General features: G+C 44.8%; 2 protein-coding genes and 1 long non-coding RNA gene across 8 annotated transcripts; 2 read left to right on the forward strand and 1 right to left on the reverse strand.

The window, feature by feature from the left end:
• The first annotated feature begins 237 nt into the window (after window positions 1–237).
• LOC310663926 lies at window positions 238–7,486 on the forward strand. The gene is made up of 2 exons (XR_014504681.1): window positions 238–331; window positions 7,238–7,486. It is a non-coding gene; the product is annotated as an uncharacterized lncRNA (long non-coding RNA).
• On the reverse strand, window positions 1,035–148,366 carry ARNT2 (aryl hydrocarbon receptor nuclear translocator 2). 5 transcript variants are annotated; one of them, XR_014504571.1, is made up of 20 exons: window positions 147,130–148,366; window positions 111,861–111,972; window positions 104,223–104,270; window positions 97,493–97,706; window positions 94,243–94,456; window positions 73,097–73,199; window positions 68,944–69,009; window positions 65,999–66,093; window positions 47,729–47,805; window positions 42,825–42,959; window positions 40,705–40,779; window positions 35,654–35,805; window positions 29,042–29,114; window positions 28,023–28,146; window positions 18,296–18,395; window positions 13,308–13,446; window positions 12,340–12,505; window positions 7,305–7,441; window positions 2,716–5,605; window positions 1,035–2,475 (listed from the first exon to the last, which is right to left on the reverse strand). XR_014504571.1 is itself a non-coding variant. In XM_083412001.1 (19 exons), the coding sequence occupies exons 1-19, from the start codon at window positions 147,158–147,160 to the stop codon at window positions 5,507–5,509; spliced, it is 2,151 nt and encodes a 716-aa protein (XP_083268127.1). In that variant the 5' UTR covers window positions 147,161–148,366; the 3' UTR covers window positions 1,035–5,506. The 5 variants fall into 5 exon arrangements, 4 of the variants coding, with proteins under 4 accessions (XP_083268127.1, XP_083268126.1, XP_083268128.1 ...); XM_083412001.1 differs by having other exon boundaries at window positions 1,035–5,605; window positions 66,008–66,093; XM_083412000.1 differs by having other exon boundaries at window positions 1,035–5,605.
• Window positions 148,367–166,831: 18,465 nt separating this feature from the next.
• Window positions 166,832–204,843, forward strand: CTXND1 (cortexin domain containing 1). 2 transcript variants are annotated; one of them, XM_083412367.1, is made up of 4 exons: window positions 166,832–167,587; window positions 200,267–200,338; window positions 202,525–202,611; window positions 203,904–204,843. In XM_083412367.1, the coding sequence occupies exon 4, from the start codon at window positions 203,958–203,960 to the stop codon at window positions 204,135–204,137; it is 180 nt and encodes a 59-aa protein (XP_083268493.1). In that variant the 5' UTR covers window positions 166,832–167,587; window positions 200,267–200,338; window positions 202,525–202,611; window positions 203,904–203,957; the 3' UTR covers window positions 204,138–204,843. The 2 variants fall into 2 exon arrangements, with proteins under 2 accessions (XP_083268493.1, XP_083268494.1); XM_083412368.1 differs by lacking the exon at window positions 166,832–167,587 and adding an exon at window positions 196,654–197,176.
• Window positions 204,844–206,218: the final 1,375 nt, after the last annotated feature.

Below are 206,218 nucleotides of genomic sequence, written 5' to 3' on the forward strand. Positions count from 1 at the left end.
AGGAGGAAAGGGGGAAAGCCCTGTTTTTGGGAGGATCAGCTGACAGTTGTGCAGCTTCTTTTGCAAAGCGGAAAAGCCTTGTTTTTTTGGGGTTCAACTCCCAGTTCTGCAGCTTTTTTAGGAAAGGAAAGGGAGCCGTTTCTATAGTTTCCAGACAGATAATCTAATCAGCCAGTCACACGTCGCTGGGGAAACAAATGGAAGCCTGGGCAAGGGGGTGGGGCCGAAAAGGGAGCCAGTGATCGGCCACACATTTGCTCCGAAAGACGCAAAGACATTTCCCCTTACTTTTTAGGAGGAAAAAAGTGCGTCTTATGGAACGGAAAATACGGTACTTATTCATGCAGCATAAAGTTAAACTATGGAACTCACTCCTGAGGAAGGAGTGATGGCCACATAGATGGTTTTCAAAGATTAGAGAAACTAATGGAGGAAAAGGCTCTTGATGTCCACAATCTGCCTCCGTATTTGGAGGCAGTAATGGTTCTGAAAACTAGTTGCTGGAAGCCACATACATGGAAAAGGCTCTTGTGTTCAGGTCCTGCTTTCAGGGTTCCCCCAGGCACCTAGTTGACCGCAGTGAGAGCAGAATGTTGGACTACGTGAGACTTTGGCCTGACCCAGCAGGCTCTTATGATGTTCTCAGGTGTAGGAGAACATACGGTCTGAGGGACTTCACAGGGAGCCTTCTGGGAATCACATGACAGTGGTAGGTGGGCAAAAATGGGTAGATCAAAAGATGCGAGTCTTACCTTTGTACAGTTGGCTACATTCCAGCCATGTGAAAGTCGGAAATTCCTACACCACACCCACCTCTCTCCACACTCCGTCCAGGCAAGCAAAGGGGCATCGTCACATTTCAAGGGCACTGTCCAGCCCCACAAAAGCACCCAAGGAGTGTAGGAAGCAAGACTGTCAAGGAATGTGGACCCTGGGGAAGAGACCTGAGGGCTGGCTTGATGGTTGTGTTTGGCTCTCAGAACGCATGTTCTCCACCCCTGCGTTACATGACAGCAGCAGTTAACAACAGCTTGTGATGCTTTATTATTTTAATGAAAATTTAAAAGGCAGGTTATTAATTATACAGACACACAAAACTGGTTTTGCTATACAGAACACTTAGAAGTACAAAATACAGTTTTATCCACAACACAGTTCCACATTGACACCAAAGGGCTCTAACAGATACGGATGCAAATGGTAGAAAAAGTCAATGAAAACACACACACACCATTGGCATATATTTTTAAGGGGCAAAGGTATGGCACATAATCTGAAGCTCTGAACTGAGCACCTTCAGTTTTAAATGAATGAGAGTTCCAAACGCCTGCTTACCTCTTCCCTGCTGAAGTCAATGAGGATGATCTTGCCATAGTTAAGCACATTGTTTTCAGTGGGAGAATACTGTTGATAATGCGTGGTGTTCAAAAAACATTTCCTCCTTGCTCCCACCTAGAAAGGGGCCTGAGCTACAGTTGGATGAATCTGTCCATTTTGGTTTCACTCAGGTTCTCATTTTTCCTATCTCAAAATCAGCGCAGATTCAGTTTCATTCTGAAAATTCTTTGTTTTAAAAAGTCCTTAAGAGAAACTTGCACTGAAATTGTGATGAAATTTCAGAACATACACGTTTCTATGCAATGTACACTTTTATTTTTTCAAAGCAACTTTCTTTAATATAAGAAATTTTTGAAGTAACTCTATTCTACGCATACTTTACCCTGGTATATGCATTTTTGTACGCACTACTTGTCTGGGGAACTGCACCACAAAATTTGGAGACGTGAATTGCAAAGGATGGCTGTGTTTTGTTTTGCGTATTTTCAGAAAGTGTGAATTAGCTATGTCCACCTTTAAATGTGAATTGTGTTGAATTCTGCCCGCCCCACAGGCAGAAATGAAGGATCAAGGGCTGAGCCATGGTAGAAACCAATGTCTCGGGATGAATGGGCAGACCAAGGGGTGGAGTCAAGAGAAGGATGAGGCAAGTCATGGTGGTCAGAGCCTGCCAGAATCTTGGGTTTGTTGGCTTGTCAGATCTCTGTGCTGGTCACATGACAGGATGTGATCAGACAAGCAAATACATTTAGTTAATATACTTAGAGGGCACTTTCCCAATGTTCAAAGCAGTGTATGATGATAACAACAATTTAATGAAACAGCAGCAAATAATAATTACAGATGTAGTCCTCAACCAACCAAATCCCTGCCCCAAAACAGCACATCATATTTAAAAGCATGCTGTCTGCAAGCCTTGAGGCCACTTTAGCAAAATGCCTCCTTTTCACTGTTGCTGTTTTAACTGCTTGTCATGTGGACAACTCAAGCAGGGCATAATCAGCTGACCACAACTGATACATGGGTTGGATATACTTAGTTAGTCCTAATGGGATGCTCTAACTAAGTAGTTGCTTGCCACTCTTTCCCATTAAATCAGTGGGCTTTAGCGCTGGATTGGGTTCAATACAGTGGTACCTCGGGTTACATACGCTTCAGGTTACATACACTTCAGGTTACAGACTCCGCTAACCCAGAAATAGTACCTTGGGTTAAGAACTTTGCCTCAGGATGAGAACAGAAATCGTGCTCCGGCGGCAGCGGGAGGCCCCATTAGCTAAAGTGGTGCTTCAGGTTAAGAACAGTTTCAGGTTAAAAACGGACCTCCGGAACGAATTAAGTACGTAACCAGAAGTACCACTGTAGTATGAAAAGTGCTTAACTTTGGCTGGATCATGCCAGGAGTTATTATAAGCAGAATGGCCTGTGTCCATGCACTTGTTAATCCAGAAAAACAGGTTTGACAATTTAGCTCATCTTTTGCTCCCATATTTATAGCAAAACATTACCATTCTACCCTTTGCCTACCCATGTTTAGCAACACCTTCTGCCCCCTCCCCAGCCTACAGAGCTAAGGGCCAGCCTTGCTTCTTGATTTCTAAGTTGAACACAGCCACAAAAACAAACTCACCAACTCTCAAACACATCTGTCCATTGCCCATCTTGCGAGGCTACAAATCGGACAGTATGACATTGATAAGGCATTGATGGCTGCATGGCCGAGTAACTTTTGGAAGGGAGAGGAAAAACAAGGATACAGAGTTGTATTCTATGTAGCGCTATGCAAAATGTTCCACTAACAGAAGGATTTCTTCTCGCACAATGGAATGTTCTCTCCTCCTGCTGGGCTCCCTAAATCTGTTCTGGGGTTTTCTCCAACCCTTCAGAGCAGATTTGGGGATGGCATGGGGGGGATGTGAGGAGAAAAAAATCCCACTGCACTAGTGTTCATCCTTGAGCTAGTGCAACTATTTAGTTGAATGCTGTCCAGTGTGTAAAAATGCACATTGAGGTAATAGGAGAAATCAAACATGGTGGTTAACACTGCCCCGAAATGAACTAGAAGCTTAAGTAACAGTAGACTTATTAAGAGGTACCTATAATTACATACTGTGCTTTAATGCAAAGAGAGGAAAATATGGAAACGGATGATTTAAATTATAGGTGGAACTACATGTTACACTCAAGGTGAGACTTCTGTTGAAAATGGCACTGCTGCACCAGGCATATCAGGCCCATTTTGTAGAGTTGGATGAATTTGTCAATTTCTGGTTCTCCAAGTTTCTCCCCCCCCCCCCGCTCTTAAGTTCATTTCTCCAGCAATTTGCAATGGGGGGGGGGGGAGGGAATCCTCATTAAAATTTGTCAGCATTTTAGTGCTAATTTTTCCTAATATACACACTTCTATGTGCATTTTTGACCAATATACAAATAACTGCAATTTCCCTTTAAAAAAACTGCATGCTTATGTGTCATTTTCACTAATGCATGCATTTTTATGCACACTTCCCACCAATTTATGCATTTTCTGTCTGGAGAAACTCCATTGCAAAATTCAGAGAAGTGCGAATTCCAAAGGATAGTTGTGTTTTGGCAGGCTTAATGGTACAGAAAGCATGAACTAGGAGGTCTCTCATTAAAATTTGAACAAAATGGCTAATCCCCTTATTGGAATGTTGCTGCCTTTCTCTGCGCCAGCCAGCAGTGGCCAACGATGGGCAGGAAAGCATTCCATAACATGGCCTCATGGCCATAGATCCTACACATCACAGCTGAGCAGGGCTGGGGGTGAATTCTGATTCTAACAGTTGCAAGTGGGAGATTTGACAGCAGCTCCAAGCACAGAGTTAACATGTATTTCCACCTTCCATCTGATAAAACATTTTGAACTAGCCTTTTCAACAGAACTACCACCACCACCATCATTTTGTTAGCTAAAGATAGCTAGGAAGCAAGTTAGGCTCCACATTAGAACCTGCCCCTTTCCAGAAACCAATGGCCCACACAGCTGCTGACTACAGCTATTGCTGCAAGGCTGCTTGCCAATTTCTTGCTGAGCTTAAAAAGCAACAACAACCCACATGTGTTTGTTTGTTTTCTAAACCACTTTCAAGCAGTATTATGGTCACAATCCAGCTGTAGGGTGCAAAGGCGCACTGCACAGAAATGTCGTCATAATGGTTTGGCTGAGTGTTACAAGCAGGTGAAACCGTAGATTGCCAAAGCCACATTCATTTATATAGCCGATGGAGTGGTGTGCAGAGCCCCAATGGGCATATAGGGATTTCAAAGCGAGATACATGTGCAACCTGTCCCCTTAAGCTTGGACTGTAAGCCCTCCAAATATATTGCTACCCTCTTCAGGCACAGACCTCCCTTGTATATGGTAAAATAACAAATCCAAAACTCAAGATCCAGTTTGTACAACACCAGATATACAGATAGTACTAAAATGTACATACATTCAAGCCTAGCTGTGTTAGAATGAGATAGGAAAGGCGCTGGAACCTCCTGCCAGAAAGGACTAGGTTATAGTTACACAACCTTACATTCAAACTGGCCTAAAATGACCATAAAAAGGATCAAAATGGCTTCAATCTCTGTTGTCATGGGGTGAGGGGACCATTTGCACAACCATGCACAGACACTCTCAGCTGTTCTGCTACCTTTCCAAGAACCACCAGAATGGAGCTCTCTGACCCCCCGTGGTCTATGAGTCACACCTAGGGAGTCTCACAACTGGAGGTCTGATCTTAAGTAGCCAGCAGAGGACTGGAGTGCTTATTTCATTATCTGTTCACACAAGCAGCTTTCTCTAAGGAGGGAAGTTAGAAATGGTTCACATTCAAATATTAAGAGCCGAGAGAAAGTTAAAAATCAAACCGCCTCCCTGCTCGTCCCCACCACCCGCCCCACCCAAGCTCAAAACCCTACCACAAATGGGAATGAAATACAAAATGAATCCTCGCGGCAAATGCCAACCAGGTGGCGTTAGGTTATTTCATTAGAACTTGCATGGTCAACACTTGGAAGGAGCGCAAGTGATTATCTGAAGTATGATAGCTTCTATGATAATGTTAACACAGGGAAAGTGGATCTCATACTGCCCTGGTACGCTGATTTCCTTTCCCAGAATGTCCTTTGCAGAGGTTATCTGGCTAGGTAAAATTTACTCAGAAAATGGAGGAAACATTCCCAAATCAGCAAAATCTTCAATGTTGTAATTGCCGGTCCCTTGGGTTGGATCTCCTGGAATAGGCAGCATATCCTGGATGATAAAAGAAAATGAGAGGGAAACGTGATTTTTAGAGAGCCAGTGTGGTGTAGTGGTTAAGAGCGGTAGTCTCGTAATCTAGGGAACCGGGTTCGCGTCTCCGCTCCTCCACATGCAGCTGCTGGGTGACCTTGGGCCAGTCACACTTCTCTGAAGTCTCTCAGCCCCACTCACCTCACAGAGTGTTTGTTGTGGGGGAGGAAGGGAAAGGAGAATGTTAGCCGCTTTGAGACTCCTGAAGGGGAGTGAAAGGCGGGATATCAAATCCAAACTCTTCTTCTTCTACAGTGGTACCCCGGGTTACAGACGCTTCAGGTTACAGACTCCACTAACGCAGAAATAGTACCTCGGGTTAAGAACTTTGCTTCAGGATGAGAACAGAAATTGCATGGCGGCAGCGGGAGGCCCCATTAGCTAAAGTGGTACCTCAGGTTAAGAACAGATTCAGGTTAAGAACGGACCTCCAGAACAAATTATGTTCTTAACCTGAGGTACCACTGTATCCTTATCTAGGGCAAAGCCCCTTTAGCATCTCCCCCCTTTGTCCCTTAACTGTACCGCAGGCTTCCTCAACCTCGGCCCTTGAGATGTTTTTGGCCTACAACTCCCATGATCCCTAGCTAGCAGGACCAGTGGTCTGGGATGATGGGAATTGGAGTCTCAAAACATCAGGAGGGCCGAGGTTGAGGAAGCCTGCTGTTCAGCAACTAACGGCAAAAGCAGCAAGGAACAGTCAGCTGGCAATTTAAGGAAAGAAGTGCTCTGTGCAAAATCTCAGGACTGGTGTAGCGCAGTGCCAGCCCAGCCAGGTAAGCCCACCAGGGCTCACACCTGCGTAGGGCCACTTAAACCTGGAGCTGGCACCAAACTTCAGTTTCTGTAGCTCCACATACAGCATCCTGCCACCATCTAGCTTGGATGTAACAAGATGACCGACCAGTTCTTTCCATAAGGAATAAACCAGGGGTAGGCAATCTAAGGCCCGGGGTCCGGATGCGGCCCAATCGCTTCTAAATCCAGCCCACCGACGGTCCAGGAATGAGCGTGTTTTTACATGTGTAGAATGTGTCCTTTTATTTAAAATGCATCTCTGGGTTATTTGTGGGGGATAGGAATTCGTTCATTCCCCCCCCCCCGAAAAAAAAAAATATAGTCTGGCCCACCACATGGTCTGAGGGACACTGGACAGGCCCATGGCTGAAAAAGGTTGCTGACCCCTGGATAAAATGATATTTGTTGACAGTTTGCTGCCTTTTAAAAAGGTAAAGGTACCCCTGCCCGTACGGGCCAGTCTTGACAGACTCTAGGGTTGTGCGCCCATCTCACTCAAGAGGCCGGGGGCCAGCGCTGTCCGGAGACACTTCCGGGTCACGTGGCCAGCGTGACATCGCTGCTCTGGCGAGCCAGTGCAGCACACGGAAACGCCATTTACCTTCCCGCTAGTAAGCGGTCCCTATTTATCTACTTGCACCCGGGGGTGCTTTCGAACTGCTAGGTTGGCAGGCGCTGGGACCGAGCAACGGGAGCGCACCCCGCCGCGGGGATTCGAACCGCCGACCTTTCGATCAGCAAGCCCTAGGCACTGAGGCTTTTACCCACAGCGCCACCCGCACTGCCTTTTACCAGGACCCAAAAGGTCACCTGCAAGAGACGGATCACCTTGCCATGCTGAATCTCGGGTCCAGGGACTCACCTGGAACACTTCTGTCTGGCTGGTTTGCTGGTGAGGATGCTGCTCACTGTTTTGCTGGTTGTGATGTTGGCTCTGCCACTGGGACCACACCTCCGAAGGCCTCCCTTGGAACTGTCCGCTGCTTTGGCTGCTTTCAGCTGGAAAATAAAACAAAGTTACAAGAGTGGGTCTTTTAAAATGTACTTTTGCTTTTCTTTTCTTTTTTGACTAAACAAATAATAATACAGTGGTGCCTCGCAAGACGAAAAGAATCCGTTCCGTGAGTCTCTTCGTCTAGCGGTTTTTTCGTCTTGCGAAGCAAGCCCATTAGCGGATTAGCGCTATTAGCGGTTTAGCGGCTATTAGCGGCTATTAAAGTCTTAAGGGATTAGCGGATTAGCTGCTAAAAGGCTATTAGCAGCTTAGTGCCTTAGAAAAAGGGGGTGGGGAGTGAAAAAAACACCCCAGGAATCGCAAGACATTTTCGTCTTGCGAAGCAAGCCCATAGCAAATTCGTCCTGCGAAGCACCTCCAAAACAGAAAACCCTTTCGTCTAGCGGGTTTTCCGTCTTGCGAGGCATTCGTCTTGCGGGGCACCACTGTAGTAATAATAAATAATAATAATAATAATAATAATAATAGTAGTAGTAGTAGTAGTAGTAGTAATAATAATAATGTAGAAACACAGCCCATCCGGCCGGGTTTCCCCAGCCTCTCTCGGCAGCTCAGAACAGAATATTAAAAACACGATAAAACACCAAGCATTAAAAACTTCCCTAAACAGGGCTGCCTTCAGATGTCTTCTAAAAGTCAGATAGTTGTTTATTTCCTTGACATCTGATGGGAGGGCGTTCCACAGGGCGGGCGCCACCACTGAGAGGGCCCTCTGCCTGGTTCCCTATAACCTCACTTCTCGCAGGGAGGGATTCCCCAGAAGGCCCTTGGAGCTGGACCTCAGTGTCTGAGCAGAACGATGGGAGTGGAGACGCTCCTTCAGGTATACTGGGCCGAGGCTGTTTATGGTTTTAAAGGTCAGTGCTTTGAATTGCGCTCAGAAATGTACTGGGAGCCAGTGTAGGTCTTTCAGGACCGGTGTTATATTCATTCCTGCCTACCTTAGGCCTAGTCCTCTGTGCCTGAGGTTTGCAGTGTTCCTTCATGCATTTAGGATTAACTTCTCCTTTATAAAGTTACACGCACACTCACATGCATTGCCTGTCAAGGGCTAAAGGAGAGGCTCTGTTCTCGTTCTGCCCCCATCTGCACTATGCATTTAAAGCACTATGATACTGCGTTAAACAGCCACGGCTTCATCCAAAGAATCCTGGGAACTGTAGCTTGTAAAGGGTGCTGAGAGTTGTTAGGAGATCTCTATTCCCCTCACAGAGCTACAATTCCCAGAGTTCAGTGGGACGAGGAACTGACTGTTAAAACCACTCTAGGAATTGTAGCTCTGTGAGAAGATTATAGGTGTCTCCAAACATCTTTCAGCAGTCTTTACACTTCCTAGGATTTGCCGTGACTGTTTAAATTGGTATGATACTGCTTTAAATGTATAGTGCGGATGTGGCATCTGTCCAGATGGAAACTGAAAAAGACAGGGCCTTTCCTGTGGTGGCTCCCCAGCCCTAGAACCCCCTTCCAAAAGAGGTGTACCGAAGCCTGACACTGCAATCATTTAAGCAGGGATGTGAAACCAGATTTTTAAAAAAAGCAAGTTATGCAGGCATTACAGATTGTTAGGAGCTTTGCTCTGTATTACTGTATCAACCAATGAGATGGGTTCTAAAATATGCTTAAAGACTGTATTTCACTGGTTTCTGCTGGTTAAATTTGAAAGCTGCCTTAAGCATCTTGATAAAGTAGGAAGAATATGCTATGTATATACAGTGGGACCTCAGGTTAAGAACTTAATTCATTCCGGAGGTCCGTTCTTAACCTGAAAGTGTTCTTAACCTGAGACACCACTTTAGGTAATGGGGCCTCCTGCTGCCGCTGCACGATTTCTGTTCTCATCCTGAAGCAAAGTTCTTAATCTGAAGTACTATTTCTGGGTTAGCGGAGTCTGTAACCTGAAGCGTCTGTAACCTGAAGCGCCTGTAACCCGAGGTACCACTGTAAAAAGTTACAACAATCACATCAACATATAAATAATATTCATCACCTAATCCCACTAGTCTGAAATCAAGGAATGGGTCAAATGCGTAACTTTTTCTAATTTAAAAAAAGAAGGAAAGCCAAATGCCGTAGCTACAAACTGGTTCCGTATCTGTACTTTTGTGCAAGAGTTAAAATTACTCCTTTTTCTTAATCGTAATAGTAATGCCCTGAATAAACAGAGCACATGCAGAACAGCTGCATCTGGGATCCCAGCAGTCGTGCGTGGGGAGGGCAAGACTTTAGGGCAGAAGTCAAGGGCCTCACTTAATGGAATGAGCAGGAAGCCCCCTCCCCACAATGCAGGTGGGCTGACTTGACACATTTTAAAATGCGAAGTAATCATATGTATTATCTTCTGAAGAGCACCCCCCCCCCCAAGACCATTCGGTACAGTCTTAAATGACCTAGCTTAGAACACTGTGGAATCCCATGGGGAATGCAATTTGCCTGCCTAATCTCAAAACCTTGCATAACCCACCCCTACCATGTGCATTGGTTAAATCAATCTCATCTGGCCCAACCTGACCCCATCCCTGGACAGAACAGCCACTTTGAAGGAGAACATCCTCCACAGATTCTGGAAGGTGCAGAGACTCAGACCTTGGTGAATCTCCTGTAAAAGGGAAGAGAATTTCAAAGCTGAGAGGCAGCCAATGAGAAAGTCCCCCTGTGTCCCTTGAGCTCATGGATGGTAAGTTAAAGAGAGTATTATGGCCATCTATTATGTAAAAGGACCCAATTCATAATACAGTGGTACCTGGGGTTACAGACGCTTCAGGTTACAGACTCCGCTAACCCAGAAATAGTACCTCGGGTTAAGAACTTTGCTTCAGGACGAGAACAGAAATCGTGCTCCGGTGGCGCAGCAGCAGCAGGAGGCCCCATTAGCTAAAGTGGTGCTTCAGGTTAAGAACAGTTTCAGGTTAAGAATGGACCTCCGGAATGAATTAAGTTGTTAACCCGAGGTACCACTGTAACCGAATTAGGAAACTTGAACGAAGTCTGGTAAGGTCAAAGCAAAAGACCCTTCCTCAATGGGAATATTTTGGTTGAGTTTTGAGCTTCTCTGAGTGTGACTTAAAAAAACAACAGTAATAATAACCCCCATGCTTACGGGAGGCTTTGGTATCTAAGTGATCTCTCTTCACCTTTTGTTCCTGGCACTCGCCTTCAAACCGCAGAAATTGATTCATAGCCTGTCCTGAATTATCTGCTACAAACTCCGGGCTTGAGATATGCTCTTCAGTTTGCTGACGCGAGAAAATATAAATTCAAGCTCTCCCCACTCAACACAACAGCATTTTCTCCAAGTGCAAACAAACTAAACAAAAAAAAACAAAAAACAAAAAAAAAAGACTGCCAGGTTTCAGGGCTCAAGGTGGATGGACTTTGTGATGACCAAAGAGCGCCATATATCTCCTATAGACTGGGATAGTCAGCATCTCTCTCTTGTATATGTTGTCGCACCACAATGCTCATCATCCCTTTGCTCTGCTGGCTGGGACTGATGGGAGCTAGGGTGCAGCAACGTATGGAGGGCACCATGTTGGCTGCTGCCCCTGCTTTAGACAACTGCCTCCACACACACACACACACACACACAGAAGAATGGATTTGACTGTCATCTTTTAGGCTTGCAGATGTACAGTCGTGTCTCCTACTCATTTCTCTGCATTTATATCCCACCTTTCATCCAAGGAGCTCAAGGCAATATATACGGTTCTCCCCCTTCTCATTTTATCCTCACAACAACCCCATGAGGTAGGTTAGGCTGGGAGAGAATGCCTGGCCGCAGATCACCCAGTAAGAGCTTCACGGCTGAGTGCTGGATCTGAACCCTGGTCCTTCAGCAATTATTCCTTCACTGTGAGAAGTGAGGTTACAGGGAACCAGGCAGAGGGCCTTCTCGGTAGTGGCGCCCGCCCTATAGAATGTCCTCCCATCAGATGTCAAGGAAATAAACAACTACAGTGGACGCTCAGGTTGCGAAAGTGATCCGTGCAGGAGGCATGTTTGCAACCCACAGCGCCACATCTGCGCATGCGCGAGTTGCGATTCGGCGCACATAGCGATACATAGCGCAATTTAGCGCTTCTGCGCATGCACAACCACCGAAACCCGGAAGTAACCCGTTCCGGAACTTCCGGGTTTTGGCGCTTCCGAAACCCCCAAAAATGCAACCTGAAGTGTCTGTAGCCCTGAGGTATGACTATCTTACTTTTAGAAGACATCTGAAGGCAGTCCCGTGTAGGGAAATTTTTAATGTTTGATGTTTTCTTGTGTTTTTAATATTCTGTTGGGAGCCAGCTAGAGTGGCTGGGGAAACCCAGCCAGATGGGTGGGGTATCAATAATAAATTATTATTATTATTATTATTATTATTAACCAAGCTACTTTCTGGTTGTGCACCCTGGCTCACCAGTTTAGTCGAGCAAACTACATGCCCACACCATACATATAAAGCACATGACCTTCCCCCAAAGAATTCTGGGAAATGTGGTTTTTAAGAGTTCTGGGAATTGTAGCTCTGCGAGGGGGTAAACTATGGTTTCCAGGATTCATTTGAGGAGGGGAAAGGGAAATCACGACTGTTACAGTGGTAGAAATGTGCTTTGAAAGTGAAGATACTGTCTAGCCTCTTTAACTGGCCATTCTGCTTGCTGGCCCCCCAGATCACATGAATTGTGACAGCTGCACATCATAGCTGCACTCAGGTCTTGCTTGTGGGCTTCCCATTGGAACATCTGGTTGGCCACTGTGAGAACAGGATGCTGGACTAGGTGGGCCATGGACATGGGCCTGATCCACAAGAGATATGTTCGTAGTAAGTCAAAGAGACCTCATTGTACCTCGTGGCGCTTTTGTTTTAGGCGAGGCAGCCAGGCTCGATACCTACCAAATCCTGCTGTCCTGTTAGCTAGGCTGGAGTAGGCATTCCCGCTTGGAGAGGAGGTAGCAGGACTGGACAGGGGGCTGTAGGACGCTGGGTCAGCAGAGTAAGTGTGACTGGTTCCAATTGCAAAGGGAGAAGACTGAGCCTTGCCAGACTGCGAAGGAATTTGCTGAATGGGAGAGTGAAAGACAACAACATCAAGGCGTTATCATCCTTCCCGCGGCATTTGACCCAAGAACAAAGTGGCGCAACAGACTTCAATCTCTATTTGCAAAACAAGCATCTTTACAGAGCTAGTTAGGTGGGTTGCTGTGCTCCAGCAACGTGGGTTCTGGGCTGTTTAAGTTCAAGAAACCCAAAGCATAGCTATGTGCTACAAACTCTTCCCAGGCCAATGGTGGGGAACTCCTCTCAGACTGAGGGCCACTTTTCCCTCCTGGGTGGGAATTGGGGGGTCACATGCCAGTGGCCAGCCAGACCAGAAGGAAAAGTGGGTGCAGCAATGAATGTAAATGTTACCTTCGTACAGCACACACACAAACACACCCCATCCTCCATCCAGGGAAGGAAGAGGCATTATCAGAATTCAAGGACACATTCAGCCAGGCTTTTTTTAAAGTTTGCCAAACTGCTTTCATTGCTTTTCCAAATTTTACCTAAAAAGGTAAAGGTACCCTGATTGTTAGGGTCCCGTCACGGACGACTCTGGGGTTGTGCAATCATCTCGCTCTATAGGCTGAGGGAGCCGGTGTTTGTCTGCAGACAGCTTCCGGGTCCTGCGGCCAGCATGACTAAGCCGCTTCTGGCGAACCAGAGCAGCGCACGGAAACGCCGTTTACCTTCCCGCCGGAGCGGTACCTATTTATCTACTTGCACTTTGATGCGCTTTCGAACTGCTAGGTTGGCAGGAGCCTTCACTCTTTGGGCCCAGGAAGTGAAATCTTTTCTATACTTTTCTATAACTCTCCTACCTGTCCTGGAAATGGAGGGCGACTTCCCGTCCAGGCAACTTGACTCTGATTTAGCTGGCGTGAGATCTGGGACAGGTTCTGACCAGCTGATGATGATGACTGGATGTCGTTGACGCCGGGCACATGGACCACAGACGAGCTTCAAAGGGAGAGAACAGGAATGAATTTGACGTTATAAGGATGCTCACGGGTTGCATCCAATGTTACTCATGGAATAGACCTAACAAAATCAACGACTACCTTAGGTTCATTAATTTCACAGCTCTCAGGAAAACGTTGTTGAACACAAACTACTGTTTACAAGAACACCTGTAATTACAGTTTGCAAACCTCCCAATCAACCAGTAAACCAGTTAAACAAATCACGTTTTGGGATACATGGACTACAACTCAAATGCAAAAAATGCAGACTATTACTTTTGCTGCATTGAACATCCCAGAATAACCCTTTGATCTTAAGTAAACTTCTTCCTAGGACTTATGGCAATATTTTTAAAGTATACAGGGATTTTTTTTATTGCCTGGTATTCTATATCAACCTACAATGAAGATATATAGAAAGCTGAAGAGGGACCCTGATAAGGAATTAACAAGAATATAAGTACAGTGGTACCTCCGGTTGCGAAGAGGATGCGTTCTGGAGCTCCGGTCAAATCCCGAGGAATTCGCAACTGGAGGTGCTGCTTCTGTGCATGGCGTGGTTTAATGGTTCTGTGCATGGCGAAACCCGGAAAAATACTTCTGGGTTTGCCACGTATGTATCCCGAAGAATACATAACCGGAGGTGAAAGCAAGTAGAGGTACCACTGTAGCTTATATGCACACAGATACTTTCAGAGTGTGCAAGAGGAAGGAATACCTGCCTTCAGAGATGCCCACTGCCCATTCTTTCTGCAGAAGTCACTAACCTGGATGTGCCTACCGGAAGGAAATATTAAACCAGGAACAATTACTCGTGCAGAGATGCAACAGGCAAGTTCATCTGAGGATGAACCAATTCAGAAAACGTTTCTGAACATTCTAGTCATATTTGATGGAGAATTGCAGCAGAATTCCCCCCCCCCCCGAGGTTGGTTAAAGGGAGGCATGGCCAGGAGCAGTGAAACACACAAAAATGCAAGAGGCACATATTTTGGGCTTGCAAAACACTCTTAATTATTTAATTTGTTTCTCATGGTATGCTAGCACTGCGCTCATGGCACACACAAATGTACCCTGGCAGCAATTCTGGGGAATTGCTCCAGTAACAGAGCCAGAAAGTACCAACCGAGGGACTCAAATCTTGGCAGCATAAAGGAGAAGATGAAAACAACTCTTCCCCCAGCCTTTGGCAGGTGTTTTTAAACTTCAAGAGATCCTCCTCAGCCTACATAAGCACACACAATCAGCAACAGTCTTCTTAAGCAGAGCCGTGCAACCTCCGTTCCTTCCTTTTACATGGATCAGTCCAGATATAACCGAAGGCTGTATGCAATTAATGTATTTGCTATGGGTGATATTGCCTCCTCCTGCATTGGTTTCAAAAAGGATGCTATTCATAATTGCAGAATGCCCCCAAAGTATACTTTTCCTACAAAAGAAAAGAGTGCTTTGCAGGCATTCTCTCAGTCGTACTTAAAACCTTTCTAGAGGGGCCATAGCCCAGTGGTAGAGCACACACATTCTTAGTTTCTGTTTGCCACTGTGCAGCTGCTTAGAGTCACAAGGCTCTGTTTACATTCCAGAGACAGCCCAGGCTATTGGAAGTCTCACGGGAGAAGGATGTGACGTACTGGTTTCTCTGTTCCTTTGTTCAGTTGCTCTCTGCTTTCATAGAGAGAGGATGTATATTTCTTTGCTGTCTGCGTAGTAAGAAATAAAGCATAGCGATGTAGCCATAAATCTCATCACTTCCGCGTGCTGCTTTGGAAGCTCTGCTGAATGGGGGAACGTGCCTGGAAGCCTCATCAAAGGCTCAGGTCGTTAATTATTCGTCGGGAGGGCAATTCTGAAGGACTCAGAAGAAGATGAGCTTTATCAGCTTGGCCGAGCAGAGATCCCGACACACTTCATATGGCTCTAATTCCTGGCACCTCTAGGTGGGGCTGGGAATGGCTCCTGCCTGAAAACTAAACATGTGGTCTGTTGCTGAGATATGGATCCTCACTGGTGGGCAGTCAGATGATACGGCAAAGTCATGGCCCCAGGGCCCATGTGTAACATGGGAGGCAGGCAAGACTCACCCAGCATGTTTCTCTGGACCAAGTCCACACGCCACGTGAATCAGATCACTGTAACAAAACAGTGAGAAGACCCAGACCACAGTTCTCACAGTGGCCAACCAGATGTCTGCTGGAAAGCAGGACCTGAGCACGAGAGCACTTTCTCCCCTTCTGCGGTTTCCAGAAACCGGTATTCTAAAGCATACAGCCTTAAGACGGTGGAATCACAGAGTTGGAAGGGGCCATGAGGATCCTCTAGTCCACCCCCTGCAACGCAGGAATCTTTTGCCCAAAGTGGGGCTCAACCCCACAACCCTAAGATAAAGAGTTTCATGCTGTACCAACTGAGCTATCCCAAGTTGAGGGGTTGTAGAGTATTAATATCCAAGCAAACTCAGAAGTAAGCTAAGCCCTGCTCAGTTCAATGGGACTTACTCCTAAGTAGATGTGTGTAGGATTGCGGACTTAGGAAGCCTCACCATTACAGACTTTGAGTCTTTAAGATCAAAGAACCTGGAGAAAATAAAATACATAACTACTTTATACTGCATGATCTGTGTTTTGTTATGACTTCTATGACATGATGTACCTTTTTGGAATTTCCCTGAATGGAGAATTGAATCTCGTTCAAAATATACTAGTGCACAGTTATGTTATGTAATAAATTATGTACTGTAATAAATTTGCCCTGTACAGATTACTAACACTACAGAAAAAGGAGATCAGAGATCTTCTGTGCTGTGTCTGTTTTCATGATTATGTAACATTCAAAAGCAAATAAATACTTCTTAACTATACCGGCCTCACTTTTATGTTGCAGGAGACACCCAACAGAATAGCATAGAAATCTACACACAACCTTCAAAGAAAACAGTTCAGGAATCCCAAACCTTAGAACAGCCATGGGAAATTAGTTGCACTGTAATGTAGTCCTGGCTTCACATATCGGATTTAATTAAAGCATATTTTAATATTGGCAATATCCTCTAGGGCTACTTACTGATTGCTTTTTCATTCAGGCAATAAACATCAAGGAAGGTTTTTTCTTTCCAAGAAAAGCGTTTCCTTCCCAAGAACAACACTATCAATTATATGCTCAAAACAAACCACACCACACTCGTTTCTACAAAAACATAGCGGGCATTTAGTTTCTAATTCCCTCTCCTGGGCACCTAACTGGTGAATGGTGTGCTCTCTCACCCTCTCTCTTTCCTCACTCCCCTTTCTTGTTCATTGTTCAGCCTACGTTACCTTTTTCGGCTCTGAAATATAGGGTCACTACACAATCCAATGAAATCCTACTTGAATAGCTGCATGGGCTACAGCTGTTTAATGTGCATTTAGACGATGCACATCTGTGTATAAGAACAGGCGTTCCTTTTTTGGAAGAGGCATTTTATCCGAATGAGAGAGAGAAGGGGATTGCCTCTTCTAAGACGGTGTCTGCCTCCTGCAGTTTTCAAAACCACGGTTCCCACCATGGGACACACGCCCCAGAGGGGGGCAATTTGAGGGGCAATTCGAGAATCAGTTAGACCAAGTTAGTGGCCTTTTAGGCTTCCTCCATGTGAATAGAATAATAGGAATATGTCATGGGGGGGGGGGCGGCAATCAGGATTTTAGAGATGCTTAGCTGGGGCACGGCCAAAAAAAGGTTGGGAACCATTGTTTTAAAACTAGTTGTATAAAAATTATATCACACGCGCACACAAAAGAAATATAATCATTTTGATTATTATTCTGTGTTCCTTTTAATGTTTTTATATTGCTGGATGTTGCAATATATGAATATTTTTCTAAATAAAAAGGGCACTTTTTTAATCAGGCAAAAAGTTTTTAATCAATTGATCTAACTAATAAATCTATTAAGCTGCATCAGACTTTACCTTGTATCTCAACCCCCCCCCCAGCTGTTGTTACTATTAAAATGCCCCTCTTTTGGTTTGCTTCCTTTTCCATCTTGCTCCTTCTCCTTCTCTGCAGTCCCCTTTTCGCTACTTCACGAATTAATTGACTTAATTCCACCCCCCCACCCCTGCATTTTACTGGCTGTCTTTTCTTTACCGTATCCAGGTGAGATTTATACTTTTGCACCCTGAGCCAAGTTGATTAGTCACTCTCTAAAAAGGCATTTCCCAAATTTTTGTTTTTTATTTTTATTCCAAACTCAACCTTTCAGCAAAGACCCTCAAGAAATGGCAAAAAATGATCACCAGCTATATACACCAGGGCAAGAGACCTAGACTGCGACTAACTGTACTGTATCAACATTCCCAGAAGGTGAGCACAAGTCAACTACCGTATTTTTTGCTCTATAAGACTCACCTTTTCCCTCCTAAAAAGTAAGGGGAAATGTGTGTGCGTCTTATGGAGCGAATGCAGGCTGCGCAGCTATCCCAGAAGCCAGAACAGCAAGAGGGATCGCTGCTTTCACTACGCAGCGATCCCTCTTGTTTTGGCTTCTGAGATTCAGAATATTTTTTTTCTTGTTTTCCTCCTCCCAAAACTAGGTGCGTCTTATGGTCTGGTGCGTCTTATAGAGCGAAAAATACGGTACATTTGCAAAAACACCATGATGCGGCCCATATACAAAATTTCAGATCCCGAAAAATCCAATTAGTGGATGATTCCAGGGCAAAGTGATTTCTGGAATGTGGCCACGGAGATTCTTTCCTATAGGGAGAATTAAGCCATGATGCTGTTAAGAATCAAGGGCTGTCGTCATCTATGACTCTTACACAATTGTGTTTCCTTTCTTGTGATTCATTCTGCTGCCATGTACAATACCTGAATGACTTTCCAGAATGTCCCGGCTGGAAGGGGCTCCCTTGAGAGTAGATCTGCTGGTTACCGGCTGAGGATGCTGAAGGCATCATCTTTTTATCTGCTGCAAGAACAAGCACAGAAAAAGCCATTTCAGGATAGCGGGATGGGAACGCACAGGAAATGCACATTGCGCGGCAATGGGAAAATGGTCTCTTGTAGGAAAACAACAACAACTACAAAACGCACACAACCAAAACCAAAAGTTGGTAGGGCTCCCTTTCAAAAATACCATTACAGTGGTACCTCGGGTTAAGTACTTAATTCGTTCCGGAGGTCTATTCTTAACCTGAAACTGTTCTTAACCTGAAGCACCACTTTAGCTAATGGGGCCTCCTGCTGCTGCTGCGCCATCACTGCACAATTTCTGTTCTCATCCTGAAGCAAAGTTCTTAACCCGAGCTACTATTTCTGGGTTAGCGGAGTCTGTAACCAGAAGCGTATATAACCCAAGGTACCACTGTACAAACAATGTGGAAATTAACAATTTGCTTCAGGACTGATGAGACAATCTTGCACTCCAGTTATACTAGCGGGGCTGCCCCCAAGGTCACGGTTATGCCAATGCACACTTTTTCAGGCTAGTTACGTTAGCAGCCTTATGTGCAAGGCTGCTACAGACAGGTCAATTTTTTAACCACATCCTTTTAAGAATAACCCACCAGGAAGCTCTGCAAATCCCATGAAAATTTTTTGTGTGTGTAGGGAGGGACTATGACCAGCCAGTGGAGGAGCTGAAGAAGAGACTTTGGAGGTAGAAGGGGAGGTCTTGTTACTGTGAGTCCAGGGCTGCCTTTGTAGGTGGGAGCAGCTACACCCATCCTGGAGGAGCAAGCAGCTGCACACACAGCTGGCTCGTAGGGTGAGAGTCTCATGAGTGAGCACACCCTGCTTCATCTTTAAAAGCTTGGCGGGAGGTGCATGGCAGTTGTTGGGACATCTTCGTAACTTCTGTTTGGGTTTTGCCATTGCCATATCTCTTGCCTTCCCCACACATCCTGAACTCTTGGACCTAGTGCTTTCTACTGAACCTGTACTGCTATTAGCCTGAATAAAGATCTGAATAAAGGTTGCTGGCCTTGTGTTGCGGGGCAGGAATCTGACAGTAATACAGCTGTACCATCCTAAAAAAAAAGGCTTGGTGGGAGATGGGGATTTGGAGTGTAGGAGCACACACTCAATTATCCACATAGCACTATCCCTGTCTGCTGCTTCTCTGCTATAGTTTGGTAGTAGAGCACATGCTTCTAATGCAAAAGGTTCCAGGTTTAATCCTTAGCATTAAACCTGGATCAGGTAGCCAGTGATGGAGAATACCTCTCTCTGACTAAGACCCTGGGGTGTCACCGCCAGTCGGAATGGATAATCCTAGTGTAGACAGATGTACCCCTATGTCTGACCTGGAAAAAACTTCCTCTGTTCATTTTGGACCTCGAACGGGGAAGTAGAAACAGTGCCCTCTCCAGGTGCATCATTTCAACACAAAAAGTACAGTACATACAATTTGGCACCTTTAAATAGCACACAAAATCTAACATCTACAGCAGCTGCTTTGTGGTGTGGTGAGTGAGCACGTTCCTTATATGCATAGGGTTCTGGATTCTATCCATAAATTGCAACACCCTAGAGGTCCCGGGCCCTAAGGAAGTTAGATTAGCCTCAACCAGAGCCAGGGCTTTTTCAACTGGTGGAATGCTCTGTCTCATGAGACCAGGGCCCTGCGGGATCTGATTTCTTTCTGCAGGGCCTGTAAGACAGAGTTGTTCCGCCTGGCCTTTGGCTTGGAGTCAATTTGATTCCCTCCCCCTCTTTCTTTTTCCTTTCTCCTCCTGTGAATTTATTTCCTCAGACTTTTGAAGAAGAACAATCTGAGTGAGAGACTGCTGGTGTCCTTCTACCGAGGCTCCATAGAGAGCATTCTTACATACTGTATTTGTGCTTGGTTCTCCAGTTGTACAGCTAGGGAGAGGAAGGTGCTCCAGAAGGTCATAACCACAGCCCAAAGGATTATTGGTCATCCTCTCCCATCTTTGGAAGAACTGTACGGTTCCCGTTGTCTTAGGAAAGCAAACAACATCCTGCAGGATTCATCTCACCCGGGACACAGTCTGTTTGCACTACTGCCTTCTGGCAGGAGATATAGAAACATCAAGTCAAGGACAAATAGACTGAAAAACAGTTTCTATCCAAGAGCGGTGGCCTTTTTGAATGCTGTAACTCGATAGTGTGACCTGGGAGTTTGATGGGTGTTGGTGTGGGTGTGGCTGGAATGTGGTTTGTTTGGTTGTTGTTGTTGTTTTGCTTTTGTTGTTTTTAAGGGATGGCATCCAATTTCGTTGCACTTGTGCAATGTTGCACTTGTGTAATGACAATAAAGAATCTATTCTATTCTATTCTATTCTATTCTGTGATGAGGCTGCATTTTAATGGTTTAATGTTTATTTTAATATTGTTTTTAAGTTGTATTCATTCAACTTGTTTTTATTATTGCTTGTTAGCCGCCCTGAGCCCGGCCTTGGCTGGGGAGGGCGGGGTATAAATAAAAATTATTATTATTATTATCCCTGACACCTCCAATTTAGAAGGATGAGGCACACAGGAAGTGATGGGAAAGACAGCTCTCTGCTGGAGGAGATTCTGGCAAGCTGCTGCCAGTCAGAAAAGACAGGGTTGGACTAGACAGAAAAGGCTCGAAGGACCGTAGCAGAGTGGTAGAACTTGTGTTTTGCCAGCAGGTTACATCCCTGGCATCTCCAGGCAGGGCCGGGACAGAACCCTGTATAAAAGCTACTGCCAGTCAGTGTAAATAATACTGAGATAGATGGATCAATGGTCTGACTTGGTACAAGACATCTTCCACCGTTCTTAAATAATCAGACCTGATATAAGCCTGTGTTGCTTTGCTCACAGGCCGCAAGCTATTCTCCACACCCACAAGGTTCAAAATGTGAGTTTCTGTGCAGGAGTTGTGAGACTGCAGAGCCAGCAGCTGAAGCACGTGAGGAGAGGGCTGGCCTCACCGCCAGAATATGTATGCTAAAACAGCCATTTGCCTGGCTCCTGGAAGTGAGTCAGAGGCAGTTAAAGACTTAGTTGCTGACCAGGGATGGATCTAGTTCAGTTCAGTTCAAGCCTATTTGTCTTCCTGGCCTTCGGCCATTAACAAATCTCAGGAATCTAAAACGCACTGCAAACAACAACTGCAACGTTACATAGAGCCGCAAATTGACCTGAAGGCATTGCACAACAATTAAAAAGCATTTCCTCAGAGCTTGATCTCAGATATTTGGAGACGAGTCGGTGGGCAGCTGGTAGGATTTAGCAGCTGTCAAAGCAAAACTGGTGACACTGGAGCACCGTGTGGAGGTCAAGGTTTCAGGGCTGCAGTTCTTCACCTCTGGGTCCCCAGATGTTGTTGGACTGCAACTCCCATCATCCCCAGCCAGTTTAGTTAATGGTAGGAATGATGGGAGTTGTGGTCCAACAACATCTGGGGAGCCAAGGTTGAAGAGCAGTAGGTTAGAGACTAGGGAGACCCAGTCCCAAATCCCCACACAGCATGCAGGTGTGTGGGTCAGTCATTCTCTCTCAGGCTAAGCTACCTCACAGGGTTGTTGTGTAGATAAAATGGGAAGAGAGAATTCATTGTATCACCTTGAACTTCTTGCAGGAAAGATAAGGGGAAAAGCTTAATAACGACATACAATGATTTTTTAACATGACCTCTTTGTTTCTCAATGTCAACTTTTGTCCACATATATGCCAAAACTCCAGAAATTGCTAAACAACTTCTGTTTTAGATTCCCTAAAATTGGACATGAACACGTAGTAACATTTGTCGTCATTAATGCAGAAAGGAAATCCCCCGCAAATGATTGTATAAAAACAAACAACTTCTGTTTTAGATTCCCTAAAACTGGACATGAACACATGGTAATATATATCGTCATTACTGCAGAAAGGAAATCCCCCGCAAATGATTGTATAAAAAACAAAGGAATGTTTTGTGTTTGATCCAGAAACTACTCCAACGTGCATGAAATGAAATTTAAGTTGGGTAAAATCTCTTCTTAATGAAAATTTTGACAACTGCAGCATATAAGGTTCTCAAGTTCACATAATAAGAATAATATTTGTTGGTTGTTTTTCTCACAGAGTGACCCAATGCAACTTACATAAAAACCAGTTCAGAACATCCAATAAAAATCTAAAAACACAGCTAGACAGATAAAACACCTCAGGGCTTACAGATTCCATCCCACACATAAAAAAAGCCACAATGGTTAAACTAAGGGCTAAAAGCCTGGGTAAAGAGTAAAGCCTTTGCCAGGCACGCAAAAATAAAGAAAGATATTGCCATGCGTGCCTGCCTAGGGAAAGCATTCCACAAGCAGGTGGGGGTCACCACCGAAAAGGCCTGCTCTCCTGTTGCCACCATCCTTTGGAAGGGGCACACAGAGAAGGGCTTCAGATGATGATAGCAGGTTCGCTGAAACGACTTTAGGGGACAAAAGTGGACGGAATGGACACACTGCGGACCCTCAATTTTACATTCTCTTTTTGAAGCGGCATCATTCTCTCTCTCTCTTGCGCTGATGTTCAGAGTTGTAAGAGCTGCCGCTTAGGGTCTCAAAATGACACTATCTACACCTAAGAGGGAGGGACACGGGTGGCGCTGTGGGTTAAACCATAGAGCCTAGGGCTTGCCGATCAGAAGGTCAGTGGTTTGAATCCCCGCGACAGGGTGAGCTCCCGTTGCTCAGTCCCTGCTCCTGCCAACCTAACAGTTCAAAAGCATGTCAAGTGAAAGTAGATAAATAGGTACCGCTCCGGCGGGAAAGTAAATGGCGTTTCCATGTGCTGCTCTGGTTCGCCAGAAGCGGCGTAGTCATGCTGGCCACATGACCCAGAAGCTGTACGCCGGCTCCCTCAGCCAATAAAGCAAGATGAGTCCCGCAACCCCAGAGTCATCCGTGACTGGACCTAATGGTCAGGGGTCCCTTTACCTTAACACCCAATAGGGAGGCACCAGCAGGTTCAGGGATACCCCAAGTAGTTTGCAGAAGAAGAACAACAAAAATTAGGGGGGGGGGCACACCTTAATGGGGAAAACTCAGACATCCCAGTAGGAAGTGAGCTAGGTCAGTGGCAGAACACCTGTCTTGGATGCAGAGAAGGTCCCAGGTCCAGGTAGGGATGGGGATGCTGCCAGCCAGTGTAAGGAACTCTGAGCCAGATGGACCAAATGATCTGACTCAATGTAATATGTTCTATGGCCATCCAATTGTTCATCATATGGAAAGGCAATAATAGCTCAGTGGTACAGCATCTGCTCTGTATGTTTAAGCTCCAGGGAGGGCTTTGCCTGAAACCCTGGAGAGCCACTGCAGGCCAGTGCAGACAATATTGGGCTGGATGGGCCAATGGCCTGATTAAAGCACCTTCCTCTATTCTAGTGGCAGCGGAAGGTTGACTGGGCATGGGGAGGCAGAAACAGGGTTTTTTTTTGGGGGGGGGAGCGGGGAATGGAGTGGCTGGAATCCAGAACAGAAACACTCTGCACTGCAACATCTGCTTGTAGGTCCCACTTGCTAGGCCAAGCTGTGTGCCTACGGAAAGCCATCTAGTGAGGCTTCCCCAGAAAATCTGATTTCTGGTATTTGGCTGTGTGTTTCCACAGAGGCAGGGGGTTGAAGGAGAGTTCCTTATTTTCGAATTTGGACTCTCAGCAAGTGCAGAACTTCTGACCTCAGCCCATGTCCTCGACAGTTTTATATATATAATCTGTCTCGTAAGACATGCTGCTTATAAACATATGGCTCTTTCTTCCTGCTAAGATACGTGCTTGACGGCTGCAGAGCAAACGTCCCCACCAAGATTGGCCCCTCTGCATGAGCTTGGACTATTTGCACAAAACCAGTCCAAAATCAACACAATGCTAAATCCTAGAAGTAACGTGCAGGTTTGACTGTATATTTTTGATCACACCTAAGTCAAAAATGTGACTTTTTATCATTTAAGGAAAAAGGGACACAGAATTATAAATGGTGCCTAATCTAGAGAAAGCCATAGGTGGAACTTATTAAACACACACACACACAAATGAAAACATCTCTTGTGCCGTTCATCTAAGTCTTGTAGCCAACCTCCACCCCTTGCATATTTGCTTTAATAATTTCCTTCCTGGTATGCAAAACTCATACAAACAGCAAACTATAGTTTGCACTTGCCCTGCAAAGTAGGATCAAATCCCAGTTTTGCAATCCTGTTTGCGGGAAAATGTAAATAACAAGAACACAGGAAGTTGCTTTCCACTGAGCCAGACCATTGGTCCATCTAGCACAGTGGCTCTTCAGGGTTTTCTGCCCAGCTCAAGATACCAGAGATGGAACCTTTTGTATACAAAGCATGCCCTAGGCCAGTGAGCTGTGCACTTTCTCTAAAAACAGGGAGCTGCCTTATATAGTCATACCCTGGTTTTTGAACAGCTTAGTTCTCGAACGTTTTGGCTCCCGAATGCCGCAAACCCGGAAGTGAGTGTTCCAGTATGTTAACTAATTTTGGAAGCCAAACGTCCGCCGGGGCTTCCGATTGGCTGCAGGAGCTTTGGTTTCCAAACTTTTTGGAAGTCAAATGGACTTCCAGAACGGATTCCGTTCGACTTCTGAGGTTCAACTGTATTGTTGTTTTCCTCCTTTCAATCTAGCCCAGCACTGACTACAGTGGTACCTCGGGTTACATATGCTTCAGGTTACATACGCTTCAGGTTACAGACTCCACTAACCCAGAAACAGTACCTCGGGTTAAGAACTTTGCTTCAGGATGAGAACAGAAATCATGTGGTGGCGGCATGGCAGCAGCAGGAGGCCCCATTTACTAAAGTGGTCCTTCAGGTTAAGAACAGTTTCAGGTTAAGAATGGACCTCTGGAACGAATTAAGTACGTAACCAGAGGTACCACTGTACTTTGACTCTCCATGGTTTCAGGCAGAGATCGATCACATCCCCCGCTATCTGATCCACTGGGTAAAAGCGCCAAGGACTGAACTTTCTGTATGCAAAGCATCTGCTCTCCCACTGAACTATGGCCCTTCTCCAGAATATGCCATTTTGCCTCAAACCAGGAACCAATTAATTAAGCTACAGTAAGTGTGCAAGACGCGGTAAGTGTGTGGGACGCGGGTGGCGCTGTGGGTAAAAGCCTCAGCGCCTAGGGTTTGCCGATCGAAAGGTCGGCGGTTCGAATCCTCGTGGCGGGGTGCGCTCCCGTCATTCGGTCCCAGCGCCTGCCAACCTAGCAGTTTGAAAGCACTCCCGGGTGCAAGTAGATAAATAGGGACCCCTTACTAGCGGGAAGGTAAATGGCGTTTCCGTGTGCGGCTCTGGCTCGCCAGAGCAGCGATGTCACGCTGGCCATGTGACCCGGAAGTGTCTTCGGACAGCGCTGGCCCCTGGCCTCTTAAGTGAGATGGGCGCACAACCCTAGAGTCTGTCAAGACTGGCCCGTACGGGCAGGGGTACCTTTACCTTTACCTTTAAGTGTGTAAGAAGAGGAGGAAGGTGGTGTTAGGAAGAGAGATAGCCTGAGAGCAGGGGGTTGTTAGGAGCACAGGAAGTGTATTGGGTCAGACCAGGCTTTCTCAACCTCAGCCCTCCAGATGTTTTCAGACTACAATTCCCATCATCCCTGACCACTGGTCCTGCTAGCTAAGGATCATGGGAGTTGTAGGCCAAAGGGCCAAGGCTGAGGAAGCCTGGGTCAGACCATTGGTCCATCTAGCTCACAACTTGTCTATACTGACTGGCTATAGCTATAGCTCACTGCTACCATTCCCACAATTCTTCCGATGTTTGGGAGGCTCCATACAGCACAAGACAATTATTGCTTGGGATGGCACAGGCTGATGCTGTAGGTTGGAATCTTGTTGGTTGCTAATGGACCGTTCCTACGGTGTCCCAGATCGACTTTGAAAAGTCAAGGCAGGGTGAGGCAAGCAGAACAAGAAGTTCAGGGAGACCTAATGTTTTTCCCTATTGGCAAAAGGTCGTTGTGTACCTAGAAAGGACCCCCTGGCGGCTATCTCCTCATTTCTCTTTAGTTGCAAACAGTGGGATGTTTCGGACTTAGCTGAGAGCTACTTGCACGATGATTAATTCAAAACAAATGTAAAAACTTCATCCTCAGCAGGGAAGGTTAGGAACAATAAAAAGGAGGAAAACATCACTTCTTTAAACTGTTACTGAAAAAACACAGCACTCCTCCTGCCCAGGAAGAGACTAGGCTTGTTTACGGATGGAATAGCTACTTGCTGTACAGTTCTCGACCAGGCTGAAAAGGTTTTCCCTTTTACTAAACTTAACTTTCTTTATTAATCTGCTGCATTGTAAAACTTATCTATGAGACCAGGGTTACTTACTGAGTGACTTTTGCTGAAAGCAGCACAGAATGTGGTTGTAAGAACTTGGCTAAAATGACTGCATCTAACAGTGTTTTACTCAGAGCAGAACCATTGAAATTAATGGATACAGCTAACATAGGTCCATTAAGTTCAACAAGCTTACTGTCAGCAGAACATTGTTGGATACAATCCTTTGTCACTGCCTAGGCAAGAGCCTGTGGCTCAGTTGCAGGGAATCTGCTTTGCATGCAAAAGGTCCCTGGTTTAATGCCTAGGTAGGGCTTGGAGAGAACCTTGTTTGAGGCCCTGGAGAGCTGTGCTACTTGATCATGGTGCCATCAGACTCAAATTCTCCCCTTCCTATAAGGAAACCTAATTGTTTGGGGCCTGGTAGCCATCCTCAGCTACTAGCCACTATAGGAGCGCAGCTGGAGCTGTGGTATAAAACACTGAACCTCTTGGGCTTGCTGATCGGAAGGTCGGCTGTTCAAATCCCTGCGATGGGGTGAGCTCCCATTGCTCTGTCCCAGCTCCTGCCAACCTAGCTGTTCAAAGGCACACTAGTGCAAGTAGATAAATAGGTACCGCTCCGGCGGGAAGGTAAACGGCGTTTCCGTGCGCTGCTCTGATTCGCCAGAAGTGGCTTAGTCATGCTGGCCACATGACCCGGAAGCTGTCTGCGGACAAATGTCGGCTCCCTTGGCCTGAACGCGAGATGAGTGCTGCAACCCCATAGTCACCTTTGACTGGACTGTCCAGGGCTCCTTTACCCCCCTTTTTTTTACTAGCCACACCCCCAGTCCCACCAAGGTATGCACATTGGAAGGGAGTGTTTGGTTCAGTATTTATTCAAGATACAAATATTTTGTCAGAATGGTACCCCTGCCCGTACGGGCCAGTCTTGACAGACTCTAGGGTTGTGCCCCATCTCACTCAAAGAGGCCAAGGGCCAGCGCTGTCCGAAGACACTTCCGGGTCACGTGGCCAGCGTGACATCGCTGCTCTGGCGAGCCAGAGCCGCACACAGAACGCCGTTTACCTTCCCGCTAGTAAGCGGTCCCTATTTATCTACTTGCACCCGAGAGTGCTTTCGAACTGCTAGGTTGGCAGGCGCTGGGACCGAACAGCGGGAGCGCACCCCGCCGCGGGGATTCGAACCGCTGACCTTTCGATCGGCAAGCCCTAGGCGCTGAGGCTTTAACCCACAGCGCCACCCGCGTCCCTATTTTGTCAGAATAGAGGATCACAAATAGCAGCGATACAATAACAATCTTAAGAGCAGAGTTTACTTACTAGTAGTTATGCCAGCAAACATCTCGGCAAACCTTGGATCCCTCTCTTGGGAGAAGATGGCATCAGGCTTCTCCACTGGCTTCCCACCCTCATGAACGTTAGACTGTATACTTGGAACGGGTACCTATTTGCAACAGGCAGAGAGAAGGAAGTCACACACCCCTTTATGGCTAAGCTTCCACCAGTAAGCTTCAAGATTCAATTGTCTTATGATTTTCTGTACTGCCACAGAGCAACTCTGGCCCATGTGAATGCTCTTCAGGACATGAACTAGGGGGCCTCTGTGTCAGGCATTCATTCCCAAACAACGGCTTATCATGTAGCAGCAAGTATTCCGGTGGACAGGGAGAAATCTGTGGTTGATGCTGCTGCCATGTGGCTGCAAAATAAGCCATGGTTTGGCTTAGTGCTGCATCAGAACTTGGGGTAAATGATTTGTTTCTCCCAAACAAACCATGAGTGCTAGAGCCAAGAACAAACAAAGCTCATGGTTTGTTTGGAGTGAGACAAACCACAAGCCTGTGTTCACCTGCAATGGTTAGATAAATCATGGTTTAGCTCTCATGACTGTGATTTTCTCCCTGTGCAACAACATACTTGCTTGTTCCCATTAAACTGTTAGCTTAGTATTATGGGTAGACCCCACATGGTTTGTATGGAAGTGAGAGCTGGACCATAAAGAAAGCTGATCGCCGAAGAATTGGAAAAGACCCTGATGTTGGGAAAGATGGAGGGCACAAGGAGAAGGGGACGACAGAGGACAAGATGGTTGGACAGTGTTCTCGAAGCTACCAGCATGAGTTTGACCAAACTGCGGGAGGCAGTGGAAGACAGGAGTGCCTGGCGTGCTCTGGTCCATGGGGTCTTGAAGAGTCAGACACGACTAAACAACTAAACAACAAAATGGGTAGACCAGGCCAGTGTGTGCTTGTGGTGTTGTTTAGATTTCCAATTCCTGCCTATTTTTATACCCAAACAAACAAACAAACAGGGCGTCCACCTCGCCAGGTATGTCTCACCTGAGATAAGTCATATGATGATAGTCCATCTCTCTGGTGCACCTCAAGCTCTGCTTGTTGTTGCTGAAGTTGCCTGGAAGCAGGAAAGAGAAACTGTTGCTGGTGGTTCATTCGAGGCTGCAGGACTATATTTAACAGACAGGAAGATTGTCTGGCTGGCTGTGACTCGCCAGCTTAATATCCAACGTGCGCCCCCTTGCCCTATACCCTCTTGGTCCAACCTTCCCCAATGATAAAGCAAGCATGGTTTTAAATTTTGCCCCAGCACAGGAGAGGAAAGATGGGTGACTGGTGGGACCAGGAAGGAACAAAGGAGATGTCTGCGTATGCAGAACCATAACTAGAGACATGCAGGTGTTTGTAACCTTCTTCCCCTATAAGGTATTCCAGCAATAAATCATTTTCCAATTTAAAGAAAAGGGCATTTGGGATGGGAGCTGCAGAAAACCTGAGCTCCTGCTTCTTTCCGGCAGGCAATTTTAGAATTTTTTGAAGTTCTCAATTGCAACCTACTAAGATTGAAGGAAATAAAGCCATCTGAATGCATGAGGGGGACACCCTGCGGCTGATAGCCTTAATCCAATTAGGAAAACTTTGGAAGTAAATTAAAATGTGCAGTAGCAAGGCCCTCTACATCAAAGGAAACTGACACATTCAATACAGGGGAGGTGAAATGAATCAGAATGAGGAAGAGAAATATGTCAAAAATGCCTGTATAAATCTCTCGGATGCAGACATAATCTGTGTCCAGTGTCAGGTGCTTTTTAGGAAATGCCAAAAGTCAGTTTATTTGAAACCAACGAGGCTGGTGGTTCATATACCAAACATTTTTCTCTCCGCATGAATATTTCTAGTTGGCATGGGTCCGCCTTGGGTCTGTTACCCAATTAAAGAAATCTTAGTCCATTAATCACATAAGTTTGAATCGAACAACTGATTCTTTAATCAATTAGATCTGCATAGATTTCTACACTCATAAAATCAACTCTAAAGATGATGGCATACACTGCTCTCTCTCTCTCTTTTAAAAAAGACCATCTTCAATAATATTTGTACTGCTCACAGAACACCTTACATGTTATCTATCAGGACAGCAAATTTACGAAATTGGCTCCCTTCATATTCACCTCTTATAATACTAAAGCCCTGGTTTAGCCAAGCTGAAAGGTGCATCATATCTCTTGGGGGCCCCAAAAAAATTTAAAGTAAAAAAACTGGATGTAATTTCCAAAATATGAGATAAAAAACAAATAAAATAAAACCTACATACAACAACAGTGGCAAATGGCTCTAGATACCTATTAGATCCCTAAATTACCATATAGCATATATTCAACACAAAAAAACAGTGACAATTTGTTGTTGACAAAGGATAGCTGGACATATAAAGTAGCTTAGGGCCTCATCAAACCTAAATCCGGCCCTGATCATATCCAGGATAGACTTAACATGGAGCATATTATGGAATCTAGTACTACAAGATGTGGCAACAGCCACCAATTTAGATGGCTTGCCTTTAAACAAGGATCTGACAATTTCATGGAGGATAAGACTATCAATAGCTATTAGCGATGATGGCTATATTGAACCACCAGGATCAATGGCAGTATGCCACCAAACGCAAGCTGCTGAGGAGCCACAGTAGTGGAGGGGATATCAATTTTGTGGGCTTCCCAGAAGCATCTGGATTAGTCATGGTGGAAAAAAGGATACTAGACTGCATAGACTCCGCACAGTTCTTCTTATGGGTTCTTATCATATTACGAGGATACATCTCTCATTCCACTTTAGTGTTCGTAGGAAAGGGGCATAAAGCCCATTCAACATCATCAGGTCTCATATTTTGGATGGAACCAGTGCACTTGCCACGTTTTCTTCCGCCGAAAGTCAACGGAAGTTAACACAGATGGGAATGTTGTGGGAAGGCAAATTTTTTACATGGGACTCTCCTTTGGAGCAAAACAAAGCACAAAGGGCTAAACATTAAACTCTTCGCTTCTCCAGGAAGTTCGTTTTGGATGGTTGTGCCCAAAATGATCTTTATTATTATTATTTTCTTTTGCAGGGAAATAAGTGAACATTTGAACCTAATGTTTAGTTGTCTTTCCGCTCGGAAACCAGATCTGGAAAGCTGATGGCTTCCAGCCGGAAGGCAGTATCAAATAAACACAACCAACTAATGCAATCTTCAGCTCCCTCTACAGCTCTCTGTAAAAAAAGTAAAAATAAATCTATGCATTTGCTTTACCTTTTTATCTGATGGTTATGGATAGCTTTTTCACCCTGGTTTCTATACAGATTGTCTCTTGATTTTTGGTTAGGTTTTTTTTAAAAAAAAATCATTCAGTATTTCCTTCTTTTATTTTTTGGGTCTGAGTGTTCTTAACAGAAAACAGCACTCACTAAAAAGATTTATTATTGAAGTACATTTATATCTATCTGCCTCTATTAAAAGCAAATCCCAGCCTATTGATATTTGCTAAGAAAATGTTACCGTTCACTCATTCTTTCTTTTGTTTTCCATTTTGAGTGTTCGTATCAGAAAATAGCATTCACTACCTACATTTATTATTGAAGCACATTTTTATTTTTCTGCCTCTTTTAGTAACAAATATCATTCTAAGGGAGTAAAATGGGTAATTGCACTTCATATGTAAACAGTTCCTAGAAATGCTGTTTATCGAACTAAAATAACTGCACTTAAGGTGGCATCACATAGCTTCTGAGAAATGTTGAAATTCTGGTTACTAGTTAGCTAGGCCCAGTGGCAGAGCCAGGGCTAACACCAGGTTTGAAGTGGTCCTGGGTTTACCTAGCAGGGGCATTTCTAAAATTAATTATATTTATTATTTATACCCCGCCCATCTGGCTGGGCTTCCCCAGCCACTCTGGGCGGCTCCCAACCGAATGTTAAAAACACAACACGGCATTAAACATTAAAAACTTCCCTATACAGGGCTGCCTTCAGATGTCTTTTAAAAGTAAGATAGTTGTTTATTTCCTTGACATCTAATGGGAGGGCATTCCATAGGATGGGCGCCACTACTGAAAAGGCCCCCTGCCTGGTTCCCTGTAACTTCACTTCTTACAGTGAGGGAACTGCCAGAAGGCCCTTGGTGCTGGACCTCAGTGTCTGGGCTGAATGATGGGGGTGGAGACACTCCTTCAGGTATACTGGGCTGAGGCCATTTAGGGCTTTCTCTCCCAATTGGCACCAGGAAGCCACTACGCTAATTTCCCACTATACTCCAGATGCAGCATAATTTTTTAAGGGCTCCTACCAGAGCGCTGGGGACTCGGCAGCTGCCCAAGGATGCTTGTGCAGCATCTGTTAAAGGTAAAGGTAAAGGGACCCCTGACCATTAGGTCCAGTCGTGACCGACTCTGGGGTTGCGGCGCTCATCTCGCTTTACTGGCCGAGGGAGCCGGAGTACAGCTTCCGAGTCATGTGGCCAGCATGACTAAGCCGCTTCTGGCAAACCAGAGCAGCACACGGAAACGCCGTTTACCTTTCCGCCGGAGCGGTACCTATTTATCTACTTGCACTTGACGTGCTTTCGAACTGCTAGGTTGGCAGGAGCAGGGACCGAGCAACGGGAGCTCACCCCGTCGCAGGGATTCGAACCACCGACCTTCTGATCGGCAAGTCCTAGGCTCTGTGGTTTAACCCACAGCGCCACCGCGTCCCAATGCAGCATCTGTTAGGTCACAGCAATTCAACCAGTGACCACCCGCCAACCTTAGGATAAGAATAACTCCGCCAATTGCAGTCCAAGGCCCTGAATCATCTGTCACTGTCAGAAAACTGCTTGGCTCATTTCGACAGAGATGCGAGCAAATGCCAACCAGAGCAGGCTTTCCAAGTTCACAGACGGAGCTCTCAAAAGAGGAACAATCTGCCAGAATTATCGACATGTGGAAAATCCTAGCTCCTTCTAATATTTATAATTCTAGAGGCAGAAAAAGGAAAAAGGCCGCCACATCCTCTTTGACATTACCATTTCACTAGGAAAGAATAATAACAATGCGTTAATCGGAGACCTTGGTAGTAGCCAACCACCATATTTGGGCAACAAGTCGGGCTTGTTTTGCGAAGCCAACTGAGGATAGCTATAACAGGAGCCAAGGAAGGCCCCCGCGGCATCATCTCTCTCAGAATGCACTGCCGTGCCTATGTATGCAGCCCTGAAAGGAAAAGGCTGGCAGAAGAGTCAACACCGGCTAATTTAAAGGCCAGATTTCTTGAAGCCTTCTGGACGGTGCGGAAACAGAAACTTGTTTGTCAGAGCTGGCCCCTTCTGCTCCTCCAGTTCGCTGATGTGGAAGAGACATTGATTTATTGTCAAGTTCCTAACCAGCACTTGGACCCAAGTCAGGCTCCTCAATATGACTTAGCAATCAAAACAACATAATGTTTAAAACCGCATTAAAGGAGAAGGGGGGGGGGAACAACACACAATAAAAAAAGCAGCAGGCATTAAAAAAATCTGGGGGGGGGGGGGAACCAGCACAGAGATTTTGGAGGATTGAAAAAACAAAACAAAAAAACAGTGACACCACAAGTTTAGCCACCCACCTCTAAAGCAAAACAGAAACATTTCCCCAACAGCCTTTTAAAAAGAACCACTAGCTTGGAAGGTTTCCATACAGGCAAGAGTTCCACAGTGAAGGCAATATCACTGAGAAAACTTTCCTCCTTGAGATCCTCAGTCTGGTCTCAGGTGACAAAGAGGTCACATCCACAGTATATATTGGAAACACATGACTTCCCCCAAAGAATCCTGGTAACTATTGTTTACCCTCACAGAGCTACAATGCCTAGCACCCATTGCAAACTACAGCTCCTGGGATTCTTGGGGAGGGGGAAGTCATGTGTTTTAAATGCGCCTTTTTTTCTTCTTCTTCTTCAAAGAAGTGTGACTGGCCCAAGGTCACCCAGCAGCTGCATGTGGAGGAGCGGAGATGCGAACCCGGTTCCCCAGATTACGAGACTACCGCTCTTAACCACTACACCACACTGGCCTTAAATGCACAGTGTGGATCTAACCTGAGAGCAGCTGTTCAGGCCTGGCATGAGGCTTCTCTATCTTCTGGGCAAGATGGCAAGGAGGATGTCTGCATTGCTGCAGCAGCTACAAGTATTTTAAAGCTTATTTTATTTTTTAAAGCTTTCTAAATATATAAAAAAATCTGTTTCAAAAGCCTTCCTAGCTGCTTTGGCAAAATAAAAATGCAGCTCCCTTTAATGATTGGACTGAAGATATGTACAAACTCGCTGCACGTGAACAAGTTGTTTACAAACGTAGTCTTGTTATGGACAAATTTAACAATATTTGTGATTCATTTTTATAAATGCCCTATTAGGTTAAGGTCTAGTGAACTACAGGAACACACACACCCCTTTTTGGTAATGTACTCAATATCTTTTTGGGGGTGTTTTCCCCTACATGGGTACTATTTCTTGCTTCTTCTTCTTTGTGTCTTATCTTACTCAGTGCACTTGTAATTTTGTATTTTTTTCTTTTTCAAGTAAAAAGAAAAAAGAATGTCTGGTTCTGAAGGAGGAGCCACGAGTCTCTTTCTCAGAGTGAGGAAATGAGAAGCAAGGAAGAAGAGGTGGAGATCTCATTCATTATTAGCTTGGCCTGCAGGTGTTTCCATCACCCCATCCACTCCCTCCCCGTACTCATGATTTTTTCTACCAACAGAGGACAATACTTGGAAGGATCAGATGAACTGTGCTACATGGTGCACTGAAAGCTTATGCCACAAATCTGCTAAGACTTTTTAAGGCACCGGAAGGCCCCTTTTTCAAGTTGCAGACCAGAAAGCTTGGGAAATGGCTGCTTGGATCTCCATAAGCATACATGGGATTTCATAGACTTGTAGAGTTGGAAGGGACCCCAAGGGTCATCTACTCCAACCCCCTGCAATGCAGGAATCTCAGCTAAAGCATCCATAGCAGGTGGCCATTTGATTGTGCAAAGCAATCTTCCTTCCCAGTGTATCATTAAACAAACAAACCTCGCAGCAGGAATCAGCACATTTGGTCCATACGGCTTGCTTCTGGCCCTGCTGAACTCTGACACCCAGGAAAAGGAGGATCATTTCACACATTGCGTTTTTTCTAGGTGCATGTGTAACACCCCTGCCCCGCCTGAGCGTACGTATTAAAATGTAAGCATGAATGGAAACACATGTATCATACAGGTAAGCTGGATTAGCTGAGCTGTCAAGGGAGAGACATAGCTTAGTGGTAGAGCATCTCTACTGAGTGTAGGAAGACTCATGATAAATCCTCAGCATCTCCAGGTAGGACCTAAAGAGATCATCATCTGCAACCCCAGAGGACCACTGCCTGTCAGTTCAGACAATACTAAGCTAGTTGGACCAGTGGTCTGACTTGATATGAGGGAGCTCCCTATGTTCTTAAGTACATTCAGTGAGAAGTTTGGGTTTACTCTGTCATAATGCATGGAATGGCTTTAAGCAAGGCCTAGTGCAGACAGAGTAACTTTTATCTTTAGAAAACCACAAGGAGCAGGGCATAAAAGTGTTTCGGAGAAGGGAAGGAGATAGGGAAAACCATAAATTTAAGGATGAAACACGTACTTTACGTTAGTGTTGGTGCAGATGATGTACTCAATCTCGTCCGAATAAGGGTTCTGAAATGTGAAGCTGCTGGTCCGGATTAGCATCCATTCCCGGTTCTTGGTACGAAAGCGATACATCACAGAGAGCACCTGTCCTTTCAGTTTAACAACCTGCAGAGACCATTTTAAAAGAAGAGGAGTTTGGATTTGATATCCCGCTTTATCACTACCCTAAGGAGTCTCAAAGTGGCTAACAATCTCCTTTCCCTTCCTCCCCCATAACAAACACTCTGTGAGGTGAGTGGGGCTGAGAGACTTCAGAGAAGTGTGACTAGCCCAAGGTCACCCAGCAGCTGCATGTGCAGGAGTGGAGACGCGAACCCGGTTCCCCAGATTACGAGTCCACTGCGCTTAACCACTACACCACACTGGCTCTCACGGAAAGAAGGTGGCAGAGGTGATATCAGTAACTGATATGGGCTGTGCTCCCAAGGAGCAATATATGTGATATGTACAACAGAAGGTGCTTCTCCTCCTTTTTGCATAGTTCTGTAGATATTTCAGGTGATGAGGCAAGCTGCTTTTACAACTGAAGGGTAGCTTGCCTCATCCAGCAAAAACGACATAGAACATTTTGGTAGACAGATCCCTTAAGTACACATAAACACAAATGGCCCCTTTGTGGGCACTGGCATGGATGGGTGGTTGGTACCATAGGCCCTTTTTGATATACAGTCCACAGTTCAACCTTAACACCTACTACTGTATGTATTTCTCATGGAAATAACAGACAGGGCCTATGAATCGTCAAGGCATGACCTGTCTTGGCATAAGCCTCAGTTTCAAGATGGCCACCAACTTCCCACTGTGGAGTCCTTTCCTTTAGACATTTGCATTGGGGTTTCCAAATAAGACTCATTCCATCTTGTTTACCTGAAGAGAACTCACATCTTCACAGCAAGTCATTATTATATATTTTTGCATTCGTATCCTGTTTTTCCTCCCTGGAGTTCAAAGAGACTATCTGCTTTCCCCCCCTTTAAACAATCCTATGAGAGTGAGAATCGTGGCTGAACAGGAATTTTGAACCCAGGTTTCCCAGTTCCAAGTATGGAGCTCTGTCTACCACATAACACTGCCTTTTGGGATTAACTGGTTGAGGGACCTGCTGTATACTGGTTGGGGATCTGTGGGTGAAGTGGAATCTTCAGTTCCAATAGAACAGGCAGAATTGGAAAGCAGTTCCTTCTCTCTCCCCCCCCCCCCCTTTTACAGTTCCCAGAAATTCAGGCCTGAGAGAAAAAAAAACCCAAAGAGCTCATGCTTTATTTAAAATAAATCTCTAGCTTCAATCAGATGAGCCATATCCTTTGAACAACAACTTTCTACTGCCACACCCAACAATGGGATCGTAAAATGAAACAGAACAGTGTGTAAATGGCCAGCTGAACTGTTTCCTAACGGGTATTATTAGATAGCCATCCTCTCCAACTTTTGATACAAAATTCTCCTTGTTGTTTTTGGCCTCCAAGGGTCTCATTCAGACTTAATTTTTCCCACCCCTGACGAACGACTTTATCTTTGACAGGAAGTAGAAGCCCTGAAACAGACACTGGCCAAGCACTCCGAAATCCCTTACCACACAATCTTGCCTTAAACAGCTCCTGATAAGGCCAGCAATTCAAAAACATCTAATTTTCAGTGGCTTATTATACCCACTGTTAATCTTGTAACAATGTATTGATTGTCAGGGCCTTTGATGAGATAATCTCAAGAGTTATATCATAAAAGGCTTCCTGCATAACAAATCACAGAAATTAAAACAAAAATATTGGGAGATCAGTTGCTTCCCTGACTTTATTATTATCATCCCACCTTCATTTTTTTGGAAGCAAAAATTGTAGCTACGGATCAATGTCCCTAATAGAACAAAACATTTCTGAGTTGTTGTTTTTTTGCAGATCTGCAGAATGAAGAGGGTAGGGAGAAGGGTAGTGATGTGAGCAGAGAAAAGGTGTGCAATAGTGTGGACCCAACATGGGATGAAAAAAGTACCGTATTTTTCGCTCTATAAGATGCACCAGACCATAAGACGCACCTAGTTTTTGGAGGAGGAAAACAAGAAAAAAAAATATTCTGAATCCCAGAAGCCAGAACAGCAAGAGGGATCACTGCTGTCGCTGCGCAGCGATCCCTCTTGCTGTTCTGGCTTCTGGGATAGCTGCGCAGCCTGCATTCACTCCATAAGACGCACACACATTTCCTCTTACTTTTTAGGAGAGGAAAAGTGAGTCTTATAGAGCAAAAAATACGATAAGCTGGCCACCAATCTGAATGAGCAAATGGTGATGTACTAGAGCAGGGGTCTGCAACCTTTAAGACCAAAAGAGCCACTTGGACCCGTTTCCGAAGAAAAAAAAACTGGGAGCCGCAAAACTCGTCATTATAAAAATAACTTTTTGTCACTTTTTTATTATTTCTTTGTTTGACCCCTCAGAATTACTCCTCCTCATAGAAATAAACGTTAAATTAACAAGTTACCTTTTTGTGTGTGTGTTCTTCACTCCCCTTCAAAACAGTGACCAGCGTACATGCCCCCTTTCAATGCAGTGACCAGCGTACATGCCCCTTACAATGTAGCGGGCGGGCGGGAAGGTGACGTCGGGACAGTGCGTGACTAACGCACGCACCGCCCCCATGCGACGTCACAGCCAGTACAGCGCCCGCCACAGTGGGGAGTGTCGGGGCGCACAATGCGCCTCCTCCCCTCGCTAGTATCCGCCCCGGAGCCGCGGCAAAGGTGTAAAAGAGCCACATGCGGCTCCGGAGCCGCGGGTTGCAGACCCCTGTACTAGAGCTTGCACTGGTAAGAAATAGCAGAACTGTTAGCAATTTGAATGGTGAACAACAGCAAGAAATAGCCTGTAAAATAGCAAGCCAGTCAGCAACATAAATGGGGAAAAGAAGGTGACCAAGACTATTGCATATTACCTAGGATTCATAATACAATGTGAAGTAGCTATTCAAAAACCCAATCCTTGCAATAATTACACATCCCCTTTGGCTGATAAGATCCTGAAAAAGCAGTGTCTCTCTTTCGCAAGGCAAAAATATTTTGGGAGAATAAACCAGGAATAGTTTTCACCCTTTATATATTGTTGGAAATACAACAGCAGGGATCATTTAATAAGTAACCTTAGGGTTATTTCTGCTAACTGTTTAAGTCACCAGACCCTCTTGGTTGCCAGCAACCAGTCAGAATGCCATGATTTTTGCTGGGGTAGCTCGCGCACTGATTGGCTGTGTAGTTCTGAGGGAGTTTCCTCCTGTATGTGCTGTTGAATATCTTCCTGTGGTACTAGGCAAGAAACATAAAACCTCTCTGCTTATTCATCCTCCTATTATTTACTCTATCCGATTTACTTTATCCAGTTTCTTTTCTCTCTGAACTTCATTTGCGTTTTTCAAGCTACTCTGCTAACTTATATAACCCATTAAAATTAGCCGTCCACATTTCAACTGGAAAATTTGAATTCCAGTAACCGTCCGAAGTCGATACATAGCACTCACTGTTAAATATGGCAAGAATAGCATCTGGAAGGTGTGACTGGTAACATGCCAAATTGCTTGGCAAAACACATGCTGGATCAATCAGATTCAATTTGTCGTACAATGAGATGAATTCTGATTATATATCACTGGTGCCCTAAAAACCCAAAACTAGGCTTGGAATTGCTTCCATATGTTTGTATGTTTCTGCTGGAGAATCTTTATGCTACATTTGAATTCTTTGTATTGAAAGCCAAAATATTCAGAAACTATACATTTATTCTTGGTGATTTTAAGTAAACAACTTTTTTTTTAAAAAAAAAAAATCAATTATATCGTAGGGGTGGTATTTTCTAAACATGTTAATTGACAGCTTAAGTATGTCTGGCCCTGTTTAAATTGGCAGGGAAACACCCACTGACTCCTGCAACGAGAGTTGAGCCAACACAGCGTTTATTTCAAAACGTTGCCTTTTATCAAATCTGATCAACAGCCTCAAGTAGCAACAAAGGACAGTGACTTCTTCGTGGTGGCTCCAAAGCAATGGAACTCCTTCTGCAGGGATGCCCACCTCAGTTCTCCCCTTATGGTCTTTAGGGATATTCTTACTGTCCTTTTATGGCAGGGGTGAGGAACCTGTGGCCCTTCAGAGGTTGTTGGGACTCCAACTCTCATTGGATTCAGGCAGCATGGCCAATGCTCAGGGATGATGGCAGTTGAATCCCAGTAACATTAGCACAGCCACGGGTTCCTCCTCCTTGGTTTATTACCACTGCTTGCTGCTTTTAGCCATTTCTGCCATCAGTTTCCATTTGTTTTAGAAAATGTCTAAGGAAACACAACGTGTGACATGACCTCATCATATTGTGAGTTTCCTTGTCTCCATGGGCCATGGGTGGGCAGGGGATAATTCAGAGCACAATAACACTGCATCACATGTTGAATTCCACCAGATGGTATTTGGAAGACCTACACTGTGGCTTGGCATTATGTGACCTAGCCTATTGACTTGTTACAGGCCACTGGACAATTATTATTTTACAAATGAACATGGATTCCAACTTGATATTTCCCCATGGAAACCCAACACTGCAGTTGCTGTACCACACTGGTACTTAACATTCAAACTATAAGCCAGTGTTGTTGGTTCAATGTGATACCAACCCCTTAGTGCCACCACTGGTGTAGACACCATGTGTGTAATGTGATTGTACAATGACTGTTTAAGGTAGTAATCCAGCAACCATCTGCGTGTTTATAAAAGCTACAGTGATTCATGAGTGAGTCTGTTTTAGGATTTTAGCATTAACAGAGAGAAAGAGACCCAGGCTACCTAATTTACCCATTTTTCTTTGTATTATAACCAAGGGTTATATATTTGTCTGTCTATATTATACTTCTATAGTTATATATGTATAATGTATCTATACACTTGGATAACACAACACCCAACAGTGCTGGTGTTAAAAGTAGTATAAAGCAGGACAGGGAATGAGGCACAGATTCTAGGTAAGATGTTACCTGCTGGAAGCTCTCTCTTAAATGGCTTTGATCTTCTGGATGGCAGAATTCTATAATGTCTTTCCCCAAAAGGTCCTAGTAAAGCACCCACAAAAGGAGAAAAACAGCAATGTAAAAATTACAAACAAGTTTCCAAACTCCATAAGGCATCAGATAAGTTTCAGTATCAGTGTAGCTATTATAGATAGATCGATTCAGAGACAAAATGCAACAGTCGCTCTAAGCAGGATTTGTATCTTTCAGTTGCTCCAACCTTAAGACCTATGCAGTGAAAGTACTACAGTGGTACTCGGGTTAAGTACTTAATTCGTTCCGGAGGTCCGTTCTTAACCTGAAACTGTTCTTAACCTGAAGCACCACTTTAGCTAATGGGGCCTCCTGCTGCTGCCATGCCGCCACCAGAGCACGATTTCTGTTCTCATCCTGAAGCAAAGTTCTTAACCCGAGGTCCTATTTCTGGGTTAGCAGAGTCTGTAACCTGAAGCGTCTGTAACCCGAGGTACCACTGCATTATTCTTTTTACTTTACAGCCACTTTTCTTCCAAGTAGTTTAAGATGGCATACATGGTTCTTCCTTCTCCCTTCTTCAAAACAACCCTTGTGGTGTAAGTGAGGCTGAGGGAAAGTAACTGGCTCAAAGTCACCCAGTGAGCTTCACAACTTGAGTCGGGATTTGAATTCTGGTCTCCCAAGTCCTAGTCTGACACTCTAACGAATACTTCATGCTGACTGTATTCTGAAGTAAGCTGGACCAATGTCCTAATTTATATGTATAGATGCCTCTGGGAAATCAATATGGTGGGTAGCTGATGCTTTATGGAGCACTCAAAAGCAGTTTTTAAAAATTGGGGAAGGAGTGGGAATGTTGGGGGCCCCTGTAATGACCCAGGGTTTGGACTCCCAGGCCACTCCTTAACACCTGAACTACATTTGGCTCAAAGCCTTGCAGTCAGTTAAGGTCCCATCTGTCAGTTTGCATTTCTTGGTGCAGAAAGTATTGATCTGATGTGTAGAGATCTTTCCTATTCTAATTAATTCAAGAGGGTTCTGGAAGTTTCTGTGTGTGAAAGAAGCAGAAGGTTCATGATGTTTGGGTTATTTCTTCAGAGAAGCTGAGTACAACTGGTTTGAACTGGTTTTGTTATCTCTTCTGTCAAGGTCATGATGACTATAAAAGTAAGGCCAGAAGGAGCCTGGGCTTCATTTTCTCTTACTATCTCTCTTCCTTCTGGTGTGGTGTTCTGTTCATAGTGTTAAGGTTTAGGCTTATTATAAGTAATTGTAAGTTTAAGCTAAGTCTGCTGCAACTGGATTTCTTATGGACTGTGCCAATCCTGAATGTATTGGATTTGTGACCATTATGCTCATTTGCCTTCAGTAGCAGTAAAGCTCTGCTGGATGAAATACAATTGCCTCTGGTCTATTTTGGGGGGATCCTGCAGCGTGTTTACGTTCTTACTCTGCTAACAATACATTGGAATCTACTCTGGATCAATATTGAGTAGAATTTCATGACACCATCTGCCCTTCATGGGGGCTGTTAAGAATTCTAAGAGCTGTTAGGTAGACTTGCCATATTCCCCAAAGTGCAAATCCAAAGTGTTGAGCTTCTTCTTCCCCCCTTTTCCCCTTTATTTTTTCCCCTTTCTCTTGAAGCTTTTGAGCTTGTTTTGGGAACATCTCCCCCCCTCCCAAATCTATGTATTTGGCCTTTTTTTGAATTATTAACCCCCCTTGCCATACGTCCAGGTTTCCTTGGACATTTTGCTGATTTGCCGAAAATCTGCCCGGACGCCATTTTCCTGCCCGATTCCCAGATGTACAGTGGTGCCTCGCAAGACGAAATTAATTCGTTCTGCAAGTTTTTTCATCTTGTGAATTTTTTCGTCTTGCGAAGCACCACTGTGCATTGACAGTTTTTTAAAAAAAGGCGCAAGACGTTTTCGTCTTGCGAAGCAAGTCCATAGGGAAATCCATCTTGCGAAGCAACTCAGAAAACGAAAAACTCTTTCGTCTTGCGAGTTTTTCGTCTTGCGAGGTACCACTGTATAGCAGCCCTACGTTAGGAGACCTATATTTCTCTCGCAGAGCTGCAATTCCCACAAAGGTAATGAACAGACCTGGGGTTGATAGCCAATGACACTGATGCATCTTGGATCCACAAAGGTGATGATTCCGTCTGAGTTGTGTCTGGACAAGAATTCCGTGGGGACAGACATTCCATTCATGTCCATGCACATTGGAGAACTGGTAACCTGGTGGAAACAATATGAGATGCTCAATTCCAAGGAAAGGGAAGAAGATCTCCATGTAGAGTCTGATTTCTGCCTGCAATAAAATCTGTTGAGGTATTGTCCACATTTTAAACTTTCATCCCAGTCATGTGACTTCCCTCTTAGGGCAGGTAACGTCATTCAAACACACAAGCAGAAAGCACAAGGGATATCTAGTGTCCAGCAGAATTAAGGAAGAATAATTCACAGGCCGTTTTCAAGTTGCGCTGTTCCAAATGTCTCACACAGTAAACAAATACCATACAGAAATAAATCTTAAGTCAACACACTTATTATAAGATGATTAAGACTCTCAGGATGTCAAGTGTTTATCTGAAAGCTACTGCTTCATCAAAGTAAAATGGTTTTGTTTAAAATAATCAAAGGTCTTTGAAAGCGGTCTAAATAAACCCTGGAGTCGAATTTTAAAATAGTTTTATTACATTTTGAGCTATGCAAACTATTATCAACCGCATAAAATAAATGTCACGAGGGTTTTTTTTAAAAAAAGCATGCAGTGTTTTCATGCTCACATTGCCTCACATTTACACACAGTATTTCTTATTGAGCCAGCTAGGGGCCTGTTTTAAAACCTGCAGGCAAAGGTGAAACTCTCTCACTCAGCTACTCTAGAACAGGGGTAGTGAAAATGGCACCCACAGCTGCAAATTTATCTGCAGAAGCCTTCTCTGGTTCCCACGGGGTCCCTTCCCCTCACTGAAATTAGGCTTGAAAGAATCATTCTTTTGTAGCCAACATAATGGGTGGTGTTGCGGTATTTGGTTGTGGGAGGGGGAAGGTGTGGCGCCCACAGCATTTTCTCCAGTTTGCAAATGTGCCCACAGGCCCCAAAGCCTTGGTGACCCCTGCTCTAGAGGACTGGGCCATTGCTGGTGAGGACCTAACCCTCCGCGCTGTCCAAATGTACTTCATATTAATGGAAGCACTTTGAGCAGAACTCCCCAGGCTGAACACAACTTCTCCTCTGCCCCAAAGCAGCTCATGAAACAGAAGTGCGACTTCCTTCATCCATGCCTTGCTCCAAGGAATGCAAGGATCATGTTGCAACTAATAGCTGCAACTGAGGGTATAGCCACATTCAAACAATACAAACTACGAGCCAAGGTGAGACTTGAACTCATATGCTCCCCCCATCCTGCCTTGTGATTGCAATGAGTTTAGAGGGTTCCACTTCTGTTTTTAAACAATCTACAGTTCCACATCACGTCCAAACTCAGGGAACTGTGAGTTGTTTAAACTATGGTTAGTATTCCTTAGCCACGACTGAACTGTGGTTACAGATCCTGGCTTGTTCTGACATCATGGTTTAAATAAACCGCAGTCCCCAGAATTTGGGCATCGTGCAGAACCGTGGACAGTTTAAAACTGAATGTGGGTGCTTCTGATCTCTTCCTTGGGCATGGGAAAGAGGAGAAGGAAGGAAGAAGCTCACTGTGGCCTCTGTGTATTTCATACTTAATTAAAAAAATTAAGGACAGCGTACAGACTGATAGCATATTTAAAGAGCAGTCCACTCTAACCCTATTTTGTGACAGCAACATGGCCACTCAAGAGTTCTGGGAATGCAAAGGACTTTATGAGGAAATCAGCAATTTGTTTTTCAAGCTGCAAGCAATATCTCTTCCGTATGACCTCTTCTCCATACCCCACAGTGCCAGATCGGTTTCTCAGGTACGGACAGCACGTACAATGTTCCTTTCCTTTCCTTAAAACTGTCCCCTAAACAGCAAGTGTCAGGATGTCAGTCTAAGGAAAAACAAGACTTCCAGCTGAATGATTTACTTCCTGGGGAAAAGGAGTTCATAATTTCTGCTCCCTCCAACTTCTCTGCGATTAAACCTGCCCTTATCCCATCGCATGCCATGATCTCCTCGGCTGCTCACAGTGAGCCTTATATAAGAGATGCTTGGTTGCTCCATATGGACAACAGTTTGTTTTGGCAGCTGTATCATCTGCAAAACACCCACACTGGCTCCCTTCACCTCCATCACTTTGGGATCTTCAAGTGTGATTAAGAACGCAGTGCAAAGATGCACTTCCTTAGAAGTGCGGATGGGAGAGGAATTCAATTGTTTGCATTTCAGTGAGAAATCATCTGTTTTGCACTTCTCAAACCAACATGTGAACTGAAACACAGCTACCCTTAAAAATTTGCACTTAGAATCATAGAATTGGAAGGAATCCCAAGGGTTTTCTAGTCCAGCCCCCCCCCCCCCCGCAATGCAGGAATCTCAGCTAAAGCATCCATAACAGATGACCATCTAATCTCTGCTTAAAAACCTCCAAGGAAAGTAGGAACTCCTCCAAGTTTTGCAATGCAGCTCTTCAGCTAAACGGTGTGTACAAAAACACATGCATTAGTGAATATATATATATATATACACGACACATTATATTTGGGTTAATTGATTGAAAAATATGTGCGATAAGAAAAAAGTGCACTAAAATCTCAAGATTTTAATGAGGTTTTTAAAAGCGGGGTTTGATGAGGAAATGTGGAAAACTGAATTTAAGATTGGAAAAGCTGTGAGAATTGACATTGACGCTTGTCCATTCCTACTTGGAAGTAAGCTCTTCCAAAACCAGTGGGTGAAATAACTGAACCAAGCCCTTTTCAGCTGCACGTCTAAGGTGCCACCTATACTGATGCTTTTTACTTTGTGAGGGATTGCTGTATTCGTATTTTTCACAAAATGCAACTGCCGCTCAGGGGTAATTGTGCGTTTCTTCAACATGCAACTGTGTGACACACATCACTGGCGGTTATACCTGTGCGGGCAGCGGGTGGTGTTTGAACGGTATTTTTTACGCAAACTGTCATTTGTGTATAGAACGCGCTAGCCTTTTCCTGCTTTCCCCGCTTAATGCATGTGCACCTCAACATAACTATTTCATATTAAATGAATATTGAGGTGATTCTCAAGTTGAGCCCCATCCTTGTACGTAATGAGGAGGATGCGATTTGGGTTAGGTTCAAGGGGTGTATAGGAAGACCATGGTGTACTTTTGTGTTCCTTCATTTTTGCTGCTGGGAGAAGGACCTGCACATGGCTATTATCAATCCGCCAGTATGGACAATCGAAAAATTGGGTACGTAATGCATGGTACGGGACGTGGGTGGCGCTGTGGGTAAAAGCCTCAGCGCCTAGGGCTTGCCGATCGAAAGGTCTGCGGTTCGAATCCCCGCGGCGGGGTGCGTTCCCGTTCTTAGGTCCCAGCGCCTGCCAACCTAGCAGTTCGAAAGCACCTCCGGGGGCAAGTAGATAAATAGGGACCGCTTACTAGCGGGAAGGTAAACGGCGTTCTGTGTGCGGCTCTGGCTCGCCAGAGCAGCGATGTCACGCTGGCCACATGACCCAGAAGTGTCTCCGGACAGTGCTGGCCCCCGGCCTCTTAAGTGAGATGGCTGCACAACCCTAGAGTCTGTCAAGACTGGCCCGTACGGGCAGGGGTACCTTTACCTTTACCTTTACTGCATGGTACAATGCACTAATGAACACTCACCACAAACATAATTTGTCGCACCAGCAACGTTTTCCATTTGTGGTTTCTGACCGCAGAGAACTGTGCAATACAGAGTGTGTTGAAAAAAGACCCCCTGCCTGCCCAAAGGAGGAGGAACTTGGAATATAATCACAAACATCTCCCTCCTCTCCCCAGCGAACAGTGGAGATTTAGGGAAATGGGCTTTAAATTAAGCACAGCTGCAGAGGTCCATACGAGAAGCAGCATCCCCCCAAAAAATTCAATAAAAAATACGGCCACCTTCAAGTTGTTAAGATAAAGAGAGATGATAAAATATCCATCCCTTATATTCACTTTCAGCCGCCTGAGCTTAAAGTTTAAAAGATGGGAGCGGAGAGGAAACGGGTCGGAATGATGGCAAATCGGTTGGGCAGGACTGTGTGGTTGGTTCATGTGGAAGTACGACGACAACACAAGTAAGACAGCCAGCATAAAACAGCTTCTGAAGAATCCATGTAAAACAGGGGTCCCCAACCTGTGGTCCATGGGCCGGAAGCAGCCCACGAGTTGCCCCAAACCGAGCTGCCTGCTCAGCGAGTTCCTGCACACTGTGCTAAAACGGCGCAGTGCAGATTGCGGACTTTCTTCTGCAGCTCCAGAAATTGCTTCTGCACATGCCCAGACGCCAGAAATTGTGTCTGTGCATGTTCGCGGCGCTAGAAATTGCTTCTGCACATGCCCAGATGCTGAAAATCGCTTATGCGCAGGCGCTATTTCCAGCGTCTGGGCATGTGCAGAAGTGATTTCCGGCACCGTGGACATCCACAGACACAATTTCTGGTGTTGCGCTGTGCCAGCCCGGCCCACGGAGGATCTCCGCAGGAGTGATCCGGCCCATGCCCGGTAAGCCTTGCCGATCCCTGATGTAAAAGGTAGCTTCATCTTACAATTAGCTGCATCTTATGTGGAAGCACCAGTATAACATTTCCACACAAATAAGCTAAGGAACTGCCCTCCAAGGATGAAGCCACCTGTTTTGTATAATCAGGGACAAGTTCCTGACTGCTGCAACGCAATGAGTGTGAAAGCCTTTACTTTCAAACTGACAGGATTTGCGATCAGGGTATTTGAAAGGGCACTGTTGGATTTCGACAACCTCTTGTTAAGGCCTGTTGATCACATCATAGGTGAGATTTGATGTGGAGTTCCAGTGGCCCATGGCATAAAACATACAGACACCTTTGAAAACATTTTAAAGTTTTTACCTGAAGCCTCCCAATTGCCACCAGGCAATATTTGCTGCCTTGTCCCACCTCGGCATCTTCTTCTGGTATAGTCATTCCTAAGAACAAGAAGAATGTAATAATTCCACTGTTATACAGGTTCTTGTTTTTTACATTTGTATGCTATCTTTCTTCCAAGGAGCAGACAGCAGCTCTGAGCCCCTCATTTTCCTTCACACCAACCTAAAAGCAGTGCAGTAGTGAAAGGGAGCCCAACTCTGATATATAGATAGATGATAGATAGATACAGTGGTGCCTCGCAAGACGAAAAGAATCCGTTCCGTGAGTCTCTTCGTCTAGCGGTTTTTTCGTCTTGCGAAGCAAGCCCATTAGGGGATTAGCGGATTAGCGCTATTAGCGGTTTAGCGGCTATTAAAGGCTTAAGGGATTAGCGGATTAGCTGCTAAAAGGCTATTAGCAGCTTAGTGCCTTAGAAAAAGGGGGTGGGGAGCGGAAAAAAACCCCCAGGAATCGCAAGACATTTTCGTCTTGCAAAGCAAGCCCATAGAGAAATTCGTCCTGCGAAGCACCTCCAAAACGGAAAACCCTTTCGTCTAGCGGGTTTTCCGTCTTGCGAGGCATTCATCTTGCGGGGCACCACTGTAGATAGATAGATATAGATAGATTAGATAGATAGATAGATAGATGATAGATAGATGATAGATGATAGATAGATAGATAGATAGATGATAGATAGATAGATACATAGATAGATAGATAGATAGATAGATATAGATAGATAGTTGCAGAGTAATGATGTCATTTACTAGAACATCAGGGGAACTGACAGACCCTCCTTGCTCTAGCAAGTGAATAAGGTGATAGAGGCTTTCAAGGTTTATTTCCTAACAACAACAACAACAATGTAATAATTCCACTGTTATACAGGTTGTTGTTTTTTACATTTGTACGCTGTCTTTCTTCCAAGGAGCAGACAGCAGCTCTGAGCCTCTCATTTTCCTTCACACCAACCCTAAAAGCAGTGCAGTAGTGAAAGGGAGCCCAGCTCTGAGATATTTTTTGTTGTTGTCGCAGAGTAATGACGCCATTTACTAGAACATCAGGGGAACTGACAGACCCTCCTTGCTCTAGCAAGTGAATAAGGTGATAGAGGCTTTCAGGGTTTATTTTGGTTTAAGATAAGCACAGAGGAAGTCAGGGAATGAAGGAAATAATCCAGAGGAAGCTGAGTACTTTTTCTTTTATGGGGTTCCTACTTCACGCTAGCAGTTTATATAGCAACACATTTTTGCAAAAATTATTTGCATTTTAATTAAGTGCTAGTTGTTGCATTTCAGCTGGTTTAATGTATTTTGTTGATGTCCGAAGTTTACAAGTCAAACAGCATCACTGTGATCAATGAAGATTGCTCCCAGGGTGCGTTCATGTATCATATTTGGTTCATTAGCGCAGTTTTGTTTTGTTGCTTTTACTGTAGAACAAGAACTCCGCATTTTCTTAAAAAAACAAAAACGGATCACCAACATATTCTGTCATACTGAAAAGGAACCAGCAAACTGAAAAAATATGTGGGTGTTTCATTACGCTTTGTCTGTTTCCAACCTTTTAAATAGGATTTTATGTTCTAAACATGAAAAGAATAGAAAGGCATTCCAGAATACTATTTTTGGTGCCTCAGGGTTGCACAAATAGCGATGTTGGGTACATTAGCTGCCCACTAGTTTTCAAAATCTTTAACTAATCAGATTACCCAAAATGTGTTTTGGGGCCATAAACTTCCTACAAATGCTTGAGTGATTCTAAGCTATTTAAAGCCCCATTCCCCAGAGTTTCTTAGATTCACGTCGCACAAGAGTTATGAATTGCTCAGAAACATATTTTGGCATATTAGTCAAGTGGATTAGAAAGCAAGCCAGTATTTTGAAAAGAAATTCAATTCAAAGTATTTTAATCTCTTCTATATGGGCAGTAGTGTGTGTGTAAGAGAGAAAGGGAGGGAGGGAGGATTTGGGGGGCCTGTGAACGCAGCACCCTCACCTGGAAGAATCAGGTCATGCAAACAGAATTCTCTTGCATCTGAATTTTGAATACAGTGGTACCTCGGGTTACATACACTTCAGGTAACATACGCTTCAGGTTACAGACTCCGCTAACCCAGAAATAGTACCTCGGGTTAAGAACTTTGCTTCAGGATGAGAACAGAAATTGTGCTCTGGCAGAGCGGCGGCAGTGGAGGCCCCATTAGCTAAAGTGGTGCTTCAGGTTAAGAATAGTTTCAGGTAAGTACGGACCTCCGGAACAAATTAAGTACTTAACCTGAGGTACCATTGTGTTCTGTGCAAAGTGGAAATGGTAGCACTATCAGGCTGGTAGCTCCTCTTGCCGGTCGTGGGGCCCTGACATTGCCTACTGCTCACCCTTAAGTACCAGGCAACAACATGCACCTTGGCAGATTGGGCATGGTAAAGGTTACGTAAAGGTAACAACAGCAGCTTCTACTTGTGGGTTTCCGACAGGCATTTGGTTGGCTCCTATGAGAACAAGGTGCTGGACTAGTTGGGTCATTGATCTGATCCAGCGGTGCTCTTATACAGCTAGTGCCTTGGCAAACATGTGAGCCTTTGGCATGAGTCGAAGAGCAAGAACTAAAGGGCTGTTATTCTTCAAAGTGGGATGCGGGTGGCGCTGTGGGTAAAAGCCCCAGCGCCTAGGGCTTGCTGATTGAAAGGTCGGCGGTTCAAATCCCCGCGGCGGGGTGCGCTCCCGTTGCTCGGTCCCAGCGCCTGCCAACCTAGCAGTTCGAAAGCACCCCTGGGGGCAAGTAGATAAATAGGGACCGCTTACTAGCGGGAAGGTAAATGGCGTTCCGTGTGCAGTTCTGGCTCGCCAGAGCAGCGATGTCACGCTGGCCACGTGACCCGGAAGTGTCTCCGGACAGCGCTGGCCCCCGGCCTCTTGAGTGAGATGGGCGCACAACCCTAGAGTCTGTCAAGACTGGCCCGTATGGGCAGGGGTACCTTTACCTTTACCTATTCTTCAAAGTTACATGAATGTTTTGTGACCGGGTGGAATGGTCGCTGAGGGTAGCACTTCTGGAAGAGGAGGAGCCAAGTGTGCACCAGTCATTTGGCATAATGGTAAGCTTAGTGAGCCAGTGTGATATACAGTGGTACCTTCTAAGTTTTAATTTATATATTTTTAAACTGTTGCTATACCTGTATTGTCCCTTTTATACCTAATCACAAATTCAAATGTATCCCTATGGTGTTTTATGACTTCCTTGATATTGTATATGGGCTGGAACTGGTCTGTGACCGAAATAATAAAAATTCACAGTGGTACCTTGGTACTCAAACGGCTTGGCTCCCAATCAAATCGGCTCCCTAAAGCCGCAAAGCCAGAAGTGAGTGTTCTGATTTGCGAATGTTTTTCAGAAGCCGAATGTCCGATATGGCTTCCGCAGCTTAACGGATTAAGTTTGAGAACCAAGGTACCACTGTTGTAGTGTTTGGCGTCAGAGATTTTCCTGCTGCTGTTGCTGATGCACTATTCACATCGCCATGGCCTTAGCGCAGCCGTCACATTCCTGGTATAGTCACATGTTTGCTCCCAGCCAGTGAGGGAATCATATAGTGAACAGGATGGCATCACTGCACCACAAAGCCAACCAGATTGGGCTAGGGGATGAGCTCACTAAAGGCCAACGAAGTCCGTCGAACAGAGAGTGTGCAGTGCAAATGACCAGGCAGACATTTTCAAAAACAGTTTACCTACTGTAAATGTAAAGAAACATAAATAAATGTCCAAAATTGAAACCTTGTTGAGAAATGAGGTTTTTGATAGATGGACAACTGGCAAGGGGAAAAAAAGTAGATTAAATCTAAGTAGCAGATACTATTAAAGCAACACAATGTTGGAAAATTTATTAGCTGTGCTATCCCATCATACGCACAACTCATAAGAAATCAAGTAATTGGTCTGGTATTAATCAATTCATGACTCAATAGACCTTTCAGAGCAAATATGCCAAAAAATTAATCCAGTCACAACTCAGGTGCTACTATTGGTAAAAGTCCACCATTTACATTTCTGGCTTGGAAAAAAAGTCATTCTTCTCCTGGCTGATAGTTGCAAATAAGTAACTTTTGAACATTAACAAGGATTTAAAGTGGATTACCACTTTTGTAATGTTACGTATAATTTTGCATACATATATGACTACACCAGGAAGACTGATGCCTGCCCATTATTTCATATTGGAAACAAGGTTGAACCCAAATGCCAGCCTCATACACCCCATTTCACAGCACCATATGGGTGTGGTATTTTGCATATTGTGCAATGGGCAGAATTTGTTATCATTGTGGAAGTGGGCTTACCATTTGGGGTATGTATGTAGTGCTTCTATTTAAATGACAGTAGCTATTTCTAAATACGGATTAGTCCGTGCAATTTCTTTTGCAGACCTGTCTTCTTTTGTCCTTTGTTCTTCCGCGAAGGTGGCTAAAGGCAAGGAACAAACTCCTAACCTCAGTGTCCCCTCCCATTTGCAAATATTGAGATAATATCATTGAGCTCCTTTTCAGGGCTGTTGTAAAGATGGCTGGGCTAATGTAGATAATATACTTTGAGTAGTCAAAGGGTAGAGACAATGAGTGCTTGTTTTTGAAGAGTATTGTGGGTGGGTAGCACAATCTGTTCCACCCTGTGCTAGTTTCCCCTCCAACAGAGGGGAATAGCCAGGGGGCATAGGAGGAAAGGAGGCTGCTACTGCTACTTCCCAGTATCTGCTGCCTGAAGCAACTGCCTCACTCTAATAGTAGAGCCGGCCCCAATGGTAAACAGAACCTGGATAGCTAGAAAAACAAAAACAAAAAGTGACAATTTGGAGAGAATTAACTGAAAAAAGAAATATGTGCTTTTATTTTATTGACACTTGGGTGGGTTGAGGGCCTTTCTGTGTGCGACGTGCATTTGGGACCTCTCCGGATGGGAACACTAGTCTTGGCTTTGCTTTAACACTTATAAAACTTCCTACACACACACTTTACAGTTTCTCTCAACCAAATATTTTCCATCAATTGTTATGCGATGAACAAAACCGATTAGGAAAAACATCATATGGACTGCATAAAAATTCATTTCCTTCTCCGAAATATGAGATCCCTTAATTGAGCGGGATGAAGGGGAGACAAAAACTTTTTAAAATTAAATTTTGAACGACAAATACTGAGGGATGGGGGCATTTCATTTCTGCACTTCGTGGGCAGGGTTAATGCAACAATTTATACAAAGTTAATATGTCCAGCCAGCTAGCCAAGCAGACAAAGCAAATGGATGATCAAAGGTCTGGGCAAAGGGCTCATTTCATCGAAGGCGTCTCTTCCTACTAAGGTCCCAGTGCTCAGTTTCACAATCGACCAAAACATGCATTACGCATGTCATAATAACCTACCGAAATAGCTGGATAACAAGAGTATGGGTTTTCATGAGGCAATTTTAAACATTTCCCTCCTGGGGTGCAGAATTAACACTCACTTAGTTTATTTTGTAGGGCAATGGGGTTAAAAACAAAACAAAACTCTACATTCAGCTAGAGAAAAACCTTTCCACATAAACATGCTAGAGCTCCTTGGCAGCCAAGGCCACATTCACACCATACATTTAAAGCACGATAAACAGTCGTGACTTCTTGCAATGAATCCTGGGAGCTGCAGCTTGTTAAAGGTGCTGAGAATTGTTAGGAGATGCCTTCGTAGGGTTGCCATGTGTCCTCTTTTCCCAGGACATGACCTCTTTTTCAGGTCTGGTTGCCACATGGTCCTCTTTTTCCTGGATACGTCCTCTTTTTCAGGATAAACATTTCTGTCTGGGCAGATTTTTAAAAATTGGCAAAATGTCCAGGTTTTTTGTTTTGTTTTGTTTACGGTAACCCAAGAATTTTTTTCTAGTGCATTAGACTCAGATCTAAGGCACCTGGCTAAGCTAGTCTGCAGCAGAGAATCACAACAGAGCAGCATCTTAAACAGGCCACATACTGTGTAAATCTCTTCTCTTGTGGCTGAAATAAAAGGATGCTGGCTCAGCTACAAGAGGAGCCTGGGAGGGCAAGAGTTAACACCCCCCTGCCCTTAAGGAGAACCCATATGTACATGTTAAGCAGTTTAATAAATTGTTCTGTGCACACTTATGTTCACAAAGATGTGAACATGAGCCCAAATACCGTATTTTTTGCTCTATTAAGACTCACTTTTCCCCTCCTAAAAAGTAAGGGGAAATGTGTGTGCGTCTTATGGAGTGAATGCAGGCTGCGCAGCTATCCCAGAAGCCAGAACAGCAAGAGGGATTGCTGCTTTCACTGCGTAGCGATCCCTCTTGCTGTTCTGGCTTCTGAGATTCAGAATAATTTTTTTTCTTGCTTTCCTCCTCCAAAAACTAGGTGCGTCTTGTGGTCTGGTGCGACTTATAGAGCGAAAAATACGGTACTTTCATGTGGCAAGTGAGGGAGCAATATGTATTATTATTACTATTTTGCTGTTGCTGAAAGTTAAGAACATTGCTACTAGCGATATATCACAGATTCTATAGCCTACATATAGTAGGGGTTTTTAAAATGAGAGTCGTCACAGCGATCCATAGTTAAAAGTCAGGAAATGTGCTCTCTTTTTTGCTCTTCAAAATATAGCAGCCCTAATTTTCCCCTCACAGAGCTATAATTACCAAATTGGAGACACAAGAGTTACCCACTCTGGAAGAATGGCAGATGAAAGTGATGGACTATATGGAATTGGCTGAAATGACCGGCAGAATCAGAGACCAGGGAGAAGAGACGGTGGAAGAAGACTGGAAGAAATTTAAAGACTATCTGCAGAAATACTACAAGATTAATGAATGTTAGAATGACGTCTGATTGAATGTAAGAGGTTATTAGTTAAAAGTAGTAAATTTAAAAGACTTAACATTTTAAGATACTAAGGAGATAAAGTTATATTAAGATACTAAAAACAAGAGAAGGACCAATGAAGGCAGAGGGAAGGGATTTGCTGATTTAATCTAAGATTTGGAATACAGGGAAGGGAGGTGTGGGGAAGTCGGTGAAATAAGTGAATGCAAAAAATGTTATGAAAATGGAATTGTTTTTATTGCTGTTTTATTGTTTTTACTTCGATGTTTTGTGTTTTTGTAATCTTGTGTTTTTCTTTGTTTGTTTGTTTTTTGTTGTCTTCCTTTTTTGTTTAATTTTTTTGTGTAAAACTTAATAAAATATTTAAAATATATATATATATAATTACCAAATTGGTTCAGCAATCAATCCCTTTTCCCAGGGAACTCTGGGAATTGTAGTTCCGTGAAGGGAATATGGGGGTCTCCTAACAACGCTCAGGGGGGAGAGTCATGACTATTTAAAATAGTATCCTGCTGCTTTCAATGTTAGGTGGCCCGACTCAATAATGGAAACTCGGCATACTTTGAAAGGTTTTCGGGCATGCTACTTATTACATTTTTATCCTAGAGGAGTTTCGAAGGAAGCATAGGTTATCTTTCCATTTTATCCTCACAACAACCCTGTGAGGGAAGTTAAGATATTTGGAGGGGAGTAGGGAGAGCGTCAAGGTTACTTACTGGGCTTTAAATGTAAGTGGGGATACTATGAAGACATGTTGCCATAAGGAACTGGATGCTAGCAGCTGCCAAGATCTCTATAGCATAACAGTGGAAATAGTTATAAAATCTGACTATATCCTTATGGTATAAAAATCTCTGGAATTCAGTTATTGCAGAAAAAAATGAGTTACGGGTCTCTAAGGGACAGGAAAATCCTGATCATTTCTATTCAATATGGTGGGATTATATTTCATATAGTTTAGTTTCAGATTTAGAGATACTGTATCTCTCCCTGCGCCATCTAGAGAAATATGGCTGTGATGATTTTAGACTGGGTATTATCATTTAATATGTTTAGGTATTGTATGCCTTGCCTTTAGCTGGATGCAATATTAAATTTTTATTATGGTTGACTTGTCTCTAATAATAATTTGAAAACTGGTAAAAATAAGCGTTACAAAAAATAATAGGTAAGTGAAGATTTGAACCCAGGTCTCCCCACTGGAGGCTGGTCCATTAGGGTGAAAGGGACACTGCCCCACCACCCTCCGTCTGTCCTCAGCCAGTCCCCCACCTGCGCCCCTGTGCCAAGGTGTAATGACCGACTAGGCCACGCCTGCCCCAAACATGACCCCCAAATTCCTTACATGAACTTTGACGGGTTTGAGGGCTTTTCTCCAGAGAGGTGGTCACGGAGACTTGAAGTAATTATCATGAGGTAGTTCTGGAAAAGAGCCGACGCTCTGCATCTCCTTCCACCCACGAAGGACTTCAAGGAGCGTGCCAGCCTTTTTCTCAAAATGGATGGAGGGAATCAAAGAGCCGCTCCCTAGCGTAATGACCTCCAGACAAAAGGAGGTGAAAAGACTGTGAAATTAGGTCATCTGTTTGCTCACTAGAACAAGCGTCCTTGTGACTCTGATCTCAGGCGCATTCAGCTTCGGGAAGAGGTGGTGGTGGGGAGATAAACCAACCCTCTACCTACTCCCCCAAAACCTGCTGCTAAGTGTATTTAGCTAGGGGTGAGTTGGGGAATGTTTTCTTCTTCTTTCCCTGAATCTCTTATTAGCTGCCTCCCGTGCTGCTGGAAAGCTGAGTGTGTATCTAGATGATTCTGAGACAAAGAAGTCTGGTTTCATTTAGCTTGGAGACATCTGTTTGGTACTATATAAATAAATAGCATAGGACCATGAGGAATGTTTGGCAGGCGAAACACGTAAAAAATAGATAGAGAGATGAGGGTAGAGGAAAGGTTGGTCTCTGAGAGGTCAACGCCAGATCTGGGCACATGCGAGTACTTCGGTCATGAAAGGCCAGGATCAGGTCTACAGGGCAAACTTTACGTTTGTGGGGGCCCTTAGCACAGCGTCCCCCTTACCAGAAGTCCTGGAAAAAGACAGCAGCCTGCTGATGAGTCCCAGGTGACTTGGAGTTACCATTTCAGCTTTTTACAGTGCCTCGCACTGATGTAGCATTGTTCCATACCCTCCAACATTTTTCTGAGAAAAACAAGGACATCCTATTCCATACCCTCCAACAATTCTCCAATGAAAATAGAGATGACCGCTCCAACATTTCTTTGAGGAAAATAGAGACATCCCCTCCAACATTTCTCTGATGAAAACAGGGATGTCCTATTCCAAACGCTCCAACATTTCACCAAAGAAAATAGGAACGTCCTAAGGAAAAGTGGGACATTCTGGGATCAAATCAGAAACCGAGATGTCTACTGAAAATCCGCGACTGTCCCTGGAAAATAGGGGCACTTGGCGGGTTTGTTGTTCTGGGGCATTGTGGGAAACTTAAATGGCAACACTAAAGGCATCTATTTTAATGTCCCATAATGGTACATTGGGGTGCTCCTCGGCATTCTGGGAAATTAAAATGGCTGCTCAGTGCCCATTGGAGCACCATGCAGGGTACAGAGCTGAGATCCTGATGCAGAATTAACAGTATAGTTTGGGATTGCTGGTGGGGAGGACCACATATCAAAAGTTCTCTGGCTCTGATGCTAAGATAAGGAAGTTAATGGAAGGGAAGTCTGCTGCTTCCTTCTTAAGAACACAAAAAGAGCTCTGAGATTTATAAGATTTATAAGAGTTCTGTTTATTTGGTTTTGCAGAGAGTGCATATTTCATATATTTCATACTGTTCAATATTCTGTATAGATTACACAAACAGTTTATATTGACATCACATTGTTGTACAGTGGTACCTCAGGTTAAGTACTTAATTCGTCCTGGAGGTCTGTTCTTAACTTGAAACTGTTCTTAACCTGAAGCACCACTTTAGCTAATGGGGCCTCCTGCTGCCACCGCACCGCAGGAGCACAATTTCTGTTCTTAACCTGAAGCACTATTTCTGGGTTAGCAGAGTCTGTAACCTGAAGTGTATGTAACCTGAAGTGTATGTAACCCGAGGTACCACTGTACTTGGTCATCGTGTTGCCTTGGATATTACTATTACTACTACTACGGATCAGCCCAAAGGCCTATCTAGTCTGCCATCCTGTTCTTACAGTGGCCAACCAGATGCCCCAATGGGAAACCCACAAGCAGGACCTGAGAGCAGCTGCTCTCCCTGCTTGTGATTCCAAGTAGCTGGGATTCAGAGGCATAATGCCTCCAACAGTGGAGGTGGAACATAGCCATCATGGCAAGTAGCCATTGGCAGTTCCCCCCTTGCAGCCAGCTGAGCCTCTGAAAAAGCTCTCAAAAGCCCGAGATAGGCTTTGGAAAACTGCAGGCCAGTTTGCAAGGTATGCAAAAAGGAGAAGGTTTCAAATTAATTACTTGCGCTAAATACCTCAGAGATAAACGCTGTACATATTTAGCTTCCAAAGAACAGTAGCAACAGCTATTCAGATATGAGGAGCTTGCTCTGAATTCCTCGGTTTTCTGGTGTGAATCCAAGGAGAAGCAGCGAGGTGGGGGCCATGCTGGGGCCTGCTTTCAAGGTTACTGGCTTCAGCGTTCAGAACAGGTTGTTCTAAAGTTTCCCGCGAAGCAAGCCAAAGCCAGCCGTTTGCTGCTCTCCATACCTGATCTTAACAGCTGTAATTTTATTACAAGGCAGAAGAATGTGAAGAAATTCAATTTCCTCTGCGCTTAATTTTATTTTGTGTGCTGGGGGGGGCGGGCTAGGGAATTAACACGTCACCACTGTGATGGTAAACTACGGCTCCCAGGGTTCTTTGGGGGGAGTCACGTGCTTTAAATGTATGGTGTGAGGGCAATGTTGCTAAAAGCTACACAATCAAAAAAGCCAGCTTCCTCCTTCTGAGCAATTTACGGCAGGGGTGGGGAACCTTGAGCCCAAGAGCCAAATGCAGCCCTGCAACCCACTCCGTCAGGCCCTTGGAAAACTCCCAGGGCAGAACTCCTCATCACAGCTACACCATCTCTCCCCAAGCCACACACCTCAGCAGCCATGCTTCACGCCCTCAAGTATTTTTGCCTGGTGGGAATGTGTCATTGAATTCTGATAATGCCTTTTGCTGCCTGTAAGGCAAAAAGGTAAAGGCCCCCTGGATGGTTAAGTCCAGTCAAAGGTGACTATGGGGTTGCGGCACTCGTCTCACTTTTCAGGTCGAGGAAGTTGGTGTTTGTCCACAGACAGCTTTCTGGGTCACATGGCCAGCATGACTAAACCGATTCTGGCACAATGGAACACTGTGATGGAAACCGGAGCGCACGGAAACGCCGTTTACCTTCCCGCCACAGCGGTAACTATTTATCTACTCGCACTGGTGTGGTTTTGAAATGCTAGGTTGGCAGGAGCTGGGACAGAACAACGGGAGCTCACCACGTTGTGAGGATTCGAACCGCCGACCTTCCAATCAGCAAGCCCAAGTGGCTCAGTGGTTTAGCCCACAGCACCACCCACTGCCTGTATGGAGGATCTGCAAAGGTAAAATTTGCAATCTTCGCTCCGCCTGCTTTGCCTCTGGCCCTGCCCTCTACTGGCATGCGGCCCCCAGAATGTTGCCCAGAAGTGAATGTGGCCCTTGGTTGAAAAAAGCTCCCCTCCTCTGATCTATAGTAAAGTAAGGAGACACAGACTCTGATACAAAAACAAGGCAAAGTTCTAAAGATGCAAAGTGCAGCCCTGTTCAAGTAACACCCAGTCGAAGGAAGCATTCAAAGTCTTGATTATTTTTGGACCTTTTGGAGCTGGCCAAGATTCTCCACTCACAAGGGCGAAATGGCGGCAATTCATCAAAACACAGGAATAGAAACCATTTTTTTCAGGCCTTTTAGGCATGGAAAGCCTTTGTCCTTGCCTTAGCTTGAAACCCGCCCGGTTGCTAGGCATGCAAATAGGTCTGAGAGGAGCATATGCACAGTGTTATCAGCAACCGGTTTCATAAAGGCCCCAATGGCTTCCCCTAAAAATGGAAAGTGCAAAAAATATTTCCCAGTGAAGTTCTTAGAGAGAAAGGGACTTTGGAAGTTCTCTCCCAACCAAAAGGCTGCATGCTCCCTGAAAGACAGCTTTTATTAGCCATCCCTTCATTTCACCTTTCCAGCCGTACATTTCCGGCCCATGCCAGTAGCGAAATGGTTCAGAGGCAGAAGGTGGACAGAGAAGACTCACATTGGCATGGAACATCAGAAGTCAATATTTTTCTTGGCTGCTGCAGGAGTGGCATAGTTGCTCAATAACTTTTTAAGTAAATGTCAGCACTTTGCTCCCAAATCTACCCTTCTGCAATCAGGGGTGGGAGTATCCTTATGATAAGCAGGCAGAGCGACACCCTTAATCTGGCCCAACTTCAAATCACCAGTAGCCGGACTGAAGGAAGTGGGATGAGGCCGTTAACAAGACAGTCAGCACTTGCGATTGATCGATTGCTAGCTAAGCTTCTAGACAGGGGTAGGTAAACTAAGGCCCAGGGGCCGGAGCATAGCTATCAGGTTTTCCCTTTTCTTGCGAGGAATCCTATTCAGAATAAGAGAATTTCACTTTTAAAAAGGGAAAAGTTGACAGCTATGGGCCGGATGAGGCCCAATCGCCTTCTAAATCCAGCCCGCGGACGGTCTGGGAATCAGTTTTTACATGGGTAGAATGTGTCCTTTTATTTAAAATGCATCTCTGGGTTATTTGTGGGGCCTGCCTAGTGTTTTTACATGAGTAGAATGTGTGCTTTTATTTAAAATGCACATCTGGGTTATGAATTCGTTCATTCCCCCGCCCCCAAATATAGTCCAGCCCACCACATGGTCTGAGGGACAGTGGACCAGCCCATGGCTGAAAAAGGTTGCTGACCCCTGTTCTAGACTGCTTCTGTGGATTTAGCAACCAATGGGCTTATATTCCAATTTCTGCTTGTCCCTTCTGACGAGAACCAAGGGTTCCCAAACTATGGTCCACACAACACCAGCGGTCTGCAACCTTTGTTTAGGTCAGGGTTTCCCAAACCTGGCCCTCCAGCTGTTTTTGAACTACAACTCCCATCATCTCTAGCTAGCAGGGCCAGTGGTCAGGGATGATGGGATCTGTAGACCAAAAACAGCAGCAAACCCAAGTTTGGGAAACCCTGATTTAGGTGGCCCCTGGAGCGTCTACCCACAGCGGTCACTCAAAGCCTCCAGAGTTGCTTGTCTCCATTCAGACTAAACATAGTATCTATAGTTATAAGCAAACTGTCTTGCCGATGGCAACCAGCAAATGATTAGTAAATGGGATCGAGATAAAGTTTCAGGTATGGTTTATGATTATTGGCTGAATACTGGTGAAAGACCACAGCATGCAGTATATCCTGCATGTAAAGGTACCCCTGCCCGTACGGGCCAGTCTTGACAGACTCTAGGGTTGTGCGCCCATCTCACTCAAGAGTCCGGAGGCACTTCCGGGTCACGTGGCCAGCGTGACAAAGCCGCATCTGGTGAGCCAGCGCAGCACATGGAAACACCGTTTACCTTCCCGCCAGTAAGCGGTCCCTATTTATCTACTTATTAATATCCCATATTACAACTTGCTAAAAGGACCAGGGAAGAAAATATGGGAAAGGCTCTGTCTGAAACCCCATGAAGCTGCTGCCAGTCAGTGCATCCAATACTGAACTAGGTGGATCATTGGTCTGACTTCTAAAGCAGCTTCTGGAGAAGGCCATAGCTCAGTGGTTAGAACACCTGCTTGACATGCAGAAGGCTACAAGTTCAACCCCCGACATCTCCAGGAAGGGCTGGGAGAGACCCTAGTCTTGAAATACAGAAGATCTGCTGCCGTATGTAACACTGAGTTACATGGGCAACAGAACACCTGCTTTGAATACAGAAGGACCTGGGATCAATCCCCGGCATCTCAGTTAAAATGATCAGGTAGTAGGCCATGGGAAGGACCCCTGGCCTATGATCCTGGATAGCTGCTGCCAGCCAGAGCAAAGAATACTAGCTGGATAGACAAAAAGGCATACTTGGTACAAAGGCTGCTTCCTGTGTTCCTATTGTTTTGCCGACCTTTTCTTTTAAAATCACAATTTAAATGGTGTGTTGTTGTTGTTGTTTGTTATTTGCAGTAATCCAAAAGCAAAATTGAAACGGTTTTGTGATTTACAATAACCCAACCATCTTCTTAAGTGCCAGCTGGAAACACAAAGGAAGAATTCTGACCTCCCCCTGCCCCACCGCACTTTCCATAGCAGCAGCCATGTGATGTGAATTAGGTTCATTTGGTTTAAGTGGCTTCTGAAATGCCAGAAGAACGTACTGTGCACCATCTACGTGCATGCATGCAAATGCAAACACACACATAAAATAATCAAGCTATCTTTAAAACTGTCAAGAAGATGCAAAAGAGAATACAGCACTACCCACCAGAAATATGTACAGCCATAAGTTAAAACTGGCTGAGAGAGCCTATGGCTGTGGTGTGATTGGGATGAGGGCATTTGCATTCTTCGGGGAGGAGGGGGCAGAGAAAAGAAAGCCGCCACCAGTTTGTGTTTGCGGTATGTTCCAACTCAGGCAACGAAAGGGCAAGATAACTCCAGTTCTGATTCATATCAGCAGGAGCTGTCAGAGGGAAGAGGAGTTCTTCAGCTCATCCAAGTGGTAAGGTCAGCCAAACCACCCCTTAACAATGCTGGATTCTACTCTTGGTCTCCTGTTGTTTTTCACATTTTCCCATATGGAAATATTCCCATGCGAGCGATTGAGTTACTGGTGTGTGTTGTGTTTTGAACAGTGCAATGGACCAAGAAAGGGGAAAAGAAATGTCATTCCCAGAAGCCCTCATTCAAAACAGGATTGACTTACTGCAGAGGTTATAATGCCCAGGCTCCAAAAAGCTACAGGCCTTTGGCCAGCTGAACAATCCATGACCTTTTAAACTATCTCCGTCTGTGTCTCCTTACTGTTGTTTGTTTGTTGCTGTGTTATGTATTTTTTTGTTTTTATATTGTAAACCGCCTTGTGACCCTTGTTCGGAGGAAGGTATATAATTTTTAACAACAACAACAGGTTATGAGACTCTTAATCTCCAAGTCATGGTTTTGAGCCCCCACGTTAGGCAAAATATTCCTGAATTGCAAGCGATTGGATGACCCTCATGGTCCCTTTCCAACTCTACAAATTCTATTATTCTATTATTCTAAAATGTCCATACACAGACACACAAAAGCGAAGCATCTGATGGGAAATAGAAAAAAGCATAACTCATTTCAAGATGCTGAAGCGTATAGTGGTACCTCAGGTTACGTACTTAATTCATTCTGGAGGTCTGTTCTTAACCTGAAACTGTTCTTAACCTGAAGCATCACTTTAGCTAATGGGGACTCCTGCTGCCGCCGCGCCGCCAGAGCACAATTTCTGTTCTCATCCTGAAGCAAAGTTCTTAACCTGATGTAATATTTCTAGGTTAGCGGAGTCTGTAACCTGAAGTGTATGTAACCTAAAGCATGTGTAACCCGAGGTACCACTGTACTGCATTTCTATTGATACCCAATGTGGTTCAGCCAGAACATCGGAAACTGTCTTATACCGAATCATGCTATTGGCCCATCTAACTCAGTGGTGTCTACCCTGATTGGCAGGGCTATCCAGAGTTTCAGAGAGAGGGTACTCCTAGCCCTACCTGGAAATGCCATGGATTGAACCTGGGACCTTCTGCATGCAAGGCTGATGCTCTAACCACTGAGCTACAGCACCTTCCCTAATGTGTTTCAGCCAGAACACAGAGCACTGTCTTGTACTGAGTCAGACTGAGAGGGAACAGGACGTCCTAGGGGGGTTTGATGCTCAAAAGCATCAGTTCTGAAGCAAATTGCAAGGCAAAACTCTCACTGACTTCGAAGTGGGTGCTTTTGAGCTGTCTACAAGGCTACACAGAAGTCACCCAGTTCATTTAGGCCTGTTCTGGCCAAAATGCAATGCTCTTCATCATCAGCACTGCCCCCCGCCCAATGCTGTTATCACAAGCTGCCTGTGAAGCTCTAATCAGTTCCAAAACTGGTTTGACATCAGAGATAAATGGCTGTTGTGTGTTGAAGAAACAAGGTCAAACTCAACAAGCGAGAAGCTGAAGAAACAGCAGCCTTGTGTTTACCTAAGTCCTCTCCCTCCAGAATGGTCTCATTAAGGAGTGGGTCAATGGGGTACCCTTCCAGAGGTTGTGGACTACAAGTCTCAACCAGCATACCTGACATTCATGGATTCTGGGAAGTACAGCCCCAAACATCTAAGACAGCAACCTGATGGCTACCCCTGAACTACTATAACTTAAGCCACATCTGCACCATACATTTAAAACACTCCTATACCACAGAATAAGGGACGCGGGTGGCGCTGTGGGTTAAACCACAGAGCCTAGGACTTGCCGATCAGAAGGTCGGCAGTTCGAATCCCTGCGACGGGGTGAGCTCCTGTTGCTCGGTCCCTGCTCCTGCCAACCTAGCAGTTCGAAAGCACCTCAAAGTGCATGTAGATAAATAGGTACCGCTCCGGCGGGAAGTTAAATGGTGTTTCCGTGCGCTGCTCTGGTTTGCCAGAAGCGGCTTAGTCATTCTGCCCACATGACCTGGAAGCTGTACGCCGGATCCCTTGGCCAATAAAGCGAGATGAGCACCACAACCCCATAGTCAGCCACGACTGGACCTAATGGTCAGGGGTTCCTTTACCTTTTTATATCACAGAATCCTGGGAATTGTAATTTATTACAGGTGCTGGGAACTACAGCTCAGTGTGTAGAAGCGCCCTTAACTACAGTTCCCAGGATTCTTTGGAGGTGGCGAACCCATGACTTTTACAGGGTTTTGCACAGTGTGAATTGCGACCATAGCTAGATCCCAAACTTCTGCATTTCCACACCAGTTCAGCATCAGAGGTGGCTGCTGGCTGGGGACAGAGGGCCAAGGCATGGCTGCACAGCTGGACTGCTTCTTTCCTTTGCATGCATTACAATATCCTGTTGGAATGCCAGATTTTTCCAAAGAAAAACCCTGCTGAGCCCATCCGAAAGCTTGGATGACGAGAGCTGACCTGCCCAGAAGGATGGGTGAGCTGCAGGCTGTTTGCCCTGAAAATGAATCAGAGTCCTTTGTGGGGGCCCAATCAAACATCAAAATCCCTTTGGGGAGAGGGGTGTTCAATGTTTGATTGGGCCATTTGAGGGTCCCCACCCATCAGCTCAATTCCTTCTCCACTCTGGTCACGTTTCACTGTCCAAACTGATTTCCCATTGCCACCTCCAGGCCCAAATCTTTCCCCATTCACTTGCCTGCCAACACATCCTTGCTCAAAGGATGAGTGTGTGTGTGTGTGTGTGTGTGTGTGTGTGTGTGTGGAACAGCTCAGATCCCAGCTTCCAAAGTAGAACTCCCATCACCCTTTGCCATTGGCATTTTCGGGCAGTGATGATGGGAGCTGAAGTTCACCCCCCACCAATCCCAAGAGGAAGGATATGTTGTAATGTCAAGACATTGCAAGGATCTATGGTTTTGGAAGCAGCATGGGGGAAGGAGGCTACTTTCATCCCACAAGGAGATGCTGCGCTGCTATTGCTTGCCTGGAGCCCCAGGTCAGCTTCTCCCACATTGGGAACCAAAACAAGGCGGCAGAGTGTATATATGGGAATAAGCAGAATTGGGGTGGGTTACGCTCTTGAGTTGGGCTGTAACACCTGCCTAGATTCAACTTGCAGAAATAAATCAGGGACATTTGGCGCTGGAAGCCCTCATACTTCTTGAGAACATCCCCTCGACTCAGGGGGTACCCAACCCTTTTGGGGGCTGCGGGGCACATCTGGAAATCTAATAAACAGTCGTAAGCACCAAGAAATTGCCATTTCACAGAAGGTGATGCTTAGAACGCTCTCCCTGAAACACCTATGGTAATCCAAAACAAATATAACATGGACCCCAAAAAGGCAACACTACCCACAAAAGTCAACCACCCCACCAAGCAACATAAAAGCACCTCATCATTGTGATTAGCAGGGGCCCTTGAGGGAAGCCAAAGGGGGATGTTATGGACTGGCTGGGTATGGAGGAATGGTGGGAGGAACCAACTGGGGAACCCCCGGGGGAAGAAGGTCCAGAGCCCAGGGAGTGGCAGTAGGACAATGATGAGTGTCAGAGGGATAAGGCTGTCTGGGCATGGATGTGCTCCCATCCATTTCAGCAGAACATAAGGAGACACTCCCCAAACCAAAAACATTCATATAGAAAGAATTAAATATGTGCCTTGCCTATTTTACCTGCCGGAGGCCAGGCTTTGATGTAACCAGTACAATGGACCACGGCATATTGGGCCTCTCCTTCTTTCACTGGGCCAAGGCCATTCCTAAATGGAAATAAACAACAATTTTATTATGTCATTAAGTTTGTGATTGACAGAGCTCAAAGGAATCATTAAAAAAACACCCAAAAAAAAACAACCCCAAACAAACCCAAGATAACTGTTGCTATTGCCAACAGTAAGGCCAAACTACATCCATCTTCAAATTATGTTATCTCTTCCATGTATGCTCCCACCATTACGAACATCCAAATACAGTGGTACCTCGGGTTACATACGCTTCAGATTACATGCGCTTCAGGTTACAGACTCCGCTAACCCAGAAATAGTGCTTCAGGTTAAGAACTTTGCTTCAGGATGAGAACAGAAATCGTGCTCCGGTGGTGTGGCGGCAGCAGGAGGCCCCATTAGCTAAAGTGGTGCTTCAGGTTAAGAACAGTTTCAGATTAAGAACAGACCTCCGGAACGAATTAAGTACTTAACCTGAGGTACCACTGTAATTTTTCACGCTCCTCAACAATGCCTCAGTTGGGAGGCTGAATTATGCCCCTCTCAATTTTGAGCCCTAAGTTCTCATTTAAGGACCTTTGCAGCAGCACTAGGACAATTCACACTGAACCATAGTTTGTGCTAACCATAGTTAAGTACCCTGAGCTTAACATTGCTTGCCTGTTTCCATTCTCTCTCTAATCAGCACTTGGCTCTCTAGGTGCAGTGACATCTGGAAGTGGAGCAACAGCCTTAAGTATAGTTTGTTAATTCAGGAATCAAGCCAAACCATGGTTTGCAAACCTACTTCAAGCCACCATTTTCAATTTGAATTTGTTGGCCAACTGCAAACTGTGGATTTATTATTATTATTATTATTATTAATTTCATTTCTATATCAGGCGTAATGCCAAACCTTTAAAGCTTCCTTAACCATGGTTTGACATGATGGTTGAACTGAGCCACTAGTTTAATAACCAGTATGCAATTAGAACGGACTCCCCAGAGCAGATGGTGGCATGGGATGGAGAAAGTGTGTTCATCTCCCTTCCTCCCAGTTCATTCACTGATTTCACTCAAAAGATGAATACCTGGATAGCGTATAAGATTAAGTCTTATCTACCTAAATAGGGATGTAACACACTGGCATTTTAAAAAATCATATTTCTAATTAAATGTACTTAACTAAAGAAAAGTACAGGCAGAGCTGTGTAAATTAAAGGATCAGGAACACTCCACACTAGAAAAGATCATAGTCCTCACTAGAACGCAGAGAGCATGAGATCAGTTCTTTGCTCATCGTAATTCCACTCTTTTGCCAATTGTTAGCTCAATTGCTCTGCTAAAATTAAATCAGCACGCTGGCAAAGTTACTGAATTCTTTAGCTTCCACATATCAAGCAATTAACACTCTTTTCCTCGCCGCACAAATATCATCACTGGCCAGCGGTAACGGCCCATATGAGCTTGCCTTCCTTATTGCGAATCACATCATTATGTAGCCCAATATTGGTGGCGGATCCAAATGTTCACTTTGCCACTTCTTCCACATTCAGTGTGCTCTCATTGCTAGTTTTAGAAGCCACGTTCATACGACGTTAGCCCCAATGCAAATCAACTCTTAAGTTCTTTGAGAAATACTGCTGTTTGATGTGGGGTTCCGCATCCCCCTTCAAACCAGCTTCAGTCTAAATAGAAAACTGGATGTGGATTAAGTGGCAATGGGCACACATGAGACACATGCACAGAAGAGTGCACAAGTACAGGTGGCTGTTTCATGACTAGGAGTTCCACACGGGTTGCAGGGATGATGATGATTATAATAACAACAACAACAAAAATAAAAAATAAATAAATAATTTTTATTTATACCCAGCCCTCCCCAGCCAAGGCCGGGCTCAGGGCAGCTAACAACCAATAATAAAAACAAGCTGAATGAATACAACTTAAAAACAAGATTAAAATACAACATTAAAACATTTGGATAGAAGAACCAAAACAGTAATGAGCATCAGGGGAAGGCATCCCTGCCCCACCACCATGAATATGCGGCTTCAAATCAGGGTAGATAAAAATCAATGGTTTTTTAATATATATATATTTTTAAATCATTTTTTAAAAATTTAAATTGGATTTTTAAAATAAAATGGTTTGGAGGAATCATCTTTCTAAAGAGAGTTTTCTATTTAAGTTAAGTTACATTATATTCATCAGGAAACAAGAATTTGTTTTAAGTTTTTCATGTGTGCTAAAACTCAGTCTAAGGTTGGTTTGTTGTTGTTTTTCAATCGTTTAACCACATCAGTTAACAAACATGGATACATATGCTACAATGTTATCATTTTAGTTAAATAAATGGTTTAAATTATTGTTAAGGGAATGATTCTTTTTCTCCTTCTAATAAAGTACAGCAGAAAAGTTGGATGTGAGGGCGATCTGGCTGCGACATCTGTCTATCAATGTAGTTCTAAGAGTATAACCAAATCAGTAATTTTTGATGTAACTGTAGAAACTACTCTGAAAGCTTATTATTCCAAAAATGAAACCTTCATCTGGTTGTAAATATTAAGATTATACCAGCAAGAATGAGTCTCTCTGTTAAAAAAAAATGATTTAAATCAAGTCCACCGTGCTTCAAATGCAGGGGGTGGGAATGACCTCGCTGTGTCTTAAGCTGCAAACGTGAACATACTCTGAATCAACCTTAAGAGAAGGGGGCCCACTGAATTCAATGTGACTTAACTTGCACATGAATTCCCACTGATTCCAAGAGGACAACTCTAAGCGTGGCTAAGTCTGGATCTACCCAAATGTCTACTCTGAAAAGCAACAACTCTCCAGGGTCCCGAGAGGAGACCTAACGAAACGGCCAACCGGATGTTGAACCAGCGAAGGAAAGACACCTACCTGTATCTTTTTCGCATGGTGGTTATTCTGTTTAGAGGCAAGTGATCCAGTGGGGCATTTCCACACCTGCAAGCAAACCAGCACATCAACGAGTTGAGTAAAAAACACTTGATTGCAGAGGGAAGGGGAGAGACAATATCGTATCGGCCCAAATGTAAGCCGCACCCGAATATAAGCCACACCTTTGAAATTCAAGGGGAGGGGGGAGAAAAAAGGACAATACCCAAATATAAGCTGCTCCCTTAAAATTCTGCGGGATCTCACACCCGTTCCATTTTACCGTATGTCTGTTTCAGCAGCGATATCATAAAAGCCAATTTTTGTAAGGTCGCAAATCTAAGCCGCATGGTTGGAATTTGGGGGAAAAGTGAGGCTTATATTCAGGCCAATACGGTATGTGCCATCAGGAATCTTTTGGGGTAGGCGATTTTTAGCAAACCTAATCAGATTGAGAACTGTAGCCTATTTTCCTTGAAACTGTCCCTTGACTTGTTTCCACCCAATACACTGACTGCTTTTCAGATGTTCTGAACTGCAGCTTCAGGCCCATTGCACTATACATTTAAAGCAGTATTGTGCCACTTTAAATAGCCATGGCTCCACCAAACCATCCTGGGATCTGTAGTGTGTTAAAAGTACTGAGAGTTGCTAGGAGACCCCCTTTGCGCTCACAGAGCTACAGTTCCCAGGGTGCTTTAACAATCAATCCCTCTTCCCAAGGAGCTCTGAGAATTGTGGCTCTGTGAGGCTATTAGCAACCTGTAGTTAGGAAGCTATAGTTCCCAGGATTCTTTGTGGGCGAGCCATGACTTTTTAAATCAGTATAATAGTGCTTTGAATGCACATGGGGATCTCTATCAGGCCCAACCAGTATGTTTAGTTCAGAACGGTTCCTGGAGACACCAGGTTGCCCTAGATGTTCCAACTGTTCAAATTAGGGAGGGGTAGGGAAACACACACCAGAAAACTGTAACTCATAAAAGAAAAAGCGTAAAATACAAACTGCACAATCAACAGCAGTTTGGTAAAGGAGCTCCTAGCCCACAATTCTTTTTTACTAGCCCATAATCATTATTTTTACAAGCCCTATGCCTGCGTTAGTCATTTTTGTGGGGAGCTGAATGAAAACAAAATAATCTTCTGATCTGCAAACGTTCTCCCTCTCGAGTGGTCACCTGGAAGGGATCAATTTTATCCCCAGGTGGCTGACTATTTGGCAAGACTGACCAGTAAATATAACAACTCACACAAGTTCATTTCCAATACAGCGGTACCTCGGGTTACAGACACTTCAGGTTACAGAAACTTCAGGTTACAGACTCTGCTAACCCAGAAATAGAACCTTGGGTTAACAACTTTGCTTCAGGATGAGAACAGAAATCGTGCTCTGGCGGCGTGGCAGCAGAAGGTGGACCCATTAGCTAAAGTGGTACCTCAGGTTAAGAACAGTTTCAGGTTAAGAACGGACCTCCGGAACGAATTAAGTTCTTAACCTGAGGTACTTGGAGAGCGCATGCTACAAGGATTTTCAACTAGAGCTGAGCTGGAATTTATCTGAAGGCATTTATTTCTGAGGAAATTTCCAAGATCTATCTTTCTTTCTTTGCCTTCTCCCCACCTCAGCCCCGCAAAAGAATAAGGTGGCTTTACAGAACTTCCTCTGAATATTTGTCACCTCTTCTTTCCCCTTTGTACTGTCCTAAACATCTTCCTAAACACCAGGAAGAACTTTCTGACAGGAAGAGCTGTTTGGTAATGGAAGAGACTCCCATGAGGTGGCAGACTCTCCTTCCTCGGAGGTTCTAAGGAGAGGTTGGATGGCCACCTGTCATGTATGACCTAGCTGAGATTCCTACATTGCAGGGGGTTGGACTAGATGACCCTCGGGGTCCCTTCCAACTCTACAGTTGTATGATTCTGGAAAGATACAAAATGGCTGCCAGCAGTTGTCATGGCAGGAAGAACCACCTCTCCCCATACAAAGCAACCCAGATCCTGCACTTGTCATCCAAGGCCCTTCTCTATGTCCCCACTCCCCCAGAAGTTTGGAGGGTGACAACACAAGAACATCATTACATGTCTTTTGGCCCCAGGCGAAAACATTCCTCTTTACTCAAGCCTTTGGGCATTAAATAATCTATAGCCTGGAGGGAGGGGGGAGACTGTTGTTGTTGTTATTATTTCATTATGCTGCCTAGTATTTTGCTCTGTATGTTTTATATTATTACACTCCCTAAATTATGTTCTTAATGTTGTACACCACCCTGAGATCGTTAGATAAAGGGTGGTATAGAAATCTAAGAAATACTAAATGATGATGATGATGTTCAGCACCTCAAGCTGAAAAAAAACAATGCATGAGATAGAATGAGTAAAAGAATCCCAAATATATTCTGAGGCCAAAGAATGGCTAAATCATAACCCACAGACCCATGGGATGTTTAATTACTGCAAATGCAATTTGACCGAGACAATAAAACATTTAACAGGCAGTCACCTAAAATGTTTGAAAATTGCAAAATGAAGATGTTCTCCAGATTTGCTCATCTGCTAAAATTAGTTGGTGATTAATTCCTCTTGCCTTTCAACATGCTTTTAAATAATAACATTGGTTTGTTGTGAAAGACAAACACAGTCCCCATTTCCATTCCGTTGTGGAATGTTTGGGCCCTAAAGTGCTGTTTTCAATAGTCACACATTAGGGTGACACAAAGGCTCACATTCCGGTGGTTGATTTGAATCATTTTTTTCCTCCTGAAGAAATACAGGGGAAAATTAAGTTCTGGTAAACACGACTGTAGAAAGGATATGAGCTGTTGGTTCTTTTATTAATGGCAGAAAAATGCAAAATTCAGATTTATTGACATGGTAATGAAAGCAGGCACCAGAGAGTTCACTTAACAGCACATGCTACTCATGGCTTGGCAAAAATCCACTTCGTAAAATGATGTGTTCGTTGCACATTGAAAGCAACGATCGAACCTCTTTTTCATGGCCTGCTGAACCACCAATATGGAGACTCATATTTGAACGGAAACTTGACTTAAGATACTGAGCCAGGCCACTTGTCCATCTAACTCAGCACTGGCTGTACTGTCTGGTAGAGGCTTTGCAAGGAAGGAGCAGGTAGTGGTGAGGGGTTGCTGCTGCAAGGTAGAGACAAGGTCGGGGCAGGGATAGTGCAGCAGTGGAGCCAATCCAGAGTTTCCTCCAATGTCTCTGAATTTCCCTGACCTTGCCACGCCATCTCACTAGTCCAGTTTGCAGCTTGGAGATGCTGGGAGCTGATCCTTTGACCTTTCACATGCCAAGCATGGAGATAGAATAGAACCCTTCCAGGTGACCACTCAAGAGGCAGAACGTTTGCTGATCAGAAGGTCTATCACGGGGCCATGGACCCCTAACTTTATATTTCTCCTTTATTAGGCATAGCAAACCACACAATATCAAACAGACACTGTATACAAATTGTGCAAAATACAAGCTCAGCATAACAAGGTTTGTCCCAGTCAGATCTTTAACTTCAGAGAAAAGACCCCTAACTTTGCCAAGCATTCATGTTCCCCATATTTTACTGCACAGGCTGAATTCAAGGGAAGATACCCATCAATGTATCTGGATGCTTTTCGGTGCCAAGGGTCTGCAGGAAAGTCTGTGGACTTTATCTGCTGTCCAATGAAACCCTATTAGAAGTTTTTTTGTTTTTTTAGAGGAACAATTCATAGGAATCCTTGCTGGTCTAGGGAAACGCCTCTTCCCTCGCTTTCTACAATGGACATCTACGCGTTTATGGGAATCCCATAGGAGGGAAATTGGGGTATTTGTTTTGCATGCATCCAAGTTCAGTCCCAGATATTTCCGGTTAAAAACAGAGGTGGGGAACCCTTTTCAACCCAAGGGTTCCTTCTGGGTACCACACACAACTGGTGGGCATAGCAAGAGGCAAAAGTGGGCAGAACAACAAATCTAAATTTTACCACTGCAAACTGGCAACGCCACTCAATTGAACTCCACCAAATCCTTGCAGTATTTTCATCGAGTCTACCCAAATATTTTGCAGCTAATCTCCACTGGAGGCTATTCCACCATATTGCCGCTTTGGGAGGCACACGAAAAGCATTGAAGCACTGCATGTTTGAACAGAAGGGTATACCTCATTCTGCATATGAACGACCGCCTTGATCCCATGCACATTCTCATTGAAGATTGCTGGCCCTCTTTCTTCACTGTCCCAGTCTTCAAATCCAAAATCCTCCCTAAGAAGATAGAAGAGGAAGGGAGTAGGAGAAGAATGAGTCACAACTCTACCATTTTCACTCACTCACCCACAATCCCTTTTTCTGTACCTGCTAATCTGCCACGGAGCCTATTTGTGTAGTAAAAGATTCTGGGGCATATATTCCCCATACATACTAGCAGGAGATAAAGGACTAAAATCAAAACAAGCGTGCATTTTGTAGAACTGTAATTAACCAACAAACATGACTTCAACAAGACCATTATTCAAACCTTAATAATAAAAAATGTATTTCAAATAAAGCAATATAACATTTTTTAATTTTACGATCAAGTCACATACTGGAAAACTTAGGAAAAACCCCTCCCTTTCGGCTCCCAATGCTAGACAGTTATGAAAGTCGTAATTGCATCCATGTGATATTCTGGCATGGGACACCTTAATGAAGCATGCTACCCGCAGTCAAATTTTTGACAATTACATCTTCACTTTGGAATGCATTTAGAAGATGCCTCAAAAGGTTGCTGCACGAGCCAGATCTTGCCCTGAAGTATACCCATGCAACCCCGTGACCTAGTTTAGAGGTGTGACTCAGAAGACTATTTATGACAAGGGAAAAGATGACAGTGATCTCAAACAATCCGCTTTTCGGTTGTTACATTTCTTCATCCAGAGACACAAAGGGCCAGTTCTCTCCCTGCAGCTGATGAAGGCAAGAGTCATTCAAATCAAGTTCCTCAGGAATCCCTGAGGTATGAAGGTTAAACAACTGATACATGTTTAGCTGAGTGTAGGATCCACTCTGACTCCCCCCGCCCCAACCTCACAATTTTACAGCTATCATTCATATCCCCAAAGGAGACTGCTATGTTCAAATGGGGAATACACTCAACGGCGCAATGTCCTGCTTTGGATAACATCTTATTTCTCAACATTTCGTTGTCTCCTGCATAGAGACATCTGGGAAGATGGCTTCATCAACTTCCTCATTATGCAAGCAGGACGTCAGGACTGGATTGTGGGCAGCTTTTTGGTGTGAGCCAAGGAGCCCATGCAAGCAGTCACTAAAAGCAAATTAGAACCAGAGGACAAGCCAGAAGTTAAGATCCAAAAGAAACCCCAAAATATAGGGTCAAACCATAGTTCAGAAAAACGTTCCTCAAGAAAAGGTCAACTGTCTCTTCTCCTTGACCATCAACTCTTAGACAACACTTTCAGCCAGTCATGGATTAACATCCTAATCATTTTGGATTTCAGCCTCCCTCAACCTGCCTCACTCCCACTGCATACAGAAGAATGCAGGAAACCGCATCAGTCAAGTGAGCGCGTTCTGCCCGGACACTGAGGTCCAGCGCCGAGGGCCTTCTGATGGTTCCCTCTCCGCGAGAAGCCAAGTTACAGGGAACCAGGCAGAGGGCCTTCTCGGTAGTGGCGCCCGCCCTGTGGAACGCCCTCCCATCAGATGTCAAAGAGAAAAATAACTACCAAACTTTTAGAAGACATCTAAAGGCAGCCCTGTTTAGGGAAGCTTTGAATGTTTAATAGGTGATTGTATTTTAGTGTTTTGTTGGAAGCTGCCCAGAGTGGCTGGGGAAACCCAGCCAGATGGGTGGGGTATAAATATTATTATTATTATTATTATTATTATTATTATTATTATTATCTCAAAAAGTATGAGCTTCTCCCCAACTACTGAATCACATGTTGTACCACAATGCTCTCTCCTCCCCTACTAATTCCCCTCCCCACTCAATTCCATCTGTTTTCTCATCTCCCATTTTTAATTTCCAAGTCGTTTTCACTGGTGCATAGTGAACTGCAAATCAAGAACAAATAACAGCACAGCTGCGTTCCACATGAGAGGCTGAGCACAGGGAGGCAGTAAACTTTGTTCTGATTACGATTCTGTCAAATGACCACAAAGCATTCATCTTTCTTGTGGGCTTCTACATCTGAAGCGCTACTTGCAACAGATGCAAATCCTAAGACCTCACATGAGCAGCATTGGTGCAAAATATGCATTAAAATCTGGTCATAATGCATCAAGGAAATATCAGTAAGGAGACACTGCAAAATGTAAATACAGATTCATCTGATTTGATACCGTTACTTAAAGTGTGGAATTCGCTCAGGGGCAGGAATTGCCTTAAAGCTGGGGGGTGGGGGTGGAGATTCCCCTATTAATATGAAACTGTCGAAATCACAGTTCCTAAAACAATACACGAACCAAAGGACAGCTAACGTGAATTTTGCACTTCTCTGAAAGTTGTGGTGCTGTTCTAAAAACCAACTAACATGGACAAAAATGCAGCATATGTTAGTGGAAAGTGTGCATGAAAATACGGCATTAATGAAAAAAAACATACTAAAAATGCATTAATTGGGGAAATTTGCTTGTAAAAATGTGCATATTATGCAAAATTGAATACAAAAATATGTACACCAGGAGAATGTTGCACTAAAATGTTGATGGATTTTCATGAGTGCTTCTTGTTTTTAAATTGCAAACTGATGTGGAAATGTAGAGTACAGTGGTTCCTCTGGATGTGAACAGGATCCGTTCCGGAGCCCCGTTCACATCCTGAGTAGAACACAACCCGCATCTGTGCGTCGCGATTCGCCGCTTCTGCGCATGCATGGAACATCATTTTGAGTGTCTGCGCATGCGCAAGCAGCAAAACCCAGAAGTAACACGTTCCATTACTTCTGGGTCGCCGCGGAGCGTAACCTGAAAATGTTCAACCTGAAGCATATTTAACCCGAGGTATGACTGTACTGAACTTAAGGTTGGAAAAATAGAAATGGAAAGATGGAAACTGACAGATTCATCCGCAGCTGCTTCGCCAACCTGGTGTCCATCCAGAAGTTTGGGACTACAACTCCCGCAAGCATCAGTCAGCATGGCTATGATGGGAATCATAGTCCAAAACATCTACAGGGCAGTTTGGTGAAGGTTGCCTTTACAGTGTTTCTCAAGAAGGGCCTCCTATAGGTAAAGGTAAAGGACTCCTAGACGGTTAAGTCCAGTCAAAGGCAACTATGGGGGGCAGAACTCATCTCGCCTTCAGGCCGAGGGAGCCGGCGTTTGTCCATAGACAGCTTTCCGGGTCATCTGGCCAGCAAGACTAAATCGCTTCTGGCACAACGGGACACCATGACGGAAACCAGAGCCCACGGAAACACCGTTTACCTTCCTGCCACAGTGGAACCTATTTATCTACTTGCACTAGTGTGCTTTTGAACGGCTAGGTTGGCAGGAGCTGGGACAGAGCAATGGGAGCTCACCCCGTTGCGGCTATTCGAATCACCAACCTTCCAATCGGCAAGCCCAAGAGGCTCAGTGGTTTAGACCACAGCGCCACCTGCGTCCTTCCTAGCAGCTATGCTACAGTGTAAAAATAAAGACTCCTCTAAGGGTGAAGTCATTCTTACTCTGGTCCACTTCAAAAGTACAGAGTAATCTTGCCTTTACAAGCAGTTTTGCCTTTTGCTGAGTACTGTCTACCTGGAATGTCAGTGGCTCTCCAGGAGAGACAGGTCATTCCACGACCTGGTACCCAATCCACATAACTGGAGATGCCAGGGGGGTTGGTAGGTGGAAGTACAGTGGTACCTCGGGTTAAGTACTTAATTCGTTCTGGAGGTCCGTTCTTAACCTGAAACTGTCCTTAACCTGAAGCACCACTTTAGCTAATGGGGCCTCCTGCTGCTGCCGCGCCGCCGGAGCATGATTTCTGTTCTCAACCTGAAGCAAAGTTCTTAACCCGAGGTAATATTTCTGGGTTAGCGGAGTCTGTAACCTGAAGCGTATGTAACCTGAAGTGTATATAACCCGAGGTACCACTGTATTAGCCTTCTAGGTGATCAAATGAATTGTCCGTCACTTATCAGGAAGTATGAGAAAGCACAAATTTAACATCCTACCATACGGTCCACTCAAGTGAACAATGTAGCAGCAAGGAAGGGACATACAGAACCTGTCTTATCAGCTCCTGTGAGCAGGGATTTCCCCTCCCCCCAACGTTGTTCCGCTCACACAAACAGATAATTTGCACAAGTGGCTAAACACTTGGATCGGCAGTTAAACGCTTGTAGTCAACCAACAAATAGGTAAATCCAAACATGAGAAATTTGTATTTTAATTGACTCATGTCAGCTGGCAGCTTCTGCCACAACTATTTCCTAGGGCCTTAAACGTTTTCCCTGGATGGAAGGAGCACCGGGTCCATTTCCAGGTTTGGTACCTAGTCCAGCATGACAGCACTTGTTCCATCATCACAAGAGAGGTGCATAATCAACGCAGCAGCTGCACAGCCCAAATTATATTGCTCCTTGCATCATAGACAGACAGATGGCTAATAAAGAAAAATAAAATACTGTCTCAATTTAGGTCTAATTTATAACAGTGAAAATTGCTTTCGATAGCCCAGGACTGACATGCAGCCTGATATGAAATCAGCAATTAACCAGCTGTGCTCCCCGCACCCCCAAAGTGCCACTGTATGACAATGGCTGGCAAGGTGCAAGCAATATAGCCTGGACTCCGTGCCCCTAAAGTGCTTAACGTGGCCTATAATTGCTTTTTAGAATTCCAAGAATCCAGTTGTGATTCTGAAGTGTCTAGCCCTCAGGGGGTTGGGGGGGGTGGGCAGATAAAGCTGCTAAAAGGAAATTGCAGCCCAATAAACTATTTGTGCATTTGTATCAGTGGCCTGCAGTATTCCTATCAATCCAGCACCATCCACGGGAGCATCTGCCCTCCGTGTAATAAATATAACGCTGCTGCTGTAATAATTTATATGTCCATCTGGTGTTCAATGTATTTTACATCCATTACCTCAGTTACGACGACCATGTGAGGCAGGTTAATGTTACCCTCGTGTTGCAGATGGCACAAGGCCAAACTGGTAAAACAAAATGGAAGCCACATGTTTTGCTCCCCAGTCTAATTTTGCAGAGTTTAGCCACGGTGCCTGGTCTTTTCCTGTGTCCATTCCACATTGCTGGCTGCAACTGAAGAGCAGGAAGCGGGGGAGAAATAGATCCAGCCAATGGGCCAGATCCCTCAATCCCCCACTCTTCGTGGTGGCCAACTCTGACAAATGGCCGAAACCACTGGCCTGTCAATCACCTGACATCACAACCAAGTCAGGCGGTTAACACTTGTCAGTGTTCACAGAGGATTTCTGTAACGGCTGCTTAGTTGATGGGCAGTGGCAGAGGCCTCCTTTTAAGGACTGTGCTGTGAAAAACACATTAGTAAGATGCAGTTAATGATATTTAATATGGTCAGGATGATTGCAATCAAAACCTATGGCTATCATACACAACTTACCGTATTTTTACGTGTATAAGAAATTAAGTTGTTTAGCTTTTAAGGAGGGTGGGGGAGGTCACTTCCGCCAATCGCTCACCCGCCTTTCACTGCCAATCGCTTGCCACAGCCACTGCCGATTGCACACCTTGCCACAGCCACCAATTGTCTGCCCGCTTGCCGCTACCAAAAGCCCACCCACCTACTTGCTGCAGCTGCCAATCGCCTGCCCTCCTTGCCACAGCTGCCAATCGCCTGCCCAATTGCCATAGCCAATCATTAGCAGGCCTTGCCGCAGCCACTAATCATCTGCCCAATCGCTGCTGCCAATCTCCTGCTGCCATTAACCACACATCCCCCTCTGCATTCACTATCTGTGTATAAGACGACACCCAATTTTTGCCTAATTTTTTTAGCAAAAAGCATTGTCTTATACACAGAAAAATATGTTATGAATATGTTATGAAAAATATGTTATGAATATGATTTTCTACAGTGATATGAATTACAGTTTGTTGTTCTTCCAGTGTCCCTGAGGAAAGTTTCGAATAACACACATGGGGTAATTTACCATTTTATTAAAATTCCCTACATTTTCCAGCATCCCTTTGAAACTTCTCCCCTTTCCCCACCTTATTTCCCCCCCTTAACAGCTAAGTTCAACCTGAGGGATATGGTGGCTCCTTGTTTATGGAATTCTCTCTGTAGGGATGCATGTGTGGTGCCATTACTATCTGTTCTTAGGTGCCAGGCAAAAAATGGTCTTATTTACTCTAGTCTTTGGATCTTAATCTTCTCCTTATCATTTACTATGGTGGAGCTGGACCTGATTTTTTAAAAATATATTACTTGTGTATTTTAGGTTGTTTTACACTTATTTTTAATGTTCATTTTTGTAACCTGCTCTGAGTTTCCTGTTTTAAAAAGCAACTATTAAATGTAATAAATAATAATAATAGTGGTTCTTTGCCTTACACAGCCTAGTAAATTCATGGATAGGACAAGACCTGAAGCCAGGGATTCCTAAATTGCAGGTCACCTGCCAAACGATCTCCACTTGGCTCCCCAGAATAACCGAAGAACATATATAAGAGAACACCCAATATATTCCAATGTTCTTTTTATTGCTTTGCAACACTTAAGATGGAATCCATCCATCAAGAGCTGGGCTGCCCCCTTAATAGTGGGGGATTCTTCCCAATCTGGCTCCAACCCATCTTGACACAATAGAAGCACACGTTAAACACAGCCATGTTGAAGTTTATAGGCTGATAACAAAATGCAGCCCAGGTTTTATTGCCTAGGTTTCCATTCTTTTCTACAACCCCCATTGGGCAGCTAAATCTAGCTCCTTTTCAAAGTCACCCTTCTCTCTAGAATTCCTAGATTCCATGGCACTTCTTCCTAGTGCCAAAAGATAAAAGAAGAAAAAACAGGAGGGGATGTAGAGCACACCTACAACAAGCCAGCTTTCATCAGATGCTCTAAAATAGCACATTGTAATTCCCTGCTTCCCAAGGGGCGGGGGGGGGGGGGAATTGATTCCCAATTTGGGGGAAGGGCTGTACTTCAGTGGTAGAGCGCAGGCTTTGCATACACAAGTTCCCAGGTTTAATCCCCAGGTAGGGATGCGGGTGGCGCTGTGGGTTAAACCACAGAGCCTAGGACTTGCCAATTAGAAGGTCGGCGGTTCGAATCCCCGCGACGGGGTGAGCTCCCATTGCTCGGTCCCTGCTCCTGCCAACCTAGCAGTTTGAAAGCACGTCAAAGTGCAAGTAGATAAATAGGTACCACTCCGGCGGGAAGGTAAAGGGCGTTTCCGTGCGCTGCTCTGGTTCTCCAGAAGCGGCGTAGGCATGCTGGCCACATGACCCGGAAGCTGTACGCCGGCTCCCTCGGCCAATAAAGCGAGATGAGTGTCGAAACCCCAGAGTCGGCCACGACTGGACCTAATGGTCAGGGGTCCCTTTACCTTTACCTAGGGCTGGGAAAGATCCTTGTGGAAGACCTTGGGGAGCTGCTGCCAGTCAGTGTAGTGAGTTAGATGGACCGATCTGACCTTGGATAGAGCAGCTTTCTGTGTGCATTGCAAGTAGTAGCACTGCTGAAAAACTGTGCATACCTCAAGCTTTAAAATAAAGATTCTGTATCAAAGCAATCCAAATTTTGCAAACTAAGAAACGGTATAGTTTTATCACCTTTTCCAGATTCACCCCCACCCCCAAGATTTTAAGAAGCTATTTTGCACAATGTGTTCTACTTTGTTAGTAACACAAGCCTCTGAAGACACACACTTACCCAGCCATCTCTCTGCCTTTACAAATTCTCACACACTTTCAAGCATGTCTTTGTGGCCACTAGGGATAGAAAAGTGCTTTTCAAAATAAAGAAAGTAGCAGGGGCAGTCTTTGGTCTTTCAAATTTCAGCGGCACCCTGTACAAGGCCAAAATTCAGCATCCCCCCCCCCAACCTCTCACCTTCCATTTTGCCCAATTCACTACAGTATATACTTTTTGTTTTATAAATAAATAATGAAAATAAGCTTGCAGGAAGCCTTTTGTTTCACAAACAGCCACTTCTTCCTTAGATTCTCCACCTTGCCACATGCAAGCCAGGGACACATAGAATCGTAGAGTCGGAAAGGACCGCAAGTCCAGTGGTGGCCAAACTTGGCCCTCCAGCTGTTTTGGGACTACAACTCCCATCAACCTTAGCTAACAGGACCAGTGGTCAGAGATGATGGGAACTGTAGTCCCAAAATAGCTGGAGGACCAAGTTTGGCCATCACTGATCTAGTCTAACCCCCTGCAATGCAGGGATCTTTTGTCCTACGTGAGGCTCGAACCCACGACCCTTGGGATTAAGAGTCTCGTGCTCTACCAACATGGCTACACCTGCTGCGATGGAACTGATACTATAACACTTAATTATGTTTGGCTATTTCAATTCTGGTCAAGAGCCCAGACATTCAGCAAAACCATGGTTTAGCTAGCCCTAGAGAAGGATTCCAGCAGGAGGTGGAGAACTGCCTTAACCATGGTTTGCCGGTCGCAGACATTAACACTCTGCCTCCATCAGCACAAATAGCTTTTGGCAAACCACCCTCAAGCCATGGTTTCACAGCCTAGTTTTCAGCCAACCTTTAGCAACAGAGGAAAACCAACCAGGGTTATACAGGCTTTCTGTAAAACAGTCCTTAATCTGGTAGAAAAATCACCCCACCTTCTGCAGCAGAACTCAGTGTCCTAGTACCGAACTACAAAGAAAGAAAAGGAAGCTCAATCTCCCATCAATTATCCTGACGCACCTCAACCCTTGCACCCTCCTGATCTTCTGCCCTCCAGCTTTCCCTTCAGTTGATATAAGAAGACTGACAAATTAGTTTGGTTTGGACAAGATAACAAAAGATGGCTTTGTACTCCAAGAAAAATACTCCACAGGCTGCCCTGAAAAGACAAACAGAAAACAGGAATGAAAGCTACCAGAAGAATCTTGGTAGGGTCCAAAAACATCTTTCTCTTGGTGCAAGAAGAAAAGGTGGGGAAGCGGGAGAGGGGAACCCCCAAGACGGAGATGTAGCAAAACAAGAGGAAATGGTCAAAAAACGGGAGCAAAATGTTCAGCAACAAACGTTATCTGATGTGGTTCCAATTAGAAGTGGACCTCTGGTTCAAAGGCTGGCTGGACCAAAGTACTAATTGACATCTGTGCTTCTAAGAAACATTCTAGTAACCTTCAAAGACACGTTGTGTTCTTAGTCCCTTGGACAATGTCTAGCAAGAGAGCAGGGCAGGAAAACAGGGAGCATCCAAAGCAGAGGTGAGGGAACTTTTTCTGCCCAAGGGTCACATTATCTTCTGGACCACCTTCCAGAGGATACATCCATTGGTCAACCTAATCCAGAATCAGTCATATGGTATCCTCCAGATGTTGGAGGACTCCCATCAGTCTCACCCAGAATGGTTGAGGGATGATGGTTAGGGATGGTGGAGGGCAACACATCTGGAAGCCACCATGTTGGCTATCCCTGACCTAATCTCATGGGGCAGATACATAGTTCCACATACAGGCTACTTTGGTGATAGTGGTGATGTAAGGTTAATTTGCATCCTACTTATTTATGACTGTATGCAAATCTGCATGTCTTGTCTCTAATTTGATAGTTTATAAGCCTCTCTACAATCATGAGCACCTCAAAAGATGATCCCAAAATGACTTTAGTTTTGAAGTAGATTAAAGCAGTTGCATGAGAAGAACATGTAGACATTTACACTTGCCTAGAGGAAAACGGGTGGTGCCGTGGTCTAAACCACAGAGCCTAGGACTTGATGATCAGAAGGTCAGTGGTTCAAATCCCCGGAATGGGGTGAGCTCCCGTTGCTCGGTCCCTGCTCCTGCCCACCTAGCAGTTCGAAAGCACGTCAAAGTGCAAGTAGATAAATAGGGAATGTATTGTATCCTTTTTTGTAGCGAACAGAGAAGGTTGCAGTGTTTGTGTGGTTCTTGGCAGTTTGCATTTCTTAGTACAGAAAGTATTGCTCTGATGTGTAGAGATCTTTCCTATTCTACTTAATTCAAGAGTGTTCTAGGTGGTTTCTTTCTACGTGAAAGAAACAGGCAGAAGGCTTCTAATGTTTAGGTTGTTCCTTCTGGGAAGCTGAGTACATCTGGTTTAAGCTGGTTCTGCTATCCTTTCTGTCAAGGTCATGCTGACTATAACAGGCCAGAAAGAGCCTGATTTCTCACTTTCTCTTTCTATCTCTTTGTTCTCGTGCTCAATTCTGTGTTAAGGTTTAGTCTTCTTATAAGTTCTTGTAAGTTTAGGTTACGTCTGCTGCAACTGGATTTCTTATGGACTGTGCCAATCCTGAATGTATTGGATTTGTGACCATTTATCCTCATTTGCCTTCAGTTCTCACAACACTTTCTCCAGTTTGCAAATGGCCGGTAGCCCCTGCAGTGTAGTCTGACCCTTACACATAACTGTAACATGGGCAGGTGCGGAGAAGACACACCTGTCCACACAAACATCCAATGGGGAGCTGGAGGCTCCAACATTTGCTCCTCTAATATGAGAGCTGACACTATGGAACTTTATTTTACCTGCCCCAGATCAGCCCTGCCAATGGACCAAGTTTTCTGTATGAACCAAAACTTTCACTGTGTCGTGGTCCTCTGTCCCTCCTTCTCAGTGCATTCAAAACAAGGCAAACCGTAGCCAATCACCATGGGACCCAACAATCCACCACCAAACCAATTCTCGGTGGAACTGCTTGGCCCTCCATGTGTTCTGGTGTTATTTGCAGTGACCTCATTGGATTGCAAAGGAAAGAATGAGGCTGGGTGTGTGTGTGTGAGAATGGACATTGTATAACTTTTACTGGCATGGTTTTCCCACTGCTCCAAGGAAGCATGGATCCTTATCAAGGGCAATAAAAGCAAAACGAAACATGACTGAAATGTAGCATAGTTCAGGGATATTTATAGCTTTTGCTGGCAGCCACTACAGCTGAACTGGAGCAAGGGAATTGTAAAGGAGCCTTTTATGTCAGGTTTTCCCCCACCTCTCCCTCAAGGATGCCCGTTCCAATGTTTTCTTCATCTTGCTCAGAAGGCTAAAGGGACTTTCCAAGTACATATGCCTTTTGACAAATGGACCAAGGTTGTGTCATTCCTCTAAGCACTTAGAGCGAGCAAGCATAATTCCTATGAAATTATGGAATAAACCATGGAACGTGATCCCACAGGAGGCAGTGATCAGAGGATTAGGCACATTCATGGAGGATAAAGCCATCAATGGCTGATAGCCATTGATGGCTATGTTCTGCCTCTATGGCCAGAGACAGCAATGCTCCTGAATACCAGTTGCTGGAAACTGCAGGTGAAGAGAGTGCTTTTGTTCTTGAATCCTGCTGGCTAGTTTCCCATTGGGGCATGTGGTTGGCCACTGTGAGAACATGATGCTGGACTAGATGGGCCATTGGTCTGGTGCACCAGTCTCTTCTTACATTCTTAAATTAGAAGAACGCTATGGGTGCCTTGGGACGCGGGTAGCGCTGTGGGTTAAACCACAGAGCCTAGGGCTTGCCGATCAGAAGGTCGGCGGTTCAAATCCCCGCGACGGGGTGAGCTTCCATTGCTCGGTCCCAGCTCCTGCCAACCTAGCAGTTTGAAAGCACGTCAAAGTGCAAGTAGATAAATAGGTACCTCTCCGGCGGGAAAGTAAACGGTGTTTCCGTGCGCTGCTCTGGTTCGCCAGAAGCGGCTTAGTCATGCTGGCCACATGACCCAGAAGCTGTACGCCTGCTCCCTCGGCCAGTAAAGCGAGATGAGCGCCGCAACCCCAGAGTCGGCCACTGGACCTAATGGTCAGGGGTCCTTTACCTTTACCTTATGGATGCCTTTGGGGTCTTGCAATAGATTTTTTTTCAGAAAAATACCTTCCCCTATCTTGTGCATGTACCACACCCAAAAAGACACACGGTGCTGGAAAGAAGCTAAGCTCAGAATTCATATCCCGTGTTTAAATGCCGTTGCGTCTGGGAAGAGAGAATTGCATCAGAGCTCAATAATGTGATCTAAGCATCACAGATTTGGGACTTAATCTAGAATAGGCATGGGGAACTTTTGGCCCTCCAGATGTTGCTGAAATAGAACTTCATCATTTCTGGCCATTGGGCATGCCTGCTGGGGCTGATAGGAGTTGCAGGACCACAACATTTGGAGGACGAAAAGGTTCCTCACACTTGGCTTGGAACATAGTTGTTCCTACCTTCACGGTACCATTTCTCCATTATTTGTTAAATAGATCCCCTGTGAGTTTCAGAAGGCTCTAAGGTGTCTACTGTGTGCACAAAGGCCTTGTTCCATGAGAACCTCAATCAAAGCTTGAGGGGGGAAATGGGAAGCCCTCGGGTAATTTAATTATAGATGGACAAGTTTGAAGCTGAGCTCTAAGCAAAACTATAGGACCTTAAATAGGATAACGGTTAGGATACTGGATTCCTCAAGCTGACCTGTTTGTTGAGTATTTGGTGTGTTTTGCTTGCCCAAAGTTTACAGTGGTCAGATTATGCCCAGTCTTTCCTGATCATTTGTCCTGATTTATTTGCTGGGATCTTCTATGACAACAAGCATTCAACCCCCCTTGTTTGTGTTGTGTGTATGCTTCTTCCCATTAAGTCAATTGTTCACCCCACGCTTTTCAATACCATTCCCCATCACTTCTCCAACTGCAATAGGTCTATTTAGTTTTTGCTTTTGAAGTGGATTGGCTGTGCTAGGGTGACAAGAGCGCTTTAATCCACCTTATTTGTGTGAACCCAAAGTTCTGGCTTGCACTGGAATCCCTCCTGCAAAAGCGTGACAGTCTGGAGGCACCCACTCTAAACACACATTCCTGCCTAGGAGGAACAAAATCTAGCAGCGTTGAGCTCCAAAACACTTTTCAGGCTGGAACAAGGGCAACTGGCCAGCGTATATGGAAACTGTTACTTTTTTATATATCTTTTTAATTATTAACTATGCCAGAAAGCTCATAGAGGCTCATAACTCTGCTGAAAAACAGGTATCATGTGCTGATGTGGTAGCGTTGGGACAGCACTGGCCATTTCTACATCCAAAAGGCAACAACAAAGCAAGCCAGGCAAAAAGCTCTCAACTCACCATTCTCATGAGTGTTTAAGCTATTGGTTCAAAAACCCTCTCTGGTTTTAGCAAGTAGGAATTTGGGTCAGGCTCCATAGAAGCACACAATACATTCACTGACATCCTAAGGAGAGCCCAACTGGAAGACGGCCCATCTAGCAGAGTAACTTTCTCCCAAAATTGGCTTATTGTGAAGGCAACAGACAAACCATAAAGGCAACAGCTCCCTCCCACAATGCTCTCTTTCCCTCCTTGAGCAACTGGCATTCAGAGGTATGTTTGTTTTGAATACAGAAGCTCTATTTCCATGAGGGGTTAAATTATTTTTTATTTTGTTTATTTAATTTAAAAACACATACCCCCCTTTTTACCATCTAGGTCTCAAAGTGGTGTAAAGTGATTCAAAAATATACAACATACAGAATTTCAAAACACAAATTAAACCTCAGAAATTTAATGTCTCAGAAATTTGAAGTAGAACACGAGAATTAAAACAAAACAAAACAGAAATGTAGTCACCTTGCAATAGTCTGGCCTGTTACAAGGCACCTTCCTATTCTATATACTAATGGCAATCTCATCTCTGGAATATGGATTCTGATGTAGCCAGAATCCCACCACACACAATTATTAATCAGTGGGCTAATCACAAGGTTTGCACAAGTACAAAAGAAACTTTGAATAAGCAAAGCATAATGGAGGGAAGGAGGGAGGGACAATGAGGGCTGAGTATGCTCAGTGGCCACAAAACACTGTCTGTCTGTTGAGAGGAAATGGAGATTCCTGGAAGAGCATATACAGCGGTACCTCGGTTTAAGAACAGCCTTATTTACGAACTATTCGGTTTACAAACTCTGCAAAACCAGAAGTAGTGTCACGGTTTGCGAACTTTTTCTCAGTCTAAGAATGGAAGTCAAACGGTGGAAGGGCACCGGTGGCAGGAGGCCTCATTAGGGAAAGTTCGCCTCGGTTTAAGAACAGTTTTGGTTTAAGAACAGACTTCCGGAATGGGTTAAGTTCGTAAACCGAGATACCACTGTAGTTTGGTGTCAAACTTGGCAGGATACAGGGCTTACTTGAGTTTCCCTAAAATCAAACCAACCATCCTTCATTGTTATTGAACACAAAACAATTCCACCTTTGTGTACCTCAACATGAAGATTCTTCTAGCAATCTTCTATTCAGAAGGTTGCATGTATCAAGAAACTTCTAGTCCTGAACTTCCAAATAACGCTTGTTTTACAGATGAGAATTGTTTGATTAAAAGTACACACATCCCCATACTATAGGAATATGTTTTAAAAGCACATGGGCACGTGCAAATACCAAGGATTTCCCCAGCTTTTAGATTGGCATGGGTCCTTCCTGTATGCAAAGTCTCTACTCTGTTTCTAAAGATGTAGTCCCCTTCCCTGCGGAAAAGGAAACTCACCGGGCACAGGCCTCTGAAGGATGTGTCATGTCCAAACCAGCCTTGCACATCAGGCAGCTGCTTGTATCTCTATGACCACCTGGGACTGAAAATGGGAAAGCTCCAGTATCGCAAGTTCCTTCCCTGCGACCATTGTTGCTGGAACTGGGAGTGATTCCGGAGCTGGCTTTTATCCGGTGGAGCTTTGATTTGGCGTTGACTTTCCTAGATATCGCTTTGCTTCAAAACGCCGTAATCATATTGGGAAGCGCCTCCGGAATAACCAGGGCGTGTTTTGTTTTGATAAATGTGGTGCCCGTTGAGAATGGAAGACGATTGCCCAAATCAGGAGCTACCTTGGGAAATCTGCCACACTTTGCTACTTCAGCATCAATGTCTAAGCTGGTGAAGGACTGGGGTGGTGGCTTGACAAACAGCAGCAATTATTTAATCTTATTCCTCTTACTTTTTCAAATCTGGAAAAGCCTGGACACTTCCTCGGGGAGAGCTCACAGAACATCTGTGCTAAGGGAAACCAAAAAGGTAGCAGGCTTCAGAGTTCAAGGGCATCCCTACCTCTCTGTCCTGGACAAAGGTGCTGAATAATTGGCAAAAGAGGGCAGGGAGGGGGTTCCCTCAACCCTAATAGCCATATTAGGCTATATGGACCAATGGTTGGATCTGGTAAAAGACAACTACCGTATTTTTCGCCCTATAGGACGCACTTTCCCCCCTCCAAAAATGAAGGGGAAATGTGTGTGCGTCCTATGGGGTGAATGCAGGCTTCGCGGACCTCTCCGCAAGCAGCGGGAGCGCTCCCGCTGCTTGCGGAGAGTTGCCTGCATGCTGAAGCCTGCGCGCGCTGAGCTCAGCGCGTCCAGGCTTCGCGGACCTCTCCGCAAGCAGCGGGAGCGCTCCCGCTGCTTGCGGAGAGCTGCCTGCATGCTGAAGCCTGCGGGCGCTGAGCTCAGCGCGTCCAGGCTTCGCGGACCTCTCCGCAAGCAGCGGGAGCGCTCCCGCTGCTTGCGGAGAGCTGCCTGCATGCTGAAGCCTGCGCGTGCTGAACTCAGCGCGTCCAGGCTTCGCGGACCTCTCCGCAAGCAGCGGGAGCGCTCCCGCTGCTTGCGGAGAGCTGCCTGCATGCTGAAGCCTGCGCGCGCTGAGCTCAGCGCGTCCAGGCTTCGCGGACCTCTCCGCAAGCAGCGGGAGCCAGCGCTGGGCTCCCACGGCTTGCAGAGAGCTGCCTGTTTGGGGGCTGGGGTCGAGGGAAGCTCGAGCTTCCCCTACCCCGCGCCTGGGGGGGGGGAAATAATGTTTTCCCTTTATTTCCCCCCCAAAAAACTAGGTGCGCCTTATGGGACGGTGCGTCCTATAGGGCAAAAAATACGGTACTTTTGTAAATTATCATTTTCCTCTACACCAAATGGCATACAGGAGGAAAAAATCACAAGTGTAGAAACAGCATTGGAGTAAACAATATTTGCAGAAAAGGTCTTATTTGATCTTTAAAAGGACAACAACAAAGCTATTTCCAAATTTCCATCTCTGGTGCTATTTATTCAACAATGACTAACAGCGTCCTCTTTATAGCATCCTTTTTTTTCTGGCCTGATGTTGGAAATTGCTTCGAAGTTGCTCCGCTGATTAATTAATCCTGCACCACGCACAGACAATCTGACTCCACGGACAACATCTGGATTCTCTCTGGGTGCACAAACTTTGCTTGCTAACAGCATTCCTTGAAAGCTGGACATAAAACTGAACCCGGGTGCAGCTGTTGAAGCTATCAACATCTGCAGTTCTCATGGTTTCCAAATGGAAGGTTCCCCCCCCCCCGCCTCTTTGTCCAGATCTCTGCAAACTCCCTACTGTTTTACAAGGCTCAGATTCCAATATTACAGTCTAATGCTTTTTGTGCAAAGTCACTGCAGAACTTATGCTCTTTAATTCAATAAAAGGCGTCTAATCAAAACAAGCCAGTCTTCACTCTCTATCACTGTTTCCATTATAAAAGCTTATTTCCTGCTATAGCTCCTCACAAAATAACTGTGAATGGGGAGCGCAATCAGGCTCGTGCCAAGCAAAATAAGATTGGTTAAATCTGCTTAGTCATGCTTTTCAGTTGCACAATAGGAAAAAGGCGCAGATACTTTACGTCTTTGATCAACTGTTTTCCTGAAACTTAAACCTATCAAAATTTCTCCAAGGAGACACTACAAAGCCACAAGCTTGATTAGGGGAAGAGTTCACAAAAAACCCCACATTATTCTTCTCCAAAATTAATCCAGATGGCATAAATCATACACATTAATATGGATTAGAATTATTTTCCCCCATCAGTCCTTAAAAACCAGCAACTGACACTAGCCTGCTATAAAAGAACACTCAACATGGTATGTCCTAGAAGAACATGGAAGTAGCTGTCTTGCACAGGCAGATGAATTGTCATTTAACCTAGTAAGGGACAGGGAACCCGTGTACCTCCAGATGTAGTTAAACTCACAATTCCCATCAGCTCCAGGGATGATGGAGAGTTTTAGTCTGGCAACATCTGGAAGGCCACAAATTCCCCACCCTAGCCTACTAGAATCATCTCATGAAACTCCTTTACATATTCTGAGTCTCTGCTCTACATTCCCACCACCAGTTGTGGTAAAGGAAGGACATAGTTGAGACAGGACATTCTCGGTGGTGGCACCCACTGTTTGTTTTTAACTTCACCATAAGCTGCCTTTGGATTTTTTCATGAACAAAAGAGGTTGAAGGTAAGAATTCCTTATATAAACACATCTGGAACATACAGAAACGTGTTTCACTTCTGAATTATGCTACCTGCCTTAATGTGCTTCACATATATTATCTCTCCAAGCCTTACAAACTGTTCTCCCCTTGCGGAAGATCTGAAAAAAGGCTCAGGGTACTGGCTTAAGGGAAAGACCATTGTTCACGGGCAGGATACCTTCAATGAAAACAAAATGTCTAAGGTTCAGGAGAAGGACCATAGCAAGACTGTAAATAAAATAACTAACAGTTCCATTCTTACAGCACTTGGGACATGCCTTCTCAGGTTCCACGTCAAAGCACTGCTGCAGGCAGAAGAATACCAGAAACTGAACCCAGTTGGTTCCCTGAATGGCCTTTATATCCTGAATAGCTGCCAGTTACAGAGAAGCCTTTGAGCACATTCAAGTTTCCGGCAGCCTGTGGAGAACAGGACTTGTGTGTGTGTGTGTAAGTAAGGAAAGAAAAAAGCCAAAAGCAAAACAAAACAGCTGGCTACACAACAACATGCTCTTCTTTCAAGGCTTCTGCTGACCTTTCCTTCAGTACAAAACTAGTTTCCCTGGGGGGGGGGGGGGAAGTATGAGAAAGGCCCAGGGGCTGCCCAAATGGTTTGCCAAAGTTCCGAATTCAGGCATAGCTCTCCCTTCCGCCCCTCCCCAAACCATTTTATTTGATATCGTTAACCCCACTGCTCTCCCACAGCTTGCCAAACCATAGAAGTAGAAAATGAAACAGTTGCTTATACTACCCATTTAAATGTTTCAGCAGTTTCCCCAAACCGGCTGCTTTAGCCCACGAGAGCATGCTGGAACAAGGTTCCGTTCTCTCTAGACAACTGCAGTGCCATCACTGCAGTGGACATCATGTGTGATGGACAGGGCCCCAAAAGACAAGTAGGTCTTTTCCACTGTGCTCCCGACAAAACCTACTTCCTGAGTAGATGGAGTCTAAAGGGAATGGGCCATAGCTTAGTGGCAGAGCTTCCGCTTTGCATGAAGAAGGTCCCGGGTTCAATCCCAGGCATCTCCAGGTAGGGCTGGGAGAGACGCCTGTCTGAAACCCTGGCTAGCTGCTGCCAGCCAGCTGTAGAGGACACTGAGCTAGATGGTCCAGTGACCTGACTCTGTGTAAGGTCAGATTTCTCCATCCTTGAAGGACAATTTGACCGGAAACGAGGAGATGGCTGTGATGCTCCACCGGAAGGTGGGGTGATGGGCATGAGCTCAGAAGTCTTTGAAAGGGGAATTTAGAAACTCTAATTTAGGAGTGGGGAACCTGTCGTCCTCCAGTTGTTGTTAAGACGACCATTCCCATTAGCTCCAGCCAGCATGGCATAGATCAGAGATGATGCAGTAAGGGACTAGCACAATCTGCAACATGGATGGGAAACCTCCAGCCTAGGGGAGAAATGTGGCCCTCCATGTCTCTCTCATAGAATCATAGAGTTGGAAGGGATCCAGAGGATAATCTAGACCAAACCCCTGCAATGCAAGAATATGCTAAGGCTGGGCGATATATTGTCCAAAACCCATTTGAAGTCCATTACCATATCAATTTCATCGTTTTTGACCTGGCAGTATTTCACGAATCATGATGTGTGTGTGCTTTGCAAAAATCACAATGTGGGATGTTAAGTTGTGGGTGAACATATCAGACGACACAGCGATTCTTCAAACAGCTCTTGTTTATTCACAGACCAGAACAGAACTGAACTGAAGGGTTCAGCCAGCCTGCTTATATAGAGCTCCAGAACAACGTAATTGTAACAACTTTCTGTAACTATCCAATCACTGAACGTCTCTTTCGATCCCTTATTTGCATATGTGGACCTGAACTATCTACAGTATCCCCCTGCTGGCCCAGGGTGAGAACTTCAGTACATAACACGGGACAAGCCATGAAACCAGTCAACACCTCGACATAGCTCTGTCCTTATTTCAGACATTGTGATGTTTAGCTGGTGATATATCATTGTAGGCAGCCTGTGGTACACAACATGGATGGGGAGTCAGTGTGGTGCAATGGTTAGAGCGAAGGGTTAGGACTGGGCAGACCCAGGTTTCAAACCCTGTCAATGAAGCGGAATAAGTGACCTTGGGCCAAGCCATTCTCTCTCTCAGCCTACCCTACCTGGAAGGCTTGTTGCAAAGACAATATGAAAATGATGAGGACCATGTAAACGTCTTTAAGCTCTCTGAAGGAAATAATGTAATAAATAAAATGAACAGAAGCACAGAAGAAAACCCAAGGCTGTGTTAAGATATACAGCATAGGGAAGAGAAGGAACACTTACACTGCCAGAGCCACATGTGAATCTGAATTGCCAAGAATTAGATCTTTTCAAGCCCTTTTATAACTGCCTGAAAGAATTTTTTTACAGCAAAAACAGACTAAGTTCAAGGTCACAATCATAAGGAAAAGGAAGTTAAACCCATAAACAGAATATGGAATCATAAAACGAAAAACATGTACACAGATCTAGAAAGACAAAAACACACTCTCTCACACACACAAACACAATTAGATGGAAATTCAGTCACGGAGCCAAGTCGATGGGAAGGCAGCAGCCAAAATAAACTTGAGACAGTGGCTAAGATAAAAAGGATAACCGTTATAAACTACCTACATCAGCATTAAACCAACAGAAAGAAAATGTCAGAGTGCTCCTTTGTCCTCCTTGACCTGAATTTACCATTAAAACCACAGAAGAAAAGACCTATCTTGTCCCCCTTCTTAACGGCAAACAATACATTAGATTATTCACACTTAAAAAGAAAAAAGAACAATCCCACAAAACAACTTGCTTAAAACTTGCTTATTTAGAAATAAAATGTGGTTATATCAGCAAAGATGGAGACTGATCGTAGCCAGAGAGGGAGGCAGGGGAGGGAGATGAGAAACCCAAGTAGCCAATTATCTAAATTTCCACAATGAGGAAGAAAGCAGAGAGATGCAGGCAAGAAGCATGGGCATAGCCATGATTTATTGGGGGCTGGGCAGGCTTCATGTTAGGAGGGGAAGAACCTTAGTTAAGTATTTTTATTTATTTATTTGATGGGGGGCCAGCCACCCCCCTGCCTACGCCCAAGGTGAGAAACAACAGTAGTCAAAGGGTAGTGTGTGGGGGCAGAGGGAGAATATGTTCAATTTACAGTCACACCTTGAAAGAGGCATGCTCTGGATCAGGGCCCTGCACCTGCTTTTTCTTCCAAAGAAAAGTGGCATTTTTCAGCATTTTCTTTCTCTAAAAGTGTGAACAAGCTGGTTCAGACAATAATATCTTGGCTTAATAAGCAGAGATAATGCACAAACCTTTTGTTTACATATGGAGTGCCTATACACATGCAGCAATTAAATCAGGAAGCCTCAGCCATAGTTTTCTATTTTATCCTAACTAAGAAATGGTGGTCATCAGCTTTGGTTACCGACCACAGCTGGCTGCAGAAACCATTAGGAGGAAACCTTGAAGGCCTTGTATAACAACTATCCTAAGGTTGTTTCCTTGACTTGAGCAACTTGTCAATGAGAGAAGATGACGAGCAGACTTGCCTCACCGACTCAAGAACCTGACCATCAGGCCTGTTTGGACCATGTACCTTGTGGTTGGAGCATTTCAATGTGGAGGGGGGATGACCATACCATTTTTCTGACCCGGTCTTCTTTTCTGCTATGTGGCAGCCTCTCTGTGCTAGGCCACAGCCTCACAGCCGCCATTTTGTGAACAGTGCCCAAGGAACATTTGAAAATTCCCTTCAAAATCGGCAACCTTCAAAGCAAAGATGCCAGAGCACACTGGAATATCACACAGAAAACAGCCAAAAACTTTATACTGCTTGAAAAGAAAACAAAGTAAGTTCTGTCCTGAATGCCAAGCGTTAGGTGCACAGCTCAAGGAAACAGCTGACCTGTCATTGAGTTCTCGGATGTGCAGAGCTGCTCCCTCAGCTTTTCCACGTCATCGGGGTGAACCTGTTCATAGAGAGTGCTTCCAAACCACTCTGACTGGGGCTGGTTGAGAACAGGAGTGACAGAATCCGACACGTAGATCACTCGGCCTGTCTCAGCAGCAACAACAAAGAGGAAGCCATCTGCGGCTTCAAGGATGAGGTGTTTCAGTTCCTTGCCAAGAAAAGGAGAAGAAACAAGTAATTTAGGGAGCAAGCCTAAATAAATGAAAAGCAATTTTTAACAAGAATGCATAATTATTTTTGTGTTACTTCTTCTCAATACTGCATTCATTTCCATTAGCAAAGGCCGGCTTTTGTCGGACAACGTACTTGGATAAAACTGCAGTAGTTTAGTGAATTGCTTTGTTTTACTCGCATTCAGTCTGTCATTCCTGTTCACTGGGCTGCATTCAATATTCCCTGTCCACTTTCGCAAGGACATGTATTAATGTGGATAAACAGAGGAACCCAACACAGCAGCTGTGCACATGGAAATTTATTGTGCTGTAAACAGCTTAGGGATTTTTTTCTTTAAAACATAAAGCTGTGTGGAAATGAAGTTAATAATAATACTAATAACAATAGCAACAACAACAACAAGAGCAAGTCAGGAGATCAAATCACGTTTCAAATGTAACAGGAAACTGTGGTTAAGAGCAGAATCCTGGCTTGTTCACTTGAAGAAAGGAGCACTCTTTGGGCATGGGTATGTAGCTGCATATAGCTGAACAGACTTCATTTATACCCTGGCTTATTAAGTCAGGATTTGATTGTGTGAATTTGCCCGGCATCTCTGGTTTGGTCATAACGCTAACTCGCTAATAGGTGGAATCTGTGGCCCTCCAGATGTGGTTGGAAAACAACTTGCTTCAGCCCCAACCTAGACAGCTTATGATGGATCCCTGGCCTCACAAAAGTCAAAGGCTACAAAATAAGCAACATCTGGTGGGCCATGGGTTCCCCGTCCCTCTGCTAAACCATGGTTTAGTGTTACATGTATGAGCTCCCCCTCCCCTCCCTTCTGTAAGGAAATCATAAGCTTTTGTCTCCAGCTAACCACAGTTTGCAATTATGTTCAAATCTGGAACTGGGGTTAGTCTTACCTGTGGCATCCCCAACCCCCACTCTTTTACACATATACAATCTTCTCATTTGGATCAAATGCAGGGGAGATAACTCTGGGCCACAGATGAAGTCACATATGTTTGGCTTACCTTACTGATCTCAACGGATGAAGAAATATACCAGTGGTTTTCAACCAGTGTGCCCGGCACCCTGCGGTACCTTGAATAATGGTCAGGGGTGCGGCAGTCAACACCAGCCTCTATCCCTCTTTCCTTCCCTCCCTCCCCTGATGCCTTCTTGTGTCTCTGCCTCCCAAAGGCTTGCACAGCTGTTTGTTGCAGCAGCCCTGGCTACAAGCTACCAAGGAATGGTGCCTCTGAGGATGGCCAGGGGGTGCTTCCCAGGGCCCTGTGGGGGCAGTGTGAGGAGGCACCTCTCTTTGGGGTGGGGGGACAGCTCAGAGACTGGGGGGGGGCAGCTGCGTCTGCCCAGAGGATTCCCAAGGAGAGGGAAGAGGAGGCTGAGGGAACCCTCCACAAGGGAGGGTCTTTGAAAAAGGGTGAGAGGTTACCAGCTCTGCACGCAATGGGTGACAGAACTGGGCTCCTGAGCCCCACAGGGGTGCCGCAGAAAGCTCAAGGGAGCCATGGACTAAAAAAAGATTGAAAACCTCTGAAGTATACAACCAAAGACTTAACTCTGCAGAAGCCATTTCCCAAAACTAGTGATAACACAATATTGCTAACAAAACTAAAAGTAATACGAAAAGGGTGGCACTCATTCGAGCTCAACCCACAGCAACCAAAAGCTCACTGCAACGACAAAGATTTTTTTATGGTGCTTCTGAAAATGCTGACATGTGTCTGCAGAGGAAGGGAGTATTCCACAACTGTGGAGCAGGTGTGGTAAGTGCCATGTGCACATGAAGTCCCCTTCATTTTACCTTATGTTTTTAATGCAGACTAAGATGTTTTACGCACATGCCGCCAGACCAGGAAGTGCAAGTCTGGGGCTACACATTCTCATGACCCCTCTGATGAGGTTCAGGCAACTTCCTTGTGGGGAGAACTGCCAGTATCTTATTCAGGATCCACCCTGGCACCATCCTCTGACTCAAGAGAAGGAGCCCCTCACAGTACACCCAGCCTCACAGAAGTCTAAAACACAAGGCAATGGCCCTATAACCAGCCAGTCAGCTCTCCCAGGAGTTGGAAGTATGATCACCCCTCTATCCTTTGTTAATTTGTACAAATCGCCTCGCAATGCAACATAGCAGTGATGTAGACCTCTCTCCCCCTGCTCCCTCAAATACAATTCCATGGAGCAAGGAAACCAAGGCATGCCATGACACGAATAATACCATACAGAAGAGGGCTGGGGTAATACGGGCCTGTATCTAATGTTCTCTGCTAGTGCAAGGGCTCATTCACAAGCAGACGGGTGAATTTCAACACTGAGCAACAGGGGAGCCAAATGCAACAGGTGCACACAGTGGCGTAGCGTGGGGGGTGCAGGGGGGGCCGGCCGCACTGGGAGCAACATCTGGGGGGGCGCGCTCGCACTCGCAGCTCTCCGAGTGCTAAAATCCACGGGTTAGGGGGCGCAAATTACTTGCCTTGCCCCGGGTGCTGACAACCCACGCTACGCCACTGGGTGCACACATGGAAACCTGCTGCGCAACAGACTGCACATATTTCGCAACGAAACTACCGGCATTCTCTTGCACAATGACATTCTGCTAGCTTAAAACATTTCACACCAGCAGAGGTAAACCGCTAAGTTACTTGAACTTAGTGCTACACCAGAGACAGTCCCTGGCTGACATTTTCCTTGGCAGCTGTGTGTTTTGTATCACACCACCCCCAAGTATGGCAAACATCTGCATCACACTAGTAGATGGAAAGACTAGTAGACTGGAGACTGAAAGGCACAGGGGTTCGAAGGGCAGTTTCCCCCCACTGCACAACAAGAAGTCTAGATCTGCCATCCCGTCCGGGAAGTGCAGTCGAAGTGGGGCAACCTTTGACTGCGCTTCTCGGTTGGTGGCAAACAGATGCTTGCTGCTGTGAGTGTGAAACTGCACTGAAGGCTCCCACCCCTTCGTTCAGGGCCACTGCCTTTTCCCCCAAAGAAAGCCACCCACCTGCTCAGTGAGGAAGGAAGGCTTATATGCTCCATCGGTAGATTTGTTCCCAGTGCCCCTCATGGACTTCATGTGTGACACTGCCATGCGGAGAATGGTCAGCTTGTCAGGTTTGCGCGCCAAGGCGCTGCAGGTGGGCACCATGTCAGAGAGCTCGGTGATGTACTGGGTCATCTTGTTCCTCCTGCGTCTCTCGATCTCACTATGGTTCTCCCTAAACGCACATAAGAAGGAGCAAACCGAGAGAGAAAGCGAGATGCTGTCGGTAAAAGATGCAGTGCTTGGAAATCGTTACAATAGTCAGAGCACGTAGGAGGGTTGCGTCACACTCTAGCATGGCCAAGAGACGGAGAACCAAAAGGACAAGGCTACGGAGAGTGTCGGGAGGTCCATTCTTAGGGGTTCCAAATATGTTCTATGGGACAGGGCAGAGCTTCCCAATCTTGGGTCTTGAGTTATTCCCATCATCCCTGGCCACTGTTCCTGCTACCTAAGGATGATTAGAGTTGCAGTCCAAAAACAGCTGGAGACCCAAGTTTGGGCAACCCTAGGCTAGGGCAACTTTTCCCAATCAGGTGTCCTGCAGATGTTGGTAGACTACAGCTCCCAAACCCCTTTTACCATGCTGGCTGGGCTGGTTGGAATCCAACAACATCTGGAAGATACCACGTTGAGGCAGCTTTAGCACCATCCCAGTGATGGCCCTGCATTTATCCTGGTACAGCAGGGATGAGGAACCTGTGGTCCTCCAGTCGGTGCCAGATTTCAGCTCCCATGAGTCCCTGACCAATGGTCAGGGATGATGGAAGCTGTGGAGGGTCATAGGTTCCCACCACCATGTTACAGCCTTCTTATGGCTGCCATCCATTCTTACAAAAATAAGCAATGGTTTGGGGACCAAAGGGACCTTTGGCAATGGGTGGTCCAATTTCCACCAAGAGGGAGAGATTCATTGCACCTCCCTCCCCTGCATCACAGGTCAATGTCCCAGCCTGTCCGAGCCATGCCATGTTGGTAGAAAACAAAACTTATCGGGGCACCTTTCACTCAGGGACTTTCGAAGCGCATTGCAAGGTAAAGCATTTGTGTGTCTTCCATTTTGCATTTTGGGAAAACTAAGGCAAGCAACCCCAAGCCTAGTGATTTCTTACAGGCACAGGAGCACGGATGGAGCCCCCCCGTCCACAAAGCCTGGTTTTTTTAATGGAGGAAGTAGATCCACGTTCACATTTACTTGTATGGGCAGATCTTCCTCCTCCACTGAAGTGAATGGTGTGGGTCTCTGCAGGCCGGGGAGCTCCATGCGTGCCTTGAAGTAAACACGGAGCTCGACATTGAGACAATAAATTGGTGAACACTTGGGTCACGTAACCACTTCAAGTCCAATCTGAGCTGGTGGGGAGAGAAGGGAACCAATAGTTTCAAAGAGAGCTGTAGGATTGCAAAGCTTGAAAATGAAGCTTTGAAACACTTATAACTAGGACTCCCCATACCTGAGCCAATCTGTCCAGCGAAACCTTATATCAGTTGAAAGAAATATTATGTTCCAAGCAAAGTGAACTCCATGCTATTTTTTAACTGCCCCCAGACAACCCAGATAAGAAATTCAGTGATTAAGCAGTATCAAAATAGCCCAAATGAAAAATAAATAAATTATGCAATATGAAAAGTCAAATTCTGCAACATGCATAAATTATACAACTGAGCAGATTTTATTTATATTTTAGTTGCATAATCCACTCTAGTTTTGCAGATCACAGGAAGGGGACAGGAAATTATGGAAAGTGGTGAAACTCCAGGCAACCTAAGCAAGACTGGAAATCTTTATCTCATCACCCCTTCAGCTTGCAAGGTTTATTCAGGCATTGCCCTTTCTCAGGAAGCACAATTCTGCACCTAATCACATATTTTGCGCTTTTTGTGCCACCACACAAAATGGCCACGTGCCCAGAGCCACACAGGTTATGATGTTCAAACTTGTATCTTGTTAGTAATGTGTTGGATTGTAAGTTCTTTGCAGGAGAGAGGCAGGGTCAATAATATTGGGCAGGGGGTGTGTGTTACTCTAAAATGGCTGAAACACATTTTGCATTTTGTTCCAAGAACTTAAGTGAGGGGCAGCTATAAAATGGGGAGGAAAGGATAAAATGTATTCCAGAATTTCTGCCAGATTTTAAACATAGAATCCCTCCAGGGAGAACAGGAGAGTTCAAATAGAAATTTTCTATAAATATATATGTTTTTATTGCTTTCAGAACATATATCACAGAGGGCATTGGTGCATTATGCTGAAATGGGTACCTGTGGGGTGGGGAGATGTGAGCAGAGTGTGGGGGAGAGAGTTGTGAGAGGTATCAGAGAGGTATTAGTCTCTTGGTATACCTGAATTTAAATGCCCTGCATGCATGATAAGTTACCTCTCACCAAAACCTTTCTGCAGAACAAGACCGCTTGATTGCATCGATGGCACCCAAGCATTGAGTGATGCCTCAACAAAGGAACAAGTCAGACCACTGGTCCATTGAGCACCATACTATCTAAAATGAGTGGCAATGGCTTTCCAGGGTTCCAAACAGATCTCTCTCAGAGTCCAACCCATTGGGATTGAACCAGGGACTTTCTGGCTCTGCCACTGAACTACAGCCCTTCCTCTTACCCTTCCCTCAATAGCAGAGATCTCCCAGAGCCCGCCTTCTGAAAGCACAGACACATTTAGATATTGCAGTGACGTCTTTGCAGATCCCAGACACACCGCCCATGGTTCCATACACAGTTTCCTACGCGCTGCCTTTAGTGTTAAAATCATTTTGCCTCCCCAAAATTGCTTACCCGGGTCTAGACAGTGGCGGGAAAGCGATTCGCAAGATGCAAGCAAGAAGCTAGGCCAGCTATTCACTTACTGGATGGCAGTAAGTGAGATCCTTGGTCAGCAAAGAACACAACTAGTTCATCTAGCTCAGCACTGTTTACACTGACTGGTAGTAGCTCTCCAGGATTCCAGACAGGGTTCACTCCCAGCCATACCATGAGAATCATAGAATGGGATGGGAACCTGAGGATCATCTAGTCCAACCCCCTACAATGCAAGAATATGCAGCTGTCCCATACGGGGATCGAACCTGCAACCTTGGCATTATCAGCACCATGCTCTAACCAACTGAGCTACCAGGAACTGAACCATGGGACTTTCTGCATGCATAGCAATTGTTCTACAACTGAGTGTCAGACCTTTCCCAACTGTCCCCCTATTTATCCCAGCTTTTTTACATCCATTATCTTCTGACTGCATATTATAATTGTTAACGTTCCAATATATGCTCTGGCAGTTATCCGTGTTGCTAGATGAGTTTTTAGCTTGTTTTTGTTCGCAACTTTATTTTTCGTTGAAAAGCTTGGTTCTGTTATAAGACAGGGTTGTCCCGCACTGTTCTCTCAACGCCTACCTTGAGTATTTTTCCTTATCCCCAGAGATTTGATCATCATACCTGTAAAAGAAAACATAACACATAATAAATAAATAGGGTTACAGAGGACAAGCATGACAAAGATATCACCATGTACTCACGTTCAGCCAGATGGGCGGGGTATAAATAAATTACTGTTGTTGTTGTTGTTGTTAACACATCTGGCAATCTTACAATTGTCTTGCTTCAATACGTAATGGCAAACCATTGTTTAGTGTTGTGTGCACAGTCTCAGATTCACACACTCCTTCCTCTAAAGCAGGCATGGCCAAACGTGGCCCTCCAGATGCTTTGGGACTACAACTCCCATCAACCCTAGCTAACAGGACCAGTAGTCAGGGATGATGGGAATTGTAGTCCCAAAACATATGGAAGGCCATGCCTGCCTAGTGCAACCATGTAATGTAAATTAGCAGATTCGTTTCCACTTTTAAACTAACCATAGTTCCCTGTAACGTCAAAACTTGGAGAACTGTGGTTAATTTAAACCAGAGGTAGCCAACCTAGTGCTCTGTCGGACTACCATATCCATTCGCCCCAGCCACCATGAGCCAAAGGTTGAAGGTGATGGTAATTGTAGTTTAACAACATCTAGAGGGCACAAATTGAATTCCCTTAGTTTAAACTATGGTTAGTGAATAGGCTAGGGCTATCAGCCAGCTTGCTTGAATGAACCACAGTTTAAATCAACCACAGCTTTGATGTAATGGGGAACTGCGGTTAGCTTAAAAGTAGTTGTGGTTGCTTTTCCTTGCAGCTGTACCGAGGGGAATGTGGCAGCACTTGGTTTGCCGTGGCTTGTGCAAGCAACACTCAAACTATGTTATAATATTTCACCTGAAAAGGTCCAGGTGCCATTTTCAGATACTTTCCGTTGTCACACACATCTGACTGTGGTTCATGTGAAATAACACCATATACGTGACTTTTTCAACATACAAAAGTTATCCATAGCCCCTTTTATTAAAAAGAAAAGGAAAGCCATAGGGCTTTAAATACATTTCGAATTTTGCCACGATGCTGCAATTAGACTCACTGAGCAATGCAAAAACTTGAGCCTAAAAAATAGCAGCCAAGAGGTTGTTAACGCTGCATGCAGCTGATGGATCTAAGAGCTCCCGGGAAGCTGTTAAGATAAATGCTCCTTTGTCATTCCATTCATTTCAAGAGAAACTGCTGTCTCAGGTTGTGCGATGACAGCGCAGTAAAACTGCAGTAATAAAAGCTTATAAAGTTTGACATATTACAGAAGACAACCCCTGGTCATTCTGATTTACTTTCAATACACTGCAGCACTGTAGGTTGCCAAAACATAGGAAAATTATATCCAAATAAACCTACTATACTGAGCTCTTCTGTCTTGAAATTGGAGAGGTATAAAATTCTCTAATGAAATAAAAATAGGGCTGTGATGCTGAATAAATTATTACAGTGGTACCTCAGTTTATGAACTTATTCTGTTCTGGAAGTCCGTTCTTAAACCAAAGCCGTTCTTAAACTGAGGCGCTCTTTTCCTAATGAGGCCTCCGGCCATTGGTGCCCTTCCACCGTTTGGATTCCATTCTTAGACTGAGGTAAAGTTCTCAAACCAGGACACTATTTCCAGTTTTGCGGAGTTTGTAAACCTATTCGTTCTTAAACTGGCCTGTTCTTAAACAGAGCTACCACTGAAATCGTTTTTACCGGTAAGTTTTTTAAAAATGATTTGAAAGATGAAAGCATTGCCAGTGGACACTAACAATGAGAATACTACATTAATTCAAAAACATAGATTGATATAAGCAGTCCTTATGTCCAAAGACGTGCCTAAATGAGATTGACGATTATAAGCTGTGTAATTAATAATAATAATAATAATAATTTATTTATTTATTTATTTATTTATACCCCGCCCACTCTGGGCAGCTTCCAACAAAAGATTAAAATACAATAATTCATCAAATATTAAAACTTCCTTAAACAGGACTGCCTTCAGATGTCCTCTAAAAATCAGATAATTGTTTATTTCTTTGATATCTGATGGGAAGGCCACTTTGGGTGGGTGGTGTTTGATCTCCCAGCCTTGTAAAGTAAGGCCACACCATAAATTTAAAGAGTGATGATACTGCTTTAAACAGCCATGGCCTCCCTGAAAGAATTATGTGAGCTATAGTTTGTTAAGGATGCTGAGAGCTGTTAAGATGCCCTTCTAATCCCCCTCACAGAGCTACAATTCCCTGAGTTCCATATGAAGAGGGGTTGATTGTTAAACCACCCTGGGAACCGTAGCTCTTTGTTAGGAATAGAGATTTCCTGACAACCCTAACAACAAACTACATCTCCCAGAATTCCTTGGGGGGGAGCGAGCCATAATTGTTTAAAGTGGTATCATAGCCGCCATAAGGTTCAAAAAGTTAAAAATAATGTATAAAAAGTACTCCCTCAGAAGAGACACATCCTGGCCTATGTATGAGGAAAATGGGAATGTCACTTTTAAGGGAATGTCTGCCATAGAACCTGAGTGCATCACCTCAAAATCTTCAGCCTGTAAGCCTGCGCCCAAAATCTGTGTTAATTTTTAAAAGCTGAAAAACCCCAAGTGGTGTTTCAATTACAATACTGCAGGGCACACTTTGAGCTTCAGAATTATCTGGAATATAGGGAGACTATATTAATTACTATATTACTAATCTGGAATATAGGGAGACTATATTAATTACTATATTAATCACTTAGTTCAATAAAGAGTATATAAATCATTTAGTGACAGTTTAATAAGGAAGTTTTCATACCTGTCTAACTCTGTGTTCCTTTCCCAACCCTTTAATCTATTGATGATTAATGCCTATATGCAGCCTATATGCAACCCTTGCTTTGTCTTTGTGTTAACCAATCAACAACAAGCCCATACGTGGCAATGCTGTAATATTCAATAAAAGGGACTCCCCGAGACATGCTCGAGAGATGCCTCCCGTATGACACCTCTGTTACTCATCTGTCGTTTATTTCAACCCAACACAGACTATTAGTTCAGCCAGCTAGGATCATCCACATGCACAACAGGTGGTCTATCACTGAAGCATGGCCCTGGTTGCATTGTTTCCTCACTTGTAAATTTATGTAGAACTGATGGATTAAAACTTGCGATGACATCTTCAATTGGCAGCCCTATTATTAAGTGTAATAAATTTCAGCAACAACTCTGACAAAACAATAATCCAAGTTTGTTTGCTACCTCCACTAACACGTCCCTTTTTGGAACCCTTAAAAAAACCCAAAAACCTCACCTTGAAAATTTGCTGGGTCCTTCACCATCTTCATCATCAAACTCCATCCTGGGGAAAAAGAAAAAAATGGTAATTTCTGAACGAGTCATTCTGATTTAAAGAAACAATGGCTTCAATGTGGCCTGTATCTGGTTTTTTATATTGAAAACCCTTCTTCCCCCTTTTTTCTGTTTGCTAGTGCGGCTTCAGAAAGAAAGAAAGAAAGAAAGAGAAAAGACTGTGCTAGATTTGATTAGCAGCCCTATCCAAACGCCACATTTTAATGAACTAATTCGAAACAGATACTGCATGGCCATGTAAAAGAATCGTTCTACCTCAGCCCAGCCCGGTTTCCAAAACCAGGATTCTAAGTCCACCTATGACCTTCCCATGTTTCTTTAGTTCCTACTTCCTACCTCCAACTTCCCAGGAGGAAGAAACTGCTGGAAAGGTGATCAGTAGCTCCCACCTAGAGTTTGGCTCTGCCTAGACTCTTGATATGTCCAAGGAGCTCTGGGCAGGATCACATGACCAGTGTGGTCCCCAGAGCATCCTTCTCAAGGAGTTCTGGGCCCAACTCTCCTCAACTCCCGGACCAGTTTCTTTGCCCACAGCTTTCCTCAATGTTCCTCAATGAACTCTTGTTCTGCTCTCTAGTCACCGTCTGGAATACCTTAACTTTTCATGGAAGAACTCCAAGAACCCAAAATAAAACTCTTGACATCCACGTACCCTTCTTTTTTTTGCCTCCTATGGATTCTAAAGGGTTTAAGAGCAGACATAACTCCCAGAATGCTGTGCGGTTTTATAACTGCAGGGAAACATTCTCAGCCATGTGGAGATCAGAATCCAAAACCCACGAGATACGAGCGAGGAACGCTTAAGCCAGCCTTCTCTGACCTGGTGCCCTCCAGCGGCTTTAGAACTATAACTCCCACCCATCAGCCCCAGTCAGTATAGCTGATAAGAGTCGCAGTCCAAAATGTCTGAAGTGGTTGGTGGAGGTTGTCTTAGGACTTATGCTACCCTGGTTTATTTTTTAAATTCATCATTCATTTTAAATTCATATTGTATTATTTCTATGATGTTGGCCGCTCTGAGCCCAGCTCCAGCTGGGGAGGGCGGGGTACAAATTTAAAAAAAATATATTATTATTTAGGTGGCGCTGTGGGTTAAACCACAGAGCCTAGGACTTGCCGATCAGAAGGTCGGCGGTTCGAATCCCCGCGACGGGGTGAGCTCCCATTGCTTGGACCCAGCTCCTGCCAACCTCGCAGTTCGAAAGCACGTCAAAGTGCAAGTAGATAAATAGGTACCGCTCTGGCGGGAAGGTAAATGGTGTTTCCGTGCGCTGCTCTGGTTCGCCAGAAGTGGCTTAGTCATGCTGGCCACATAACCTGGAAGCTGTACGCCGGCTCCCTCGGCCAATAAAGTGAGATGAGCGCTGCAACCCCAGAGTCAGCCACGACTGGACCTAATGGTCAGGGGTCCCTTTACCTTATTATTATTATTATTATTAATAATAATAATAATAATATTCTAAACCCCCTCCCCCCAGGAACTCGAGGCACTGTACATGATTCTCCTTTCCCCCATTTCATTGTAAGAACAACCCTGCAAGGTAGGCTAGGCTAAGAGAAAGTAATTGGTCCAAGGTCACCCAGTGAGCTTCATGACTGAACTGGGATTTGCACCCTGGTCTCCTGGTCCTTGTCCAACACTCTAACCGTTACCACACAATGATTTATATTGCCTTTAAGGACTTGAAACTTCAACTAGATCATGCTCACAGTTTGCAATTCCATCATTTACATTTTCCTTGGCAGAGAAAGAAAATGACACTCTCTGCATCAAATCAAATTCTTTCAAAAAAGCCTTTTAATTCCTCCGTGGGAGCTGTGACTGTATGTATATTGGTGAAGAAACAGTGACATCCAGTGGCCAAAGTGAAATTTGTTTCGCACATGAGCCAACCCAATATAATTTTAGGTCAAACTGAGACAGCATGCCTGCTTCTTTGAAGGTCTTCAACCATCATACTCACAGTATCATTTATTTTCATCTTCAATATCCTCCTTACATCAATTATATTTCACTGTATGTCATTTATTTACCATGAAGAATCTAGATCTATCCATTTATATTTGCTCAAAAAAACACAAGATGGGAAAGTTTAGTGCAAAAAAATATGCATGTATAATGCATTTTAAGACTGGCTGAGATATTTGATGCTTCATAAAGAACAAGCACAGAGAGTGGTGGGCAAATGGCCTCTTGAAATTCAGTACAGTGGTACCTCGGGTTACATACGCTTCAGGTTACAGACTCCGCTAACCCAGAAATAGTGCTTCAGGTTAAGAACTTTGCTTCAGGATGAGAACAGAAATCGTGCTCCGGCGGCGCGGCAGCAGCAGGAGGCCCCATTAGCTAAAGTGGTGCTTCAAGTTAAGAACAGTTTCAGGTTAAGTGCAGACCTCTGGAACGAATTAAGTACTTAACCCGAGGTACCACTGTACTCTAGTTGGGGGAATGTGCAGTTCTCTACGTTTTGTGATGCAATTCTCCAGCCATAAAATGTGTGTTAAAATGTGCATATCAGGGGGGGAAAGTGTGTGCCTAAGATTTATATTTTACCAAGAAAAACCAAAACAAAAATTTATTAAATTGGGAGAAACTGCTTGCAATAAAGGGTATGTTCAGCAAAGCTGCATACAAGAACCTGTGTTTTAGGAGAAATGTTAGAAATTAGGAGACAATTATTCGTAAGGGTTTTTCTCTCTATATTATAATTTTTTACAAGTGTCATCACACTGTAGTTCACATGGCTGCCAATAGGCGGCTATCCCAACTACAGGGTGAAGACAGAACAGCTGCTTGGTGAGTGGGAAAGTGGCGTGGGTGGCAGGCAGTCCAGGCCACCTGATGGGGAAGAAGCGATGTTTAGAAATCAGAACTGTTGAGTTGGAAGGGACCACGAGGGTCATCTAGTCCAGCTCCCTGCAATGCAGAAATCTTTTGCCCAACCTGGGGCTTGAACCCATAACCTTGAGATTAAGGGACTACCGACTGCACTATCCCAGCAGAAGGAGAGTTGTTCGACAACCTGCTCTCTGAGCTCCCCTCCCTCAATTAAATGCTGCTGGAGCGGCAATTTAAGGAGGGTGGGAAGGGCTTCAGAGAGTTTTTTTAGCAAACTGCCACTCTCCCCACCCCCTCAGGGTTGTAAGTTGCATTGTGTTGCCTTTGGCAAGAAAAAGCAACTAATCAATTTAATAAAGAAATAAAATCTAATAAGCAGTTCACACGGATTACAATCATGCAATCGCAAACTAAAAACCAAATGAACATAACATCGAAACACAATAAAATCCCAACAATGTGCTAGAACAAATCACTGAAATAGAATACTGAGCAGGGCAATGTAAAAGCTTTTAAAAATCATATTTACATATGCGCTTTATTTTTAGGCCTTATAATTTATTCCTCGCTATCTTTTGGCTTTCAATTCGATTACTTTTATTGCTGCTCTTTGAATTTTCTCTCATTTGACAATGTACAGTGGTACCTTGGTTTAAGAGCAGCTTAGTTTATGAACAACTTGGATTAAGAATGCTGCAAACCCGGAGGTAGGTGTTTTGGTTTGTGAACTTTGCCTTGGAAGCAGACCATGTTTCACTTCCTGTTGAGTGTGTTCCATTTGTAAACTGAGTCCCCCGCTGCTATGGGAAAGCACACCTTCGTTTAAGAACGCTTTGGTTAGGGAATGGACTTGTGGAACGGATTAAGTTCATAAACCAAGGTACCACTGTATTTTGAGGAACACTTGTACAAGGCATAACAAAGGATTTGAGGCCGGTGGGAAATGTTTCAGAACGCATTATCAGAGGCTGTGCATGCCTTTGAGGAGGTGGAGTTAACAAGCTCTACACCTCATTTTTTGGGACGCGGGTGGCGCTGTGGGTTAAACCACAGAGCCTAGGACTTGCCGATCAGAAGGTCGGCAGTTCGAATCCCCGCGATGGAGTGAGCTCCCGTTGCTCGGTCCCTGCTCCTGCCAACCTAGCAGTTCGAAAGCACGTCAAAGTGCAAGTAGATAAACAGGTACCGCTCTGGCAGGAAGGTAAACGGTGTTTCCGTGTGCTGCTCTGGTTCGCCAGAAGCGGCTTAGTCATGCTGGCCACATGACCCGGACAAAGCTGTCTGCAGACAAACGCCGGCTCCCTCAGCCAATAAAGCGAGATGAGCGCCGCAACCCCAGAGTCGGCCACAACTGGACCTAGCAGTCAGGGGTACCTTTAACTTTACCTTTACACCTCATGTTTGCCCTGGGGGAAACTGAGTCACACCCCAGAACATACCAAATCTCTAATCCAGATAGATTCTCAAAATTCCATCCCAACAGAAGCTATGTTTGCATCAGTGGAGTGCGTTCCATTATGTTTTGAAGACTGGGCTATTAACCTTTAGGATCGTAGTACATGGTTTATGAAATGCAATTCCTATCTCACTTGACCACATCAGATGAGATCCTCTAGCCAGAGCATACCACACAACAACGGCAGAAGTAATTCTAAGAAGACAAATGGTATCACTGCAGAGAAAGACATTTGTTTTGTTTTGTTTTCCAAAGTACACAAGGGAGAGAGAGGGGTGGGGCAGGTCCTTTTTTAAAATGGAACTGTTCAAATTGAAGGAATAATTCTCTTTCCCATTTCATACATTAATTGCCCATTGCGAAAGGACTGACCCAAAACCAGAGAAATAATTATATTAATTTGAATTTTTCAGTTCCAAGCTGCTAGATGTCTTAAATATAAGAAAAAGGCAAGCTAAAATTTAAAAAAGAAAGCAAACAAAGCCTTTTGGATTGCAGTAATATATACTTACTTACCTGGGAGCAAACCCTGTTGAGCTCAATGGGACCTACTTCCAAGTAGGCATGTACAGGATTAACAGTAAACTGATGCAAGGATGAAAGGCATGTGTTACAAAGTTCTCTTCGATACCATGTGAGAGGGCAGGAAAAACTTGTTTAAAATGTCACTAGAGTGAAATTTAAAGACATTTAAGGAAAGAGTGATACACAGTCAAGAGATGACAGCTTTGTTCGGGCCAGTTCCATCTCTAGGCTGCAGGTGGAGACTTGCACATTTGAAAGCTTCCCCATGAAAACACACTTCCTACAGATAGATTGGGAGGAGAGAGGGAAGCCAGGACTGCCTGGATGACGTCATGTCTGAGTGAATGTACAGAATAAGATGAGAACCTAAGCAATGATTTAAAACACACAGAGACACCAAGTACCTGGTCCTTATGCCATAAAGATACATCCTTCAATTAGTATGGGAGGTCCCTGGTGGAAAGTTCAAAAGCCACAGCATTTTCCCATTAGAGCCTTACACAGCATCTTGCCCCTCCCTAAGAAGAAGAGTTTGGATTTGATATCCCGCTTTATCACTACCCGAAGGAGTCTCAAAACAGCTAACAATCTCCTTTCCCTTCCTCCCCCACAACAAACACTCCGTGAGGTGAGTGGGGCTGAGAGACTTCAGAGAAGTGTGACTAGCCCAAGGTCACCCAGCAGCTGCATGTGGAAGAGCGGAGACGCGAACCCTGTTCCCCAGATTACGAGACTACCGCTCTCAACCACTACACCACACTGGCTCCCAGTGGTAAAACCAGCATAAATGATGCAAATTTCTTTCACCTGCATAGCTTCTCTGTGTTATCGAATGAATGTGTTTTAAAACGTTAAATAATTGTTTGTTTTTTTGTTAGCCAAGTCTCAGTTATACATGCCGCACACTATCAAAGTTTTATTCTGGACAGACCTGGCATTTAGCAACAACGACAACCAGGCCAGGGAGGCTGGCCAGCACCCCCAGATTCTCAAATACAGCTGGTGAAGCAGAGCGGACAAGGGCTTTGATATCACTAGACCTCCTCCTTCCCCTGTATATCTTCCTCTACCTCCGAATCTCCCCCTACCACCAGCGGTAGATCATATGCCCGTGCTGCCCAGGGTGGGCACACTCCCGAGGGGGGCATGGCACGGAGGATGCCATCCCAGGCGTGGGATAGCCACTCGGGAGCCCGGAGCGGCATGCGCGCCCTGCAGCCGGGGGCGGAGTGAGCCACCCATGGCAGACATTTGGGGCGCCACCAGCCCACAACTCCCAAGCCTCCCCCAAGCTGTCAAAGCTAAGGGGGAAGGGGGAATTCCACGGCTCAGGATTGGCTTGGGAGTCGCAGGCAGGCGGCACACTGAATGTCACCCTCCTCAGTGAGGGCACCTGGGGCGGACTGACCCCTCACCGCCCCCCTTCCTAAGCCCCTGCCTTGCACAGGGATGGCTGCCCCACTCCCATAACCCCTCCCAACCCTCACTGATGCACCCACAAAGACTAGAGACATACAGCAGAGGGGAGCATCAGGACCACCACCCACAAGGAGACAAAGAAGACAACACCCACAAGGAGACAAAGAAGACAACAATAAGACATGACTCACACCCCAGTTCTCACCAGGACAAAACCTCCACTCCCCCTCCTGTCTCACAACCAGGAAGAGCAAAGGTCCATGTTTGGACTCTATGGTCATAGTCAATTTACCGATATGCCCCATTTCCCCACAAACACATCTGTGCACAAAATGGTCCCTGAAAAAGTGGGTTGGCTCCAATGCAGTGCTAGCCACTGTGTTCTGTGAGCATGAGGATTTCTGCTCCCTTCTTCTGCCTGTGCACCCCCTAAATCTGTTCTGGGGGTTGGGCCAACCCTCCAGAGCTAATTTGGGGAACAGGGTCACCTGGATACCTCCCAGTCTAAATGCAGTATTACAATAATAGTGCATAATAAAGAAGTATAATATCACTACAACATAACTGTTGCATCAAAATTCATTAGCATAAAGCTCACCAAAAGTTAAGTAAAACTACCCAATAACTTCAGGTCCAAAAGTCGTCCCAAAGTTTATAATATTAGTACCTAGTAACCTAAAATTGGTTGTGCCTCAAGCTCAAAGGCCAGAATAGTCTGCCCAGAGTTCCTCTGGAAGCAATATTATATTACATATTACATATTATTATATATATTATTATAATACTTTATTTTTTACAAAGTTTATATACCGCTTACTTGACAGCAGACTTCTAAGCAGTTTATAAAGAACCATCTGAAATAACCATTGAAGCAAAACGTTTACAGCAACATACACAAAATTAAATATAAATAAAACCAGCCGTTTTACGATAATCATACATAGGTCCATGAATTTTAACGGTTCTACCCTGAGTAAAACCTAGATGAACCCAACAAAATAGCCAAATAAACAACTCAGTGCTGTTCAGGAAGTGGGGGGTTCTGTAGGAAAGAAACTTCCAGCTTTACTTCAAGCATAAATATTTATATATTTATAACCTGCACCTTCACAAAGCCTATCAAGGTGGTTTGCAATATAATTAAATGGTCCACAAGCATCCATTTAACACAAAGACATCAATAAAAAAACACCAGCAGATACAGGTTGGTTAAAAAGAGAAATTCGTATTGTGAAGGCCTGTATAAAAAGTAATGGCATTTTTAAGAAAGCAGGGATGGTTCCTGCTGAACATCTATTGGTGGGGAGTCCCACAGGGCCTGCCACGCTAAATCAACTTACCCAGAGCGTCTCTTTCCTCCTCTAGCAGGCATGGGCCCGGCCATTCTCACTTGACCAGCTGCCATCGGCGCCACCGGCAACGTCACTGACCCAGGTATGTCCGACGCCATCTCTGCAAGGGAGACGGGGAAGAAAGAGCTGACTTAGCAAAATGAGTTTGATGCAGGGGGAGGAGATTCAAACTCCCAACCCAGCAGCTCCCAGTTTTACTCTTCAGCCAACGACATGGTTCCCCTCCCATATAGCCAAGTAAGGTTGTGTCAATGGTTAACTGCCCTGAGCCATTTATGGATGCAGGAGGCTGCTTTATAGAGAGTCAGACTCTTACTTTTTTTCCAAATTCTTTTATTGATTTCCCAAAAATTTTAAACAAACAAACAAACATAAATCTTAACTGTACCTAATCCAATCTTCGTAACATTGTTAGGTGACTTCCTCTAATCCTTCTGGCTGAGTTTCAGTGTATATCATTGTAACAGTTTTCCAAAACCAAATTTCTCATAAAATTAACTTAATCACTTAACATCATTCTTTCTTTTTTTTAACTTTAAACATTTTATTCTCAAACATCACATATTTAAATCCTAAGCCTATCTGGTATTTGCAAGTTTTCCCAATTAAGTTATCTTAGCATATTTAACGAAATAGTCTTTGAATTTCATCCATCCCTTCTGGTACTCTTCCTCCTCCTGGTCGCAGACTCTTCCAGTCAGGTTGGCTAGCTCTGAAAAGTCCATCATCTTCATTTGCCATTCCTCCACTGTTGGGACTTCTTGTGTTTTCCAATTCTTAGCTAACAAAATTCTAGCTGCAGTTGTGGCATACAAAAACAATCTAACATCTTTCTTGGGCAATTCCAGGCCTATTATTCCAAGAAGAAAGGCCTCTAGTTTCTTAGTAAATGTGTATTTCAACATTTTTTTTCAATTCATTATAAATCTTCTCCCAGAAGTCTTTCACCTTGGGGCAGGTCCACCACATATGATAAAAGGTACCTTCTTTTTCTTTACATTTCCAGCATAGATTATCACTATTATGATAGATCTTTGCTAATTTTACAGGAGTTAAGTACCATCTATACATCATTTTCATAATATTTCCCTTTAACACCGTACATGCAGTGAACTTGGCCCCTTTCCTTATAGAGAGTCAGACTCTTGGTTCATTTAGTGCAGTGCCGTCTATGCAAAATTGAGCTTTGCTACCCTCAGAACAGTGTTAGAAATTAGCCAGGCGCCAGGTGCGTTTTTGCGACTGGCTCAGCTCCAGTTGCGACCAGGTGAAGACCTCTGGTTGCCAGGTTGGCGACTGACAGCTCCACCTGGCTGGCCCTCCAGCTTTTTTAAGGTGATAAGCACAAGGGCTTATTTCCTGCATTTATATCCCACCATTTCTTCCAAGGAGTAAGCTTCATGACTGCGTGGAGATTTGAACCCTGATCTCCCAGGTTCTAGTCCAACACTCTAACCAGTACCCCACCCTGGTTTGCTAGAGTACATCTGCTACAGGGCAGCCATATAAATCAAGTAGGCAACTAAATATGGAGAAAGCAAAATGTCACTTAGAGAAGAATCTGAAATATTTTCCTCAAAGCTTGAATTTGCTTTATTCTGGATGGTTTTGTTTGATGTTTCAATGTGCTGTGAAGTGCTTTGGGATTTTTTTCTTTAAAATGTCAAGTGGTATATAGAAATGAAATTAATAATGACAAAAAAAAAAAAAACTTCATTGAGGAAAACACGGTGCTTATATATACTGTTTTGGCAACCGAAACCCAGGTTTAAAGATGTCATTTGGCGAAGAGCTTACATAGCTGAGTTTCTAACACTGCCTAAGAAGCGTGTGGAGATGGCTTTTTCTGTGGCAGCCACTAAATTGTGGAGCACCCTCCGCACAGAGCAAGAATCATAAAATTGTAGAGCTGAGACCTCAAGGGTCTTCTGGGTCCAAACCCCGGCAATGCTACTTGCATCTCTAGCTTCTTCATTGCATAGCTTCTGCTGTGTGAATATACATCTCTTTGCCCCGGCCTTTGACAGGTAAGGTATTTTTGTAGGACACACACCTGTTTTGTTTAGCTTATACTACGCTGCTTTTGCTTATAATTGTTTCACTTTTTATATATAACTGGAGAAACTGCTTTACTTGGTTTTTTTTAAATTGTATGATTATATTGCCATAACTAGGAAACATGTGGTAAAGGGTGGATAAAAACAATCTTATCAAAGAAATTCACTGACCAGCAATGGTTCTTCAGGGTTTCTCTCGGGCGAAAGTCTCTCCCAGTCTTACCTGGAGATTCTGGGGATTGAATCTGGGACCTTCGGAGTGCAAAGTATTTCCTCTACTACTTTCCTTTCCTTTCCTACTTTGCATCATTTTCCTCATTTGCATCACAAGCTATTCTGATGGTATTATGATGATGGTGGTGGCTGTGGTGATTATTATTGTGGTTGCAATTATTATAACTTTCTAATGTTATAATTTAGTTTAAATGAAATGAAGTACTGTACAATAAAGGTTTAAAAGGTTTAAAGGGAGCGGGTGGCACTGTGGTCTTAACCACTGAGCCTCTTGGACTTCCTGATTGAAAGGTTTGAATCCCCGCGACGGAGTGAGCTCCCGTCGCTCTGTCCCAGCTTCTGCCAACCTAGCAGTTCAAAAGCGTGCCAGTGCAAGTAGATAAATAGGTACCGCTGTGGCGGGAAGGTAAATGGTGTTTCCATGCACTCTGGTTTTTGTCACAGTGTTCCGTTGTGCCAGAAGCGGTTTAGTCATGCTAGCCACATGACCCCGAAAGCTGTCTGTGGACAAACACCGGCTCCCTTGGCCTGAAAGTGAGTTGAGCACTGCACCCCATAGTTGCCTTTGACTGGACTTAACCGTCCAGGGGTCCTTTACCTTTTACCTTACCTTAAAACAAGTCAAAAGCTAACAGCAACCATCAACAAAAGGCACAAATCAAATGCAGACAAGAGCTAAAATGAAAACAAGCGATCAATTCACACGCAGACAGAAAAGGCCCATAGGGGAACAGTTCATTATTAAAAGCCTGATGGAACAAAGTGGTTTTAAGAGTCAATGGAAAATGGCAAAGAAAAGCAACAAGATGGTAACTGCATCTGGGATAAGGACATTAAAGTGGTCATGTTTATCACTAAACCACCAAAACATGCATACATCCAACTGATACTTGATTGCGCACATGTGCATGGCGCCAAACCTGAAAGTGACCTGAAAACGTCACTAATAGGGCGGAACAGGGGCCCCACAGATGCACATGGGGGTCCGGAACATAACCCCCACGCAAAATGAGGATTGCCTGTATTGTGGTATAGTGGGTGATGTAGCAGAGTCAGTGAGGTGTAGTGGTTAGAGTGTCAGGCTACAGCCCAATGTTATCTTTGCTCTGCAGGCCAAATGCAAGCCATGGTTTATCAGTCCTGGCGTCACATCAAACCACAGTTAAGCTTTACCACGATCTGAACTAAGGAAAGAAGTGCGGTATTTCAACACGTATCTATGGCAGTTCCACTGTGTCTGGAGAACTCCTTAAAGTCAACTTATATTGTACCCAGTCACCATGCAATGATGGGCATTTTATGTAGTATCATTGCTACTGAATATTACTTTGAGGAAATTTGCCTGGTACATTAGGTTTTATTAGGGGAACTCTTCATCAGCCAAAAGTGCTACAGAGCAGAAAGACTGAAACAATGCATTTTAAGAGGAAATCCAGGTGAGAAACATCTCCCTTTTATGCCCAGGAGGTGCAGTCAAGCTGCAATTGAAGTCTCTGATATGTCAAATACTTGCAATGTCCTCTCTGAGCACAATTCAGAACCAATTACATTGGGTGGAACATTTTCTGTTATTATATTTTTTTCCGCTGAACATTTTCCACTTTTAGAAATGTATTATTTCATAAAGCTCAAGTCAAGTCAAACTGAGCAACTGGAATGGATATATGATACAAGTCAAATAAAGAAAAAACCAAGGTTGTAACTACCGTATTTTTTGCTCTATAAGACTCACCTTTTCCCTCCTAAAAAGTAAGGGGAAATGTGTGTGCGTCTTATGGGGCGAATGCAGGCTGTGCAGCTATCCCAGAAGCCAGAACAGCAAGAGGGATTGCTGCTTTCATTGCACAGCGATCCCTCTTGCTGTTTTGGCTTCTGAGAGTCAGAATATTTTTTTTCTTGTTTTCCTCCTCCAAAAACGAGGTGCGTCTTGTGGTCTGGTGCGTCTTATAGAGCGAATAATACGGTAACTCCCCCCCCAGGTGTTTCTACATATGAAACATGCTTCTTTATGCACTTGTCTAGGAAGCAATTCATCCATGCTAAAATTGGCATGGTAACCGTTTTTGACGCCTTCATTTTAAACCTTAAAATCTGAAGTCAAGGAAGTGCTCGCTACTGAGCTGTCACACTTTCCTTAACATTTACAAGCATTCAAATGAAGTTAATTTAAAAAGCAAAGCTTTACATTTGTTTGAACTGAAGCCATACTGCGGCTGCAATCCTAAAGCCACTTCTTTCCAGGAAGCAGCACAATCCAAACTCAATATCCTCCAAGATGGGATAGCTTGGATCTGGTGGATATTGGGATGTCCCAGCTGAACTAGGGCTTGACTGGCATATGTCCCTCACCCCGGATCAGCAGGGGCTCAGCCAGGGAAACCAGGTGTGACTTATTCTGTTGTAAGTACAGTGGTGCCTCGCAAGACGAAATTAATTCGTTCCGCGAGTCTCTTCGTCTAGCGGTTTTTTCGTCTTGCGAAGCAACCCTATTAGCGGCTTAGCGGATTAGCGCTATTAGCGGTTTAGCGGCTATTAAAGGCTTAAGGGATTAGCGGATTAGCTGCTAAAAGGCTATTAGCGGTTTAGCGGCTTAGAAAAAGGGGGTGTGGAGTGAAAAAAAATCTCAAGACTCGCAAGACATTTTCGTCCTGCGAAGCAAGCCCGTAGGGAAATTTGTCCTGCGAAGCGCATCGAAAAACGGAAAACCCTTTCGTCTAGCGGGTTTTCCGTCTTGCGAGGCATTCATCTTGCGGGGTACCACTGTACCAAAAAAAGGACTGGGGGGGGGGGGAGATGGAAGGTATGGGGGGGAGAGAGACTTACATCTATTTTAAACACTTTTCAGCAACCCAGCAGAACTCAGCCAGCAAAAAGGGTAGCGTATATCAAATTTCTCCAAAAACCTACTGCAGAGTTCACAATAGAGGAAACTTATGCCAGTGTAATTTACACCAGCTCTTTATAGTTAGGATCGTTCTGTTAGTCTCACTAAATTCAATGCCTGCATATATTGATTCAATATACTATTTTATGTAAGCTGCTTAGGGTTCTTTTCTATAAAGCAGTATATAAATATTGCCAAATATGTTAAGTTGTGGGTGAACATATCAGACGACACAGCGATTCTTCAAACAGCTCTTGTTTATTCACAGGCCAGAACAGAACTGAACTGAAGGGTTCAGCCAGCCTGCTTATATAGAGCTCCACTAGAACGCAAGAGTAACCATTTTCTGTAACTATCCAATCACTGAACGTCAGTTTCAATCCCTTATTTGCATATGTGGACCTGAGTGAAAACTATCTACAGTATCCCCCTGCTGGCCCAGGGTGAAAACTTCAGCACATAACAAAATAAGTAATATAAACAAAGATGTTGCGATATGGACAATCCTTGAGACAACACACACAGTCCGCTCCCTTTTTTCTTCTTGGTGCACCAAAATAAAATTTGGAGGTCTTTGATTAATTGTACTTGCCTGCTTCTTCCAAACTAAAAAACAACAACCTGGTTATCAGAGTCAGAACAAGTAAAGATTTTGCACCAACTTCAAATAATCGTTTAAGATGCTGGCTTGTTCTGAAGATTTTAACCTTGGATAAAATGGGAAACTGAGGTTAATTGAAAATTTCTGGGTTTGGTTTTTAAAAGGGGGGGAAGTACCTTCCTTTCTAGTAAATTATATATAATATAGTAGGCAATATTGCCAGCTGCTCTTAATTTCAAAGAAAAAAGATGGCAGGGGTTCAGGTATGTATGTCAGCTGCCACACCACTCTTCCTAGATCCTGGGAGGAGACAGGTGGAAATAATTCGGTATGAAAAGGGTATCTTCTCATGCCTTTGTTATGTTCTAATACTAGAATCATAGAATCATAGAGTTGGAAGAGACCACAAGGGCCATCTAGTCCAACCCCCTGCCAAGCAGGAAACACCATCAGAGCACTCCTGACATATGGTTGTCAAGCCTCTGCTTAAAGACCTCCAAAGAAGGAGACTCCACCACACTCCTTGGCAGCAAATTCCACTGCCGAACAGCTCTTACTGTCAGGAAGTTCTTCCTAATGTTTAGGTGGAATCTTCTTTCTTGTAGTTTGGATCCATTGCTCCGTGTCTGCTTCTCTGGAGCAGCAGAAAACAACCTTTCTCCCTCCTTTCTCCATATACTACATCTATAAGAACTGAAAGCAGTGTTAGAAACTCAGATAACTAAGCTTAGGCGCCAAATGGCTCCTTAAACCAGGGCTACAGTCGCCAAAACAGAATGCCTTGCTGCCATTTGGGGGCCATGTTTTCCAATGCAACTTTTTGGTTCCTGAAATTCATTCCAATTGTGCAGATAAAATATCTACAGGATGCGTTGCTAGCAAAATCCAAGGATCTCCAGGCATGAAGCTCCAGATGGTGGAGACACCAGGCCCCATCCTGGCGTCCCAGCATCTTCACTTGGTTGCAAGTGGCCGATAGCCAGGTGCAAAATGCGCCTGTTGAATTTCGAACCCTGGGATGAAAGATCCCAGTGCTGCATGCCAAGAGCTCAGGCACACAATTAAACTTTGCAATTAAGTCCATAATAGTTACTAGGCTACAAACAACCTTAAGTATCCCCCATTTGCCTCGATACATCTCATTTGTGGCCCATCGGCGGCCTTAAGAGCAAAAACTCTCTTACCATTTATGTTTTGGCCTGGTCACCTGGAAATCAATTTCTATTCACCTCAGGTAATCAGGTGTTACAGTACAGAGGCATCAGTGAAATAAAAAAGCTGGCTCTTTGATGTGCCCCAGGAAGAATCTTAGGACTTTGTGGGTGGCTGTTTACAAGCCTAAATTAACCAGGCTATCAACCCAATCCTATACGTCTTTATGTGGAAGTTCAATGGAATTCCCAGACATGCATGTGATTGCAGCATATAAATCTGGGGTGTTTTTTTTTTTAAAAAATACAAGTTTTAACATACCTGGCTGCGTGCCCTGAATTACCTATTCCTTCCAAACAAGTCTCCATTTTGCATGAATGCCAAGGAGATAATATTTCTTAGCTTGAATCAGCAGCACATGAAATTATCCTTTAAAAAAAAAAAGTCAGACTAATAATACTGGGTTCTGAGCCTTGCAAATTAAAGGCCTTTTGCCACCAGCAACAGCCAGCAGTTTTATGAAAGAGTTTAATACACAAAGATTTAAAGAGGGTGGGAGAGAGGGAGAGAGTCTCCCAGGCCACTTGGCAGCAAAGAACACACTGAAATAAAAGCATCAAGAGAACCTCCACTGTAAAAGATTGTTCAAAAAAAGGCTGTAGCTCGGCGATAGAGAATCTGCCTTGCGTATCGAAGATCCGAGGTTCAACCTTTGCCTGAAAGCCAGGAGAGCCACTGGCAGTCAGTGCAGACAGTACAGAGCAAGAGGCATCCATGGTCTGACTCAGCAGAAGGCTATGCTGCAATTACATCCCACCTTTTGTCGGATAGCACTTTACCAGCACAATATGAAAATGAATCCAGCAAGCGCAATGGAACGATGAACGGACACAGAATATTTTTGCATATGCCTTTAAAGAAAACTCCAAACCGACAAACAGGCTGTATAGCAAATTGCCTCTCTCTCACCACAAATAAAACACACAAATTAATAAGCAAATGCCCTCAAATCCAGACTCAGCAACGCTATGCAAGAGATCAGATCCCACCCACCCTAATGTCTCCCACCTTCGTAGGCAAGAAGTCCTGCAAAACTGCTGTTTTCTTCTTGCAGCCGAACCCTCCTTCAAAAGGAATTCGTAAGAAATGTCAGAAAACCTCTGGGAAGAAATACAACGGCATTGGTATTCTGCTCAGAAAGTGTCATCCCAGATCTGTTTACCTTAACTGTGGACCATGATTCAGCTGGTGACAAGCGTCTTGCATACTGATCAATTTATTTGCAAGGCAAAATTAATGCCATTTTCTGCATTAACCACTTGCATTCTGGTGGCGGGAAAAAGTGGGGGGGGGGCTCTCGATGTGCATCAAGCCAGTTTTCCAAAAATGCAAGGACTCACAAATCCAGTTGCCAGTGTAAATGCACTGAGCCCTCTGGCAAGCGGGACACCCGGTTCCTACAGTTCTCTACCCAATGGTACCAACTTAAAAATAAATAAATGGGGGGGGGCAGGTAAGCCCCACCCCACACAATCTATCACAAGACGCAGTGCACACACACCATATGAATTGCAACGCTTATCAACTTTTGGGGGCCCTGGTCCCCTCAAATGTTTTATGGGGCAGCCAAGGGACCTTGGCCTCTAAGAGTTGGCTCCTCTGTCCTTACCGCAGAGGTCTCAAATCCAGAAGTCTTTTCCAAATAGCACGAGAGAGCTTCCCTTGCATCTTACTTTCCCCATACCTTGCACAAATCAGAAATCAGAAATGACCTTGCCTAACCCACAAGTCCTTGCTGGATGCCAGAGGACTCAAAGCTGGAAAGGGAGTTGGCGGTGACCACAGATAATGGCGGTCTAGTAAGCCAAGCCAGCAATTGTGGGCCTCTGCCAAAACCCCAGAAAGAACAGTGGTTTCCCTGATAAGAAAATAAACTCTCCCCCCGCCCCACCCCATACCTGTGCGCCTGGCATTCTGAGGAAGTTGGTGTTCTCTTCTATTGAGATTGCCAACTGTTACGTGTCCTAGACACATCTGTGGTTTCAAGTGAGCGTTGTGGGCACCACCCCTGCTTATCATTACTCTCCCCCTCCTCTAGATCAGTCCCTGTACTGCCCAGGAGAAAGAAAAAGAGAGATGGACTTCACTTTCCCAAGGGATCTGGGTAAAAGTTGTATCCAGCAGATTTGATCTGAACCTTGAAAATGCACATCGTTGCTAAGCATTGGCCATAATGGCCGGGGCTGATAGGAGGTGGATTTCAGCCATATGTCCAAGTCTCCCTATTTTCCAGGGACAGTCCTGGTATTACCAAAGCCGTCCCAGTTTCTGATTTGATCCTGGAATGTCCCACATTTCCTTAGGAAGGCCTTATTTTCATCAGAGAAATGTTGGACTATATGGAGCTATGGAACCCCCAAGCCAAGGAGATAAGTAACTATACAATCTTTAGAAGACATCTGAAGGCAGCCCTGTAGAGGGACTTTTTTAATGTTTTATTGTGTTTTTATATATGCTGAAAGCCACCTAGAGCGGCTGGGGCAACCCAGTCAGATGGGTGTGGTAATAATAATAAATAATAATAATAATATAGGACGTCCCTATTTTTATCAGGAAAATGTTGGGAGGGTATGATGTGGGGGTGGTAACCAACTGAGCTGTACTCCAGAGTAGACCTACTGAAGTTAATGGATCTAACCAAGTCATGTTCCTCAATTTCAATGGGTCTGCTCTGAGTAACATGTAGTTGATCACCATCCACAAACCACAATGACCGTAACATGTATTATGGTTCGTCGTACATTTAGCAGCATTTCTGTTCTCCGCTCTGCAGCTTTCCATGACTTAATAAAGTATTTATTGTTTCATTTATATACCAAAGACACTCAAGGTGGTATTGTGTGTGTGTCCTCCTCCTCTCCATGTTATCTTCACAACAACGAGTGAGGTAAGTTAAGTTTCAAGGCTGAGTGGGGAGTTGAACCCTTAGCCTCTGAGGGTCCAACACTAACGGCTACACCACACTGGCTCTCATATGCCAATTTAGCCTCTTGTTTGGGACACAACCTTCATTGCATTTGGGGAGAACACATTGTTGTTACACTATACATTTTAAAAAACAAAGAACGATACTCTTAAAGAGAGAACAATATTGGGACACACATGAATATTTTATGGAAAGCTCTAGCTGTCTTGCTGGATCAGCAAGCCAAGTGCATCTTGCTTGACACTAGAATAAATGAATCCGCCTTTTATCTGCATCGAAGGCCCTATTCATCAACATAAACAAGCTGAATCAAACTTCTGAAGTGGAATCTTTGACTGTGTGTGTATGTGTGTGAATGATGATGTAGTATTCCTTACATAGCTTCATTTTGCGATGTGCATATGAAGGCATTTTAGTTCACAAATGCGCACACAAAGGGGTTCTCCTGCCCTACAGGAAGATGAGCATGGGCCTGTTGTTTTGCCTGTACATCACTTCTTTCCATTTAAATTAACAGGGAGACTCAAAAGGCTCTGTACACAGGAACCACCAGAGCAACGGTGCTCTTTCCTATGCAAAGAGGTTTCCCTTTTTTGTGCCTCAATACACGGGGCACCTCAGAATTTATCTAGAATTTCAGTTGGCGCAGAGTTTTTGAGCAAGCTCATCGCTGAGTGTGTGGGGTGGATTTTATTTCCCTTTCCCCCCTCCTTTGCCTGGTGATTTAGTTTTCCCCTCTTCCGAAATACTCAAAACCAAATAGAAATTCAATTGATTATGTCATACTTAACCCATCCATAATTATCACATTGTTTTGCATTGATTCCATTGCCACAGAAATGGCCACCAATCTTTTCTTTGAAAATCTGTGCTGATCCCTCCCACCCATTACTGCTTATATCTTATTTTATTCATAAACAGAATCCTTCCCCCCACCCTATATATTAAACATTTGTTCAACACTCTAAAGTTTCCAGTGTAGGCTTACCACACATCGCTTAACCATGGCCTTTGACCAGGGATATTTGTTTTCAGGGCCCACCCTATTCCTGGGACTGCAATTTGTTTCAATTATGTTTAATGTTGCATTTTAATTGTCATAACCACTCCTTGGATCTGATGCTAAAGGGCAGGTAATAAATTGAAATTATTATGACAACAACAATATTGATGCCTTCACAAAATCACGAGGAAGTGTGAGACTGCAGTGCCCACAATGGCCGCCATGAAAAAACAGGATGTCCCAGTTTTCCCAGGACAGTTGAGGGTTATGACATTTCAACTGCAAAGCCCCCAAGGCAGCTTACAACTCCTTACTAAAATCAATTATCTACATAAGATAACCAAGACGGAGCACAGGAGAAGACAGAGCTGAGTTTACAACAAGCATAAATTTCATTTTAAGTTGCCTCAGCAAAAACAAAACAAAACCCCAAAAAGCAAAAGAAGCCATGCTAGTCCTTAGGAACCAAAAATCAACCGACAGGCAATAAATGCCTTAATCCAATTGTTATGCAAGTGAGCAAGCTTTCAAGTTCTCCAGAATCCTTCCTCAGGCTCGATGTTAAACAAAGTTTTGTGGGTGTGGGAGAGAACTGGCTTGATGCTGAACCCACAGAGTTTGCATTTAGTCAGTCTTAAGTTGGAGACAGGGAGGAGGAGAAAGCGGACCTTAAAGCCTAGCAGGCAGACATGGTGAAGGGGATTCAGAAAAGGTGGTGCCACCACCAAACTGGTCTTTCTGTGGTAGTCACCCAACATATTTCCAAAGATGTTATGCGGATTTTCCAGGACATTTAAGCAATTTCCACCCGGACAATGCTTATGAGGGCTGAATACTGTCTGTATCGCACCCCTGTTTTACATCTAGCCTGAAGACATACTCTGCTGATCCTGAAAGCCTGCATGCTAATTTGCAGTTACCGGTATTTAGCTAATTCTGATCAAGGGATATGATACTACAGTTCCTGCCAAGGTTCCCTACCTCTCCCTGCCGCCCCACCCTTGAATAGATCAACTTTTTTTTTTGCTGCTGAGAAAAAAATTAAAGGCATGGACTTATTTCCCCCCCTCCCCCCACCACCGCCTCCTTAATCTAAAATTGAACCCTTCCTTTGTGGGTAACACATGCAACAAACCTAATCTGGGAATGGAGAGAAAATTGGCATGATGTTTCTAAGAGCACAGAGAGGGTGTTTGTGCTCTTTGCAGGAGAAACCTTGCATTGCACGCCAGGACCCTGGGGGAGTACAGGCTGCCAAATCAAGTGTATATGAGGCATGAGAGGATCTCCTATTTTCAAGCATCATTTTGCAGCCTGCATAGCAGGAACCCGCCTGGCTGGGGACAAGTGATGGCGGGGAAAGGGAAGAAAAGGGCTCAGCAGAAACCCAGAGGGATCCCCCTCTGCATAGAGCTGTGTTATGTAGGAACTCGGCCCACAGAGGATGAGGTAGACTGGCAGTGGAGCACCTTTGCTCCTGCAGATGTTGCTGAACTCTCATCAGCCCTAGCAAGCATGGCCAATGGCCAAGGGTGATGGGAGTTGTAGCTCAGCAACATCTGCCAGGAGCAAAGGTGCTCCACACCTGGAAGGCACCATAACCTATGGTTACCAGATTTTTTCCAGTGAATCTGGGGACACTTTTTTTTTTCCTTTTCTTTTTTTTTGAAACTGAGTAGCAACAGTGAGCCAGTAGTGGGGATGGCATAGCTGTCAACTAACAGATTTGAAAATAAGGGATCAGCGGCCTCGAAAAGAAGGGATCAGCAGCCAAAATAAGGGATTTTCCGGGCACAGGTATGTTCCACTTCTGAGCCCCTCCGAGCCAAAGGCAGAAAGCCCAGCCAGCAGCCAAACGAAGCCTCAAGTGGTGGTTCCCACAGTGCAGCAACCAGGCAAAGGGGATGCAGCAAGGAAAAGCACCGTCACCTCTCCACTGGGAAGCGCTGAGCAAAGTTGAGTCCCCAGGCAACGCGGCCGATTTGATCGGCACAAGGCATGCAAGCTCCACCCCCCAGTCGTTCTTAGACTCCTTATTGGGTGAGCAACGCAGCTAAGCAACACAGTTGGAGCCTCCCTCCTCCCTGACTGGCAGGGAGGGAGGGAGGGAGAGGAGCTGCTTCCTTTGAAACCCGGGAAATTTAAGGGATATCATCAATAAGGGACAGCAGCGGGACATGGCGCTGGGATAAGGGAGTTTCCCGCCAAATAAGGGACGGTTGACAGCTATGGGGGATGGTGAGGCAAAAGACTCTGGGCCCAAGCACACATGCATATTGTATGAAGGTGCAAAGCCCTTCTTTCGCACCCTGTGAAACATAAATGCGCAGTTTAAAAAACTGGGCAACGGCTCGCCACCCGCCCATAACTCCCAAGCCTTCCCCAATCTCCTTCCCCCTTTGTTTTGACAGATCAGGGAAAGCTTGGGAGTTGCGGGAGGGCGGGCGTTGCCTAGGAGGGGCCAGCCTGGTAGTGCAGGTGACTCTGGCTGGCTTCAGGAGCTGCTCGCTGCCGCCTGCTGCCGTGGCGCAGGGAAAATGCTGGCGCCATGGCAGCGAGCAGCTCCAGAAGCCAGCCAGAGCCAACTGCGCTAACAGGCTGGCTCCGGACTGCTGAGGCTGCCGCGGCCACATTTCCCGGGGACAGATTTGCAAATCTGGGGACATTCCGGGGACAGAATTTGGCCGGGGACAGATCTGCAAATCCGGGGACGCCTGGTAACCCTACCATAACCTTTATACAGTGGTACCTCTGGTTGCGAACGGGATCCATTCTAGAGGCCCGTTCGCAACCTGAAAAGAACGCAACCCGCGCCTGCGAACGAACAGGTCACGATTCTCCACTTCTGCGCATGCACGTGACGTAATTTTGAGCGCCTGCGCATGTGCGAGCAGCGAAACCCAGAAGTAACCCTTTCCGGTACTTCCGGGTCGCCGTGGGACGCAACCTGAAAACCTGCAACCTGAAGCAAACATAACATGAGGTATGACTGTACTTAGGTAAGAAAATTTTAAAAAGAGCCCTGCTGGCCAGGCCAGTGCCCCATCTAGTCCAGCATTCTTTTCTCACAGTGGCCAATCAAATGTCTATGGGAATTCTGCAAGTGGAATTCTGAGTGGAAACAGCACTCTCCTCACCTGCAATTCACAGCAACTGTCATACTTTCTCCAAGAGTGGAGGCGGAACATAAGCATTGTTGCTAGTAGTCAGCGAGAGCCTTAAACTCCATCTTAAAAACAATTCCAACACAGATGCATATTCAGATACAGTGGTACCTCGGGTTACATATGCTTCAGGTTACATACGCTTCAGGTTACAGACGCCGCTAACCAAGAAATATTACCTCGGGTTAAGAACTTTGCTTCGGGATGAGAACAGAAATTGGGCTCTGGCGGCATGGCGGCAGCAGGAGGCCCCATTAGCTAAAGTGGTGCTTCAGGTTAAGAACAGTTTCAGGTTAAGAACGGACCTCCAGAACAAATTAAGTACTTAACCCGAGGTACCACTGTAATTATTTTAAGTTAATTTAATTTATTAGTTTTATACACCACCCTTCATCATAAGATCTCAGGGTGGTTGGCAGAATACAGGATAAAAACAAGTAAATAATTAAAAACAAAACAGCAAAACAGTAACTTTTGGCTTGGCTGGTTAGTATATTTGGGTGTTTCTGGTGCTGTTAAATCGGCATTTTCTGCATTATTTAAGTTCTTTGCAGCAGCTTCAATACTTTGATGGCATTTCTCGTTCCATTAAGGGAGCCCATACTTGCATTCAAATTTGCTTTTCACGCCCACTGGTCGGGGGCGTCTGGGTGGAAATCGAGAACAGCACTTTTCAGAAGGTAGCAACAGACTCTTTTATGACACTTTCAGAATCTTCACTCTTTGCTCAAAGGGAACAACCTTCAGAATATGACTTCAGGGAAGGCTCTCTAGACGTCCGGTAAACACACGACACGGCCATCTAATCAAAGACATTTATTGTTTGTGGCATTGCAGAAGAATCCCCAGAGCCACTTGAGTCTTTCATTATTCAGCAAGGAATTTGTCATAAAGGTTAATAATAGGACTGCCAGGCAATTAAATAAGTCTTGTCAAATCAATAATAAAAGAGTTTAAATTGGTCAATTAAATCTGCATAAGCTAGTATATGAGGGGGGAATTGTTCTGAAGCAGGGGAGAGACACACAAAGACTTTCCAAATTCTTAATGCGCATGTGTCCGTTGAGGAAGATGCCATGGTAGATGTGGTGCTACCTCTGGGATGAATGCCTCTTCTGAGAGTCACATTAATCCAGAGTGGATTTGATTTAAATCAAATCGATTTCAATCACTAGTCAGTAAGACTTGATTTAAATCATTCTCAGACTCATTCTTGCTGGTATAATCTTAATATTTACAACCAGATGAAGGTTTCATTTTTGGAATAATAAATTTTCAGAGTAGTTTTTACAGTTGTGTTGAAAATTACTGATTTGGTTACACTATTAGAAACACATAGACACAAAATCGTGAAATTATTGTGAGGTTTAATAAGTTAACTGTTTATCTTTGGACAACTTTTCTGCTGTACTTTATTGGAAGGAGAAAAATAATCATTTCCTTAATAACAATTTACAAGATTTATTTAACTAAAACAATAACATTATAGCATATGTATCCATGTTTGTTAACTGATGTGGTTAAACAGTTTTTTTAAAAAAAACAAAAACCCTTAGACTGAGGTTTAGCACACATGAAAAACCTAAAACAAATCCTTATTTCCTGGTGAATAGCCTTTGGACTATAATGTAACTTAAACAGAAAACTATCTTTAGAAAGATTTTTCCTCCAAAAGCATTTTATTTTTAAAATCCGATTTAAATTTTAAAAATCCAGTTTTTTATTTTTAAAAAATCATTTATTTTTATCCACCCTGCATTAAACATTATGTTGCTAGTGTAGTTTGTCTCTGTATAGAAGTTGTTTTTAAAATAAGTATCTGAGGGGGAGTGGCAGTGGCGTAGCGTGGGGGGTGCAGGGGGTGCCGGCCGCACCGGGCGCAACATCTGGGGGGGGGCGCGCTCGCACTCGCAGCTCTCTGCCCCTACCTGGCTCCACGGGTTAGGGGGCGCAAATTACTTGCCTTGCCCCGGGTGCTGACAACCCACGCTACGCCACTGGGGAGTGGGAATAAGCTGGATCAGGACTTGCATGCAGGGATAGAGAGAGGCCCTTACTATACTCTCACAATCAAAATCATCCTACGGCATAGGCACCAACCCTATGGGCCACCCCCAAAGTATGTGGCTGAGCCCACCCAATCATGAGGGGCCAGGACTCCCTGAGCCTCCCCACGGCGTCAGCAGGCCTCGCAGCCTCCTCCCGATGTGTGTGACATCACACATGTGTGTTGCACACGTGACATCACACGCACACGACGAGCCCCCCCCCCATGTCAAGCGGAACTTGGCGGCAGTGTCCTACACATTAAGAGGAAAGGTCCCATTAACAGCAATGGGAAAGGAGGCAAGCAGAGGGGGAAGATTTCAATCAGGACCACAGTGATGTCCAAAGTTTCCCTCCTGTTTGGTCCCAATCCAGTTTCCCAAACAAACTATTTCCCTTTAGGAAAAAATAACTGCACAAAGGCAAACTACCGGTTGTACCAGCGCTAGTTGTACTCAGTGTAGACCCATTGAAATTAATGATCTCAAGGTAGTTGTGGTGATTAACCTTAATGGATCTACTGTGAGTAGGGTTAGCGTTGGATACAGTCCTCTGTGAGAAACATCACATATAGCTTTGCCATCAGCTGGTGTCTTCCAACTAGCACTGGTGCCTATCCTGTTCTCACATATTCAGCCCTCAGTTTTGAGGACCCAAATATTTTCAAACATAAAGCCCAAATAACTCTCTTTCCAGAAGAAAAATAGCAAGCCTAGGGCTTATGACTTTTCAACAGAATATGGCTGCCTGCCTGAATGTCTTAATCCTGTGCTGCCAGCCATGGCAGAGCTCAGTGGAAAGAGTAACCAGCCCACCAGCAAAGTCTCAGGGGGGTACTTTCCTGGAGGCAGAGTCCATATACAAGGTCCAGTCCAGTGCTAAGGTCAGGAGTATCTCAGTTCACATAGTCAGATGATCCGGGGATCAAGAAACCCGAGGGTCCAAGGTCACACGAATCAAGAAGCAGCAAGGTCTTAGTCAGGAATGACAAATGTTGTTTCCAGCAACTCACTGAGGCTGCAAACCCTGCTTAAGAAAGCTGAAGCCAGCTGGTTCTCATCAGGAGCAAGAAGGCTGATCAGCAGCAGGTGGAATCACTTCGCCTTCTGCTCCTTCAGGCTGCTGTTCAACAGGTGAAGCCAACTCCTGGCCCATTAAACTGAATATTTTGCAATACAGTGGTACCTCGGTTTTCGAACATCTCAGAAGTCGAATGTTTTGGTTTCCGAATGACAAAAACCCGGAAGTAACTGCTTTGGTTTTTGAACGCTTTTTGGAAGTTGAACGTGCCACAAGGCTTCCGTATGGAGTTTTCCATAAGTAAAATGCTTCGGTTTTCAAATGCTTCAGAAGTCAAACCGTCTTCCAGAATGGATTATATTCGAAAACCGAGGCACCACTGTACTGATTCCAATTGCTGAAACAGGACACTTTTGTCAAGACTGCCCATTCATTCCAGTAAAAATAACTGTATTACTAGGATAGGTATTTTGTCTAATTGTGATACAACGCAACTGAACACTGCATCGCAGGAGGCTATCTTAAAACAAAACAGACCACTGGGCCATGTAAGCCTGTATTGCGACGCTCTGACTGCCAGGAGCAATCTAGGTTTCTCATGCTGAAGTTTCGCACTGTACCTGCTACCTAAGCATTTTCACTGAAAATGCTTTGAGCTATGGCTCCCAAAATTTATTTCCTACCCCAATTTTCTGGAAATGATTCTGGCTGCATTCAAAAAGAGGCTTTCCCTTTCCAAAAGGCATAAAGAGAGCACTTTTATAGAGGCCTTAAAAGCATCCGAGTGTAAATAAGGTGCTACAGGCAAGCTAAATACTCATCTATAAATCAACAGAACAGGCCCTTCCTTCCCCCATTTCTGTTTGCAGAATGGACACACACAAAAAGCAAACCAGCCTTTTCACATGCAAAACAAGAGCAAAGGACAAACAAAAAAAACACACAAAAAAACACCACAGGCTGTCAGGTTTGGCAATTTCATTCTTCTAACTACCACTCCGCACACAAAAATCCTAGATAATGACACGCCGAAAGAACTCAACGTTTTCAAGTTAGCTTTGGCGAAAAGATGCGAAGAGAGTTGTGTGCAAAGAACGAATGAACGATAATTCAAGTGAAAGAAAGAAGATTGGACAGGGAAATGGGAGGAATTTTGCAGAATTATACTGCACCGTAACTTGTTTTGGGATACCTCATGGGAAGATATTCATAAATAACTATAATTTGTATACCTTGGGTTGTATGCATATAAAATACCCAGAGTATTTTATTTATTTATTGCATTTCTATCCCACCTTTTTCTTCCAGGGGGCTCAAGGTGGATACAAGGTTCTTCCCCTCATTTAATCCCCATAACGGCCCTGTGAGGTAGGTCAGGCTGAGAGTGAGGCCCAAGGGTACCCAGTGAGCATCATGGCTATGTGGGAATTTGAACCCTGGTCTCCTAGGTTCCAGTCTGACACTGGACCACACTGGCTCAATGTACACCCATTGAAATAAATGAACCTAAATTGACCACGTCCATTCACTTTAATGGGCACATTCTGAGTAAAACTAGCACTGAATACCACCCATTATAAAAACAAAACATTATTTGACACAAGCTTGAAATACATTTGGATGCTATTATTTTAGTTCTGTCTTGAATTCCACCTCAGCCTACCACATACTAGTCAACATTTTGGGGCAAGGATGTCTAGGATTGGTTTTTCTTCTTTTTGCAAGAGTAGCCTTCATGGCTACTGGCTATCTGTGAGGTAACAAACTTTGCCTCAAGGGTCAAACCCTATCTGCTGACTTCGGTGTTTACTGTTACATGAGTGATGTATCCACAAAACAGAGAGGTAAAAGCATTTTCGCAAACTGAACCAAGTTATTCATAGTCAGCAGTGCTTTTAAGGTCAACCAACTTTCTCCAGGAATCGAGGAGCGCTCTCACATTAGCATCACCTACAATGGTTCTGGAATCCTAAATGAGAATCTAACAGAAAACAGAATTAATCCTGGCTCGTGTCCACAAAAAAACCCCACAAAATGTGAGGGGGCCATTAGTTTGTAGCAGGCAGGCGCTCCTTCTACTGTGTGCTCTGGAACCATGTTCCAGTGGCTAAATGGCCATAGTGATTGGTCACAAGTAAAAACATGTGGAAAAAAGAAGAGGAGGAGGAGTTTGGATTTGATATCCCGCTTTATCACTACCCAAAGGAGTCTCAAAGCGACTAACATCCTCCTTTCCCTTCCTCCCCCACAACAAACACCCTGTGAGGTGAGTGGGGCTGAGAGACTTCAGAGAAGTGTGACTAGCCCAAGGTCACCCAGCAGCTGCATGTGGAGGAGCAGGGAACCGAACCCGGTTCACCAGATTACGAATCTAGTGCTCTTAACACCACACTGGCTCTATAATGCCATGGCTGAGCATGTTGGGTTTTTTTGTGTTGTTGTTGTTTTTGCATGCAGAAGGACCCAAGTTCAATACCTGAGTTAAAAGTCAGCCAGGAAAAACTTTTCCTTGCCTGAGACCCTAGAGAGCCACTGCCAGTCAAGATTATACAATACTAGGCTAGATGAAAAGAGCATCAGGCTGGACTATCTAACTGAAGAAAATTACTGCAACATACCACGTTGCTGAGCTGGGAAAGGGACTCAACCCTATAGCCCTATGCAGACGTCCAGATGACGCACACCAAATGCGTAGCAGGAGAGAGTGGAAGGAAGAGTTTCATCATGGCAGTGAGACCTAACCCTGACCGACTCCTGGATGTCTATAGCAGGAAAAGCTAACCTGTAAGGTAAAAAAAGATTTAAAAAAACAACCTGAACGGTTATGTCCAGTCAAAGGCGACTATGGGGTTGCAGTGTTCATCTCGCTTTCAGGCCGAGGGAGCCAGCATTTGTCCACAGACAGCTTTCCGGGTCGTGGCCAGCATGACTAAACCACTTCTGGCACAACGGAACACAGTGACGGAAACCAGAGCACACGGAAAATGCCATTTACCCTCCTGCCGCAGCAGTACCTATTTATCTACTTGCTTTCAAACTGCTAGGTTGGCAGGAGCTGGGACAGAGCAATGGGAGCTCACTCCGTCGTGGGGATCCGAACCGCCGACCTGCTGATCGGCAAGCCCAAGAGGCTCAGTTGTTTAGACCGCAGCACCATCCCTGTTCCCCTGGATGTTGATGGACGACAACTCCCATCATCCTCAGCTAGCATGGCCAACTAGGTGGTCATTTCATTTATTTTATTGCGTTTATAGATTGCCTTTCTGATTTTAAGGTACTAAAACAAATGCATGATATAAAATGTAAAATTGGCCCTGGGACACACATTGTCTGTCTGTCTGTCTCTCTGTCTATCTGTCTGTCTGCATCTATGCTGCCTTTGCCCACATCCATTGCTCTCTTTTTCCTTCCAACAGGGCAGATGGTGACAGTTAGCACTGGAACTGAGGTGGGGAAGAACCTGACTGGACCAGGCCTCCATGTTGTCACTGCCTGCCTTCCTTGCTCTCGTCTTCCTTCCCACTGAGCATATGATGGCCAAAGGCCCATGTGGTGGAGGAGAAAGCCAAGCATGAGCAGGCCTCAATGTTGCCTTTGTCTAACCTACCTACCTTCCTTCCTTCCTTCCTTTCCTTCCTTCCTGATATTGACCATTGGCCCTGTGGTGCTGGAGCAGTTCCCTTGGCTGTCCCTGGTGCTGTCCCTTGGCCGTCTCTCTTGCTCTTTTCTTCTAGAAACATCTGGAGGGCCGCAGGTTAGCCATGCCTAGTCTACCTGGAAGCTACACATGTACACTTGCATTTGGAGACCCACCTGTTGCTTCCTTAGACAAATGGGAGCCAGGAGCCCCTGCTGATCTACTGCAAATCACCCAAAGATCTATGAGTAGATCCCAACCTGCCATCTGTCCTTCCCACCCACGCTCTAAACAGACCAAAAAGGCAAACAGGTTATCTTTGCGGGGTTCTTTGCTCTACCGATTGTCGTGCGGAAAAGATTTCAGGACCTCATCTTTCCAACAGTGAGAAACCGCCTCTTCAAATCAAGCCTAAATGAAAGCAAACACCCCGAGGCTCCAGCTCTACAGGCACTAAGATGGGATGGAATAAGCTCCATTGAACCCAGCAAGATATTTTTTGAGCCAATATACCTACGACTGGGCTGGGAGGAAGCAGAGCAGTTAAACCAAAAGCAGCAGCAGCAACAACGAATAATAAAAATAAAAAGTCAAGCTAGAATATTTAATTAAAAACAATGGTACAAAGAAAGTTGTTAAATAGTGTGCCACTCTGAGCACCAAGGGAGGGACACCATAAATGTTTCAAAGCGTCTGCTAGGAAACCATGTAATTAAACATTTTCTCCTCTCTGCTGGTTTTAGTGGAATAAGTGATGTAAGTGCCTGGGGCACTGAATGTCAGGTGGATAGTCTGCAGAACCCTGCAGCATGTTCTTAAGCAAAATTATGATTCCCCCCCCCCCAAAAAAAAAAACCATGGATCACTTCTGCACTATACATTTAACATACGATGATACCTCTGTAATACTCATGGCTTCCCTCAGAAGAAACCTGGGAAATGTAGTTTTTTAAGGGTGCTGAGAGTTCTTAGGAGATCCCTGTTCCCCGAGTTCCCGGGGAAGAGGGATTGATTCTTAAAGCACTCAGGGAACTGCAGCTCTGTAAGAGGAATAAGGTAAAGGTAAAGGGACCCCTGACCATTAGGTCCAGTCTTGACCGACTCTGGGGTTGCGGCATTCATCTCGCTTTATTGGCCGAGGGTCATGTGCTTCCGGGTCATGTGGCCAGCATGACTAAGCCGCTTCTGGCAAACCAGAGCACCGCACGGAAACGCCGTTTACCTTCCCGCCGGAGCGGTACCTATTTATCTACTTGCACTTTGACGTGCTTTTGAACTGCTAGGTTGGCTGGAGCAGGGACCGAGCAAAGGGAGCTCATCCCTTCGCAGGGAACTGAACCGCCGACCTCCTGATCGGCAAGTCCTAGGCTGTGGTTTAACCCACAGCGCCAGCCACGTCCCTGTAAGAGGAATAGGGGTCTCCTAACAACTCTCAGCACCCTTAATGAACTACAGTTCCCAGTATTCTTTAGGGTCATGATGGCTGAAGTGATATCACAGTGCTTCAAATACATAGTGCGGTTGTGGCCCCTGGTACATGTGCACAAGAAAAAAAGACTGTTCTGCAACTGGGGGCGGACAAATCTGCCTTTTTCAGTTTCTCTCAGTTGTTATTTTTTTCCAATCCTGTGTTTACTTCACTCCACTTCTGCATCAGTCTGCATTTTTTTAAAAAAATGCACAAAATTCATATAAATTTTCTGCACTTCTCTTATTATACATGCATTTTGTATGCATTTTGATTTAATATACACATTTTTGCAAGCAATTTATCCATAAATGCATATCTGTGCACTTTCTAATATACGCATTTCTGTATGCATTTATTTTATTTTATTTTTAATGCAGAACTGCATGGCAAAATTCAAGAATTTGTTTTGCAGGGGCTGTGCCAGAATGGCAACTAGACATTCAGTACTGGCAACTGCAAGCTTGGTTTAAGGAGATATTTGGCACTTAGCTTATATAACTAAGTTTCTAACAGCGTGCAAACAAACATAAAGCTTTCAAACCACACACACACACAGAGGGAGCCCGTGTGGTGTAACGGATAAGAGTGTTAGAGAGCTGGATTCGAATCTGACGGAGGACCTATTGATCTCTGGTACCAAGGTATGACTGTACTGCCTTAGAGGAAAAGGTGAGATAGAAATGTAACAAAATAAGCAAATAAATACATCTGAGGAGGGCGGATCTAAGCTGGGAGGCCTTTCCTGATCTTGGGCCAACAGTTAATAAAAGCTTTGCACATTTGTCATCTATTTCAAAAGGAGGGGATGAGCGAAGTTGGTGTTCAGGAACAACTTTCTCCTTCCCCTTGGGAGAAAGCTGGCTGGCCGTCTCTCCCCGCTGATCAGAACTGGGACTTCCTTAAGTGCTGTTTAAGCACTCCAGAGGGCCTGTAGTACAAGGCAAGCATTCATTTATATTTAAACAATGGTAACAGAGAAGAGAGAAGACTGCTGAGCTTGGCGCTGCAATCCCTGCAAGAAATTCTGGCAGGTAGCTACAGTAGCTGTAAAAGGCTTTGGGTAAGGAGCAGTGCCGGGGGGGGGGGGGCTAGGAATTGAGCGGAAAAGCAGGGAGAAAGTTGGAGAAAGGAAACAGCAAGGAGATTGTAGCAAAGGAGAACTGCAGACAAAAGGGAAACGGGAACAGAGAAAAAGAGAGGCAAGAAAAAGTAAGGTAGCATTGCAGAACTGGGCAAAAGTTGAAAAAAAAGTCTATGTTTCCCAAGAATTAATAAAGCCCACAATATCCTTGTATTTGAACTCAGAGGCCTTCCATTTTCCTGGGGGTTGGGGTGGGTGATTTGCTATTGCACCAACTAATCCGCTTCTTAAAAATAAAAATGGTTTTCATCATTTTGTAAAAAGGCAAATGTATACATCCTAACACATGAGGAAAACACATGCCACCCGAAGCACATTGATTCAGAGCACCAACGCCTGATTTTAAAGCACAATAAACCCTGCTGTGCAAACCTACAGCTCAGCTGGCAGCGCATGAGACTCTTAATCTCGGGGTTGTGGGTTCGAATCCTGCATTGGGTGAAAAGGGGGTTGGACTAGATTACCCTTGTGCTCCCTTCCAACTCTACAATTCTATGATTCTGTGATAAGATCAACGTATGCTGCCTTGGGTTCCTTGAAATATGGGCTATAAATGTAACCTACGTAAGTATATACTGTATATTATGGCAAAAATCTGCCACCTTAAAACAACTAACTGTCTAAATTAGTGGCATAATTTTGATGTGCAGTACAATGCGGGTGGTGCTGTGGGTTAAACCACAGAGCCTAGGACTTGCTGATCAGAAGGTCGGCGGTTCGAATCCCCGCGACGGGGTAAGCTCCCATTGCTCAGTCCCTGCTCCTGCCAACCTAGCAGTTCGAAAGCACGTCAAAGTGCAAGTAGATAATTAGGTACCGCTCCAGCGGGAAGGGAAACGGCATTTCCGTGCGCTGCTCTGGTTCGCCAGAAGTGGCTTAGTCATGCTGGCCACATGACCCAGAAGCTGTACGCTGGCTCCCTCGGCCAATAAAGCGAGATGAGCACCGCAACCCCAGAGTCAGTCACGACTGGACCTAATGGTCAGGGGTCCCTTTACCTTTACCTTACAATTCTGCTACGGGTTTACTCAGACGTACGGTCCAATGGGCCTTACCCCACAAGGCAATTTTTTGCAGGCTATTCAAACCTGGTTAAGGAATCACCATAATGTCTGCACCGCTCCTCAAAAACTGAGCCTAATTTAGGCCTCTGTAATAAAAATTATATGCCCAGATTTAAAAATCGCTCTCAGCTGCTATAAAGCTCTGAAAACGGGCATGCATCAAGAATGTTCTGGAGCCTGTGTCTCCTTTTTTAAAAAAGGAAAAAGCTGTAACACCCCCCCCCCTTCACTCTCCTACCCTGTAAATCAAAAATGTCAGTAGAAATTGCTGCCCTTTATCACAAGTTATGGTTTTGCTGACAGTTTTAAAATTAAAAGCTATATCACTGGATGACTTGGAGTAACGCATGGCTGGACTCAACACACACACACACACACACACACACACACAGGGGCAGTTATGAAGTTCCTAGGCAGAAAATATTTCTGTTCACAGCCTCTTCACTCGCTCATGCTAAGTTGGCAAGATCTCAGCAAAAATATTATTTTGCAAACTGGCAAGTCTTTTCACTCGCAACTGAGCCGCATCGCAGCTCATATTTCACGTGATAGAGCACCCTGCTTGAGCTCCAAGGACGAAGTTCAGTGGATTTCGGGACGTTGTTGGATGGTTTGTGCTAAAAGCCAAGTCACAACGCTACAACAACAGCAATACAATAAATCCGTATTTGAGCTTCTTGTGGACAATCCCATGCAGAGGTGAGAACTCTGTGATTCCTAGATAAGACATGACAGGTCTCATCCAACTGCTCCTAATATTTTTTTTAACTAAGAAGATTCTCATACTGCCTTTCAATATGAAACTGCAACAATGGCATCTGAAAACACAGCAGAATGTTTTCCGAAAACATTTTAAAAACTGAATAGGAACATAGGAAGCTGCCTTATTCCAAGTCAGTCAATTGGGTCCATCTAGCACACTACTAGGGACCATCTAGCTCACTACTAGGGAAGCGGGTGGTGCTGTGGGTTAAACCACAGAGCCTAGGACTTGCTGATCAGAAGGTCGGCGGTTCGAATCCCCGTGATAGCGTGAGCTCCCGTTGCTCGGTCCCTGCTCCTGCCAACCTAGCAGTTCGAAAGCACATCAAAGTGCAAGTAGATAAATAGGTACCGCTCCAGCGGGAAAGTAAACAGCGTTTCCGTGGGCTGCTCTGGTTCGCCAGAAGCGGCTTTGTCATGCTGGTCACATGATCCAGAAGCTGTACGCCGGCTCCCTCGGCCAATAAAGCGAGATGAGCGCCGCAACCCCAGAGTCATCCGTGACTGGACCTAATGGTCGGGGGTCCCTTTACCTTTGCCTTTAGCTCACTACTGTCCACACTGGCCGGCAGCAGTACTTTGGGGTCTCCAGCAGTAGACATTCCCAGTTCCGCCTGGAGGTGCCAGGAATTGAATACCTGATACCTTCTGCGCACAATGCAGGTGTTCTACCACTGAGCTATGGTGCGCAAAACACAAAACCAGAAACTGCAGAAAAGGAGGGGGAAAAATGTGCTAACAAATTGTACAAAAGCCTAATTAAGTGAAGAATGGTTTAACCTGCTTCTGGAAGGACCATATTGTCTTCTAAAGGTGAGCATACCAAAGTTCTAAGGCCGGTCCTAGACTTCATGAAAGTTGACCTAGGCTCCATGTACAGTGGTACCTCGGGTTACAGATGCTTCAGGTTACAGACTCCATTAACCCAGAAATAGTACCTCAGGTTAAGAACTTTGCTTCAGGATGAGAACAGAAATCGTGCGGCGGCGGTGCAGTGGCAGCGGGAGGCCCCATTAGCTAAAGTGGTACCTCAGGTTAAGAACAGTTTCAGGTTAAGAACGGACCTCCAGAACGAATTAAGTTCTTAACCCGAGGTACCACTGTAATTATTTTAAGTTAATTTAATTTATTAGTTTTATACACGACCCTTCATCATAAGATCTCAGGGTGGTTGACAGAATACAGGATAAAAACAAGTAAATAATTAGAAACAAAACAGCAAAACAGTAACTTTTGGCTTGGCTGGTTAGTATATTTGGGTGTTCCTGGTGCTGTTAAATCGGCATTTTCTGCATTATTTAAGTTCTGTTTTAAACTATTAACTCCTTGAACCTTGGAAAATCAGCTAATAAATGCCTTTCATAATACTTCCTTGGTTATATTCAGCACAAAAGGCATCAGTTTAAAGTATCCTACCATTGGGTGTAGACAGTAACAGAAACATGATTGAAGAATGAGATATAAACATACCGTATTTTTCGCTCCATAAGACGCACTTTTTTCCCTCCTAAAAAGTAAGGGGAAATGTGTGTGCGTCTTATGGAGGCGAATGCAGGCAGGAGGCAGGCGGGAAAAGCCCCCAAGAGCCGCACACACGGTCCATGGGCTTTTCCCCAGGAGGGAGAAGGGACTGACACAGCCAGTCAGTCCCTTCTCCCACCTTGTAGAAAAGCCCTCAGGAGTCGCACACCCTTTAAAGAGCACACGGCTCTTGGGGGCTTTTCCCCAAGGAGGGAGAAGGGACTGACCGGCTGCCCTTCTCCCTCCTGGGGAAAAGCCTGCAAGCGCCGCACACACGCCCCACGCGGCTCGTGAAAGGGAGCGCTGAGCAGAGCTCCCTTTTAAAAAGGGGGGGGGGGGATTTCTTGAATTCCCCTTTTAAAAACTAGGTGCGTCTTATGCAGCGAAAAATACGGTATATTGAAATCAAACATGTGTAAGACATAGCAAGTTCTGATGAGTTGGGTCTTAAATTTGGAGAAGGTGGTGTCATTTGGGATGGTGCCAAACTGTTCTTCCCAAGCTACCCAGAACCATAGGAAGCTTCCCATTACCAAGTCAGACCATTCATCCATATAACTTAGTACTGTCTACCCTGACTGTCAGCAGCTTTCCAGGATTCCAGATTAGGGTCTTCCCCCAACCCTATCTGGAGATGCTGAGAATTGAACCGGGGACCTTCTGCATCCAAAGCAGACCCACTTCCACTGAGCTACAAGCCTTGCCCATTCATTCTCAACAGACCTGAACCAACTGCTTGCAGAGAGCTTTTGGTATTAGGCCAAGGGCCACAAGAAATGAGGCTGGAGGCCACATGTGGTCCTGGGGGGGGGGTACCCTAGCCCCACCCTTATGCCCAAATAACAGTCCTATGTAGCCCAAAAATGCACCTAGAAGCCTAACAGGTATATTATCTCACTTTTATTGCTCTGAGTTGTAGTCAACTAAGTCTTACTTGGAGCAGACCGACTGAACATGTTCAGCTTAGTTAGCTGCATCCATTAGTTCCAATGGGTCTACTCTGAGTAGGACTAAGATTGACTGCAACCTTATGTTTCTTGTTTCATAACAGGGGGTCAGCAAACTTTTTCAGCAGGGGTCCAGTCCACTGTCCCTCAGACCTTGTGGGGGGCTGGATTATTTTTTTTGGGGGGGTGAACAAATTCCTATGCCCCACAAATAACCCAGAGATGCATTTTAAATAAAAGCACACATTCTACTCACGTAAAAAAACTCTGATTCCCAGACCATCCGCGGGCCGGATTTAGAAGGCAACTGGGCCAGATCCAGCCCCTGGGCCTTAGTTTGCCTACCCATGCATAAGACCAAGGAAGATACAATAGATGGTAGCCAATCTTAGTCCTACTCAAAGTAGACCTGCTGAAATGAATGAGCATGGCTGACTTACATCCGTTAATTTCAATGGCTCTACTCTGAGCAGAACTAACAATGGGTGATCCAACCCTAAGGCTGGAATCCTACACACACTTACTTGAGAGTAAGTTCTGTTGAACTCAGCGGGGCTTACTTCTGAGTAGTCATGCATAGGCTTGCACCTTAGATTGCCATTTGCAACCCATCACATTTTGCTTAATTACCAAACATGACTCTCAAATTGAAAGGAATTATGGCCTGAACAAAATTTTATTGAACCACAGAACCCAGAGAAAATTCAAATGATTGCACAATTTCATGAAAAAACAGCCACACCTTCATGAGTTTTTGTGTAGGCTGTATTTAACCTGTCTTTCATTTCATGTCTCACCCTTAATTTAATGAGAGAGAAATCTCAGTCTTTACAAGAACACATATTTAGGCTTCCTACACACTTTAAAATTTTATTACAAACTTCAGCATAACTTGGAGATGAAGAAAACTCTGTTGTACCCAAGACTTCAACTGTTCTGGATCAAAAGCAGAGATAGAAAACTCTGTAAAATTTTGTGATCCCTTCCTAATCACTAAACATGAGAGATCAAACTGCAGGATCACACACACAAACTATGCCTTACATGAAAGTTTCCCAACCACACAAGCTCAGCATCGCAAAAGACTGTTGTTGAACCTACATGATTTCCATTTTTAGAAATGCATTAATCATTTCATTAAATTAATCAATAAAACAATAGATGCAATCGTAGTCAGATCTATAATTGTTCAGTTTTCCTATCTCTAGGAAGTCCCTAAAATTAGTATGTTGTCAGCTTTCATAGCCTTTCACCCTTTAAAATCTGAGCAAGGGAAATTTGTGTTATGAAGCTGGAAAGTCTTTAAATATTTTAAGAATCATTCCAATCAAAATAAATTTCCAAGTAGGGTTTTGAATTTGTTTTAGTATAAAACGTTTAAAACACGCTAAGGCTGCAACCTAAGTAAAGTGATTCAGTGGGACTTACTTCTGAGTAGTCAACATGCATAAATGTAAAGGGACCCCTGACCATTAGGTCCAGTCGCGGATGACTCTGGGGTTGCGGTGCTCATCTCGCTTTACTTGCTGAGGGAGCCGGTGTACAGCTTCCGGGTCATGTGGCCAGCATGACTAAGCCACTTCTGGCGAACCAGAGCAGCACACGAAAACGCCGTTTACCTTCCCGCTGGAGCGGTACCTATTTATATACTTGCACTTTGACATGTTTTTGAACTGCTAGGTTGGCAGGAGCAGGGATCGAGAAATGGGAGCTCACCCCGTCCTGGGGATTCGAACCACCGATCTTCTGATTGGCAAGTCCTAGGCTCTGTGGTTTAACCAACAGCGCCACCCACGTCGACATGCATAGGATTGTACTATAAATGCATTTTATTTTATTTTTCAATCACAGCCATGTATTTCGCACAACTACCGTATTTTTCGCCCTATAGGACGCACTTTTTCCCCTCCAAAAATGAAGGGGAAATCTGGGTGCGTCCTATGGGGCGAATGCAGGCTTTCGCTGAAGCTTGGAGAGCGAGAGGGGTCAGTGCGCACCGACCCCTCTCGCTCTCCAGGCTTCAGGAAGACATCCGCAGCCTAGGCAGCCCTGCGGGAGGTCCCGCGGGGATGTCTAGGCTGCGGATAGCAGCCTGGTTCCCGCAGCGCCGGGCGCGCTGAAAGCAGAGCGCCTGGTGCTTAGGGAACACATCCGCAGCCTAGGCAACCCTGCGGGAGTTCCCGCAGGGCTGTCTTGGCTGCGGATAGCAGCCTCGCGCCGGGCAGACATCCGCAGCGTGGGGAGCCCTGCAGGAGTTCCCCGCAGGGCTCCCCACGCTGTGGATAGCAGCCTGCCGCCTGGCGCGCGGGACACCCTGAAGCAGAGCGCCCCACGCGCCGCGCAGACATCGACCAGCCCCACAAGCTCGGGGGACAGCAGGGAGGCGCAGCGCCGCCATCCCGCTGTTGCTCGACCTGGTTCGGTTTCCGCGACCAGGTTTTGGGGGGGAAATAAAGGGGGGGAATTCCTTTATTTCCCCCCAAAAAAACTAGGTGCGTCCTATGGGACGGAGCATCCTATGGGACGAAAAATACGGTACTATGGCCGCTGGGAAAGAAAAATATAATACAGCACGGGAAAATTAACGTGGTGTGCCTTTTCTGTTTAGTTCTGCTTTCTAAATATGTCAAATGAACATGCTAAATTGGTAAAGACAAAGTGAAACTATCCCAATTCAATCCACCGCTCCCCTGAAAACCCACTGGACATGGTGGGACTTACTCCAGAGCAAACATGCATATAGTAGGTTTGTGTTCTATGCCAGATCACAGCATCTGATTCTGGAGTCGTCCTTTCCAACTATAGAATCTTTGATAACTGGTTAAAATTAAAATGCTCCTGATCTCAATTTGAGAACTCTCATTTAAAAACCTATAGATCAGCTGCTGGAACAACAAGATTTCTGCTCTTGTGAGGTCTACTTTCAATTAAGAATAGGAAAAACAAAACCGTTCACCATTTTGCTTTTCTGCATCTACTCACTTGGCTTTTATGGAGATAAAACGAATTCCACCTTTTAAATATTCTTTAAAAAAAAACAAGACATGAAAACATAGGCTAGGAAGTATCCATTTCATCATCTTTTCATCAAATATTGATTTTAATTAAAGATTTAAAGCTTTCCAATTAAAAATGGATCTCCAGGCCAGTGATCTGTTTTGGACTAATCGTCATGGTGCACTAAGAGAACTGGCTCTGCTTCAACCTTGGCAGATTTTTAAGGGTCATAAAACAGGTGAACACCAAGATTCTTCCTTGATTAACAGCCTGATCCTAAGTGTGTTTACTCAGAAGTAAGTCCCAATGTGTTCAGCTAGTAACACAGCATTAGGATTGCAGTTCTGAAGACCAATCCAGTAGGGCTAAGTCCTTCCACGGAATTCAAGAGGATTTGACCCCAACAATGATAGCCCTAGACTTGTGTTAAATCGTTGAGGCTTTTGTTCTATTAAGGTAAAGGTAAAGGGACCCCTGACCATTAGGTCCAGTCGTGGCCGACTCTGGGGTTGCGGCACTCATCTCGCTTTATTGGCCCAGGGAGCTGGTGTACAGCTTCCGGGTCATGTGGCCAGCATGACTAAGCCACTTCTGGTGAACCAGAGCAGCGCATGGAAATGCCGTTTACCTTCCCACTGGAGCGGTACCTATTTATCTACTTGCACTTTGACGTGCTTTCAAACTGCTAGGTTGGCAGGAGCAGGGACTGAACAACAGGAGCTCACCCCGTTGTAGGGATTAGAACCGTCAACCTTCTGATTGGCAAGTCCTAGGCTCTGTGGTTTAACCCACAGCGTGTCCCATGTTCTATTAGAGACCCTTTAATTAGGCTGCCTGTTCCTGAACTTTCAGAGGAAAGAATGCTGGACTCCATCATGGCGAATGGACTCAGGGATGATGGAGTCATAATCCAACAACATCTGGAGAGAATCAGCTGGCCACACCTAGGGAGAATTCCATCAGAAATGGGAGAGAAAAACCACTATAATCTACACGATTGCCCATAGTCTGGAACCCAAATCATGCAAGCCAATGCAAACTACAGTGGTGTCCCGCAAGACGAATGCCTCGCAAGACGGAAAACCCGCTAGATGAAAGGGTTTTCCGTTTTGGAGGTGCTTCGCAAAACGAATTTCCTATGGGCTTGCTTCGCAAGACGAAAATGTCTTGCGAGTTGCTGCAATTTTTTTTCGCTCCCCACCCCCTTTTTCTAAGGCACTAAGCTGCTAATAGCCTTTTAGCAGCTAATCCGCTAATCCCTTAAGCCTTTAATAGCCGCTAATAGCCGCTAAACCGCTAATAGCGCTAATCCGCTAATGGGGTTGCTTCACAAGACGAAAAAACCGCTAGACGAAGAGACTCACGGAACGGATTCTTTTCGTCTTGCGAGGCACCACTGTACTGTTGTGGTTTTAGTCCATAAATAATTTTGTTGTCTTGTGCATGGTTTTCATGTTTTCCTTCCAATGAAATCCATTGAATTACATAATTAATTGAAGGAGGAAATCTTGGACACATCAAGAACCAAGTGTAAGAAACCAATTTTGGGGGAAATGGACTTAAAATGTGTCTCAATTTGTGGCTGATTTCGTAAAAATTTGGAAAACCGATAAAAACAATGTGGCAAGAAATAATAATAATAACATGATTAATTATATTAGTTTTGGCCTCCCCAGACACTCTAGGCGGCTTCCTACAAAATATTAAAATACAGTAATGCATCAAGCATTAAACAAATGGCTTTAGATACCTATTGGGTCCATAAATTACTATATAGCAAATATTCAACACAAAAAATAGCGACAATTTCTTGCTGACAAAGGACAGCTGGACATATAAAGGGCCCCATTACCTTCAGCAGCTTAGGGCCTCATCAAACCTAAATCCGGCCCTGCTCCAGATGGTGGCGATGTCAGGTGCCATCCTGGTGCCCAGGTATCTTCACTTGGTTGCAAGTGGCCAATAGTCAGGGGCAAAATGCACCTGGCACCTGGCTAATTTCGAGCACTGTGTACAAAGGTATACAAATGTACATTCATTGCGCCACCCCCATTTGCTTCTAGCCCCACTACCCCTGGGTTGTAACCCCTGAAAGGTTGCCTAGAAGAGAGCAGTGGCGTAGCGTGGGTTGTCAGCACCCGGGGCAAGGCAAGTAATTTGCGCCCCCTAACCCGGGGCAAGGCAAGTAATTTGCGCCTCCCCCCGGCACTGTCCCTCCCCCAGATAGTCCCTCGCTCTCTCTCCGCACCGCACGCCTGGCACCCTCCCCTCCACAGTGGGCGGCGACCCGGCGGCTCGGATCGGATTCGCACAGCCAGCACTGCAGTGAGAGAGAGTGAGTGAGCCAGGTAGGGGCAGAGAGCTGCGAGTGCGAGCGCCCCCCCCCCAGATGTTGCGGCCGGTGCGGCCGGCCCCCCCTGCACCCCCCACGCTATGCCACTGGAAGAGAGTGTGGCCCTCGGGCTGGAAAAGGGTTTCCCACCCCTGGCTTGAAAGGGGGGGGATGTTAAGGAGAAGCTTGATAGGATATGGATGGGCAACCTGTGTCAGGGATAGAGGGAGGCAATGGTGCTCCTAGGCCACAGCATGAGGGAACATAGGCTATGCTGAAGCATAGAGTTGGAGTGAACAGCTGGTGACATTTTCCAGGCTACACTGCTGCCAACTGGCTCAATAGCCAAGGCACTGAAAGGCACCAAAACCTGGAAGAACCACAGAAGAGGCTGGCTGCTGGACCAGGCCAATGGCCCATCTAGTCCAGCATCCTGTTCTCAAAACCTGATGGCTGTGGGAAACCAGGGAGCAGGACATGAGCAGAACAGCTCTCTTCCCACTTGTGGTCCCCAGTAAAAAAGGTAAAGGTAAAGGACCCCTAGATGGTTAAGTCCAGTCAAAGGTGACTATGGGGTTGCGGCGCTTATTTCGCTTTCAGGCCAAGGGAGCTGGCATTTGTCCATAGACAGCTTTCCAGGTCAGGTAGCCAGCATGACTAAACCGCTTCTGGCACAATGGGACAGTGTGATGAGTGCCAGAGCTCACGAAAACGCTGTATACCTTCCCGCCGCAGCAGTACCTATTTATCTACTTCCACTGGCATGCTTTCGAACTGCTAGGTTGGCAGGAGCTGGGAAAGAGCAACGGGAGCTCACTCCGAGGTGGGGACTCAAACCACCAACCTTCTGATCAGCAAGCCCAAGAGGCTCAGTAGCTTAGACCAGAGCGCCACTCGCGTCCCTGGTACCCAGTAACTAGCATTCAGAGGCATACAGTGCTGGAGGTAACACACAGCCATCATGGCTAGTAGTCAACCAATAGGCTTCTCCTCCATGCCTTTGTCCAATCGTCTTCTAAAACCAAAGTGCCACCATCCAAGCTTTGGAAAACATGTGACACACTTGGCATAAAAGCTGGCCCATACTGCAGTAACAGTTTTCAAACACACACACACTCGTCACAAATACTCTCTTCCCTGCCCCCAAAATAATAATTATTAGAAGACAGAAGGATAAAGTTAAGGCAGAATTGATTTAGGTTCCATATCCATCAAACCTCCTGAATTCTAAAAATGCATGAAATTATGAAGTTAGTGCAGTAATTGCCTCCCATCAAAGGAGGATATGAAGGTCTGAGGTGGTTTTTTTGGTCAATGGTTTCAGAACATAATCACAAAAGGCCAACATTTTGGGCTCATACAAATGTAAAGGCCAGTGCCTACATTTCTCAATAGCTGCAGGAGGCTGGCTCCTACAGATTTTCTTCTGGACTCAGTGCCAGTCCTGTGGATCAGTTTTGTCCAAAGCAATGGAGGAGGAAGTGGATTGCAAAGTTGCCAACTTTTTGAGCATCCCCCGTTCTCCTGCCTTCTACAGATACCTGATCTGCAGAGATTAGCAGCTGGCAACTTTCATCCTTTCCTCGCACTAAAAAGCTCCAGCTGCTAGTTCCTGCACTTCAAGCACGTACAAGAAAAGAACAGGATTGGGGTTTGTTTTTAACTTATGAGTTGGCACCCGTAAGGGGACGGGCCTATTATCTCAGATGGCAGAACACATGTTTCCCATGCTGAATATCCCAGGTTCCATCTCCCTCACCTTCAGGTTTCCAGAAAGAGATCAGATTGTGTGAAAGATGACACCCAAAGGGCCAATCAGAACAGACAAAAGAACTGGATATGTCAAGGAAGGATTCTGGGGCTGCCTGCTGCCTGGGTCTCCGCTAGAGCATTATAAATGTCCCCCCTGTGGATGCATCCGTGGGAACATCAGCATGCCTACTCAGAAGCAAGCCCCACCGAGTCCAGCGGGGCTTTCTCCCGAGGAAGCCTGCAGGCGCCTGGAACCTTAGTAGCAGCAACGGGCGACAGTAACCAAGGGCGCAGATGGAGAGGGCCGGTGACACGGCGGCGCTTTCCCCCCGGGGGCCATCCCTCGGGGTGGGGGTGGGGGGACACCCCTGCGGGGTGGCCGGTGTGCGTGTGTATGTGCGAGATCGCACCGGTACCTTCCGAGCCAAGGCGTTTCTGTCAGCAGCAGCAGGAGCAGCAGCAGCAGCAGCGCCCACAGCTACTCACCGGGTGGATTAACAGCCGCCGGCGTTGCCATCTTGTCTCTGGAAGAACTAAGATAAATTGCGAGCTGGGGGCAGCTGGAGGGGGCTGGCTATAAGGTGGACCGAGGAGGAGGAGGGCTGATGCTCTGCTGCGCAGCCCAAGGAAGATGGGGAGGGACGGGTCGGTGCCGCCTCCCCGCCCGCAGCCACACAAAGGCAGGCGTCCGCGCAAGGGGATCCGCGCGCGCGGCGAGGCTGGGAAATGCAGCTCGAGGCGCGCGGGCTGCTTGCGCGCGGTTAGCCAAGATGTCTGATCTGATGAGAATCCCTTTTTTTTTTTCCCTCTCCCTTTTTTTTGCAATCGCTTCTGCACATGCTCAGCGCGCGCACACCCCTCCCCTCGCTGCCCACCTCAGTCCGAAGTGAGCATGTGCCAAGGAGCCGCACATGTGCGCTGGCCAAGTGAAGCTGCTGCCCTCACTCTGCGCCCTCAGCCTCGCTCGCTTGGGTACCTCTGCCTCTCCATCAAGGGCGCACGCTGCCGCTGCGGGTCATATGCCGCTAATACGCAATAAAAAAATAACCTCAAACGCTGTAACATTTAATAAATTTACTGTAGTGTCATTACTTACTGCTAAAGTCCTGCTGATTTTTGTTCACCCCGTAGTAAAAAAAAAAAAGTATCAAATGCAGAAAACATAATGCAGTGGTACCTCAGGTTACATACGCTTCAGGTTACATACGCTTGAGGTTACAGACTCTGCTAACCCAGAAATAGTGCTTCAGGTTAAGAACTTTGCTTCAGGATAAGAACAGAAATCAAGCTCCGGTGGCGCAGCAGCAGCAGGAGACCCCATTAGCTAAAGTGGTGCTTCAGGTTAAGAACAGTTTCAGGTTAAGAACAGACCTCAGGAACGAATTACTTAACCTGAGGCACCACTGTACAGACGGTTGTGTGCGAGCGCTATACCTTTGAAGCACATTCTTCCCCGCAAAGAATTCTGGGCACTGTAGTTTACCCCTTAGGTAAAGGGACCCCTGACCATTAGGTCCACTCGCGGACAACTCTGGGGTTGCAGCGCTCATCTCGCTTTACTGGCCGAGGGAGCCGGTGTACAGCTTCTGGGTCATGTGGCCAGCAGGACTAAGCCGCTTCTGGCGAACCAGAGCAGTGCACAGAAACGCTGTTTACCTTACCGCCGGAGCGGTACCTATTTATCTACTTGCACTTTGACGTGCTTTCGAACTGCTAGGTTGGCAGGAGCTTGGACTGAACAACGGGAGCTCACCCCGTCTCGGGGATTCGAACTGCCTACCTTCTGATCGGCAAGTCCTAGGCTCTGTGCTAGGTTGGCAGGAGCTGGGACCGAACAACGGGAGCTCACCTCGTCGCGGGGATTCGAACTGCCGACCTTCTGATCAGGAAGCCCTCGGCTCTGTGATTTAACCCACAGCGCCACCCGCAACCCCTTATGGAGTTGCAGTTGCCATCAACCCTCAACAAACTACGAGGCACAGAATTCCTTGAGGGGATGAATGTGCTTTAAATATAATATGCAAACAAGTAAATTAATATCATTATAGTACTTAACGCTGTGAGTCTGAGAGGCAGGGTTAGGCTATGTGCCTGAGTCCCCTTTCTAGTTCCTGGATCCAACAAGAATTCAATTGCTGGAATAGCCAGGGCAGCTTCTTGGGGAGGTAATGGCCCCCCAAGTATGGCTCATTAAGGTAGCAAAGGAAGTGGCTCTGTGCCAGAAAAGAAATAGGGGGGGGGGGCTCCCTCAGCTGTCTGTTAGTTAGAAGGCAAGGGCAAATGTTGGAGTGTGAACTAGAAGTGTGAAGCTGGAAGCAGGCTGGGCAACTGGAGCAACAGAGCCATGCCTGATCTCTGCTGGGATATGAGGCTGTGGCTATGGGAGAAGCAAGACTCTCTTGGGGTGTTAATCCTGTGAGCCCCTCCAGCATAGGCTCACACTGTATATATGGGCCAATATCCTGCATTTCTGAACCGATTTATTTTGAGTGCACTATGTTTATGTTTTGATAAACAACACAAAGAACTTCACTGACTAGCGGAAAAGAAGTGTAAATAACAAAATGGGGGTGCCATTCATTATCCTAGGACAGGGGTTCCCAAACTGTGGCCCGTGAACCACAGTAGTCAGTGAGCTCCATTCAGGTGGTCTGCGGCGTGTTTGCATTAAATAAGAGTGGCAGTGTGGTGTAGTGGTTAGAGTGTTGGACTAGGACCAGGTGGGAGACCAGGGTTCAAATTCCCACTCTGCCATGAAGCTCTCACTGGTTGACCTTGGAACTAACCTACTATACAGGATTGTTCTGAGTTGTAAAATGCAGAGAAGGAGAAATTTGTAAGCCACCTTGAGCTTCTTGGAGAAAAAGTGGAACATAAAGGCATTTTAAAAAATAATAATATTGATTTTAAATTGTATTTAAAATGCAAATTGTAAGACAAGGTAACAAGGACAAGAAGCAATAAAAATATAATTAAAAACCATGCAGCATCTAGCATGGCACATTACAAGTGCTACAATAGGCAGAAAATTCATTAAATAGTTCTCAAAGATTATCATCATTGTCAAGTGGTCCAGCAGGGCAGACAGATGTGCAGTTTGGGAACTGTTCTTTTAGGCTGTGCCAGAAGCCCTCCTCCCAAACAGGTAGCTTGTCCCAACCTCTCATTTGCAGGAGCACCAGGATTTAACTGAAGGAAGGACACTATTCAGAGACCTTATGTAACTGAAAAATACAAACAAGGCTGCAATCCTAAACTTGCTTACTTGAAAATTTATCCCATTATCAAAATCAATGCTTGCTGTTTAACTACATATTGATCTGTTAAATTTATTGCTCTGTTGAGAGTATTTAGTTTGAACTTAAATTCTAACAAACAGAGAAAAGTGTGAAATGTGCTATTATTTATGCTTTGGAAAGCTACAATTCCTGGAGTGGTTTAACAATCAACCCCTCTTCCCAGGGAACTCTGGGAATTGTAGTACTGCGAGGGGCACAGGTGGTCTGCTAACAACTCTCAGCATCCTTGACGAACTACAGTTCCCATGATTCTTTGCAGGAAGCCGCGGCTGTTTAAAGTGGACTACTTTAAAGCAGACAGGGCATAAGGAATGCAGTGTAGTGGCTGCTGCTAAAAGAAGCGAACCAACTCACAGGAGTAAGGAGCAATGCAGGGCAGGATAGGCCTTTCATTTACTGGATGAGTAACCTACAGTCTCCTAGTCATTAAGATGCAAATTGGTATAGAGGGCTATATTTCATCACGCACACTAGGTCAGCTTTGGCAGAACAATAATGAGCTGCACCATCCTGAGAAAGTGCTTAAACTCTAGCCCCTTGATGGTTTATTGGTTTAATATATATATAAAATTTTAAGAAAATGATTAATTAAAAACATTTGAATATTGCACAATATATTTTCTGCACCACTCTCTTTGGGAGGTTAATGAAAACTCATAGGACTTCCTTCTTTTGAAAATTATAAAAGGAGAGATGAATATGTTTCCTTTAAACTAGGGGGTTTGCCTTAGAAACAGCCAAACAAAATTAGATGTGGGTGATCTGCGATCAATGCCTCTGATCCCCTAGCACTACAAATCTATTGCAATTCTGGGGCAGGAGTCAGAAAGACTCCCATGACTGTTCCACCAAACAAAACATCTCCAAAGACTCACAGATCTGGGTATATTTCTAAAGGATTTACATGTGTACAGCAAAGATGGTCTCTGGAGTTGGACTACAAGTCCCATCATCCACAGCCGGCTAGCTGGCAAGAATGATGTGAACTGTAGTCCAACAACAGGTTATCCTCCATGCCAGCTGGGATCCAGAATATTGTGAGGGAATAATAATAATAATAATAATAATAATAATAATAATAATATAGTACCCCGCTCATCTGACTGGATTGCCCCAGCCACTCTGGGTGGCTTCCAACATATATAAAAACATAATAAAACATTAAACATTTTTAGAAATCTCTATATGGGGCTGCCTTCAGATGTCTTCTAAATATTGTAATGTATAGTTATCTATCTCCTAAAGCAGGCATCTCCAAGCTCGGCCCTCCAGCTGTTTTGGGACTACAACTCCCATCATTCCTGACCAATGATCCTGTTAGCTAGGGATGATGGGAGTTGTAGTCCCAAAACAGCTGGAGGACCGAGTTTGGGGGTGCCTGTCCTAAAGTGATGATTCCCCCTGCCCCTTCTTAGCAGCACTGTAAACAAGTCCCTTATAAGATGTAAACATTCGGAAATCTGGTTTTAAATGAGACTTGGCCTCTCCATCTTTCTAACAGCAACTCTTATTATGATGCCAGTGACATTTCATGCGTAATTCAATTTAGCCTTGTAGATGAAAGGAGAGAGGAAAAACTCTCAACAACACTCCAGTCCTAATCAAACCCCTCAGTTGTATTGTTTTATCTTGAGCAGACCGTGTAGCAGTAGAGTTCTTTATTTATGACCCAACTGGAAAACATGCGTGAGATGCAGATTACCTCCCCCACCTAAAAAAAAAGTGAATTAAAATTGCATACTATATACCTTGAGAAATTCTGCAGTGCAGAGTTAGCCTCTGAATCAAATATATGGAACAAAGGCATCTTACAGTAACTGCTACAAAGAAAATCACCATTGACCTGCACAGCATTTCCACCTCTTTACAGAAGACGGATGGACCCACTGCAGACATCATTTATGTTGACCAAGACACCCCAATATATGGCAATATATTCAGTATACCCAGGGACAGATTCTAAACACACCAACTAGTGTCTTACTCAATGTGTGATGCTGATCAAGACTAATAATGATAGGACATAGTAGCAGCTCTGCAAAACTGCATTGACGCCTCAATGAACACATGGGGTTTCCTTGCAAAAGACTCATTTGTGCACATCAACAAAACACATCGAGCTCTCCTCCTCCATGTACTGTTTCAGTTGTGTGCAGCATTACTGTAGGTAAGGGAAAAGGACCCCTGGACAGTTAAGTCCAGTCAAAGGCGACTACGGGGTTGCAGAGTTCATCTCGTTTTCAGGCTGAGGGAGCCGGCATTTGCCCACAGACAGCTTTCAGGGCCGCGGCCAGCATGACTAAACCACTTCTGGCACAACGGAACACCATGCAGAGCGCACGGAAATGTCGTTTTACCTTCCCGCTGAAGTGGTACCTATTTATCTACTTGCACTGGTGTGCTTTCGAACTGCTAGGTTGGCAAGAGCTGGGACAGAGAAACGGGAGCTCACCCCGTCGGGGGGATTAGAACCGCCGACCTTCTGGTCGGCAAGCCCAAGAGGCTCAGTGGTTTAGATCACAGCACCACCATCAGATATCCACGAGGACCTTTGGCAATGGCATGCTAATGCTGCATGCAACTGGGCCAGCACTCGTGGGACAGAAATGCTCAAACATTACTCCTGTGAATGGACATAGGCTTGGGCTTCCACCTAGGGCAGTTGCAAGACATTTCTGTGTCTCTGCACGACAATCTAAAAGGCACCTCCTTCCCGTTCCATGGGGCACAATCCCCTGTCAAGTTCTTCTGCGCAACCCTTGAGGGTGACACTCAAGGGAAGCCATTTTGCGGCGAATAGAATAAGCCAGCAGGTGATTGGGAAAGTAACCTCAGTGCTCCAGCATAGGGGATAAAACGTGAATTGAAAAAAATGTTTAAAATAACTTTAATGTCTTACAAAAAAAAGAAGAAGCTTTTCTATTAGGAATTGTACGTACCAATATTCCAAAGGAGCAGAAAATACTTTTTATGTATGTGACGACAGCCACACGGTTGCTATCAGCTCAGAGATGGAAAGAATATTAAGTCCCTACCAGAGATGAATGGCAAATTAAACTGTTGGACTATGCCAAAATGGCAAAACTAACCGGAAAACTTGGGAACTAGGAAGACCAGAACTTTAACAAAGAAGTTATCTTGGAGACCACTGTAAGCAGATGAAAGCATTAGCAGGATTGCAAGAACACTCGTAATGTAGCAAGTACTTTGGATTTATATAATGGATTTATATAAAATATGGACTATTGAAAAAGATGCAGTAGAAAAGGTTTAATAATAGGACCCACAGAGGGTAAGGTGGGGATCTCCAAATGTGTATGTGTATGGTTGTATTTTTATCATTTTATACTTTTAAATTCAAATAAAAATTATTTCAAAAAAATTAAAATAAACGTGGAGATGCTGGGGATTGAACCTGGAACCTTCAGCACCCGAAGCTGATGTTCTACCCCTGAGCTGTGGCCCTTCCCCAAGAGATAGGTGCTATGGTCTCTAGACATACTGGCCTGGAAGGAAACCCCTTGAAAATCCCCTTCATGGGATTTTATTCTGGGCAGGCATCCAGATGATTAGGCTGAGAAAGGAGGTGTAAGAAATTATAACTGTGCACATAAATAAAATAGCCAGGCAGTTTTGTATTGCCAGTTGGCAACCCTACCCACACTCAACCTTAGCCAACAGCCAACAGGCTGCCTACGCCGGTGACCACGATGAATAATTTGCAGTTTTATTGCACATCATTAAATATGAATCCAGGTTCTTTTGGGTGCTTCCTCATCATCTGACTGTGTAACAACATAAACAGCTAGATGAACCTTAATATGTTTTCTCCCCAGAAAAAACAACAACAACCTGTGTTGCTCTAATGGAATAATTTAACTGAGCTCTGCATGACTAGAAGCAATCTCATCAAGACACAAACACTCTCTCTCTCTCTCTCTCTCTCTCTCTCTCTCTCTGTGTGTGTGTGTGTGAGAGAGAGAGAGAGAGAGAGAGAATGAATAAAACATTGTGGAATGTAGTATGCTGAATGCTATGACTTAGCTCTTATTTACACTTTTACTCTCTTAAAAAATAAATAAATATGTGGACATTAAAAATTGAAACTATAATCCAAGTCTCTCTTCCCCTGGGAGAGTAGAGAGCCCATTGCTATTAGGTCCTATCATTGGTATATAAAGCCCTCAACAGCTTGGGGCATCTGCGCTTAAAGAATCACCTCACTGCATCTGTGACCACACAAGTGCTTTGGTCTGTGGAATCAGCAGGGCTCTTTTTAATACGGAACTCGCTGCAACTCAGTTCCAGCAGCTCTTCAGTGGGCACCATTGCCATTTTAAGAGAACAAGAGGGGTGTTTGTGGTGAGTTCTGGCACCTCTTTTTATAGAAAAATAGCACTGGAATCAGCATTTTACAAGTGGCACATAATATTCGTTCAGCAACTGAACTGAGCCTTTGGTGTGGAAGCACATATAAAGTGGTACCTCGGGTTAAGAACTTAATTCGTTCTGGAGGTCCATTCTTAACCTGAAACTGTTCTTAACCTGAGGTACCACTTTAGCTAATGGGGTCTCCTGCTGCTGCTGCTGTGCCGCCGCCGCGTGATTTCTGTTCTCATCCTGAAGCAAAGTTCTTAACCCGAGGTACTATTTCTGGGTTAGTGGTCTGTATCCTGAAGTGTCTGTAATCCGAGGTACCACTGTACTTTGGAACTAAGGGACGCGGGTGGGGCTGTGGTCTAAACCACTCAGGCTCTTGAGCTTGCTGATTGGAAGGTTGGCAGCTCAAGTCCCTGCGACGGGGTGAGCTCCCCTTGCTCTGTCCCAGCTGCTGCCAACCCAGCAGTTCAAAAGCACACTAGTGCAAGTAGATAAATAGGTACCGCTGTGGCGGGAAGCTAAACAGCATTTCCGTGCGCTCTGGTTTCCGTCACGGTGTCCCGTTGTGCCAGAAGCAGTTTAGTCATGCTGGCCACATGACCCGGAAAGCTGTCTGTGGACAAACACCAGCTCCCTCGGCCTGAAAGTGAGATGAGCGCCGCAATCCCATAATCACCTTTGACTGGACTTAACTGTCCAGGGGTCCTTTTCTTTTCTTTTTTTTTTTAACCTTACTTTCAAACTCCCTGCCTGTTTTGGGCACCTGCTAAAACCATTTTTTTTGTGTGTGGTAAACCCAGGGATGCAAATTTGATGCGCATTCTAGTACATACTTTTATTTTTATTTGTTCTTTTTGTCGGTTTTTCGTTGGTGGTGTGTCGGTGGGATATATTATATATTATTGTCTTATAACGCATTTTTTTAAAAAATATTTTTAAAAACCCTGCTAACTCTATTTAGAAAAGAAAAGAAATTAGCCACCCTTTCGCCTGGGAGGGAAAACGTTAGGGCTTGTTTCCGGCATTTGATTTTTATCGGCAATTGGAGTGTGTATTTTATATCAGCTGTTTATGGGTTTTGATGCTCAAGCAGCAGGTATATAAATCCTGATAAATAAATAAATCCCACGTTAAGGGAGATTGATGAGGAGACAGATGTTTCATTTAAATTTCATAATATTTAGAAACAAAAAGTCCGTTGGCCAGGTTTGTTGGAAAGACCAGAATAGCTTTACTTCTTAAGTATGTTTATTTCATCACGTGGTATCGTTGAGACATCAGGTTAGCAGAGGGGACCTTCTGACCTGCTTTGCACAGGACGGCCCACTGTTTGAAAGCCTGTACAGGCCAAAAGATGAAAAAATGAATAAGAAGGAAGAGCAGGGGCCTCACACCTTCCCATCAGAAGTGAGCAGTTGCAAGACAGAAGAATGAGCAGGCAGTTCCAGTTTCTCCATGTTTCTCGGTTTTCCAACCTTAAATTCAATTCTCCATGCTTCCACATCAGTTTGGGATTTTTTAAAAAAACAACATGCCCATGTGAAAAATTCATGAGTGCTTTAGTGTGAATTTCTCCTAACAGATGTGCTTGTATGCAATTTTGACTAAAATGTGCATATTTTTTGCAAATCAATTTCCCCTAATTTGATGCATTTCTATGTGCCATTTTCACTAATGAGAGTGTTTTTATGGATGTTTTACCAGAGGCATATGCATTTTTGTAACGCATTACTTGACTAGAGAACTGCATTGCAGAACCCAGAGAAGTGTAAATTTCAAAGGATGGCTGTGTTTCAGTTTGTGTAAGGTTTCAGAAATGCATATTAGATAGATTTGTCTTTAAAAGGGAAGAGAATCACATTCTCCCCCCTCCCCATCCCTAGCAGGGACACAAGTCACCTGGTCACTACACCTGTATTTCTATTTAAATTATAGTAACTTATAGATTAGCCAACAAAGGTCCATATAGTTAAAGCCATGGTTTTCCCAGTAGTGATGTATGGAAGTGAGAGCTGGACCATAAAGAAGGCTGATTGCTTTTGAATTATGGCGCTGGAGGAGACTCTTGAGAGTCCCATGGAGTGCAAGAAGATCAAACGTATCCATTCTTAAGGAAATCAGCCCTGAGTGCTCACTGAAAGGACAGATCCTGAAGCTGAGGCTCCAATACTTTGGCCACCTCATGAGAAGAGAAGACTCCCTGGAAAAGACCCTGATGTTGGGAAAGATGGAGGGCACAAGGAGAAGGGGACGACAGAGGACGAGATGGTTGGACAGTGTTCTTGAAGCTACCAGCATGAGTTTGACCAAACTGTGGGAGGCAGTGGAAGACAGGAGTGCCTGGCATGCTCTGTTCCATGGGCTCATGAAGAGTCAGACATGACTAAACAACAACAACAACAACACCACTCACCTGCCCCATGCTGGGGTCACAAGCTCTATTGGATAGATCTATCATTGCCAATTAGTCATGACTACTAAATGGAACATCCATGATCAGAATCATTGTACCTTAGCAAAATGGGAGGGCGGTTGCTGGTGCCATCTGCTAGGCCAATGTTGGAAACAAAATGCTGACCTAGCAAGGCTCTACATACGTTCTTAACTTTTAAGGTAGGAAAGTATTTAGTTATTAAATTTATATCTCACCTCCTTCCTCCCAAAGGAGCCCAGGAAGGCTAAGCACGCAGATGGGAAGAATCGCTTGTACAGATAAATAAACTTAAATAAGGTCGCTCAGTTTTTCTCTTTCTTTTCCAGCATTTTTAGTCTGTGGCGAGTCTTTTCCCGTTTCCTTGGTGAACAAAGTAATTTCACTTACTCACGTTATCCTATTAAGGACTAGTCCCTCAGCTGACAACGGGATTCTCCATCCACAGCCTGCGCTTCCTCAGCAATTTCCCGGTAGCCTGACATGTTTGGGAAGTGGCGAGAGGGAGCCACAATCACTTCATCCCATATGCAAATATAGGTCTCACACATCAAAACGTTCCACAGAGTTCATTTTGGTCTGTGTAGTGGGGAGAGAGAAGCAATTTATCTCGTAGACATCCCTTTGGGACAAGATATCAAATATAAATTTCTCATTAATTATAAGCCTTTCATTAGACAATATCCATTAAAGAAGAGGCTTTTGACATTTACTGCCTTTTTTACCATGCCTTGTTATGTAGCTGAGTGCAGCAAAGATCAAACGCGAGGACTTTTCAGCTTTGGAGAACAAATAGGTTGATCAAAGAGGAGAGGTTTAGTTTTATTTGTAAGTGCTGGATTGGAAATATAAAAGCTGCTTTCGACCAGCCTCCTCCCCAATCTAGCCCTCTACTCAAGCAGCACCCGTCCAGGGTCTTAGTCAGAAGTCTTTCCTTTGGTTTGTTTTAGTCTTTTAAAATGGTAAACCACCTAGGGCACCTTATCAGAAAGGGTTAGGAGACCTTGCAGCTTGGGTGAATTAGGTCAGAATAATCACTTAATAGTTTCTGTAGACGAAAGGCTATATTCATGCAGGAAATATTTACAGGATAAGTGGAGATAGTAGGAGAGAAATAGCAGACATCTTGTCTGGAGAGAACAGCAGACAAAAAATGGCTCAGCTTTTGGAGGTGGGGCTAACTTAAGACATAGAGGCTTACAAGCAAGCGCTGGTTAGCTTGCTAGACAAAACCATGCCCTTGTGTGATTTAAACTAACACATGTTTTAACTAGAATCTCAAAAAAAGGAAATGTATTTGCTTTCCTCTAACAGAAAGGTGGTTTATAAATGCAATAGGCAAACCATAAATGTTATTTGCTGCTTGTTCTTTTAAACTGGAGGCACCACAGACTGAACCTAGAACCTCTGGCATGCAAAGCACTGAATGTTCTACCACTGAGCTGTGGTTCCTTCTCCATTAGGTTTGGGAGATGGGAGTCTCCAGGTGTGTCATGTGGACTGTTGGTGTTCAGGATACCTTAAGGACTGCTTGATGCCTTATATCTCTGCCTGATCACCCAGTTCTTGGGTGAGGGGCACTGTTAGTGGTCCCTCACGGCTTGTAGGTATGGCTTGCATCCACCAGAAGCATTCAGTGCTGTTCTGCACAATGTAGGAACTGTGGCTTTAGCGTAGCGGCACCTGCCCTTTGGAATTCCCTCCCCTTGAATATTAGACAGGGGGCATCTCACATGTCTTCTTGGCACCTACCAAAAGCCTTCCCCTTCCAGAAAACCTTTTAAGTTGAGTTATTTTCCCATCTGCATCTGTACTGGAATTATTTTAAACATGTTGTTATTGCATTATCACTTGTTGTTTGCCAACAAGTGCAAGATATAAATTTCATTAATGAATTCTGTGGAACTCCCTTCTGGCTGAGATCAGGCAGGCCAACTTCCTGTTGACCTCCAGGTGTTTGGTGAACACACACACACACACACACACACACACTGCGCTTCCCACTGACAGGGACTCAAGGTGGTTTACAGGTAAAAATAAGAACAGCTAAAAACATAGAAGAACAATAATTAAAAACAAATATTGATAGAATTAAATCTCTCTCTCTCTCTTCTAAGAAAACTATACAAAGACAATAAAAACAGCATAGCACCAACTCAGGTCTCCAAAGTATTCACCTGCCAGCAAGAAGACAACAAGGAGGGAGCAAGTCTATCTTCTTTAGGGACTGAGTTCCAAAGTCTGGGAGCAGCTTTTTAAATGTCAACAGGCATTTTAAGGAAACTTTTCCGATTTCATGGTTATTCCCCCCCACCCTTCACGTTCTCTAGATCATCAGGACAATAAGTTGATTCTGCAGACTCAAGAAATAAAGATTATCTCCATTTGAATTTCCTTACTCTGTGATGAATCTTAGCAATCTCTTGCAAAGGCCAGTGTCTGTCAGGTCCAAGCCACTTCGCAATAAGGAAATAGAGTTTCCTCTCTCTCTCTCTCTCTCTCTCTCTCTCTCTCTCTTTCTCCCTCTGCGTGTGTGAATATATTCGACCTATATCAAGTTGAAGAGGTAATTCCCTACCTGACAACTCACTGATAATGTAGCTCACACAACCTGGCACCGTATTTACTGATCCACATCCCTAACAGGAATGAAATGATTCATTGAAATGATTCATTTCATCTTTTCCATGCGGCATTCGCAAACGGGGTGGATTATAGAAATTGGAAGTTCTTAAGCTCAGCTCTTTGAATGGAAATGAGCCTGTATCTGCTTATACCTTCTAATACAGAGATGGCAAGATATAAGGCTTTTCCAGTCAGCAGAAAGACTGCTGTGGATCCAAAGGAAGGGAGAAGCAGGAGGGATGGTGCAGCGTAGGAATCCTAAACCTATAGGATAGTGGTTAGAGATGAGGGAACCCTGACATTTTTGAGCCCAGAGGGCCCATTTAGAAATCGGGGTGGGGAATTGTCACAGGCAACCATAAAATACCCATTTTACAGAAAATGCTTGGACATCTGCACACACAGACACAACCAGGCAGAATAACCTCTCTCCCATAAGTCATAGACAAAAAAAGCAGTCATAACCCCAACCAAAGAAGAAGAAGAAGAAGAAGAAGAAGAAGAAGAGGAGGAGGAGGAGGAGGAGTAGTTTGGTTTTGATATCCCGCTTTATCACTACCCGAAGGAGTCTCAAAGCGTCTCACATTCTCCTTTCCCTTCCTCCCCCACAACAAACACTTTGTGAGGTGAGTGGGGCTGAGAGACTTCAGAGAAGTGTGACTGGCCGAAGGTCACCCAGCAGCTGCATGTGGAGGAGCAGAGACGCGAACCTGGTTCCCCAGATTATGAGTCCATCGCTCTTAACTACTACACCACACTGGCTCTCCAAAGAAAAACAAAGCCACTTTCCCAAACTTTGTGAAAAACATGCTGGGAGGGGGGAGCAGGTGTACTTGATGGGGGAACAGCAACATCTAAGTTTGCTATACAGCGGTACCTCGGGTTACATACGCTTCAGGTTACAGCCTCTGCTAACGCAGAAATAGTACCTCGGGTTAAGAACTTTGCTTCAGGATGAGAACAGAAATTGTGCTCCAGCGGCGTGGGGGCAGCAGGAGGCCCCGTTAGCTAAAGTGGTACCTCAGGTTAAGAACAGTTTCAGGTTAAGAACGGACCTCCGGAACGAATTAAGTACATAACCAGAGGTACCACTGTAGTGCCTGTGCTGAAGACCCTGTGATAGGATCGAACTAGGACTGGGGAGACCAGGGTTCAAATCGCCACATGGATCACTGGGTGACCTTCGGCCAGTTCCTGTCCTACCTCACAGGGTTGTTGTGTGGATGAAATGGAAGAGGGAGGATGGTGCGCCAGCAGTGTAGCTAGCCGCTTGGGTGCCTGGTGCGGGGGCACGTCCTGCAGCCAGGGGTGGGGCGAGCCATCTGTGGGGGTGGGACGATCCTCTCCGACGCTTGGCGCCTCTCCGCCGCCTCCCCCTCAGTTGTAGGGTGGCTGAGGGAGAGGCAGTAGGCAGACACAAGTCTCACGCTGCCATTTCAGGCAACGCGGAACCTGCAGGCGCCTAAGCCACCACGTCACTCCCAAAAAGTTTCGTGAGTCCAGTTATTTATTTTTTAAAAAAAAACTAATTTTGTCACCCCCCCCCAGTGATGACACCTGGGGCAGACCGCACCCACCCAACCCCCTTCCTCCACCACTACGGTGTGCTTTGTACTCCTTGGAGAAGGAAGCAGAATACAGATGCAGCAAAACAAGTAGAGTGGTACCTTGGGTTACATACGCTTCAGGTTACATACGCTTCAGGTTACAGACTCCGCTAACCCAGAAATACAGTGGTACCTCGCAAGACGAATGCCTCGCAAGACGAAAAACTCACAAGACGAAAGAGTTTTTCGTTTTTTGAGTTGCTTTGCAAGATGAATTTCCCTATGGGCTTGCTTCGCAAGACGAAAACGTCTTGCGCCTTTTTCTTAAAACCGTCAATGCATTTCCTATGGGAAACCGTGCTTCGCAAGACGAAAAATTCACAAGACGAAAAAACTCGCAGAACAAATTAATTTCGTCTTGCGAGGCACCACTGTAGTACCTCAGGTTAAGAACTTTGCTTCAGGATGAGAACATAAATCGTGCTCTGGTGGCGCGGCAGCAGCAGGAGGCCCCATTAGCTAAAGTGGTGCTTCAGGTTAAGAACAGTTTCAGGTTAAGAACAGACCTCCGGAACGAATTAAGTACTTAACCTGAAGTACCACTGTAATGAATGAAACTGAAAGAAGCATTGCTCATATGGAACTTACGAAGCTGATCTTACACCACCAGATCAGACCGTTAGTCCATCCAGCCCTGTATTGACCACTCAAACTGGCAGAATCATCAGGCGAAGGTATTTCCCAGTTCTGCTATCCAAGATACCTTTTGACTTGGCGTTTCCTGAATGCAAAACAAGTGCTTTATCACTGAAATGCGGCCCTTCTGCAAATATTGATTCAGAATAAACGGCCGGTAGGTCCCTGGTGGCACAGAATTTGTAAAGTCTCCTGCCTACGGTGTAAAAACGCAATGCATCAAGACCTCATTTCGATAATTAAGAAAGATGTAGCCTTCAGTTCTTTTAACATCTACACCTTTTCAGCACAAGGGTTCGCTTGAGGTCAAGTTTCCAGGGTCCACATGCCAAGGGTGTGTGGGGCCAGAGGCAAAGACAGGTGGGACAACAGAGTGACTCTTACCTTTGTACAGCAGGTGACATTCCAGCCCCACAGAAGTCAGCAGCTTCTATACCCAGCTCACCTCAACACTCGCAACTTCCACCCGGGCAAGCAAGAGGCATGGACTGGTTGGATGCAGAGGAAGGGTGGGAGGAACGAGCTGGGAAGAAGGCTCAGAGCCTGGGGAGTTGTGGTGGGTCAATGATGAGTGGGCAGAGGAAGAAGAGGGAGAAGATGGGGCAGAGGAAGTGCTGGAAGCTGAAGAGGTCACAAGGCTTAGTGAGCTGGGAGAGTCTGTGGAAGAGAGAAGTCCATAATCGGAGGCAGAAGCTGAAGCAAGAGAGACCAAGAGGCAGAGATGAGTCAGGTTGGTGAAGAGACACAGATGTTTACCGCTCCTGCTGCAGCAAGCTCCCCTCCTCCCAGTCTTCCAGAACCAGAAGAGGCGTGAAATGAGAGGAGCAAATACAGACATGCAGGCGCAGTCTCTGATTGCTTGGGGGGAGGTAACCCTGGAAGGTAGGAGACTTGGGCAGCTGTGGGGAGGCAGTCTCAGCACCTGCTTCATGGGGGTAAGACCTACCAGAGATGGATTGCTGTGCTCGTGTGCAGATTGCTTTTTTGCTAATAAAGAGTTAACTCCAGCTTACTTGGTGTGATTTACTGCTGGCTTGGCTCCTGTCACTTTGCTTGTCTTGACCTGACTCTGCCGGATTGTGTCCACCACCTCAAGGACCTCAAGACCCAACAGAACAGGATAGGTAAAGGTAAAGGTACCCCTGCCCGTACGGGCCAGTCTTGTCAGACTCTAGGGTTGTGCGCTCATCTCACTCTATAGGCCGGGAGCCAGCGCTGTCCGCAGACACTTCCAGGTCACGTGGCCAGCATGACAAGCTGCATCTGGCGAGCCAGCGCAGCACATGGAACGCCGTTTACCTTCCCGCTGGTAAGCGGTCCCTATTTATCTACTTGCACCTAAGGGTGCTTTCGAACTACTAGGTTGGCAGGCACTGGGACCGAACGACGGGAGCGCACCCCGCCGCGGGGATTCGAACCGCCGACCTTTCCATCGGCAAGTCCTAGGTGCTGAGGCTTTAACCCACAGCGCCACCCGCCTGCTGCTTTTAAAGGACACTGTCAGCCGGACACTGGCTCCTTGAGGTACCAATTGATGTTGAGAGAAGGATCAGGAGGTATGTGAGCGTGTGCCTAACAACCAACTTAACGCAGGAAGGCAAGTTTTACATTTGTTGCTCCTTCTTCTTTTGCCCCTGGCCCTGCACAGCACTGACATGTGGCCCTTGGAATGTTAGAATACGGCCCTTGAACTCAACAAGCTTCCATACCACAGGCGTAAAGCTATGTCTCAAGGCACAAATTGAGAAATCAGAGCTCGTTTCAGTTTGTTTTTCAAAACATCCCTAAAGCTAAATCCCACTAATAGGCCAGGGGCTACTATTGAATTCATGTTGTGTTGACCCTATGTGCCAAGGCATCCATTTCAGTTAGCTGATCATGAGAAGCAAGCGAGCGAAATAATAAAAGAAAAAGAAAAATAGATGCGAAATACGGCTCTCTTCCCCTTCAAATAGTTCCTGTCAAGGTCAGAGTTATCGGCAGGACAGAATAATAATAATAACAACGCAACACTTACTAGAAGGCACAAGATTCTCCCTACCCTTCGCAACTGCTGCCAAGATGTGAGAACACTTTATCGGCAACACAAAAGGCAAGTTTCCCTTAATAAAACGAGCTCTCTCCACGTTCTGGCAGTCTGAGGCTTCTCCGTTGCTTTTCCCAGGCAAGAAAGATCTCTGTGCCACCAATAAGGTAGCTGTGAGTCCTACTTGACAGAGGACAGCTCTGGGGGGAACCTGAGGGCTGCATTCTGGCCAACGTCCTGGGAGCAATGTGCCATTTGTGAGCAGGGCTGGAGCTAAACGAGGCGAAGCCACAGATGTTGATCTTACCTTTGTTCGTTAGGCTAACATACCCCACACATCTCTCTACATCAACGCAGGCAAGAAGCATCATCAGAGCTCAAGGACATGTTCCAGCCGGTCAAAAATTCTCAACGAGGGGGCAAAGCAAGTCTGGTGAGAGGCATACTCTGGGGAGAGTCCATGGACCAAACAGAAAGTCCCATTTGGCCCTCGGTTGCCCATCCATGCACTTCTTGACATGAGCCAGTGTGGTGTAGTGGTTAAGAGCGGTAGACTCGTAATCTGGTGAACCAGGTTCGCTTCCCCGCTCCTCCACATGCAGCTGCTGGGTGACCTTGGGCCAGTCACACTTCTTTGAAGTCTCTCAGCTTCACTCACCTCACAGAGTGTTTGTTGTGAGGGAGGAAGGGAAAGGAGAATGTTAGCCGCTCTGAGACTCCTTCAGGTAGTGATAAAGCAGGATATCAAATCCAAACTCTTCTGAGGAGGAGGAGGCATTGTCCCCAGTCTAAGTCTGGTTTAAAGATCAAGAACCATAAGAAAGGACATCAGAGTAATTGGCATGGCCCATTAACAGCTGGCAACACCTGGACCCAGGTCACCTAATCACTCTTCCCCACCGTGGTGACAGCTTTTGCATTTTTACTTAAATTACAGTAATTATTGCAAAATGTGCATCTATTCATATCAATTAGCACATGTCACTTTTATGCAAATTGGCTGTGTTTTGGGGTTTGGGGCAATAACGTTATGCTGCGTCATACTACGGTATATAGTGGGCTGGGATAGGTTCATCTAGATCAGTATTGTGTACACTGACTGGCAGCGACTCTCCAGCATTTCAGAAAGGGGGCATTCGCAGGGGATTGAACCCAAGAGCTTCTGCATGTGAGGCAGATGCACTGTCAGCCCTTCCCTGCTTGGCTGTTTATGTGTGTGTCAGGGGTTCAGGAGCAGAGTCACAGGAGAGGGAAGAAACGGAGAGCGAGGGTGAGGAGTCGGAAGGAAATGTCAGCGGCGACAGTAGTCCAAGGTCTCTGAGTCTCTCCAGTGACTCGGAGGATTCACAGAAAGGGGCCCCCATGGTCAGGGCAAGGGGAGTGCCCAGGGGGACACCTCGGGAAGAAGGGGCCAGAGGGGACTCAGAGAGTAGCAGCTGGAAATCCGGACCAGCGTCCCCCCCAGAGTGCAGTAGGGGGGAGGAGTCCAAGGCATCGGGATCAGGGAGCGCGCAGGCAGAGGGAGAACGTGAGGCAGGAGTGGCCACACCCTCGTCAGGGAGCGAGGAAACGGTCATCCGGAAAGTAAAACGCGCGCGCGCGCCAAGTTCAAATGTACAGGAGGGCGGCAAGGTGGGCAGCCCGGGTAGAGAGCCAGGTCCTAAAGCCCGCCGAAGAGAGGGGGAGGAGTCAGAGGGGTCAAGCTCTGCGTCGGAAGAGTCCAGGAGGAATGAGACCCCGGGGGGTAGTAAGACCCAGAGGAAGAGAGAGAGAAGGAAGAGGTGGAGTAAGATTAGAGTCTTGAACTGGTGCACAGGGGGTGGAGATCCAGACAGAGCTTCGCCGGTCTAAAGTCCAGACGTAGGGCTGGGACGCTGAGACTTGTAAATGGAGACTATTCTTCAATAAAGACTTTGATACTGTACTATCGGCTAGCGTTGGTCCTTGGTGAGCTGGGACCCGGAGCCAGCCCTGACAGTGTGTGTGTGTGCTTTATATGCCTTTCTGTTCTTCATTCATTCCACCATTTACAGTGCATTTCCCTGCCACATTCTCAGCCACAGAAAGCATGTTTCTTTTCTAAAGTGGATTTGTTGCACCCGGGTAACATAGCTCTTCGATTCCCTTCAATTGTATAAGCCAACATTTCTGGGATGTGCTTAAATCCCTCCTGCAAAATGCTGAACGTCTGGTAGCAACCCAACTTTTGAAACAGAGTGCGCCAGAGAAGTTTTGAGCTGAAGGCACCTAGCCAGGGGCAGATTCTTTCCTCTGTATCTTAGATCTGCTATACTGCTTGCCCCTATATGCTCTGCTTTGTAATGTACTGAGTTCATCTTGTGATCTCTCCTTGGGAAAGGATGCCAAAAGGTGGTTCTGGATCTTCTCCCCACTCAAGGAAGTGGGGTGGACAAAACAGAGCTAGGGACCTTCTAGGTATCCTTTCTACTGTGCATCCATGAATATTTGTGCTCATGATGGTATCTGGACAGTTATAAGTCATCACACTATTGCAGTTTGTTCCTGCAAAAGTTTTGGGGTGGACACACTGCTGGGTTTTTGATCAGTGCATGTTCCATAACATCCTGCTGAAATCCTGTAACTTTTTATTCCACAATTTTGTACTGGGTTGCTGGTTTTTTGCAATATAGTACAAGACTGCCCTTCCAGATGGCAATGGTGGCAATGTTGCGGCAACATTGGGGAAGCATACAGAGCCAACAAAGAAAGCGAAATAATGTGTGAATATTCCCATTTAACTCCGGCATGAATGGACCATGATTGTGTCCGTTACATGTTGCACAAGACACCAGTCTGGAGGGGCCCTTGGACAATAAAGCTGCTATCCTAAACATGCTTACTAGGAATGAACACAGAGGGACTTACAAGGAAAAAAACATATGCATAGAATTGCAGTGTAAATCCACAATAGATGCTACATGATTCACAGCGGCTGTTAAAAGCAGGCTCTGGATCAGGGACCCGCCGCTGCTGCTTCAAGGGACAAGTCGCCAGCTTTCAAACATGTATTAAAGAGCGCAAAATGGTAATCTGGTCCCTGGATTTCAATTTCGATTTTGTCTGATGTGCTTTCTCCTGCTGACCCTTCCACTCGTTCACTGCACAAGCCTGGACAAAGAAATAACTTCTAATTCCTCCTCTTCACTCAAAATACAATGCATTACAAGACTTAACCCTCCTCCTTTGCTCTCTATTGCTTGTTATGATGTGGGGGGGGGAGTGCTGGAAAATTGGGCTTTCTGGCTCTGCATGCAAATTATAAGGGGGTGGGGGAGAGGGATAAAGGTATAAAGCAGGCAAAGGGTCTTTTTCAAATGGTACCACGGCGATGCCACTGGGCTGATGCAAAACTAACAAATCTCCCCATCTTTCTTATCTGGTCCTCAGTGCTGTGCATCTAGCTCCTTTCCCCTCAATGGGCTGTTTGCACAGCCTCTGGCTAGGGCAAGCAAGGGACTGCAGACAGCAAAGCCCTGGACAGTGGCGTGGATGTGATGATCAGGAACACACAGCCCCCCAGGAGGTGAATTGTGCCGAAGAGAAGAGGAGGAGGAGGAGGGAGAGCCCCTCTGGCTTGACACAAGCAGGTGTCGCTCGGAAGATCAGCCCTGCTCGATCCACCGCGAGCCCAATGCAGCAAGCGATTCTGATATTGCAGCAGAGACGGTTTCCTGCAATTAGTTAGCAACTGGGAAAACCTGGCTGCTTTGTGGCAACAAAGGGAGTGGGGAGGCAGCTTCCAGACGTGGGCTGGTGTCAAGAGGAGAAGGGGAATCTCTCATTGGTCCTCTGGGGTTTCTTGGATCAGCTGGAGGAATTTCACCGCTATGCAAGGATGCTCAAAGATTCTGTATCGCGTCGACGCGTCGCAGGGAAGAGCTCGCTGCTTGGTACTCCTGGACTGAACAAGTTCTGAGAGGTTGGTAACTCTTATTTTCCCCCCAGTTGTTTCCTAGAGAAAAGGGTTGCTTTGTAGCCTGCTAGCTCTGCTCACCTGTACGCTGCATTTTGCAAATAGCAAAAGCCGTTGACTGTGAGACAAAACTGTGTGTATGGATTGGCACTGAAGCTCCGAGACTGTACAAGGACTTTCCCACTGAAAAACAGGCAATCGCTGAGTTCCATTTGTCAATATCCGGGAATGGCTCCTTTGATGGAGAATGAGATTCTGTATTTGACTACAGTGCCTGTGATCAGTTTCCAGTTTGTTCTACCTGAGGGTGTGTGTTGCAGGTGAATTTTGTTATAAGCTTTCACGCAAAGGATACTTCAAGCAAATGCATGTTTGTGTACTGAAGCAGATGTTCAGAAATGGCATTACCAGTGTTTTGACAGAGAGTGGGTCATGGTGGGATGTAAAGTTTGTAATGGAGCAAAGAATCTGTTTCTTTTCAATGAAGCGGGAGTTGCAGAGAAGATAAGAGTTTGGATTCTAAAAGTAGGCCTGCCACAATATCTCAGCCTCAATGATTTGGGGTGTGTGTCTGTGTGTCTCTAACTCTGAAACTATAGAACCCATTTTGAATTATTTTATTATGAATTCATGATATTAATTCATCATTACATCACTAAAGAGACCAACATGAGGATTTCTTTTTTAAAAAAGAACATCTTACTGCTTGAAATATGTTCATCTTTTAAAACCACACATAGCCATTTTTAAAAAAATGTATAGAGGAAATCACACTGTTGAAGTCTCAACACAATGAAAGTGAATGATCTGTATTTATTCCTGTTACACAAATGTATTTGTTTTTGCTGCCAAAATTCAGCAAGCAGCATTAAATATAACAATAACGTTAGTCTTTCGAATCTATTTTTGTGAAGGGAATGCTATTTAAAACTTCTCATGAGCTTTACAGCCTGAGTCTGTGTCTGTTTATTGGAATACAAATGCCTCTGTTTTCTGCAAAGCTTATTCCAAAGTAAATATTCACACGATTGCAGATGGATTTTCTCAAGAAGTAATTGTAGTGAGAAACTACACCATCAAGGGCTTATAGCTATTTCTTCTCATATACTGTGTGTATAACCAGTTTCTTTTTTTTAATTAAGTGGTTATAAGGAAGTTTTTAATAGCTTTTCTCCTGTGATGGAGAAATAAGAAAAGGTTTCCCTTTGTATATAGCCCGGTCTGACAAAACCCATTAAACTGCAGAAAAAGAAAAAGTCAGACATTAAAGTTATTCCACTGCAACAGTGAAAGTAACAATGAGAAAGTAGAAAGGGTGATAATCTGAATCTCAATGGACCTTCTCCTCATCTGTTGCAAAGGAATATGTTAATTTCCCCTAGTCCAGATTTACTGAGTTGATTCCACAGAATCTGGTGACATTTTGTATAGTCCTGTGGAACCACAAGTTTAGTTGCAATGCACCTGTGGTTAGAGCTGCAGCCTTGCTTGCAGATGGTGTCAGATTGAATCCCTGGCATCTCCAGGTAAGGTGGAGAAAGTAATCTAGAAATCCCCGAGAAACCTTGCCAGCCTGTATAGAGAATATTGAACCAGGTGGACGAATGGTCTGAGTATAAGGCACTTTCTTATGTTCCTTTCATTTGGAGAAGAGGGAGCGATTAGCTCAGCGGTAGGGCATTTGTGTTGCATGCAAGAGGTCCCAGCTTCAATCTTCAGCTGGACCACATAGGCAGAGCTTTTGCCAGCTGGTGTAAGCAATGATGGAGCTAGAGAGATCCACTGCCTGGCACAGTATAAGGCAACTTTCTATGTCCTTATCTACTCACTCATAATCACACAGTGCACACTCAACACGTGTCGTTAATTCCTTTAAGAGGTAGCAATGGATGACCATGAGTTAAATGGATTCATGGTCTAGGAGGAACATGGTACCCAGATAAGACTTTCATGTTCAGAGGCAGCACACCTATGAACTGTGGGCATTGGGATGAGAAGCAGAAGGTGATGCCCAATTCCTCGATGCCCTTAGCTTCTCAGAGATACCAGGATGGCCAGGGTTTGGATGCTGCTTAGATGCAGGATGACAATATACAGCAAAATTTTATGCATGCCTAGCCAGATGTTAATCACATTGCCTTCAATGGGGTTTACTCCCAAGTTAGGGATGCAGGAGAAATTTGATTGAAAACGCATTTCAAGCCGAACCCATCAAATCCACACTTTCCGAAACTATTTATGAACCAAAACACAGCTATCCTTCAAAATTCGCTCTTATCCGAATTTGCAATGCAGTTTCCCAGCCAACGTTTACAAAAATGCATATATCAAAGGAAGGTGTGCACAACAGATGAATATATTAGTGAAAATAACCTACAAGAGTCATTCTATTAAGGAAGGTTGCTTGCCAAAAATGGGTACATTGGTCAAAACTGCCTAAAAAAGTGTGTTTAATATGGAAAATTCACACTAAAAGGCTGATGAATTTTTATCATATATATATATATATATACACACACACACACACACACACACACATATATATATAATCACAAAGGGCTGCAACATGCGGAGAACTGAATTTAAAATTGGAAAAATGAGAAACCTAGTGAACCAAAATGGGCAGATCTTTCCATCCTTACTGCCATTTTTGCAGGCATGGAATTGCAGCTTATCGTATTGCACAATACATTAATGTGCACAAGGGTCTCTGAATGTGCTTTATACATTCAGCAGTGAATAACCATTTAACATACAATTTATCAATGTGTTTTATTGATTACGGCAGGGAGGAGAAATGTGTAGCCCTCCCACTCCCATTATTCATAGGTCATTTTTTTGTTAATAGTTTTGTAAGGTGCTTAGAGGTTTTATTACAATCAAGCAAAATATAAAATTTGTTAAATAAATTAATAGCTTGCTGGGGGCTGGGGGGAGCCCACAAAAGTTGGAGGTCCCCCTCCCTGAGTTGCAAGTAGATCTGATTCAACATTTCTCAGAGGTCTTTTTATGGAGATAAAGTTTTCTCCCTCTTCCCCCTCCCCCCTCCAGAAAAAAAGGTGGTCACTGGGCAGAATATTCTCCACCATGTTTTGTGGTGGTGACCATTTCACGCAAACGATACCCCCCAAATGATGCAAGGTTTGGGGAGTTTGGGGAGGAAGTAAAATAGCTGCCAGGCTGCCAACGCGGTTGCTGATTCTCTCCTTCACTGAAGTGGCAGCGAAAACAAATGTTAGGGGTTTTTTAAAGAAAAAAACAGCAATAACTGGCACTGCTAATGGTGAGCCTCCATCTTTGAGAAAGTGCTGGAGAGTTTCTCCTTCCCCTGGAGAAGTTCAGTGAAATGGCACCCCCAATTTCTCCACCCACAAATAGGTTGGAGGATTTTGATAGAAAGGGCCATAGCTCAATGTTGGAGCATCTGCCTTGCCTGCAAGGAGTCCCAGGTTGAGTTCTCAGCATCTCCAGGTAAAGTTGGGAGAGAATCCTGCCTGAAACCCTGGAGCAGGCTTCCTCAAACTCTGCCCTCCAGATGTTTTTGGCCTACAACTCCCATGATCCCTAGCTAGCAGGACCAGTGGTCAGGGATGATGGGAATTGTAGTCACAAATCATCTGGAGAGCCAAGGTTGAGGAAGCCTGCCCTGGAGAGCTGTTGCCAGTCAATACAGAACTAGATAATGATATGACTTGCTATAGAGCCACTTCCTATGTTGCTATGTTCATGAGTCCATTTGTCCACAGCTCCAATAACAAGGGAGGAGTTCATGGTACACCTTTAGGTGCCAGGCAAAAACGTCCCTTTTCAACCCTTGATATGATCAACATCCAGGGCAGGATTTAGGTTTGATGAGGCCCCAAGCTACTGAAGGTAATGGGGCCCTTTATATGTCCAGCTGTCCTTTATAAACAACAAATTGTCACTGTTTTCTGTGTTGAATATATGCTATTGTCAGGGAACTGCCATCGGAGCGGGAGGCGGAGAGGAGGCTCCCGGATGATGGTGGAGAGGGTCCTAGTAGAAGGAGGGATAGCCCATCCGCTGGGGAAGGTAATCAGCGTAACACCAGTGGGAAAGGGGAGGAGATGGAGGAATCGGAGAGGTGGCTCCAGGACTCTTCGCAGGAGACCAGCGGAGAGGGTACGAGTGCTCCGTTGCCCACACCCACCTTGCGCAGAAAACTTTCGCGCAGGCAACGGGGGAGGAGACTGGGCGTCAAACAGCTTTTATGCTGGAAGCGGTTTAAGAAACGCCCACTGACGGATTCTGCCAGCGACTGAGGCAGCCACAGAACTTGAGGCTGTCCTGACAGAAAGGGTTCAACCATGCAACCTAGCCAGGAGTAAAGGCAACTTACGCACGAGCAATCCCTAGAACCATTACAGCTATACAACACATTGGCATTGGGCAATAACAAAAGTTCCTTTAGAAACACAATTTACAAAGGCTCATAATCTAGTCTCTAGAAACTTGCTATAACATGAAATAATAATAGCAAACCAGTGATATTTTAGGGAGCAGGCTAGCAGGCGGGGCCCATTACTTACATCATAGGAGCCTACACAACACAAAACACTGTTGCTGTATGTGGATTTTATTTTTTTATTTTTTTATATTTTGGAAATGTACATCCAGTTGTTTTTTCCTTTAAATTTTTTGAGGGCCCCCAAGAGAGTGGGGCCCTAGGCTATAGTTTGTTTAGCTTTATGTAAATTTGGCACTGTCAACATCCTATACCCTTTCAAAGGTGGCTCTTTTTGGAGGCGTGTTATTGGATTATTGTTTTTATTTCGTTGTTATATAGTGTGATCTTCTTTGTGAACTGCCCTGAGACCTCCAGGTATAGGGCGGTATATAAATTCAATAAATGAATGAATTAATAAATAGTAAGCTCTGGCACCTCTCTTTTGAGAAAAACAGCACTGGGTGTAAGTGATGATCTGGCGGATTCAGTACAGTGGTACCTCTGGTTATGTACTTAATTCGTTCTGGAGGTCTGTTCTTAACCTGAAACTGTTCTTAACCTGAAGCACCACTTTAGCTAATGGGGCCTCCCACTGCTGCCGCCGCACGATTTCTGTTCTCATCCTGGAGCAAAGTTCTTAACCCAAGGTACTATTTCTGGGTTAGCGGAGTCTGTAACCTGAAGCGTCTGGAACCCAAGGTACCACTGTACTTTAATGGAAAAGAACAACATTGTACAAAAGATTATTCCATGTATCACTTACCTCTGAAAAGCATTTCTCTAGAAGTCAAATCTGTTGTGACCTGAGGAAACAGAAGGAGAGTTAGGAAAGACAGGTAAAACTGCTTATACGGCTGAAAGTCTCCAGATGGGGGAAATGAAATGTGAATCATTAAAGTGATTGGGAGTGTAGGGCTGGGGACCAAAGCAAAAATTGGAAATCTGCATGCAATTTGAACTGAGGGAACTTGCAACCATTTGTTTTTTTCCAGAAGTGACTCTTTGTTGCCATTATGCTACAACTTACTCTCTTTTCCTGGACCTGACCTATTCGACGAGCGCAAGCGCTTAAATGTCTGTTGCCTTCTCAAAACTAAAGAAGCAACATCACACCTGTCTCTCTCTCTCTGTGTGTGTATTCAGTGCTGTTTTTCTAGAAAAAGGTGTCAGAACTCACTGTGAACACCCCTCTTGTTCTCTTAGAATGGCAATGGTGCCTACCTGAGAGGTGCCAGAACTGCATTCTGCCAAGTTCCAGCTGAAAAAAAGCCATGTATATAAGTGCGATACTTTTCCGTCTATAAGACGCTTCCGTGTATAAGACGCTTCCTATTTTGGGGGGCTCAAATTCAAGAAAATGGGGGGAGATGGCACAGAGTTGTTGAGGGATTTGACCAGAGTTGTTGAGCTTTTTTTGGGGGGGGGGGCTGAATGCCAAACCGAATATCAGTCACCCAACTGGCAAACGCTCACAATTGCAAGTGACGCAAGCCAAACTGACAAAGCAGCAGCCAATCCAAAGCAGCCCTTGCAGCAGATACCATTCATCCACCCAACTGCAAGATCCTGCTCGCGGATGCAACCAATCGCCCATCCCCCCCTCTGCACTACTCATGTATAAGACGACCCCCCCCCCCATTTTTTACCTTTTTTTGGAGTAAAAAACCCTCATCTAATATACGGGAAAGTATGGTGCTTTCTTTAGAAGTAAATAGATAAAACAAATGGCTCACTAATAAATAATAAATAATAATAATAATAATAATAATAATAATAATAATTTATATCCCACCCTCCCCAGCCGAAGCCAGGCTCAGAGCGGCTAACAACAATAAAAGTAGCACAGCATTCTAAAATCAATTCAAAATCAAATTAATGGCAACCATTGGGCTAGAGTTCTGTGAGGATTACCAAAGGACTGTGCCTTGACCTGTCTTGCAGGTCCTGCGGAAAGATGTCAAGTCCCGCAGGGCCCTAGTCTCTTGTGACAGAGTGTTTCACCAGATCGGGGCCACAGCCGAAAAAGCCGTGGCTCTGGTTGAGGCCAGCCTAACCTCCCTGTGGCCCGGGACCTCCAAGATGTTTTTGTTTGAAGACCGTAAGGTCCTCTGTGGCACCTACCAGGAGAGGCAGTCCCGTAGGGAAAAGAAGAAAAGGAAAGGAAGGCTTTATACCAGTTTATACCAGGGCTGGCATCACTGTTAGGCAGAGTGAGGTGATTGCCTCAGTTGGTAGAGGCTGGGGGTGGGGGTGGAAAAGCAAAATATGGGAGAACAGAGCGGTGTGCATGCCATGTGGCCATTAAATGTGGCAGAGGATGGTGTCCCATCACTGATGACTAAGACTGAACAAATAATAATAATAATAATAATAATAATAATAATTTATTTATACCCCGCCCATCCGGCTGGGTTTCCCCAGCCACTCTGGGCGGCTTCCAACAAAACACTAAAATACAATAACCTATTAAACATTAAAAGCTTCCCTAAACAGGGCTGCCTTTAGATGTCTTCTGAAAGTTTGGTAGTTATTTTTCTCTTTGACATTTGGTGGGAGGGAGTTCCACAGGGCGGGTGCCACTACTGAGAAGGCCCTCTGCAGGGTTCCCTGCAACTTGGCTTCTCACAGTGAGGGAACCGCCAGAAGGCCCTCGGTGCTGGACCTCAGTGTGCAGGTAGAACGATGGGGGTGGAGACGCTCCTTCAGGTATACTGGACCGAGGCCATTTAGGGCTTTCAAGGTCAGCACCAACACTTTGAATTGTGCTCGGAACTGCCACTGAAGTCTGTTTTAAGCATATGGAATGGTATAGAAATGGGGTGGAATAATGTTAACGACAATGTAACTGATCTAATTTACGTTAATTAATTACATAAATCATGTAAGCTGTGCAAGTTCACCCCAGCAGACAGAACAAGATCACAAGCGGCAGCCAAACCGTCTTTCAAGGAAACTTGCCTGCTGTCGAAACTTCCTTAATATTGCATCCTGTTTAAGGCACCTGCCAGCCATGCCTTTTTTTCGGGATACTCCATTCCAGGGTGGTTTTCTTCCACCTCCCCACAACAGACACCCAGCATTCTGTGGTCACTGAGAATTCTCAGCCCTCATTGCACTATTTCTTTTTTTTTTCTCCAGGAGAAAAGTAGCCCCCTTAGCTTTCCCCACTATTTTTTTCCTACTTGCAGAAATCTAGGGTCTCCACCTTCAAGGATGCAACACTCCCTATTGTCTTGGCAGCCCTATTTTGGCTACATAGCCACTGTAACTCAACACTGGAGATCTCAACTTGTATACCATACAGTCATCTCCCCACTTACACACAACTGAAGCGTGCAATATGTAGCAAAGTGCAAGCTTCAAAGTATGGCTGTTTTTCGCTTGTTTTGTCCTTTTGGGAAAGTGTGAATTATGAACGTTCTATTTAAAATGCAAACTGAATTAAACATCCTTCCCTATCGCTGCCTTAAGCCCAGGAAACCTCAACAACCACCTTTCTCCATATAAAAGTTCCTGATCATCAGGAATCCTGCTCAGAGTCCCATCATCATGAGTGGCAGGGTAGATGGGCAGAGGAGACGGGGTCTTTTTTGTGGTGACCCCAAGATTGTAGAACACTTTCGAGGAGAGATCCACCAGGTGTCATCTTTGCTTGCTTTTTAATGGACAGTTAAGAAGGTACCTATCATTTTCTAGCAGGTTCTGGGCCTGTGATTGCTTACTTCTTTTATTTGGTTACAAACAGCTTGTTGCTAATGCTACTTGTTTTTGTTACGGCATCTTAAATGTTTCTACTGTATGTCGGGCGGTTGTCTTTTCTGGGCAGGAAAAAAATAGCTATAAATCTACTGAAAGAAAATTAAAATAAATAATGCAGGCAGAGGGAAAGAAAATTGGTGAGATTGTAGACTAATGATTTATTGCTATAGATAAGTGAAAAGCATTTAATGAATTACTGAGTGTGGTGGGGAAGGATTTCCCCCACCAAACAGAGGATTTTCCAGTTCAAAGCTCTGCCTTCTAGCCAGGGCATCATCATTATTTATTATGCTCACATCCCATCCTCCTTCAATAGGCTCAGAATGGTGAACAATGAGGTTTTCCCCTCCATTTTATCTTCACAACAACCCTTTGAGGTAGATTAGACTGAGAAATAATGTATGGCCCAAGGTGAACCTCTAGGTCATGTCCCTTTCTGCCTCTTTGACTCCAGATAACAAAATTGAAGCTCCCACTTTTAAGCTAGCCACTATTGACCGTAGTGTCAGAATCCAAGGAACTATGGTTTGTTTAAAGCAGGGATGAGAAATCTATGGCCCTCCAGCTATTGCTGGACTACAGTTCCCATCATTCTTGGCTGTTGGCCATGCTGGCTGGGGCTGGTGGGAGTTGGAGTCCAACAACATCAGGAAGGCACTGTGTTGGCTGCTCCAGGTTTCATATCTTGGGTTTAACCATGGTTTACAAAGCACCAAGTTCAGATATATGGTATCCTGTAGGCCAGAGCTTTCCTTGTTGGTGGCTTTTCGTGATGGTGACGCACTTTTTAGACATGCGTCATTTCGCGACACAGTAATTCAGTTTTACTAGCAAACCGGAGGTTAAACTAACCCCTTTCCAGCCCCGGGAAGAGTGCGGGGAGTGTTCACGAGAGACACTTACACACTGCAACTGACACACTAACGCATGGGTAGGCAAACTAAGGCCCGGGAGCCAGATGTGTTTTTACATGAGTAGAATGTATCCTTTTATTTAAAATGCATCTCTGGATTATTTGTGGGGCCTCCCTGGTGTTTTTACATGAGTACAATGTGTGCTTTTATTTAAAATGCATCTCTGGGTTATTTGCGGGGCATAGGAATTCGTCCATTCCCCCCCCCTCCAAAATATATTCCGGCCCCCCACAAGGTCTAAGGGATAGTGGACCGGCCCCCGCTGACAAAGTTTGCTGACCCCTGCACTAACGTGTCATGACACACGGTTTGGAAAGCTCTGCTGTAGGTAGTTTAAAAGTGGACGCTTCCAATCTTTTCCTCCAGTGTGTGAAAGAGAAACAAAAGAAGGAAAGAAATATGCAAGCCCAAGACTCGGGCAGGCTCATTCATTTGCTGGGGCAAAACTATTGGTTTCCTGTTACGTCTGAACAGAGACTAGCTGCCTAAAAGTTGCAGTTGTACACGCATGCTTATAACAACTTGCGGTCGTTGGAGAAGGGAGTGTGACGTAATAATCATTTTTCATTCCAATTCTGTTACTGAACGTTAGGGAACTTCTGGGTGATTTTACAACCATCTGGAGTCTTGGGCTCCCAAGAGATGTTTTAGCAATTCTTCTTTAGCTAATTAAACCTGCATGCATCCGTTATCATTGCTTTTCCTTCTCAATTGCAAAGTTTGCTGTTCCATTCTTTCCAATGAGGCAACTCACTTCAACCCCCTGCAACTGCCTTTAATTCTATAGTTCTCTCCCCCCCACTTTAAAAGCAAAAAAAATATAAATATCTAGACAAGGGTGTGTTTCAAACAGCAGTGCAGTAATGTTCAAGGAGCATTAAAGGGCTCCCGCTGAACACTTTCCAAATGTTGCTGACTGAGCAGTTTCCCCTAAAGGGAAGCAAAAAATAATTTACTCTCCATTTTCTAAGCGAAAATTGTAGCGTCGCTCAGAATAACAGTTCATGTGCAAAAAAAGGGTGGGGGGAATTAGGGAGCGTCTAGAGGAGTGATTGCTAATGATTCCTGGGCTGAATGCCTCACACGACCATGAACTGACCTTCAGGCAACTGAGGAAAAACCGCCTGTATTTCCTATGGGTGCTTCCAATGTGAATCCCACCTGAAAACAACGGCAGTCACATGCTGGCAAACTCACACTGTCCAATTATAGTTGACTGGGAGGTTTTTGCACAACAAACCTGCTTCACACACACAAAAAATACATTTTAAGGAAAGTGACTGGGGAATGCACCGGAAAGTGTGAGGTAAGACTTGCTACGATGCAACGCTGCATAATGTCCCTAAAATGCAACAGGATGAATGCTTAGCAAACAGGCCTCCTGGAAGCCCCTGAACTCTGGTTCTTTCAAGCTACAATGGTCTCTTCATGCAAAGTGAATTCACTGGCATCTTTTACCTGTTGGCGTGCAGCAAGAGCAGAGGCAGGCAACAGAGGCATGGTGGTCAAAGCCCAGACTGTGGCGTAGCAAGGTCAGGTGGTACCCGGTGTGGGATATTTCTTGTCACCCCCCCCCCACACACACACATAGAAATTATTAGAACAGGGGTCAGCAAGGTTTATCTTGTCTGGGCCGGATCTGTCCCGTGGAGATCCCTCTGTGGGCCAGATCATGTATGTGCCTGCGATTTTCGGCATCTGCACAGATGCCATTTTTGGAGTCTGCGTGTGCGCAGACACGATTTCCGGCGCAGTGGAAGAGAGTCTCTGCACCGGTTTAGCACAGTGTGCAAGCGGGCGGCTCAGTTCGCGGGCAGCTCGTGGGCCGGTCAAATGACCTCCACGGGCCGCTTCCGGCCCATGGGCCTTAGGTTGGTGACCCCTGTATTAGAAGAAGGAAAAATATGTCCCACTCGAGTACAAACTGCAGAGACAGACTTTGGCGGAAAGAAACACCCCTCCCCTTCCTTATCCACCCATTCTCCACTACACAGCATTGAGTTCAGCCGCGTTTTGTTGCATTTGTTGACTGAACTAAAAAGTTTCAATACGTATTATGTTGATTTGTTGAGGTCAATTAATTGTCAGACAAAGTTATTAAACTCGTTTAAAATAATATTATTTTTTCAAAAAAAGTGTCATATTTTTGCCATTTTGTCACTCCCCCTCAGTGACGACACCTGGGGCAACCCGCACCCACCGCACTCCCCTTCCTATGCTACCAAGTCCAGAGTTAGGCTGAAATGGGAGAGCCTGTTTTAGTGACACCTCTAAAATCTCAACCCTGGGCTTCTCCCCAGGTTTTCTACTCAGCATGGGATACGAACAGGCCAAAGCTCTCATAAAACAACGTGTTGCATACACTGAGTGCCAATTGGATCTAGCCAGGACCCCAACTTTTATTGCCAATGAATGCCCTTCATCCATAGGTCTCAGGATGGTTCAAAACATAAAAATGCAAGGTAAAAATACATTAAAAAAAGAAAAAACCCTGACAAACCAATAACCTCCTCCCACCCCCTTTTGCAAACAAAAATTGTACACTAGGAGAAAATTGCACTAAAATGCTGGCAATTTACATAAGAACTTTTAGAAAAACTGCAACGTGATGCAGAAATGTGGGGAACTGAATCAAGAGATGGAAATTTGCCCGTCGTTATAATGTTCAAAATTTAGGAGTTCTGCTCTTAATAGGCAAGAGAGATAAATATCGCAAGTATCTCTCTTGTTAGTGCAGTGAGTTTAATGAAACTTTGCTATGGGCAGATAGAGGCGCAGCTGCAGGAAGGGAAAGCCTCTGAACTGACCCTTTAGCTTCTGTAAATTACAAACCATTCAAAAGGGGATCTTTGCAGAATGGAAAAATCAATGGTGCCAAGCTTCGCACTCGGAACGGTGCCTCGGGGTACTCTGAGTGAAATACGGCTCTATTAACATTCTTGCCATAGGAAGAGGAGTTTGGTTTCTCCATGAACCAGCTCACAGCAGGTTCATCGAAATACCATTTTTCGTAATAATGGCATCTCCCGGTTGTCACCGTCAGCAAAGGTTGAATGCCTACCACCGCTGACAATTAATGACCGAGCCAGAAATGGCATTGCCTTTCTTGAACAAGGAGACAAAACAAAATTCCCGTCTCCTTTAATGAGGAAGGACCTATACAATCAAAGTCTCTGTTGTTGCGAGGTCAGCATTTCACAGCCCATTGGCTTTGCAGTTGCCTGGCAGTTTGCATCCCCAATCAAACCCCATTCATGTTTCAACAGGCAAGGGCAATCGATAGCCAGCAACTCCACTGCAGCATGATAGCAACTCAAAAGTTTTTGAACTCCCGCTTTCCAAGCACCAGCCATCCGCCTGATGTGTGCCTTTGCCAGGACTGCGATATCAGGTTTCCAGGGAAAGGAAATGTTCCCTACAAGGTCCAGAGGCACCACATTGCAAGAGCAATGGGAAAGGAGTCTTCTTACCACTTAGAATATTTAATAATCACAGCAAGAGACAACAGAACACATCTCTTTAGAATGGCGGTGCTCCCAATTAAGGCTAACCCCTCCTCCATTCCTATTAATCTACGTCACTCCTACATCTTGTAATCTGAGCTTGTAGCTTCTGCGCTTTCCGTTCTGACACTTTCTGAGCTCTCCGTGACTTTGGGGAAGGGGGGGGGCGGATACTATCCAGAGACTGTGAACCTGTTAACTCTCTCTCTTCTAGTGTTTCTTCTCCTAGCTGTTCCCCCTCCAGTATTTCCCAGCTTCTGCCTTCTGAACTATGCCCCTCTGCAAACCACTGTTCCAAATCTATACTGTCCTCCTACTCCTGGGAAGATTCAGGATCAGGAGGAGGGGGTGGCTTCAACCATTCTTCCTCAGTGTAGCCCACCTCAGCACGGTCCCTGACACAGGGGTGGAGCCAAACGTGGCAGACGCACAGCTTCAATGGCTGGTGGCTCCGCCTCCTCCTCCTACTGGTGCTTCTTCTAATGCTCTTTCACACACTCAGGCCCCATCTACCCAATACACTAAAACATTAGCACACTACTTTAAACAGTCATGATTCACGAGAAATAATCCTTGAAACTCTAGTTTGTTAAGGTGTTGAGAGCTGTTGAGAGCCCTTATTCCCCTCTCAGAGAGCAACAGTTCCCATACTTCCTTGGGAAGAGAGCTTGATTGTTAAACCCTTTGGGAATTATAGATCTGTGCAGTGGTGGGCTTTGGGCTTTCAAATTGCCATGGGCAATGCCAAAAATTTGGTGCCCCCCCCAGCTTCTGCCTTCTGTTCTAAGTCACTGCTGTGACACCCCTTGTGTGGACAAACCAGCTGTGCTCCCCTGAGTCCACCTCTACTCTGTGAGGGGAATAAGGGTCTCCTATGAGGAAACTGTGGTTCTCCATATAGATGATGGTAAGAGATTAGGGGAGTTGTGGTCCAACAAGGGATGCAAGGAGGCAGTAAATTCTATCCCATCCTGGGTTTGTCACAATCAACACCATTTCTGTTTCACTGCAGTTTAGCTTCTGCCAGAACTAATCCTGTTTGCCACTCTATCTGCTCCATTTGACACTTATGTAATTAATTTCAGTGAAAGGGGAATAGCAAATAACAAAGCAGAAAAATAATGTCGCTATTTACCTAATGTTTGTGGATTGATAGCTAATGGTGCTTATATATCTTGTTTGCTTTCCATTCCTGACTTTGGATGAACATGCAAATTGTGGGAATTTCCATTTCTGAAAGTCCAACACCTTTCAGAGGGCCACAAGCTCTGTGCCCTAGTAACTGGTACACCCAGCAAGAAAATCTATGCCAGAACTATTGAAAGTTACAGTTGGAGGCTATTTGCGTCAAATCTTATTTTCAGTTGCTTTCTTCCTGTGATCAATGACTTAATCTTCCCACGTTAATTGATAACATCGAAGAGAATTTATCTGCGTCCTCGTGATTTGTTTCCCCTTCCCAAGCCACTTATAACTCCCCTCCTGTAATTGATTCGGCACGTCACAAATGTGACATTAAGGAGGCAGCCCATAAAACAACACGGGCAGAAGCAGGTCTGGAATAAACTCTGCTTTAAAGCCACTCTAGAGCAAAACCATAGGAGGGTCGGATTTGTTGTTGTTTAGTCGTTTAGTCGTGTCCGACTCTTCGTGACCCCATGGACCAGAGCACGCCAGGCACTCCTGTCTTCCACTGCCTCCCACAGTTTGGTCAAACTCATGTTGGTAGCTTCAAGAACACTGTCCAACCATCTCGTCCTCTGTCGTCCCCTTCTCCTTGTGCCCTCCATCTTTCCCAACATCAGGGTCTTTTCCAGGGAGTCTTCTCTTCTCACGAGGTGGCCAAAGTATTGGAGTCTCAGCTTCAGGATCTGTCCTTCCAGTGAGCACTCAGGGCTGATTTCCTTCAGAATGGATAGGTTTGATCTTCTTGCAGTCCATGGGACTCTCAAGAGTCTCCTCCAGCACCATAATTCAAAAGCATCAATTTTTCAGCGATCAGCTTTCTTTATGGTCCAGCTCTCACTTCCATACATCACTACTGGGGAAACCATAGCTTTAACTATACGGACCTTTGTTGGCAAGGTGATGTCTATGCTTTTTAAGTTGCTGTCTAGGTTTGTCATTGCTTTTCTCCCAAGAAGCAGGTGTCTTTTAATTTTGTGGCTGCTGTCACCATCTGCAGTGATCATGGAGCCCAAGAAAGTAAAATCTCTCACTGCCTCCATTGGATTTAGGGGTAAGCAATTGCCTGGGGCACTGGGCTTGAGGACAAAGCCTTGCTTTTGCAAAAATCCCAGTAATCAGGATGGGATGGGTGGTCTCTTCTGAATTAATTCCTGCCTCGTTCTGGAGTTAAACATTAAACTTTCTCCAAAGCATCATCTCCCACACAAGTCAACCCTGCTAACTTCCATCACGTGAATTATAGTTTTTATTGAGATTTGACGCACCCCAGGCAAACGGAGTTTTATCCTACGCTGAAACGAAGCTAGATTTAATGTTTAGATCTGCAGCCTTCCTTGCGCATTTCTGTTCAACTAACCGGTTCCAAACACTGAACCAGACTGGTAATTAAAGCCATTATGAAATGTTTCCATCCGCAGAGTCATTTAAAACAGTTAATGTGCCGGGAGTTATTTGATGAGCAGAACTTTTGATACAGCAAATAGTTTGCGCTCTGGCGGCAGCATCGCATCTGAATTCATAATAAAGTGCTCCTAAGACTATGAGCTGGAGCTGCAGCAAGGCTCAATCTAGGGCAAGCGTGGGGAGTCTCACCTTCCTACCTGACCCTTGTGAGCCAAGATTGTGCCCAAGACAAGCTGCCCCTCCCCAAGCGGCAGTGGCCTTGCTCTGCAGCCCCTCTCAAGTGCTTTTGCCTGGCTGGAATGCGCTATTGAACAGTGATATTAGGAATTAGGGAGAAATTCACTTCCGCTCATGTTCAAAGGTGGCCCTCCCTAAACTTGCTTCTCTGAAACAAAACACAGCCATCCTTCGAAATTGGAATTTCTCTGAATTTTGCAGCGCAGGACTGTCCAAAAATGCACACGCTAGGGATGAAGTGTGCATATAAACGTACACATTAGTGAAAACAGCATACAAAATGTCAGGGGGATGGAAAACTGAATTAAAATTTACAGACTGTTCCCTGTTGAAGGAGAATTACATGAAGATGATGTACAGATGGTACACGACACCAGTGCAGTTAGGGAAAATGTACAAAACTAGTTCAAATATATGTTGGAAGTGTAAGAAAATGGAGGGGACATTTTATCATATGTGGTGGGATTGTAATGTAATTTAAAAAATTTGGGAAATGATATATAACGAATTGAAGAAAATGTTCCATCTAACATTTGTTTAAAAACCGGAAGCATTTTTGTTAGGGATTGTAGGGAAAGACCTGCCAAAAAAGCTGAAAAACATCTTCATGTATGTGACAACGGCAGCAAGATTCCTAATAGCACAAGGATGGAAGACTGAAGAAATTCCAACTAAAGAATCATGGCAAGAAAAACTGATGGACTATGCAGAACTGGCAAAATTGACACATAAGCTACGGGACAAAGATAACTGTGATTTTAAAGATGAATGGGAACCCTTTACAAAGTATTTGAAGAGGCAACAAAGTGAATTGGACTCCTTGGCAGGTTTTGAATAAATATTCACAAACTTTTTATTGACAATAATCAGTTAAACAATTTAAGGATCTATACAGCTTTGCAACATGCAGAGAATAGCATTCACAGAGAAACCAAAGACTGGAACTGAGGGAAGTCGGGGAGGTGGGGGTTTGTGTGAGAGGGTGGGGGGAAATTAAGGATGATATGTTTTTGGATAGTATGTTTTGTTTAAACTTTCAATAAAAAATATTTTTTTTAAAAAAAAATGTCAGGGGGAATTGCGCGTGCGCGCAAAATGTGTCCGTAATAAAAGAAATGCACACTCAGATGCTGGTGAGGACTTTAAAAAGTTGACAAACTGATGCAGCAATGTGGAGAACTGAATGGATAAATGAGGAACGGAGAGAAACTCGAACCAACAGCTTTGCCCATCCTTCCCGGTTATGCCTCCATCTGGATGGAGAGATTGGGGAGGTGTGCAAAAACAGCTTTCGCATCACAGTGAATGCTTCAGGGGATGCTGCGGCGACGACACTGCTTTGCTAAGCCACACTGCTGCTGGCTAAGGATTTGGACAACTGAAGGATGGCTCCAGCTCCTCCTTTGACAGTTCCAAAGTTTCTGCAGGAGATATCTCACCTGGGTGGCCCTCTAGGGGATGTGGAGCACCAGTTCCCTGCCTGCTCCTCAAGGTCCTTGATCTATGGAGCACCTGGTTCATTTTCTGAGGACACAGCATTTGGCAGCAGGATTCCAGACACAGCATCACTGTAACACCTGGACTGTCTTCAGAGCCCCCAACAGGCTAAGACCACCAGAAGCACCTCTTCTTCAGCAAACGGCCATAGAGCAGATGACTGGATGCCTTTTCGTTGTTGCTGGCATGTCATGGGTTAAAGAGATACTTGAGCCATACACTGTCATTTTTGTTTCATTTGGCATCTTCTCTGCCCCAAACCATTTAATTACGAGCCACTTGAGACACAGAAGGATTTGCCTTTGGAAAAATTGCTATGAGCCAATGGGAGTCCACACGGTACAGAATATTTAAGGAACTCCCTCCTCTAATCATCAACTCAGGTGCTGAGTGCTGAGTAGGGATGAGCAAATCTGTCAGTTTTGGTTTCTCCTCACATCCTCATTTTCCCTGTCTTAAATTTGGTTCTCCACATTTCCAGATCAGTTTGAAAATTTGTTCATTTTTTTTAAAGTCCTCATTAAAATTCACCAGCAGTTTAGTGCCAATTTCTCGCCATGCTTTCCCCTTAATATAGCGTGCCTTTGTATGTTCTTTTCACAAATGCATGCATTGATACACACTTTTCTGTACCCATCACTTGGCTAGAGAACTGCACAGCAAAACTTGGAGAAGGAATTCCCATGGATGTTTGGGTTCATTTAGTGTTTCAGGAAAATATCAATTATACAGGACTGCCATTAAATGTAAACTGAATAGTTTCTTGGGTACTGGCAGATATGCAGCTGATATTTGGGCACTGAGAAATAAGGACACATGACCAGCATTCTTAAGAAACCCAGAGAGAGAGAGAGAGAGAGAGAGAGAGAGAGAGAACCACACCCTGTCAGGCTTATCAATAATGGCTATAGATGATCAATACACACACAAACACAGGGACTCCCCACCCCCAATACAGTCCAATAACCACTGAGGAGGCTTAGTAGCTACAGAGTGTTGTGCGGCCATTGGAAAACGAAAGCATATTCTCAGAGGGAGGGAATGAAATGATCTGGTGGAGGACAACAGTGTTGGGTGGTTGACAAGCTAGAAGGCTGAAGAGGAGCTATGTGTTAGGAGGCGAGAATTTATTTTGTTGCCAGTTTCTCTCATACGGAAATAATTACTCCCATTTACCACAACCACACTCTGCAACCTGAAAGCAGAGAGCTGGTATGGTTAGAGTGGTGGTTTAGGATCTGGGAGAGATCAGGGTTTAAATTCCTGATCAGCCATGAAGCTCACTGAGTGACCTTGGTCCAGTCATAGACTCTCAGCCTAACCTCTACCTGACATGCTTATTTTGAGGATAAAATGGGGAAGGACCATGTATGCCTTCTTGAGCTCCCTGGATGAAAGGTGGGGTGTAAATGTGATAGATAAAAGAGCTTGACCCTTCTCTCATTCACCAGCTTTAAGTTTGGAATATTCCCATGATATGCTGCCGTAATATATTCCCCAGCAGGCTAACAGAGCAGCATTTGAGCAAATTTGTTTTGACAAAGGTTTAAAGTTAAGACGCAGCAGAGCCAAACTGCACACTTAGGTTAATATATAGAGGTTGCTCTTTCCTCTTTTACTTCTTTCGTTTTATATAAAGGATTGCTCTGTTGTTGTTGTTTTAAGGTGCCGTTGGATGCTTTTCCAGATGAGACAGATTTTGGGTTTGCTGACTGAATGTCAGCCCTTTTAGATCTGTGCAATTAGGGCAGCTGCTATGAAGTCCTCCCTGGAATTGCATTATTAAATCCATGATTGATTCAATTAGCTTAGAGGAAGGGGAAATTAAAGACGGCATTAGCGCTGCTAGCGTATCACCACCATCGCCCTGAAGTCCGTCTTGTGCCAATGGACTGCAAAGCAAGTTGGGTTACCTGTTGGATTGTGTGCAAAATTTCTTCCTGCTTGTCTCATGTAGGGTTGCCAGTTCAGGAGTATTCCAGACCCTGAGACTTCAGAGCCCAAACCTGAGACCTAGGGGCCGGACATGGTAATATCCAGGAGAACTCTGTGGTCATGAATGGACCAGGTGTGCAGCCCGGGAGTCATTTTGGACCCACAGCTGTCCATGGAGGTGGAGGTTAATTCTGTGCCATAGCATCTGTCTACCAGCTCCATCTGGTACGCAGGTTGAGGTGTGCATCTAGACTAAATCTTGTATTTCCTCTTTTTAAAAAGGTAAAGGTACCCCTGCCAGTATGGGCCAGTCTTGCCAGACTCTAGGGTTGTACGCCCATCTCACTCAAGAGGCCAAGGGCCAGCGCTGTCCGGAGACACTTCCGGGTCACGTGGCCAGCGTGACAAAGCTGCATCTGGCGAGCCAGCGCAGCACACGGAAATGCCGTTTACCTTCCCGCCAGTAAGCGGTCCTTATTTATCTACTTGCACCCGAGGGTGCTTTCGAACTGTTAGGTTAGCAGGCGCTGGGACCGAACGACAGGAGCGCACCCCGTCGCGGGGATTCGAACCGCCGACCTTTCGATCGGCAAGTCCTAGGCGCTGAGGCTTTTACCCACAGCGCCACCCGCGTCCCTCCCATTTCCTCTTTTTGGTGATCCATAAATTGCCACTCATCTGCAGGAGAGGCTTTTTCGGACACAGAACATACTGATGATGTCTGCAGGCCAAGATGTTGTTAAAAGCGCATGAGCCAGGCTGCTGCTATTTTAAAAGTCATTTGGTAACCTTACACGGAAAGCAAATTACCACAATTACATTTATATATCACTGTGCAGTGAAGTACTGGTGTTGTTGCAGGTGTCATACCAAAGCTTTGAGTTAATCATTCATGGTGATTAGATCAGTTAAAGCAGCCCGAACAAAAACAGAAACTTCTGTGGAATAAAAGGGGGAAGGCTTGTGTACACAGGTCATTTTTTATTTCCCACATTGCTTTGAAACCTGTAGTTCCCCAGATGAATTAAATACTTTGGCCCTATGTCCATTTCTCAAAGGCGGTCTCTAGCGCACGCTAATTATACAGAGCCTCCAAAGTTTCCCAGGCAGGTAACCTTGAAACACTATTAGCAATTTAATGTGGAATTAGTCACGACGGCTGTAAATCTGTTTATCAGCTTACAGCAGAAGTCAAATGCTCTGCAGCATATATAAAGGTGAGCTCCAGAAAAAGTGGGGGTATTCAGGGGTTATAACCAGTTATTCCCTGCAAGCAGGGCATTCCACTCTCTTCATTCCTTGAATTTCAGTTTTGTTTGCCAGCTTTCGCGTTACAATTCATTGGTCGCTGAGTATGGGCAAATCAGTCCATTTTCATTTCTCTCCGCTTCTAATTTTCCCCATCTTCTGTTCTCCATGCTTTTAAAAAAACTCCTCACAAAGATTTATCAGCATTTTAGTGCTAATTTCTCCTAATTATCCATTTTGCATGCAATCTCTCCAGTCAAGTAATGTGTACAAAGTTGTATCTACTAAGTGAAAAGTGTGCATTAAAAATTCCTGTTATTAGTGTAAATAACATACTAAATGCATTCTATTAAGGGAAATTGCTTTGCAAAAATTTGAGTTTTTCTTAATCGCCTTGGGATGTTTCAGGAAAAGAGATTCATAAATGGCAACTTGCAGTGAGTACACTTTCATCTTAGATAACACATAACACTTAGATAGTTATCTTCTTTATTGTAAACCTATAACCAAAACAAAAACCCACCCACCCTCTTGGTTTTCAATCCATGTAGGGCTAGGCAGAGTTGCATAAATATGCTTGTAAAACCGTATCACCTGCTTCAAGGGTGAAGAATGTCTGCTGTCAACACATGCGTTGATGAAATGTACAAGGACAATGTTTCAGCCCGAGATGCCTCTGGGCACTCTGAACACAAACACTTACCCTTTCGCCACATGAGCCCCTAACCTTGGTAAGAAGTTAAGTGGGTCATGTTTTGTGCTCAAGATTAATGGCTTTTTGCTGGTTTCGCCCAGTCCATTAAACTTACTGCTAAGCGCACTTACTCTCTGCATATAAAGGTGAGCTTCTAATGCTCAATCACGCTTGGGTGTCACACCTAGCAATGGGGACTTACGGTGGGGTTATGCAACGGAGGGCAGATTCTGTTCAACACAGCTTGCACTGAAATCAGGAAGGACATAAGAAGAGCGCTGATGGATCAGGCCAATGATCCACCTAGTTCAGCATCTACCAACTGAAGGAATGGGTTTCCCAAAACCCAAAAGTGACTGTGCAGGCAGTTTTAAACTGCACCAAAATCCCTATTTTTCCTTAGATAAAATGCATAAACTTGAGCCGTTGAGCAAATGCATAACAAGAACACAGCTCTCTCCTTTATCAGTTTGTGACGTCAAGGATGACCCTGACTGTACCAGTAGAACAGAGAAAACACGTTTGTGCCTTATCTTATGTTCTGACCACAAAGACACACAGACCCAAGTCTGGGAACAACGCCAGAAGCGTGTTCTCAGAGATGATGACCTCTTCCTCCAAGATAAGAGTAGGAAGAGGAAGATCCTTTTATGGTCAGAAGTACAGGAAGGAATTCCCTTTTATGGTTAAGAATACCAAAGCAAGAACATATGTGATGTCAACCTGCGTACATAGGCTGACATGGTTGGATTCCTGGGGAAGGAGGGAGAGGGTGTCTGGAGGATATATATACTGCATGGAACTTCTCATTTCTCTGGACTTGCTGTGGACTCACCACGCAAGTGCCTTCTGCTATCCGGAGAGCAGAATGAACTCTTTCTTGGAATCAACCTCGGTGTCATTTGACTTCTGTCCTCCTGTCCCGGAGCAACGCAGACCCAATCGGTGAACTCCAATAAGGCTACACAACCGGTTATCTATGGGAAGTGGAACACTCGTGATTCCCAGCAACTGGTAGAAAACAAAAGCAAGAGGTGCCTTGGGAGAGACAATTGGGAGGGCACAATTCCTGGCACTACAGACTCTTATGGTCAAAGAGGAAGCTTATCTCAGACCTCCACCCAAGGGTAAAAAGCTTCAGGACTGGATGCCACCCTACATGGCCCTCAAGGCAACACAAATGCCTCCACTCAACAACAACAACCCTGTGAGGTAGGTTAGGCTGAGAGATAGTAGCTAGGGCAGAAGGACACTCTTAAGCATCATGGCTTGAGTGGATATTTGTCCCTCGATCTGGAATGACACTCTTGACGCTACATCCGACCGACCCATTATAATGTAATAGCATAGTTGATCATTCATGCACTGTTCCAGAAAGGCACCGATGTTAGTGCCTTTTCACTAATTAATAATAATAATAATTTATTATTTATACCCTGCTCATCTGGCTGGATTTCCCCAGTCACTCCCAACAGAATTAAAAGCACAATAAAACATCAAACATTAAAAACCTCTCAAAACAGGGCTGCCTTCAAATATCTTCTAAAAGTCAGATAGTGGTTTATTTCCTTGACATCTGATGGGAGGGCATTCCACAGGGCAGGCGCCACTACCAAGAAGGCTCTCTGCCTGGTTCCCTGTAACCTTACTTCTTGTAGTGAGGGAACCGCCAGAAAGCCCTTGGAGCTGGACCTCAGTGTCCGGGCTAAACAATGAGGGTGGAGACTTAGTGATTCTTTTCATATAGAGAGGCATGCGGTGTTGCACAAGCAATCGTGGAATCATAGAACCGTAAAGTTGGTAGGGACCCCAAGGATCATCCATTCCAGCCCCCTCCAACTTAGGAATCTCAGCTAATTTATATGTAAGTGCAGCCAGCTGAAATCATCAATAAGCATTCACCCACAAATGCTTTGGTGCTTTTGTAAACAAACACACACACACATTTTATAAGAGTCACCATATTACAGTGGTACCTCGGGTTACAGACACCTCAGGTTACACACTTCGGGTTACAGACTCCGCTAACCTGGAAGTAGTACCTCGGGTTGAGAACTTTACCTCAGGATGAGAAAGGAAATCGGGCGGCAGCGGGGCAGCAGTAGCGGGAGGCCCCAGTAGCTAAAGTGGTATCTCAGGTTATGAACAGTTAATAACAGACCTCCAGAACGAATTAAGTTCTTAACCAGAGGTACCACTGTATAACTGTGCTCAATTTCTTTTCATGAAGTGCATGATTGTTGTTAAAAAAAATTGGGATAAGCTGCCATTCTTCCATGCCAGTGATTGGCATGGAATGGATATGGGATAGATGAAATTGTAAATTATCGCTCCTGTCAGTTGCTCATTTTTCCACCCTTACAATGCACTTGGCCCATTCCATATAAGTGTGAGACTTTATATCCATAAATACTTGAATGGCCAAGTGGAGAGTTGAACCTTGGTCTCCCAGGTCTTAATCTAACACTCTAACCGCTGCACCACAATGACGCTCCATGTTTTTGTAGATGTCATTTACCTTTTCGTATTTTATCAGTATTGTACTGGCATACAAATTCTTTGCATCTTCTAACAAAGGCGTAATAAATAACTTAGAACCAAGCAACACCCAGACTTCTTCTTTTTTAAAAAGTATATTTATTTCCCAGCATATATCAAACAAGTTTTTCCCACTGCTTTACTGACCAGTTTGGATTTGCAACAATTTTGGCTCCCATTAATCAGCTGTTTGGCATCATATATTGTAAATGATGAATTGATGTACACCAAAAAGTGAAGGAAACTGACAAGCTTTCCATATCGCAGGTGCCAACTTGGCTTTGCAGCATGTATCCTTTAAGCAAGTAAAGGCAGAATTATTCTCCTCCTCCTCGCCTTTTTATATAAAAAGAAGAAATCGGGACCAACCATATTTTGTCCTGAGAAATGTAGTGCTGGTAGATGCCAGTCTGTCTAACACGCTGCGCAAAAGGGACAACCGGAGGGCTTGCCCATTAAAAGAACATTAACCTTGCCTCTATAGCTGTGCTCAGTTTGTTTTGACAAAGAGGCTCTCTGCAATTGACCAGCAATTAACCTTTTTACCTAAGTTTGCTCACCTATGCACAGATTACTCATGCACAAGTTACAGTAAAGTATGATAGAGTTTACTCATGCCTAATTGATGGACAAGATGGCTGAATATTCCATGTTACTTTGACCATTTGACCTTCTGAGGCATCTTTTATTTCATACCATTCATATTGTCTTCCCCAAATACGTTTGTTGATAAGGAAAGTATGAAATTGCAGTTTGTTGGCACAGGTTGGCATTAAATGCATTTTAAACCAAAAAACCTAATTGTTACATTTAGAGTTTGGAAAGAACCACCAGTGGAGCTTGGAGCATTTTATGAGGGGAGTGTAATATTCTGCAAAACAAACTAACAAACCCAAACAAACCAAGAACATAGAGATGGGTGAATCTGGCATTTTGGTTTCTCATTTTTCCAGTCTAATGGTCAATTCTCCACATTTGCACATAAGTTTGTGGGATTTTAAAAAGATTTCTCACCTCACCCAGCATTTTCATACAAATTTATTCTTATATATATTTGCATATGCAACTTTGCCTAAGAGACACCTTTTTGCTAGGCAATTTCCCCTATACAAAAGCATTTTAGTGTTGTTTTCACCAATACAGTGGTACCTTGGTTTAAAAACTTAATCCATTCCGGAAGTCCGTTCTTAAACCAAAGCGTTCTTAAACCAAGGCGTGCTTTCCCATAGCAGCAGGGGACTCAATTTACACTCAACAGGAAACAGAACATGTTCTTATTCCAAGGCAAAGTTCACAAACCAAAACACCTACTTCCGGGTTTGCAGCGTTCTTCATCCAAGTTGTTCATTAACTAAGCTGTTCTTAAACCAAGGTACCACTATACATGCATTTTTTAAAACGCACACTGGATCTTAGTATATGCGTTATTGTACATATTATTTGGTTAGAGAACTGCATTGGAAAAAAGCATTGGAAAAAAGTGAGAGAAGTGTGGCTTTTGAAGGATGGCTGCATTTTGTTTCTTGTAACGTAACTGGAAATGCAAATTAAGTAGGTTGGACTATCGATACCAAACCAAATGCAAGGCAAAAATAGCAGCTAGCCAGGTAGATTTTCTGACACAATGGGCCCCCCCACTGATAACAGGGGATCAGCCAAAGTTGCTCTAGACGGGCTGCAATGTGTCAATGGACTTGGGATGCTGTCCATATTACAGAATTACACAGAGTAAACAAACCGTATATCAAGAGGAGAGAAGGTTAATCTTGGCAAGTTGTATAATGCTGTGGACTAAAGTAATGGCCTGAATGGCTCAATGCTTGGATGGTTTTTAAATGCTGGAGAATGGAAAACATATTATGAATCACCCCCAAGGATTATTAAAATGCAAGCACCGGATTGATTGTGATGTATGAACTATAGCGCATAACTGACATGAATAATTGTGTCAGGCCGGAGACTGACAGCGCTCCAGACTGCACCAGACAAAAGCAGACCATCACTCAAAAGGGGTTTTATGAGCAACCTAGCACAGAGGCGTTGACATTTCCTCATTTTAAAAATGGCGAATCAAAGGTCCATTTCTTAAATCCACGGACAGTTATTTGTTGAATGGCAAAATTAAGATGGATGTGCCGTCTTCCATGAGGAGTATTTTAAAGGAGCGTTAAAGATTTGTTTTTAGTCTATTAATTTGTGCATGATAGATGTTTCCTACATCTGATCTCATTAACTGCCAACGCCCACCTGATCCATTGTGTTAGGAACCAAGAAAGGAACCACAGGGGCCACAAAACAGTTGTTCTGGATGAGCATGGTTAAAAGTGGTACTGCACCAAAGCAAGCGAGTGCGCTTATGTGGCTCCCAGGGACACATGAATTTGTTAACTTCGGGCCTCATCTGCACTATACAGTGGTACCCCGCAAGACGAATGCCTCACAAGACGAAAAACTCGCTAGACGAAAGTTTTCCGTTCTTTGAGTCGTTCCGCAAGACGAATTTCCCTATGGGCTTGCTTCGCAAGACGAAACGTCTTGCGAGTTCTTGCGAGTTTTTTTCCTTTTTCTTAAAGCCGCTAAGCCGCTAATAGCCATGCTTCGCAAGACGAAAAAACCGCAAGACGAAGAGACTCACGGAACGGATTAATTTCATCTTGCGAGGCACCACTGTACTTTGAAAGCAGTTCCATTCCACTTTAAAGAGTTGTGGCTTCCCTCCCAGGGCTATTTTTCTAGAGAAAGAGGTCACCATGAATGCCTCCCTTGTTCTCTTATAATGGCTCCCACCTGAGAGGTGCCAGAACTGAGTTCTGGCTGAAAAATACCGTATTTTTTGCTGCATAGGATGCACCGACCCATAAGGCGCACCTAGTTTTTTTTGGGGGGGGGGAATAAAGGGGGGGAAATTTATTTCACCCCCAGGCACGGGGCTGGGGCGGGGGAAGCCTGAGCTTCCCTGGACCCCAGCCCCCAGAACAGGCAGCTCTCTGCAAGCCATGGGAGCCCAGCGCGGGCTCCCTCTGCTTGCGGAGAGCTGCGCAAAGCCTGGAGAGTCTGAGAGCGATGGCAAAGTTGCGTGCAGCTTCGCCATCGCTCCCGGAGCTTGCCGGGCTGGGGGGATAGCTTCCTGAAGCCTGGAGAGCGAGAGGGGTCGGTGCGCACCTGCATTCGCCCCATAGGACGCACACACATTTCCCCTTCATTTTTGGAGGGGTAAAAGTGCGTCCTATAGGGCAAAAAATACGGTAAGCCCTGCTTTCCACAAAGAATTATGGAGACTGTAGTTAAGGGTGCTGAGAGTTGTCAGGAGACCCTTACAGTGCCAGAGCGATTTAACAACCAACTTCTCTGGCCATGGAGCTCTGGGAACTGTAGTTCTCTGAGAGGAACAGGGGTCTTCCAACTACACTTAGCACCTTTAACAATTTGCAGTGCTGAGGGTGCAAATGGGGCCTTAGTTTCTCTCCATTTTTTTTCTTCAGTCTTACGTTCAGTTGGCCCCACTGTGAATTCCACACCCCTACCCAGCAAAAAAAATGGACTAAAATGCTGCCAATTTTTTGTGAGGCCCTTTTAAGAAAAAGCCACACCAGCTGATGTTGAAATGTGGAGAACTCAACTTGAGATTGGAGGGGAAATGAGAAACCGAGAAAAACGAAAATTGACAGATTTGCCACCCCATCCTCACTTAGAGGGCACCAGCAAATAGGCACAAACAACAAGAAGCAGGAAGAGGAGGAACAGGGCCAGGAATGAGAGGTTAACGTTGAACCTACACAGTTGCTCGGAAATACCAACTTCTGATGCTGAGGCAACAGAAAGAATGGCACTTCCTGTTCCTCCACACCAGCCATCTTGAAATAACACTTGCATTCTCCGCGGCCCCAATTCCCTGGCCCAGGGCCAATTTCTGAATCTCCAGGCCAGTCTGGTTAAGGTAGAGAAGCAAAAAATTCAGATCAGAAGTAGATGGGAAATGCAGAGGAAAAGGAAGTATCTCACATCAGTGTTTATGGCCCAAATCTGCTCATGCTTCTTATCTGCTGTTTACCCTGAAAGGCTTCCTAAAGATCTTGGAAGTCCGAGCTTTGGAAAGGTAGAGGCATCGCAAGGAAGTTCAAGGCAAAAATAGCAGCTGGTGATCACTGACGACTGGCTGATTCCTCTAAGCCAGTGGTGTCCAAACTTTTTAAAAAGAGGGCCAGATGTGATGAAGAGAAGGGCTGTTGACCTTTTTTTTTTTTTTTAAGGATTTTACTCCAAAATTGTTAAGCTTTTTTTAGAGTTGTTGTTGTTTAGCTTCTTTTAGGATTGAAGTTGTTGAGGGTTTTTTAGGATTTTAGTGTGGAGAGTCATTCTGCATAGAAACAGTAAGGATGTTTGTACCTTTCAGAACAGTTTCTGCAAGCTCTGGGCTGATGGGATACAGCTGGCCATGACTACAAAAGGAGAAAAGCTGCAGTTTGAACCCCGCCTGCAGGAAAAACACCCACAAGCTTTGCTGTTTGTTGTTATATAATAAAACCTTTATTTAGTTTGGTTTTACACCAGTCTCTGGTGTCACAGTCTCTGTCATCTGCCACCAGAGGAAAATCCCCCTCTAGCATTTAGGATTTTACCTCAGGAAATAAACTGCCACAGGGGCCGGATTAAACCGACTGGTGTGCCAGACTAGGCCCCCGAAACAGACTTTGGACATGCCTGCTCTAAGCAGCACTTGCTTAACATTTTTTTCATTTTGTTATATATTGTTTCCCAAAATTGTTTGATGTTTAAACAATTCCACCATATATGTATCATAGTACCTTTTCCAGTGTTGCATCGCCAGCAGACATCGCTACAATTTTTATTCATTTTTGCTATTCTTTCAGGTGTTAAATACCATCTATGTTGTATTTTGAGGTAATTTTCTTTCAATATATAACACATAGTGAATTTCATATCTTCTTTCCACAATTTTTCCCATTGTTCAAACAAAATATTTTTCCTAATATCTTGCATCCATTTAATCATTGATGCTTTAACCAATTCATCCTTTGTTTCCCACTCTAAAATCAGATTATACAATTTAGATTTTTTTTAATTTTTCTTGTATTAAGTATTTATCGAATTTTGATATTTCTTTTTCAAATCCTAACTTTTTATCTTTCGCTAATCTATACTTAATTTGAATATATTGGAAGCAATTACTAATATGAGCTTTAATTTCTGTATAATCCTTTAATTCCAATTCTCCGTTTTCTTCCTTTAATACAATTTTATAGGTAGCCCAATTTTCTTCCATATTTAATTTTTTCACTGCGGCAATTTCTGCCGGCGATGTTAGCAGGGCATTCTTAATAATTGTCTGAAGTACGCATTTTATTTTATGGAATATTTTTTTAAAAAATACTATTTCCATGTTTATACCAAGTCCAACCATTGGTCCATCTAGCTCAGTATTGTGTACCCTGATTGGCAGTGGCAAGGGACATTTTTCAGCCCTACTTGGAGATGCCAATGATGGAATCTGGGGGACTGCTGCCTGGGATGAGATGCTAAATTGGTTTTCTGGTCCATTCCCACACTGTCACTGGTTAAGCCCACTTGTGCGCAACAACAGTGTGGTGCAGCAGCCCCTCCTAAGAAAGCAGTACTATAAAGTTAGAGAGAGAGGTTTTGAAGAGAGATTCCTACCCTTTCGTAGCAGAGGTAGCACAATGGTGATTGCTCCAAGCACGTGAAAACTTGTTACGATTTGCATCTGCCCTCATCCACTTCTAAACAAATGGTCCCCACAAAACTACTTAGGCTAGAATAAATCACAAACATTTAACTTTGCAAATAAGTGAAGATTTTACTCACAAGGTTTCAGGAGTTACAGAAAGCAAGTCTTCATCGGTTGGCGGTGAAATGAAGAAGAAAGGTTCCAAATGACTTAAAAGAAAGAACTTGGTTTCCTTACAAAAGAATCAGACAATACAAATCTCTTGTTAAAAGAGGTTTTCCATCCACTTGGTTTTTCTTCAGCTGCAATCCTGGCTTCTTTGATGAAGCAAAGCAAAGAGAGAAAAGGGAGGAAGCAAAGGCTGTTGGGAGCCTGCTAAGCCCCACCCACTGGCACCTGGAGCTCAGGTTAACCCTTTCATGCACACAAGTGTGAGTCGGTAACTGTATATTACAACATATAATGGGTTGCTTGGCTCCAGGCCCTTTACAGTGCTATGCCAGGTAAGCCTGGAGAAAGTGGCAGCTGGAAGATGGAGGCCAAAAAGGTGGTAGACACTGGGACTGGGCATAGGATTGGTTCTTGTGGGCCCAGCTAAGGTGCATGGCCCCATAGCAAGTGCCCCAGTATGCTAGGTTGTCATTCCCGAACCATCATTTTGTCTTGGACCAAGGCCTTTTCATCAAGAATGAAGCAAAGGAGGAAATGCTTAAGTCCCTTCCCCCAGGACCTCCTCTGATCCGGATACTTGTCAGTTGTAAACACACCCCCCCCTGCAAAAAAGGTGGTACCATTTGCATTCTAAGAACAGACATATTCAATGCAACTATGCATTTTACTTCATGTCTACCTTGGTGCTTCAAATCCCCTATTTACAGAGAGAGGAAGCAGAGTCCCAAAGCCCACCCTTGCTAGAATTGCAGGAGGAAATCCTAATAGTTAGTTGTATTGTTTTGATCATACAAAGCAAAGAACGACAACAATTCTCTCCCCCTCTCCCATACACACACACACACAGAGCCATCCTCAACTGGAGCGGTTTCATACCTCTCATTCCTAGAATCCATTTTGTTGCTGGGGAACATCAATTCAATTATCAAGTTAAGTCAATTGCTGGAAAAGCAATTAAAAAAACCCCAAAACACTATTAGAACTATTGAAGGGGATCCTGATTTAGCAAATTACCAGGAAATGATTTAAAGGATACTGGTGGTGGTGGTGGTGATTTCGTAATATGATGACTGAAACTTGAGCCCAACGCATGTAACTTTCCAAAAACATTCACTCACTTTAAGCCATCATGGTTTCTCCATAAGAATCATGGGAATTGTAGTTTGTTAAAGGTGCTGAGAGTTGTTGTGAGGCCCTTGTTCCCTGCACAGAGCTACCATTCTCAGAGTGGTTTAACCACCAATGCCTCTTTTCAAGGAACTCTGGGATTTCAGCCATGAAGGGAATCTGAGTCTCCTAACTACTCCCAGCACCCTTCGCAAACCACACTTCCCAAGGTTCTTTGGGGGAAACCATGATTTTAAAGTGGCATGATACTGCTTTAAATATGTAGTGCAGATGGAGCTTTCGAAGCAACAAACCATCGCTTTCTTTAGCATGGATTGCCTGAAGGGCATCACATGAATGAATGTTCTTCTCTAGTCTACTGATTTGTGAAATTCCCAATTTCGAGCTACTCTATAAATACTCTTTCATTTCCAGAAGAAGAAGGGAGGAAAACCTCACAGGTTGTAGGGGAAACACTATTTAAAGTCTCCAGGCCTCAGAGACAGAATGAGTTAGAGAATTGTCGTGAATTAAATGAGGCATATAAGAGCTGATGCAGCTCTGCAAATTACACAGCTAATAGAAGAAGCTGAACAGAAGAATTGAAAATGCCCAAAAGGGGCTACAGATAAAGAAACCCCATAGCTGCCGTCAGCTTTGCTGATGTAATAATATAATAGACTGATTTCTTTCCTGAAAGAACTTTAGCAGGAGAAAAAATACAATTAAGTTTGCTGGCGAATGTTGCAGATCAAACATATTGCTCTCTCTAGGCAGTAGAAGTCGCTACCCTGTCTATATCAATCAACAGGATTTCGCTTCATAATCAGAGAAGCCTGAGATATTTTTTTTTATTATTTAAATCAAAGTGGGATGATTACAGACACTGCAATATGATTAAACCATCCAGCCTGCAGTTTAATGGACCTGGAACTGAAATTAGAAGCAGATTCATTGGTATAATTTGGAATAGGTGGCAGATAATTAAGTGGCTCTTATACTGACTCATGAGAACATTCATTTCACATTAAAGTCTGCATGGGGTGAGAGTTGCCAATGTTAGGATGGAATTTGTATAAACCTGTGATGGATATGGAAATTTGGCTTCTAAAGTTCCATTGAGATAAATGGTTTGCACATGGTGTTCTTCCTCAAAAACTCAGCAGGTGTTCCTCTCAATGAGAAGATATCATCATCATCATCATCTTATCTGTATGCCACCTTTCCATAGCTGAAACTATGCTCAAGGCGGCTTATAACATGACAAGATTTACATAATTACAAACATAACAGAAGTCATAATCAATAAATAAAACACATCAAAAAGTACACAACCAAATGGAATCAATTTCCATGTAAATCATAAGATCTAAAACTAAAGATACAACAATAATATCTGTTACGTTGTGGGTGAACATATCAGACGACACAGCAATTCTTCAAACAGCTCTTGTTTATTCACAGGCCAGGACAGAACTGAACTGAAGGGTTCAGTCAGCCTGCTTATATAGAGCTCCAGTACAGCGTTACTGTAACAACTTTCTAAAACTATCCAATCACTGAGCGTCACTTTCGATCCCTTATTTGCATAACTATCTACAGTATCCCCCTGCTGGCCCAGGGTGAGAACTTCAGTACATAACACCATCAATAACAGCAACAGCTCTCTCAATGTAAACAATACTCCAGCCTAAGAATCTGTTCAACGGCTTCAGCTTTTGTAGCTTTTGAGTCAGTCAGCACTCCACTCTCCCAGGCAAGATGGGAAAGGGCCAGGAAGGCAGGGTGCAGGTCTTCCAGGGCTCATGGCCAAGATGGTCTCATTTAAAACAACACAGATAAACATTTAAAACAATTTAAAAGCAGCTGCAGTCCTTGTGAAGCCTGTCAGGCCCCGCCCCAAGCCAGGTGGAAAGAGGCAAGGGCAGGGTCCTTCAGGCCCTCAACAGGCAGTCCTCCTGATATGGGATGATGTAGCAGTTCGTCAGAAAGACAGCTTACCTGTCACTTTCGATCATCTCTCACAATGCATGGCTACTAGTGTTAGATTGTGGCCTCCTAAACGGTCATGGCTTCTGCCACAGAATCCTGGGACCTGTACTTTGTTATTGGTAGGACATTCCCAGTCCTTCCTGGAGAGGCCAGGAATTGAACCCAGAACCTTCTGCATGCAAAGCTCATGCTCTACCACTAATTCTCTCTATCACCGAGATGTTTGACAGTCATCCCTTAATTACTCTCATAATTGAATGAGATTTATCATACTTTTAAGTGCACGTACAAATGACGCCTACATGATATTACCATTCTTCCAGGTCTCTGCCTGAACGAATCTTTGTGAAGTCTCGATGTTACAAAGCTGAGAAGCAAAGGCACCAAGCATTAGAGTGAGTAAGTACCAGAACTTGCTCAGATGCCCACCTCCAACATGCGAGAGTTTGTTTGAATGATTGTATATGTGTAAAATTGGATTTGCTCAGTGCTTTTCCCCCCTGAAGGTATTCAAGGGTACACAATCCTGGCACCATTTTTCGAGGGGGGGAAAGCACTGGTTAAAAATGTAACACAGTAACGACTTCATGGTACCAGCACTTGTTTTTCTAGAAGAAAAGCACTGAGTTTACTGTATTAAATCAGAAGGGCAAATTGAAGTGTAGGTGGGTTCCCACAAGGCAAGACACAGTGATAACAGCAAGAACCTTTATTGAACTAACGGAACTGGACAACAGGGTCAAAGCAACTGCTTACACAGTGGTGCCCCGCAAGACGAATGCCTCGCAAGACGGAAAACACACAAGACGAAAGGGTTTTCCGTTTGCAGAGGCGCTTCGCAAGACGAATTTCCCTATGGTATGGGCTTGCTTCGCAAGACGAAAATTGACGAAAAATTTTGAATTTTTTCCCCGCTCCAAAACCCCTTTTTCTGAAGCGCTAAGCTGCTAAAAGCATTTTAGCAGCAAAACCGCTAATCCCTTAAGCCTTAAAAAGCCGTTTTTAGCGCTTAAACTGTCAATAGCGCTAATCCGCCAATGGGCTTGCTTCGCAAGACGAAAAAACTGCAAGACGAAAAGACTCGCGTAACGGATTCTTTTCGTCTTGCGAGGCACCACTGTATACATTTCTGAAGGCTTGGGGCACTTCCACTCCCAAAGTGATTGGCTGTCTAAACTTCCAAGCTGCGAATCACGGCTTAGAGTTCAAGGGCCAATGGCAGAGGCCCAAATCCTGAAATGTTCTGTCATTGGGTATCATGTATCGAATCAGAACACAGGGGCTCAGAATCCTTGGTCCAGACTCAAGCTCAGGCAAACACAGACCACAGAATACGTAACAAAAACGACACTTCCTCTGTAGTCACCAGTTTGGGGTCAGGAAATCTCCACAGACTGGCAGGCCTGTGCAGATCTTTTTTGAAGGTGTTTTGTTAGAATAAAGTTACAAACTCAAGCCCAAAAGCTGGTTCCTGGCAGGGGCCCCTGGCTGGCTTAGCCCTCTGAAGCCTAGGACAAGTGCCCTCACCCCTGCCCATGCCTGCAGACTGAGGAAGGAAATGCAAATTGGTAGCTGGGGACAAAAGGTTGATGGATTACAGAAACAGCAGGAGGAATGGCGCATGACAGATTGCTATTGTTGCTTGGGGATTACAGCAAAGAGAGTCTTTTTTCTCCTAGACTTCATTTCTGCATAGTTGTGTGGGTAGGGTTGCCGTAGTTAAAAAAGTGAAAATCTGGACATTTCACCGATTTCCACCCGGACACTGTTTGCAGCTGCAGTATTCCAGATACGTCCGGGAAATTCTGGACGTATGGGAACCCTATGTGTATGTGTGTGGGGGGGGGGGCTTTAAATCAGTGGTGCAGGAGTGATGACATCATCTGCTAGTGCAGTATTTGCCAATGCTGTAAGCTTTGCTGCATGGTGCCCATTGGGTAGGCTATAAGCCAGGGAGGCCAACAGTAGGTGGCGCTAGAGCCAATGGCAGGTGCAGCCTCCTCCCTGTTGAGCTCTACAAAGTCAACCCTGAGGCCACATTCCCACCATCCATTTGAAGCACAATGATACCACTTTTTAAAAAGTTATGGCTTCCTCCAAAGAGCTTCAATTCCCAGAGTTCTGTGGGAAGAAGGATTGATTGTTAAGCACTCTGGTATCATAGTGCTGTAGTGGATGGTGGGAATGTGGCCCTAGCTAAAACATATTGATAGGATCCTAGAATTTGCAAAATAATCAGGGTGTGTAAAGAGATGTTATTATATTAATATGAAAAACATGGAATAAGCCTCTTGGTGTCTTTTAGACTTTGATTGATGGCTAAAGTTGTGATTTAACTGGAACACTTTCTGTTTGACCTTTGTCTGTTTTTAAATTCTTTGCACTGATTGTCCCTCATATCTTACTGACGGACGTATCCTTGAGGCTGACATGGTTTTAATACCGTGTTTCTGCGCCTCACAGAAGTATCCAGTGCCAACCCTATTTATGTAATGTGAACAAGAGATTAATAATTTTCAGGACAGCAGCCCAACAGATTTAAAACAGAGTGAAATTAACATTTTTGTCCCTTTTGCCATAGGGGCCATACCCATTGCCTTTCAGCCTGATCCGGGGCGTATGACAAAGAAACATTCCTTACACAGCAGTGGCCCATCTTGTATATCAGGTCAGTTTCCTCGTGTAGCCCCTGTTAATCCACTTTGATAACTCTGTGAGGGGACATGGGGACCTTGTGGGATGGAAGCGATGACTGTCTGAAGTGGTATGATTTAAAGGCATAGTTCAGATGGGGCCTTGGTTTCTGCTGGACTTTTATGTTGGTTCAAGGAAAAAATAGGTATAAAAGTAGAATTCCTGGATACCAAGATCCATGTTTGTCGCAAGTACTCTTTGGTGAGCAAAATCTCTCCCAGCAGAGATTTAAAGTCACAAAATATGCAGCAAAGTAAAGCATGAAAATATGGGCTGTTCAACCTTTAAAATATGCCCTTTAAAGCGAGATCCAAAATGTCCCCTTAAAAGTTTATTTTCAGAGTTTCCCTCTTCCCGCAGCATAGGAAAAAGTCACATGCTTGGTGACTTCGAAAAATCGTTTACTTACAAACTCTTCAAAGGTCAGCTTAATGAGTTGGGGGGGGGGATGCACAGGAAGTAAAACTTGGCTTAGTTGCAAAAGTGGTGAAAGTTCCTAAATTATTGGTATAGGGACTCAAGAGTGGCTGGTTAGAGCCATGCGGCTGAGCTGGACCAGCTCAACCTCCTCACATGCAGAGCTTCTCAGGTAGAGTAGCCATGGGGGACAGGTGGGAGACAATAGGCTTTATTGCCTGTTTCTTCCCAAGGTGAGGAAAGTGGACATTATCTGAGCTTGGCAGGACAGCTTACTCTATGGTATTAACCCCTTCGTGCCTTAATTAGACTTGAGCACGTTGGCTATATGAGGCTGCTTATCCCACACTTTGGTGTCCTGACACAAAGATGGAGCCTCTGAAGTCAGTCCCAAGACTAGGCAGGTATGTTTAGGTGCATAAGCACCTTAACTTGCTTCTTAAAAAAAAACCACCAACAACCAGCCAAGCACATGGGCTCAGTGGCGTAGCGTGGGTTGTCAGCACCCGGGGCAAGGCAAGTAATTTGCCCCCCCCCCCCGCTGCACTGTCCCTCCCCCAGATAGTCCCTCGCTCTCTCTCCGCACCGCACCACACGCCTGGCACCCTCCCCTCCACAGTGGGCGGCGACCCGGCGGCTCGGATCGGATTCGCACAACCAGCACTGCAGTGAGAGAGAGTGAGTGAGCCAGGCAGGGGCAGAGAGCTGCGAGTGTGAGCGCCCCCCCCCCCCGATGTTGCGCCCGGTGCGGCCGGCCCCCCCTGCACCCCCCACGCTATGCCACTGCATGGGCTGTAGATTTCATGACACGTTGCTCAGTCAGCCCCCTCTCCTTGTCGTCTTTCACAGGTGTACAATGAGGGTAGCAGTGGGAATCAACCCTGATGTGGAAAGACATAAACCATGGAAGGACCAACACCCGAACCCGTCTTTGTCGACGTGGACAAAGGACTAACGCTAGCATGCTTCGTCTTCCTTTGCCTCTTCCTGATCGTCATGATTATCCGTTGCGCGAAAGTCATCATGGACCCTTACAGCGCCATCCCGACGTCTACATGGGAGGAACAGCACCTAGATGACTGACAGGGGAGAGAGGGGAGGAGGCGGGCAACCATCATGAAGCCACATGGACCAACCAAAAGCTTGCGCGAGAGAGCACAACACGGACAGCTGCCTTGCCTGGAGGAGGGCACAAAATATTATACAGCTTTTCCGAGATGCACAGGGCAGTGTAGGTCCCCCTGAGAGCACACTGGTGATAGCTTCCTGCCTATCAGCCTCGATACATCGCCATGTCCTTTCTCCTTCCGAAGGAGTGACCTCCAGGTTTTAATGAGGAAATGATTATGATTGTATATCAAGTAGCACAAAAGCTCTCTAGGCACTAGAAAATCCCTTCCAAGCTTTTTTCTAGTATAATCTCTATTAAGCACCTTCTCTCTGTTTTAAATCGTTATTTGTAATTGAAATGGGCAAATACATGCTATAAATACAGGCAGATGCTATGCAGAGATACCAGGGTCAAAGACGAGGGGGCTGGCATTTTAAAATGAGGGCGCTCTTTACAAGATTGGCAATAATAATAAAGAAACCTTAAGGGTTGTTGTTTTTCTCTCCGTTGGGACTGGAGTGGGTTGCAAGGTTGATTAAAAACCAGTGTCGTAACAGATGTGCAGAATAAGGCCATCTGCTCCTTGACTTTCAAAGCACAGGGCTTCTCCCAAACAACCTGGGAACTGTAGTTTGTTAAGGGTACTGGGAATAGTAGCTGTGTGGGGAGTAAACTGCAGTTCCCAAGATTAATTTTTTTCCAGGGAAGCCGTCTCTTTAAATGCCTGGTTTGGATCTCTGATAGCGGTTAGGTGAGCTGTCCTTGGAGGCTATGCTATGAAGCCTCTTTGGAGCCTCTGTTAATAGTGGATTACCTCTGAGGAAGAATCTGCTGCTTGGCTGCTTCTTCTAACAGTGACTCAGTGGATCCATGCAAATAGATCTGGAGTCGATGCAGGACTTTTATGAAACCAGAGGGAAGTATCAGCATCTTCAGATGAACCCTGATGTATAGGGAAGCATCTCTCTATATCCACACAAACCAAAAGGGGGGCAAGCCCATGGCAGGCCCAGCACCAATGGTCAGAGGATTGTGCCCTATGCTAGTCCTACTCAGAGTAGACCCATTTAAATTAATGAACCTGATAGCCATGTTCCTTAATCTAAGTGGGTCAACTCAAAGTGGCTACAACCCAAAGACACACTGCATTTCCCCTCCACTTCCCCTGGGTCATAGCAATAAATAAGCCCGTCCTTCATATACATATATCCTGCTTTTCATAGAAAAGGGCATTGGTTACTTATAAAATATAGGCCACCAAACATGCGCTGATCTTAAAATGAATGACTCCTCTCTTGTTCCCAGTTTCACGGGAGGTATTTTTAGCCGAGTCTAGACAGTCATCTGTCAGGGATGCTGCAGCTGCCAGAATCATACCTTGAACAAGGAGTTGAACTAGAATTGGGGTAGTGAGCAGGCTTCAGGCCTCCAGGATCTGTATCATCATCATCATCATCATCATCATCATCATCATCATCATCATCTTCTCCTTCTTCTTCTTCTCAAGATCTACCAACTGGAGCCAGATGCAAATGATGCACAGTTAAGAATGCAAGGTTCCTTTGAGCACATTTGGAGCCAATGAATGTGTTTTTCTGTACCAGAACTGAACTGGGAGCCCCCTCACACAAAAGTCCTCTCCTGGTTTACTTTCTTCATTTCAGCAGCCTAAGAACAAGGCTCCACCTGCACTATACATTTAAAGAAGTATTATATCACTTTAAACAGACATGGCTTCCCCCAATGAATCCTGGGAAGTGTAGTTTGTTAAAGATGCTGAGAGGCTTTAAGTGACCCCCCTCCCTGTTCCCCCTCCCCCAGAGACCTACAATTCCCAGAGTTCCCTGTAAATAAGGATTTATTGTTAAACCACTCTGTTGCCCTGTGAAGGGAACAGGGGTCTCCTAACAACGCTCAGCACCCTTATCAAACTCCTTTGTTTAAAGTGCTATGATACTGCTTCCAGTGTGTAGTGCGGATGGGGCCCAAGTCATTTTGTCACTGCTATTCTCGAACATTTGGGAGTCGGACGTCCTTGCAAAGCTTCCCCATC

The sequence above is a fragment of the Podarcis tiliguerta genome (genome assembly GCF_965153285.1).
Source record: "Podarcis tiliguerta genome assembly, chromosome: 14".
Lineage (NCBI taxonomy): Eukaryota > Metazoa > Chordata > Lepidosauria > Squamata > Lacertidae > Podarcis > Podarcis tiliguerta.

Coding starts and splice junctions, on each gene's coding strand:
- CTXND1 (XM_083412367.1), top strand. CDS start 203,958: ATGGAAGGACCAACACCCGAACCCGTCTTTGTCGACGTGGACAAAGGA.
- ARNT2 (XM_083412000.1), bottom strand. CDS start 147,160: ATGGCAACGCCGGCGGCTGTTAATCCACCCG. Junction 97,707..104,222: donor GGACCCAGCAAATTTTCAAG/GTGAGGTTTTTG, acceptor ATGTGCGTTTAG/GGAGAACCATAGTGAGATCG. Junction 47,806..65,998: donor GCCTCCGGCAGGTAAAATAG/GCAAGGCACATA, acceptor TCTTGTTCTTAG/GAATGACTATACCAGAAGAA.